General features: G+C 45.0%; 2 protein-coding genes across 3 annotated transcripts; both read left to right on the top strand.

The window, feature by feature from the left end:
- The first annotated feature begins 7,032 nt into the window (after positions 1 to 7,032).
- Positions 7,033 to 66,190, top strand: FYTTD1 (forty-two-three domain containing 1). 2 transcript variants are annotated; one of them, XM_038743297.1, is made up of 9 exons: positions 7,033 to 7,157; positions 30,799 to 30,930; positions 35,442 to 35,575; positions 47,374 to 47,486; positions 48,195 to 48,291; positions 54,845 to 54,906; positions 57,037 to 57,111; positions 58,690 to 58,816; positions 64,231 to 66,190. In XM_038743297.1, the coding sequence occupies exons 1-9, from the start codon at positions 7,073 to 7,075 to the stop codon at positions 64,324 to 64,326; spliced, it is 921 nt and encodes a 306-aa protein (XP_038599225.1). In that variant the 5' UTR covers positions 7,033 to 7,072; the 3' UTR covers positions 64,327 to 66,190. The 2 variants fall into 2 exon arrangements, with proteins under 2 accessions (XP_038599225.1, XP_038599231.1); XM_038743303.1 differs by having other exon boundaries at positions 64,235 to 64,320.
- Positions 66,191 to 78,777: 12,587 nt separating this feature from the next.
- On the top strand, positions 78,778 to 245,199 carry LRCH3 (leucine rich repeats and calponin homology domain containing 3). The gene is made up of 22 exons (XM_038745265.1): positions 78,778 to 79,090; positions 163,216 to 163,360; positions 172,932 to 173,058; positions 185,753 to 185,858; positions 186,162 to 186,298; positions 190,136 to 190,245; positions 195,796 to 195,889; positions 198,292 to 198,412; positions 200,323 to 200,471; positions 204,841 to 204,917; positions 208,435 to 208,530; positions 209,107 to 209,176; positions 210,879 to 211,028; positions 215,619 to 215,666; positions 220,264 to 220,317; positions 226,430 to 226,501; positions 227,606 to 227,654; positions 228,633 to 228,749; positions 230,261 to 230,379; positions 231,278 to 231,415; positions 236,481 to 236,558; positions 244,576 to 245,199. The coding sequence occupies exons 1-22, from the start codon at positions 78,778 to 78,780 to the stop codon at positions 244,702 to 244,704; spliced, it is 2,499 nt and encodes an 832-aa protein (XP_038601193.1). The 3' UTR covers positions 244,705 to 245,199.
- Positions 245,200 to 258,513: the final 13,314 nt, after the last annotated feature.

The raw sequence follows: 258,513 nt of genomic DNA, 5'->3' as shown, positions 1-258,513 counted from the left end.
CTCTGTCTCCCCCTTTCAGACTGTGAGCCCACTGTTGGGTAGGGGCCGTCTCTATATGTTGCCAACTTGTACTTCCCAAGCGCTTAGTACAGTGCTCTGCACATAGTAAGCGCTCGATAAATACGATTGATGATGATGATGATGATGGGCTGGACGTTGAGCGGCTGCGGGTGCAGTACCTTCTCCCGCCTGCAGGGGGAGCGCGTGCTCTCCCCACTCTCCGCGTTGGGGGGCGCCGGGGGCCTCGGCGCATGCGCATTGGCCCCGCGTCGCCCTCCTTGCGTTGGGGATGGGGGGAGCGCGCGTGGGCAGCGGCGCATGCGTATTGGCTCCGGGTTCCCCTCCCCGCATGGGGGGGGCGGGCGCGCACGGGACGCAGTGCATGCGCATTGGCCCCGGGTCGCCCTCCTAGCGTTGGGAGTGGGGGGCGCGCGCGCGGACCATGGCGCATGCGTGTTGGACCCGCAGCCCGAGGTGGGGGCGGGCGCACGGGCAGCGGCGCATGCGCATTGGCCCAGCGTCGCCCTCCCCTTGTTGGGGGGGGCGCGCCGCGGCCCGCGACGCATGCGTATTGGCCCCGCGTTCCCGGTGAGGGGGCGCTCGCACGGGCCGCGGCGCATGCGCATTGGCCCTGCGTCGCCATACCCGAGGCGTATCAATCAATCAATCGTATTTATTGAGCAATTACTCTGTGCAGAGCACTGTACTAACCGCTTGGGAAGTACAAGTTGGCAGCATATACAGACGGTCCCTACCCAACAGTGGGCTCACAGTCTAGAAGGGGGAGACAGAGAACAAAACCAAACATACTAACAAAATAGAATAAATAGAATAGATATGTACAAGTAAAATAAATAAATAAATAGAGTAATAAATATGTACAAACATATATACCTATATACAGGTGCTGTGGGGAAGGGAAAGAGGTAGGATGGGGGGATGGAGAGGGGGACGAGGGGGAGAGGAAGGAAGGGGCTCACTCTGGGAAGGCCTCCTGGAGGAGGTGAGCTCTCAGCAGGGCCTTGAAGGGAGGAAGAGAGCTAGCTTGGCGGGTGGGCAGAGGGAGGGCATTCCGGGCCCGGGGGAGGACGTGGGCCGGGGGTCGATGGCGGGACAGGCGAGAACGAGGCCTAACAGTGAGGAGATTAGCGGCAGAGGAGCGGAGGGTGCGGGCTGGGATGGAGAAGGAGAGAAGGGAGGTGAGGTAGGAGGGGGCGAGGGGATGGACAGCCTTGAAGCCGAGGAGTTTCTGCCTGATGCATAGGTTGATTGGTAGCCACTGGAGATTTTTGAGGAGGGGAGTAACATGCCCAGAGCGTTTCTGGACAAAGACAATCCGGGCAGCAGCGTGAAGTACGGATTGAAGTGGGGAGAGACACGAGGATGGGAGATCAGAGAGAAGGCTGATGCAGTAGTCCAGACGGGATAGGATGAGAGCTTGAATAAGCAGGGTAGCGGTTGGGATGGAGAGGAAAAGGCGGATCTTGGCAATGTTGCGGAGCTGAGACTGGCAGGTTTTGGTGACGGCTTGGATGTGAGGGGTGAACGAGAGAGCGGAGTCGAGGATGACACCAAGGTTGCGGGCTTGTGAGACGGGAAGGATGGTAGTGCCGTCAACACAGATGGGAAAGTCAGGGAGAGGGCAGGGTTTGGGAGGGAAGACAAGGAGTTCAGTCTTGAACATGTTGAGTTTCAGGTGGCGGGCAGACATCCAGATGGAGATGTCCTGAAGGCAGGAGGAGATGCGAGCCTGGAGGGAGGGGGAGAGAGCAGGGGCAGAGATGGAGAGCTGGGTGTCATCAGCGTAGAGATGATAGTTGATGATAGAGATGATAGTTACCTCCTTCCCCTCCCCAAAGCACCTGTATAGATGTATATATGTATGTATTTATTACTCTATTTATTTTATTTGTACATATTTATTCTATTTATTTTATTTTGTTAATATGTTTTGTTTTGTTGTTTGTCTCCCCCTTCTAGACTGTGAGCCCACTGTTGGGTAGGGACCGTCTCTATATGTTGCCAACTTGTACTTCCCAAGCGCTTAGTACAGTGCTCTGCACACAGTAAGCGGTCAATAAATACGATTGAATGAATGAATGAAGGTAACTGAGGCACAGAGAAGTTAAGTGACTTACCCAAAGTCACACAGCTGACAAGTGGCGGAGCTGGAATTTGAACCCATGGTCCCTGACTCCAAAGCCCGGGCCCTTTCCACTGAGCCATGCTGATTCAATTGTATTTATTGAGCGCTTACTGTTTGCAGAGCACTGTACTAAGCACTTGGGAAGTACAAGTTGGCAACATACAGAGACGGTCCCTACCCAACAACGGGCTCACAGTCTAGAAAGGGGAGACAGAGAACAAAACAAAACATGTAGACAGGGGTCAAAATCGTCGAACAAATAGAATTAAAGCCCTCCCCGCAGTGGTGGAGGGGCTGCAGCGCATGTACATTAGCCCCACATTGCCCTCCCCGCGTAGGTGGGGGGGGGCCTGCTATGCATAGCAATAATGATGGCATTTGTTAAGTGCTTCCTATTTGCGAAGCACTGTTCTAAGCGCTGGGGGGGATAGAAGGTAATCAGGTTGCCCCACGTGGGACTCACAGTCTTTATCCCCATTTTGCAGATGAGGTCACTGAGGCCCAGAGAAGTGAAATGGCTTGCCCAAGGTCACACAGCTAAGTGGTGGAGGCAGAATTCGAACCCATGACCTCTGACTCCCGGGCCCACACTCTTTCCACTGAACCGCAACATCGCCAAGATCCGCCCTTTCCTCTCCATCCCAACCGCTACCCTGCTCATTCAAGCTCTCATCCTATCCCGTCTGGACTACTGCACCAGCCTTCTCTCTGATCTCCCATCCTCGTGTCTCTCTCCACTTCAATCCATACTTCATGCTGCTGCCCGGATTATCTTTGTCCAGAAACGCTCTGGGCATGTCACTCCCCTCCTCAAAAATCTCCAGTGGCTACCAATCAATCTGCGCATCAGGCAGAAACTCCTCACCCTGGGCTTCAAGGCTGTCCATCACCTCGCCCCCTCCTACCTCACCTCCCTTCTCTCCTTGTCCAGCCCAGCCCGCACCCTCCGCTCCTCTGCCACTGCTAATCTCCTCACCGGGCCTCATTCTCGCCTGTCCCACCGTCGACCCCCGGCCCACATCCTCCCCCGGGCCTGGAATGCCCTCCCTCCTTACATCCGCCAAGCTAGCTCTCTTCCTCCCTTCAAGGCCCTACTGAGAGCTCACCTCCTCCAGGAGGCCTTCCCACACTGAGCCCCCTCATTCATTCATTCATTCATTCAATTGTATTTATTGAGCGCTTACTGTGTGCAGAGGACTGTACTAAGCGCTTGGGAAGTACAAGTTGGCAACTCCCCAACCCCCCCCGCCCTACCTTCTTCCCCTCCCCACAGCACCTGTATATATGTTTGTACAGATTTATTACTCTATTTATTTTACTTGTACATATTTACTATTTTATTTATTTTATTTTGTTAAGTTTTGCATCATTGTCTGTCTCCCCCTTCTAGATTGTGTGCCCGTTGTTGGGTAGGGACCCCAGACTGAGCCCCCTCCTTCCTCTCGCCCTACTCCCCTTCCCCTCCGCCTTACCTCCTTCCCCTCCCCACAGCACCTGTATATATGTATATATGTTTGTATGTACTTATTACTCTATTTATTTTACTTGTACATATTTATTCTATTTATTTTATTTTGTTAATATGTTTTGTTTTGTTGTCTGTCTCCCCCTTCTAGACTGTGAACCCACTGTTGGGTAAGGACTGGCTCTATCTGTTGCCAACTTGTACTTCCCAAGCGCTTTGTACAGTGCTCTGCACACAGTAAGCACTCAATAAATACCACTGAATGAATGAATGACCGTGTCTATATGTTGCCAACTTGTACTTCCCTAGCGCTTAGTCCAGTGCTCTGCACACAGTAAGCGCTCGATAAATACAATTGAATGAATGAATGACCGTCTCTATATGTTGCCAAATTGTACTTCTCAAGCACTTAGTCCAGTGCTCTGCACACAGTAAGTGCTCAATAAATACGATTGAATGAATGAATGACCGTCTCTATATGTTATTATTATTATGATTATTATAATGGCATTTATAAAGCACTTACAGTGTGCAAAGCACTGTTCTAAGCACTGGGGAGGTTACAAGGTGATCAGGTTGTCCATCGTGGGGCTCACAGTCTTAATCCCTATTTTACAGATGAGGTAACTGAGGCACAGAGAAGTTAAGTGACCTGCCTAAAGTCACACAGCTGACAAGTGGCGGAGTCTGGATTTGAACCCATGACCTCTGACTCGAAAGCCCGTGCTCTTTCCACTGAGCCATGCTGCTTCTATTGCCAACTTGTACTTTCCAAGCGCTTAGTACAGTGTTCTGCACACAGTAAGCGCTCAATAAATACGATTGAATGAATGAATGACCGTCTCTATATGTTGCCAACTTGTACTTCCCAAGCGCTTAGTCCAGTGCTCTGCACACAGTAAGCGTTCAATAGCCCACTGTTGGGTAGGGACTGTCTCTATATGTTCCCAATTTGCACTTCCCAAGCGCTTAGTACAGTGCTTTGCACATAGTAAGCGCTCAATAAATACGATTGATGATGATGATGAATACGATTGAATGAATGACCGTGTCTCTATATGTTGCCAACTTGTACTCCCCAAGTGCTTAGTCCAGAGCTCTGCACACAGTAAGCACTCAATAAATACGATTGAATGAATGAATGAATGACCGTGTCTATATGTTGCCAACTTGTACTTCCCAAGTGCTTAGTCCAGTGCTCTGCATACAGTAAGCACTCAATAAATACGATTGTGAATGAATGACCGTCTCTCTATGTTGCCAACTTGTACTTCCCAAGTGCTTAGTCCAGTGCTCTGCACACAGTAAGGGCTCAATAAATATGATTGAATGAATTAAGGACTGAATGACCGCCTCTAAATGTTGCCAACTTGTACTTCCCAAGCGTTTAGTCCAGTGCTCTGCACACAGTAAGGGCTCAATAAATATGATTGAATGAATTAAGGACTGAATGACCGCCTCTAAATGTTGCCAACTTGTACTTCCCAAGCGTTTAGTCCAGTGCTCTGCACACAGTAAGCGCTCAATAAGTACGATTGAATGAATGACCGTCTCTATATGTTGCCAACTTGTACTTCGCAAGCGCTTGGTACAGCGCTCTGCACACTGTAAGCGCTCAATAAATACGATTGAATGAATGAATGAAGCACGCTGCTTCTCTAACGCATGCGCGTCACCCTCCCCGCGTTGGTCGGGGGGCCGCAGCGCATGCGCGTTGGTTCGGGGCAGTCTCTGTATGTTGCCAACTTGTATTTCCCAAGCGCTTAGTCCAGTGCTCTGCACACAGTAAGCGCTCAATAAGTACGATTGAATGAATGAATGACCGTCTCTATGTGTTGCCAACTTGTACTACACAAGCACTTGGTACAGTGCTCTGCACACTGTAAGCGTTCAATAAATACGATTGAATGAATGAATGACCGTCTCTATATGTTGCCAACTTGTACTTCCCAAGCGCTTAGTACAGTGCTTTGCACACAGTGAGCGCTCAATAAATACGATTGAATGAATGACCGTCTCTATATGTTGCCAACCTGTATTTCCCAAGCACTTAGTCCAGTGCGCTGCACACAGTAAGCGCTCAATAAACACGATTGAATGAATGAATGACCGTCTCTATATGTTGCCAACTTGTACTTCCCAAGCGCTTAGTCTAGTGCTCTGCACACAGTAAGCGCTCAATAAGTACGATTGAATGAATGAATGGCCGTCTCTATGTGTTGCCAACTTGTACTACACAAGCACTTGCTACAGTGCTCTGCACACTGTAAGCGTTCAATAAATACGATTGAATGAATGAATGACCGTCTCTATATGTTGCCAACTTGTACTTCCCAGGCGCTTAGTCTAGTGCTCTGCACACAGTAAGCGCTCAATAAATACGATTGAATGAATGACCGTCTCTATATGTTGCCAACCTGTACTTCCCAAGCACTTAGTCCAGTGCTCTGCACACAGTAAGCATTCAATAAGTACAATTGAATGAATGAATGACCGTCTCTATATGTTGCCAACTTGTACTTCCCAAGCGCTTAGTCTAGTGCTCTGCACACAGTAAGCGCTCAATAAATACGATTGAATGAATGACCGTCTCTATATGTTGCCAACCTGTACTTCCCAAGCACTTAGTCCAGTGCTCTGCACACAGTAAGCATTCAATAAGTACGATTGAATGAATGAATGACCGTCTCTATATGTTGCCAACTTGTACTTCCCAAGCGCTTAGTCTAGTGCTCTGCACACAGTAAGCGCTCAATAAATACGATTGAATGAATGACCGTCTCTATATGTTGCCAACCTGTACTTCCCAAGCACTTAGTCCAGTGCTCTGCACACAGTAAGCATTCAATAAGTACGATTGAATGAATGAATGACCGTCTCTATATGTTGCCAACTTGAACTTCGCAAGCATTTGGTACAGTGTTCTGCACACTGTAAGCGTTCAATAAATACGATTGAATGAATGAATGACCATCACTATATGTTGCCAACTTGTACTTCGCAAGCACTTAGTCCAGTGCTCTGCACACAGTAAGTGCTCAATAAATACGATTGAATGAATGAATGACAGTCTCTATATGTTGCCAACTTGTACTTCCCAAGCGCTTAGTACAGTGTTCTGCACATAGTAAGCGCTCAATAAATACGATTGAACGAATGAATGAAGCACGCTGCTTCTCTAACGCATGCGCGTCACCCTCCCCGCGTTGGTTGGGCGGGGGCCGCGGCGCACGCGCGTTGGCCCCGCGTCGCCCTCCCCGTGTCGGCTTGGAGGGCCCGATGCGCATGCGCGTTGGCCCCGCGTCGGTTGGGAGGGCCCGATGCGCATGCGCGTTGGCGGCGCGTCGCCCCGCCCACGTTGGCGGAGAGGCGCGCGCGGGCCGCGGCGCAAGCGCATTGCGCCCGCGTCGCCGGGCCGGGGCGGACGGCGTCTGAGGCGGCGGAGCCCTCCCGTCCCAGTCATGGACGGCTTCGGCTTTGGGCCGGCGGGCTCGCTGAGGAAACCGCCCCGACAGGAGAACCTCGAGAAGATTGACATGTCGCTGGGTGAGGGGACGGACCGGCGGACCGACCGACGGGCCGACGGACCGACGGACCAACGGACGGCCCGGGTCCGGGCTGGGCCAGACCAAACCGGGGACGGACGGACGGACGGCTGCGCGCGCACCCGTGGGGGGGGCCGAGGGGGAGAGGGGGCGCGCGCCAGTGCGGCGGTTTGGGGCGAACCAAGTGTGCGCCTGCGCGGGGGGCGCCTCCTCAGGCGGGCAGTCATTCATTCATTCAGTCGTCTTTATTGAGCGCTTCCTGTGTGCAGAGCACTGGGCTAAGCGCTTTGGAAAGTACAAGTGGGCCACATAGAGAGACGGTCATTCATTCGTTCAGTCGTATTTATTGAGCGCTTCCTGTGTGCAGAGCACTGGGCTAAGCGCTTGGGAAGGACAAGTGGGCCGCATAGAGAGACGGTCATTCATTCATTCTAGTCGTACTTATTGAGCGCTTACTGTGTGCAGAGCACTGGACTAAGCGCTTGGGAAGGACAAGTTGGCAACACATAGAGACGGTCATTCATTCATTCTAGTCGTACTTATTGAGCGCTTCCTGTGTGCAGAGCACTGGACTAAGCGCTTGGGAAGTCCAAGTGGGCCACATAGAATGACGGTCATTCATTCATTCTAGTATTTATTGAGCGCTTACTGTGTGCAGAGCACTGGACTAAGCGCTTGGGAAGGACAAGTGGGCCTCATATAGAGACGGTCATTCATTCATTCTAGTCGTATTTATTGAGCGCTTCCTGTGTGCAGAGCACTGGGCTAAGCGCTTGGGAAGGACAAGTGGGCCACATAGAGAGGCGGTCATTCATTCATTCAGTCGTATTTATTGAGCGCTTACTGTATGTGCAGAGCACTGGACTAAGCGCTTGGGAAGTTCAAGTGGGCCACATAGAGAGACGGTCATTCATTCATTCTGGTCGTATTTATTGAGCGCTTCCTGTGTGCAGAGCACTGGGCTAAGCGCTTGGGAAGTTCAAGTGGGCCACATAGAGAGACGGTCATTCATTCATTCAGTCGTATTTATTGAGCGCTTCCTATGTGCAGAGCACTGGACTAAGTGCTTGGGAAGTCCAAGTGGGCAACATAGAGAGGTGGTCATTCATTCATTCATTCAATCGTATTTATGGAGCGCTTCCTGTGTGCAGAGCACTGGACTAAGCGCTTGGGAAGTTCAAGTGGGCAACATAGAGAGGTGGTCATTCATTCATTCATTCAATCGTATTTATGGAGCGCTTCCTGTGTGCAGAGCACTGGACTAAGCGCTTGGGAAGTTCAAGTGGGCCATATAGAGAGACGGTCATTCATTCAGTCGTATTTATTGAGCGCTTACTGTGTGCAGAGCACTGGACTAAGCGCTTGGGAAATCCAAGTGGGCCGCATAGAGAGACGGTCATTCATTCATTCTAGTCGTACTTATTGAGCGCTTACTGTGTGCAGAGCACTGGACTAAGCGCTTGGGAAGTTCAAGTGGGCCACATAGAGAGACGGTCATTCATTCATTCTGGTCGTATTTATTGAGCGCTGCCTGTGTGCAGAGCACTGGACTAAGCGCCTGGGAAGTACAAGTGGGCAACATATTCATTCATTCAGTCGTGTTTATTGAGCGCTTACAGTGTGCAGAGCACTGGGCTAAGCGCTTGGGAAGTTCAAGTGGGCCACATAGAGAGACGGTCATTCATTCATTCAGTCGTATTTATTGAGCGCTTCCTGTGTGCAGAGCACTGGACTAAGTGCTTGGGAAGTCCAAGTGGGCAACATAGAGAGGTGGTCATTCATTCATTCATTCAATCGTATTTATGGAGCGCTTCCTGTGTGCAGAGCACTGGACTAAGCGCTTGGGAAGTTCAAGTGGGCCACATAGAGAGACGGTCATTCATTCAGTCGTATTTATTGAGCGCTTACTGTGTGCAGAGCACTGGACTAAGCGCTTGGGAAGGACAAGTTGGCAATGTAGACGGTCATTCATTCATTCATTCAGTCATACTTATTGAGCGCTTACTGTGTGCAGAGCACTGGGCTAAGCGCTTGGGAAGTACAAGTCGGCAACAGAGACGGTCATTCATTCATTCATTCAGTCGTATTTATTGACCGCTTCCTGTGTGCAGAGCACTGGACTAAGCGCTTGGGAAGGACAAGTGGGCAACGTAGACGGTCATTCATTCATTCATTCAGTCGTACTTATTGAGCGCTTACTGTGTGCAGAGCACTGGGCTGAGCGCTTGGGAAGTACAAGTGGGCAACGTAGACGGTCATTCATTCATTCATTCAGTCGTATTTATTGACCGCTTCCTGTGTGCAGAGCACTGGACTAAGCGCTTGGGAAGTTCAAGTGGGCCACATATAGAGACGGTCATTCATTCATTCTGGTCGTATTTATTGAGCGCTTCCTGTGTGCAGAGCACTGGGCTAAGCGCTTGGGAAGGACAAGTGGGCCACATAGAGAGACGGTCATTCATTCATTCAATCGTATTTATTGAGCGCTTACTGTATGCAGAGCACTGGGCTAAGCGCTTTGGGAAGTACAAGTGGGCCACATATAGAGATGGTCATTCATTAATTCATTCAGTCGTACTTACTGAGCGCTTACTGTGTGCAGAGCACTGGGCTAAGCGCTTTGGAAAGTACAAGTGGGCCACATATAGAGACGGTCATTCATTCATTCAGTCGTGTTTATTGAGCGCTTCCTGTGTGCAGAGCACTGGGCTAAGCGCTTGGGAAGTACAGGTGGGCAACATAGAGAGACGGTCATTCATTAATTCATTGTCGTATTTTTTGAGCGCTTACTGTGTGCAGAGCACTGGACTAAGCGCTTGGGAAGCCCAAGTTGGCAACATATAGAGACGGTCATTCATTCATTCTGGTCGTATTTATTGAGCGCTTCCTGTGTGCAGAGCACTGGGCTAAGCGCTTGGGAAGTCCAAGTGGGCCACATAGAATGATGGTCATTCATTCATTCTAGTATTTATTGAGCGCTTACTGTGTGCAGAGCACTGGACTAAGCGCTTGGGAAGTCCAAGTGGGCCACATAGAATGACGGTCATTCATTCATTCTAGTATTTATTGAGCGCTTACTGTGTGCAGAGCACTGGACTAAGCGCTTGGGAAGTTCAAGTGGGCCACATATAGAGACGGTCATTCATTAATTCATTCAATTAATCGTATTTATTGAGCGCTTCCTGTGTGCAGAGCACTGGACTAAGTGCTTGGGAAGTCCAAGTGGGCAACATAGAGAGGCGGTCATTCATTCATTCATTCAATCAGTCGTATTTATTGAGCGCTTCCTGTGTGCAGAGCACTGGACTAAGCGCTTGGGAAGTACAAGTCGGCAACATAGAGAGACGGTCGTTCATTAATTCATTCAATCGTATTTATTGAGCGCTTCCTGTGTGCAGAGCACTGGACTAAGCGCCCGGGAAGGACAAGTGGGCAACATCTAGAGACGGTCCCTACCCAACAGTGGGCTCACAGTCTGGAAGGGGGAGACAGACAACAAAACCAAACATACTAACAAAATAAAATAAATAGAATAGATATGTATAAGTAAAATAAATAAATAAATAGAGTAATAAATATGTACAAACATATATACGTATATACAGGTGCTGTTGGGAAGGGAAGGAGGTAAGATGGGGGGATGGCAGGCAGTCATTCATTCACTCATTCAATCGCATTTATTCAGTGCTTACTGGGTGCAGAGCACTGGACTAAGCGCTTGGGAAGTACAAGTGGGCAACATATAGAGATGGTAATTCATTCGTATTTATTGAGCGCTTACTGTGTGCAGAGCACTGGACTAAGCGCTTGGGAAGTACAAGTTAACCACATATAGAGACGGTAATTCATTCATTCTAGTCGTATTTATTGAGCGCTTCCTGTGTGCAGAGCACTGGGTTAAGTGCTTGGGAAGTCCAAGTGGGCAACATAGGGAGACGGTCATTCATTAATTAATTCATTCAATCGTACTTATTGAGCGCTTACTGTGTGCAGAGCACTTGACTAAGCGCTTGGGAAGTCCAAGTTGGCAGCATCGAGAGGCGGTTATTCATTAATTAATTCATTCAATCGTATTTATTGAGCGCTTCCTGTGTGCAGAGCACTGGACTAAGCTCTTGGGAAGTACAAGTGGGCAACATATAGAGACGGTTATTCATTAATTAATTCATTCAATCGTATTTATTGAGCGCTTACTGTGTGCAGAGCACTGGACTAAGCGCTTGGGAAGTACAAGTTGGTAACATATAGTGACGGTCATTCATTCATTCATTCGTATTCATTGAGTGCTTACTGTGTGCAGAGCACTGGACTAAGCGCTTGGGAAGTACAAGTTGGCAACATGTAGAGACGGTCATTCATTCAATCGTATTTATTGAGCGCTTACTGTGTGCAGAGCACTGTACTAAACGCTTGGGAAGTACAAGTTGGCAACATATAGAGGTGGTCCCTACCCCACAACGGGCTCAGCAGTCTAGAAGGGGGAGACAGACAACTAAACAAAACATATTAACAAGATAAAATAAATAGAATAGTAAATATGTAGTCATTCATTCATTCAGTAAGTTCATTCATTCAACAATAATAATAATGATGGCCTTTGTTAAGTGCTTACTAGGTGCAAAACACTGTTCCAAGCGCTGGGGAGGTTACAGGGTGATCAGGTTGTCCCACAGGGGGGCCTCACAGCCTTAATCCCCATTTTACAGATGGGGTAACTGAGGCCCAGAGAAGTGAAGTGACTTGCCCAAGGTCACACAGCAGACAAGGGGTGGAGCTGAGATTAGAACCCATGACCTCCGACTCCCAAGCCTGGACTCTTTCCACTGAGCCATGCTGATTCATCATCATTGTCAATCGTATTTATTGAGCGCTTACTGTGTGCAGAGCACTGTACTAAGCGCTTGGGAAGTACAAGTTGGCAACATATAATGCAGTTGTATTTATTGAGCGCTTACTACTACCAATAATGGTAGCGTTTATTAAGCGCTTACTGTTTGCAAAGCACTGTTCCAAGCGCTTGGGAGGTTACAGGGTGATCAGGTTGTCCCATGGGGGGGGGGGGCTCACAGTCTTCAGCCCCATTTTACAGATGGGGTAACTGAGGCCCAGGGAAGTGAAGTGACTTGTCCAAGGTCACACAGCAGACAAGTGGCGGAGCTGAGATTAGAACCCATGACCTCTGACTCCCAAGCCCGGGCTCTTTCCACTGAGCCATGCTGATTCATGCAATCGTATTGATTGCGCTTACTACTACTACTACTACTAAATGATAGCGTTTATTAAGCGCTTACTCTGTGCAAAGCACTGTTCTAAGCGCTGGGGAGGTTACAAGGTGATCAGGTTGTCCCACAGGGGGCTCACGGTCTTCATCCCCATTTTACAGATGGGGTAACTGAGGCCCAGAGAAGTGAAGTGACTTGCCCAAGGTCACACAGCAGACACGTGGCAGAGGCGGGATTAGAACCCAGACTGAGCCCCCCCTTCCTCTCCCCCTCTTCCCCTTCCCCACCCCCCCGTCTTACCTCCTCCCCACCCCCACAGCACCTGTATATATGGATATATGTTTGTACGTATTTATTACTCTGGTTATTTTACTTGTACATATTCTACTTATTTTATTTTGTTAATATGTTTTGTTGTCTGTCTCCCCCTTCTAGACTGTGAACCCGCTGTTGGGTAGGGACCGTCTCTATATGTTGCCAACTTGTACTTCCCAAGCGCTTAGTACAGTGCTCTGCACACAGTAAGCGCTCAATAAATACGATTGAATGAATGAATGAATGAACCCATGACCTCTGACTCCCAAGCCCGGGCTCTTTCCACTGAGCCACGCTGATTCACGCAATCGTATTGATTGAGCGCTTACTACTACTACTAATAATAGTGATAGCATTTATTAAGCGCTTACTGTGTGCAAAGCACTGTTCTAAGCGCTGGGGAGGTTACAAGGTGATCAGGTTGTCGCACGGGGGGCTCACAGTCTTCATCCCCATTTGACAGATGAGGGAACTGAGGCCCAGAGAAGTGAAGTGACTTGCCCAAAGTCACCCAGCTGGCAATTGGCAGAGCCAGGATTTGAACCCATGACCGCTGACTGCAAAGCCCGGGCTCTTTCCACTGATCCACGCTGCTTTACAGAGCACTGGACTGAGCACTTGGGAAGTACAGTTCAACAGATAGAGACAGTCCCAACCCAACAACGGGCTTGGGAGTCAGGTTGTGGGTTCGAATTCCGCCTCTGCCACTTGTCTGCGGTGTGACGCTGGGCAAGTCACTTCACTTCTCTGGGCCTCAGTTCCCTCATCTGTAAAATGGGGATGAAGACTGTGAGCCCCACGTGGGACAACCTGATTCCCCCCAGCGCTTAGAACAGTGTTTGGTGCAAAGGAAGTGCTTAACAAATACCATCATTGGAGAAGCAGCGTGGCTCAGTGGAAAGAGCATGGGCTTTGGAGTCAGAGGTCATGGGTTCGAATCCCGGCTCCGCCACATGTCTGCTGTGTGACCTTGGGCAAGTCACTTCACTTCTCTGAGCCTCAGGTACCTCACCTGTAAAATGGGGACTAAGACTGTGAGCCCCACGTGGGACAACCTGATCACTTTGTACCCCGCCCCCAGCACTTAGAACAGTGCTTTGCACATAGTAAGCGCTTAACAAATGCCAACATTATTATTATTATTATTATTATTATTATTATTAGTAGGGGGAGACGGATAACAAAACAAAACAAGTAGACAGGCATCAATGCCATTAAAATAGATCGATTGAATTGTAGCTATATACACATCGTTGATAAAGTAAATAAGAGAAATGTATACAAATAAAATCGATCGAGTAATAAATATGTAGAATTGCATATACGACTGTGAGCCCACTGTTGAGTAGGGACCGTCTCTATATGTTGCCATCTTGTACTTCCCAAGCGCTTAGTACAGTGCTCTGCACACAGTAAGTGCTCAATAAATACGATTGATTGATTGATATACAAGTGCTGTGGGGAGGGGAAGGGGGAATGGAAGGAAGCGATGGGGAGGGGAGGAGGAGCAGAGGCCAGCGTGGCTCAGTGGAAAGAGCACAGGTTTGGGAGTCAGAGGTCGTGGGTTCAGATCCCGGCTCCAACACTTGTCAGCTGTGTGACTTGGGGCAAGTCACTTCACTTCTCTGCGCCTCATTTACCTCAACTGTAAAATGGGGATGAAGCCTGTGAGCCCCACGTGGGACAACCTGATCACCTTGTATCTACCCCAGCGCTTAGAACAGTGCTTGACAAATAGTAAGCGTTTAATGACTACCATTATTATTATTATTAATCCCGGCTCTGCCACTTGTCTGCCGTGTGAACTTGGACAAGCTTCTTCACTTATTTGGGCCTCAGTTACTTCATCTGTAAAATGGGGATTAAAACTGTGAGCTCCACGTGGGACAACCTGATTACCCTGTATATAACCCATTGCTTAGAACAGCGCTTGGCACATAGTAAGCGCTTAACAAGTACCACCATCACTATTATTGTTGTTGTATCTACCCCAGTGCTTGGCACATTCATTCATTCATTCAATCGTATTTATTGAGCGCTTGACTGTATGCAGAGCACTGTACTATAGTAAGTGCTTAACAAATGCAACTATTATTATTATTATTATTATTATTATTATTATTATTACTATTAAATGGACTATAGTAGGAGGAGGAGTTGGAGGGGGCCAAAGAGCCCGATATCCTTAGGGAGAGGACTGGCTGGTTCCTGTATAGGCCATTCAGTATTCATTCAGTCGTATTTGTTGAGCGCTTACTGTGCGCAGAGCACTGGACTAGGTGCTTGGGAGAGTGCAATACAGCATTAAACAGGCACATTCCTCTCCCACAACGAGCTTACAGTCAAGAAGCAGCGTGGCTCAGTGGAAAGAGCACGGGCTTGGGAGTCTAGAGGTCATGGGTTCTAATCCCGGCTCTGCCACATGTCTGCTGTGTGACCTTGGGCTTGTCACTTCACTTCTCTGTTCCTCAGTTCCCTCATCTGTCAAATGGGGATGAAGATTGTGAGCCCCACATGGGACAACCTGATCACCTTGTATCCCCCCCAGTGCTTAGCACATAGTAAGTGTTTAACAAATGCCATTATTATTATTATTGTTATTGTTATAGTTGGGGACTTCAGAAAAGATAGCACCCCGCCGGTGCTCAGGACCAGTCTCATTGGCAGTTAAATGCCAGTGGAGACCTTGGCTCATCTGGCATCGAACGCCAGGTGCCTATGCCCAGGGTTAGTTCAACCATCCTGTAGATACTGATGTCTGTCTCCCCCCTCTCTAGACTGTGAGCCCGTTGTGGGCAGGGAATGTTGCTGTTTATCGTTGTATTGTACTTCCCCAAGTGCTTAGTACAGTACTCTGCACACAGGAAGTGCTTAATAAGTACAAGTGAATGAATGAATAAAAGTAGGAGTTACCAGGCCTTGAAAATGGGATTGAAGTTTTGGCTTGAATAACATGGGATGTGTGATATGCCGTGGAGATGGTTGTAAAATAACGTTGTTCCAGGCATATATATATATATTTGGATCTGGTGTGTCCAGACTTCACTGATGTGTGATGACTACATCAGGTGTGTCCATTTTATTGAGTTACTCTTAATCATGGGCCTACTGGGGTTCGTATCTCCTGAAACAGTCATGTAGACGAGTCCCTTTTCCTGTCTGGAACTTTTCATTTGTTTATTCATTCGTTTAAGTCATTCAATCAGATTGAGCGCTTACTGTGTGCAGAGCACTGTGCTAAGCGCTTGGGAGAGTACACTACAACAATAAACTGACACATTCCCTGCACACATGAGCTCACAGTCTGGGAGGGGGGCGGGGGGGAGTTGGACTTTAATATAAATGACAGCTATGTACGTAAGTGCAGTTGAGCTGGGGAAGGACAAAGGGAGCAAGTCAGGGCAACGCGGGAGGGAGTGGGAAAAGAGGAAAGGGGATGCTTAGTCAGGGAAGGCCTCTGAGAGGAGATATGCCTTCAGTAAGGGTTTGAAGCGGGAAGAGAAATTGTGTTGCCGATTTGTACTTCCCAAGCGCTTAGTACGGTGCTCTGCACATAGTAAGCGCTCAATAAATACGATTGATGATGATGATGATGATGATGGGGCGGCTTTGAGGAGAGAGGGCGTTCCAGGCCAGAAGCAGGACGTGGGCCAGGGGTCGGCTGTGAGATAGGCGAGAATGAGGCACAGGGAGAAGGGAAGCACTGCACTAGAGGAGCGAAGTGGGCAGGCTGGGTTGTAGTAGAATAGCGAGGTGAAGTAGGAGGGGGCAAGGTGATTGACTGCTTTAAAGCCCATGGTAAGAATTTTTGGTTTGATGTGAAAGTGGGCGGGCAACCTCTGGAGTTTTCTGAACAGTGGGGAGACGTGTCCTGCACTATTTTGTAGAAAAGTGATCCGGGCAGCAGAGTGAAGTATGAACCCCAGACTGAGCCCCCTTTTTCCTCTCCTCCTCCCCATCCCCCCCGCCCTACCTCCTTCCCCTCCCCACAGCACCTGTATATATGTTTGTACAGATATATTACTCTATATATTCATTCATTCAATCGTATTTATTGAGCGCTTACTGTGTGCAGAGCACTGTACTAAGCGCTTGGGGTATTTTACTTGTACATATTTACTATTCTATTTATTTTGTTAATGATGTGTATCCAGCTTTATTTTTATTTATTCTGGTGACTTGGCACCTGTCCACTTGTTTTGTTTTGTTGTCTGTCTCCCCCTTCTAGACTGTGAGCCCGTTGTCGGGTAGGGACTGTGTCTATATGTTGCCAACTTGTACTTCCCAAGCGCTTAGTACAGTGCTGTGCACACAGTAAAGTGCTCAATAAATACAACTGAACTTAACTTTTCCAAGCCTCAATCAATCAGTCGTATTTATTTTATTTTGTTAATATGTTCTGTTTTGTTGTATGTCTCCCCCTTCTAGACTGTGAGCCCGTTGTCGGGTAGGGACCGTGTCTATATGTTGCCAACTTCCCAACTTCCCAAGTGCTTAGTACAGTGCTCTGCACCCAGTAAGTGCTCAATAAATATGATTGAATGAATGAATGAACCAGAGTGTGGAGAGGCAGGAGGTTGGGACTTGTTTAGTTGTCTGTCTCCCCCTTCTAGACTGTGAGCCCATTGATGGGTAGGGACTGTCTCTGTATGTTGTCGATTTGTACTTCCCAGGCGCTAATCACAGTGCTCTGCACACAGTAAGCGCTCAATAAATACGAATGAATGAATGAATGGGAGGTCAGCAAGGAAGCTGATTCCGTAATCCAGGCGGGATAGGATGAGTGATTGTGTCAACATGGTAGCAGTTTGAATGGAGAGGAAAAGGTGCATTTTAGTGATGTTGTGAGGGTGGGACCGACAGGATTTAGTGGTGGATTGACTATGTGGGTTGAATGAGAGAGAGGAGGCAGGGATAGCACCCAGGTTATGGGCTTGTGAGACAGAAAGGATGGTGACCAGCTCCAGCTCTCTCCTAGACCTCCTCCAGTATGGATTCCGTCCCCTCCACTCCGCTGAAACTGCCCTCTCAAAGGTCACCAGTGACCTCCTGCTTGCCAAATCCAACGGCTCCTACTCGGTCCTAATCCTCCTTGACCTCTCAGCTGCCTTCGACACTGTGGACCACCCCCTTCTCCTCAACACGCTATCCAACCTTGGCTTCACAGACTCCGTCCTCTCCCGGTTCTCCTCTTATCTCTCCGGTCGTTCATTCTCAGTCTCTTCTGCGGGCTCCTCCTCTCCCTCCCATCCCCTTACTGTAGGGGTTCCTCAAGGGTCAGTTCTTGGTCCCCTTCTGTTCTCCATCTACACTCACTCCCTTGGTGAATTCATTCATTCCCACGGCTTCAATTATCATCTCTACGCTGATGACACCCAAATTTACATCTCCACCCTTGTTCTCCCTCCCTCCCTCCAAGCTCGTATCTCCTCCTGCTTTCAGGACATCTCCACCTGGATGTCTGCCTGCCATCTAAAACTCAACATGTCCAAGACTGAGCTCCTTATCTTCCCTCCCAAACCCTGCCCTCTCCCTGACTTTCCTGTCACTGAAGACGGCACTACCATCCTTCCTGTCTCACAAGCCCGCAACCTTGGTGTCATCCTTGACTCTGCTCTCTCATTCAGCCCACACATCCAATCTGTCACCAAAACCTGCCGGTCTCACCTCCGCAACATCGCCAAGATCTGCCCTTTCCTCTCCATCCAAACCGCTACCTTGCTCCTTCAGTTTCTCGTCCTATCCTGACTGGATTACTGCGTCAGTCTCCTTTATGATCTCTCATCTTCCTGTCTCTCTCCACTTCAGTCTATGCTTCAGTCTGCTGCCCAGATTATCCGTGTACAGAAACGCTCTGGGCATGTCACTCCTCTCCTCAAAAATCTCCAGCGGTTGCCTATCAACCTTCGAATCAAGCAAAAACTCCTCACTCGCGGCCTCAAGGCTGTCCATCCCCTCGCCCCCTCCTACCTCACCTCCCTTCTCTCCTTCTCCAACCCAGCCCGCACCCCTCCCTCCTCTGCCAGTAACCTCCTCACTGGGCCTCGTTCTCACATGTCCTGCCGTTGACCTCTGGCCCACGTCCTACTTCTGGCCTGGAATGCCCTCCGTCTGCCCATCCGCCAGGCTAGCTCTCTTCCTTCCTTCAAAGCCCTACTGAGAGCTCACCTCCCCCAGGAGGCCTTCCCAGACTGAGCCCCCTTTTCCCTCTCCTCCTCCCCTCCCCATCACCCCTCTCCCTCCCTCTGCCCTTCTCCCTTCCCCTCCCCACAGCACTTGTGTATATTTGTACAATATTTATTACTCTATTTTTTAATGATGTGTGTATAGCTATAATTCTATTTATTCTGATCGTATTGACACCTGTCTACATGTTTTGTTTTGTTGCCTGTCTCCCCCTTCTAGACTGTGAGCCCCTTGTTGGGTAGGGACCAACTCTATATGTTGCCGACTTGTACTTCCCAAGCGTTCAGTACAGTGATCTGCACACAGTAAGCACTCAATAAATACGATTGAATGAATGAAAGAGTGAATGGTGCCCTCTGCAGTGATGGGAATGGCAGGGGGAGGACAGGGTTTGGGTGGGAAGATAAAGAGTTCTGTTTTGGATATGTTAAGTTGGTGGTGATGGGTGGATCTCCAAGTAGAGATGTCTTGAAGGCAAGAGGGAATTTGGGACTCCAGAGGGAGAGAGATCAGGGCTGGAGATGCAGATTTGGGAATCGTCCACATACAGGTGGTAGTTGAAGCCATCGGTGACCTCTGAGAGGGTGGTTTCTGTGGAGCGAAGGAGACGGAAGGAAGCCAGATTGGAGGGGGTCAAGGACAGAATTGGAGGAGAGGAATTTGAGACAGCGGGTATAGACACCTTGCTCAAGGGGTTTGGAGAAGAGTGGTAGGAGGGAGATGGGTGATACTGGAGGAAACAGTGGGGTCAAAGGAGGACCTTTTTTAGGACAGGGGAGACAAGGGCATGTTAGAAAGCAGTGGGGAAGCCGCCATTGGAGAGCAAACAGTTGGAAGATAGTGGTGAGGGAGGAAGGGAGGGGCAAGAGTTTTGATAAATTGAAAAGGAATGGGGTCGGATTGAGGGGCATTTATGTGGAAAGCGTTCACCTGTCTCTCTTCCCCACCCCCTTCATTTCATCTTACAAAGTCATTTATAAGAGAACTGAATGGATTGTTTAATTTTCATGACTTCTGTTTCTGTTAATGCACAGTAATAAGTAAAAGACGTCACGAACGAAGTACCTTTTCCACACCATCAGTAGCAATTAAGCCATTCCGGGGCCTTGTCCTTAAGCACAGCTGGTCTCAGCTCCGCAACATTGCCAAGATCCGCCCTTTCCTCTCCATCCATACCGCTACCCTGCTCGTTCAAAGCTCTCATCCTATCCCATCTGGATTACTGCATCAGCCTTCTCTCTGATCTCCCATCCTCGTGTCTCTCCCCACTTCAATCCATACTTCATGCTGCTGCCCGGATTGTCTTTGTCCAGAAACGCTCTGGGCATGTTGCTCCCCTCCTCAAAAATCTCCAGTGGCTACCGATCAATCTGCGCATCAGGCAGAAACTCCTCACCCTGGGCTTCAAGGCTGTCCATCCCCTCACCCCCTCCTACCTCACCTCCCTTCTCTTCCTCTCCAGCCCAGCCCGCACCCTCCGCTCCTCCGCCGCTGATCTCCTCACCGTATCTCGTTCTCGCCTGTCCCGCCGTCGACCCCCGGCCCACCTCATCCCCCCCCGGGCCTGGAATGCCCTCTTTCCCTCTGCCCATCCGCCAAGCTTGCTCTCTTCCTCCCTTCGAGGCCCTACTGAGAGCTCACCTCCTCCAGGAGGCCTTCCCAGACTGAGCCCCTTCCTTCCCCTCCCCCTCGTCCCCCTCTCCATCCCCCCATCTTACCTCCTTCCCTTCCCCACAGCACCTGTATATATGTATATATGTTTGTACATATTTATTACTCTATTTTACTTGTACATATCTATTCTGTTTATTTTATTTTGTTAGTATGTTTGGTTTTGTTCTCTGTCTCCCCCTCTTAGACTGTGAGCCCACTGTTGGGTAGGGACTGTCTCTATATGTTGCCAACTTGTACTTCCCAAGCGCTTAGTACAGTGCTCTGCACACAGTAAGCGCTCAATAAATACGATTGATTGATTGATTGACGTGCTAGATCGCCTGTTTTCTGCTCTAGACCATAAGCATGTTGTGAGCAGGAAGCGTGTTTACCAACCCTGTTGTATTGTTATATGGTACGCTCCCAAGTGCTTAGTACAGTGCACTGTACACAGGAAGCGCTCAGTAAATACAATTGATTGACTCTGAAAGTGATGAGCTGTGGCTGGGATTTAGCATTGGCCTGATACAGCTAATTACATCTCCCTCCAATATTACCCCCATCTCCCTCCTACCACTCTTCTCCGAACTCCTTGAGCGAGGTGTCTGTACCCACTGTCTCAAATTCCTCTCCTCCAGTTCTGTCCTTGACCCCCTCCAATCTGGCTTCCTTCCGTCCCCTTCACTCCACAGGAACCACCCTCTCAGGTCTGGGAGTCGGAAGGACCTGGGTTCTAATTCTGGCTCCGCCACCCGTCTGTGCGACCTTAAGCAAGTCAGTTCACTTTTCTGAGCCTCAGTTACCTTTTCTGTAAAATGTGAGCCCCACTTGTGGTGTGGACTGGGTCCAACCTTATGCCTACCCCAGAGCCTAGTAGAGTGCCTGGCACATAGTAAGCGCTTAACAAATACCACAGTTATTCTCTTCTCTGTGCCTCAGTTCCCTCATCTGTAAAATGGGGATTGAGACTGTGAGCCCCACATGTATCCCCCCAGCGCTTAGAACAGTGCTTGGCACGTAGTAAGCGCTTAACACATACCATCATCATCACTTTTAATATTTTTATTATGCCACTGTAATAATTCAGAGAAGCAGCGTGGCTCAGTGGAAAGAGCGCCGGCTGTGGAGCCAGAGGTCGTGGGTTCAAGTCCTGGCTCCGCCACTTGCCAGCTGTGTGACCTTGGGCAAGTCACTTAACTTCTCTGGGCCTCAGTTCCCTCTTCTGTTAAATGGGGATGGAGACTGTGAGCCCCACGTGGGACAACCTGATTACCTTGTATCTACCCCAGCGCTTAGAACAGTGCTTGGCACACAGTAAGCGCTTAACAAATACCAACATTATTATTATTGTAGCTTTGATTTGCTGCATATACGCAGGGCCTAAAAACTGCTTTTAATCACTTAATCTAAATCTGATTGAAAAAGTTATTCTCACAATTTATATTTTCCCTTTTTTTGTTCATCAAGCTGTCCACTCACTATCTAATTGTATAGAGGTTTTTGGCTTCTGATAGATTAAGAATCAAGGTAAGTGAATGTTTGAAGAGATAGAGAGCCAATCGAGTTAGTGTTTTAGCAGCGGCTTCAAAGTTCCTTTCTCACCTTCAATGAATAATTTCTCTAGTGGCTTTGCTTTTAAATCAGTTGGTCATCAGAGTTTCTCTCGGACTGGTTTAGAGTGGAAGGGCCTTTTCAATTGGATGGAATCCCTGACAATTTTCGGGTAGCCGTTGATTTTCAAGATGACTAAATTGGATTTAGAATGAAGTGTCATTCCATTTAAAGGACTAACTATATTTTGGGGTGAATATAGCATTTGAAAATTGCAAAGGAATTTCTGGTGGATAGAGCAGGGTCCTAGGAGTCACAGGGACCTGGGTTCTAATCCCAGCTCCCTTCCTCCCTTCAAGGCCCTACTGAGAGCTCACCTCCTCCAGGAGGCCTTCCCAGACTGAGCCCCTTCCTTCCTCTCCCCCTCGCCCCCCTCCCATCCCCCCCATCTTACCTCCTTCCCTTCCCCCCAGCACCTGTATATATGTATATATGTTTGTACATATTTATTACTCCACGTATTTTACTTGTACATGTCTATTCTATTTATTTTATTTTGTTAGTATGTTTGGTTTTGTTCTCTGTCTCCCCCTTTTAGACTGTGAGCCCACTGTTGGGTAGGGACTGTCTCTATATGTTACCAACTTGTACTTCCCAAGTGCTTAGTACAGTGCTCTGCACATAGTAAGCGCTCAATAAATACGATTGATGATGATGATGATTGATGATCCCGGATCCTCCACTTCTCTGCTGTCACCAAGGGCAAGACACTTCACTTCTCTGGGCCTCAGTTACCTCATCTGTAAAATGGGGATTAAGACTGTGAGCTCCATGTGGGATGTGGACTGCGTCCAACCCGATTAGCTTTATATACTCCAGTGCTTAGTACAGTGCCTGATACATAGTAAGCACCTAACAAATACCATAAGAGAGAGAAAGAAAATAGTGAGATATAACAATATACTAGAAATATATAAAAATAGAAATACTCTATTTATTTATTACTCTCTTTATTTATTTATTTATTTATCTTGTACATATCTATTCTATTTATTTTATTTTATTAGTATGTTTGGTTTTGTTCTCTGTCTCCCCCTTCTAGACTGTGAGCCCGCTGTTGGGTAGGGACCATCTCTATGTGTTGCTGACTTGTACTTCCCAAGCGCTTAGTACAGTGCTCTGCACACAGTAAGCGCTCAATAAATACGATTGATTGATTGAAAGGAAATTTGTCATTCCCACCATCTTTTTAGATTTGTTAAAAGGCAGGGTAAGACTCTGTTGTTCTCTGTATTTTACTACGCTTTTTTTCCCTCATGTATTGAAGGGAATATTTGGTCCGAGAGGTTGGGAAATTAATGATTTTTTGAGCACCTACTGTTTCCAGGACCCTGTACTAAGCAGTTGGGAGAGTACAGTATGAGGGTAGACATATTCCCTTCCCATAAGGAACATACAGCCTAGTTTGGGAGACGTATTAAAATAAGTTATGGAAATGTACATGACCTCTGTGGGGCTGAGGATGGGGTGAATAAAGGGTATAAATCCAAGTGTAAGGTTTCTGGATTTCCTAAAATGCAGAATTTTGATCTGTTTCGTATTCCTAGTAACTTTCAAGAAGGTTCCATCAGTAGATATAATAGGGAATTGTTATTAATCAATCGTATTTATTGAGCGCTTACTGTGTGCAGAGCACTTATTAGTGATATTTGTAGCTCCCTTTGTGCAGGGAATATGTCTACCAAATCTGTTATATGGTACTCTTCCAAGCGCTTAGTACAGTGTTCGGCACACAGTAAGTGTTCAATAAATATGATCGATTGACTGTTGAGCACATATTTTTGTTCACAGCACCGTGCCGAGAGGGCTTTCAACACATACGAAAAATTGAAATTTGAAACAGTGTAGGGGAGGAAGTCAAATACATTAAAAATTGCTACATTTTAAGCATCAGAATTTACCCTCCCCGTCCCAGTCTTGAAACAATAAAATCCCCAACATTCCAAAACATTTTAAAGTATTTTTTCACCCATCCTTCATTCCTGCAGAAGGGTGGGCGTGGGAGTGTTTCAAATCCTTCCCCTTCAAATGGGTTACATGTACTATTGCAATGTGAGCCAAGTTTCAAAAGTTCAAGGAGTTCACCTGTAATGTGGGAGATGTGTTCTTGAAGAGCTGTGTGTTATGGGAAAATCACACTGATTCAGCGGTTGCGAGGTAAATCATCATCAATCGTATTTATTGAGCGCTTACTGTGTGCAGAGCACTGTACTAAGCGCTTGGGATGTGGGTCACATGGCTACTTAAACTGTGAACTCCATGTGGGACGTGAACTGTCTCCTGTCCTGATTGAGAAGCAGCGTGGCTCAGTGGAAGGAGCGAGGGCTTGGGAGTCGGTGTTCATGGATTCGAATCCCGGCTCTGCCACTTGTCAGCTGTGCGACCTTGGGCAAGCCACTTAACTTTTCTGTGCCTCAGTTACTTCATCTGTAAAATGGGGATTGAGACTGTGAGCCCCACTTGGGACAACCTGATCACCTTGTATCCCCCCAGCACTTAGAATAGTGCTTCGCACATTTTAAGCGCTACTAATACCATCATTATCTGACTTGTACTTCCCAAGCGCTTAGTACAGTGCTCTGCACACAGTAAGCGCTCAATAAATGCGATTGAATGAATGAATAATTATCTTGTATTCCAGTGCTTAGTACAGTGTCTGAAGCTCTTAACATGTACTATTAAAAAGAAAAAAATCACCATTCATTCAATGTCGTATTTATTGAACGCTTTACTGTGTGCAGAGCACTGTACTAAATGCTTGGGAAGTACAAATCTTCCATGGCTTGGGCATGCCAGCGTGGCTCAGTGGAGAAGAGCACGGGCTTTGGAGTCAGAGGTCATGGGTTCGAATCCTGGCTCCGCCACATGTCTGCTGCGTGACCTTGGGCAAGTCACTTAACTTCTCTGAGCCTGTTACCTCATCTGTAAAATGGGGATTAAGACTGTGAGCCCCATGTGGGACAACTTGATCACCTTGTATCCACCCCCAGCGCTTAGAACAGTGCTCTGCACATAGTAAGCGCTTAACAAATGCCATTATTATTATTATTATTATTATTATTATTATTATTATTACAAATCGGCAACGTATAGAGACGGTCCCTACCCACGAACAGGCTCACAGTCTAACACGTGTGGATGCAAATTCTTGTATTATTCTTACGAGTAGCATTAGTAGAAAACTTTGCACCTTTGTCACTCATTGCTGTTTTACTGTATTCCAATCAGCGTGAAATCGTAAAAACCTAAGGTGCCTTACAGAGGGCCGAAGCGGAAGTTCTCCCCACCGACTGTAAGCTCTCTGTGGGTAGGGAATGTCTCTTCCAACTCCTGTTATATTGTATCATCCCAGGCGGTTAGTACAGTTCTCTTCCACAGTAAGCACTCAATAAATACCGTTGATCGACTGAAGCATAGCAGCCTCATGCTTTGGTCATTGCCACATGCAGGATCACCAGCGTTTCCTCCTCCGCGGAATTTACGTGTGCCACCTTGTAGGTTGTGATATATAAGAAAAGGCTTTCTCTGATTCTTCGATCGTGTTATATCCAAATTGTTTAAATAAAATTCGGTGGTAGAGCAGAGATGGGGGTGCTTGTGTTCCGGTGTATAAAGCAGCTGAATTTGCTCCCGTACTTGTTTTTCCCTTATTCAGCAAAGGCCGTCTCCTTAGGTTCCTACAGATTGTTCAGGACGTTATATGGCCCTGTATCACAGCACCTCTCAAGAGAAGAGAGTTCAGACGCCTCTCAGGCAAGAAGGGAGCCTGGAAAAGATGGGAAAACACTTCATTACTGTTCTCAACACACCTTCTAGTTGAAGATTCATTCAATCGTATTTATTGAACGCTTATCCTTCCAAAAAAAAGAAAAGAAAACCTTCCAGCAGGCAAGGACATAGTGTTTGTCTTAACTATGGAGGATGATGTCGTAGCATCGCAGCGTGGCTCAGTGGAAAGAACACGGGCTTTGGAGTCTGAGGTCATGGGTTCAATCTCTGGCTCCGCCAATTGTCAGCTGTGTGACTCTGGGCAAGTCACTTAACTTCTCTGGGCCTCAGTTACCTCATCTGTAAAATGGGGATTAAGACTGTGAGCCTCCTGTGGGACAACCTGATCACCTTGTAACCTCCCCAGTGCTTAGAACAGTGCTTTGCACATAGTAAGTGCTTAATAAATGCCACCATTATGATTATTTTAGACTGTGAGCCCACTGTTGGGTAGGGACTGTCTCTATATGTTGCCAACTTGTACTTCCCAAGCACTTAGTACAGTACTGTGCACACAGTAAGCACTCAACAAATATGATTGATTGATTGATAGCAGTCATGAAGATGGGTGCCGTGCCCACAGACTCTACAAGCACGGAAGGGACACACAGTTTAGACACTTATCCAAGCTCCTCTTCAATATAGAGAAAAGCAAAGAATTGCCTCAGGAACTTAAATATGCCACCATTATCACCACTTTGAAGAACAAGGGGGAAAGATTGAATTACCGAGACATCTCACTGTTCGCCGCCGCCGGCAAGGTCTAGCCAGATTAATCCTGGATCAATTAGTAAAGAATATCGTCCGCGGACTGCTCCCGGAATCACAGAATGGCTTCAGGTCACAGTGTGGCACAGAAGACCTCATTTTGGCAGCACGAGTTGTACAGGAGAAGATCACGGCACAGCACTAAAACCTGAATGGGTTTCATAGACTTCTCTAAAGCATTTGGCAGCATCACTACCTCGGAACACCTGTATATATGTTTGTACATATTTATTACTCTATTTATTTATTTATTTTACTTGTACATATCTATTCTATCTGTTTTATTTTGTTTTTATGTTTGGTTTTGTTCTCTGTCTCCCCCTTTTAGGCTGTGAGCCCACTGTTGGGTAGGGACTGTCTCTCTGTGTTGCCAGTTTGTACTTCCCAAGTGCTTAGTACAGTGCTCTGCACGTAGTAAGCGCTCAATAAATAGGATTGATGATGATGATGATGAACTCCGGAAAATTGCTCAGTGAATTTGGCGGTCCAGAAAAGGCTGTAATAAGATTCTTCGACTACTTTACGATGGCCTAGCCAGCTCGGTCCGAGATGGGAGCCCCCTGTTCTGTCCCTCTCCGTCGCCAGTCGGGTAAAGCAGGAATGTAGAGTGAGCCTATTCCTGTTCAACTTATTCTAAGCAGCCTTGCTGGGGAATGGAACAAGAGATTGGGATACAGGTGATAGGATGTGATTCCGCCCCTCTAGGGAACTTGCACCTCAGCGGTCTCGGAGCATTATCCAAAGAGCTGGAGACGGTCATTGAAGAGTTGGTGACATGCAGTGATCGATAAGGGCCCCACTGAGTCAGCGGAGGCATTATGGACTGTTAAGAAAATGAAGCCAACGCATGAGCCGGCACCGGGGAAGCCACATCCCCAATCCACAACCGGTATTGGCAACGTAGAGCTAAACGGTGTGAGAATTTTGTTTCCTATCCAGCAAACGGTCCGTGATGCAATAATAGGGCATTAGAGAGCCAAACAGAGAAGGCCAGGGTGCTTTTTGGGTGGCTGTGGAGCGGAGCGTGGCAGCCACAGTGTGGTATCAGGCTCCAGACCTATCTAAAAGAGTACAAAGCTGTAATGCCGCCCAGCTTTCTCTATGGCTGGGAGACCCAGACTCCCCAAGGACACCACATCTGTCTCCTTGAGCAGCTCCATCATCATCCTGTATATATGTTTGTATTATTATTATTATTATTATTATCGTATTTATTGAGCGCTTACTATGTGCAGAGCACTGTACTAAGCACTTGGGAAATCCAAATTGGCAACATATAGAGACAGTCCCTACCCAACAGTGGGCTCACAGTCTAAAAGTTGTACATATTTATTACTCTATTTTACTTGTACATATCTATTCTATTTATTTTATTTTGTTGGTATGTTTGGTTTTGTTCTCTGTCTCCCCCTTTTAGACTGTGAGCCCACTGTTGGGTAGGGACTGTCTCTATGTGTTGCCAACTTGTACTTCCCAAGCGCTTAGTACAGTGCTCTGCACACAGTAAGCGCTCAATAAATACGATTGATGATTGATGATGATCATCCTTAACGGGCTATGTTCAGTTCTCAAATCACAAGGCAGAAACACTTGTATCTGCCCCAGCGCTTAGAACAGTGCTTGGCACATAGCAAGCGCTTAACAAATGCCATCAGCAGCAGCAGCAGCAGCAGCAGCAGCAGCAGCAGAGAAGTTTCGGAACAAAGTTAGTCGCCCGGTGTCCAATTTGTGCGTCGATTGGGAAGTGTGACTGACAGTAGGACACCCAAACAGTGGCTCTAGAGCTGAAGTTGGGAAATCGAAAATAAGGAAACAGCCTTGGACGATGGTGCTAGATCGATGGGGCCATCGTCGGCAGTCAAGAAAGGAGCGACTCCTTTTGAGCAGAAATTTTGTGGGGATCATGAGTCAAGGAGGTCAAAGCAAATATGGCAAGGTGCCGCAGGCATAGCAGCACACCAGGGGACGGTCTTTGTGTGTACCCATGGAGCCAGGACTAGGGTCCTGCATTGGCCTTTTCAGTCACATGTGAACGCGCGGGTGAACTTCATCAGGAGTAGCATCTTTGAGCCTGAAGGACAGCAGCATCTCCTTAGGTTCTCATCTAATTGAGCCCCTTCCTTCCTCTCCCCCTCGTCCCCCTCTCCATCCCCCCATCTTACCTCCTTCCCTTCCCCACAGCACCTGTATATATGTATATATGGTTGTACATATTTATTACTCTATTTATTTATTTATTTTACTTGTACATTTCTATCCTATTTATTTTATTTTGTTGGTATGTTTGGTTCTGTTCTCTGTCTCCCCCTTTTAGACTGTGAGCCCACTGTTGGGTAGGGACTGTCTCTATGTGTTGCCAATTTGTACTTCCCAAGTGCTTAGTACAGTGCTCTGCACATAGTAAGCGCTCAATAAATACGATTGATTGATTGATTGATTAATTCTGGAGTCACCTGACCACCTCATTTTTTCGCCCCCTTTTCCGGGGTGGACAGCGGCGTTTCCTGGGCATGCGAGAGGCCATCTCTGACGGTCATCCACAAAGGCTGAGGACTTTCTATCCCCTGCAGGAGAGTTCTTTGTGAATGATTGCGACAAGAGTACTCATTGGAAACTCTTGGCAAAAGGGTCACTGAATGGCATGTTGGTCAGTAACTGGGGCCCTGAGCTTTTTTTGGGGTGGGTGCTGTTTCAGTGGCCATTTTGGTCATGCTGCTGGAGAGGACGAAGTGGGCTCTGAGACGGTGCCCAGAGGTGCCCCCTCTTCATTTTGAATGTGGGGCTGAATTTGGGTCAGAGTGTTGGGGGCATCAAGCTGCAACGGGGTAAGGAGGCCAGAATTTGAAGGTTATTGACTTCCAGAGATAGAGCCCGCTGTTGGGTAGGGACCGTCTCTATATGTTGCCAACTTGTACTTCCCAGTGCTGTGCGTGCAGTAAGCGCTCAATAAATATGAATGAATGAATGAATGAATGAAGAGCTTCCCCTTGGTGGCTCCAGAGTCTTGTGGAAAAGCAAAATCATTTAAAAGAGCCTGGGGCGGGGTGGAGAATTTTAAAGAGTCCTTGCCAGTGCCTGACGGGGTGCAGAGAGCTTCTGGTTGGTCCCTGGAGGCGAGAGGAAGGAACCCGCAGAGACCCTTGGTGGATTCTGAGCCTGGGGTAAGGTCATCCCCAGCTCATTTCTGGAAACCTTGTAGGGTTCTCGAGTTGGCCAGAGGTTACATTTGTTCACTGAGTTGTTAATTGAACACCCATTAAGCCGCCGGGCCGGGGGCAGCAGGTACCCCTGGGCTGTGGCAGAAACCGGAGGCACCTTGCTTGGTTTTGGAGTGAGGCTGAGGAGCAGTGGCACGATGGCGGGTAACACAAGAAGAGGAGCCACCCTCTTGGCCCCATTTCCAGTCCCCATCGGACCCCTAGGTCAGTCTGGTTTGAAGGCTTCCTGCTTTGTGGAGCTGGTGCCCCTGCCGGGGCTGCAGGACAAAGGATGCGTGAGAGCTGGGCTTCCATGGGAGAACGGCATGTGCCCTAGCCCCTTTCTTCAGCCCTCTCCTTTTCTCTCTCCCTCTTCGTCAGCATAACTACTCTCTTGGGTTGCCAGACCCCGTGACGGCATTGAGTGGGAGCAGCGGGGTAAGTCGGATGGGAAAGTGGAATTTGTCCCCAGAGGACGTTGCGGAGGAGGAAGAAAGTATAGGTTCAGGAAAGGTTTTGATAAGCCTGTAAGGAGGAATTAGGGGGAAGTGTTCAAAAAGACCGCAGGTGAGTTTTGAAAGGAGAAACTTCAGCGTGTTAGGTGCCTTTCTAATCATTAGGATGGATATAAGGGAGCCGGGAACTTACTCTAGTTGTCCTTCTGTGCCACTGCAGATGACAGAGTGCTGGGCCGGTTGGGTTAGTGGTCTGACTCAGTCTGGCTTTTGGTATGATCTTCCAGATCGTTGGTGCCTTTCCTGTTATTTTTTTTGAAAGCCATAATCATGCTTCTTACTCTGGACCTGGAGATGTAGAGATTGGAACCAGAAGGGAGGAGAGGAATAGCGGGGTCCGGTTGACGAAACCTTCATTTAAGAGTCAATAGATCGAATCATCAAAAAAATTTACTTTTCCCCCACAGATGATATCATTAAACTGAATAAGAAGGAGGGAAGAAAACAGAATTACCCCCAGTTAAATAGGAAGTTTCTGCAGAATGGTGCGCGCCAACTCAGAATCAGAGGAACCAGATGGGGAATCCAACAGCAGACTGGTAAGTGTGGAAGACTACCCTTGTGTGAAAAGTTGCTTCTTTTGAAAGCCTTTGAGCAGTCAGTATTCACAGAACTAAATGAGCCAGTAGGAAAATGCCTTTCTCTTTTTGGATTAAATTAAATTCTGCATGTTAACCACCCGCCTAAATACTTTTTCCAGAAACTCGGTTAGGCCCTCACGTGTGTTTTCAGTGTGTGTTCTGGTTAGAACATTAGGGGATTAGAGAAGATATGTGCAGCCTGAGCCTATTTGGGTATGAGGAAGAAGCAGTTCATGTGCAAATGTGGGACATTGGAACGGATGAGTGCTGTAGGACAAGTTTCCTTTCATGCTTGGCTTTGCAAGAACGCAGACACCCCCTTGCCCCCTGTAACTGGAGACCTAGATGTTCACTGTGCAGATCAATCAATCAAATCAATCGTATTGAGCACTTACTGTGTGCAGAGCACTGTACTAATCAATCAATCAATCAATCGTATTTATTGAGCGCTTACTATGTGCAGAGCACTGTACTAAGCGCTTGGGAAGTACAAATTGGCAACACATAGAGACAGTCCCTACCCAACAGTGGGCTCACAGTCTAAAAGGGGGAGACAGAGAACAGAACCAAACATACCAACAAAATCAAATAAATAGGATAGAAATGTACAAGTAAAATAAATAAATAAATAAATAGAGTAATAAATATGTACAACCATATATACATATATACAGGTGCTGTACTAAGCGCTTGGGAAGTACAAGTTGGCAACATATAGAGACAGTCCCTACCCAACAGTGGGCTCACAGATGAAACGACACAAACTTTCCTAATGAGATGCAAAATCTACTACTCTTTATGCTGCCAAACAGTGATCCAGATTTGGGCCAGAAGCCCCCACCTTCTCTTGAAGAAGGATTTGGACATGCAGACCAATTTTGTCGTTTTGACCCCGGAGCCGAGCCTTGGGCTTGGGGAGCAGGCCGGCTAGTGGCATAGGTTGAGGCTCCAAAAAACCCAATAGTCAGAGTGACCGGATTTGGGATTTTTTTAGCTCTGTTTGAACCCAGCTCTCGAAGCTACATGGACCAGTGGGTAGAACACGAGTTCTAGGTCCTAATCCTGGCTCTGCCGCTTGGCTGCTGGGTGACCTTGGGCAGGTCACCTCATTCCTCTGGGCCTCAGTTGCCTCATCTGTAAAACAGGTATTAAGACTGTGAGCCCCATGTGGAACATGGATGGTGTCCAACCTGATTACTCTGTATCTACCCCAGCGCTTAGAACAGTGCCTGGCACTTAGTAAAAGCTTAACAAATACCAGAAAAAAAAGCTCTTTTCATTCATTCTCAGTCCAGCCCAAAGGGTTTTGGGGCGAAGACGGTGATGTCACCACTGCTGGTGGGGACCTTGCTGTGATTGTAGATAAAATGCATGCCTGTGTCATCAAGCTGGTTCACGGATGAATGTTGAAGCCTGAATTAAAGCTCAGAGCATATTGGTTAGGAACCCTCCAGGACCCCCCCTTCCCCAAATCCCACTGGAGTAAGTGGAAACATGTTGCATTTTGGTTTTGGAGGTTTTGACTTCCTGTCATTCCATTAGGAGTTACAGTGTAAACTACATCGAGAGAAGCGGTGTGGCTCAGTGGAAAGAGCCCTGGCTTTGGAGTCAGAGGTCATGGGTTCAAATCCCGGCTCCACCAGTTGTCAGCTGTGTGACTTTGGGCGTGTCACTTAACTTCTCTGAGCCTCAGTTACCTCATCTGTAAAATGGAGATTAAGACTGTGAGCCCCCCGTGGGACCACCTGATCACCTTGTAACCTCCCCAGCACTTAGAACAGGGCTTTGCACATAGTAAGCGCTTAATAAATGCCATTATTATTAGGTGGTCAGGGATTATGTCTTGTACCTCTGTTGATTCTCCTAAGTGGTTAGTACAGTACTTCAGTACTTTTTAGACTGTGAGCCCACTGTTGGGTAGGGGCTGTCTCTATATGTTGCCAACTTGTACTTCCCAAGCGCTTAGTACAGTGCTCTGCACACAGTAAGCGCTCAATAAATACGATTGATTGATTGATTACTTCATACCCAATCCATATTCATTCAGTCAGCCAGTCATATTTTTGAGCACTTAGTGTGTGCAAAGCACTGTACTAAGCGCTTGGAAGAGTACACTACAACAGACACATTCCCTGCCCACAGTGAGCTCACAGTCTAGAGGGGGAGACAGACATTAATATACATAAATTAATGACAGATACGAACATATGTGCTGTGGGTCCGGGAGGGAGGATGAATGAAGGGAGCAAGTCAGGTTGACACGCAGAAGGGAGTAGGAGAAGGGAGAGGAGGGCTTAGTCAGGGAAGGCTTTTTGGAGGAGATATGCCTTCAGTAAGGCTTTGAAGTGGGGAAGAGCAGTTATCCGTCTGATATGAAGAGGGAGGGCATTCCAGGCCTGAGGCAGAATGTGGGTGAGATGGATGAGATCGAGGTACAGTGAGATGGTTAGCATCAGAGGAGCAACGTATGTGGCCTGGGTTGTAGTAGGAGAGTAGCGAAGTGAGGTAGGAGGGGGCAAGGTGATTGAGTGCTTTGAAGCCAACGGTGAAGAATTTTTGATGTGGAGGTAGGTGGATGACCACTGGAGTTTCTTGAGAAGAGGGGAAATGCGGTCTGAACGTTTTTGAAGGAAAATGATCCGGGCAGCAGAGCGGAGCAAGGACTGGAGTGGAGAGAGACAGGAGGCAGGGAGGTCAGCTAGGAGGCTGTTACAGTAATCAAGGCGGGATAGGCTAAGTGCTTGTGTTAATGTGGGAGCAGTTTGGATGGAGAGGGGGGGTGGATTTTAGCAGTGTTGTGTAGTGGTGGGTTGAATGAGCCAGAGGAGAGGATTCATTCATTTTTCATTCATTCAGTCGTATTTATTGAGCGCTTACTGTGTGCAGAGCACTGTACTAAGTGCTTGGGAAGTACAAGTTGGCAACGTATAGAGACGGTCCCTACCCAACAACGGGCTCACAGTCGAGAAGGGGGAGACGGACAACGAAACAAAACATATGGACAGGTGTCAAGTCATCAGAATAAATAGAAGTAAAGCTAGATGCACATCATTAACAAAATAAATAGAATAGTAAATATGTACAGGTAAAATAGAGTAATGAATCTGTACAAACATATATTACAGGTGCTGTAGGGAGGGGAAGGAGGTAGGGCGGGGGGATGGGGAGGAGGAGAGGAAAGTCTGGGAAGGCCTCCTGGAGGAGGTGAGCTCTCAGTAGGGCTTTGAAGGGAGGAAGAGAGCCAGCTTGGCGGATGGGCAGAGGGGATGCCATTAGTATTATTATTATTATTAGGTGGTCAGGGATTATGTCTTGTACCGCTGTTGATTCTCCTAAGTGGTTAGTACAGTACTTCATACCCAATCCATACTCATTCATTCGTTCTGTGTCAGCCAGTCTGCCCATCCGCCAAGCTAGCTCTCTTCCTCCCTTCAAGGCCCTACTGAGAGCTCACCTCCTCCAGGAGGCCTTCCCACACTGAGCCCCTTCCTTCCTCTCCCCCTCGTCCCCCTCTCCATCCCCCCCATCTTACCTCCTTCCCTTCCCCACAGCACCTGTATATATGTATATATGTTTGTACATATTTATTACTCTATCTATTATTTTACTTGTACATATCTATTCTATTTATTTTATTTTGTTAGTATGTTTGGTTTTGTTCTCTGTCTCCCCCTTTTAGACTGTGAGCCCACTATTGGGTAGGGACTGTCTCTATATGTTGCCAACTTGTACTTCCCAAGTGCTTAGTACAGTGCTCTGCACACAGTAAGTGCTCAATAAATACGATTGATGATGATGATGATGGGCAGAGGGAGGGCATTCCAGGCCAGGGGGAGGACGTGGGCCGGGGGTCGACGGCGGGACGGGCGAGAACGAGGCCCAGTGAGGAGGTTAGCGGCAGAGGAGCAGAGGGTGGAGCAGTGGATAATGGCAAGGTTGTGGGACAGGAAGGATGGTGGTTCCACGATGGTGCTTTTAATCCTTTTTGCAGGTGATCAGTATCCCATTCTGCCCTGAGTTCGATGGAGGGGCTTTTGTCCACCCATCTTGCTTAATGGGAGCTGTTTCTGAAACCCATTTCGAAACCCATATTCTCATGTCAATAAATGTTGCCGCTTCTGGTGGAAAGCTCTTCAGTTTTACCATTTAAGGATTAAGTTTACGTTGAACTCCCTCTGTGAGTAGCAGGCATTGGCAATCCCTCCCGTTCTTTCCTCCGGTTCCCTACCAAGCCTGACGTGATACTCTTAGCTATGGGAACGGTCCACGTCCTTGTCAGAGTCTTCCTCAGCCCATGGTTCCAAGAATACGTTTTATTTTTCATCTCCTGTTAATTTTTCTAAATTTGAGAGTGACTCCACTCCTTGGTAAATGATCTGCTTCTGCGATTCCTGGTTCTGAAGCGTAGGCTGCCCTTTTCGGGGGGGAGATGCAGTTGGTTAGCTTTGCTCTCATTCCTTCCCTTCTAGGTTTCGTTCAGAACAGTCGAATGATGCCAGGGAAAAGGCGTCCCTACGGCGTTATCACCGGGTTGGCAGCTAAGAAAGCGTCCGGGGTTCGCAAAGGAATCAGTCCTTTGAATCGACCACCGTTAAGTGAGAAGGTAGGAAGATAATGACACTTCTATAACATATCCGTTTTTGTTTTACATTTTGGCCAAAATCTGTAAGAAACCAAAAGGGTTTCTGTTTGAATGTGGTACTGAAATAGCAATTTCAGAAACATTTTCCCCTTTCTTGAATTTAACAGACGTACTTAATCTGGTGTCCCTTTTTCCAACCGGGAAAGAATGCTGCACTGCAAATCAATCAATCAATCAATCAATCGTATTTATTGAGCGCTTACTGTGTGCAGAGCACTGGACTAAGCGCTTGGGAAGTACAAGTTGGCAACATATAGAGACAGTCCCTACCCAACAGTGGGCTCACAGTCTAAAAGGAGGAGACAGAGAACAAAACCAAACATACTAACAAAATAAAATAAATAGAATAGATATGTACAAGTAAAATAAATAGAGTAATAAATATGTACAAACATATATACATATATACAGGTGCTGTGGGGAAGGGAAGGAGGTAAGATGAGGGGGGATGGAGAGGGGGACGAGGAGGAGAGGAAGGAAGGGGCTCAGTCATAAATGCGAGGCTTTATGCCTAAATGGGGCAACATTTGGGTCTTTCAGAATTTCATGGGGAAGAGGATGAGTTTTAGCCAAAAAGCAATCCAAGAGAGAGGTTCAGTAAGAGAAGCAGCATGGGTTAGTGGAAAGAGTGTAGGACCCAGATTCTAATCCTGGCTGCTATGTCACCTTGGACGGGTCGCTTACATTCTCCATGCCTCATTTTCCTCATCTATTAAAATGAGGTTTAAATAATTAGTCTCCCACCCCTTAGCGTGTGACCCATGTTGGACGGAGATTGGAATAATAATAATAATAATAATAATGATGGCATTTTTTAAGCACTTACTACGTGCAAAGCACTGTTCTAAGCGCCGGGGAGGCTACAGAGTGATCAGGTTGTCCCACGGGGGGCTCACAGTCTTAATCCCCATTTTCCAGATGAGGTAACTGAGGCCCAGAGAAGTGAAGTGACTTGCCCAAAGTCATACAGCTGACAATTGGCGGAGCCGGGATTTGAACCCATGACCTCTGACTCCAAAGCCCGCGCCCGTTCCATTGAGCCACGCTGCTTCTCCTATGTGTTCAGTCTGAATATCTTGTATCTACCCTGTATCTAGTATCTTGTAACTAGAGAAGCAGCATGGCTCAGTGGAAAGAGAACGGGCTTTTGAGTCAGAGGTCATGGGTTCAAATCTCGGCTCTGCCAATTGTCAGCTGTGTGACTTTGGGCAAGTCACTTCACTTCTCTGTGCTTTAGTTCCCTCATCTGTAAAATGGGGATTAAGACTGCGAGTCCCCCACGGGACAACCTGATCACCTTGTAACCTCCCCAGCGCTTAGAACAGTGCTTTGCACATAGTAAGCGCTTGATAAATGCCATCATTATTATTATTATTACCCCAGTGTTTTGACACAGTGCTTGGCATATAGTAATCACTTAAACACCAGAGTTTTCATTACTATTATTATTATTCTCCTGCTGTCGATGATGGTGGATGAGCTTCGGTCCTGAGGCCTCGTGACTGAGAATCTGTGTGAAGGAATTGATCATAGTACTAACGGTTTGTGCAGTGCTTTTTGCTTTCCCTTTGTTTCCAGTAATTGTGCTCGCACCAGGGCACAAAGCGCACTGAGTTGGCAGCCAGAGGCAGGAGTACGCTGCAGATCGCACACAGGATTTTGTTTTTATGTTTTTTTTAACATACCAGACCCATTTATAGCTGAAGGGACAGCTGCAGTCTTGTAGTACCATAGCCCAGCAGGAGAGAGAGGATGTTTGAAAATCAACTTCTAATTTATAACACCAATCAATCAATGGTAGTTACCGAGCACTCACCGTGTGCAGAGCACTGTCCTGAGAGCTTGGGAGAGTACGGTACGACAGTTGGTAGACACGTCTCCTGCCCACAATACTTAGGCAAGCTTGTGTAAGCTCGTTGTGGACAGGGAGCATGTCTACCAAATTTATTGGATTGTCCTCTCCCAAGCGCTTAGTATAGGGCTCTGCACCCAGTAGGTGCTCAGTAAATACCACGGATTGAGTGACTGGTGAGAAGCAAGGTCTAGAAGAAGCTAATTGGTTCAAGACCCTGCGTGGTATAATAATAATAATATTATTATTATTATTTGTTAAGCGCTTACTATGTGCCAAGCACTGTTATAAGCACAAGGGGAGATACAAGGTAATCAGGTTTTCCCAAGAAGGACACTCGGTCTTAATCCCCATTTTACAGATGAGGTAACTGAGGCCCAGAGAAGTGAAGCGACTTGCCCCAAATCAGACAGCTGACAAATGGCGGAGCCGGGATTAGTGTAGAGTACTAGCGCTTAGAACAGTGCTTTGCACATAGTAAGCGCTTAAATGCCATCATTATTATTATTATTATTACTATTTTTTTTCTGGTGCATATCTGCTTCTTGGTTTTTTGAAAGCATTGCTGGGACGTAAACCAGAGTAAAACATACGTAAAACCATAGCCATGAAGCTCTCTTAAATCATTACAGTAATAATGCACACAGTAAGTGCTCAATAAATACGAATGAATGAATAATGATGATAATAATGATGGTTTTCATTAAGCGCCTACTATGTGCCAAGCGCTGTTCTAAGTGCTGGGGTAGAGCCAAGCCAATCCCCATTTTACAGATGAGGTAGCTGAGGCGCAGAAAAGTGAAGTGACGTGCTCAAGTCACACAGCAGACAAGTGGTAGAGTCCGCTCTCTCATTCACCCCTCACATCCAAGCTGTCACCAAAACCTGCCGGTCTCAGCTCCGCAACATTGCCAAGATCCGCCCTTTCCTCTCCATCCCAACCGCTACCCTGCTCCTTCAAGCTCTCATCCTATCCCGTCTGGACTACTGCACTAGCCTTCTCTCTGATCTCCCATCCTTGTGTCTCTCTCCACTTCAATCCATACTTCATGCTGCTGCCCGGATTATCTTTGTCCAGAAACGCTCTGGACATATTACTCCCCTCCTCAAAAACCTCCAATGGCTACCGATCAATCTGCGCATCAGGCAGAAACTCCTCACCCTGGGCTTCAAGGCTGTCCATCACCTCGCCCCCTCCTACCTCACCTCCCTTCTCTCCTTCTACTGCCCAGCCCGCACCCTCCGCTCCTCCACCGCTGATCTCCTCACCGTACCTCGCTCTCACCTGTCCCGCCATCGACCCCCGGCCCACGTCATCCCCCTGGCCTGGAATGCCCTCTCTCCCTCTGCCCATCCGCCAAGCTAGCTCTCTTCCTCCCTTCAAGGCCCTGCTGAGAGCTCACCTCCTCCAGGAGGCCTTCCCAGACTGAGCCCCTTCTTTCCTGTCCCCCTCGTCCCCCTCTCCATCCCCCCATCTTACCTCCTTCCCTTCCCCACAGCACCTATATATATGTATATATGGTTGTACATATTTATTACTCTATTTATTTATTTATTTATTTATTTTACTTGTACATTTCTAGCCTACTTATTTTATTTTGTTGGTATGTTTGGTTCTGTTCTTTGTCTCCCCCTTTTAGACTGTGAGCCCACTGTTGGGCAGGGACTGTCTCTATGTGACGCCAATTTGTACTTCCCAAGCGCTTAGTACAGTGCTCTGCACATAGTAAGCGCTCAATAAATACGATTGATTGATTGATTGATTGATTAGAACCCAGGTCCTTATGATTCCCAAGCCCGGGCTCTATCCATTAGGCCATACTGCTCATACTGGCCTACCACCTCTGGGAGGCGCTCTAGTAGTAAAAATGAATAAACCATTCATTCAACTCATTCAATCATATTTACTGAGCGCTCACTGTGTGCAGAGCACTGTACTAAGCGCTTGGGAAGTCCAAGTCGGCCACATATAGAGATGGTCCCTACCCGACAACGGGCTCACAGTCTAGAAGGGGGAGACAGACAACAAAACAAAACATGTAGACAGGTGTCAAAACCGCCAGAATAAATAGAATTATTTTCTCACCTGGCACAAATTTTTCCATACCGTGGGCGAGTAGGCAGATGCTTATCTTCAGGAATGCCATCTGTCCATCCTGGAAAAATAGCCAAGAAGCTTAGAGAAGCAATACACCTACCTGTTTATTATGTTTACTTGACTAAAATTCGTTATGGAGATTTGTTTGGACCACTGTGTTGATATAACCAACAATGCCCTTACTGGATTAACATAGACTATCAAAAACTTCTGTTCACATGTCAAGAGTTTTTAACTAATCAACTTCTAATCTTTTTTTGTGTGGGGGGGTATTTAAGTGCTTACTATGTGCCAGGCACTGTACTAAGCGCTGCGGTAGATACAAGCTAATCAAATTTGACACTGTCTCTCACACAGGGCTCACAGTCTTAATCCCCATTTTACAGGTGAGGTAACTGAGGCACAGCACAGTGAAGTGACTTGCCCAAGGTCACTGTGCTGCTTCTCCAGGAGATGGGGAGGAGCCAATCCAGGGGCTGGGGAGAAACTCTGTAGTCGGTTTTACTATCTCTACTTCTCCACATGATATTTTAACAACCTTGTGGGCAGGGATCACGTCTATCAACTTTTATTATACTGTAGCATCATCATCAATCGCATTTATTGAGCGCTTACTATGTGCAGCACTGTACTAAGCGCTTAATCATCGATAGTATTTATTGACCACTTTGTGCAGAGCACTGTACTCGCACCTTGGGAGAGGACGGTACAGAGTTGGTAGACCTGTTCCCTGCTCACAGCGAGCTTACAGTCCAGAAGCGAAACAGACACGAATCTAAGTAAATAATTTATAATATGGTAGACGTGTTCCCTGCTCACAGTGGTCCTACAGTCTGGAAGTGAGACAGACATGAATCTAAATACATAATTTGTCGTATATAAGGTGTGGTTATGTACATAAATGCGGGCAGGCCGAGCGTGGGACAAATATCCAATGTTCAGAGGTCACGGATCCAAGTGAATAAGCGACAAAGAAGGGAGAGAAGCAGCACCTCTTCCCCCACATCCTGTCTCTGACTTGAAATGCCCTCCGTCTTCATAGCCGACAGACAAGTATTCTCCTTTCCCTCAAAGTTTTATTGAGGGTATATCTTCTTCCAGAGGCCATCCCGGCCTAAGCCCTCTTTTCCTTCTCTCCAACTTCCTCACTTCAGTCATCCCCCTCTCACCCAACCCCGCAGCACTTCTGTATATATCTGTGATTTTATTTATAGTAATGTCTATAGCGTAGTAAGCTCACTGTGGGCAAGGAATGTGTGTGTTATAATGTTACTTGGAGAAGCAGCGTGGCTCAGTGGAGAAGAGCCCGGGCTTTGGAGTCAGAGGTCATGGGTTCAAATTCCGGCTCAGCCACTGGTCAGCTGTGTGACCTTGGGCAAGTCACTTAACTTCTCGGTGCCTCGGTTGCCTCATCTGTAAAATGGGGATGAAGACTGCGAGCCCCCTGTGGGACAACCTGATCACCTTGTAACTTCCTCAGCGCTTTGAACAGTGCTTTGCACATAGCAAGCGCTTAATAAATGCCATTATTATTATTATTATAGTGCACTCTTCCAAGCACTTAGCACGGTGCTCTGCACACAGCAAGTGCTCAATAAATCAATCAATCAATCGTATTTATTGAGCGCTTACTATGTGCAGAGCACTGTACTAAGCGCTTGGGAAGTACAAATTGGCAACACATAGAGACAGTCCCTACCCAACAGTGGGCTCACAGTCTAAAAGATACAATTGACTGACTGAAAGCAGTGGGGAAGAAACTGTTTATTCATTCATTCACATATATACCTGTATATATGTATATGTGTTTGTACATATTTATTATTCTATTCATTTATTTATTTTACTTGTACATATCTATTCTATTTATTTTATTTTGTTAGTATGTTTGGTTTTGTTCTCTGTCTCCCCCTTTTAGACTGTAAGCCCACTGTTGGGTAGGGACCGTCTCTATATGTTGCCAACTTGTACTTCCCAAGCGCTTAGTAGTGCTTTGCACACAGTAAGCGCTCAATAAATACGATTGATTGATTGATTCAGTCATATTTATTGAGTGCTTACTTTGTGCAGAGCACTGTATGAAGAGCTTGGGAAGTACAAGTTGGCAACATCGAGACGGGCCCGACCCAACAACGGGCTCTCAGCCTGGAAAGTGAGTTGATTGAAATTGGCGGTCAAGGAGGGACGAAGGAAGGGGGCAAGCATTTTAATAACGTACAAAGAGATGGGGTCAGAAGTGCGGGTGGAGGGGGTAGATTTGGAGAGAAGGCGAGAGATCTCTTCGTGAGGTATTGCTGGGAATATTCAGAGAGTCAAAGATAATAATAATAATAATAATGGCATTTATTAAGCGCTTACTACGTGCAAAGCACTGTTCTAAGCGCTGCCGGAGGAGGAGGATGGGGGGTCGGAGGGGAGGTTTTAGGGAGATCATGCCTGATGGTTTCAATTTTGTTAATGAAGCCTGTGGCCAGGTAGCCCTCAGTACAGTGCTCTGCACAGTATAAGTGCTCAGTAAATTGCAGTGATTTATTAGCCCACATCCCACCTGCCTTTCCAGCCCTTCCTCCCCCACAGGCCCCTTGGGATAGACATGCTTGAGGTATGACAGAAACATGACACGAGTTCCCCGTCTTCAAGGAGCTTACAATCTAATGGGGTAGATAGTCCATCAAAAACTTATTTATAGATGGTGAAAGCAGGAGGAAAAACACATGTAGAGTTTTGACCCCGTCTACATGTTCTGTTTCGTCGTCTGTCTCCCCCTTCTAGACTGTGAGCCCGTTGTTGGGTAGGGACCGTCTCTAGATGTTGCCGACTTGGACTTCCCAAGCGCTTAGTATAGTGCTCTGCACTCAGTAAGCGCTCAATAAATACGATTGCGTGAATGAATATAAAACAGTCAAGAGCACAACTAGCTCAGGAGACACTGACTGAAAAAATAAGTGAGTATATAGCTAGGCATAGGTGCAGAAATGCTGAAGTTAGAATTAAAATATGTATGCCAAGCGGAGCCATTGGGTTGGTTCGACCGAGGTCTCGTGGACTAACCGGAGACGGTTTCCTGGAGGAGGTGGGATTTTGGGAGGGCTTGGAATATAGACCGTGGACTGTAAGCTCCTTGCGGGCAGGCAACATGTCTACCAACCTAGGTTATAGCGGACTTTCCCAAGCGCTTAGTAAAGTGCACTGTGCACAGTAAGCGCTCAGTTAATATGATTGATTTGTGAGGAGGTAGGGAGTTCCAGGCTGGGGGTTCCTGTTTGACAGATCAGAAAGTTGAGGCACGGAGAAGTGAAGTACTAATAATAATAATAATAATAATAATAATAATAATGTTGGTATTTGTTAAGCGCTTACTTTGTGCAAAGCACTGTTCTAAGCGCTGGGGGTAGGTACAAGGTAATCAGGTTGTCCCACGAGGGACTCACAGTCTTCATCCCCATTTTACAGATGAGAGAACTGAGGCCCAGAGAAGTGACTTGCCCAAAGTCACACAGCTGACAAGTGGCGGAGCCTGGATTTGAACCCACGGTCTCTGACTCCAAAGCCTGGGCTCTTTCCACTGAGCCACGCTGCCTCCCTTGACTTGCCCATGTTCACACAGCAGGCATGTGACAGAGGCAGGATTCGAACCCAAGTCCTTTGACTCTCAGTCCCCTGCTCTTTCCACTAGGCCATTCTATTTTTCTGCGTTTCATTGCAGTGCAGGCCATCTAGACTGTAAGCTCCTTGCGGGCAGGGAGCGTGTCTACCAACTCCATTATATCATACTCTCCTAAGCACTTAGTACAGTCCTCTGCACACAGCAAGCACTTAGTACATACCAGTGATTGACTGATTGAATTGTCATGCCACCTAAAAAAGACCAATATCTGGTTATTGGATTTAAGACTGCTGCCATTTATGTCTTTAAAAAAATGAGATGGAATTCTTTAGGCTTGTGCTACTCTACTGGAAAGACAATTTTCAGGAATTTCCTGAGTCACTGAAAATTCTCTTGCGTCTTCCTAAATGTTTATAGTGCCCAAACGTGATCATGGAACAGTGAGTTCCAATTGACTTAATTCAGAACACCAAGATGAGTCTGAGCAAGATCTTTGTTTCTGCTAATGGATATATAAAAACTTACTTTTTACATGTGAAGTAGAGCGTGCATGCCCACAAGCAGGTTCTTCCGACATAACAAAGCATTCTATCCTGACAGTCATCTGACTGCAATCTCATCCCAATCCAAACCCTCCCCACCCCTCGCACCCTTCCCCCTCCCTCCCCTCCCTCGACAGCTGCTGCCAAGTGTGGCCTCTGGAACCACCGCTCCGTTTTAAGTAAGATCCCTTTCACCCTGGACCTGTTCCTTTCCAGCTCTCTACTCCTCCTCGCCCTAACTGAAATTTCACTGTTTCCAGACGACACGGTCTCTTCTGCTGCTCTCTGCAGTGCAGGCCTCCTCTTCTCCCACTCCCCCAGACTCACCGGAAAAGGAGGAGGTGTCGGTTTCCTTCTCGCCCCCCAATGTCGCTTTCGCACTATCCCTCCTCCCCCTTCCCTTTCCTTCCCTTCCTTTGAAGCCCACATTATTCGCCTCTACCACCCCCTCCAGATTCTTGTAGCCGTCATCTACCACCCTCCGGGCCCCACTTCCAACTTCTTTAACGACTTTGACCCCTTCCTCACATTCCTTCTCTCCTTCTCCATGCCCACTCTGATCCTCGGAGACTTCAATATCCACATGGATATCCCTAACGACTCCTCTGCCGCCCGCCTTCTATCTCTCCTTGACGCTGCCAACCTCTTCCTCCACCCCACCTCACCCACTCACCAACTTGGTCATACCCTCGACCTCATCATCTCCTACCGCTGCACTGTGTCCACCCTCACTAACTCTGAGATCCCTCTCTCTGATCATAATCTTCTCACCTGCCTCCTCACTCACACTCCTTTCCCCTGTAAATCCGTATTACTCCCTCACAGAGATCTCCGCTCTCTGGACCCCACCCATCTTTTGGAGCGCCTCACACCCCACCTCGCCGCCCTCTCCTCTCTACCCAGTCTTGGTGATCAGATTACTGCTCTCAACTCTACCCTCTCTACTCAGCTAGACTCACTTGCTCCCCTTTCCCTTGGCCGCTCTCGCACCACTAACCCACAGCCCTGGATCACTGCCACTGTCCGCCTCCTTCGCTCTTATGCTCGAGCTGCCGAACGCTGCTGGCGAAAGTCTAAACACCATGCCAACCTCGTTCACTTCAAGTTTATCCTTTCCTGCCTTAACTCAGCCCTCTCTTCTGCCAGACAAAACTATTTCTCCTCCCTTATTGACACCCATGCCCATCACCCCCGCCAACTCTTCCGTACACTCAACTCCCTTCTCAGGCCCCCGGTTCCTCCCCCTCCTCCTTCCCTCACCCCCAACGATCTGGCCTCCTACTTCATTAACAAAATCAGATCCTTCAGGTCCGACCTCCCCAAAGTCTCTTCCCCCCTTTCTCCATCCCCCCGGCTCTCAACACTCTCTGCTACTCTCCCATCCTTCCCAGCGGTATCCTCAGAGGAGCTCTCCTCCCTCCTCTCAAGTGCTACTCCGGCCACCTGTGCTTCTGACCCCATTCCCTCTCATCTTATGAAATCTCTCGCTCCATCCCTTCTCCCCTCCTTAACTTCCATCTTCAACCGCTCACTCTCCACTGGTTCCTTCCCCTCTGCCTTCAAACATGCCCATGTCTCTCCCATCCTAAAAAAAACCCTCTCTTGACCCCACCTCACCTTCTAGTTATCGCCCCATATCTCTCCTACCATTCCTTTCCAAACTCCTTGAACGAGTTGTCTACACTCGCTGCCTAGAATTACTCAACAACAACTCTCTCCTCGACCCCCTCCAGTCTGGCTTCCGTCCCCTACATTCCACGGAAACTGCCCTCTCAAAGGTCACCAATGACCTCCTGCTTGCCAAATCCAATGGCTCCTACTCGGTCCTAATCCTCCTCGACCTCTCAGCTGCCTTTGACACTGTGGGCCACCCCCTTCTTCTCAACATGCTATCTGACCATGGCTTCACAGACTCCGTCCTCTCCTGGTTCTCCTCTTACCTCTCCGGTCATTCTTTCTCAGTCTCTTTTGCAGGCTCCTCCTCCCCCTCCCATCCTCTTACTGTGGGGGTTCCCCAAGGTTCAGTGCTTGGTCCTCTTCTGTTCTCGATCTACATTCACTCCCTTGGTGACCTCATTCGCTCCCACGGCTTCAACTATCATCTCTACGCTGATGACACCCAGATCTACATCTCTGCCCCTGCTCTCTCCCCCTCTCTCCAGGCTCGCATCTCCTCCTGCCTTCAGGACATCTCCATCTGGATGTCTGCCCGCCACCTAAAGCTCAACATGTTGAAGACTGAACTCCTTGTCTTCCCTCCCAACCCTTGCCCTCTCCCTGACTTTCCCATCTCTGTTGACGGCACTACCATCCTTCCCGTCTCACAAGCCCGCAACCTTGGTGTCATCCTCGACTCCGCTCTCTCATTCACCCCTCACATCCAAGCCGTCACCAAAACCTGCCGGTCTCAGCTCCGCAACATTGCCAAGATCCGCCCTTTCCTCTCCATCCCAACCGCTACCCTGCTCATTCAAGCTCTCATCCTATCCCGTCTGGACTACTGCATCAGCCTTCTCTCTGATCTCCCATCCTCGTGTCTCTCTCCACTTCAATCCATACTTCATGCTGCTGCCCGGATTATCTTTGTCCAGAAATGCTCTGGGCATATTACTCCCCTCCTCAAAAGTCTCCAGTGGCTACCAATCAATCTGCGCATCAGGCAGAAACTCCTCACCCTGGGCTTCAAGGCTGTCCATCCCCTCGCCCCCTCCTACCTCACTTCCCTTCTCTCCTTCTCCATCCCAGCCCGCACCCTCCGCTCCTCCGCCGCTGATCTCCTCACCGTACCTCGCTCTCGCCTGTCCCGCCATCGACCCCCGGCCCACGTCCTCCCCCTGGCCTGGAATGTCCTCCCTCTGCCCATCCGCCAAGCTCGCTCTCTTCCTCCCTTCAAGGCCCTGCTGAGAGCTCACCTCCTCCAGGAGGCCTTCCCACACTGAGCCCCTTCCTTCCTCTCCCCGTCCCCCTCTCCATCCCCCCCATCTTACCTCCTTCCCTTCCCCACAGCACCTGTATATATGTATATATGTTTGTACATATTTATTACTCTATTTATTTATTTTATTTGTACATATCTATTCTATTTATTTTATTTTGTTAGTATGTTTGGTTTTGTTCTCTGTCTCCCTCTTTTAGACTGTGAGCCCACTGTTGGGTAGGGTCAGTCTCTATATGTTGCCAATTTGTAGTTCCCAAGCGCTTAGTACAGTGCTCTGCACATAGTAAGCGCTCAAATACGATTGATGATGATGATCTGACGAGCATTTTGGATTTCTCTGGCAGCCTCCTATCCAAAACATCTAGTTGAAGTGCACGTTGTCAGAGAGCTGGCTGTACGTGAATTTAAAAATGTATTCCTTGATATTACCATGGAAGCTTTCTGTCATTACAATGACACATGTAATTTTTTTGTTTGTCCATTTTTTTTATTTTAAAAGTGTACCCAAGCATCATGAAAAATTAGCACTGATTCATAGCCTAAAAGGGAAAATTGTTGTATCTTCATTTATCTTTTACATGTTCGACTTTGTACTAAAAAGAAGGGTCTCATCATATACTCAGACGTGGAGCTGAGCAATTTGACATTGCAGAGTTTTAGCTAATCAACACCATACTCAGCGAGGAAGCTCTAGTAACTGTTTCGTCTTTTATTTTTTAAAGAACACCCAAAAACAGTATCCAGTGCTAAAAAGGAAGACAAATCTTCAGAGGCAGAATGAAATACAAAGCCATCCATTTCCCATCCTCAGGACACGTAATCAGTTAAACAGAAGGTGAGAGTTCAAGGAAAGAGGAATCCCAAAATCAGAACGGCATTCATAGGAAAGCTTTCAGCGACGGGGTTTCCTGTGTTTAAAAATAACAATATAGCTGCACATAATCCTATCTAAAACTGTTTGAAGACGTCATTGTGCATCCCCTAAATCTCTTGGCTTTCCAAAATTGCAAAATCTGGCAAGGTAAAAAGCAGCTTACTGGGCACTTTCACCTGCACCAGATAGGCCCCTGTCCTGGGGCTTTGATTAGACACTCACGTGCTTGAAGTATTTTTAAAATACGGAATAAGATTTGTGGCAAGGAGTTCGTATAAGCCTGATTTGGTCCAGATGATTACAGGGATTGGTCCCTCTCTGTTGCTGTATTATACTTTCCAAGCACTTAGTACAGTGCTTTGCTCACAGTAAGCGCTCAATAAATACAAATGAATGAGTGCAGTGTCAGCAGAGGCAGCCCAGTACTGTACTGTTAAACAATTTTTTTGCCCGTGGTTTTATTGAGTCGGTCACACTTGCTTCACGTTAAATTTAATAACTTGAAGTTCATGGCCCTGAACCGCGAAATAAGGCAATAATTCAGCTTCCATTGAGTCATCTTAAATTCTTAACCTTATCTGAGGTTAATTAGGTGGCTTTTTCTTTTTGAATAGACCTGTGTTAATTCTGGTAACATTCACAGTGGATTTTTGTTTTTTAATATTCCAGGAATAGTGTTACCGGCAGTTTTACCAGAAGTGGATATAAATTAAGTCAGCAAAAGGATATACGTCAAGCAACTTTTCTCTTCAGAAGGGGCCTGAAGGTAGGACAAAAAATGCTGCGGGGTGTTTATGTTAAGGGAAAATAATAATAATAATAATAATAATAATAATAATAATAATAATAATAATGATGGTATTTGTTAAGTGCTTACTATGAGCTGTTCTAAGCGCTGATCTCCTTAACAATGGCTTTTAAGCTCTCAAGCACCTTGCCCCCACCCCCCCGCCCAACTTACCTTACTGATTTCTTGCATGTCCACTTCATTCTTATTTTTTTTAATGATATTTATTAAGTGCTTACAAAGTGCTGTGCGCTGGGGTAGATAGAAGCTAATCAGGTTGGATACAGTCCATGTCCCACATGGGGCTCACAGTCTTAATCCCCATTTTACAAATGAGGTAACTGAGGCACAGAGAAGTGAATCAATCAACCAATCGTATTTATTGAGCGCTTACTGTGTGCAGAGCACTGTACTAAGCGCTTGGGAAGTACAAGTTGGCAACATATAGAGAAGTGAAGTGACTTGCCTGTGGTCACAGGACAGAAAAGTTCCTCTTACTCACTGTACCTTGATCTCGTGTCACTTGCCACCAACCCCTCGCCCACATCCTGCCTCTGTCCTGGAACTCTGTTCCTCTTCGCGTCTGACAGATGATCGCTTTCTCTCCTCTTTCCTACCCAGTAAGCACTCAATAATTACAATTGTAAAAATCTGCAGCCTCAGGCAATGATGACTTATAATGGTAATGGGGCAAATCAATGAGAGAGAGAGAAGAGAAGCGTGTGTCAGTCAATTACTGCGTCCAGAGCACTGTACTAAGCATTTGGAAGTTACAGTGTAACAGAGTTGGTAGATGTAGAGTTGGGTAAGCAGAGTGGCTCAATGGAAAGAGGACGGGCTTTGGAATCAGAGGTCAGGGGTTCAAATCCTGGCTCTGCCACTTGTCAGCTGTGTGACTTTGGGCAAGTCACTTCACTTCTCTGTGCCTCCGTTCCCTCATCTGTAAAATGGGGATTAAGACTGTGAGCCCCCCGTGGGACAACCTGATCACCTTGGAACCTCCCCAGCGCTTAGAACAGTGCATTGCACATAGTAAGCGCTTAATAAATGCCATCATTATTATTATTATTATCACATATTCCCTGCCCACAAAGAGGTTGAAGTCTAGACTGGGAGACAGACATTAAAATAAATTAATGATAATCAATCAATCGCATTTATTGAGCGCTTACTGTGTACAGAGCACTGTACTAAGCGCTTAGGAAGTACAAGTTGGCAACATATAGAGACGGTCCCTACCCAACAGTGGGCTCACAGTCTAGAAGGGGGAGGCAGAGAACAAAACAAAACATATTAACAAAATAAAATAGAATAGGTATGTACAAGTAAAATAAATAAATATGTACAATCAATCAATCAATCATATTTATTGAGCGCTTACTGTGTGCAGAGCACTGTACTAAGCGCTTGGGAAGTACAAGTTGGCAACATATAGAGATGATCCCTACCCAACAGGGGGCTCACAGTCTAGAAGGGAGAGACAGAGAACAAAACCAAACATTAACAAAATAAAATAAATAGAATAGATATGTACAAGTAAAATAAATAGAGTAATAAGTATATACAAACATCTATACATATACACAGGTGCTGTGGGGAAGGGAAGGAGGCAAGGCGGGGGGATGGAGAGGGGGAGGAGGGGGCTCAGTTTGGGAAGGCCTCCTGTTGCCAACTTGTACTTCCCAAGTGCTTAGTCCAGTGCTCTGCACACAGTAAGCGCTCAGTAAATACGATTGATAAGTACAGGAGGGTGCTGTGGGGTTGAGGGTAGGGTGAATGCAAGGGTACAAACTCAAGGGCAAGGAAAACGCAGTAGGAGAAATGAGGGTTTAGTCGGGGAAGGCCTCATAGGAGATGTGCTTTCAATAAGGCCTTGTCGGTGGGGAGAGTGATCGTCCGTCAGATGTAAAGGCGGAGGGAGTGCCAGGCTAGAGACAGGATGTGGGCAAGGAGGTGGCGGTGAGATGAAATAGACAAGATCGAGGTACAGTGAGGAGGTTGGCGCTAGAGGAATAAAGTGTGTTGTGTGCCGGGTTGCAGTGAAAATCAGCGAGGTAAGAAAAGGCGAGCTGATGGAGGGCTTCAAAGGCACCATGGGCACTAGTCTAGTACATATACGTGGTCAGACTCAGGAATCGCCCTCTCCTCGGGTGTGGAGGTGGGAGTTGATTCCAGTCTTCACTTGGGGTCCCAGCTCTAGGAATGGTTTAGGGAAGGCAGAGCAGAGGAAAAAAAGAAAAGAGGGCAAGGAGGGGAGAGGAAAGAGGTAGTGTTTGCCCCCCCCGTGGGACAACCTGATCACCTTGTATCCCCCCAGCGCTTAGAACAGTGCTTTGCACATAGTAAGCGCTTAACAGATGCCATCATTATTATTATTATTGTTAAGGTTAGGTTCCCCCTCCACCACTACAGAAATTTCCTCTTCCTTCTCATCATCCTCTTGCAACTCGTGCCAGCCTTGGTGGGCAGCAGAGGAGAATCTCCCCAGCGGCTGGCATCCCCAGCCGTCGGAGCGGTAGCTCTTTCTCAAGGGGCGGGTGTCTGGTTGCCTCCACCTACCCAAAGTGGGGAATGGCTTGGCTCGGCCTGACTGTGTAGCATTTTGGGGGAAAACTGGCACGTCGCCTTAACCATCTCAATCTTGCACCCTTTCCCTCTCGATTTTGGTGACCAGAGGAAAATGTGAGGCCACTTGTCCCCAGTGCTTTAGGAAGACTGAGGGATAGAAACTAAGCTTCCTCAAGCTTGGATGCAAAATGAGCCCAAGCATTTCAAGCGGGCAAGAAGTCAGTGCCAGATAGGCCGACTAGAGAATCCAAGACAGTTGCTTGTCTTTTCTAAAATTGTCCGGGACTGCCCCAATTAAACCTGTTTATGGTTATCAATCAATCAATCAGTCAGTCGTATTTATTGAGCACTTACTGTGTGCAGATCACTGTACTAAGCGCTTGGGAAGTACAAGTTGGCAACATATAGGAGGCCTTCCCAGACTGAGCCCCCTCCTTCCTCTCCCCCTTGTCCCCCTCTCCACCCCCCCGTCTTACCTCCTTCCCTTCCCCACAGCACCTGTATATATGTATATATGTTTGTACATATTTATTACTCTATTTATTTATTTTACTTGTACCTATCTATTCTATTTATTTTATTTTGTTAATATGTTCGGTTTTGTTCTCCGTCTCCCCCTTCTAGACTGTGAGCCCACTGTTTGGGTAGGGACTGTCTCTATATGTTGCCAACTTGTACTCTGCACACAGTAAGCACTCAGTAAATACGATTGATTGATATAGAGATGGTCCCTACCCAACAGTGGGCTCACAGTCTAGAAGGGGGAGAAGATTATCCTAGTAGTTGTGGTATTTAAGTGCTTATTGTGTGTCAAGCACTGTGCTAAGCATTGGGGTTGATACAAGATAATCAGGTCCCACACAAGGCTCGTAGTCTAAGTTGGGAGGAGAACAGGTATCGAATCCTCATTTTGCAGATGAGGGAACTGAGGCGCAGAAAAGTGACCTGCCCACAGTCACACAGCAGCCAATTGGCGGAGCTGGAATTAGAACCCAGAGTCTCCAACTCCCAAGGAAAGCCATGGTTTGTCTGATGGGAAGGAGGGAGGTCCAAGGCAGAGGAAAAGAGTGGGAGAAGGGATGAAGCTAGAAGATTTGAGAGCAAGGTACGGCCAGAAGGTTGGCTGGCTGACTGGCTGACACTTTCAGGCCCTTGGTCTAGCCTAGACAGAGGAAAATGGGGTGTGTACTCCGGGAGATTTTCCGGTTTTATCAATCCGTCGTATTTATTGAGCGTTTACTGTGTGCAGAGCGCTGTACTAAGCGCTTGGGAGGGTACAAGCAAGTACAAGTACACTGAACTAAGCGTGTGGAGAAGCAGTGTGGCTCAGTGGAAAGAGCACATGGTTTGGAGTCAGAGGTCAGGGGTTCAAATCCCAGCTCCGCCAGTTCTCAGCTGTGTGACTTTGGGCAAGTCACTTCACTTCTCTGGGCCTCAGTTACCTCATCTGTAAAATGGGGATTAAGACTGTGAGCCCCTTGTGGGACAACCTGATCACCTGGTAATCTCCCCAGCGCTTAGAACAGTGCATTGCACATAGTAAGCGCTTAATAAATACCATCATTATTATTACAACAAAAGAGAATTGGTAAACAGGTTCTCTGCCCACAAGGAGCTTCAGTCTAGAGGGGGAGGCAGACATTAAAGTAAGTTACAGATGGCGAACATAAGTGCTGTGGGGTGAATAAAGGCTAGCAAGGGAAGCAGTGTGGCCTAATGGAAAGAGCACAGACTTGGGAGTCAGAGAACCTGGGTTTTAATCTCAGTTCCGCCACTTCCCTCCTATGCGATCTTGGGCAAGTCACTTAATTTCTCTCTGCCTCAGTTCCCTCATCTGCAAAATGGGAAATCAATTCCCGTTCTCTCTCTCTCTCACTTAATGAGCCCCATGTGTCTGACAATGTCCAGCCTGATTGTTTTAGAACAGTGCTTGACACATGGTAAGCGCTTAACAAATGCCATTAAAAAAATCCAAGTGCAAGGGCGAAACGATATGTTTATGAAACGGTTTTGTTCTGAACTCCTTCTGTGGGATGGGATGAGGATAGGGAGGCCTTCCCAGACTAAGCCCCCTCCTTCCTCTCCCCCTACTTCCCCTCTCCACCCCTCCCCCGCCTTACCTCCTTCCCTTCCCCACAGCACCTGTATATATGTGTATATGTTTGTATGGATTTATTACTCTATTTATTTTACTTGTACATATTTATTCTATTTATTTTATTTTGTTAATATGTTTTGTTTCGTTGTCTGTCTCCCCCTTCTAGACTGTGAGCCCACTGTAGGGTAGGGACCGTCTCTATATGCTGCCAACTTGGACTTCCCAAGCGCTTAGTACAGCGCTCTGCACACAGTAAGCGCTCAATAAATACGACTGAATGAATGATAGGGATGAGCATTGATTGCTCTGGTGCTTCCTGGCCTCCTGGTCTTGAGATTTGGTCCCTCTCTTAGAGCAGGGAGGGAGAACCCTCTCTCATGGCTGTTAGAACTCAAAGGAGGGTGGCTGAACACTGGTACCTGTCGTGAGCTCCCGGTTCATACCAACAGCGCTTAGAACGGTGCTTTGCACATAGTAAGCGCTTAACAGATGCTGTCAAAAAGAACACACACAAAAAAACCCAGGACTTTCCTGGACCGGGGAAGCCTTAAAGACACGGAGTAGAGTTCAAAGCACACCTCTGATCACCAAGGTTACTGTGGAAAGTTTTTTACTTAGTTTTACCAGCGTGCAAGGCTGTGACATATACACACACACTCATTCACGCACTCCACTGTACAAAGGGTTCAATACCAGTCTGTGGTCAAAGTGAGCCTGGTGTGCCAGCGCTGCTTCTTTTTGCTCCCGAGTGCTGCTCTCCTGCTGCTTCCGCTGCTGTCAGCGTGCTTCCTCCTGGCTTCTCTGCATGCTTCTGCTCCTTCTGTGTGCCCCTTTGTGTGCCTGTGTGCTGCTTCTGTGCATGCGCGTGTGTGTGTGTGCTTTGTGTGCCTCTGCTCCTTCTCTTGCTGTTTCTACGTGTGCCTCCTCGCGACTCATTCATTCATTCAGTCGTATTTATTGAGCGCTTACTGTGTGCAGAGCACTGTACTAAGCGCTTGGGAAGTACAAGTTGACAACATAGAGAGATGGTCCCTACCCAACAGCGGGCTCACAGTCTAGAAGGGGGAGACAGACAACAAGACAGAACTTATTAACAAAATAAATAGAACGAATATGTAAAAATAGAGTAATAAATACGGACAAACATATATACATATATACAGGTGCTGTGGGGAGGGGAAGGAGGTAAGGCGGGGGGATGAGGAGGGGAGAGGAAGGAAAGGCTCAGTCTGGGAAGGCCTCCTGGAGGAGGTGAGCTCTCAGCAGGGCCTTGAAGGGAAGAAGAGAGCTAGCTTGGTAGATGGGCAGAGGGAGGGCATTCCAGGCCAAGGGGAAGGACGTGGGCCGGGGGTCGATGGCAAGACAGGCGAGAACGAGGCCCGGTGAGGAGATTAGTGGCAGAGGAGCGGAGGGTGCGGGCTGGGCTGGAGAAGGAGAGAAGGGAGGTGAAGTAGGAGGGGGCGAGGGGATGGACAGCCTTGAAGCCCAGGGTGAGGAGTTTCTGCCTGATGCATAGGTTAAACGGCCACCTTTTATCTGCCTTAAGCATCCCAGCTGTGGCTCTGGGTAGCAGTCCTAAATCCCCACTTCCCTCCATTCTGCACCCCCACAGGCCCGCAATTACCTGCCATCAAATACAGCCCATCACTGCCTTCACGAGTCTCTTCCTTGGGGTTCGTGGGATCACAAACATTCACTAATAAAGGAGCTTATAATGGGCTCACCACACTAGCTTGGATAAAGTCGTGTCAGTTTAATATATGAAACAGCACGGTGACCCCGCTTAGGTTTGGGCTGCAGCAAGAGAAGAAGGAATAAATTCAATTCTTTGATTTCTGTGGTGGTAACCAGTTTACATTCTTTCAGGTGCAGGCCCAGGTACATCCAGAACGACTTGCAGATAGGCCAGCAGCAAAGAGAACTCGTCAGTAAGTTTTGGTCTTTCTCCAAACCCGTTGTTGTTATTTCAAAAGGAAATCACCTTGCCCAGAAGCACAGACCCCAAACGCGAGAAGTCAGGCTGGGTCCCAAGCCTACTAACTGAATTCTGAACTCAATAAATTACACTTCGGGAATTTCCATCTGGAGGGATAGGAGATTAATTTTTGCCAGGTCGTAATCGGCTACCGGGCATGGTGGCATTTGAATCAATCAATGGTATTTCCATCCGGAGGGATATGAGGTTAATTTTTGCCAGGTAGTAATAGGCTACCGGGCATGGTGGCATTACAATCAATCAGTGGTATTTATTGGGTGCTAACTCTGTGCAGAGCACTCTACAAAGTGCTTGTAATAATAATAAATAATAATGATGGCATTTGTTAAGCGCTTACTATGTGCAGAGCACTGTTCTAAGCTGCTGGGTGGATACAGCGTGATCAAGTTGTCCCACGTGGGGCAAGTGCTTAGTACAGTGCTCTGCACATAGTGAATGTTCAATAAGTGATTGATTGGATTAGTGGACACGTTCCTTTCCCATAATGAGCTTACAGTCTACAGGGAGATGAGTTAGCTGTTTTTCCCCTCCTGCAGACTTAAGGTTTTTGAAAGATGCGGTAACCTCTATGGTACATGAAGAAAATACGTCCTTTCCTGCTCCATGGCCGCGGGCTCAGCATTTCATGTACTGTTGCCTAAAATGGTGTTTATTTTTTAATACCTTCCAGTGGAGCTTTATGGTTCAGACGTCCAGATTGACGTCACGTGTCTGAGATTGCCCTTGGATTTGTTTTAGCTGCTGTGCCTAGCTTGAAAATTTGATGGTGGATATTCTTTGGGAGTATACTCTCGCAGGGACCTCACGTTATGATAATCTTCCTGTTTTCCGGGTCGTAGCTGAAGTAGCTCTGAGGTCACCTGTCTAGTGGTCCTTCCGCTCCGGGATTTTTTTTAAACCTGCTGCCGTGTATCTTGCTGTAATTTAGCTCCGCAAATAAATTTCCTCTTTGACTCAGAGCAAGTAACTGTTGCGCTGAGAGAATATCAAAGGGGCTGAGGTAATGAAGAAAGTGATTTCTTCACTTTCTTCAGTAATTTCTTAGAGAAGCAGCGAGGCTCAGTGGGAAAGAGCCCGGGCTTTGGAGTCAGAGGTCATGGGTTCCAATCCCGGCTCCGCCACTTGTCAGCTGTGTGACTTTGGGCAAGTCACTTCACTTCTCTGGACCTCAGTTCCCTCATCTGTAACATGGGGATGAAGACTGTGAGCCCCACGTGGGACAACCTCATCAATTTGTATCCCCCCAGCGCTTAGAACAGTGCTTTGCACATAGTAAGCGCTTAATAAATGCCATTATTATTATTATTATTTCATTTATTTGACATGTATGAGACATTGTGGTCCAGGAGGCCCTGGTTCTAGTCTCAGGTTTGCCCCTGGCCTGCTGGGTGCCGTCGGGCAAGTCACCTCTCTGGGCCTCTGTTTCCTCATCTTTAAAATGGGGATGCGGTGGATCATGAGCCCTGTGTGGGACAGGGATTGTATCCCATCTCATAACCCTATATCTATCCCAGTCCTTGGCATATAGTAAGAATAATAAATATATGCTGCTGCTATTGTTTGATATTTCTTGAGTAGGCTGATGAAGTAAAATGCGTATGAACTGAGACTCTTTTTTACTATTGGCTTCTAATTAGCAAGGCTTTTATAATTACTTTATAGAAGCGGAAGAACAGAAGGCGGAGCATAAATGTGGACATTTATCAGCACAGTTCCTTTGCACCCCTGAATCTGTAGAAAAACCAGGAGGAATTGGAACAGATTTTGTAAGGACAACTCTGACAGGCATCTTTGTTTAACTTGTTGACTGTCGCAAACGTCCTCCTTTTTCCATTCCCAAGCATCGCTGTGGTGGCTCGGCCTTGTGAAATCCGTGTCTTATTTACGACTACAAGATCTTGGCTTTGAAATCAGCCGAGTCCCTCGGATTCATGAGAGTTTTGTGATTGTTGAAATGAGTTCATTTTTATAATAAAGGCATCTTAGGAGTGTGGGTTTCCTGTGAAACCCATTTCCTGTGATTTCCATTTCACTAAATAACATTTTTGCCCATTTAATTCAGGTGGCGGACTTCCACCACAAGTGGAGGAATTTTGACTGTATCTATTGACAACCCTGGAGCCGTTCATTCCCCAATGTAAGTAAATATTTAACCTTTCCATTTCTCTTATAGTTCTACCTGTGATCTCTCAATATTTTAGCCAGTAGAAAAGGAAGAAGCTGTGGAATGAAAATTTACCATGCAGTCAGTAGGCACGGCACAATCATTCAGTCGTATTTATTGGAATGAAAATTCACCATGCAATCAGTAGGCATAGCACAATCATTCAGTCGTATTTATTGATTGAATGATTGTGCTATGCCTACTGATTGCGTGGTAAATTTTCATTCCAAAGCTTCTTCCTTTTTCACTGGCTAAATCGTGGTGAAGCCCTTTGTACTTCCAAGGTTTCTTGGTTTCGGTGTAAGATTGGATGGTCTCAGCGCCCAGTGTGGTAAAAAGGAAGGAAGCTAGATGTGGGGTAGCTTAGAATAAGAAAGCGGATGGATTATTTTGTATACTGAAAATGGAATAATTCCATTTAATCAATTTGAATTTAAAAAAAAACAGTCGAGGTGAAAAGACCGGGAAGATCTCTTGCCTCTCAGTCGATTGTATTAATTGAGTACTTCCTATGTGCACAGCATCATCATCAGTTGTATTTATTGAGCGCTTACTATGTGCAGAGCACTGTACTAAGCGCTTGGGAGAGTACAGTATAACAATAACAGACACATTCCCAGCCCACAATGAGCTTACAGCGCTTAGAACAGTGCTTTGCACATAGTAAGCGCTTAATAAATGCCATCGTTATTATTATTATTAGAAGGGGAGACAGATATTAATATAAATCATGGCTCAGTGGAAAGAGCCCGGGCTTGGGAGTCAGGGGTTGTGGGTTCTAATCCCGGCTCCACCACTTGTCAGCTGGGTGACTTTGGGCAAGTCACTTCACTTCTCTGGGCCTCAGTTCCCTCATCTGTAAAATGGGGATTAAGACTGTGAGCCCCACGTGGGACAACCTTGATTTCCTTGTATCCCCCCCCAGCGCTTAGAACAGTGCTCGGCCCATAGTAAGCGCTTTACAAATGCCGACGTTATTATTATAAGGGTGGTGGGGCCGGGAGAGGGGATGAACAAAGTGAGCAAGCCAGGATGACGCAGAAGGGGGTTGAAAGAAAAGGAAAAGAGGGTTTTTAGTCAGGGTGTGTGGTGGGGCTGACACCGTCAGTGTTAAATCCAATCTCAGTGGGAGAGAGGCTGCCTGCCACACTGCAACTGCCTTTTGTGTGTGTGTCTTCCTCATCCTGTGTGTGTTTGTGTCTGAATTTCTCCCCCCACGGCCTGTGCCCTCGTGTCCGCTTTCTTGACCCCGTAGCTGGGGATGAAGGTCACCGGGGTGGGAATGCAGGGGGTTATTTTAACCTCCCTGATCCCCCCCAAATGTGGGTCTCTATTTTTCCGTGTCCACCTCCTAGACCACACGTTTGTGCGTCTCCTTGCCAGTCTCCCTAGTCCCCGGGGTGACTGTTCTCATATTTCCCTAACCCTGTTCCAGATTCACACCAGCACGCAGAATGAAGAGTCGGCACCTCTGCTCTCAAGATTTAAATTTTTTCGACTTTAGTGTTCTTCGCGGCACTTTGCCTAACTAAAACCAAACTTTTCTTGTAGAGCTCAGAGGCCACGATTAACTCGAACTCCTGTGCCCCCATTCCTGATGAAGAGGAATCAGCCTGACGAGAAGAAAATTCCCAAAGGCGTTCCCTTACAATTTGACATTAACAGTGTCGGAAAACAAGTAAGATTGATCTTGGATCGAGGCTTTTTTTTAAAAAAAATGGTATTTATTAAGCACTTACTATGTGCCAGGCACTCTACAATGTGCTAGGGTAGACACAAGCCAGTCAGGTTGGACAGAGTCCATGTCAATCAATCAATCAATCATATTTATTGAGCACTTACTGTGTGCAGAGCACTGTACTAAGCGCTTGGGAAGTACAAGTTGGCAACATATGGAGACAGTCCCTACCAACAGTGGGCTCACAGTCTAAAAGAACTGTCCTCCATGATGCTCACAATCTTAATCCCTGTTTTACAGATGAAGCTACTGAGGCACAGAGAAGTGAAGTGACTTGCCCGTGATCACACAGTAGACAAATGGTGGAGTCAGAATTAGAACTCAGGTCCTTCTGACTCCGAGGCCTGTGCTCTATCCACTTGGCCATTGCTGCTTCTCTTCAAACATTTTATTGGGTACACCACAATTACATTAGTGGTAAAGCAGTGTGAGAAGAGAAGCAGCGTGGCTGAGTGGAAAGAGCCCGGGCTTTGGAGTCAGAGGTCATGGGTTCAAATCCCGACTCCGCCACTTGTCAGCTGTGTGACTTTGGGCAAGTCACTTCACTTCTCTGTCCTTCAGTTCCCTCGTCTGTAAAATGGGGATGAAGACTGTGAGCCCCCCGTGGGACAAACTGATCACCTTGTATCCCGCCAGCACTTAGAACAGTGCTCTGCACATAGTAAGTGCTTAATAACTGCCATTATTATTATTATTATTATTATTATTAAAGCAATGCTCCTCCCATCAAAGCCTTATTGAAGGCACATCTCCTCCAAGAGGCCTTCCCCAGCTAAGCCCTCTTTTCCCCAACTCCCTCTCCCTCTGCGTTGCCTGTGCAATCAACTAGTCAGTGGTATTTATTGAGCTCTTACTATGTGCAGTGCACTGTACTAAGCGGTTGGGGAGAACAGGACTGCAGAGTTGGCAGACATGTTCCCTGCTCACAATGAGCTTAGAACAGTGCTTTGCACATAGTAAGCGCTTAATAAATACTATTAAAAAAAAAAAAAAGAGCTACGTACTTGGATCTGGACTCGTTAAGCACTTGGTTTTTACCCCATCCTCAGCCACACAGCACTTAGATACCTATCCGAAATTTATTTATTTACTTTGACTTCTGTCTCCCCCTCTAGACTGTGAGATTGCTGTGGGCAGGGAATGTGTCGACAACTCTGTTTTACTGTACCCTCTGAAGAGGGGAAGCAGCGTGGCTCAGTGGAAAAAGCCCGGGCTTTGGAGTCGGAGGTCATGGGTTCAAATCCTGACCCCGCCATTTGCCAGCTGTGTGACTTTGGGCAAGTCACTTCACTTCTCTGGGCCTCAGTTACCTCATCTGGAAAATGGGGATTAAGACTGTGAGCCCCCCGTGGGACAACCTGATCACCTTGTAACCTCCCCAGTGCTTAGAACAGTGCTTTGCACATAGTAAGCACTTAATAAATGCCATTATTAAATGCCATTATTAAGAGCTTAATATAGAGCTCTGCACTCAGTAAGCGCTCAATACATACCACTGATTGATTAATTGGTTGATTCCTGCCTATGACTCCTTTTTGATGTTTAGTTCTTGGGAAATTCCTTCAGTTTTTCGGCTGATGTCAGAAGTAATTCATTCATTCATTCAATCATATTTAGTGAGCGCTTCCTGTGTGCAGCGCACTGTACTAAGCGCTTGGGAAGTACAAGTTGGCAACATATAGAGACGGTCCCTACCCAACAACGGGCTCATAGCCTAGAAGTAATCTCTTCTAGATTTTATTATTTCTCGTGTCATCATCTCTGGCCTTACCTCAGGCTTGATATCGGGAGGCCTTAAAGGAAATAACTAGAAGTGTGACCTGAATGCTTCAGTTTTCCCCCCCTCCTTTGAATTACAGGTACCACTCCCCAGAACAATTATTTGTATTAAGGCTTCCAGTAAAATTTGAAAAATAATATGTGAAATAGTGATATTTATTACATAAACGTATGCCCCAGATACAAGCAGCACCAGATTGGGAAAAGAAAGATTCAGGAAAAAAATGTTTCCTTTCCAAACTTGGATGCCGCTTCTGTCTGCCTGCCCTCTTGGGGTTTCCTGACTGCTTACGGAAAAATGGCAGGGCCTGGGTCAGTGGTTTAATTGAGGGCTATATTTATATTCATATATATAAATATATATTTACATTCATATATATAAATATACATGCACATATAAAAATATATTTACATTCATATATATTTACATTCACATATAAATATATATTTACATTCATATATATAAAAATATATTTATTCATATATAAAAACATACTTACATCCATATATATATATATATTTACATTCACATATAAATATTTACATTCATATATATACTATATATTTATATTATTATATAGCATATATTTATGCATTTATATAGTCATATTTACTGAGGGCTAACTGGGTGCCCATCACTGTACTAAGCACTTGAGAGACTACAATACAACAGAGTCGGTAGAAACATTCCCTGCCTACAAGGAGCTTACAGGTCACAGTAGGGGAACTAGACATTAAAATATGGATAAGTACATAAATTCTGTGGGGCAGAGGGTACGGTGAATAGCGAGTGTTTATAGGGTTGGGATCCAAGTGCAGGAGTGATGGAGAAGGGAGAAGGGAATAGGGGAAAATGAGGGCTTAGTCTGGGAAAGCCCTTTGGTGGAGATGTGATTTTAATAAGGCGTTGAAGATTCATCCATTCATTCAGTGGTATTTATTGAGCGCTTACTGTGTGCAAAGCACAATACTTAGCGCTTGGGAGAGGACAATATAGCAATAAACTGACACATTCTCTGCCCACAGCGAGCTTTATGGGGAGAATGGTGGACTGTGGTATATGGAGGGGGAGGGAATTCCAGATCAGAGGAAGGACGTAGGCAAGGAGTTGGAAGTGAGTTATATGAGATCGAGGTTCTAGACTGTGAGCCCACTGTTGGGTAGGGACCGTCTCTATATGTTGCCAACTTGGACTTCCCAAGCGCTTAGTACAGTGCTCTGCACACAGTAAGCGCTCAATAAATACGATTGAATGAATGAACGAGTTAGTAAATTGGCGTTAGAAGGCGAGGTTCTAGACTGTGAGCCCACTGTTGGGTAGGGACCGTCTCTGTATGTTGCCGACTTGTACTTCCCAAGCGCTTAGTACAGTGCTCTGCACACAGTAAGCACTCAATAAATACAATTGAATGAATGAATGAACAAGTTAGTAAATTGGTGTTAGAAGGTGAGGTTCTAGACTGTGAGCCCACTGTTGGGTAGGGACTGTCTCTATATGTTGCCAACTTGGACTTCCCAAGCGCTTAGTACAGTGCTCTGCACACAGTAAGCGCTCAATAAATATGACAATGAATGAATGAACAAGTTAGTAAATTGGCGTTAGAAGGCGAGGTGAGCCCACTGTTGGGTAGGGATCGTCTCTATATGTTGCTGACTTGTACTTCCCAAGCGCTTAGTACAGTGCTCTGCACACAGCGCTCAATAAATACAATTGAATGAATGAATGAAGAGCAAGGGAGTGGATTAGGTTGTAGTAGTATAGTCCCTGGTTCTCATGGAATATTTTGCTCTAGGCACTAATGAAGTCACGGCAGTGTGTTTAAAATTGGGCTCATAAAGAGGGACTGTTTAAGGCTGAAGATTTCTAGGCAAAAAAGAATTTGATGGAGCACCCAGAGAGCGAACTTCCATTCGATCCTTTTGACAGTGGCTGTCCCAAAGTGGTTAGGCGGCCCCTTTTAGAAAAGCAGCATGGCTCAGTGGGAAGAGCCCGGGCTTGGGAGTCAGAGGTCGTGGGTTTGAATCCCGCCTCCCCCACATGTCTGTTGGGTGGCTTTGGGCGAATCACTTCACTTCTCTGGGCCTCAGTTCCCTCATCTGTAAAATGGGGATGGAGACCGTAAGCCCCACGTGGGACAACCTGATCACCTTGTATCCCCCCCCAGCGCTTAGAACAGTGCTCTGCACATAGTAAGTGCTTAACAAATGCCATCATTATTATTTTAGAATCACTGATTTAGGATTCCTAACCCTAAATAAGGGCAGTGCACAAACCACGTTGGGTGGTTTAGGGCCCCTTGGATGACGACTCCTCAGCAGGAGACCGTGAAAGTAGTGCCCGGGCTGTAACTGAGCCCACCTTCCAAACCTCTTAAGGGACCTCCTCCTGCTTGCTTCCCAGCTCAGCAACAGGCCTCCAACTTTCCCGGGCTCTTCACATCCTCCGGGAGAGACCATTCCAGACTAAGCCCTCACTTCCTTGTGGGCGGGGAATGTGTCGGTTTATTGTTGTACTCTCCCGAGCACTTAGTACAGTGCTCTGCACACAGTTAAGCACTCAATAATCAATCAATCGTATTTATTGAGCGCTTACTGTGTGTGCAGTAAGCGCTTGGGAAGTCCAAGTTGGCAACATATACAGTCCCTACCCAACAGTGGGCTCACAGTCTAGAAGGGGGAGACAGAGAACAAAACCAAGCATATTAACAAAATAAAATAAATAGAATAGATATGGACAAGTAAAATAAATAGAGTAATAAATGTGTACAAACATATATACAGGTGCTGTGGGGAAGGGAAGGAGGTAAGACGGGGGGATGGAGAGGGGGACGAGGGGGAGAGGAAGGAGGGGGCTCAGTGTGGGAAGGCCTCCTGGAGGAGGTGAGCTCTCAGTAGGGCCCTGAAGGGAGGAAGAGAGCTATATGATTAATGATAAATATGATTCATGAGTAAAATGAATGAACAGCTGCTGATTGCAAGTTGTGGACTTCCCAAGAGCTTAGTACAGTGCTCTGCACACAGTAAGCGCTCAATAAATACGATTGACTGGTAGACAGGGATGAACTCTGTAAAATCGCTCTTTGAGTCAGGTAGAGAACCCTTTTTGGAGACCCTGGGTATGCCAGTAGAGTCCGAGAGGATAGCTCCTCATGACTGTAATTCTGCTGTTCCATATCATAATAATAATGGCATTTATGAATCAGTCAATCAATCAATCGTATTTATTGAGCGCTTACTATGCGCAGATCACTGTACTAAGTGCTTGGGAAGTACAAATTGACTTATGAAGCGCTTACTATGTGCAAAGCACTGTTCTAAGCGCTGGAGAGGTTACAAGGTGATCAGGTTGTCCCACGGGGAGGCTCACAGTCTTCATCCCCATTTTACAGATGAGGTCACTGAGGCCCAGAGAAGTGAAGTGACTTGCCCAAAGTCACCCAGCTGACAAGTGGCGGAGCCGGGATTCGAACCCCTGACCTCTGACTCCAAAGCCCGGGCTCTTTCCACTGAGCCACGCTGCTTCATATATTTAGCCTTTTTAGTTATGAAACCTGCTCTTCTTTTTCCCCCCCAAGACAGGTATAACTTTGAATGAGCGTTTTGGGATCCTGAAAGAACAAAGAGCTGCTCTCACCCAGAACAAAGGAAGCCGTTTTGTAACCGTGGGATAGATTCCGTGGCAAAGGGACTTTTTGCACAACTACTCTACCTAATGGAGAAGTCAAGGTGACAGAAGAAAGAATGTCTCAGAAATTCTGTAGAGTTAAATAACTCTTATTGCTTTTACTTCTGAATGATTGAAAAAGAAAAAAAAAAAAACAGTACAATGTGATGCCCTGGGAAAACGACAGGAAAACACTGATATGTTCTTAAAGATCTCATTTTGGGTCCTAATGGACAGATTCTGTAGTGGCCCACTTGACTGACAGAGATGGCATCCTCCTTTGGTTCCTTATACTACCGAAGCGCGGCAGGCAAATGGAAGATAATTATTTTGATGATAATGGTATTTGGTATCTCTTCTCTGTACACATACTGATTGGTGAAGACTGAGTTCTTTCAAACCTCTATTTTCAGGGGTGTAAGGAAAATCTCTTCCCCGTTCCCTTTTGGCCAACATCTGACTTGGAACGAACACCTGCGTACTGCAAAGAGGTTGCCCATTTGGAAATGGAGGTGTAAAAAACCCCAAACCCATTAGAAGTTTGGAATTTTAATGGGCTTTTATTTCCACGTACCTGAAAAGCCACCCCACGATCTTTTTCCCCCCCCCTTCAACTGGAGGTTTTCGGCGTAACCCACAGCAGATGGTAGAGATTGAAAGACTTAAATTCCCCGTTTCCCACGGTAGCTGTTTGTTACAGGAAAGCTGTAAATTCCAGACGCATAGTGACGGCCTTGCCAATAAATTAGCTCCGTCGATCGCTGTCCATTTAAAATGTGTCCGTTCAAACTGTAAATGCGTGTTTGCCCTGAAACTGGGGGCCGGGGGGGCTTGGAAGGTGTTGAAGGAGACTTTCCACTGGACAACTCTCACATCTAGCGTGTTTAATGGGATAAAAGGGACTGACAGGAAGAGAGGGAAAATTGGATTGGAAGCTCTTTCCGCTCTCCTCACTCCTACCCTCAGCTACAGTCTGATTTTAATATTTCCTAGACTGGTGGGACCCAAAGAGAACACCGTCGAATATTTATTTTATGTAAGTTTGTGCCGAGCACCCACAGACGTATATTTAAGTGGTTTTTAAAAATGTCAGCATAAGCATCAACGGCGGCTATCTGAGCCCTCCTCCTTCAAAATGGGATATTTCAAAAGCATTAAAACTCAATGGGGGGGAAAATACAAACTCTTTTTTTTTAAAAATGCTGTTTTGTAATCTTAAAGCCGTCACAAAGGAAATGTCGTGCCAATGGGGGTGTAGTGTAACCTTGTTTTACGTATTAAATACTGATAATATTAATAGGGATCCGCAGGCAGAAAGAGATTGCTTTCCCTTGACTTTTTCCGTTTTGGTTTGGCAAACAAGGTGGTGCTGACTGAAGGTCCCATCAAATGGTACGACGTCAACACGCGACAAGCATTTCAGCAACAGATTTTCAGGTTTTTCACCTCTGATTTTCCCCAGTTCTCTACTGAAATGCAGTCGTCGATGTGAGTGAGAGAGACGATGGTGGCAATAGATCGTATTTTGGATGTGATTTTTTTATAAAAGCATTAGATATTTCCTCCACCCATCTTATTCATTGGACACAAGTTTCCTTTAAAGTTCACCTTCACGGTTCTTCCTGGTCTTTGGCGGTGGCCATAGATAGCTGTGACATCTTTATGTGTTTACCAAAGAAAACATATCAATATGTATCGATGAATTGCAATTTTTAAGGAAGCAGCTATGGATTTTGTAAGTAGGATGAAGTCCCTTTAAGCATTTATGTCTCTGGAGCCTTAGGGATCCATTTCAAAGCGTTTTCGGAGGCGCAAGTTCCTATTTTTGATCCAGGGATGGAGGATTCCATAATAAATCATTTCACATCAATAGGGTGTTTGAGGATGACTGTTAGTACTACTAAAAAAAAAAATACCAATTTACTGTATCCATAACAGCCTGTGGTATAAAAGTAGAAAGAAAAACAAGGTATTTTATTTTCCTTTTGTTTTTTAATGTGATTTTTCTAAAACGAGTTCAGACACCGTTTTACTCTGAGAGCACATATAACTTGTTGGCCCAGGATCAGCAGGGTGGCTTTGGTTCATCAAGAAGTTGGTACGAATACGTCCGTATTGATGATCCATATTAAAAGTTTTCTTTTTAAGTACACCCAAATTTCCTTTGCAACAACCAGTTTGCAAATGGAGAGGCAGCCCTTTAAAACAGGCAAAGACAAGACTGTGAATGGTAGATTCTGTTGGGAACCCCCCCACTGTGGGAATTTAAACAGTTAAAAGTGGTGTAGACATCCCGTTTCTCTGTCATGAAATTCCTTTGTTCCAGGATGCAACATAAAATTCTTTTGCATCAAGATGGATGCAAAACATTGATGCAGTGCATCATGAGAAGAAAGTTTGTATTTAATGAGAAGATGCTTTACACTGTACCTTTTGGTATGTTTTGGAAAAGTTATTGCATTTGAATTCTGAAACTTAATTTTTTTTTTTTTTTTTTAATAAACTGTTACAGGTTTCACACAATCTCTTCCTAGTTTGAAAGCCTGCAGTAATGATACTCTGATGTGTTGGGGTTTTGACGAAGTCCAACAGAATCGGGGGCCGGGTGGCATTTGTTAAATGTGTAGAGTGCGTGACGCTGTACCACCAAACGGCGATGATGTGTGAAGTGCTTAGTACAGTGCTCTGCACACAGTAAGCGCTCAATAAATACGATTGAATGAATGAATAAGCACATTAAAATGATCTTGAGAAGCGTGTTATGAGTCCCAGAGGTAACAGCTGCCTGGCAGCGTGGCTCAGTGGAAAGAGCCCAGGCTTTGGAGGCAGAGGTCACGGGTTCAAATCCTGGCTCCACCAATTGCCTGCTGTGTGACCTTGGGCAAGTCACTTCACTTCTCTGTGCCTCAGTTCCTTCATCTGTAAAATGGGGGTTAAGACTGAGCACCCCGTGGGACAACCTGATCACCTTGTAACCTCCCTGCTGCTTAGAACAGTGCTTTGCACATAGTAAGCGCTTAATAAATGCCATTATTATTATTAAGTGGCAAAGCCTGGGATTAGAACCCAAGTCCTGCCCAGTGAAGACCCTAACGACTGTTACAGTGAATGTCTCACCCAACCACCAGTCAGTCGTATTTATTGAGCACTTATGTGTGCAGAGCACTGTACTAAGCGCTTGGTAGAGTACAATATAACAATAAATGACAAGCAGCGAGGCTCAGTGGAAAGAGCCCGGGCTTGGGAGTCAAGAGGTCACGGGTTCAAATCCCAGCTCTGCCAATTGTCAGCTGTGTGACTTTGGGCAAGTCATTTCACTTCTCTCGGCCTCAGTTCCCTCATCTGTAAAATGGGGATTAAGACTGTGAGCCCCTCACGGGACAACCTGATCACCTTGTAACCTTCCCAGCGTTTAGAACAGTGCTCTGCACATAGTAAGCGCTCAATAAATACGATTGATGATGATAGTAAGTGCTTAATAATAGTGTGTGGCTCAATGGAAAGAGCCCGGGCTTTGGAGTGCGAGGTCATGGATTCAAATCCCAGCTCCGCCAATTGTCAGCTGTGTGACTTTGGGCAAGTCACTTCACTTCTCTGGGCCTCAGTTCCCTCATCTGGAAAATGGGGATTAAGACTGTGAGCCCCTCGTGGGACAACCTGATCACCTTGTAACCTCTCCAGCGCTTAGAACAGTGCTTTGCACACAGTAAGCGCTTAATAAACGCCATAATTATAATAAATGCCATTATTATTATTATAGTAAACAAGACACATTCCCTGCCCACAAATGAGGCTACAGTCCACGCTGTTGTACAACAGTGATGTACAAACTGGATGAAGGGCCCAGCTGAATTAGTTGCTGAGAGGGTGACCAAAATAGGCAGTTCATGGCCACAGATGTACCCATTCCCAAACCAACATACTAACAAAACCAAACATACTAACAAAATAAAATAAATAGAATAGATATGTACAAGTAAAATAAATAAATATGTACAAACATATATACATATATACAGGTGCTGTGGGGACGCTGCTTCTCAGAATGGCATCTACAGACTGAGCCCCTTCCTTCCTCTCCCCCTCGTCCCCCTCTCCATCCCCCCCCATCTTACCTCCTTCCCTTCCCCACAGCACCTGTATATATGTTTGTACATATTTTTTACTCTATTTTATTTGTACATATCTATTCTATTTATTTTATTTTGTTAGTATGTTTGGTTTTGTTTTCTGTCTCCCCCTTTTAGACTGTGAGCCCACTGTTGGGTAGGGACTGTCTCTAGATGTTGCCAATTTGTACTTCCCAAGCGCTTAGTACAGTGCTCTGCACATAGCGCTCAATAAATACGATTGATGATGATGATCTACAATGTGAAATGTGGGGTGTTTTGTAAACAGCCACAGGGCTACCTGGCTAGGATGAATTATTTATTACAGGTAGGCAGTAAAAAAGGCTAGTTTAATTCTTTTGTGAGTCATATCAAAAATAGTAGGATCCATCTGTAAAGTCTGTGGATTATCAAGGCCAGGGGTCGGCAACTTGTCTCCTGTGTGACCTTGGGCAAGTCACTTCAGTTCTCTTTGCCTCAGTTACCTCATCTGTGAAATGGGGATTGAGACTCTGAGCCCCATGTGGGGCAAGGACTGTGTCCAACCCTGTGTGGTTGTATCCACCCCAGTGCTTAGTACAGTGCCTGGCACATAGTAAGCGCTTAACAAATGCCATTATTATTATTCATTCAATCGTATTTATTGAGCGCTTACTGTGTGCACAGCACTGTACTAAGTGCTTGGGAAGTACAAGAGACAGTCCCTCCCCAACAATGGGCTCACAGTCTAGAAGTACTGAACTATAGAACTGAGTTTTACCTGGTGGCATTTCTTGTTACCAACATGGCTCTAGAGCTCTATAATAATCATCATCATCATCATCATCAATCGTATTTATTGAGTGCTTACTATGTGCAGAGCACTGTACTAAGTGCTTGGGAAGTACAAATTGGCAACATATAGAGACAGTTCCTACCCAACAGTGGGCTCACAGTCTAAAAGGGGGGAGACAGAGAACAAAACCAAACATACTAACAAAATAAAATAAATAGAATAGATATGTACAAGTAAAATAAATAAATAGAGTAATAAATATGTACAAACATATATACATATATACAGGTGCTGTGGGGAAGGGAAGGAGGTAAGATGGCTACCTCATTTACAGTGCCTGGTACATAGTAAGCGCTTAACAAATACCTAGTGCTTCGTGCCTGACATAGTAAGAGCTTAATACCACGATTATTATTATTATTATTATTATTGTTAGAAAAAAAGGTTTTTACATAGAATCCCTTGAATTATTAAAGCAAACCCTCAGCATCCTTTTAAAGCTGCCTTTCAGGGACTGGGGTTCAGGCCTGCACAACTCAAAAAACCCTACTTGGAGGCCTATATTGGTGAATTTACTCACTAAGCAGATCTATAAAAAATATTTGGCTATTTTGGTAGGTGTAATAAGCACGGTGAGCCTGCCTCGGCTACTGCCAAAAGCGAGTTTCAGGAGACAAAGGGAGTTTGTCTTTAAGATTTATCTTAAGATTTAATGTCTAAATCCTTGTCAAAGATTTAGATCGAAAACACCCAGCCACTCCCTGGAAGAGGTGTGGGTTTCCGAGACAGGTTCGCCTTTCCGTTTTGCCTCAGGCAACAGATAGTGAGTTTTCAAAACCGTTTGGCTCTTGCAAAATCCATGGGTTTCAAACCGGAATCCGAAAGAAGGGCGTTTTAATAATAATAATAATAATAATAACAATAATAATAATAGCACTTATTAAAAGCTATGTGCAAAGCACTGTTCCAAGCGCTGGGGAGGTTACAAGGTGATCAGGTTGTCCCTCGTGGGGCTCACGATCTTCATCCCCGTTTTCCAGATGAGGGAACTGAGGCACAGAGAAGTGAAGTGACTTGCCCGAAGTCACCCAGCTGACAATTGGCAGAGCCGGGATTTGAACCCATGACCTCTGACTCCAAAGCCCGGGCTCTTTCCTACTGAGCCACGCTGCTTTTAGCCTGTCTGCTTCAGTCGCTGAGGTCCCGTTTAGTAATAATAATAATTTTGGTATTTGTTAAGTGCTTACTATGTGCCAAGCACTGTCCTGAGCGCTCAGGGCGATACAAGGTGATCTGGTTGTCCCACGTGGGGCTCACGGTCTTCATCCCCGTTTTCCAGATGAGGTAACTGAGGCCCAGAGAAGTGAAGTGACTGGCCCAAAGTCACACGGCTGACAAGTGGCGGAGCCGGGATTTGAACCCACGACCTCTGACTCCAAAGCCCGGGCTCCTTCCACTGAGCCACGCTGCTTCTCTTGGCGCTTAACAAATACCATAGCCATTATTATTATTTTGGTGGCCAGGCCAATTTTTAACCAATCAATTGTATTTGTCAATCAATTGTATTTATTGAGCGCTTACTGTGTGCAGAGCACTGTACTAAGCGCTTGGGAAGTACAAACGGCTTGGGAAGTTTAGTACTTGGGAAGTAGTAGACGGCAACGAACTTAGGCTGTAAGATTCCCAAAGGACAACACCGAGTGTTCTTGGGATTTGGACGGGGCTGGAGGAGGACTCAACCACAGCCAGAAATAGTGTTTGATACATAGTAAACGCTTAACATATACAACCACAGCCGGAAATACAGTGTTTTATACATAGTAAACGCTTAACATATACCCTATATTTTTTAAAAAAGAGCCCTGTTACTGGCTTCTCCCCCCCTTCTAGACTGTGAGCCCGTTGTTGGGTAGGGATTGTCTCTGCCTGTTGCCGAATTGTACTCTCCAAGCGCTTAGTACAGTGCTCTGCCCACAGTAAGTGCTCAATAAATACGACTGAATAAATGCTGCTGGGTAGCGTGGAGGCAGGAGCCGGCAACCTTTCCATCGGGAGCTGGAGGATAAAAGAAGATCATTTGGGGGATTGCTGCAGAATTACAGTCTGTCTCCATTCATTCATTCATTCAATCGTATTTACTGAGCGCTTACTGTGTGCAGAGCACTGTACTAAGCGCTTGGAAAGTACAATTCGGCAACAGATGGAGACAATCCGTGCCCAACAACGGGCTCACGGTCTAGGAGGGGGGAGACAGACATCAAAACAAGTAAACAGGTATCAATTGTGTCAATATAAATAGAATTACAGATATATAATTGGAAAGATATATAATTGGCTCATTGGAAAGAGCATGGGCTTTGGAGTCAGGGGTCATGGGTTCAAATCCCGGCTCCGCCAATTGTCAGCTGTGGGACTTGGGGCAAGTCACTTCTCTGTGCCTCATCTGTAAAATGGGGATTAAGACTGTGAGCCCCACGAGGGACAACCTGATCACCTTGGAACCTTCCCAGTGCTTAGAACAGTGCTTTGCACATAGTATGCGCTTAATAAATGCCATTATTACTATAGAGAAGCAGCGTGGCTCAGTGGAAAGAGCCCGGGCTTGGGAGTCAGAGGTCATGGGTTCAAATCCCGGCCCCGCCAATTGTCAGCTGTGTGACTTTGGGCAAGTCACTTCACTTCTCTGGGCCTCAGTTCCCTCATCTGTAAAATGGGGATTAAGACTGTGAGCCCCACGAGGGACAACCTGACCACCTTGGAACCTTCCCAGCGCTTAGAACAGTGCTTTGCACATAGTATGCGCTTAATAAATGCCATTATTATTATAGAGAAGCAGCGTGGCTCAGTGGAAAGAGCCCGGGCTTGGGAGTCAGAGGTCACGGGTTCAAATCCCGGCTCCGCCAATTGTCAGCTGTGTGACTTTGGGCAAGTCACTTCACTTCTCTGGGCCTCAGTTCCCTCATCTGTAAAATGGGGATGAAGACCGTGAGCCTCACGTGGGACAACCTTCTCACCTTGCATCCCCCCAGTGCTTAGAACAGTGCTTTGCACATAGTAAGCACTTAACAAATACCATTATTATTATTATATACACATTAACAAAATAGAATGATAAATACGTACATATATACACAAGTGCTGTGGGGCGGGGAGGGGGGTAGAGCAGAGGAAAAGGGGGGCTTAGTCTGATGCAGGGGTCGAACAAAAACACACTTCTGTCGCTACACTGGTTTCAGGACTCCCTCTTATTGCTCTGATTATACCGAATCTACCCTCGCGGTTAATACAGTTCCCGGCATTTGGTAAGCGCCCAATAAATACTATCATCCTTATTTCTGCATACATTGCAAGTTCCCTCTGTACAGAGAACATGAACTGCTTGGGCTTCTACTGACGTTTCCCGAGTGTGTACTACAGCACATGACCTTCATTAGGCAATCAATCAATCAATCGTATTTATTGAGCACTTACTGTGTGCAGAGCACTGTACTAAGCGCTTGGGAAGTACAAGTTGGCAACATAATAAAGTTGGCACTCAATAATTAATGTACTCCCACTACTAAGTTAAAGGTCTAATTGCCCTGAGAATGGCAGACGGCACTGGCACTAAGGGAAGCAGCGTGGCTCAGTGGAAAGAGCATGGGCTTTGGAGTCAGAGGTCATGGGTTCAAATCCCTCCTCCGCCAATTGTCAGCTGTGTGACCTTGGGCAAGTCACTTTACTTCTCTGTGCCTCAGTTCCCTCATCTGGAAAATGAGGATGCAGACTGTGAGCCCCCCGTGGGACAATCTGATCCCCTTGGAACCTCCCCAGCACTTAGAACAGTGCTTTGCACATAGTAAGTGCTTAATAAATGCTATTATTATTATTATTATAGGAGGGGACAGTCAATCAATCAATGGTATTTACTGAGCTCTTTGTGCAAAGCAATCAATGGTATTTATTGAGCACTCTGTGCAGAGCAATCAATCAATCAATCAATCGTATTTATTGAGCACTTACTGTGTGCAGAGCACTGTACTAAGCGCTTGGGAGGTACAAGTTGGCAACATATAGAGACAGTCCCTACCCAACAGTGGGCTCACAGTCTAAAAGGAGGAGACGGAGAACAAAACCAAACATACTAACAAAATAAAATAGAATAGATATGTACAAGTAAAATAAATAGAGTAATAAATATGTACAGACATATAAGCACTGTACTAAGCACTTGGGAGAGCACAGTAATAATAATTATGGTATTTGTTAAGCGCTTACTATGTGCCAGGCATTGTACTAAGCACTGGGAGAGATATAAGCAAGCCAGGTTGGACTCAGTCCCTGTCCCACGTGGAGCTCAGAGTCTCAATCCCCATGTCACAGATGAGGCAACTGAGGCCCAGAGAAGTGAAACGACTTGCCCAAGGTCCCACAGCAGACAAGTGGGCCCACGCCCAGGCCCGTGCTCTGTCCACTACACCATGGGGTGACTACCAAGTGCCCAAAGGGTATAGATCCAAGTGCGTAGATGACACAGAGGGGGGAAGAGGTCAGGGGGAATAGGAGCTTAATTGGGGAATCAATCAATCAATCAATCGTATTTATTGAGCGCTTACTGTGTGCAGAGCACTGTACTAAGCGCTTGGGAGGGTACAAGTTGGCAACATATAGAGACAGTCCCTACCCAACAGTGGGCTCACAGTCTAGAAGGGGGAGACAGAGAACAAAACCAAACATATTAACGAAATAAAGTAAATAGAATAGATATGTACAAGTAAAATAAATAGAGTAATAAATATGTACAAACATATATACATATATACAGGTGCTGTCGGGAAGGGAAGGAGGTAAGACGGGGGGGATGGAGAGAGGGAGGCATCTTGGACATATAGGTGTGGCATCACTTCCATCATTTCTAAACTGCTCTTCCCCAAAAGATGTACTGGGCCCCCAGATGCAAGAGGCAGCCCACTGGTGGGTAGGGACCGTCTCTATATGTTGCCAAACTGTACTTCCCAAGCGCTTAGTACAGTGCTCTGCACACAGTAAGCGCTCAATAAATACGATTGATGATGATGGTGTCAGACTGATTTTCTTCCATTGCGGATATTTGCCAGCTAATACTAATGGCAATAAGATTAACAGCGTGGCTTAGTGGAAAGAGCACAGGCTTGGGAGTCAGAGGTTGTGGGTTCTAATCCCGGCTCCGCCCCTTATCAGCTGTGTGACTCTGGGCAAGTCACTTAACCTCTCTGCGCGAGAAGCAGTGTGGCATAGAGGAAAGAGCCCTGGCTTGGAAGTCCGCGATCGTGGGTTCTAATCCCGGTTCCGCCACTTGTCAACTGTGTGACTTTGGGCAAGTCACTTCACTTCTCTGGGCCTCAGTTTCCTCATCTGTAAAATGGGGATTAAGACTGTGAGCCTCACGTGGGACAGTCTGAATACCTTTTATCTACCCCAGCGCTTAGAACAGTGTTTGGCACATAGTAAGCACTTAACATATACTATATGTCTATGTATACATACATATACATATACCATATAACGTCTCTATATGTTGCCGACTTGTACTTCCCAAGCGCTTAGTACAGTGCTCTGCACACAGTAGGTGCTCAATAAATATGAAAAAAAAATAAGTATAGAAAATTTTACCATTCCCCAAACTCCCATGGAGTGACTGAAACTTATTTATTTATTTTATTTGTACATATTTATTCTAATTATTTTATTTTGTTAACATGTTTTGTTCTCTGTCTCCCCCTTCTAGACTGTGAGCCCGCTGATGGGTAGGGACCGTCTCTATATGTTGCCAACTTGTACTTCCCAAGCGCTTAGTGCAGTGCTCTGCACACAGTAAGCGCTCAATAAGTACGATTGAATGAATGAATGAATATACTATCGTTATTATTACTAATAAAATGGGAATGAAGACTGTGAGCCCCACATGGGACAACCTGGTTAAATTCGTGGCTCAGTGGAAAGAGCCCGGGCTTTGGAGTCAGAGGTCATGGGTTCAAATCCCGGCTCCGCCATTTGTCAGCTGTGTGACTTTGGGCAAATCACTTCACTTCTCTGGGCCTCAGTTCCCTCATCTGCAAAATGGGGATTAAGACTGGGAGCCCACCGTGGGTCACCTTGTAACCTCCCCAGAGCTTAGAACAGCGCCTTGCACATAGTAAGCACTTCATAAATGCCTTTATTATTATTATCAACCCCTGTGCTCAGAACAGTGCTTAGCACATAGTAAGCACTAACAAATACCGAATACCATCATGATTATTATTACTAATACCAACAATCATGGTAGCATTTGTTATTTGTTACATGTTCCAAGCACTGTTACTAGACCCAAGATAATCAGGCTGGACACAACAGAATAAGCCGACACGTTGGCTGCCCACAAGGAGCGTGCAGTCCAGAGGAAGGTAGGGACGCCCAGACTGACCTAAAAGATCAGGGCAGCGTGGCTCAGTGGAAAGAGCCCGGGCTTGGGAGTCAGAGGTTGTGGGTTCTAATCCCGGCTCCCCCACTTGTCAGCTGTGTGACTTTGGGCAAGTCGCTTCACTTCTCTGGGCCTCAGTTCCCTCATCTGCAAAATGGGGATGAAGACTGTGAGCCCCACGTGGGGCAACCTGATCACCTTGTATCTCCCCCAGCGCTTAGAACAGTATTTGGCACATAGTAAGCACTTAACAAATGCCATCATTATTTATTATTATTCCCTGGGCCTCAGTTCCCTCCGCTGGAAAATGGGGACGAAGACTGTGAGCCCCACAGGGGACAACCTGATGAACCTGTATCTCCCCCAGCGCTTAGAACAGTACTTGGCACGTAGTAAGCACTTAACAAATGCCATCATTATTAATTATTATTCTCTGGGCCTCAGTTTCCTCAGCTGGAAATTGGGGATGACGAGTGTGAGCCCCACGGGGGACAACCTGATGACCCTGTATCAACCCAAGCGCTTAGAACAGTACTTGGCACATAGTAAGTGCTTAACAAATGCCTTCATTATTTATTAGTAAGCACTTAACACATATTCCAGCTCCGCCAACTGTCAGCTGTGTGACTTTGGGCAAGTCCCTTCACTTTTCTGGGCCTCAGTTACCTCATCTGTAAAATGGGGATTAAAACTGTGAGCCCCCCCGGGTCAATCTAATCACCTTGTAACCTCCCCAGCGTTTAGAACAGTGCTTTCAACATAGTAAGCGCTTAATAAATACCATTATTATTATTATTATTATTATTCCCTGGGCCTCAGTTCCCTCATCTGGAAAATGGGGATGATGACTGTGAGCCCCACGGGGGACAACCTGATGACCCTGTATCTCCCCCAGCGCTTAGAACAGTACTTGGCATTCATTCAATCGTATTTATTGAGCACTTACTGTGTGCAGAGCACTGTATTAAATGCTTGGGAAGTACAAGTTGGCAACATATAGAGACGGTCCCTACCCAACAGTGGGCTTACAGTCTAGAGCTTAACAAATGCCATCATTATTTATTATTATTCTCTGGGCCTCAGTTCTCTCATCTGGAAAATGGGGATGATGACTGTGAGCCCCACGGGGGACAACCTGATGACCCTGTATCTCCCCCAGCGCTTAGAACAGTACTTGGCATTCATTCAATCGTATTTATTGAGCGCTTACTGTGTGCAGAGCACTGTATTAAATGCTTGGGAAGTACAAGTTGGCAACATATAGAGACGGTCCCTACCCAACAGTGGGCTCACAGTCTAGAGCTTAACAAATGCCATCGTTATTTATTATTATTCTCTGGGCCTCAGTTCTCTCATCTGGAAAATGGGGATGAAGACTGTGAGCCCCACAGGGGACAACCTGATGACCCTGCATCAACTCCAGCGCTTACAACAGTGCCTGGCACAGAGTAATAATAATAATAATAATAATAATAAGATGGCATTTATTAAGCGCTTACTATGTGCCAAGCAGTGTTCTAAGCGCTGGGGGGGTTACAAGGAGATCAGGCTGTCCCCCGGGGGGCTCACATTCTTTTTCTCCCCATTTGACAGATGAGGGAACTGAGGCTCAGAGAAGTGAAGTGACTTGCCCAAAGTCACACGACTGACAATTAGCAGAGTCGGGATTTTAACCCATGACCCCACTTACTAAGTAAGCACTTAATAAATGCCATTATTTTTACTCCCCATTTGACAGATGAGGGAACTGAGGCCCAGAGAAGTGACTTGCCCGAAGTCACACGGCTGACAATTAAAAGAGTCGGGATTTGAACCCACGACCCGACTTATTAAGTAAGCACGTAATAAATGCCATTATTATTACTCATCATCATCATCATCATCAATCGTATTTATTGAGTGCTTACTGTGTGCAGAGCACTGTACTAAGCGCCTGGGAAGTACAAGTCGGCAACATATAGAGATGGGCCCTACCCAGCAGTGGGCTCACAGTCTAAAAGGGGGAGACAGAAAACAGAACCAAACATACTAACAAAATAAAATAAATAGGATAGATATGTACAAATAAAATAAATAGAGTAATAAATATGTACAAACATATATACACATATACAGGTGCTGTGGGGAAGGGAAGGAGGTAAGGTGGGGGGGATGGAGAGGGGGACGAGGGGGAGAGGGGGAGTCGGGATTTGAACCCATGACCCTCTTATTAAGTAAGCACTTAATAAATGCCATTATTATTACTCCCCATTTGACAGATGAGGGAACTGAGGCCCAGAGAAGTGACTTGCCCAAAGTCAGACAGCTGACAATTAGCAGAGGCGGGATTTGAACCCATGACCTCCGACTTATTAAGCAAGCACTTAACAAATATCATTATTATTATGATGATGATGATGATGAGGGGAAGTTTAAACCTGCAAGAGCAGCATCCTCATCGCGTCAGGAGACCGCCGGTCTCCTCGGGTGGCCGGGGCCTCCGCTGGGCACAGTGCGCAGGCGCAGCACCCTCCCCTTGGGGGAGCAGCCCCGCCCTCCCCGCGCACGCGCCCTCCTAGGGCCGGCCCTCCGCCCGCCCCGCGCATGCGCCGTCCTCGGCCCCGCCCTCCCCGCGCGTGCGTCCCCTAAGGCCCGGCCCTCCCCGCGTATGCGCCGCTCTCGGCCCCGCCCTCCCCGCGCGTGCGTCGTCCTCGGCCCGCCCCCACGCGCATGCGCCACCCCACGGCCAGCCCTCCCCGCGCACGCGCCACCCAAGGTCCAGCCCTCCCCGTGTGGGCTCCGCCCTCGGCTCCGCCCACCCGGCGTGCATCACCCTCGGCCCCGCCCTCCCCGCGCATGCGCCGTCCTGGGTCCAGCCCTCCGCCCTCTCCGCGCATGCGCCATCCTCGGCCCCGCCCCCCCCGCGCGTGCGCCCGCCCCGCGTACGCGTCACCCAAGGTCCAGCCCTCCCCGTGTATGCTCCGCCCTCGGCCCCGCCCTCCCCGCGCATGCGCCATCCCAGGTGCAGCCCTGCGCCCTCCCCGCGCACGCGCCACCCAAGGTCCAGCCCTCCCCGCGCGTGCGTCCCCCTCGGCCCCGCCCCCGCCGTCCCGGCGCATGCGCCGTCCCCGGCTCCGCCGCCCGCCGCCGGTAGAGAAGCGAGCGGTCCGGGCAATGGCGGCCGCGGGCTCGGTGGGCTCCGCCGCCGCCTCAGCGTCCGCCTCCGCCTCCTCAGCCGTGGCTCCGGCCGAGGGTGCGGGTCCCGGGGTTCCCGGGGTTTCCCCGTGCGGGCCGTCCGGGGTCCCGGGGGTCCCGGGGTCGGTCCCGGGGTCAGCGGCGGGGTCGGCGCCGGGCAGCTGGAGCCGGTCGTTGGAGCGGGCCCTGGAGGAGGCGGCGGGCACGGGCGCGCTGAGCCTCAGCGGGCGGAAGCTCAGGGACTTTCCCCGCGGAGCCGCCAACCACGACCTCACCGACACCACACGGGCCGGTGAGACACCCCCCCCCCCCCCCCGACGCCCCCCTGCCCTCCCTCCTTCCCTCCCTTCCCTCCTTTCCTTCCTTCCTTCCCTCCTTCCCTCCTTCCTTTCTTTCCTTCCTTCCCTTCTTTCCTTCCTTCCTTCCCTCCCCTCAGGGCCGGGCCGGGGTTGGGCGTGGGGAATCCCGGGGCGCTTCGCCGGCCGGCATAGCGCGGACACACACACACACACACACACACACACACACACACACACACCCTATGCTCACACCCCCATACATACACACACCCCGTTAGACACATACGCACCCCCCCCCATACTCACACCCCCCCATACATACACACACACCCTTAGACACATACACACACACAAATATCCCCTTACACACACACGGTCCTATGCACACACCCCCTTACACACACACACACACACACACACACAAATATTCCCTTACACACACACACACCCCTATACTCAAACCCCCATACACACACACACCCCCTTAGACACACACACACAAATATCCCCTTACACACACACGCCCCTATGCACACACACCCTTACACACACACACACACACACACAAATATTCCCTTACACACACACACCCCTATACTCAAACCCCCATACATACACACACCCCCTTAGACACACACACACAAATATCCCCTTACACACACACGGTCCTATGCACACACCCCCTTAAAGACACATACACACACACACACAAATATCCCCTTACACACACACACCCCCTTACATACATTCATTCAATCGTATTTATTGAGCGCTTACTGTGTGCAGAGCACTGGACTAAGCGCATGGGAAGTACAAGTTGGCAACATAGATACGGTCCCTACCCAACGGCGGGCTCGCCGTCTAGAACACCCACCCTTACACACATACGCACCCCTATATGCACACACACACCCATATAATAATTATAATAATGATAGAATTTGTTAAGTGCTTACTATGTGCCAGCCTCCCCAGGGCTTAGAACAGTGCTTTGCACATAGTAAGCGCTCAATAAATGCCATCATCATCACTGTTCTAAGCACCGGGGAGGTTACCAGGTGATCAGGTTGTCCCACGGGGGGCTCACGGTCTTCATCCCCATTTTACAGATGAGGGAACTGAGGCCCAGAGAAGTGAATTGACTTGCCCAAAGTCACACAGCTGACAATTGGTGGAGCCGGGATTTGAACCCATGAGCTCTGACTCCAAAGCCCGGGCTCTTTCCACTGAGCCACGCTGCTTCTCCACCCCTCCCAGAAACAAAGAGACACCAGGAGACAGAGAGAGAGAGAGACAGGCCTCAGAGACAGAGACCCTTCCCAGAAATAAAGAGACACCAAGAGAGAGAGGCCACAGAGACCCCTCCCAGAAACGAAGAGACACCAGGAGAGAGACAGATAAGCCCCAGACACAGAGACACCAGAAGAGGGAGAGAGAGGGGGAGATGCGTCCCGAGACAGAGACCCCTCCCAGAAATGAAGAGACAGTAGGAGAGAGACAGAGACAGAGAGAGAGGAGCCCCAGAGACAGAGACCCCTCCCAGAAATGAAGAGACACCAGGAGAGAGACACAGAGAGAGAGATGGGCCCCAGAGACAGAGACCCCTCCCAGAAACAAAGAGATACCAGGAGAGAGACAGAGAGAGAGATGGGCCCCAGAGACAGAAACCTCTCCCAGAAATGAAGAGACACCAGGAGAGAGACAGAGAGAGAGATGGGCCCCAGAGACAGAAACCTCTCCCAGAAACGAAGAGACAGAGAGAGATGGGCCCCAGAGACAGAGACCCCTCCCAGAAACAAAGAGATACCAGGAGAGAGACAGAGAGAGAGATGGGCCCCAGAGACAGAAACCTCTCCCAGAAATGAAGAGACACCAGGGGAGAGAGACAGAGAGAGAGATGGGCCCCAGAGACAGAGACCCCTCCCAGAAACGAAGAGATACCAGGAGAGAGACAGAGAGGGAGATGGGCCCCAGAGACAGAAACCTCTCCCAGAAACGAAGAGACAGAGAGAGATGGGCCCCAGAGACAGAGACCCCTCCCAGAAATGAAGAGACACCAGGAGAGAGAGAGAGAAAGATGGGCCCTAGAGACAGAGACCTCTCCCAGAAATGAAGACACACCAGGAGAGAGACAGATAGGCCTACACACACACCCATACATACACACACACAAACAAATATAATAACAATAATGATGATGATAGCATTTGTTAAGCGCTTACTATGTGCCAAGCACTGTTCTGAGCGCTGGGGTGGTTACCAGGTGATGAGGTTGTCCCATGTGGGGCTCACAGTCTTCATCCCCATTTTCCAGATAAGGGAACTGAGGCCCAGAGAAGTGAAGTGACTTGCCGAAAGTCGCCCAGCTGACAAGTGGCGGAGCCGGGATTAGAACCCGTGACCTCTGACTCCCAAGCCCGGGCTCTTGCCACTGAGCCAAACTGCTTCTCTGTCCCCTTACACACATACAAACACACACACCCCTATACACATACTCCCTCACCTACATACACACATACAAATATCCCCTTACACAAACACACCCCCCCTATACACACACATCCCTACACATACATCTGTACTCACACACCTCAACACACACCCCCAACGCACCCCTACACACACACATCCCGCTACACCCCTACGCAAACATCCCCTTACACACACATACACACCCACCCCCTTCCCCCCCGACAAGCCCTGCTGTCGCTGCTTTTCTGAGCAACTCAGTTCTTTCTCCCCTCTTCACCTCACGCCTCTCGGAGTAGCCGCCCCAAATCATTCCACTTACCCATTCAGATAAGGCATACAATAATAATAAGATTAATAACAATAACTGTGGTATTTGCTCAGCGCTTACTATGCGCCAGGCCCTGTACTAAGCGCTGGGGGGGCAATCCAAGCAAATCGGGTTGGCACAACCCCGGTCCCACATGGGGCTCACACCCTTAATCCCCATTTTCCAGATGAGGGAACTGAGACACAGAGAAGGGAAGTGACTTGCCTAAGGTCACACAGCAGACAAGCGACGGAGTCGGCATTAGAACTCATGACCTCTGACGGTCTGTGCTCGGTGCACCGTGCCAGGTTGCGTCTATCACATAGCCATTGTGGGTCACCCTGGGGTGGTCATGGGTGCCACGATTTCGCTGGAACAAGGGTGGGGTGGAGCGGAGGGGGTGTCCACCCCCCGGGAAATGTAACTTGAATTTAGCCAGACCTCATTTAAAGTAAAAAAACCTTTGGTCCTGACCATGATGGAGTTGCACAACAAAAGTTGCTTTACTCACCGTGGCTCTTAACTGAACAGTGCTTTGCACATAGTAAGCGCTTAACAAATGCCATCATTATTATTATTATTATTGTTCTTTGGGCCATTTACTAAAAAATGCCCACTTTTTTTTTCCTTTTCCAGAGTAGCAATAGTAATAATAATAATATTTTCCCCCCTTTCCAGAAAATAGTAGAAATTATTAATAGTAATAGAGTACAGTAGAGTGCTTTCCTGAAATTAATAATGATGGTATTTGTTAAGCGCTTACTGTGTGCCAAGCAGTGTTCTAAGCGCTGGGGGGGGAGATACAGGGTAATCAGGTTGGCCCACGTGGGGTTCACAGCCTTAATCCCCATTTTACAGATGAGGGAATTGAGGCACAGAGAAGTTAAGTGACTTACCCAAAGTCACACAGCCGACAAGCGGTGGAGCCAGAAGATCAAGACTTGATCTTGCTTATTGGATCCGTGCAGAAACCGCACATTTCCCCCAGTTCTTGGGGACTTTTTAGCTATGGAAAGGAAAGGCTGAGTCAGAAATTGTGGAGAAGTTAGTACTCGTATTCTTAGTGTGACTCCCTCTAAGCTGTAGAAGACAATGTGTCAAGCCTACTCTACGTAATGTTTTTCTTGTTTAAAGTGTAACTCCCTTAGATACTAGAATGAAAACCGTGCCCTTTCGTGTGTAACAAACCACAGCAGGAAAAAAAAAAACCTCGGGCCCAAATTATCATTTACTAAAGAATTGGCAATTCGGTACACAACTGTGTGTGTTATGCCATAATTAAATAGACCTTATTTTTGCCCGGTGAGAGAGAATGCATCACAGATCATTAATTAGGACCGATGGTGCCTTTAACGTATGTAATTGTTATAATTTATATTCACAAGTGCCTGCTTTCTTACAATTTATGCTCAGTGATTTCTTCGGGAAAACTTTTCTGTGAATATCCTAATTTATCAAATATGCCTAAGTTGATTGCATTGCCCATCATTTACTTGTATTATAATACTGAAGAGCAAAAGTACATTAAGGCTTTATCGAAATTAACTGTCATCTTGATTTTCTTTTTTGAAAATTTTTTCCAAATGAAAATCGAGTGGAAAACCACATTAATTTGTTGGAAAAACTTCTTTAGGAATATTAAATCTTGGTGATGGCTAAGCCTTCACTGTGACACGTAAGTGTTTACAACTCCACCCATTCCGTTCAGTAAGTTATATTTTGGAAAAGAACAACAAAGTTAAATTACATGGCGCGTATTTGTTCGTATGTGCTGCAGAATAATAATAGTAATAATGATGTTATTTGTTTAGCGCTTACTATGTGCCGAGCACCGTTGTAAACAGTCCTTTGTTAAGTGCACTATGGGGAAAGCCTCTTGCGAAACTGTAACTCTTAGTAAACTCCAGAAGATGATTTTATGTCATAGTAATTTTACATTGATGTGAATCATTCAGTGTTACTACATTAAGCCTGAAGCTAAGGAACAAGTTACTTGCAGAAGTTTATTTAGCCCTTTGTCCATATCTGCAGTCATGTTGTTCCAGGATTATTTTATTATGCTTTAGGAAATGCGTTAACTACCCGAACTAAACCTCAAATCGTTAATGGTGGCATCGTAGTATTTAGGTAATCGCTTTCTCCGTGTTTTTGAATGACCAAGCATGCTTAATAACCAGGTTTCCTTGATCATTATCTTTCACTCTAAGAAAGATTTATAGTGGAGTCTTACTATTGCCACAGGCAGAGTGTCTTAGAGGTTGACATTTTTATTCAAAAATTTGAAGAGATTCCAAATGCTGTAGCTTCTAACAACTCTCCAGGATGAACCTTTAAGCAGTAATTATGCTTCGTTCATTGTTTCGGTCGTACGGAAATTATGGTGGGTACCCAAATTCATATTACAGTTCTTCAAGATAACCAGTATATCTTTTGTTTATTTTTTCTCGCCGGTGACTTCCGCAACCAGTGTATGTTGGAAAATATTTTTGTTTGGGCTTGAAACAGTTAAGCCGACCAGTGTATGTTGTTGGAAAATGTTTTTGTTTGGGCTTAAAACAGTTAAACCAAAGGAAAATATGGTTTTCATAATAATGAATGCCAAACCGTGCCCAGCTACTTCATAGAATATTATCTTGCTTAACATTTATTGAGCAGGACACGCTGATGACGCAATTCTTATGCCTGTAGTGCTTTTTATATTGGGGAAAGAATGACACATCATATGCATTGTGTGGGTGCATATCCCCACAGATATATCCTGCTCCATAAAATGGGGATTCAGTGCCAGTTCTCCCTTCCATTTAGATTGTGAGCCCCGTGTAGGATAGGGACTGTATCCAACTTGATTATTTTGTATCTCCTCCAGTGCTTAGTACAATGCTTGGCACCACAATTATTAATATCATTATCGTTGTAAACTTTTCAAGTGCAGGGAACAAGGCATCTCTTTGTTTTGTACTTATAAAATCAGTGGACAAGCATGAAGGGAAAACAATAGAAATTTGGTGGCTCTTTAAGCTGTGGGTGGAGTGAAGGGACTTAAAGGGGGAGTGTGATTTCGTTGTCGCATTTGACAAAGAAGGTTGGTGCCGTTCATGTTTGTCAGCAGAAAGACATACGTTGGCTATGGTGTTTTAGCTCTTCAGGGTTTGTACAGTGAGGAAGAAGGCCCTTAAATTGGATGGAAAGATTCAAAATGGACAAGGCAGTAGTGGACTTAGCCTCAGTTCTTTCACAGTGTATGTTTTCTGTCACGTTTTTGCTGTCAGGGAATTAGAGATTTTACTTTTGATAGCGTGAGCCTGTTTGGGTGGAGAGCACTGACTGCAGTGTTGAAAGAAACAGTCTGTGAGCCGCTATATGGTGTCAGGCACTGGTAGTACTACACTGCAGCTTTTCTGTAATGGGGTGTTTGGGGAGAATGTAATGTCCTTTTAGCGCAGGGGTCATATGTGCTCAGTAAACATCAGGACCAGCAGTGACAGGCATTTGTAGTACAGATCAGGAAGAAAGGATGGTTTCTGAGATAAATCGAAGGCTCTCGAACCCGTCTGTGGTATGGAGGAACAGCAGACTGGTGCAGCCTTAATGTGAAGTAGTTATTGATGGTTTATCCCGCTCAGTCAATCAATCGGTGGTATTTATTGAGTGCTTACTATGTGCAGGGCACTGTATTAAACACTTTGGAAATACAACACAACAGGTTTAGGAGACATGTTCCCCGCCCATGGCAGGCTTACGGGCCTCACTGACCTCCACAGACTGCCCATCTCCCACCATACCAAGCCGAACCCCTAAGATCATTGGCTTCGAGGCTCTCTTCCAGCTTTCTCCTCACATACTTGCTCCTCTATCCAAATACACTTACCGCTTGTGTTCTCGTATTCTCAGCTCCTCCTCCAGGAGGCCTTCCCAGACTGAGCCCCTTCCTTCCTCTCCCCCTCGTCCCCCTCTCCATCCCCCCCATCTTACCTCCTTCCCTTCCCCACAGCACCTGTATATATGCATATATGTTTGTACATATTTATTACTCTATTTTACTTGTACATATCTATTCTATTTATTTTATTTTGTTAGTATGTTTGGTTTTGTTCTCTGTCTCCCCCTTTTAGACTGTGAGCCCACTGTTGGGTAGGGACCGTCTCTATATGTTGCCAACTTGGACTTCCCAAGCGCTTAGTACAGTGCTCTGCACACAGTAAGCGCTCAATAAATATGGTTGATTGATTGGAGCAAACCTTCCTACTTCACCTCATTTCTGACCTGCCTGCCTCTGACCCCTTGTGTAAGTCCTTCCCTCTGCCCCTCTTCAAATCTGGTAAAAGCCCCCCGTCTACAAGGTTAGAAGTCCCTCTAGACTGTAAGCTCATTGTGGGCCGAGAATGTGTCTGTTATATTGTTATACTGTACTCTCCCCAAGTGCTTAGTATAGTGCTCTGCACACAGTAAGCGCTCAATAAATACGATTGATTGATTGATTGATAGTAAGTGCTCAATAAATATAATTTGACTGGCTGGTAGATCATAGTTCTCTCCATTACCAAAGACCTCCTGAAATCCCACTGTCTACAGAAAAGAATTTTTTTAATAGCATTTATTAAGCGCTTACTATGTGCAAAGCACTGTTCTAAGTGCTGGGGAGGTTACAAGGTGAACAGGTTGTCCCACGTGGGGCTCACACTCTTAATCCCCATTTTACAGATGAGGTAACTGAGGCCCAGAGAAGTTAAGTGACTTGCCCAAAGTCACACAGCTGACAAGTGACAATTCCCTAACTAATTTCCACTACCCAAGGCTGGTACATCCAACAACCACTCTTAGCACTTATTGATATCATTACCACTAGTATGATTGGTGTAATCAATCAATGGTATATACCGAGCACTTTCTTTGTGCATAGAATATTATTTTATCAAGCATTATTTTTATCAAGCATATTATTTTATCAAGCATCCATTGCATAAAAAAGCTCTTGGGAAGTACAAAACAAAGAAGTGACTAGTTCCCTGCACGCGAGGAGTTTGTAATAATAATTGTGGTATTTAGTGCTTACTGTGTGCCAGGTTTTGTGCTAAGATCTGTGGCACCAGGAGAATGGCAAAGCTCTGGGAGATAGGATGAGTAAAGACTTTCTTTACAGTGCTCTGCACACAGTAAGCGCTCAATAAATACGATTGATTGATTGATTCTTGAGAGCAGCAGCTTCTAAGGCTGTCCTGTTGTGATTTGGGGCATCTGGTGGCAACTTCGTTGACTGTTTTGGCGACAGTTATCACTCTTCAGTTATAAGCAACTCTCCTAACATTGTCATATTTATTGAGTGCTTACTTGGTGCAGAGCACTGTACTAAGTGCTTGGGAGAGTACAGGATAACAATACAACAGACACGTTCCCTGCCCACAAAGAGCTTACAGTCCAGAGGGGGAGACAGACATTAATATAAATAAATAAATTACAGATATGTACATTATGGCACCCAGTAAAATAATGGTAATAATTATGGTATTTGTTAAGCGCTTACTATGTGCCGGGCACGTCATCCCCCGGGCCTGGAATGCCCTCCCTCTGCCCACACGCCAAGCTACCTCTCTTTCTCCCTTCAAGGCCCTACTGAGAGCTCACCTACTCCAGGAGGCCTTCCCAGACTGAGCCCCTTCCTTCCTCTCCCCCTCGTCCCCCTCTCCATCCCCCCCATCTTACCTCCTTCCCTTCCCCACAGCACCTGTATATATGGATATATGTTTGTACATATTTTTTACTCTATGTATTTATTTCTTTTATTTGTACATATCTATTCTATTTATTTTATTTTGTTAGTATGCTTGGTTTTGTTCTCTGTCTCCCCCTTTTAGGCTGTGAGCCCACTGTTGGGTAGGGACTGTCTCTATATGTTGCCAACTTGTACTTCCCAAGCACTTAGTACAGTGCTCTGCACACAGTAAGCGCTCAGTAAATACGATTGATGATGATGATGATGAGCACTGTTCTAAGCGTTGCAGGGGATACAAAGTCATCAGGTTGTCCCATGTGGGGCTCAGTCTTTAATCCCCATTTTACAGATGAGGGAACTGAGGCCCAGAGAATAATAATAATAATAATAATAATAATGATAGCATTTGTTAAGCGCTTACTATGTGCAAAGCACTGTTCTAAGCGCTGGGGGGGATACAAGGTGATCAGGTTGTCTCACGTGGGGCTCACAGTTTTAATCCCCATTTTACAGGTGAGGTAACTGAGGCCCAGAGAAGTGAAATGACTTGCCCAAGGTCACACAGCTGGCAAGTGGCGGAGCTGGGATTAGAACCCATGACCTCTGACTCCCAAACCCGCGTTCTTTCCACTGTACTGTCCCAAGCAAGCTCTCCAGAGCAGACTGTAAGTTCTTTGAGGGCAGAATCAAGTCTGCTAACTCCGTTGTACTCTCCCAAAGGCTCAGTTCGGTGCTGTGCACACAAAGTCTTTGAGGGCAGAATCACGTCTACCAACTCAGTTGTACTCTCCAAGCGCTTAATACAGGGCTCTGCATACAGCAGACTGTATGAGATCAGGGAGAGATCTCGACTCGACCCCTTTCTTCTCAGAGCTAGACAGCGGGTGGGTAAGGGGCCCTTCATCATCATCATCAATCGTATTTATTGAGCACTTACTGTGTGCAGAGCACCGTATTAAGCGCTTGGGAAGTACAAGTTGGCAACATATAGAGACGGTCCCTACCCAACAGTTGGCTCACAGTCTAAAAGGGGGAGACATAGAACAAAACCAAACATACTAACAAAATAAAATAAATAGAATAGATATGTACAAGTAAAATAGAGTAATATATATGTACAAACATATATACATATGTACAGGTGCTGTGGGGAAGGGAAGGAGGTAAGACGGGGGGGATGGAAAGGGGGCCGAGGGGGAGAGGAAGGAGGGGGTTCAGTCTGGGAAGGCCTCCTGGAGGAGGTGAGCTCTCAGTAGGGCCTTGAAGGGAGGAAGAGAGCTAGCTTGGCTAGCTAGCCAAGGGCTAGCTTGGCTAGCCCTTCAGAAGTCCAAGAAGCCTCCTGCCAGTCTAAGCAAGCCTAGCTCCGCCTCTGCAGCACATGCAAGAATGGAGAGGAGAATCCCCACCTTTCACAGAGTCACTTGGGATGCAGTGGTGTTGAGAAAGGGGTTTCCTCAAAGCACCGGGGCATTGTTATCTAATGGAAAGATACTGAGAGTCAGGAAAACTAGTCCCAGCTCTGCTGCTTGGATTGCTTGGTGCCTCACTTTCCTCATTTAGAAAAGATAAACCTATCTGCATCCCCTTACCTCACAGGGGATTAGGTAGAGAGAAAATGTGTTATCTGATGGGAAATTATTTTGGAAAAAGCACCACACATTTGAGATATAAATTGGCGGAACCGCCCTGCCCATCATCCACCTGCCCACAGTTTCCCCCCCGAGGGACGTTACCTTGAGACTTCCCCGTTCTGCCGTCTTTCTTCACCTCACAGCATGACTGCGAAGACTTGGGAAGGAGAGACTAAAATTGTCCTTATTTTAACTCTGTGGATAAATCCAAGCCTGAAAACAAATTACCTCCAAGAAGCCTTCCCAGACTGAGCCCCCTTTTTCCTCTTCTCCTCCCCATCCCCCGCGCCCTACCTCCCTCCCCCCGCCACAGCACCTGTATATAGGTTTGTACAGATTTATTACTCTTTTTATTTTACTTGTACATATTAACTATTCAATTTATTTTGTTAATTATGTGCATTTATATATATATATATATATATAAATTGTGTATATATGTTTGTGCATATTTATTACTCAATTTGTACATATCTATTCTATTTATTTTATTTTGTTAGTATGTTTGGTTTTGTTCTCTGTCTCCCCCTTTTAGACTGTGAGCCCACTGTTGGGTAGGGACTGTCTCTATATGTTGCCAACTTGTACTTCCCAAGCGCTTAGTACAGTGCTCTGCACACAGTACGCGCTCAATAAATACAATTGATTGATATTTCGGTAAAAGTGTGTAAGCGTCAAAGATAAGAAACTGAAGGTGCTCTAAATCTCTAGACAGTGCACTGCAGTTTAAAGCTGGCCAATTTATTTAAAACTAGAAGAAAACCAGTTTTTAGAGGTTTAAAAATACCTTACCATATAAACGTACCTCAAGGCCAACAATGTTTTGTGAGGTCCCTCAAAATCATACCACTTCACCCTCTCCATTAAGTATTGCAATGTGAAATGTGGAGATTTTCCTCTCCACCCTTCTGTGTGCTGTAGAGGTGAAGCGAGGCTTGCTTGCTTAGATGGGCAGGAGGCATCTTGAATTCATTCAGTCATAATTATTGAGCGCTTACTGTGTCCAGAGCACTTGGGAGAGTACAGTTACAACAATAAACAGGCACTTTCCCTGCCCACAACAAATGATCTTGTGGGGCCCTTACCCACTCGCTCTCTAGCTTTGGGAAGAAAGGGGTTGTCAGATCCATATACGTCAGCCTGCTCAGCTCCCTGTATAAGTGGGTGCCACAAATGCATTGTTGAGTTCCTTATAACTGATCAGCGATAACTAGACATTCAGCTACATGGGCTCATCACTCTTTTGTCGCTCCTCCAATCAATCAATCAATCAATCATATTTATTGAGCGCTTACTGTGTGCAGAGCACTGTACTAAGCTCTTGGGAAGTCCAAGTTGGCAACGTATAGAGACAGTCCCTACCCAACAGTGGGCTCACAGTCTAAAAGGGGGAGACAGAGAACAAAACCAAACATACTAACAAAATAAAATAAATAGAATAGATATGTACAAGTAAAATAAATAAATAAATAGAGTAATAAATATGTACAAACATATATACATATATACAGGTGCTGTGGGGAAGGGAAGGAGGTAAGATGGGGGGATGAAGAGGGGGACGAGGGGGAGAGGAAGGAAGGGGGTCAGTCTGGGAAGGCCTCCAATTTCTGTGGGAAAGGTAGAGATGAGACCCTGGAAGTACCGCTAAGCAGTGTCCCCTTCATGATACATGGACCTTGGGAGATCATCGTCATCAATCATCATCATCATCATCAATCGTATTTATTGAGCGCTTACTATGTGCAGAGCACTGTACTAAGCGCTTGGGAAGTACAAATTGGCAACATATAGAGACAGTCCCTACCCAATGGATTGAGCACTTACTGTCAATCAGTCAAATCAGTGGCATTTATTGAGCGTGTACTATTCTACTTTTAGAATTCCTATTAGAACTTAGCGTGCTAAGCGCTTGGGAGAGTACGTCAAACGACAGGGTCGGTGGACACGTTCCCTGCCCACAGCGAGCTTGTAGTCTAGAGGGGGCCTGTTGCAAATAGTGCTGATGTGGCCTTCCCAGACTGAGCCCCTTCCTTCCTCTCCCCCTCGTCCCCCTCTCCATCCCCCCCATCTTACCTCCTTCCCTTCCCTACAGCACCTGTATATATGTATATATGTCTGTACATATTTATTATTCTATTTATTTATTTATTTATTTTACTTATACATATCTAGTCTATTTTGTTTTGTTAGTATGTTTGGTTTTGTTCTCTGTCTCCCCCTTCTAGACTGTGAGCCCACTGTTGGGTAGGGACTGTCTCTATATGTTGCCAACTTGTACTTCCCAAGCGCTTAGTACAGTGCTCTGCACACAGTAAGTGCTCAATAAATACGATTGATTGATTGATTCCCAGATTTAGCTCAGTTCAGGGAGTGCCGGAAGCATAAGCTGTGGTGGAGGGGGAGGGCTCCCTGCAAATAGTGGAAGAGCACTGCCTTGAGAGGGGATGAGGTAGAAGTTGGAACCTGCTCTAGGATCGATGTTTACTTCGTAGCTGGCTGGTGTATCTTTGGCTGAGGTTTAAAGGGCTTACTCTTCTTGTGATGCTACCTTTCTTGCGTCACGAGCTGCTCGACAATTTCTCTCCAAACTGGTCCCATGATCTTTTCTAGCCGCGCATCAACTCGGTATGCTTGCCGCTGTTGTTTTTACTACGTTTCTCTGAACGTTTTTTTGTCGCCTTTAATTTTTAACTTTGGTTCATTAAGCGGTTGATTTGATGTCTACAGTCATCCATCCTGTCTCCCCCTTTTAGACTGTGAGCCCACTGTGGGGTAGGGACCGTCTCTAGATGTTGCCAACTTGTACTTCCCAAGCGCTTAGTACAGTGCTCTGCACACAGTAAGCGCTCAATAAATATGATTGATTGATCCTCCTCACAGATTCAGGACAGTAGATTAAGCCGTAGATCACATAATTCGAGAAGTAGTGTGGCTCAGTGGAAAGAGCACGGGCTTGGGAGTGAGAGGTCATGGGTTCTAGCCCTGGCTTGGCCACTTGTCAGCAGTGTGACTTTGGGCAGGTCACTTCACTTCTCTGGGCCTCAGTTACCTTGTCTGTAAAATGGGAATTAAGACTGTGAGCCCCCCATGGGACAACCTGATCATCTTGTAACCTCCCCAGCGTTTTGAACAGTGCTTTGCACATAGTAAGTGCTTAACAAATGCCATCATTATTGCCATTATTATTATAATTTCAGGGTTGAAGGATTATGGTTTCTAGCTATGGGCATTTTGCCAGTGGACATTTAAAATTACTTGTAGGTAACTTGAAAATAGCTCAGAAGCCGAGTGATTTTTTTTCTGATTTTCATTATCAATCAGACAATTGTATTTATAATAACATAATAATGAACGTTTACAGTGTGGAATGCACTGAACTAACCTCTTGGGCGAGTAAAATACAACAGAATTGGTAATACGTTCCTTGCCCACATGGAGCTTACAGTCTATAGAGGGGGAGACAATATTAATATAAATAAATTATGGGTATATGCATGAAGGCCGTGGGGCAGAAGATGGGGTGAATACCAAGTGCTTATTAGTTTATTGTACTCTGTTGTAATGGGTGTCTTCAGAAATTTTTGAGAGTTGGGTTTTTTTCTGAAGAGCTGTTTCCCCTACCATTTTTATGTTCAACTAGTGTTCTCAGCACCCAATCCAGGTCTGGACCCTTTGCGGAGCTCTTAGTGGTAATGATGATGCGCCAGATTGAATTCTTGGAGATGTTTGGTTGCCACCTCTGTTAAGTAAGCTTGTTCATTACGGTGCTGGTTTCCACACTTATCTCGTAGCCCAAGGGTGCCCAAATCTCAGGAACCGAAGAGCCACAAACCAAAAATATATGCTGGAGAGCCGTAGATCAAAAACAAAGACGTTATTTAACTGGAACGACGAGCAGGCGTTCCGGTGGGGCAAGGAATGGCGGCAAGTGGTGGCGAGCAGGCATCCCCCTGGGGGGCATCTTTTTTTGTGTGTGAGACTCGTGTATTTGCCTTTTAGCACGTAATAATAAGGAATTAGAACAGTTTTTGGTGAATGTTCATCAACTCCTCTGTGTACTAATATAAATAAATAAATGATAATATGTAATTTACAGATATATATGTAGGTGCTGTGGGTTGTGGGTGAGCAAATATGAAATGCCCAAAGGTCACAGATCTGAGTGAATAGGCGATGCGGAAGGGGAGAAGGAGGTGGGACAAAGAGGGTGTAATCAAGAGGACTCTTGGTGGAGATGTGGCCTTAATAATGCTTTGAAGCTGGGGAGGGTGGTGGTCTGGTTTATGTGGAGGGGGAGGGAGTTCCAGGCCAGAGGAACGATATGGGAAAGGGATTGGCCACAAGGTAGTTGGGATCAGGGCACGATGCTGCCGTTGCTGGGAGGACCAGAGTGTGTGGGCTGAGCTGTAATAGAAGATCGGCGAGTTAAAGTAGGAGGGGGTGAGGTGATTGAGTGCTTTAAAGCCAGGAGTTTCCATTTGAGGTAGAGGTGGATGGACAACCATTGGAGGTTCTTGAGGAGTGGGGGGCATGGATGGAAGGTTTTTTGTTTGTTTTTTTTTGAAAAATGATCCGTGCAGCAGAACGAAGTGTGGACTGGACTAGGGAGAGACAGGAGGCAGGGAGGTAGCGAGGAGGCAGATGGGGTAGTGAAGGTAGGATTGGATCCGTGGAGTAGCAGTTTGGATGGAGAGGAGAGGGCAGATTTTAGTGAAGTTAGAACGGACAGGGTGACAGATTGAATATGTGGGTTGAGTGAGAGAGTCGAGAGCGGTGCCAACATTACGGGCAGGGGAGATAGGGAGGATAGTGGTATTGTCTACAGTGTCCTCAGCTTTTGGAGCTGGCCATTTTCCCCTGCCCATCTGACTTTGCAGCTATTAGTTCTCGGGCCATGCAGTGGCTCAGGGAGAGGTGGGAGAGTCGGGAAAGAAAAGAGGGAGAGAGGCACCTGACCATATGCTCTTTTCTCTGCCTGAATTTCCAGGAGTACGTGCAAGAATAGGCTGAGGTTGGCTGGGGAGTGATGCACTCTAGCTCCCCTTTCCTGCCGTGGTCTTGGAGCCAACTCATAGAAATTATACTTAGAATGTAAGCTTGACAGTTTAGCCATCATTTTATTTGAGCTACTAGAGACTTGCCATTCACTAGAAGGCATTTCTGAGTTTCCAGTGTACTTTCAAAAACTGTTTGATATCACATGAGTAACTCTCGTATGTTGCTGAAACTGCTGGTGGAGAACTCAAAATTCAGTACTTGTATATTTCCAAATGATATTTCCAAATTCAAGCCATGACTAAGTATAAAAACTGAATTTGAGGTAGCTCTAAGAAAAAAAAAAACTGGCCCAATTGTATTTTTGATTCTGGCCCTTTCCGTGGACTTGAACATTTCAATTCTTGGTAGGCTTGGGATGGTCATCATGTGTCATTTATCATAAGTACTCTTTTAGCTTCCTGAATGCCAGGAGTGACTTGTTCCTTTGCAGAGCCATCCCAGATGTGCACGCCTTCATTATTCGCCCATTTATCAACATAGGAGCAGCTATTGTTTTTAAACTACAGCTCTGACTATTTATTTCCTCACTTTCCTTCCTTCTGCTCCATTTCCTTCCATTAAGAAGGCTGATATAAATCCATACCTGCAAAAATGTCAACTTTATCATTTTTTAGGCCTTTCTACAGATAACAGTAAAGCTTTAGCTTATCATGGCTGTTGAAATACCATTTGTGAGACAGTCCAAATGTGCTGCTTCCAAAATTTTACTTTTAATTCCAGTAACAAAATTTATATAGTTTACTACTAGTTGGTTTTCAACTTCTTTGGTTGAGCTTGTGTATGTCTTCATTTTCCTTCATACTCAAGAACTTACTGTTGGGTAGGGACTGTCTCTATGTGATGCCAATTTGTACTTCCCAAGCGCTTAGTACAGTGCTCTGCACATAGTAAGCGCTCAATAAATACGATTGATTGATTGATTACTATTGCAGAAAAGTATGTGCAATTTACAGAAACACAGTCATTTTATAGAATCCATAATTTGGGATCGTAATTGCTTTTGGTTCTTGTAGCAATCCGAGATCATAAATAATAAATGTTGTAATTTTAATGGAGGAATCATACCAGGAGTTAGATCTTAGACCGCTGCCTGATTTCTTGTCTTGATCTGCCGTTCAAACACATTCCCGGATTTGTACACTAATTCTAGGCTTCCTCGTTAACAGAATCAGGGCAAAACAAGGCAAGGTAGGCCTTTTATTGAATCAGTGGTCTTGAGTGTTTACTGAGTGCAGAGCACTGTACTAAACCTTAGGAAGAGTACAGTAGAGTGGGTAATAATAATAACTATGGTATTTGTTAAGCACTTGCTATGTGCCAGGCACTGCACTAAGCGCTGGCATGGATACAAGCAAATTGGGTTGGACACAGTCCCTGTCCCACCTGGGGCTCACAGTCTCAATCCCCATTTTGCAAATGAGGTGGCTGAGGCACAGAGAAGTCAAGTGACTTGCCCCAGGTCACACAGCAGGCAAGCAACAGAGCTGGGCTAGGAGCCCATGACTTTCTGATTCCCAGACACTCATGCTGTAGCCACAGCACCATGCTGCTTCAACAGAAGACACCATTCCTTCCCGTATGGACTCGGGGAGACAAACAGTAAGTTACAGCTAGGAGAAGCGGCAGACAATAAGTAAATGCTTTTACACTGTGAGCCCGCTGTTGGGTAGGGACCGTCTCTATATGTTGCCAACTTCTACTTCCCAAGCGCTTAGTACAGTGCTCTGCAGACAGTAAGCGCTCAGTAAATACGATTGAATGAATGAAAGGGATGGAGTCAGTATCAAAGTGCTTAGTGGATAGGGGCCCAAGTGCATAGGCAACACCTGAGGGAGGGAGAATGGGGTGAGATGAGAGGTTAATCAAGGAAGCCTTCCTGAAGGAGATGGTAGGGCTCTGAAGATGAGCAGCATAATGGTGTGTTGGCAGTGAAGGGGGGAGGGAGTTCCCGGCCAGAGGAAGAGTGAACAGCGATTAAGAGAACTCTCTGTCAGAGGGGAGAGTCAGTCTCCTTAGGTGGTTGGGACCTCAAAAATCCCACCTCAAAAACCTCCAATGGCTACCAATCAATCACCGCATCAGGCAGAAACTCCTCACCCTGGGCTTCAAGGCTGTCCATCCCCTCGCCCCCTCCTACCTCACCTCCCTTCTCTCCTTCTCCAGCCCACCCCGCACCCTCCGCTCCTCCGCCACTAATCTCCTCACCGTACCTCGTTCTCACCTGTCCTGCCATCGACCCCCAGCCCACGTCATCCCCCGGGCCTGGAATGCCCTCCCTCCCTCTGCCCATCTGCCAAGCTAGCTCTCTTCCTCCCTTCAAGGCCCTACTGAGAGCTCACCTCCTCCAGGAGGCCTTCCCAGACTGAGCCCCTTCCTTCCTCTCCCCCTCGTCCCCCTCTCCATCCCCCCATCTTACCTCCTTCCCTTCCCCACAGCACCTGTATATATGTATATATGTTTGTACACATTTATTACTCTATTTATTTATTTATTTTACTTGTTCATATCTATTCTATTTATTTTATTTTGTTAGTATGTTTGGTTTTGTTCTCTGTCTCCCCCTTTTAGACTGTGAGCCCACTGTTGGGTAGGGACTGTCTCTATATGTCTCTAATCGTATAAATACGATTGATGATGATGATGATGATGACTGGCTAGACGGGACTCATTGGAAGAAGCATCAGAGTCTGGGATGGACTTTACTGGCTACCATATACGATCGCTGTGAGAGTCACAGGCCCAGCCGGGGGAGTCTCTGCCCAGGCAAATAGAACTGGTCGCCAAATAGACACATTTAGCAACACCGAACAGGCAGCACCCAAGAAGAATTCATTCATTCATTCATTCAGTCGTATTTATTGAGCGCTTACTGTGTGCAGAACACTGTACTAAGCGCTTGGGAAGTACAAGTTGGCAACATATAGAGACGGTCCCTACCCAACGGTGGGCTCACAGTCTAGAAGATGACCTTTGACTCCCAAGCCCAGGCTCTTTCCACTAAACCACACTGCTTCTCATGATGACGATGATAATAATAGTAATAATAATAATAATATGTTGGTATTTGATAAGCGCTTACTATGTGCAAAGCACTGTTCTAAGCGCTGGGGGGAACACAAGGAGATGAGGTTGTCCCATGTGGGGCTCACAGTCTTAATCCCCATTTTACAGATGAGGGAACTCAGGCACAGAGAAGTGAAGTGACTTGCCCAAGGTCACACAGCAGACATGTGGGGGAGGTGGGATTCGAACCCATGACCTCTGACTCCCAAGCCTGTGCTCTTTCCACTGAGCCACGCTGCTTCTCTAATTATGCCAGGCTCAGCCAATCCGACCAGTGCTGCCTGGGGAAAACCTGCTGCCTCTGCACGAGTAACAATCCTCTCCACCGTACCCTCCCAAGCGCTGCCTAGATCAGTGTTCTGCACTTAGTAAGCCCTCAGTAAATACCATTAATTAGTCGATTGATCTTTCTCAGGCTGCCGCCATTGTTCCCCGGCTTAGTGAGTAGTTCACTCAGACCTATTGCTGCAGTAGGGTGGCCTTGCGGCATGACATAGTGGATAGAGCATGGGTTGGGAGTCGGGAGGATGTGGGTTCTAATTCCGACTCCTCCACTTGTCTGCTGGGTGACCCTGCGCAAGTCACTTCCCTTCTCTGTGCCTCAGTTACCTCGTCTGTAAAACGGGGATTGAGACTGCGAGCCCCAGGTGGGACAGGGACTGTGTCCAGCCCGATTTGCTTGTGTCCACCCCAGGGCTTAGTAGAGTGCCTGGCACAGAATAAGTGCTTAGGAAATGCCACAATTATTATTATTATTGCTCTTATGACTCAGACTGGGATTGTAGTTTGGATTATGATTTCTCATCTGGCGCTGTTGTCTGGGCAACTGGGGTGGGCCCTGGAGTGGTGTTACCAAGATTTAACTAAGCATCCATATTCCATTTTGGTAATAATAATAATGTTGGCATTTGTTAAGCGCTTACTATATGCAAAGCACTGTTCTAAGCGCTGGAGTGGATGGGTCGTGAGAGGATTCCCCAGCAGTGTCCCAGGTTTCTGGGAGGATCTTGAGCCAAGTGGAGGAGTTATTCTCAGGTAGTGATCCTGACCCTCCCTGTTCAAGAGAGTAATGACACCGATCACACAATTTTTGCCATTTCATTCATAGGTAGGTAAGTGATAAGAAGGCGCTTTGTATTGTCCAAACTGAGTTAAATGGGGCTCCTTTCCAAAAAAGACATTCTAAGCAGGTACAGTCAAATCACTGTGGAAGGGCAGGTAGTCTACCTTTGAAAAGGACCTGCAATCGATCAAGTAGAGCATTTTAAAGTGTCCAGTAATGTCAAGTTTGCTGCCAGCCATTCCAAGGCAATTCTTCCACCACATTTAAATGATAAATTCTCAGAACTTGAACGTGTGCAAAATCATCCCCATTATTGATGATATTTGAGTGCCTACTCTGTACAAAGCACCTTGTGAGATGGGAAGGGAGACTCGACAAGTAGTTTTCTGACGCAGCCCCCGGATAATTATCGTATAGCCACTGGCATAGGAGCCAACATCTTTTATTGTAACAGAACCAGAGACTGCCTCTCCCCTGCTAGTAAAGCCAGCCAGCTGCCTCACCCCAAACCATGATATGCCATCTGTGTTACGGTTGGGCGCCGTGTTGGCTTCATAGACTAGCAAGTAGATCACGGGAGAGCCGAGACATCCCCGAATTGCTTGAATCGAGACAGGTCCCTGCCACTCCCTGGGGAGGAGGCTGCAGGCACAAAGAATCCCATCAGCCCCAGTTAATGACTCATTTCCGGGGCGCTTTTTTTTGTAAAGACTTAGAACTCCCTCTCCCTTCACATCTGACAGACCAACCACTACCCTCCTCATTCTCAAAGCTCTATTGGAACGATATCTCCTCCAGGAAGCCGTCCCAAAATTCTCTCCCACCTCCCCATCTGGTTTTCCGTCCCGACTGTGTCACCCCAAGCACTTAATACAGTATTCTGCGCATAGGTGCTCAGTAAATACCATTGATTGATCGATTCACTGTGCACTCAAGTCCACTACTTCTAAGCACTTAGTTCCTCCCCGCATCTTCGCCCCAACAGCACATCCGTTCATATCCTTGTAGTCAGTTTCTTCCCTCTCTTTGTAGTGGATTTTAATGTCTGTCTCACCTACTAGTCTGTGAGGACCTTAAGGGAACGCTGTTGTTCCTAGTGCTTAGTTCAGTGCTCTGCCCACAGCGAATGCTCGGTGAATCAGTTTGACAACTCAGGATTGATGGTTGTTAGATCCAGGGGCCTGGACTGATGGCTCCAAACTGCGTGATAGGAGGGTAAGGGAAGGGGATTGATCATAGTGGGGTTTCCTTAGGTGAGCTAATCCCCACCTGTCAAAAGCTCCTAGTCCAAGTCTACAAGGCTAGAAATCCTTCTAGAATGTCAGCTCCTTCTTGACTGTAAGCTTGTTGTGGGCAGGGAATGTGTCTGTTAGATTGTTATACTGTACTCTCTCAAGTGCTCAGTACAGTGCTCTGCACATAGTAAGCACTCAATAAATACGATTGACTGACTGATGTATGAGAGGGCTTGGCTTTCTCGAAGGAACCAACCTAAGGGGTCTGTTCCAGGGGAGCTCGATAAACCTTGCGTAGCAACTGTTAGACGTCACCTGTCCTCAGCCCTCTTCGACTTCAGTGGCTCATTACTAAAGTTTTGAGCCAAAAATCACCACTTACTGTGACAGCCTTCGGTGATGTAATATGCTTACGGGCAAGGACTATATTTAATTTTTCCTCTAAGTGCCTAGCACAGCATAAACACTTTAGTTTTGCTAATGATATGGAGTTGGGTGAACAGGCAGAGAGGACTTCATGAGGAGAAGTTTTCCACTCCCTCCTTCTAGAAATTCTTTCTCATTGAGGTTTCACCCCTATGAATGGCTCTTTCCCGATCTCTTTCCACCTCTTTGCCCATTCTGTCTTGGGCTTCTCTGCTGGGTCCTTGTCCTTCTTAAACTTTTTGACTGGGGTTGGCCTATATAACTTTGTCCTGCATTCTCTGTACCTCTCATTTCTACATTTATTCTCTCAGGAGCTCATTTATTCATACGGTGTCAGCTACCACCACTGTTTAGATAACTCTCGGATCTATTTCACCAACTCCAACTTTCCACCCCCTAAATTCAGTTCATTCATTCATTGTCGTATTTATTGAGCACTTACTGTGTGCAGAGCACTGTACTAAGCGCATGGGAAGTACAAGTCAGCAACATATAGAGACAGTCCCCACCCAGCAATGGGTTTACAGTCTAGAAGGGGGAGACAGACAACAAAACAAATCATCAGTCTATTTCTAAATCCTGCCAGTTTTTCTTCTACAGCATTACTCGGACCCACCCCTTCCTCTCCACCCCTTCCTCTCCACCCTTATGGCCACCACCCTAGTTTAAATCCTCAGCACCTCCCAGCTGGATTATTGCATTAGCCTCTTTACCTGTTTCCCTGCCTTCAGTTTTTCTCCCACCGACTTCACCACCTGCTCTGTTGTCCAAAACACATTTCTCCCCTCCACAGAAACTTCCAATGACTACCCATTTCTCTCCACATCAGACTGTTGGATTTATGTCTCTCTGCCCACTTCTTACTCATCTGCATAGAGTAAGGGCTCAGTAGATATCTTCGATTGACTGATGACAATAGAATTGGTAGACGTAATCCCTGTCCTAAAGGATTTTATAATCCAGAGGGGGAGACAGACATTAAGTGTATTATAAATAGGAGAAAGTAATGAGGTGTAAAGATAGGTACATCCACACTGCAGGGAGTTGTGAGTACTCCAGTATTTTAAGGTGACACAGAAGTTCTGAAATGGCAGTTGAAGAGAGACTGTGGATTGTGAAGTTTCAAAATTAATCGAGGAATGCCTCCTGGAGGAGGTGTGATTTTGGAAGAGCTTTGAAGATGGAGAGAGCAGTGGTCTGTTGGATGTGAAGGTGGAAGGAGCAAGAAGTCAGTGTTGGGAAAGAGGAGAATGAGGCCCAATGAGAAGGGGCGCTTGAGAGGAACAAATAGTGTGAACTTGGTGTGAGAGGGGAGAAGGAAGGAGAGAACTGATTTGAGTGCTTTAAAGCCCGTGATCAGGGCTTTCGGCTTGATACAGAGAGGAATGGGCAACCACGGGAGGTTTGGAGGGGTAGAGGGATTGAGCAGAACTACATTTTAGACTGATGATTAGAGCTGTTTTGCTTTGCCCTGATTTGCTCCCTTTATTCATCCTTTCTTCCAGCCCCACAGTACTTATGTACGTATCTGTCATTTATTTATATTAATGTCCATCTCCCCCTCTAGATTGTAAGCTCTTTTTAGGTAGGGAATGTGTCTGTTTATTATAGTCTCCCATCATCATCATCATCATCATCAATCGTATTTATTGAGCGCTTACTATGTGCAGAGCACTGTACTAAGCGCTTGGGAAGTACAAATTGGCAACATATAGAGACAGTCCCTACCCAACAGTGGGCTCACAGTCTAAAAGGGGGAGACAGAGAACAAAACCAAACATACTAACAAAATAAAATAAATAGACTAGATATGTACAAATAAAATAAATAAATACATAAATAGAGTAAAAAATGTGTACAAACATATATACAGGTGCTGTGGGGAAGGGAAGGAGGCAAGATGGGGGGGATGGAGAGGGGGACGAGGGGGAGAGGAAGGAAGGGGCTCAGTCTGGGAAGGCCTCCTGGAGGAGGTGAGCTCTCAGCAGGGCCTTGAAGGGAGGAAGAGAGCTAGCTTGGCGGAGGGGCAGAGGGAGGGCATTCCAGGCCCGGGGGATGACGTGGGCCGGGGGTCGATGGCGGGACAGGCGAGAGCGAGGTACGGTGAGGAGATCAGCGGTGGAGGAGCGGAGGGTGCGGACTGGGCTGTAGAAGGAGAGAAGGGAGGTGAGGTAGGAGGGGGCGAGGTGCGAGGTGCTAAGTACAGTGTTGTGCACACAGTGAGCGCTCAGTAAGCATGATTGAATTAATAAATGAATGAAGAGTGATATGTAGAGTGGAGTGAGTAGAGACTGGAAGCAGGGAGATAAAGAAGGAGGCTGCAGCTCTTGTCCTCAAACAGGATGGGGCAAGTACCTGGACCACTGTGGCGGTCATTTGGCTCAGTGGAAGAGGGCGGATTCTGGGAGTGTTAGGAAGGAAGGAAGAACCAGCAGGATTTGGCGATAGACTGAGTGTAGGGGCTTAAAGATAGGGTGGAGTCGAGGATAATGCCATTGTTAAGAGAAGTTAAGTGATTTACCCAAGGTTACCCAGCAGGCCAGTGGCAGAGATGGGATTAAAACCCAGGTCTCCTGTCTCCTAAACCATGCTGCTTCAGATTTTGTTTGGCGTTCTTCCTCCTTTCCATTAAGAAAAAAACCACCTTCTTCAGAGCAAATTCATGCCAACAGATACTTGGGAATTCCCCTAAATCATTTTGTACATTAGCTTTTTTTTTTAATCCCAGGAACTCATTTTTCAAAACATCAGTTCCATTTACCCTGTAGGTCAAAACTGAACTGCTGAAGTCAACTGAGATGGGAATTAGAGAAGACCTTCTCAAGCTTCTTATTCCAAGGATCCTCTTTGTCATATGGCTATTATTCAAAATCCCCCTTTTAATTTTTATTGTCTTTCCTAGTGTCATACACCTATTTTCTGTTGGTATATTTTCTTTATTATCTCCCTCTCTAAATCAAATCCCTGCTCTTATTTCTTACCATCTCTTTTACACCTCTCTCGATTCACCCTCCTGGAAATGTAGTATTCTGGATTAGATGGCTAAATGAATTATAGATCTAAATAGAGCCATAGATCTTTGGAAGATCTAAGTTGCAGGATTTCTGTAATGGAATAATACATTTTGTATTGAAAGATATGTAGTACAGCCAGCTCTCAATTTTCTGTAGTAATGGAGGAGGCAGTCAGAATTGGTAGTTGCATTTTTGGAATGATCTCTAGATTTCTTCAGCACCATTAAGAGGCAGGAAAATTGCTTGAACTAAATTTCATCTCCAACCCATTCTCTAATAAGGAGGAGAAAGAAGAAAGAAGCAAAATGTGCTGAATTGTCCATCTAGTGGAAAATTAGCTTCCAAGTGATCAGTAACTAAGCCTGAAAATTAAGGAAGAGATTAAAAATGAGAGGTAATAGAAACACAGTATTTATAGTGGGTAAAAATGTTTACCTTCCACATTTCCAAAGGTTCTCCATTCTCTCAAATAGCACAAAATTCCATCTTATTGTAAGATAGACTCTCCTTGAAAATCTCCAGGCGGAAATATTGTTAAGGATCGTGTTCAAATCTAATACCATTTAGCCCTAGCTCATTGCATGGAAATCCAAGAGTTAAATTGTTTTGCTTTCTTCAAGTCTGTTTTTTTTACCTCAGTGCTGACTGCCAGCAGTTGTCGTTCTTTTTGGAATTTTAAGAGGGGCAAGTGAGTAGCTGAGCACACCTAAGGCAACTTGTGAAAGTCATCCAGATTGGACTGCAGATGTTTTATAAGGGAGCATTCATAAATGATAGCAATGACCATAGGTATCTTAATGTATGCACCCTGTCTTTAGTCTTTGATGCTTTTCTCAGATGCAAACCTACATTTAGAAAGGGGGGATGAGTTTATCACACCCTGTAGCATGAACATCTTTGAATAATTCCTATTTTTTCAGGAGTTGTGTTCTGTTGAAGAAAAACAAGTCTAAATTGACCCAGTTAATAAACAACTTTCAGAGTAGGTGAAATTTTCAAGATATAAATATTATTTCGTTCAATATTACTTTTTATAACATTTTAACTTGATCACTAAGAACTCACCACTTATTTACTGTTCAACAAAATGAATACAAGATGCCTTGGTTTTTAACTCATCGACTCTTCTAAATTCATCAGGGCATTCCCAATTCTGAGTTGGTCATCATGCCAAAGTTTTTAACACAGGTTATTCATTTCAAGATAGGTCAAAGGCAGCAAGGCTGGGGAATAAAACTGAGTAAAGCATGTATATTTTCAACAATAGCAAATTGTATACTGGCTGAAATAAATGCATAACATAACGTGGTTTGCTATAGTATAGGACTAATAATTTAAATTAATTAAATTGATTTAAATTCTGTGAGAAAAATATCTAAAACACCAGCTTAAGCACCATTTCCATATTCATTGTTTCATTTTCAAATATTGCCTTAAATTGTGAATTTGCACCGATTTTATTAGCATCTGTTTTAGATTCATTTTTTAAATTGTGCCCTTTCAAATATTTTGCATTTGTCATCATGAATTTTTTTTTTTACTTTATTTCTCCACATGGAAGGGAGCGTTGTTTTTGTTGCCTCAGTGTATTGTCATGACAACAGCAGCACAGAAGTATTTTTCTTCATATTTAGTACGTGTGGTTCAATTATATGACCTTTAATGAACGCTTGTCAGGACTCCATTTAGTGCTGATCTATAAATTAGAAATGCAACCTTTGTTTTGATCGTTACTGAGGAATCCAATTACCTCAAGAACTTGCCCTTCTATTCAGGTCAGCATTATGCCGGTGGGGCCTTCGGTGACAGATGCCAGAGACAGAGGAGTTCTGGAGCCAAGGGAAGTTTAGATTTTGCTTCTGACCCTTGGGAGTATTCTGGGGTGGACGGGATGGGGGAAGGGGCAAGGAGGGAAATCCGGCGATTCCAGCCCTGGGATCTAGGTATCCCACTGCGTCCGTGCAAACCCAGACTTGGAAAAGGAGACAGTCTAAAAACAGCCCCCCTTCCTCATGTAACCGAGGGGTGCGGAGTCCCCTTCCTGACCCTAGACAGGATCTCTGGAGAGAAGTGGGGTTGGGGGGGTCAGAAAGAGCTGGAGAGAAGGAAGGAAAATAATCAATCAATCATTCGTATTTATTGAGTGCTTACTGTGTGCCTAGCACTGGACTAAGCGCTTGGGAAGTACAAGTTGGCAACATATAGAGACAGTCCCTTCCCAGCAGTGGGCTCACAGTCTAGAAGGAGGGAGGGATAGGGAGGGAGAGGTGTAACAAAGAGCTGAGACGGGGGGAAAGGCAGAGGACAGTTGATCAAACAGTGAGAAAAGAATAAGGCAAAGAACAAGATGAAATTGAGAAACATTCATTCATTCAATCGTATTTATTAGGCACTTAATGCTTGCAGAACACTGTACTAAGTGATTGGAAAGTACAATTCGGCAACTGAGACAATCCCTACCCAGCAACTGGCTCCAATCTTAAGACTATATATGATCAATATCAACTAGCCTATATACTCTTATAGGCCTTAGGAATAATAATGATAATAATAATAATAACAATGGTATTTGCTAAGTGCTTACTCTGTGTGAAGCACTTTTCTGAGCTTTGGGTGGGGGGGCTACAAGGTGATCAGGTTGTCCCACGTGGGGCTCACAGTCTTCACCCCCATTTTCCAGATGAGGGAACTGAGGTACAGAGAAGTGAAGTGACTTGCCCAAAGTCACACAGCTGGCAAGTGGCAGAGCCGGGATTAGAACCCATGACCTCTGACTCCCAAGCCCGGGCTCTTGCCACTGAGCCATGCTGCTTCTCAAAGGAATGGAAAGGGGCAAGGCGTTTTTGGATATCTACTCTAAAGTTCACTATAAACTTTCTGTAAGAATGACCTTTTCCTGCTTCAGAATGGATTAGTGTTCCTTTCAAGATCTGTTGGGAATGAGAACACTATTAAATGGAGGTAATATTTTTCACAGATACAAAGGCAGTAAACCCGTGTTTTAATGCTAAGTTCACTAAGATGGTTTGCTTGTCTAGCAGCAGCCGATCGGTCTCCTTATCCAGGAATTTTGAAACTGGAAATTTTTGCCTTATCAGTTAACACCAAGTGTTTGCAAAAGTTAAGCCATAAAAGCTAAAAAGCCGCAGTTGGAATCTCCACTTGTTTACTAGGTATACAAACCAGAGCCTTTAAACATGTAACTGATTCAGCACTACTGTTAATACGTGGTTTGGTGGCAGAAGTTGAAAGCAGGGAAGTGCAATTCCTGCAACTACTTCCTGCTCTTTGTGCACACCACTGGGGTCCCTTTGCAGGGCCCTAAAAAGTCCTGAATTGCAAATCCACCTGCTAGTCCTGTCCCATGTCCCCCCACCCACCCACCCAGCTTTCAGGACTGGCTTCCTGTAGAAGTGGGCAGGGCAGCATTCTGCTTTCAGGCCATGCCAAGAAACTCCCCCTTCCATTGTCAAGCCTCTCCGTTCATTTTCTGAATGTGCTGGCTTGGAGCCAGTGCTACCAGGCTACTGCAGGAGGGCCCTGAGGGCCTTCTGAATTCTCCGGGAGTGGTGAACCCCTCCTCCTCCTTCAAGCCCCTTAAAATAATCAGAACAATAATAATACTTGTTAAGCACTTACTATGTGCCAAGCACTGTTCTAAGTGCTGGGGTAGATACAAGCTAATCAGGAATGACACAGCCCATGTCCCACGTGGGGCTCACAGTCTTAATCCCCTTTTTACAGATGAGGTCACTGAAGCACAGAGAAGTCAAGGGGCTTGCCCAGGGTCACACACCAGTCAAGTGGCGGAGCCAGGATTAGAACCCAGGTCCTTCTGACTCTCAGGCCTGTGCACTCTCCACTAGGCCATGCTGTTTCTCCTATAATAGAATTGTTAGTATGAAAGTTATTTTTAAGTACCTATTATATGCTAAGCACCACTCTCCCCAGCTTAAAAGCATAGTAATAATAATAATAATAATAATGATGGCATTTGTTAAGCGCTTACTACGTGCAAAGCACTGTTCTAAGTGCTGGGGGGGATACAATGTGATCAAGTTGTCCCACGTGGGGCTCACAGTCTTAATCCCCATTTTTACAGATGAGGTCACATCTTCTCCAAGAGGCCTTCCCCAGCTAAGCCCTCTTTTCCCCCTTCCTCTGTGTTGTCTGTGCATTTGGATCTGAGACCCTTGAGCATTTAATATTCACCCCACCCTCAACCCCACAGCACTTACATCTTTCAATTTTATGTAATGAATTATTTATTCAGTCATATTTATTGAGTTCTTACTGTGTGCAAAGCACTGTACTAAGCACTTGGGAGAGTACACTGTAACTACAGACACATTCCTGCCCACAACGAGCTCACAGTCTAGAGGAGGAGATTTTAATGTCTGTGCCCCCCTTCAGTTTGTAAACTTGTTACAAGCAGGGAACATTTCTGAAAATTTTGTTGTACTCTCCCAAGTGCTTAGTACAATGCTCTGCACTCAGTAAATACCATTGATTGACAAGGTAATTAGATCAGGCACTGTCCCTGATCTACAAGACTCCAATGTAAGGGGGGAGCAGGTACTTTATGTCCATTTTGCAAACGAGAAGACAGGTCTAGAGAGGTTAAGGGGCCTGATTTAAACCACACAGCCTGTCTTTGACTGAACCGAGTTTAGAATTTGGTTCTCCTGACTCCCAATCCCATGGTTTTTCCATTAGGCGGGGTTACCGCATGTCTTTATCCTCTTCTTGAAACGGGAGTGGCTTCAGGGTTATGGGGAGAATTTAAAACTCACTGGGCTGGAGAAATTCCCTTCTCGTCTAGCTTTGGTAAAATAATAATTATCAATAATCATGGTCTTAAGTGGTTACTATGTGCCAAGTACAGTACTAAACAACACTGGGGTAGATAGAAGATATTCAGGTTGGACACAGTCCCTGTCCAACACAAGGCTCACAGTCTAAACAGAGGGAGTATGATTTAATCCCCATTGTACAGGAAACAGAGGCAAGGAGAAGTTAAGTGACTCAAGGTCACACAGCAGACAAGTGGAAGAGCCAGGATTAGAACCCAGGCCTTCTGACGCCCATGCTCTTTCCACTTAGCCATGTAGCTTCCCCAGAGATCTGGTATCTTAATCCTTAAGGCATGGTGGGAAAATACTTCTTTTCAGTCAGTTCCAGATTGTTCAGAAGCAGATTATCAGGGAATAATCTCCTTTCTATCAACTGAGTGTCTTCAGGTCATATTAATCAATCATACTTAAGTGAGAGATGTACATGGTAAGTCTTACTTACTCTTACATGGGAGAGTACAGTATAGCAGAGTTGATAGACGTTCCCTGTCCACAAGGAGTTTGCAGTCTAGAGTTATTGCAAGTTCACATATCTGCTAGAAAATAAATCTGCTAGAGAAGTGAAGAAATCCATTGGAGAGTAAACTCACTAGAGAAGTGAAACTCTAATCAGGCAAATTCAAAATTCACTAATTAGTAACTCTGGGAAAGAAGCTTGAAACGAAAGACTAAAATGTTTTGTGTTTTTGTTTTTCAAAAAAATTCCCAAAATGTACCCCTGATTGCCACTTGAGCACTTCCCCATCACATAACCTCTTGGGTACACTGTCAGTTATGTAAGATATTTAGATAATTATTTATGGCACTGCTTCCTCCTACTTGTAATTTATTTTAATGCCTGTCTCCCCTTTCTACTAATTCTGTCATACTCAATTCTCAATTGAGCTGAGAATTCTCAGTTCTCAATTCTCCGTTCTCAGTTGAGAATTCATAATTCTCATAGTATAGTGCTCTGTTCCGAGTAGGTGTTTAATAAGAACTATTGACTGACTGAAAAGAATCTCTTTGTGCACTTGGCGTGGCTTCGCAACAAGTATCTGCCATGAACAGAGAGGAATGAGTGCATTTTCTGACTGCCACTTTTCCTGTTGTAGCTGTGTTGATTTCTTAGAGAAACCATTCGATCTTTTTACATGAGTAAAAATCTCTTTATAAAACGTAAGATGGTTTACTAAAGTTCTGAGTAAACAGTACTCTACTTAAGGTTATTAGCCAGAGAAATCTTTAAACAAAGAACTATCTCCATTGCTACTATTTTAGTATTTGCCCTGTAGCCCCACTGTTGATTTAGTGGGTAAAGCACAATTGTGAGAATCTGGGGCCCTAAATTGAAGCCCCTCAACTGTACCCGCTGGGGCCCTGCCGTCATCAGTGAAGGTTTCTGACTAAAGAGCCGCTTGAAGTGTCTGGGAGGTGGACAAATCAGTCAGTGGTATTTATTGATCACTTATGTGCAGAGTGTCTGGAAGAGTACGGTACAATTTTATTGCTGAATTGTACTGGCCAAGCGTTTAGTACAGTGCTCTGCACACAGCGCTCAATAAATAATAATAATAATAATAATGATGGTATTTGTTAAGCGCTCACTATGTGCAAAGCACTGTTCTAAGCACTGGGGGGATACAAGGTGATCAGGTTGCCCCACAGGGGGCTCACAGTCAATCCCCATTTTACAGATGAGGGAACTGAGGCACAGAGAAGCAAGTGAATGAACAGAAATAGCAGACACTTCCCTGCTCATACCGAGCTTCCTGCAGGAATCCTGAAAAATAGCTGATTGATTGTGGGCAGTGAAGACAGCGGTGGCTACCAAGGCTGATTATGGCCTTAAGGCTCGGCACCAGCCCTAGGCTACAGTTGTTTTGGGCAAAAATGGGTCCTGCGTGTGAAAACACCTAATGTGTAGTTCACAACCTACTGCTCTCCCGTCCACCCATTGGCCTTGGCATGTCTTCTACCCCAGTGGACACATTACTGGAGGAAGGAGAGAGTACATATGTAACTGCACCAGTCACCCTCAGTCTAATCAGTTCCCCGGGCAGGGTCTCCATCCTGAGGTCTCGGGACTGAGACTTGTTTGTTGTCCTTCACGGGAGGCTCCATCGTTTACCCTGTGGAAATATCTCCGGATTTTCTGCCACAAAAACTCGAATAGGTGTCCCTAGTTCTTCGTAAACTCTGGGGTCGGGTCCTTTTGCAAGACGCCGCCTAGTAAGTACTCGCGGCATTCCACACACACCATGTGCGGGCACACGAGCCAATCCTTCCAACACCATGGTGTCCTCTATCCACGTTCATTCATTCCGTTGTATTTATTAAGCCCTTACCGTGTGCATAACACTGTCCTAAGCACTTGGGAAAGCACAGTGCAGCAACAAACAGTGACATTCCCTGCCCACAATGAGCTCACAGTCTAGACGGGGGAGGCAGACATCAATGCAAATAAATAAAATGACCCATCTATACATAAGTGTTGTGGGGCTGGGAGGAGGGGGGAGAGCAAAGAGAGCAAGTCAGGGTGACACAGAAGGGAGTGGGGGATGAAGAAAAGTGAGGCTTAGTCTGGGAAGGTTTCTTGAAGGAGATGTGCCTTCAATAAGGCTTTGAAGTTGGGGGGGAGATTAATTGTCTGGCGGATTAGAGGAGGGAGGGCGTTCCAGGCCAGAGGGAGGAGGATAATAATAGTAATTATGGTATTTGTTAAGTGCTTACTATGGGCCAAGCACCATTCTAAGCACTGGGGTAGATACAAGGTAATCAGGTTGTCCCACATGGGACTCACAGTCTCAATCCCCATTTTTCAGATGAGGTAACTGAGGCTCAGAGAAGTTAGAGAAGTTATATATACATAAGGGTGAGTGGTTGGCGGGGGTGGGCGACGGGGAGAAGGGACTAAGAGTATGGGTGAGGCAGTAAGAAGAGGAAATGAGGGTGCGGAGGAGGTTTTCTGGAGGAAACGTTATTTTAGTGAATAATATATGCTGTAAACTTTTGAGAAGGAGGCTGATCACTGCATTGTCTCCTGTTCCTTTGGAAGGCTGACTCCCAGTACGTAGCACTAGAGTCCTTGTGTCTAGGGTATTTCAAAATTCATTCATTTATTCAATCAGTCCTATTTCTTGAGCACTTATTGTGTCCAGAGCACTGTATTCAGCTCTTGGGAGAGTACGGTATAACAGTAAACAGACACATTCCCTGCCCACAACAAGCTTACAAGCTTAGAGGGGACACAGACATTACTATGAATTAAAAAAGGACTGATATGTACATAAGTGCTGTGGGGCTGGGAGGCGGGGGCAGGGGTGAATAAAGGAGCAAGTAAATACGGTTGGTAGACAGGATCCATGCCCACAAGGATCCTACAATCTAGTGGATTCCGAGGAGTAAACAGACCTCCTAGCGTAGAATTATCTTTCCATATTATCTATGTGTGGGATTGGTCTGTGGGACCATCACAACCACCATTCCACTAAGCATTTTCTATTCGTGTACCCTAGGATGCATATATAATAAGTTCCTTGCAAAGCATCCTAATTAGGGACAAGTTTTCCCATGGGCTTGAGTTTAATTTGTTACATGACCCAGCCCAGACACGACGACTCAGCCCCACAGGTAATTAAAAGTAGTACTGTAGGACACTTCCCGCCATTTCTTTTCCATCAGCCCATCCGCTTCCCAATTCCTAGGGCTTTCTTGTTCCCTGTGTGCTCCAAACATGGACCCCTTTACCTGTCTCCCCTGCCCCCCTCTGCCCTACCCAAGGATAATTTTTTCTTTTTTTGGGGGGGGGTGGTGTAAGCCAGGGTCTTGTGTGATCCTCCCCCCCCACCTCTTCCCTTCCCCCTCAAGCCACATGTTCCCACTGCTTCCAGTAAAAAGAAAGCCGGAAGATATTATGGAAGTCCCAGGCTGAGCCCTGATAGCCTGGTCTCCTCGCAGTAATAATAATAATAATAATAATAATAATGGCATTTGTTAAGCGCTTACTATGTGCAGAGCACTGTTCATAATAGATGGCGGAGAGCTGACTCAGTATGCCCTGACCACATCCCTTCTTGCTGTTCTGTCAGCATGACTTCCAAGTTCCTCCCTGCGGCACCTCGCCCTACTTTTAGCAGCCTGTCAGCTTTCAGTGCCGGATTGGGAGACCTTTAGTCCAGAGGCATGTCCAGTTCTCATCATGGATAGCAATTCCCTCCTGCCCATACCCACTCCTCTCTTGTCTCGTCGCGACCAGCCCAGAACGAGGCTGGGAGAGGAGACCCTCGCCCCCTCCATTTCTGACCCATTTATGCTATTTTCCTTTTGAGTCACTGAAGCTTTATCGAGCAAGGGGTTAAAGGATGTCTAGTTTCTACAGATAATAATCTGTAATGATACAGATTATTAGTGAGTTCTACTGAAGTCACTAATAATCCATCTCCGTTTCCCAGTTTTCAGATGACCATTTCAATGCACTGTGCTTGCAGAGTATTAAATGATGCATGAAAATTTAAGGAAATTGAATTCCCTTCTAGAGTGTCAGACTTGTGCACTATAGATGTATCATCAGTTACTTCCATGTGGTTTTTACATCTTTGGTTTAATGTACATAATTTAATCCTTAGAAGAAGCTGCTACCTTCATCAGTGTGTTAATTATGTAGTTCATTCATTCATTCATTCCATCGTATTTATTGAGCACTTACTGTGTGCAGAGCACTGTACTAAGCACTTGGGAAGTACAAGTTGGCAATATATAGAGACGGTCCCTACCCAACTAGTTATTTACTCACTTAAATATTGATTGATTGATTAAAATGTAGTGATTGCCCTGTTCGCCTAGCTCAAGAAAACTTGTGTATTGTTAAAATGTTTTATACTTAAATTGATTTCTCTCATCATCATCATCAATCGTGTTTATTGAGCGCTTACTGTGTGCAGAGCACTGTACTAAGCGCTTGGGAAGTACAAATTGGCAACATATGGAGACAGTCCCTACCCAACAGTGGGCTCACAGTCTAAAAGCTGTCCTCGTTTAAACTTCACTGAGGAAGGGTTAAGGGTGTCTAGTTACTACGGATAAATATTGGTGTGTTTTTCTAGAGTCATTCTACTAGTGTCACATTTTGGAATGTATGATTCAATTCCCCCCTGATTTTATATTTCTAGTGTTTCATATTACTTGAAGGTTATTTTTTATTTAGTACATTACAAGCTCTATGGATTTGGTAGACATCTTTGTGAGATTCTTTCAGAATGCTTAAAATGTGTTTTAATTACTTAGAACAGGATTTACTGGGCAAACAGTAATGAATGCAGTGTTCATGAAGAGTTCCCAAATGGGAACTTAAGGAAATTCACGAATCCTTTCATATCAGAAAGAGTGCCATTTGAGCAGTAGACGCATGCTATTGTATATCGTTGATCCAGAGAAGTCACTTCTGTGCTTCCATTACTGTTCATTAGAATAATGATGTTATATTTTGAATTTTGGTATCCCCTCCCCTTCATATTACACCTCATTTTCACCGTCATCATCATTGTCACGACCGAATGAGCACCTGCTGCGTGCAGCGTACTGTCTTTGGTGCTTGAGGAACATAGAAGTAAAAGATATAGTCTCTGCATGGAGGACTTTAAAATCTAATAGAAGAATCTTCAAGTACATTATTACTTTTATCATCACAGTGTCCAGGTGAAGGAATGGTAGGAGGTTGTCATTTGTAGTTTTAGAAGAGCACCGCACAAAAAACTGAGGTACAAGAGCAGTTAAGCGATTTATTGAGCCAAAGTGGGCCAACCTAGAACCTCACTACTGATTGCCAGACCAGTGGACTGTTATTTAATAGGCATGGCTTACTGGATGATGATGATAAGCGCTTAGTACAGTGCTCTGCACACAGTAAGCACTCAATAAATACGATTGATGATGATGGTATTTGTTAAGCACTTACTATGTGCCAAGCACTGTTCTAAGCGCTGGGGGAGATACAGGGTAATAAGGCTGTCCCACGTGGGGCTCACACTTTTAATCCCCATTTTCCAGATGAGGCAACTGAGGCACAGAGAAGTTAAGTGACTTGCCCAAGGTCACACAGCGGACAAGTGGCAGAGCATGGGAAAGAGCATGGACTAGGTGTCAGGGGACCTGGGTTCCAAATGCCGTACGTGCCACTGATCTGCTTTGTGACCTTGGTCAAGTCACTTAGCCTCTCCAAGCCGCCGTTTCCTCATCTGCAAAATGACGATTGCATACTTGCTGTCCATATCTCTTAGATTGTTAACCCTACATGAGATAGGATCTCTGTCAAATCTGATTGCCTCCTATCTCTCACGGTCATCGGTCAACCAATAATGTTTGAGTGCTTATTCTGTAAAGAGCACTGTACTGAGCACTTGGGAGAGTCGGTACATGCGATCCCTACCCTCAAGGACCTTAAAGTCCAGAAAAGAGGCAAATAAACAGTGTTTCTCGGACAGAGCAGAGACATTCATTCATTCCGTCGTATTTATTGAGCGCTTACTGTGTGGAGAGCACTGTACTAAGTGCTTGGGAATTCATGCGTGGCTCAGGGGAAAGAGCGCCGTCTTACCTCCTTCCCTTCCCCACAGCACCTGTATATATGTTTGTACATATTTATTACTCTATTTATTTATGTATTTATTTTACTTGTACATATCTATTCTATTTATTTTATTTTGTTAGTATGTTTGGTTTTGTTCTTTATCTCCCCCTTCTAGACTGTGAGCCCACTGTTGGGTAGGGACTGTCTCTATATGTTGCCAACTTGTACTTCCCAAGCGCTAAGTACAGTGCTCTGCACACAGTAAGTGCTCAATAAATACGATTGATTGATTGATTTGGAGTCAGAGGTCATGGGTTCAAATGCCGACTCTGCCAGTTGTCAGCTGTGTGACTGGGCAAGTCACTTCACTTCAATGGGCCTCAGTGATCTCATCTGTCAAATGGAGATCAAGACTGTGAGCCCCACGTGGGACAACCTGATCACCTTGTAACCTCCCCAGCACTTAGAACAGTGCTCTGCACGTAGTAAGCGCTTAATAAATGCCATTATTATTATTATTATTACAAGTCGGCAACATATAGAGACGGTCTCTACCTGACAACGGGCTCACAGTCTAGAAGGGGGAGACAGACAACAAAACATGTAGACAGGTGTCAAAATATAGCTATACGTACATCATTAACAAAGTAAATAGAATAGTAAATATGTACAAGTAAAATAAATAGAGTAATAAATCTGTATAATTTTATACAAGTGCTGTGGGGAGGGGAAGGAGGTAGGGCGGAGGGATGGGGAGGAGGAGAGGAAAAAGGGGGCTCAGTCTGGGAAGGCCTCCTGGAGGAGGTGAGCTCTCAGTAGGGCTTTGAAGTGGGGCATTTTTTTGGGGGAGGGTCCCACCCCTACTTAACAAGCCCGTCACGAGGGAGTTAAAGGCTCATGGAGGACAAAGTCGATTGCAGTTGAGTATGCACATGCATCAGCCTTGTGCTTGAACTCTGGGTCAGTCTCGGCTCCATCTTCCTGGCCCCGGCACTGTCCTTCACACCCATCCGCTCACCTTAGCCCAACGGTTGGCTCCCGGTATGTGCGTAATAAATTATTATTTTTGAGTCTCAGTTAAGTTTTCAGTTTAGTTTTGGGTCTACAGTGTAGAGGCCAAAAGCCCATGGCCGCCTCTTCCCTTTTCCTTCATTACTGTTTTTAGGTGCAGAACTGGAAAATAGTTAAAAAAAAATGACCAGTCTACAGGTCTTTAGATGGTGAGTGTAATAATCAATCAATCAATCAATCGTATTTATTGAGCACTTACTGTGTGCAGAGCACTGTACTAAGCGCTTGGGAAGTACAAGCTGGCATCATATAGAGACAGTCCCTACCCAACAGTGGGCTTACAGTCTAGAAGGGGGAGACAGAGAACAAAACCAAACATACTAACAAAATAAAATAAATAGAATAGATAGGTACAAGTAAAATAAATAAATAAATAGAGTAATAAATATGTACAAGCATATATACATATATACAGGTGCTGTGGGGAAGGGAAGGAGGTAAGATGCGGGGGTTTTGATGTAGGTTTTGATGTAGGTAATAAGGTTTTGATGTAGGAATTTACACCAGTAGAGTTGACCCCCGACTTCCCCAATCCAAGTGTTTGGGTCTTTGAAGATCACCACCAGCATCTTTCCCAATAAGGCTTTTTTTTTTTTAAAAACAGGACATCATCTCAGCCAAGATTTTAAAGGAAATGGCATTTTTATGAAAGGCTGAGGCATCCTCTGAAAAGTTCTCCGGGGTGTTCCGCCATGGTAGCACGGCGTAGCTAGAGCGCAGGCCTAGGAGTGTAAAGGTCGTGGGTTTTAATCCTAGCCCTACCACTTGCCAGCTCTGTGGCCTTGGGAAAGTCACTTCACTCCTCTGGGCCTCAATTAACTCATCTGTAAAATGGGGATTAAGACTCTGAGCCCCATGTGGGACAGGGACTGTGTCCAACCTGATTTGCTTGTACCCACCCCTGTGCTTAGTACAGTGCCTGGCACACAGAAAGTGCTTAGAACAGTGCTTGGCACATAGTAAGCACTTAACAAATACCATCAGCATTATTATTATTACTAATAACAAAAGCCAATTATTAAAAAGCAGCGTTATTATTAAGAAGCAGCGTGGCTCAGTGGAAAGAGCACAGGCTTTGGAGTCAGAGGTCTTGGGTTCGAATCCCAGCTCCGCCACATGTCTGCTGTGTGACCTTGGGCAAGTCACTTAACTTCTCTGAGCCTCAGTTACCTCATCTGTAAAATGGGGATTATAACTGTGAGCCCCACGTGGGACAACCTGATCACCTTGTATCCCCCCCACCGCTTAGAACAGTGCTTTGCACATAGTAAGCGCTTAACAAATGCCATTATTATTATTATTATCATAATTATTATTATTAAAAGCCACTGAGCAGGCAGTCATGGTTTGGGAGCCGAGCCTTCAGAGTAATAAGTGTCAATACATCATGCAATCAAAATTTGATGGTGTCTGGCAAGGAACTTTGGAAATCATCAATCAATCAAAGGTGTTCATTGAGCACTTACTGTGGGCAGAGCACTGTACTGAGTGTTCGGGAGAGTACAGTGCAAACCGTAGACATGTTCTCCACCCACAGGGAGCTTGTAGTCTACAGAGGGAGTCAGGCATTAAAATAACCATTCAGACTACTCTCCCGGGATCAGTAAAAATCCAGAAAGATTAGAAAATGAATGCAGGTTTCATTCATTTTCCTGCAAGAGGACAGCAAAGAAGCAGCGTGGCTCAATGGAGAGAGCCCGGGCTTTGGAGTCAGAGGTCATGGGTTCAAATGCCGGCTCCGCCGATTGTCAGCTGGGTGACTTTGGGCAAGTCACTTCACTTCTCTGGGCCTCAGTTACCTCATCTGTAAAATGGGGATGAAGACTGTGAGCCCCCTGTGGGACAACCTGATCACCTTGTAACCTCCCCAGCGCTTAGAACAGTGCTTTGCACATAGTAAGCGCTTAATAAATGCCATTATAAAAAAAAAAAAAGCAAAGGGAGAGGATTGGGTGGGAAGCATCCCTTTTTTTTTTTTTCCTGACACGCGAGTCCCATCAATCAGTGGCTACACAGTAAGCGAGCTGTATACTTTTCCTTTTAAATGCCATTTACTAGGCCACATCCTCTGCTCCCACCCTCCACGAGACTCCTTCTGCTTAGGGAAGCCATCAAGATCAATTAGTAGGGTCAGCGAGGCGCCCGTGTTGAAAACCACAACCTTGTTCATTTCTTTGGACTGGCCATTTCTCAAGTTCCGAGCTCCAAAACCTATTCCCTATTAGGAATGATTGTTTTAGAAGTGATATTTATAGCCGGTTTCTTGACCGTTGCTGAACTTGGGTCAACAGTCAATCAGGGGAATTTATTGAGCACTTACTGTGTGCAGAGCACCGTTCTAAGCGCTTGGGAGGGAACACTATAACAGAATTGGCAGCGTGGCTCAGTGGAAAGAGCACGGGTTTTGGAGTCAGAGGTCGTGGGTTCAAATCCCGGCTCCACCCGTTGTCAGCTGTGTGACTTTGGGCAAGTCACAACTTCTCTGGGCCTCAGTTACCTCATCTGGAAAATGGGGATTAAGACTGTGAACCCCCCATGGGACAACCTGATCACCTTGTAACCTCCCCAGCGCTTTTGAACAGTGCTTTGCACATAGTAAGCGCTTAATAAATGCTATCATTATTATTATTATCCCCACCACGAGCTTGCAGTCTCGAAGGGGGTTCATGATGCTGGCTGTACATTCTGCCTATTAGCAATTTCAGTGTTGTCTCAGCATTAACGATTCTAATACAGATGGCCTGGCGTAATCCCAGGCCTTCTTAGCTTTCTGGCAATTATTGTTTCCAAGAAAAGTGGTGGTACTGTATATGTGGGTATAGTGTAATAGGCTTTATTTGTTAAGGATGAGGTCAGTGTGTGGGATGGCCTCAAGGAATCATGAGCAGAACCATAAGACTCTTGACTGTTAACATTTTTAAACAAATGCCATACTGTTGAGGACATTCAGTAGTGTCTGCCAGAAAATGAGAATATTTTCTGTGGCCTAGTTCAGTTGGTGAAACATGTCCTGCTATTGTAATTTTTTAACTCGGCAGAGTAAAATACTAAATGTTTTTATGATTTTAGAGCTTGTCATGGTGCGTTACGCGAAAGGGTGAGATTTCTGAGCCGATCTGGGATTCTTTGTGTCCCAGTTGAGGAGCTAGTTGTCGTGATTTGGCATTTAAGGGTGCTCTGTTGGTCTCTTCATTATCATCAATCGTATTTATTGAGCGCTTACTATGTGCAGAGCACTGTACTAAGCGCTTGGGAAGTACAAATTGGCAACATATAGAGACAGTCCCTACCCAACAGTGGGCTCACAGTCTCTTGTAATTTGTACATGATTCTTCAAGTTGTGGTGTCTCTTATTTAGAACTAAGATGCAGGAAATATTTGGTAGAAATCTCCAGAATTGCAATTCTCAATTCTCCATTGGTAACTGAGAAACAGTGTGGCCCGATGGAAGGAAGGAACACAGTCCTGGGTTCTAATGCCCGTGTGCAACCTGCCTGCTGTGGGACCTTGGCAAATCACTTCACTTCTCTGGGCCTCAGTTTCCTCATCTGTAAAATGGGGAAGTAATACCCATTTTATTTCCTGCTTAGACTGTGAGTCTCATGTAGGACTACGATCTGGTTCCGACCTGCTGGTGTTGTATCTCACTTTGGTGTTTAGTACGGTGCTTGGCACATAGTAAATGCTTAGCAATGCCACAATCATTGTTAATGTTTTCATTTAGTTCATTCAAATTAAATTGCCAAAAGCCAGAATTGGAAGTGAATCAAAGTTCCTAGTTAATGTTCTTGGGAGATGGAGATTTTCAGTTGATACAATGCAGGGACTGTGTCTAATCTGAACTTTTTGGTATCTACCCCACTGCTTAGCACAGTGTTTGACACAGTAAGCACTAAATAAATACCCTCATTATTAATCCAGTTGAAAAAGTGAAAGCTTAAAAAGCAATAATAATTATGGTATTTGTTAAGCGCTTACTATGTGCCAAGCGCTGTTTAAAGCACTAGGGTAGCTACAACGATATCAGGTTGTCCCTCGTGGGGCTCACAGTCTTAATACCCGTTTTACAGATGAGGTAACTGAGGCCCAGAGAAGTGAAACGACTTGCCCAAGGTCACAAAGCAGACAAGTAGCGGAGCTGGCATTAGAACCCATCACCCCCTCACTCCCAGGCCCATGCTGTAGCAACTTCGCCACGCTGCTTCCCCAAAAAATGATCCACCTGCCCCACCTTCCCTCATTTTCTCCCCTCTCCCCCCCCACACCAAACTCACCCCAAATACAGAATTCTCTACCTCCTGGAAGTATCCTCTAAATAGATCCTCCATTTTCTACTCACCCTCAACCTACTGAGAGCAGCAGCGTGACTCAGTGGCAAGAGCCCGGGCTTTGGAGTCAAAGGTCATGGGTTCAGATCCCAGCTCCACCAATTGTCAGCTGTGCGACTTTGGGCAAGTCACTTCACTTCTCGGGGCCTCAGTTACCTCATCTGTACAAGGGGATTAAGACTGTGAGCCCCCCAAGGGACAACCTGATCACCTTGTAACCTCCCCAGCGCTTAGAACAGTGATTTGCACATAGTAAGCGCTTAATAAATGCCATTATTCTTCTTCTTATTATTACTGTGTGCCCAGCCTGCTACTAGACACTTGAAAACCGACAGTGGAAGTCAAAGGCACAGTTTTTGCCCTTGAACAATTTACTGTTTAGAGGGGGACATGAGCGTGGAGAGAGATCATGGGTCTGGGAATCAGAAGGACCTGGGTTCTAATACTGGCTCCGCCACTTGTCTGCTGTGTGACCTCGGACAAGTCACAATACTCCTCCGTGCCTCAGTTACCCATCTGTAAAATAAACAGAAATCCTAAGGCACTTACTGTGTGCCAGGCGCTGCTCCAAGTGCCGGGGTAAATACAGGCAGCTCAGGTTGGACACAGTCCATGTCCCACCTGGGGCTCCCAGTCTTAATCATCGTTTTACAGATGAAGTGACTGAGGCCCAGAGAAGTGAAGCGACTTGCCCAAAGGTCACACAGCAGGCAAGTGGTGGAGTCGGGATTAGAACCGGGCTGTCTCCCGGGCCCATACTCTACTCACTGGGGCCACGTTGCTTCGCTAAGCTTATAGCTGGAGCAAGTTAGGTCAACTTGTAGACTCTGGAGTAATAATGATAGTAGACGGTATCGGAGCACCCACTTAACGCAGTGCACTATACACGAAGTCTTTGGGAAGCCCCAAACAGAGATGGGGCATGTCCCTTCGCTCACCAGGAGCAACCCTGACGCCGTTGTTCTTGGGCAAGGACGACCGTGAGATAAAAATGAATTCAGGTCCGATTCATCAAGGAGAGTTTAGCGCAGTTAGGAGCTCTCAGTCTTGTTCATTTCTCAATCCTCCTACTTTGATGTGAGCCCCACGTGGGACGGGGCCTGGGGCCAACATGATTAACCCGGATCTGCCCCAGCACCAACTACAGTGCTTGGCCCAGAGTAAGTGCATGATACTATTATTACTGTATATTTTTCAATCCACTTAACGTTGGGGCTTAGCCTTTCCGCCATTTCACTTTCATGTGCCGAGCCTTATGATGTTTGCCTGTGGATATTCTGAATTGCCTCCAAACATGCACTTGAATTAGAGGCTCTGCAGTGGTTGGTTCTCTCTTTTAGAAAGGAAAATTAAAGTTGAGTTGGAGTAGGTCATTAAGCTTTACCGGGAGGCGAGTTGGGAAAGCATGTTTTCCCTTATGCATAGTGAGGGTTGCTGTTTAGCATGGCCACTTCTGTGAAGAAGGGCCAAGGTAATGGTCGTGAGCTTGCAATAATTTTGCCATTGTCAGTGCTTGCATCGCACCGACTCCTCTTCTGACACCTTTTCACCCTACTGTGAGAAGAGAGCAGACTAAACTAATAGTAATGATAATAATAATAATAATAATAATAATAGTATTAAGCACTTACTATGTGCCAAGCACTGGGGTAGATACAAGCTAATCAGATTGTCCCACATGGGGCTCAAAGTCTTCACCCTCAGTTTACAGGTGAGGTAACTGAGGCCCAGGAAAGTTGTGATTTGCCCAAAGTCACACAGCTGACTGTGAGCCCACTGTTGGGTAGGGACTGTCTCTATACATTGCCAACTTGTACTTCCCAAGCGCTTAGTACAGTGCTCTGCACACAGTAAGCGCTCAATAAATATGATTGAGTGATTGATCAGTGGCAGAGCCGGGATTAATGAGAAGCAGTGTGGTTTAGTGGATAGACCACAGGGCTGGGAGTCAGAAGGACCTGGGTCCTAATCCTGGCTCCACCTCATGTCTGCTGTGTGACCTTGGGCAAGTCACTTCACTTCTCTGGGCCTCAGTTCCCTCATCTGGAGAATGGGGATTAAAACTGTGAACCCCCATGTGGGACGGGAACTGTGTCCAACCTGATTAACTCGTATGTAACTCAACACTTAACAGTGCTTGGCACATTGTAAGCGCTTAAGCACCATAAATATGATTATTATTGTTATAGCAAGGAGTCATACATACTGCTGCTGCATGAAGAAAAAGGGAGATTCTTTCTTTTGGGCTGCTCTTTGGGATGTTTGGTAGTGCTCTGTCACTCCAGGTGAATGGAGAGCGCTCATTCACTGTGGGGAGAATCTCAAGATCTTAGAACAGTGCTCAGCGCTTAGAACAGTGCTTTGCACATAGTAAACGCTTAATAAATGCCATTATTATTATTATTATTATCTCTTTTGCTGTAATACTGACCCAAAAAATCGGTCCAACGGCAAAGTGGTAGAAGAGAGCCAGCCCTCGATGTGAGAAGCCTGCAGCCTAGTTTCTAAAGTGGAATCTGTTGTCCAATATGGTCAACTTCCACAAACATGTGAGCCCCTTCTGGACTGTGAGCCTGTTTTTGGGTAGGGACCGTCCCTATATGTTGCCGACTTGTACTTCCCAAGTGCTTAGTGCAGTGCTCTGCACACAGTAAGTGCTCAATAAATACGATTGAACATAGACTCTATTTCACTTTTTAACCTAGAATGTAGGTGCCTTATATTGAGTGCTTAACTGTGTGCTTCTTGGATGACCGGTGATAATTCAGCTTATTTTAGCTAAATTATCTATGTTTTTGTGCGTGTGTTCTCTGAAAAAGAAGTGACATAATTATATTTGGATGAGATTCAGAATTGAGTGAATGGAAGGATTGAATCGAGGCAAAATTCCTGGAAGACGGATCTCTTCCTGGAATTTCAAAAGTATAAAAATCACCCTCCTTCTCCAACACCAGAATTCAGAAAAAATATCAATCAGTCGTATTTGTTGAGCGCTTTCTGTGTGTAGAGCAAGGTACTAAGCTCTTGGGAGAGGATAATTATGCTAGAGTTGGTAGAAACGTTCCCTGCCCACACAGAGCTAGGTGGGGAGATAGACATTAAAATAAATTACCAGTGTGTGTGTAAGTACAAGGGTGGGGTGAATATTAAGTGCTTAAAGGGAGGGTACAAGATCCAAGTGCATAGGCAATGCGGAAGGGAGAGGAAAGGTCACCAATAACCTCCTTCTTGCCAAATCCCGTGGCTCCTACTCTATCCTAATCCTCCTCGACCTCCCAGCTGCCTTCGACACTGTGTCAACACGCTATCCAACCTTGGCTTCACAGACTCCGTCCTCTCCTGGTTCTCCTCTTATCTCTCCAGCCCTTCATTCTCAGTCTTCTTTGCGGGCTCCTCCTCTCCCTCCCATCCTCTTACTTTAGTGGTTCCTCAAGGGTCAATCAATCAATCAATCAATCGTATTTATTGAGCGCTTACTGTGTGCAGAGCACTGTACTAAGCGCTTGGGAAGTACGAGTTGGCAACATATAGAGACGGTCCCTACCCAGCAGTGGGCTCACAGTCTAGAAGGGGGTCAGTTCTTGGTCCCCTTCTGTTCTCCATCTATACTCACACCCTTGGTAAACTCATTCGCTCCCACAGCTTCAACTATCATCTCTACGCTGCTGACACCCAAATCCACATCTCTGCCCCTGCTCTCTCTCCCTCCCTCCAGGCTCGTATCTCCTCCTGCCTTCAGGACATCTCCATCTGGTTGTCTGCCCGCCATCTAAAACTCAACATGTCCAAGACTGAGCTCCTTATCTTCCCTCCCAAACCCCGTCCTCTCCCGGACTGTCCTGTCACTGCGGACGGCACTACCATCCTTCCTGTCTCACAAGCCTTGGTGTCATCCTTGACTTTGCTCTCTCATTCACCCCACCCATCCAATTCGTCACCAAAACCTGCCAGTCTCACCTCAACAACACCGCCCTGTCCTCTCCATCCAAACCACCACCATGCTGGTTCAATTTATCATCCTATCCCGACTGGATTACTGCATCAGCCTCTCTGAACTCCCATCCTCCTGTCTCTCCCCTCTTCAGTCTATACTTCACTCTGCTGCCCGGATTATCTTTGTACAGAAACGCTCTGGGCATGCCACCCCCCTCCTCAAAAATCTCCAGTGGTTGCCTGTCAACCTACGAATCAAGCAAAAACTCCTCACTCTCGGCTTTGAGGCTGTCCATCCCCTCGCCCCCTCCTACCTCCCTCCCTTCTCTCCTTCTCCAGCCCAGCCCGCACCCTCCGCTCCTCTGCTGCCGCTAACCTCCTCACTGGGCCTTGTTCTCGCCTGTCCCGCCATCGACCCCCAGCCCTTGTCATCCCCCGGGCCTGGAATGCCCTCCCTCTGCACATCCGCCAAACTAGTCTCTTCCTCCCTTCAAAGCCCTACTAAGAGCTCACCTCCTGCAGGAGGCCTTCACTGACTGAGGGCCCCCTTTTTTCCTCACCTCCTCTTCCTCCTCCCCTCCCCCCAGCACTTGTATATATTTGTACATATTTATTACTATATTTTATTTGTACATATTTACTATATTTTATTAATGATGTTTATATAGCTATAATTCTATTTATTCTGATGGTAGTGACACCTATCTACTTTTTTTTTGTCTGTCTCCCCGCTTCTAAACTGTGAGACATTGTTGGATAGGGACCGTCACTATCTGTTGCCGACTTGTACTTCCCAAGCGCTTAGTCCAGTGCTCTGCACACAGTAAGCGGCTCAATAAATACGATTGAATGAATGAATAGGGGAAATGAGGGCTTAGTCAGGAAAGTCCTTGGAGAAAGTATGGTTTTTAATAAGGGTTTGAAGGTGGGGAGAGTGGTGGTCTGTTGGAAGTGAAAGTGGGAGGGAGTTTTAGGCCAGGGGGAGGACGTGGGGTAGGGGTTGGTGGCGAGATCGATGAGATCGAGGTCCAGGGAGTAATTTGGCATCAGAGTGAAGCGTGCAGACAGGGCTGTGGTAGGAAGTCAGCGAGAAAGGATAGGAGGGGGGGCGAGCCGAGTGTTTTAAGTCCAATGGTAAGGAGTTTCTGTTTGATGTGGAGGTGGTTGGGCAACCACTGGAGGTTCTTGAAGAGTGGGGAGATGTGGACTGAACATTTTTTAGTGAAATGATCTGGGTAGCTGACTGAAGTATGGACTGGAGTGGAGAGAGACAGGAGTCGGGAAGGTCAGTGAGGAGGCAGATGTAGTAATTAAGGTGGAATAAGAAATGTGCTTGGATTAATTAATTCAGTCAGTCGTATTTATTGAGCACTTACTGTGTGCAGAGCACTGTACTCAGTGCTTGGGAAGTACAGGCTGGCAACATATAGATGGTCCCTACCCAACAACGGGCTCACAATCGTATTTACTGAGTGCTTACTGTGTGGAGAGCACTGTACTAAGCGCTTGGGAAGTACAAGTTGGCAACATATAGAGACGGTCCCTACCCAACAACGGGCTCACAATCGTATTTATTGAGTGCTTACTGTGTGCAGAGCACTGTACTAAACGCTTGGGAAGTACAAGTCGGCAACATATAGAGACGGTCCTTACCCGACAACGGGCTCATAATAATAATAATTGTGGTATTTTTTAAAGCGCATACTATGTGCCAGGCACTTTACTAAGCGCTGGGGTGGACACAAGCAAATCGGGTTGGACAAAGTCCCTGTCCCAGGTGGGGACAGTCTCAATCCCCAGAAACTCCTTACCATTGGATTTAAAACACTCAGTCGGCTCGCCCCCGCTCCTATCCTTCCTCGCTGACTTCCTACCACAGCCCTGTCTGCACGCTTCACTCTGATGCCAAATTACTCACTGTAAATTGAGTTAATTGAGGCCTAGAGGAGTGAAGTGATTTGCCCAAGGTCACACAGCCGGCGAGTGGTAGAGCTGGTACTGTGAAGGTTTTTAACTGAAAATATTCAGTTAAAAGCAAAAGACACAAGAAAGGAGAGGGTAGAGCTGAACTACATTCTCTATCATAGATGTGTAAGGTTTTTAACTGAAAATATTCAGTTAAAAGCAAAAGACACAAGAAAGGAGAGGGTAGAGTTGAACTACATTCTCTATCATAGATGTGTAGTAATAATCCCCATTTTACAGATGATGTAACTGAGGCACAGAGAGGGAGAGGGAGATTGAAAAAGACTTTATAATCAACGAACTAGCCTCAGGATGCTAGGACCCAGGGAATTCTTTCTGAATCCATCCTATGATCACTGCTGGAGATAAGCGGTTTTGAAGAGGGCATAAGATAGCTCTAATTGCCTGGCTCCTGTAAAGTGGTAATCCAAGTCAAAATTGCTTTTTAAGGAGAGGAATTTTCCCCCCAATTTTTCAGCGTGACCCTTCCCCTCCCCCCCCTTTACATCTTATAAACTTTGAGGAACATCTTTGGAATCTGAATGGATTTTGTGAATCCTTATTCACTATTCTTTCCCCAGTTGTCCTCGCTGGGTCTCTAGAAGCATCGTCTGCAGTGGAATTTTCCATTGGAAATTGAAATACTTAGGAGGGACATTAAATAATTTAACTGTAATTTTCAAGCTCGTATGTTGGGTGATGTTTCTTCTAAATCCACATCTAAGTTAAATTTTATTGCTCTCACCCAGACGTTTATATCAAATTTTGTCTTTTTCCGTTCCTCCTCAGCCATCTATTAATCGACACTGTACTAGCCAAAATTTCACGTAATCTGAGCCGAGTTGTAGGGTCATAGGCCCAAGCAGGAACAGAGAGGACTTGAGCTTTTTTTCCAGTGAGGCACCGCTGTGGACGGTTGATAAAATTTTGTGGTGGCTGGCCAAGGGCAGCCTCCCCCCTACTACTTAGGGGCTCTCCTGGCCAGAAGCAGCTCTAAAAGGGGAAGGCAGGAGTATTTGCAGGATTGGTATAGGAACCTGGCCCCAGGTGGCTGGGCTTCATTTTGTTTTGGAGAACATTACCTTGTATAAGTGGAGAGAAAAGTGAGGTGGAGGTGAGTGAAAGATGGTAAAATGCCTTCTTTAGGATGATTCATTCATTGTCCTATTTATTGAGCACTTACTGTGTGCAGAGCACACAGTAAACAACAATAAACAGTCACAGTCCCTGCCCACAATGGGTTTACAGTCTAGAGTTGGGGAGACAGACTTCAATGCAAATAAATAAATGTCAGATATGTACAGAAGTGCTGTGGGGCTGGGAAGTGGGGGAGAGCAAAGGGAGCAAGTGAGGTCGACTCGGAAGGGAGTGGGAGGTGAGGAAAAGAGGGGCTTAGTCTAGGAAGGCCTCTTGGAGGAGATGTGCCTTCAATAAGGCTTTGAAGAGGGGGTGAGTAATTATCTATGGGATTAGAGGAAGGAGGGCATTCCAGGCCAGAGGCAGGACATGAGGTAGGGGTCCTTGGCGAGATAAGCGAGATTGAGTTGGGGAGATAAGCGAGATTGAGATGGAGACACAGTGAGAAGTTTAGCACTGGAGGAGCAGAGTGTGCTGGCTGGGTTGTAGAAGCAGAAAAGTGGGGTGAAGTATGAGGGGGCAAGGTGGTGGACTGCTTTAAAGCCAGTGGTGAGGAGTCCCTAAACGACTGTCATGAGGAAAGTAAAAATCGCAGTCAAGTGGCCCTCCTTCTGGATTTTCCCGTTGCCTGTTTCAGCTTCTATTTGAGCAGAAGCTGCTAATTATCTGAGAACTTGTACCCTCTTTCTTTCCTTATAAGGACCGTCCTCCTTCCCTCATACTGCCTGCCAACAGCCAGAACCACAACTCAGCTTTGTTGTGGGGGTTTGTTTCAATCCAATTTTTTAAGTAAGCATGGAATAATTATCCCCGGTATTATTAATCTTTAGAGAGCGAGTGTGTTCCTTCAGTCGATAGGGCAGTGTTATCCCACTTTCTCTGTTGCTGTGATTTAGACAAGTCAGTTTACCCTTCAGCTTAATTCCTTTGCATGGAATATGGGGGTGGTATTTATTTATTGCCTCACAGATAGCATGGGGAGATTGTTTGCAGAAAGCTTTGAAAGTGAAAAATCAGTGTAGGAAAACTTAATGTTGGTTATAATTAGCAGCACCATAATTTTGTTTCAACCTCCTCTGTATCTCCTGGTAATCCTAAATTTTGTTTCTTCGTCTGCTTCCCCATTCCTTTCCCACTTTGGGTCCTAAACTTCTCTTTAGGAAGTAGAAATAGTGGGATGTGGGGTTGGGGGTGGTAGTGACAGCTGCTTCTGGAAGTGAAAAGGAGTAGTAGCAATAATAGTATTAATTAAGTGTCTTGTATGCAAAGCAAAAAATACACTGAGACACTGTTCCCGTTCTCAATCCTCCGGAGCTCGTAATAGAAAAAGGGTGAGGAGAGGGAATCAGCGATAGTCACATATGGGAAGATGCAACAGACAAAACAAAAAAGATCAATGGGGTACCGTAGCTATAGGAGAGTAGTTTCAGGGTCCTCACGGTTTAGAGTCCCAACAGTCCCAGCCACGGTGACCATCAAAGATATGACCTTTCCAATGACAGCAGCGGAGGTGGCAGTATTTTTGTTCATAGAGAGGTGCTTGCAGTCTAGATGGCTTTATCTGAGGAAGGGGAGAGGGTGATGGTAGTGGCACCAGGGAGGGGGAACAATGCTGTTCATGATAAGGATACAGGGCCAGAGAGGAGGAAAAAGTAGTAACACATAGATCCCATTAAAGCCCTATCCAGACAGGAAATCTGGGATGTGATTTGGGATCATTCTGTCAAAGTCCAGTACCGACTGGTGCTTTAGTGACCTAGACTCTGGCAGATTAGATAATAATAATGATGATGGTATTTATTAGGGGCTTACTGTGCGCCAGGCACCCTACTAAGCGCTGGGGTGGATACAAGCAAATCGAGTTGGACATAGTCCCTGTCCCAAGTGGGACTCACAGCAGCATGGTGGAGTGGATAGAACACGAGCCTGGGAATCAGAAGGTCATGATTCCCGATTCCCGGCCCCGCCACTTGTCTGCCGTGTGACCCTGGGCAAGTGACTTTACTTTTCTGTGCCTCAGTTCCCTCCTCTGTCAAATGGGGATTGAGACTGTCAGCCCCATGTGGGATCGGGACTGTGTCCAACCCTATTTGCTTGTATCCACGCCAGCGCTTAGTACCAGTGCTTGGCACATAGCACTTAACAAGTACCGTCATTATTAATCCCCACTTTACAAGTGAGGTGACTGGGGCCCAGAGAAGTGACTTGCCCAAGGTCACACAGCAGGCAGGCGGCGAGCCGGGATTAGAACCGTGACCTTCCGACTCTCAGGCCCTTAATATAGCCATGGCACCACGCTGCTTCTCGAGCCGCAGGGCATGCCCCAGATTCATTCACTGAAGATTGAGCTGGGCACCAGAGTGGAAATGGCTGGAAACTTACTTCCTCAAACATGTAGACTGTGAGCCTTTTAGACTGTGAGCCCACTGTTGGGTAGGGACTGTCTCTATATGTTGCCAACTTGTACTTCCCAAGCGCTTAGTACAGTGCTCTGCACACAGTAAGCGCTCAATAAATATGATTGATTGATTGATTGATGTACAGGAACCAGGAGTCGCAGGGACAGCTTCACCTGCCTGCCCCAGTCAGAGGCAGGTTTCTAGGACTTTGAGTGTGACTCCAAGCAGAATTGCCCCACCGGGTACAACGCATTGTACTGAGGCAGTTGGGAAGTACAAACCAGAGGAGTGAAACATTCCCACAAGGAGCTTACACTCTGATGCGGGAGACAGGCGCAAAAATATTTGCAGCCAGAGTATTCCAAGTAAGTAATTGAATGTGCAGTTGAAAACCACGGATTCAAAGTACTCAGAATGGGCATAAATAAGCACCAGAATGGGCATAAATAAGCACCAGAATGGGCATAAATAAGCACCAAAATGGTGGAGATGGCTGGTGAGTTTGCATTACGTGGCTGCTGGGAGCTAATTGGGAGGAGGAGGGATTTTAGGAGGGCATTGATTTTGAGGAATGCTGTTGTTTGGTTGGAGTTGGGGACGGAGGGAGTTCCAGGCTGGGAGCAGTGTTGGGGAGGGGACAGAGGTGGGAGAGGTGTGCCTCAGTTACGTCATCTGTAAAATGGGGATTAAGACTCTGAGTACCACATGGAGCAACCTGACTACCTTGTATTTACCCCAGCGCTTAGAACAGTGCTTGGCACATAGTAAGCGCTTAACAAATACCAGCATTTTTATTATTGTTATTATTACTACAGTTAGAAGGTTAGCTGGAGAGGAGTGAACGGAGTGAGATGGGAAGTAGTGGGGCAAGTTGGTTGAGAGCTTTGAAGCAGAGGGTGTGGGGAATTTTTGTTCGGAGAAGTGTGTGCTGAGCAACGCTCCAAGAAAATTTGCTGGGCAACTCTGGCTATTTCTTCCCAGTTTCCCTCACCAACTCTTCCTCTGCCCTCCATCCCCTAACAGTGGATCTGTCAGAGCGCTGTTGGTGGGCCTCTTCTGTCACTTTACACTCATTCCCTTTACCAGCTGCTCCACTCCCATGGCTTCATCTCCCCCCCACCCTCCCAAATCTACCTTCCCTCCCACCGGCCATCTCCCCCATTTTTGTACTTATTTATGCCCATTCTGAGTGCTTTTGAATCTCTGGTTTTCAATCGCACATTCAGTTACTTTGAATACTCTAGTTGCAGATATTTTTGTGCCTGTCTCCCGCATTAGAGCGTAAGCTCCTTACGGGAACGTTTCACTCCTGGTTTGTACTGCAGCATGGCCCAGTAGCAAAAGCCCGGGCTTGGCAATCAGAGGTCGTGGGTTCTAATCCCGGCTCCCCCACTTGTCTGCTGAGGGACCTGGGACAAGTCACTTAATTTCTCTGGGCCTCAGTTAGCTCATCTGTAAAATGGAGATTAAGATTGTGAGCCCCGTGTTGGACCGTGCCCAACCTAATTACCTTGTGTCTACCCCAGCACTTAGAACAGTGTTAGACACATAGTAAGCGCTTAACAAATGCCGTCATCGTTGCTGTTATTGTTATCAAGGACCTCTCTATAGGGATGTCCCTGCTGGTACTTGATGTTCACTGTCTTACACTGAGCGCCCCATCTTCCCTCCCAAACTCGTCCATAATAATAATAATGATGGCATTTATGGACATAATGGTAAGGGATGTCCATTACCCTTGACAACACTTCCAGCCGCCTCATCTCTGAGGCTCGCAACCTTAGTGCTGTCCCTAACTCTGCTGTCTCTCTTAAACCCTCTTTCCTGTCACCAGACCCTGTTGGTTTTCCCTCCACAATATTCTAGAATGTGCCATATTTTCTCAATCGAATGGCCATGATGCTTGAGCAAGCGTTTGTCCACTCCTGGCTTGCTGTCTCTCTTAAACCCTCTTTCCTGTCACCAGACCCTGTTGGTTTTCCCTCCACAATATTCTAGAATGTGCCATATTTTCTCAGTCGAGTGGCCATGATGCTTGGGCAAGCATTTGTCCACTCCTGGCTTGACTACTTCGTCAGCCTCTCACTCGTCTCCCAGCCTCTAGTCTCTCCCTTCTCCAGTCCGTAATACTTCTCTCTGCTTCCTTGATCATTATTCTCAAACAAGAATAATAATAATAATTGTGGTATTTGTTCAGCACTTCTTATGTGCCAGGCACTGTACTAAGCTCTGGCGTAGAAAGAAGGTAATTGGGTTGGACACAGCCCCTGTCCCACATGGGGTTCACAGTCTTAATCCCCATTTTACAGATGAGGGAACTGAGGCACAGGAAGCTAAAGTGACTTGCCCAAGGTCACACAGCAGACAAGTGGTTGAGCTGGGATTACTCCTAGGCCCACGCTGCTTCCCCAACATCATCCTACCCAAATCTCCCAATACCTCAAAAGGGTTACCCATTCTTCAACACACTAAACAAACTCTTGACCATTGGCTTCAATTCATTACATCAGTTCTCTCCCTCCTACTTAAACTCTTCTCTGTTAGATTGTGAGCCCCCCAAGGGAAAAGGACCATGTCTAATTCCCAACCGTTTATTCATTCTCTCTCAGCATGGAATTTAATGCTCTGCACCCAATCAGCGCTTAATAAATAGTAAGTATAACAGTAATTGATCAGTGGTATTTGTTGAGTGCTTACTATATGCTGAGCATCATACTAAGCATTTGGGAGTGTACAGTGCAACAAAATGAGCAGATAACATTCCCTGCCCATAATAATAATAATAATGTTGGTATTTGTTAAGCGCTTACTAGGTGCCAAGCACTGTTCTAAGCGCCGGGGTAGATACAAGGTAATCAGGTTGTCCCATGAGGGGCTCACAGTCTTCACCCCCATTTTGCAGATGAGGGAACTGAGGCCCAGAGAAGTGAAGTGACTTGCCCAAAGTCACACAGCTGACAAGTGGCGGAGCCGGGATTTGAACCCACGACCTCTGACTCCAAAGCCCGGGCTCTTTCCACCGAGCCACGCGGCAACCCGTAACAAGTTTGTAGTCTAGAGCCGAGCTTACAGTCTAGAGTACTAGCCTTACAGTATGTAGAAGCAGTGTGGCTCAGTGGAAAGAGCAGGGCTTGGGAGTCAGAGGTCATGGGTTCTAATTCCCTAATTCCAGCCCCACCACTTCTGTGTGACTTTAGGCAAGTCACTTAACTTCCCTGTGCCTCAGTTACCTCATCTGTAAAATGGGGATTAAGATTGTGAGCCCCATTTGGGACAACCTGATCACCTTATATCCCCCCCAGCGCTTAGAACAGTGCTTGGCACATAGTAAGCGCATAACAAATGCCATCATCATTATTATTATTATAACAAACTTGTGCATGTATCTATCCCCTTCGACTTTTTCCTTCTGTCTATTCTGAATATTTTTGCACCTGTCTCCCTCACTAAATTGGAAGGTCCTTTAGGGCAGGGATTAGATCTACTTATTGTACTCTCCCAAGCTCTTAGTACAGTGTTCTGTGCACAGCAGGCTCTCAGTAAATATTGCTAACATTCAGTCAATAGTATTCATCAATCGTATTTATTGAGCGCTTACTATGTGCAGAGCACTGTACTAAGCGCTTGGGAAGTACAAATTGGCAACATATAGAGACAGTCCCTACCCAGCAGTGGGCTCACAGTCTAAAAGGGGGAGACAGAGAACAAAACCAAACATACTAACAAAATAAAATAAATAGAATAGATATGTACAAACAAAATAAATAAATAAATAGAGTAATAAATATGTACTATGTTTATGTATGTAATAAATAGTATTGAGTGCTTACTCTGTGCAGGGAACTGTCTCTTGTGTTGTACTCTACCACATTCTTAATACATGATCTGCACACAGTAACACGTAGTAAATACCACTGGTTGAGTACAGCAGAGTTAATAGATGTGATCCCTGCCCTCAGGAAGTTTACGGTCTAGCAGGGGAGACGGACACTAAAATTACAGACAAGAAGCAACAGAATTTACGGATAAATCCAGAAATGCTGTTGCTGGGAGAGGGATGGGGTGGAGTGGAAGCAGCCTGGTTAGTAGATAGAGCACAGGCTTGGGAGTCAGAAGGGCATGGGTTCTAATCCTGGCTTTGCCATTTGTCTGCTGTGTGACCTTGGACAAGTCTCTTCACTTCTCTGGGCCTGTTACCTCATTTGTAAAATGGGAATTGAGACTGTGAGCCCCACATGGGACAGGGACTATGTACAACCCAATTTGCTTGTGTCCACCCCAGCGCATGCTACAGTGCCTGGCACATAGCAAGCACTTAAAAAATACCACAATTATAATTATCATCATCCAGTTGCTTATGGGGTGAGTAGTCAAGTGCATAGAGCAGAAATGATGATGTGGCAGAACATGGGTAATTAGGGGGAAGGATGAGAGATAACTCAGGGTATACCCCTTGGAAAAGATGTAATTTTAAAAGGGCTTCGAAGATTTGGTGTGTGAACCCAAGGCTGTCAGCAAGACAGGAGAATGAGGCGCTGCGTGGCTTAGCTTTAGAGAAGAAAAGCATGCAGGCTTGGTTGTTGTGGGAGAGGGGCGAGGTTAAATATCGGGGAGAGAACTGATTGAGGGCCTTAAAGCCAGTGATGAGTCACGTCTGCCTGTTGCAGAGATGGATGGGCAATCATTGGAGGGTTTTTGAGGGATGGGGAGACAGGTACAGAATAATTTTTAAGAAAATGATGATAGCGAAGTGAGTATCGGCTGGAGGCAGGGAGATCTGCGAGGAGGCCCATGCAGTAGTAGAGTTACCATATAATTCTATTTATTCTTACAGTTTTGACACCTGTCTACTTGTTTTGTTTTGTTGTCTGTCTCCCCCTTCTAGACTTTGAGCCCGTTGTTGGGTAGGGACCGTCTCTATATGTTGCCGACTTGTACTTCCCAAGCGCTTAGTACAGTGCTCAGCACACAGTGCGCTGTCAATAAATACGATTGAATGAATGAATATGACAAGTGCTTAGACTAGCATGATGGCAGTTCTGTCTCCATCATCATCATCAATCGTATTTATTGAGCGCCTACTGTGTGCAGAGCACTGTACAAAGCGCTTGGGAAGTACAAGTTGGCAACATATAGAGACAGTCCCTACCCAACAGTGGGCTCACAGTCTAAAAGGGGGAGACAGAGAACAAAACCAAACATACTAACGAAATAAAATAAATAGAATAGATATGTACAAGTAAAATAAATAAATAGAGTAATAAATATGTACAAACATATATACATATATACAGGTGCTGTGGGGAAGGGAAGGAGGTAAGATGGGGGGGATGAAGGGGGGACGAGGGGGAGAGGAAGGAAGGGGCTCAGTCTGGGAAGGCCTCCTGGAGGAGGTGAGCTCTCAGTAGGGCCTTGACCTCCATTTCCATCCCCTCCCCCCAAGATTGTAACTCTATTGTATTGTACTCTCCCACATGCTCAATTCAGTGCTCACAGCACCTGTATATATGTATATATGTTTGTACGTATTTATTGCTCTATTTTACTTGTACATATTTATTCTACTTATTTTATGTTGTTGATATGTTCTGTTTTGTTCTCTGTCTCCCCCTTCTAGACTGTGAGCCCGCTGTTGGGTAGGAACTGTCTCTATATGCTGCCAACTTGTACTTCCCAAGCGCTTAGTACAGTGCTCTGCACACAGTAAGCGCTCAATAAATATGATTGAATGGATGAATGAATGCTCAGCACACCCTAAGTGCTCAATAAATGCCACTGATTAACTGATGGCAGTTTGAGTGGAGAGAGAGAGAGGTGGATTTGGAAATGTGAAGAAAAAACTGAATGGATTTAGTGACTGGCTGAATATGTGGGTTGGAAAAGAGAGAAGAGTTCATTCATTCAATCGTATTTATTGAGCACTTACTGTGTGCAGAGCACTGTACTAAGCGCTTGGGAAGTACAAGTTGGCAACATATAGAGACAGTCCCTACCCAACAGTGGGCTCACAGTCTAGTTCATTCATTCATTCATTCAATCGTATTTATTGAGCGCTTACTGTGTGCAGAGCACTGTACTAAGGGTTGTGGATGATGCCGTGGTTGTGACTGGAGTAGGGAGAAGACTTGGGAGGGAAGGTAATTGCTTAGCACATTCTGAAGAAGTCTGGCCTTTTTTTCAAAAATGACATTTGTTAAATGCTTACGACGCATCAAACACTGCTCTGAGCACTGGGGTCAATTTGGTCGGACACACTCCCTGTCCCTCATGGGGCTCACAGTCTAAGTAGGAGGGAGAATGGTTTTGACGCCCCATTTTACAGTTGAGGAAATTGAGGCACATAGAAGGCAAGTGACTTGCCCGAGGTCACAGAGCAAGCAGTTGGCAGAGCCTGGATGAGACCCCAAGTCCTGTGCTCTTTCTACTAGGCAATGCTGCTTCTCCATTGTCTCCTTTCTCCTGCTTTCCCTTGCCTCTTTATCTCCTCTTTGGGTACGTCTCTGTTTTAAGTGTGTATGTCTGTGTCTGTTTAATAGCTGGCCAGGTGAACCCCAAGAAGACATGCATGCTTGTTTAACCTCAATAATAAAGATAAGAACTCCACTCCTCCACTCCCTTGGGCCAGAGCATAGAGGATCCTGATAACGCTCAGATGACTGACATATGTGGAAATCTTCACTTGAATAATCTTCAAGATAAAACTCTTTGATGTGTTTATCATCCAGTATCCACTGAAGAGATCTGAAAATTAGAAATTGAGGGTACTTATTCAAAAAGAAGAATATGTTTAGTATTTAGAAGCTATGTTCATAAGGCCTGGCGTATTTCTTCTCTGCTATCTTCCCTCTGTTCAAACATCACAGATTTCTTTCTTTGCAGGTTCACTCTGAAAGGAATATTGCATGATCCTACAGTATTTCGTATTCTTCTCTAGAGGAAGTCGTTGCCAGCAAGAAGTGAATGTGTGTGAACTGGCAGATCTTATTCTTAGAACTCTGACATAACATGCGTGCAGAAGTTTTTGAGAAACAAGGAAGCAAATAGTGTGTGTGGTATGTGGCTTGTGGCCCTTAAAAGAAAATGGGTCTCTTAATAGACTTGGTTATGAGTGTCACATTTATCATCTTATGCTAATTCTGCTCACCAGTCATTCATTCATTCATTCAGTCATATTTATTGAGCACTTACTGTGTGCAGAGCGCTGTACTAAGCGCTTGGGAAGTACAAGTTGGCAACATATAGAGATGGTCCCTACCCAGTAGCGGGTTCACAGTCTAGAAGGGGACTAAAAGGGGACTCATTACTTCGCAGTGCCTTCAGAGTTGCAGGAGTTCATGTCCAAGGGGGAGGTTGTCTTGGATGCCTGTACTTGGGAATTGCTTTTCTCTTTCCTATCATTTTTCTACCCTCACCCTGCCCTTGCTCCCCAGTTTGCCTGTGCTCCCTAGAAGCCCATTGAAGGGGAAACAGTAGGAGAAAATGAGTTTCTCATGAGTTCAATTGCCAGCTGATCAGTTCCCTAGCTGCTATTGCACTAGGGGAAAAGAAATCAGGGAAAAGGAGGAAAGTTACTCCATCAGTCAAGCGTATTTATTGAGTGCTTACTGGTTGTCTCTTCCTCCTCCTTTCACCTCCTCTTCTAACACACTTCTGCTCCAATACCTCCTGTTTTTATTTTTTTTGTGGTACTTAAGTGCTTACCAAATACCGGGCACTGTACTAAATGCCGGGATGGATTCAAGCTCATCAGGTTGGACACAGTCCGTGTCCCACAAGGGACTCACAGTCTTAATCCCCATTTTACAGATGAGTAACTGAGGCCTAGTGAAGTGACTTGCCCAAGGTCACACAGCACACAAGTGGCAGAGCTGAGATTGGAACCCAGGTTCTTCTGTCTCCCAAGCTCGTGCCCTGTCCACTAGGCCAGGCTGATTCTCTGCTCTTTCCTACCTTCTAAAGGATGCAATGTTAGTTCTCTGGCCAGACATTCTGATTTAGGTAGTCCCACCACCATGGGACATGTTTTTTTTTTTCCTTTTAGACTGTGAGCCCACTGATGGGTAGGGACTGTCTCTATATGTTGCCAACTTGTACTTCCCAAGCACTTAGTACAGTGCTCTGCACACAGTAAGCGCTCAATAAATACGATTGATGGATTGATTTTCTTTTCTTGGTCATGAATGTGTGGGATTTGTTCCTCCCCTGAAATGTGAAATGTTCAGGCCATTCAGCCATTGGGAGAGGGCAAATAGGGCAGCATGGTATTGTGGCTAGAGCACAGGCCTCGAAGTCAAAAGGTCATGGGTTCTAATCCCAGCTCCACCTCTTGTCTGCTGTGTGACCTTGGGCAAGTCACTTCAATTCTCTATGCTTTCAGTTAGCTCATCTGTAAAATGGGGATTGAGACTGTGAGCCCCACGCGGGACAGGGACTGTGTCCAACCTGATCTGCACTTAACAAATGCCACAATTATTAAATAATGAGAGGAAAAAAAAACCACGTCCCTGCACATTTGCCCCTCTGTGGGCTAGCAGAGGGTCAGGAGAGAGAGGGTGGGTGGAGAGAAAGGTCGCATGTGCCTAAGCCCTTCTTTCTTCCTTTCTCGGGCCCCTTGGCCCCACCTAAGGTGATGAGCTTTCTGGTCCAGTTATCCTTCAACTCCTGCTTTCTTTATTCTTTCCTTTACCTGACTGCTTCCTCTTGCTCCTTCTTTGTCTTTCTCTCTCGCTCCTGTCCCTCTTTCTGTCCTCTTAAATTTTCTCACTCTCTGACCTGCATATAATAACAATCCTTCATTCATTCATTCAGTCGTATTTATAGAGCACTTACTGTGTGCACAGCACTGTGCTAAGCGCTTGGGAAGCACAAGTCGGCAACATAGAGACAGTCCCTACCCAATAACGGGCTCACAGTCTAGAATGGGGAGACAGACAACAAAACATGTAGACAGGTGTCAAACTGTCAGAATAAATAGAATTACAGCTATATGCACGTCATTAACAAAATAAATATGTACAAGTAAAATAGAGTAATAAATCCGTACTAATATATACAACTGCTGTGGGGAGGTGAAGGGGGTAGGGCGGGGGGCGTATTTGAGCGCTTACTGTTTGCAGAGCACTGCACTAAGCGCTTGGGAGAGTACAGTATAATAGAGTTGGTAGACGTGTTCCCTGCGTACGACGAGTGTCCGGTCTAGAGGGTAACAGTAATGGTATCTATTATGCACTTACCAAGTTCTAAGCACTGAGGAAGATACCAAATAATCAGAGCAGGCACAATCCCCCTGTCCCATTCAAGGCTCACAGTCTGAGGGAGGGAGAACAGGTCATTTCTCTCCATTTTTCAGGTGAGGAAACTGTGGCACTGATGTTAAATGACTTGTTCTCTCCCAAGTGCTTAGTATTCATTCATTCAGTCGTATTTATTGAGCGCTTGCTGTGTGCAGAACACTGTTCTAAGTGCTTGGGAGAGTGCAATACAACAATAAACAGACACATTCCCTGCTTATAATGAGCTTATAGTGTAGAGGAGGGAAGACAGACATCAGTACAAATAAATAAATGACCAACGTACATAAGTGCTGTGCGGCTGGGGGCGGGGAAGAACAAAAGGAGCAAGTCAGGGCGACACAGAAGGGAGTGTACATATCTATTCTATTTATTTTATTTTGTTAGTATGTTTGGTTTTGTTCTCTGTCTCCCCCTTTTAGACTGTGAGCCCACTGTTGGGTAGGGACTGTCTCTATATGTTGCCAACTTGTACTTCCCAAGCGCTTAGTACAGTGCTCTGCACACAGTAAGCGTTCAATAAATACGATTGATTGATTGATTGATTGGAGTGGAAGAAGAGGAAAGGTGGGCTTAGTCAGGGAAGGCCTCTTGGAGAAGATGTGCCTTCAGTAAGGCCTTGAAGTAGGGGAGAGTAATTGTCCGTCGGATATGTCCTCCTAGACTGTGAGCCCGCTGTTGGGTAGGGGCCGTCTCTATATGTTGCCAACTGGTACTTCCCAAGTGCTTAGTACAGTGCTCTGCACACAGTAAGCGCTCAATAAATACAATTGAATGAAAGAGTATGAGGAGGGAGGGCGTTCCAGGCCAGAGGCTGGACTTGGGCGAAAGGTTGGTGAGATAGAGGAGTTGGAGGGAGAGTGAGAAGGTTAGCATTAGAGGAGTGAAGTGTGCGGACTGGGTTATAGTAGGAGTGTAGTGAGTTGCGGTAAGCGGGGGCAGGGTAATCGACTGCTTTAAAACCAATGGTGAGGAGCTTATGTTCGATTTGGAGGTGGATTCATTCATTCATTCAATCGTATTTATTGAGCGCTTACTGTGTGCAGAGCACTGTACTAAGCGCTTGGGAAGTACAAGTGGGCAACATATAGAGACGGTCCCTACCCAACAGCGGGCTCACAGTCTAGAAGGGGGAGACAGACAACAGAGCAAAACATATTAATAAAATAGAATATGTACAAATAAAATAGAGTAATACGTACAAACATATACACGTATATACAGGTACTGTATATATATATGTGTGTATATATATATATATATATATATATATATATATATATATATATATATATATATATACAGGTGCTGTGGGATGGATGAACGACCACTGGAGTTGCTTGAGGAGTGAGGTGACTTGTCCCGAATGTTTTTTAAGAAATGAGAGTGATGTAAGCCGAGGATAGAAAGAAGAGAAGAAACAGAATCCACCAACACCACAGGCATAGACCTACACCAGAGAGGAAATTTCTTCACTAAGACGTGCACACATTGGAGTAGGAAGTGAAGCAGTGAGAGGGGGTTCATTCATTCCTTCATTCGTATTTATTGAGCACTTACTGTGTGCAGAACAAGTTGGCAACATATAGAGACGGTCCCTACCCAACAACGGGCGCACAGTCTAGAAGGGGGAGACGGACAACAAAACAAAACATGTGGACGGGTGTCAAGTCGACAGAACAAATAGAATTAATTCATTGAGGGCTGTAGCAGTAAAAGATGCAACCCCAAGAGCCCTCTGACCTTTTTCTTTCTTTTTCTATTCTTTCCTCCTGCTTTCTTCTTCTCTTTTCTCTCCTCCTCCCCTAATTGCTAGACGTGATTCTTGTATGACTCTTATAGTCTGTCTACTTTGGGGCTGCAAAAATTTTGCAAAAAGTGGAGCGGTTGTGTGAGGTAAGATGGTGTCTCCCAAGTCTTCGGAATCTTAGCCGGTGAGTCATCAGGAAAATGTTATGAGAAGCAGCGTAGCTCAGTGGAAAGAACTTGAGCCTGGGAGTCAGAGGATGTGGGTTCTAATGCCGGATCTGCCAGGTGTCTGCTGTGTGACCTTAGGCAAGCCACTTCACTTCTCTGTGCTTCAGTTACCTCATCTGTACAATGGGGATTAAGACTGTGAGCCTCACGTGGGACAACCTGATTATCTTGTATCTGCTCCAGCGCTTAGAACAGTACTTGGCACATAGTAAGCACTTAACAAATGCTATTATCATTATTATTATTATTATTATTATTATTATTATTATTATTATTCTGTGTTCTTCTCCTGTCTTTTCTTTCACTGCTGACAACACCACTATTCTCCACACCTCAGAAGCCCATAACCTTGGTGGTGTCCTCAACCCATTTCTCTCATTCCATCCACATATTCAGTCTGTCACCAAATCCTGTCGGTTCTCCCTTCACGACATTGCTAGAATTCCCTCTTTCCTCTCCATCCAAACTGCTCCATGCTGAACCAGGCACTTAAAGTATTCTGCCTTGACAACTGCATCCCCTTAGTACAGTGCTCTGCACACAGTAAGCGCTGAATAAATGCGATTGAATGAATGGATCCACTTCGTCGCTGGCCTTCGTGTTTACTATTCTATTTATTTTGTTAATGATGTATATTTAGCTTTAATTCTGTTTGTTCTGATGACTTGACACCTGTCCACATGGTTTGTTGTTTGTCTCCCCCTTCTAGACTACGAGCCCGTTGTTGGGTAAGGACTGTCTCTGTATGTTGCCAACTTGTACTTCCCAAGCGCTTAGTCCAGTGCTCTGCACTCAGTAAGCGCTCAATAAATATGACTGACTGACTGAATGAATGAATGTCTCTCCCCATTCCATTCCATACTTAACTGTGCTGCACGGATCATTTATCAACAAAAACGTTCAGTCGGTGTCTCCCTACTCCTCAAGAGTGCTCCTCATGGCTGCTCATCCACCTCCGCATCAAATAGAAACTCGTGACCATCGGCTTTAAAGCAGTCAATCAGCTGGCCCCACCCTACCTCACCTCGCTAATCTCCTACTACAGCCCAGCCCACACACTCCGCTCCTCTGGCACCAGTGTACTGTGCCCCAATCAATCAGTCAGTCGTATTTATTGAGCGCTTACTGTGTGCAGAGCACTGTACTAAGCACTCATCTCATCTGCCTCTCTGCAGACCCCTTTCCCACATTCTCTCCCCCCACCGCCATATAAACCAGACCACCACCTCTCTTCACTTTCTGAGCGTTATTAAGCCCACATCTTCTCCAAAAGACCGTGTCCAATTAAGCTCTCCTATCCCTGGCTCGCTCTCCCGTGTGCATTGCCTATGCACTTCGATCTGTGACCTTCAGACACTTGATAGTCTCCTCACCCCCGCAGCACTTGTGTACATATCTTTAAACTATATATTGCAAATTCCATATTCACATTAATGTCTCTGTCCCCCTCTAGATTGTAAACTTTTAGATTTTTAGACTGTGAGCCCACTGTTGGGTAGGGACTGTCTCTATATGTTGCCAACTTGTACTTCCCAAGCGCTTAGTACAGTGCTCTGCACACAGCGCTCAATAAATATGATTGATGATGATGATAAACTTGTTATGGGCGGGGAGCAGGTCAGCTAATTCTGTTGTATTTTACTCAAGTGTTTAGTAGAGTGCTCTGCGCATAATAAGCGCTCTTTAAATACCATTGATTGATTGTGTTAACATATAGCCCTCCCTAACTGGTTGATCTTAGGGATTTGGGTCTTTAAAATTTCTGTAGTATTTGATAATCATAATCATAATAATATTGGAATTAGATAAGCGCTTACTGTGTGCCAGGCACTGTACTAAGCGCTGGGATAGGTACAAACTGAACAAATTGGACACAGTCTGGGTCCCACATGGGGCTCACAGTCATAATCCCCATTTTACAGCTGAGGCAGTTGAGGCACAGAGAAGGTAGGTGGTAAGTGGTAGAGCCTGGATTAGGACCCAGGTTCTTTTGACTCCCAGGGCCATGCTGTTTTCACTAGGCCACACTGCCTCTCCATCAACAGCATTAGTTGTCTGTTCCTTCAGACCTCCAGTATGCCAGGCATTTGATTAAAAAAGGTGAACAGAAAAGATTTTCATTGACTCTGACTCTTGGAAGGAAGCATTCAAGGGACTAAAGATAAAGAAGAGGATTTCAGTTGGCGGGGTGGGGGGTTTGGCACCACCTAACTCTCAAAATTAAAAGACCAGAAAATCAAGGAAATACTTTCGCACTTCCTAAATTGTAACGTTAAATTGTCAAAGTGGACACACCAACTGTCATCAGTGTATGACAGTTGGAGGGGTGGAGGGTTAATGAAAATGGTCACTCCTCTCACACTCTTTCAGTGTTTGCCCAGACTGCTTCAGCTACCTCTTCCGACTTTAAGGAAGGAGGGTGGGAGGGGGTACGGAGGGAGGGGAAAAGAGAAGTAGAAAAAGGGGAAGAGGGGAAAAGATTAACGGGACCGGTAGCACAAATGCAGCAAAATTTTTTGTAATGCCATTAGTAGCTGAAAGTATCTAGGACATTTCTGCCAAATTTTATTGAGGTCTTTAGCACATTAAATTTTAAATATTAGGCATAAATGCATTAGAGCAGATTCTTTTAAGTACTAAGATTACGTTGTATTTCAGTAGCCATCAGTCCCCAAGCATTGAGGCATTTTCTTTTACTCTCTGTCCTGTAACCAGTATCAATCAGTGGTATTTATTGAGTGCTCACTTTATGCAGAACACTGTACTAAGTGCTCGGGATAGTACAATTCAGATGGTTGACACGATCCCTGCTCTCATGGACTTTACAGTCTAGCAGGAGAGATGGATATTAATGTAAATTACAGGTAATTTATTAGACTGTAATCAATCAATCAGTCGTATTTATTGAGCACTTACTATGTGCAGAGCACTGTACTAAGTGCTTGGGAAGTACAAATTGGCAACACATAGAGACAGTCCCTACCCAACAGTGGGCTCACAGTCTAAAAGGGGGAGACAGAGAACAGAACCAAACATACCAACAAAATAAAATAAATAGGATAGAAATGTACAAGTAAAATAAATAAATAAATAAATAGAGTAATAAATATGTACAACCATATATACAGGTGCTGTGGGGAAGGGAAGGAGGTAAGATGGGATGGAGAGGGGGACGAGGGGGAGAGGAAGGAAGGGGCTCAGTCTGGGAAGGCCTCCTGGAGGAGGTGAGCTCTCAGCAGGGCCTTGAAGGGAGGAAGAGAGCTAGCTTGGCGGAGGGGCAGAGGGAGGCCATTCCAGGCCCGGGGGATGACGTGGGCCGGGGGTCGACGGCGGGACAGGCGAGAACGAGGTACAGTGAGGAGATTAGCGGTGGAGGAGCGGAGGGTGCGGGCTGGGCTGGAGAAGGAGAGAAGGGAGGTGAGGTAGGAGGGGGCGAGGTGATGGACAGCCTTGAAGCCCAGGGTGAGGAGTTTCTGCCTGATGCACAGATCGATTGGTAGCCACTGGAGATTTTTGAGGAGGGGAGTAATATGCCCAGAGCGTTTCTGGACAAAGATAATCCGGGCAGCAGCATGAAGTATGGATTGAAGTGGGGAGAGACACGAGGATGGGAGATCAGAGAGAAGGCTAGTGCGGTAGTCCAGACAGGATAGGATGAGAGCTTGAATGAGCAGGGTAGCGGTAGGGATGGAGAGGAAAGGGCGGATCTTGGGAATGTTGCGGAGCTGAGACCGGCAGGTTTTGGTGACGGCTTGGATGTGAGGGGTGAATGAGAGAGCAGAGTCGAGGATGACACCAAGGTTGCGGGCTTGTGAGACGGGAAGGATGGTAGTGCCGTCAACAGAGATGGGAAAGTCAGGGAGAGGACAAGGTTTGGGAGGGAAGACAAGGAGCTCAGTCTTTGACATGTTGAGCTTTAGGTGGCGGGTGGACATCCAGATGGAGAAGTCCTGAAGGCAGGAGGAGATGCGAGCCTGGAGGGAGGGGGAGAGAGCAGGGGCAGAGATGGAGATCTGGGTGTCATCAGCGTAGAGATGATAGTTGAAGCCGTGGGAGCGAATGAGGTCACCAAGGGAGTGAGTGTAGATTGAGAACTGAAGGGGACCAAGCACTGAACCTTGGGGAACCCCCACCGTAAGAGGATGGGAGGGGGAGGAGGAGCCTGCAAAAGAGACTGAGAAAGAACGACCGGAGAGATAAGAGGAGAACCAGGAGAGGACGGAGTCTGTGAAGCCAAGGTCGGATAGCGTGTTGAGGAGAAGGGGGTGGTCCACAGTGTCAAAGGCAGCTGAGAGGTCGAGGAGGATTAGGACAGAATATGAGCCGTTGGATTTGGCAAGCAGGAGGTCATTGGTGACCTTTGAGAGGGCAGTTTCCATGGAATGAAGGGGACGGAAGCCAGACTGGAGGGGGTCGAGGAGAGAGTTGTTGTTGAGGAATTCTAGGCAGCGCGTGTAGACGACCCGTTCAAGGAGTTTGGAAAGGAATGGTAGGAGGGATATGGGACGATAACTAGAAGGTGAGGTGGGGTCAAGAGAGGGTTTTTTTAGGATGGGAGAGACATGGGCATGTTTGAAGGCAGAGGGGAAGGAACCAGTGGAGAGTGAGCAGTTGAAGATGGAAGTTAAGGAGGGGAGAAGGGATGGAGCGAGAGATTTCATAAGATGAGAGGAAATGGGGTCAGAAGCACAGGTGGCCGGACTGTAAGCTCACTGTAAGCTCACTGTGGGCAGGGAACGTGTCTACTGTTATATTGTACTCGCCCAAACACTTAGTGTAGTGCTCTGCACCTAGTGAGCACTCAGTAAATGCAACTGATTCATTGATTGTAAGGGAAGCAACCTAGTTTGATATGTACCTAAATGCTGTGGGGCTGGGAGTAAGGTGAGTTCCTAAGTGCTTAGGGAGTGGGACTAAGTACATGGCTAAGGTAGTAGGGTGAAGGGATATATATATATATATATATATATATCCCTTCACCCTACTACATATATAAACATATATATATATTACTACATATTTTATGTGGTATATAAAAACATATATATATTACTACATATTTTATGTGGTATGTATGACAATATCTTTAAAAGAAATATCTAGTTAATAACAACAACAGTAATAGTAATTGTGGTATTTAAGTGCTACTCTGTGCAAGGCACTGTACTAAGTCTAGGGTGGATACAAGCAAACCGAGTTGGACACAGAGTGTGTCCCACTTGGGGCTCACAGTCTTAATCCCCATTCTGCAGGTGAGGTAACTGAGGCACAGAGAAGTGGAGTGACTTGCCAAGGTCACACAGGAGACAAGTGGAGGAGCCGGGGTTAAATCCCAGGTCCTTCTGACTCATTCATTCATTCATTCAGTTGTATTTATTTAGTGCTTACTGTGTGCACAGCACTGTACTAAGCGCTTGGAAAGTACAAATCAGCAACATATAGTCAACTCCCAGGCCCATGCTGCTCCTCTCCCTGCTTCATAGTTCTATTTTGCTATTTCTTGCATAAATCTATGTTGTCTGGGTCTTTTCTCTGATTTTTTCTAGGTGATGGAATTAGGATTATTTGTAGTAGACGTTTAATAATGTTAATAATAATAATAATTGTATTAAGTGCTTACTATATGCCAGGCACTGTACTAAGTGCTGGGGGTGGATACAGCAAATCAGGTTGGACACAGTCCCTGTCCCACATAGGGCTCCGTCTCAATCCCCATTTTACAGATGAGGTAACTGAGGCACAGAGAAGTGAAGTGACTTGTCCAAGGTCACACAGCAGACAAGTGACTGAGCCGGGATTAGAACCCATGACCTCCTGACTCCGACCCACGCTCTATCCACGACGCCAGGCTGCTTTGTGCTCCTTTATGAAAGTTTCTTACCAAAAACTGGATCCAGTTTTGTTTTTAACTTATGTAAAAGTGACTTCTCAAATACAGTTTTAAAGTAGGTAAATCAGTAGATCAGCAAAGCAATTTTGGTTTAAAAATGACCAATAATAATAATAGTAATAATGATGGCATTTATTAAGTGCTTACTATGTGCAAAGCACTATTCTAAGTGCTGGGGAGGTTACAAGGTGATCAGGTTGTCCCATGGGGGAGCTCCCAGTCTTAATCCCCATTTTACAGATGAGGGAACTGAGGGCCAGAGAAGTCAAGTGGCTTTCCCAAAGTCACACAGCTGACAGTTGGCGGAGCCGGGATTTGAACCCATGGCCTCCGACTCCAAAGCCCGGGCTCTTTCCACTGAGCCGCGCTACCAACAAAACTTTATACTGCTTGAGGTGTTGGGAATTAGGGAAGGCTTGGGGTAGAAGATGGAATTTAGACTTTGAATATGAGAAAACCCAAGGTCTGGTGGATTTGGAGAGGGAGGGAGTTTGAGACCAGTGGAACAAGCTGAATTAGCCGACTGAGCTGGGAATTGAAAGTGAGGTCTAGTTTGGAGGTACCAGCTCTCTCCTCCCTTTCTTGTTACCAAACTTCCCAGAAGGGTTGAACACATCTGGGGTGTTTACTTCATCTCCATTCTCTCATCTTGATTTCTGGTCATATTTTTGTCCCCTCCAAATCTACTTAGACCACATACTCCAAAGCCCTCAGTGACATTTTCGTGAGTGGATCCCATCGGTGCGTCTTTGTCATCCTCATCGACCAGCTGGCTGTTTCAACACTATGGATCATCCTCTTCTCCTTGGGACACTATTCCCTTTTTTGGTTTCAGCACCTTAGTACTGTCTTAGTTCTCCTGCCTGTTTCCTGCTTCGCCTTCTCCTCTGCATTTATCAGTCCGTCAGACAGATTTATTAATATTAGCACTTGGTGCGGAGCACTTTATTAAGTGTTCGGGAGAGTGCAGCTCAGCAGAGTCTGTGTATGCATTCCCTGCCCACAATGAGCTTACAGTCTAGAGAGGGAGACCGACATTAATATAAATAAATTACAGGTATGTACCTAAGTGCTGTGGGGCGGAGGGAGGGGTGGATGAAGGGAACAAGTCCAAGGGTAATGAAATGAGGGCTCGCTCAGTCAGGGACGGCCTCTTGGAGGAAACGATCCTTCAGTAAGACTTTGGAGCGGGGAAGAGTAATTGTCTGTCGGGTATGAAAAGGGAGGGCGTTCCAAGCCAGAGGCGGGACGTGGGCAAGAAGTTGGTGGCGAAATGGACAAAGTCGAGGTACAGTGGGTAGGTTAGAGAAGCAGCGTGGCTCAGTTGAAAGAGCCCGGGCTTTGGAGTCAGAGGTCATGGGTTCAAATCCTGGCTCTGCCAATTGTCAGCTGTGTGACTTTAGGCAAGTCACTTCACTTCTCTGGGCCTCAGTACCTCATCTGTAAAATGGGGATTAAGACTGTGAGCCCCCCGTGGGACAACATGATCACCTTGTAATCTCCCCAGCGCTTAGAACAGTGCTTTGCACATAGTAAGCGCTTAATAAATGTCATTATTATTATTATTATTAGAGGAACGGAGTATTTGGGCTGGGTTATAGGACAGCAGTGATAAGGTAGCAAGGGGCAAGGTGATGCCTTTGTGGGCTCCCTATTTCTTATCCCCATTTCTTATCTACCCTTCAGCATCCTCTTTCACACAGACATATATTCATCGATTTACGTCCGTGTTCAGCGTGTGTGAACTGAATAGGGCCTTGTCGTTCATGGAGGTTTTGTTCACAGTTCCATCTCATTGCAGTTGGTTGGAACCAAACTCGCAGTTGCTGTCTCTCCGGTCCTCAGCAGCTGACAATCGCCTCTTTTCCGGGAGTGGATAGCCAGCTCCCAACCAATTGTCAGCTGTGTGACTTTGGGCAAGCCACTTAACTTCTCTGTGCTTCAGTTACTTCATCTGTAAAATGGGGATTGACTGTGAGCCCCCCATGGGACAACCTGATAACCTTGTAACCTCCCCAGTGCTTAGAACAGAGCTTTGCACATAGTAAGCACTTAATAAATGCCATTATTATTATTATTATTATTATTATTATTATTATTATTATTATTATTAAATACTGAGGTATTTCTGTATTTGTGTCCCTAGTTCGAGTGTAACCTCCTTTTGAAACAGGGAACTTAGCATGTACTTCTGTTGTATTCCCCAATGTTTAGTGCAGGAAAAGTAGGCACTCACTAAATATCGTTACATCTAGACTGTGAGCCCTATATGTCTGTATATGTTGCCAACTTGTACTTCCTAAGCGCTTAGTACAGTGCTCTGCATACAGTAAGCACTCAATAAATGCGATTGAATGAATGAGTGCATTACTCCTACTAGATAATAATGATAATAACTGAGTCATTTTTAATGGCATATGTTAAGCGCTTATGTGCCGGGTACTTTACTAAGTATTGGGGTGACTACAAGCTGGTCAGGTTGGACACAGTGTATGACCCACACGGGGCTCACAGTATTAATCCCCATTTTACAGGTCAGGTAACTGAGCCCCAGAGAAGTCAAGTGACTTGCCCAAGGTCACCCAGCAGACAAGTGGAGGAGCCGGGATTAGAACCCAGGTCCTTCGGACTCCCTGGCTTGTGCTCTGTTCACTAGGCCATACAGTTTTTGAGCAGGACACATATCTTGTACTTCTGTTGTACTTCCCCAATGCTTAGTACAAGGCAGTGCCCTCGGTAAGCGCTCACTAAATACCATTACTGCTGCCAGATAATAATAATGATAATACTTGAGATATTAAGTTACAGTTAAACATTTACTGTGTGTCAAGCACTGTACTTAGCACTGGGGTAGGTACACTCTAATTAGATCTATATGTTGCCAACTTGTACTTCCCAAGCGCTTAGTACAGTGCTCTGCACACAGTAAGCGCTCAGTAAATACGTTTGAATGAATGAATCTTTCTAGATTCAGAGAGATCATCATTAGATTGGTAGACACATTCCCTGCCCACTACAAGCTTACAATAGTAAGTGCTTGCTATGTGCCAAGGACTGTTCTAAGCACTGGTGTAGGTACAATCTGCTTATTTTTATTGTTTTATTATTGCTCACCGTACCTCGTTCTCGCCTGTCCCGCCATCGACCCCTGGCCCACGTCCTCCCCCGGGCCTGGAATGCCCTCCCTCCCTCTGCCCACCCGCCAAGCTAGTTCTCTTCCTCCCTTCAAGGCCCTACTGAGAGCTCACCTCCTCCAGGAGGCCTTCCCAGACTGAGCCCCCTCCTTCCTCTCCCCCTCGTCCCCCTCTCCATCCCCCCATCTTACCTCCTTCCCTTCCCCACAGCTCCTGTATATATGTATATATGTTTGTACATATTTATTACTCTATTTATTTATTTATTTTACTTGTACATATCTATTCTATTTTATTTTGTTGGTATGTTTGGTTTTGTTCTCTGTCTCCCCCTTTTAGACTGTGAGCCCACTGTTGGGTAGGGACTGTCTCTATATGTTGCCAATTTGTACTTCCCAAGCGCTTAGTACAGTGCTCTGCACACAGTAAGCGCTCAATAAATACAATTGATGATGATGATGATGATAATATTGATCATTATTGTACAGTAATAGTACAATATTCCCTGTACCATTGATTAGAATTCATTTCTAATTCTGGATTTCAATTTACAACTGCAGCACTTGAAAATCGACCCATTTTTTTCATCTTGCCATCTCAGGATTCCTTATATCCGTAATTGTTACCCATTTGTGTTCAACATCTAAATCTATCTGCATGCTTTTTATGTATCATTAGTTTAGGTCTGCACGTCTTTACCTTCATTAGCTTGTAAAAATCCCTGGATTACCATGTTAATCCAAGCATTTATCCTATCCTGCCTTGATTACTGTATCAGCCTCCCTGCCTCCTGTCTCTCCCTACTCCAGTCCATAGTTCACGCTGCTGCCGGGATCAGTTTTCTATAAAAGCGTTCAGGCCTTGTTTGCCCACTCTTCAAGAATTTCCAGTGGTTGCACAGCCACCTCCGCATCAAATAGAAACTCCTTACCTTCGCCTTGCCCCTTGCCCCTTCCTACCTCACTTCGCTACTCTCCTGCTAAACTTGTACTTCCCAAGCGCTCAGTACAGTGCTCTGCACACGGTAAGCGCTCAATAAATGATTGAATGAATGAGTGAATGAACTCAGCCCTCACACTTCACTCCTCTAATGCTAACATATTCACTGTACCTCAGTCTCTTCTATCTTGCTGCCGACCTCTCGCCCACATCCTGCCTCTGCCGTGGAATACCCTCCCTCTTCATATGATAGGCAATTACTCTCCCCCCAACTTCAGAGCCTTATTGAGAGCATATCCCTTCCAAGAGGCTTTCCCTGAATAAGCCCTCTTTTCCTTTTCTTTCATTCCCCTCTGTGTCCCCCTGACTTTACTCCCTTTATTCATTCCCCCTCCCATCCCCACAGCACTCTTCATCATCATCATAATAATAATGGCATTTATTAAGCACTTACTATGTGCAAAGCACAGTTCTAAACGCTGGGGAGGTTACAAGGTGATCAGGTTGTCCCAAGGGGGGCTCACAGTCTTAATCCCCATTTTACAGATGAGGGAAGTGAGGCACAGAGAAGTTAAGTGACTACTTGCCCAAAGTCACACAGCTGTCAATTGGTGGAGCCAGGATTTGAACCCCTGACCTCTGACTACAAAGCCTGTGCTCTTTCCACTGAGCCATTCATGTACATAGCCGTAATTTTATTTACTTATATTAATGCCTCTCTCCCCCTCTAACTGTAAGCTCATTACGGGCAGGGGATGTGTCTGTTCTGTTGTACTCTCCCAAGCGCTTAGTACAGTGCTCTGCACACAGTAAGTGCTCAATAAATACGATTGATTGATTGACTGACTGAATGAATGATCGTCTCTATATGTTGCCAACTTCAGTCAATCAGTTGTATTTATTGAGCGCTTACTGTGTGCAGAGCACTGTGCTAAGCGCTTGGGAAGTACACGTTGGCAACATAAAGAGAAAGTCCCTACCCAACAGTGGGATCACAGTCTGGAAGGGGGAGACAGAGAACAAACCCAAACATAGAAACAAAATAAAATAAATAGAATAGATATGTACAATTAAAATAGAGTAATAAATATGTACAAACATATATACATATATACAGTGACTTCCCAAGGGCTTAGTCCAGTGCTCTGCCCACAGTAAGCGCTCAATAAATACGATTGAATGAATGAACAGGAAGTGCTCAATAAGTACAATTGACTGATGTTCTGTCATTTCTGCTGTAAATACATTAGTATTTAATGATGCTGGACTTGAACTTTTATGGTTTGGTAAATAGATGAGAAATTTTATATATTTTTTGACACTTGATGGAAACAGTTTGGGATGAAGTTTTGATACCCACATCTGGTCAGGTTTTTGCAAGATGGGAAGTTTGTTCAGGTTTTGGCTGGAACCATTTCCTTGTTCCTCTAGCAGATGGAGAGAGTTATATATAAACCACAGATGTGTGCATGGTCCTTAGGAAAGGAGTTGAGTTCCTGTTAATGTTAGGTGGCATTTGCCGTTAGCTTTTCCTTGAACAGATTTGGGCCAAAAGTTTAACTTTCTGGGGGAAAAAAAACATTTTCCAAAAATATGCCTTGCTTGTACCTGCAACCGGTTGTGCCCAAAGAAATGTAACAAATTCGAAATTGGCATAAATTGGTGCCCATTTTTCTTAGGGCACTTGGTTTAAGTCCCTACAAATGTTGTCAGGTCAATGTCTAGAATAAAAGATCCTTCATTGATTCTTCAGCGACACCCATCTGTTAGTATTTATGGCATGCCCACTGAGTACAAAGCACTTTACTAGGTGCCTGGAAAAGTTCAAAAAGCAGGAAATATGGCTTCAAATTTTGATTCGATTTCAGTTTTCTATTGAAACAAACAGAAGCCTATTGACTGATCCCAAAGGCCAATGTGAATTAAAGTATTTGGCAATTACCGTCAACCCTCCAGTAGTTATTGTGCTCTACCAAGTGCTTAGGACAGTCCTCTGCACACAGTAAGCACCCAGTAGCTAAAACTAACTCAATAAATATCACTGACTGAGTGATAGATTCCCATTTTCCACTCCATCAGCCAAAAACTCATTCTCTGTCCACCAGGAGCATGCATTCTGATGAGGGATACAGCTAGAAAAATATTTTCCAATAGGGTAATCAGAATAAGTAGATTGGTTGATCCTATGTCTTTGCATAAATCCAAAGTGGGGATATAAACAAGGAAATAGGTCACCTGCTGTACTGGGAGATGATCAGTTAAGGCTTTTTGGAGGAGGTGAGTTTTAGTGGGGCTTTGAAGGTGGGGAGAGCTTTGATCTGTCATATTGGGGGGTAGGTGAAAGAAAACCCCACGGGCAGAGTCCCATGGTCCAGGGTGGTGGATCTGCATAATAATAATGATTATGGTAATAATAATTACGGTATGTAAGTGCTTGCTATGCGCTGGGGTGGATACAAGGTAATCAGGTTGTCCCATGTGGGGCTCACAGTCTTAATCCCCATTTTACAGGTGAGGTAACTGAGGCACAGCGAAGTTAAGTGGCTTGCCAATAGCAGACAAGAGGCGGAACCAGGATTAGAACCCACGCCCTCTGACTCCCAATCCCGGGCTCTTTTCACTAAGCCACGCTGCACTTCCTGTGTGCCAAGTTCTAAGCACTGGGGTAGATACGAGTTAGGTTGACATGGGGCTCACACTCTTCATCCCCATTTTACAGATGAGGTAACTGAGGCACAGAGAAGAGAAGTGACTTGTCCAAGGTCACACAGCAGACATGTGGTGGGGTTGGGATTAGAGCCTTCTTACTCCCGGGCCCGGGCCGTATCCATTAGGCAGTGCTGCTTCTCAAACGTGAACAAGGTAGGAGATTCAGGAAGGAGCTACAGCTGAAGGAAGAGAGCGAGCTGGCCAATTTGTATGTTGCCAGTTTGTACTTCCCAAGCGCTTAGTACAGTGCTCTGCACATAGTAAGCGCTCAATAAATACGATTGATGATGGTTGATGATGATGGAGAGTAGCAGTGATGATAATAATAATAATAATAATAATGGCATTTGATGAGAACTGATAGGTAAGTCGGGAACAGCTGGTGGCACGGCGTGAAGTTGATCGTGAGTTTTTGGCTGATGGAGTGGAAAATGGGAATCTATCACTCAGTGATATTCCAACTTGTACTTCCCAAGCACTTAGTACAGTGCTCTGCACACAGTAAGCGCTCAATAAATACGATTGATTGATTGATTGAGTTAGCTTTTAGCTACTGAGTGCTTACTGTGTGCAGAGGACTGTCCTAAGCACTCGGTAGAGCACAATAAGTACTGGTGGGTTGACGGTAATTGCCAAATACTTTAATTCACATTAGCCTTTGGGATCAGTCAATAGGCTTCTGTTTGTTTCAATAGAAAACTGAAATAGAATCAAAATTTGAAGCCATATTTCAGTCCTTCGGTAATACAAATTACCAAATTCCTCCGCGTGGCTCAGTGGAAAGAGCATGGGTTTGGGGGTCAGAGGTCGTGGGTTCAAATACCGGCTCTGACAATTGTCAGCTGGGTGACTTTGAGCAAGTCACTTCACTTCTCTGGGACTGTTACCTCATCTGTAAAATGGGGATTAAGACTGTGAGCCCCCTATAATAATAATAATAATAATGGCATTTATTAAGCGCTTACTATGTGCACAGCACTGTTCTAAGCGCTGGGGATGTTACCAGGTGATCAGGTTGTCCCACAGGGGGCTCACAGTCTTAACCCCCATTTTACAGATGAGGTAACTGAGGCACAGAGAAGCTAAGTGACTTGCCCAAAGTCACACAGCTAACAATTGGCCGAGCTGCGATTCGAACCCATGACCTCTGACTCCAAAGCCCGGGCTCTTTTTCATTGAGCCAGGCTGCTTCTCCCTGTGGGACAACCTGATCAACTTGTAACCTCCCCAGCTTTTAGAACAGTGCTTTGCACATAGTAAGCGCTTAATAAATGCCATCATTATTATTTATTGAATGCTTAATGGGTGCAGAGCACTGTACTAAGCACTGGGGAGAGTACAGTATAGCAGAGTTGGTAGAAATGTTCCCTGCCCACAACGAGCTTACAATCTAGAGAAGAGCTTACGGTCTGGAGTGTGTAGGCTATGATTCAGTGGTGAATTGGGAACTATAGTGGTATCAGTATTGGGAATGCACCTTCTCCCAAGCCCAAGCGTACCAGTATCCAAGTCATTCGAAAGAAAATGATTTATTCAGCGTGGGATTCCCAGAGTAATTAATTTCCATTCCCTCAAACAGGTCTTATCTGGGCTGGGAAGCACCTGTTGGCATTTAGAAAGGGAGTTGGTAGAGTGAGTCAGTTTATGCCAGAGGCATTCAGATTTTTTCTTAAAAATAATATGGTTGGGACACCTCCCAAAAGAAGCTGTAACACAGAACAGCATTCAGGAAGAAACAAGCCTTCTGGTGTCAGGAAATCCGCCAGGCATGAAACTGAATGGTGTCAAATGAGACCTTCCTATTGCTTGCCCTATAAAGGAAAACATTCTAACACAATGTACCGATCCCACATTGGACAATGAGTTCTCAAACCAAAAAAAGCCTTGCCATTTTCCTTTCTTTTGGGGCCTTTCATTCAGGACGGGAATTCATTATTCAGCTGCATAAACTAAAGGAATACGCTTGCATGTCTCAGCCACGTTGGAACAAGTTTTGATCCATCCCTGGTCATTTTTACAAAAAATAAATATATCGCACCGTGCTACATGCAGCTGTCCTTGAAGGGTGCCAAACCCTGGCCTTTTTATTTAATTTGAGAAACTTAGGTGCCTTGAATCAATCTTCCATACGAGCTAAATTTGCTTAAAGTAGGAGTTAGAGAAACAATAGAAACTCTGAGCTTTACAAGGGACTGAAAATCTGAACACCAGCCCCAACCAGCAGGTCGTAGTGGATGGAGCGCGGGTCTGGGTTCTAAACCCGTTTCCACCCCTTCTCTCCTGTGCGACCTTGGACAAGTCATTTAACTTCTTTAGGTCTCAGTTAGTTCATCTGTAAATTAGTAATTAAGACTGTGCGCTCCGTGGAAAGGACATGCCTTGTGTTTTGGCTGTACTTGTTCTAGTGCTTAGCAGCACAGTGTATTGTACTCAGAAGGCACTCATTAAATGCCATTACTACTACTATTTATAATAGCAAGTTATACCCCGCAGGGAGGTATACTCAAGATGCTAATTCTATTTACTCACATTATCTGTGAGTTAATGCGGCCCTAAAATCATCTGCCTTATTTTGAGAACCCCAGTGCAAACCTGCTGTGAAAAAGATGAGGTTTTCAGTTCTAACCCTGGCTACTGAATACAAGCCAGGCTTAGCAATAATGAATCACCAAGTTCCTTAGCATTTTCTCTGAAAAGTAAGACTAGCTTTGGGTTCCCAATTACTGTTCCTAATAACTGTGGAGAAGCAGCATGGCCTACTAGAAAGAGAACGGGCTTGGGAGTCAGAGGACCTGTGTTCTAATCCCGACTGCCACGTACCGGCTAGTGTGACCTTGGGCAACTCACTTTACTTCTCTGCGCCTCAGTTACCTCGTCTGGAAAATGGGGATTAAGACTGTGAGCCCCCTGTGGGACAACCTGATTACTTTGTATCCTCCCCAGCGCTTAGAACAGTGCTTTGCACATAGTAAGCGCTTAATAAATGCCATTATTATTATTATCATTATTATTTACTTCTCTGGGCCTGTGAGCCCATTGTTGGGTAGGGACCGTCTCTGTATGTTGCCGATTTGTACTTCCCAGGCGCTTAGTACAGTGCTCTGCACACAGCAAGCGCTCAATAAATATGATTGAATGAATGAATGGAGCACATGGACCGTGTCCAATCTGACTGTTTTGTGTCTACCCCAGCACTTAGAAAAGTGCCTAGCACATAGTAAGGGTTAGACAAATACCATTAAAAAAAAAATCACCGTTTGCCGAACCATCTCAGATAAGTTGGAATGTCACTGCAGGCTTTTCCATTTGTATCAGTTTCCTTGGTGAGGAAAATTTTGCAAACATTTCCAAAAAGTAAGTAAGCCTAAAGGATTGCTTACTAGAATGTGAGCCCTCAGGAACTAGGTGTTCACCATCTTAAGACACCTGTTAGAGATTATTACTATTTTAGATTTCTCTGTTAAAGTTGTATATTATTAAAATCTAGATTTTTGACTTTAAAATTATTTTAGATTTTCGACTTCTGTTTGTGTAGAACCGTTCATCAATCTGACCTCATTGTGATTACATTTTTTGAGCTTTCTGTGTAATTAGATTCATTTGTTCCTAAATGACTTTTATTAATATTTCAAAAAACATTTCCCGATGCTAAAATACTCCATAAACCAGTTTGGTATTCCGCAGTTGGTAATAGAGGTGTTGTTCAACTCACTGTAATAATTGCATCTGTCCTGATCTCAGAGGATCCCCTCCCATCACCCATCAATCAGTGGTATTTATTGAGCACTTACACTGTGCAGAGCACTGTACTAAGTGCTTGGGACAGTACAATTCAACAGAATTAGCAGACAAGCCCCCTGCCCATAGCAAGTTCATCACAGATATTTATAAAGCACCCATATTGTTCAGAACACTGCCCTAAGGCCAATAGTGCAGACGTTTCAGATGCAAGATCATTTTTCTTGAATTACTAGAGTCACCTTTTTCTTTACTCCGCAAAACCTTCTTTTAATGAAAGAGCCTTTTCTGCTTGCTTATTCTTTGCATTGATGAATAAATGAACAGGATAAGTGGATTTCCAGTGTATTTGGTACTAGCTGTTACCCAAGTGAAAGTTTGCTGCTTCATCTGATTAAATGTGATTTCCCGTGGTATTTCAGAATTCAGATGGGTATCTCAATTGACCTGTCAGGGAAAAGCCTCATTTATTATCAAGAAGGTAATAGGTGGTTTTGTTAGTTTAATATAGCTCCAAAATACAGGTTCTAAAAGCCAAAACTAAGGTTTCTTTAGTTTTGTGGAAAGTTCTATTATTTATAAGCAAGTGTGGCCTCGTTCACATTACCTTACCTCTTGCTTTTTGTCAAATAGCATATTAAGAATGTTACCAGACGTTTGCTTTAAATGGTAAAAGAAAGCGTATTTTTCATTAGCTGTTTCATCATATTTTCTTGGCCTGCTCAACGACTTCCTCTTTCAGGAAGTATGGAGACAAAGCCTTGCAGAATCCCAGCAGAATTTTGTAGAATTTTTGGTTTGACCTATGACCCAAATGACTAATCCAGTCTGTTGATTGATTCATGAATTTATGTTGGGTAAGAAGTTCACCGAGTTAGAATTTTTTAAAAAGGCTCCTCAAACGAGTTTGAAGATCAAAATAATAACTGAATCCCAAAACATAATGGGAACTTTTTTTTCAAATTTAGCTTAAATTCTCCAAAACATCTTTAAGGAAGGAAAGGAAAAATAAGCCTTTATTGAAAGGAATCTGGTGACCTACTTAATGACTTGCCATTATATTTATAAACGTATTGTTTATATGAACAAATAGCCTGAGCAGAAAGAAATTGTTCTTAAAAAAATATTAGGTTCGGTGCCTTGGCTGCTTCCACTTTTTGAATTAAGGTCTGTTTTGCATCTTGAATTCTAGTTTGAGAATAAACAGGTTTTTTTATACTTAGTTGAAGATTTACCGCTTCATCAGTTGTACGAATGGTGTCATTTTACATGGTTTCTGTGTGGTGCTGATAAAGTAATTCTGAAGCAGCGTGGCTCAGTGGAAAAGAGCCCGGGCTTTGGAGTCAGGGGTCATGGGTTCAAATCCCCGCTCCGCCACGTGTCAGCTGTGTGACTTTGGGCAAGTCACTTAACTTCTCTGGGCCTCAGTTACCTCATCTGTAAAATGGGGATTAAGACTGTAAGCCCGCCTTGGGACAACCTGATCACTTTGTAACCTCCCCAGTGCTTAGAACAGTGCTTTGCACATAGTAAGCGCTTAATAAATGCCATTATTATTATTATTTTTTTGGCTTTTATGATATTTGTTAAGCATTTATTTTGTGCTAGGCAATGTACTAACTGCTGGAGTAGATACAAGCTAATCAGGTTGGACACAGTCCCTGTCCTTCTTGGGGCTGTTATTCATTCATTCATTCATTCACTGTATTTATTGAGCGCTAACTGTGTGCAGAGCACTGTACTAAGCGCATGGGAAGTAATTACAAGTCGGCAACATATAGAGATGGTCCCTACCCAACAGCGGGCTTACAGTCTAGAAGGGGGAGACAACCAACAAAACAAAACAAGTAGATAGGCATCAGTACCATCCGAATAAATAGAATTATAGCTATATATACATCATTAATAAAATAAATAGAAAAGTAAATATGTACAAGTAAAATAAATAGAGCAGTAAATCTGTACAAACATAAATACAGGTGCTGTGGGGAGGGGAAGGAGGTAGGGCAGGGGGATGGGGAGGAGGAGAGGAAAAAGGAGGCTCAGTCTGGGAAGGCCTCCTGGAGGAGGTGAGCTCTCAGTAGGGCTTTGAAGGGAGGAAGAGAGCTTGGCGGATGTGCGGAGGGAGGGCATTCCGGGCCAGGGGGAGGACGGCTCTCATCCTCAATCCCCATTTTACAGATGAGGGAACTCTGGCACAGAGAAGTGACGTGACTTGCTCAGGGTCGTCCAGCAGACAGAGCTGGTGTTAGAACCCAGGTCCTTCTGACTCTTAGGTCCATGCATTATCCACTAGGCCATGCTGCTTTGGGTTCATTCATTCATTCAGTCGTATTTATTGAGCGCTTACTGTGTGCAGTGCACTGGACTAAGTGCTTGGGAAGTGCAAGTCGGCAACATATAGAGATGGTCCCGACCCAACAACCAGCTCACAGTCTAGAAGGGGGAGACAGACAACAAAACAAACTGTGGACAGGCGTCAGAATTGTCAGAACAAATAGAATTAAAACTGTATTCATTAATTCATTCAATTGTATTTGTTGAGCGCTTACTGTGTGCACAGCACTGTACTAAACACTTGGGAAGTACAAGTTGGCAACATATAGAGATGGTCCCTACCCAACAACGGGCTCACAGTCTCGAGCCCGTCTATATACACATCATTAACAAAATAAATGGAATAGTAAATATGTACAAGTAAAATAAATAGAGAAATAAATCTGTACAAATATGTATACAGGTGCTGTGGGGAGGAGAAGGAGGTGGGGCGGGGGGGATGGGGAGGAGGAGCGGAAAAGGGGGCTCAGTCTGGGAAGGCCTCCTGGAGGAGGTGAGCTCTCAGTAGGGCTTTGAAGGGAGGAAGAGAGCTAGCTTGGCGGATGCGTGGAGGGAGGGCATTCCGGGCCAGGGGGAGGACGTGGGCCGAGGGTCGACGGCGGGACAGGCGAGAATGAGGTACAGTGAGGAGATTAGCGGCGGAGGAGCGGAGGGTGCGGGCTGGGCTGGAGAAGGACAGAAGGGAGGTGAGGTAGGAGGGGGTGAGGCGATGGACAGCCTTGAAGCTGAGAGTGAGGAGTTTTTGCCTGATTTGTAGGTTGACAGGCAGCCACTGGACATTTTTGAGGAGGGGAGTAACATGCCCAGAGCGTTTCTGCACAAAGATCATGCAGGCAGCAGAGTGAAGTGGGTTAACTTCAGTGTTTGTTACCTAAATTATGCACTTAACAGATTTAAGAGAAAGAGCAATTTTATGTCTGGTCGTGGGTGTAACAGCCTTATCCCAATGATTATCCCAGTAGTTTGTGGCTCTTTATAAAACTGAAGTTGGATTATGACAATATGACAAGTGGAAAATTCCCAGCTGGAAATAAAAACTAAATTTTGTAAAAGTGGAAATGCTTTTTATAAGCTGTTAAAATATTCAATCGTTCAGGTGGCTTAAAGATCCTCAGATATCGCATCATGATAAGTGCTCAGTAATTGCCATTGAGTGATATTTTATTAGAGAATTACTAGCTTAGCCTAGTGGACAGAGCCTGGATCTAGGAGACAGGAGACCTGTGTTCTAATTAATAATAATGCTGGCATTTATTAAGCGCTTACTATATGCAAAGCACTGTTCTAAGCGCTGGGGAAGTTACAAGGTGATCAGGTTGTCCCACGGTGGGCTCACAGTCTTCATCCCCATTTTACAGATGAGGTAACTGAGGCCCAGAGAAGTGAAGTGACTTGCCCAAAGTCACACAGCTGACAAGTGGCGGAGCGGGATTTGAACCCATGACCTCTGACTCCAAAGACCGGGCTCTTTCCACTGAGCCACGCAGCTCTGCCACTTACCTGCCGTGTGACCTTGGGCAAATCACTTAAGTTCTCTGTGCATCAGTTTCCCCACCTGTCAAATGGGAATTAAGACTGTGAGCCCCACGTGGGACAGGGATCGTGTCCAACTAGATTATCTTAGACCTACACCAGCACTTTATACAGTTCTAGGAACATGTAACAAATAATGAATACTACTATTATAGTTGTTATTCTTATTGTCATTATTATTAGCTAGCAATATCTGCAATGGAAGAAAATAAGCCTGGCACCAAGCAGCCTCGTACACCTGGTTGACCAATAAATTTTGGGGAAGAGCAGTTTATAAATGATGGAACTGATGGTATACACACATGTTTTGCCATCAGGCAAAAACTCCTCACCCTGGGCTTCCAGGCTGTCCATTCCCTGGCCCCCTCCTACCTCCCCTCCGTTCTCTCCTTCTCCAGCCCAGCCCGCACCCTCCGCTCCTCTGCTGCTGCTAACCTCCTCACTGTGCCTCGTTCTCGCCTGTCCCGCCGTCGACCCCCGGCCCATGTCATCTCCTGGCCTGGAATGCCCTCCCTCTGCACATAATAATAATAATAATAATAATAATAATAATAATGGCATTTATTAAGTGCTTACTATGTGCAAAGCACTGTTCTAAGCGTTGTGGAGGTTACAAGGTGATCAGGTTGTCCCACAGAGGGCTCACGGTCTTCATCCCCATTTTACAGTTGAGGGAACTGAGGCACAGAGAAGTTAAGTGACTTGCCCAAAGTCACACAGCTGACAATTGGTGGAGCCGGGATTTGAACCCGTGACCTCTGACTCCAAAGCCCGGGCTCTTTCCTACGGAGCCACTGCTGCTTCTCTTGTGCTTGGCACATCTGCCAAGCCAGCTCTCTTCCTCCCTTCAAAGCCCTACTGAGAGCTCACCTCCTCCAAGAGGCCTTCCCAGACTGAGCCCCCTCCTTCCTCTCCCCCTCTCCCCCTGCCCTACCTGCCTCCCCTCCCCACAGCACCTGTATATATGTTTGTGCAGATTTATTACTCTATTTTACTTGTACATATTTACTATTCTATTTATTGTATTTTGTTAATATGTTTTGTTTTGTTGTCTGTCTCCCCCTTCTAGACTGTGAGCCCATTGTTGGGTAGGGACTGCCTCTATCTGTTGCCGACTTGTACTTCCCAAGCGCTTAGTACAGTCCTTTGTACACAGTAAGCGCTCAATAAATACAATTGAATGAATGAATGTATAAGAGGCCTTCCCCGAAGCAGTGTGCCTTAGTGGAAAGAGCAGGGGTTTGGGAGTCAGAGGTCATGGGTTCTAATCCTGTCTCCGCCACTTGTCTGCTGTGTGACCTTGGGCAAGCCGCTTAACTTCTCTGTGCCTCAGTTCCTTCATCTGTAAAATGAGGATTAAGACTGTGAGCCCCACATGGGACAACCTGATTACCTTGTATCCACTCCAGCGCTTGTTACGGTGCTTGGCACGTAGTAAACACCTAACAAATACCCTAATTATTATTCCCCCTTCTGTGTCATCTGTGCACTTGGATCTATACCCTTTGGGCATTGGGTAGTCACCCCATGGTGTAGTGGACAGAGGGCGGGCCATAGGGTCATGGGTTCTAATCCCAACTCCACCACTTTCTGTTTGGGAAAGTGCCTCAGTTACCTCATCTGTAAAATGGGGATTGAGACTGTGAGCCCCCCTGCCGGACAGGGACTAAGGCCAATCAATTTTCTTGCATCTACCCCCACGCTTAGTACAGTGCCTGGCACATAGTAAGTGCTTAAAGTGTTAACAAATGCTATAATTATTATTATTATTCATAATTCATTTATTTCTTTATATAATTGTCTATCTCCCCCTGTAGACTGTTTGCTCATTGTGGGCTGGGAATATGTCTATCAACTTTGTTGTATTGTACTCTCCCCCGAATACAAGCAGCGTGAAGCAGCGTGGCTCAGTGGAAAGAGCACGGGCTTTGGAGTCAGAGGTCATGGGTTCAAATCCCGGCTCTGCCAATTAGCTGTGTGACTTTGGGCAAGTCACTTCACTTCTCTGGGCCTCAGTTACCTCATCTGTAAAATGGGGATTAAGACTGTGAGCCCCCCATGGGACAACCTGATCACCTTGTAACCCCACAGCATTTAGAACAGTGCTTTGCGCATAGTAAGCGCTTAACAAATACCATTATTATTATTATTATTATTATTATTACAATGCTCTGCACACAGTAAGCGCTCAGTAAACACCAGTGATTGATGTAATGGGTGCTGGGCTGCTCTCTAAGCTTTCTTTCTGTCTGTCTTTCAAAGTGTCAAATCTGTGGTGTATCAGCACAATTACTTTCCTTGAGAGACTAATTTAAAATTTTGAAATTGTTCTCCCCCCCCCCCCCCCCCACCTTTTCAGATTTGTCACGGAACCGTCTCTCAGAAATTCCCGCAGAGGCATGTCACTTCGTTTCCCTCGAGAGCCTGAACTTGTACCAAAACTGCATTCGTTATATCCCAGAGGCAATTCTGAACCTTCAAGCTTTAAGTTTCCTCAATATCAGGTAAGAACAATGTTTAGCTTTTAAGGAGCAAAATCGACTACCTAGGGTTATGTTGTCTTTGCCACTCTATTTTTATCGATTCTGAATTTGTGCTACCTGTTGGCATTCTGGCTGAAAGCCAGCCCTGTCCCCCTTCAGTTTCTCCTTCTTTCTTTCTTAGGAAACAGTAGCTGGTTGGTTGGTTGCTGTGGCTTTTCTTTTTCTTTTCCTTTTTTTCTTTTTCCTTTTTATTTTTTTCATCGCAAAAAATAGTCAGATGTCCTTGGTAGTCATCATAAATACTCTTTCTCCTATGGTGCCAGCTTTATGTTTTTGAGATGGAAACTTGCTGGGTGGGGGTTTTGTTCTCTGTCTTCCCCTTTTAGACTGTGAGCCCACTGTTGGGTAGGGACTGTCTCTACATGTTGCCAACTTGTACTTCCCAAGCGCTTATGCTCTGCACACAGTAAGCGCTCAATAAATACGATCGATGATGATGATGAAGATTTGTGTGTACGTACACACACACGCCTCTCCAGAGGGCACAGCCAGGGAGCCCCACAAACAGAACTGGAGATGCACCCTGGCAAGAAGGAGAAGAGAGCAGAAACACAGACCTATCGAAACAAAGAAATGTCACATAAGTGCTCTTTCTCATCCCGTCAATGAACAGAAGCCAAACCGGAGCGGGAATCAGCCTGTTCCCAGTCCCAGGAGAAAATAACAGGTCTCCTTGCCCCGCGGCTGGGTTGGCGAAGAATTAGTTTTTGTCCTCATTTGGGAGAGCGGATGCCCAGGTCTTCTTCAACTTAGAGGTCATGGCATGGGCCTACCCTCAGTCTGGAGCTGGAGGCCGGAGAAAGGCCCGGTCATTAGTCCTGGAGCTGCAACTGGAGACAAGCATTGTCCTTCTGCTGAGGCTCTGGATTTTGACCAGGAGGAGAGTCCTTGGGCCTGGAACCAAGGAGGCGGGTGGCAAGTGCAGAAGATTGTTCTCTCTCATGGCTCCAGAGCAGTGGGACAATACAAAGACCCCTCCTAGAGAAGCTGTGTGGCTTAGTGGAAAGAGCACGGGCTTAGGACTCAGAAGACCAAGGGTTCTAATCCTGGTTCCACCACTTGTCTGCTGTGGGACCGTGGGCAAGCGACGTAACTTCTCTGTGCCTCAGTTACCTCATCTGTAAAAAGGGATTGAGTCTGTGAGCCCCACGTGGGACAACCTGATGGCCTTGTATCTACTCCAGTGCTTAGAACAGTGCTGGGCACATAGCGCTTAACAAACACCGTTATTATTATTACCACTGCCCTGAAAGAGCCCAAGTTCCTAGGGATTGCAGAGGTGCCAGGCTCTCAAGCATGGGACTTGGGGGCACCTGCCATGATTCACCTACTCTAAGGGCAGACCTCGATGTGAGAACTCCTGTCTCCCCCTTTTAGACTGTGAGCCCACTGTTGGGTAGGGACTGTCTCTATATGTTGCCAACTTGTACTTACCAAGCACTTAGTACAGTGCTGTGCACACAGTAAGCGCTCAGTAAATACGATTGATGATGATGATGATGAACTCCAATTTATATACGTGCGTGTGTGTGCCCATGTGTATGCTACAGAAGCAGCGTGGCTTAGTGGAAAAAGCACAGGCCTAAAAGTCAGAGGTCATTCATTCATTCAATCTAGGCACATCGTAAGCACTTAACAAATACCAGAGTTTTAGAGGGTTTTTTTGTGAATTTAATGTTTCTTATGGGATATGATGGGATTTCCTCATTTTTTAATTAGGGGTTTGGAGAGTGAGCCCGAAATTCTAGGTAATAGAAGTGTAAATCCTTGTTAGTCGCAGATGTCTGAAGGCAGAAAATGATAAAGATTCTGAAATTATGATTTACTATATGATTCTCCCCCTTCTAGACTGTGAGCCCACTGTTGGGTAGGGACTGTCTCTAGATGTTGCCAACTTGTACTTCCCAAGCGCTTAGTACAGTGCTCTACACACAGTAAGCGCTCAATAAATACGATTGATTGATTCTCCAAAGATTTTTAGCTGCCTATTCTAAGTGATTACTCTGTTAAGTTTTTATATATCCTGTGTGTTTAGGGCTTGTCCATGTGAAGCTCAAAAAATTTGCCTGCTGGGATGTTCACATATCCAGGCACAGTTAAGATGATAAGATGAGGCTCTAGGTTCTGTAGGATTGCAAGATAAATGGACAGCTCTTGTAGGAATAGCCATTAGACTTTAAAAACAACTTTGTGTTGACTATGGCTACAGAAAATTATCTTCTTCATTATTAGTTAAAAATGATAATAGTTCGCTAACTGGAAAAATGACCAGCTGTAAGTATGTTAAGGATATTCTGATCCCCAAGGATCTTCTTGACTGTTAATTTCTACTACTGGCCTACCCTTGATTTTTCTGAAAATTGTTAACTGCAAGGGTAGCCTAACATCCGTCTTTCAGAAATAAAACAAACGGGACTCTGCTGATGTATGAGTTATGGGGGCACGTTCTGACCGTGGAACCAGTGAACTCATGTGAGTCTTTGAGGAAGTTAAGATGAGGAGCCTACTCAGGAAGCTAGAAACCTCATTTGTTCTTAATCAGTATATTTTTAAGTGGCCAGAGGGCACCCACTAAGACTACTTTCTTATCAAGGGCACTTTTGTGATCCAGTCAAGACTTTTTGAAAGATCAAAAGTAACAGGCAGCAAAAATGACTAATTTAGGGGTGATCTGGGTGAGATGTGATGAAAGATTTTCTTTGGTAGCCTTAGGGCCTATAATTTCCGAAGAGAAGTTGCCTCTGAAGTAATTGCAGAGAAACGGCTTTCAGAATCACCGAGTTGAAAGGAGCAGATTGATGCTAACAAGTTTTTCATAGGCAGAAGGTCGTGAACTGATGTTGAGGAAATGCCAGTCAACTGAATAAATCAGTTGACTTGGTGACTTAAAGTATAGCTGGAATGTGGAACAGACTGCTACAAAGGAAGTAAGTAGCATGTCCTTTTGAGATAATAGCCTCACTCTGTGTGACGAGGAAAATGGAGAGGAAAGGATAAAACTAGCACCTAGATTGGTAAAGTACATAAAGGCACAAAGAAATTGGAATTTTGGAAGCAAAAAAATAAGCAAAGCATAATGTCAAGATTTGAAAGTTGTTTTAGTAAAAGTGTTCACTTTTGGGAGAAGCCAGATTAATGTAATATGTCATGGCAAATTTACATTACAGCGCCACTTCCTTCTCTTGCCACCTTCTATTTAAAACTGACGTACCAGTTATCTTCAGTCTCTTCAATCTTCCATAGTGTTTAGTTTTGCGTTAAAAACCCCACAGTAGACATTTGAATGAGCCTGACAGAAGGAGAATGAAATGCAGCTAGGACTAAGGGATGCTTGCGCTAACCAATTTAGCTTGTGACTAGTGGGAAGAAGTAGAGCAGGATTGTATTGACCCATTCCCGTAAATGACAGATAAACGGATAACCACCTCCAGATTATTCCTGAGGTGATATTGATTGTTTTCAAGAGTGCTACTGGAAGCAGAGTATTCAGAGAGTGAAGTGAAAAGGGAGACAGAGAGGGGCTGAGGAGAAAGGGAGTGGTCATGGAGAAGAAGAAAGAGGAGCAGTGTGACCTAGTGGATAGAGCACGGGGCTGGAAGTCAGAAGGACCTGGGTTCTAATCCCCGCTCCACCACATGTCTGCTGTGCAAACTTGGGCAAGCCACTTCACTTCTCTGGACCTCAGGTACCTCATTTGGAAGATGGGGATTAAGATTGTGAGCCCCATGTGGGACAAGGGACTGTGTCCAACCTGATATAATTTGTATCTACCCAAGTGGCTGACACGGAGTAAATGCTTAACAAATACCAAAAGAAGAGAGGAAGGGAGGAAGGCAGGCAGTGTAAGAGGAGGAAATGGGTGGAAAGGGAAGGGAGAAGAAGACCGAAGGAGCATCTCTTTGGCTATGTGGCCATCTTTTCTCCTCCTCCTCTTCCTCCTATTTCTCCTCCTCGCCTTCCTCCGCTGGGTCAGAGGCTCTTCTCTGGCCCAGAGGTTTGTGAAGGCAAGCTACCCTTCTGCCTCGACAACTAAGGAGGTCTTCCAGAAGCTCAGCGGTCGTGCCCATCAGCAGTGGCTAGAGTCCTTGCCTAGATCAGGCCAGCTGACTTTGGAGCCATTGTGCCCCAAAGCTGCTCAGTGATTGCAGTCCCTTGGGGTGTCATTAGCTGCCATGGGGATTCCAGATGATTGACCCCTGCCTTATCCCAACTGGGTGCCCCAGCCTGTCCCGGGGCAGAAGGCGAGACACCATTTTTGCTCCACCTTCAACTTATATTTGCCTCCAAGACAAAAAGCAGACTCCCCCCAAAACTTTGGGGGTGAAGGCATTGGTTTTGCTCCCCCAGTGCTAATCCATTGAGGGCAAAGGTTCCTCCAACCACATGATGTTGATCGACAGTTATGCCCAGATAGGGTTTACGGTTTGTGCTACATTGTTCCCCCGACTAGCTGGGTGAAGCTTTCCTGAAAGAAGAGCGGGTCGATTAAAGGCCTCAACCATCGCATTTCAAAGTGCAGTGGGCTCAGTCCACTTCCTCATGGCTTTGATGGCTTTCTCTTAAATCTGTTGGGAAAGTATAAAACTTATTGGAATAGATGATTTCTTTCCCAGATTTCCTGCCTTAGAAAATCAAGAACGTATTCATAAATATATCGCACACATTCTTAAGATAAAAATAGGTCTCCTGTTTGCTGATAAGAAATAAAATTGCTTCTTCGGAAGTAAATAATCAGGAAACATACAGTTACCTAGGTCTTCATATCAGATCAAGGAAGCAAGTGTATTTGATGCCAACCTCCTTCCCTTCCCCACAGCACCTGTATATATGTATATATGTTTGTACATATTTATTACTCTGTTTATTTTACTTGTACATATCTATTCTATTTATTTTATTTTGTTAGTATGTTTGGTTTTGTTCTCTGTCTCCCCCTTTTAGACTGTGAGCCCACTGTTGGGTAGGGACTGTCTCTATATGTTGCCAACTTGTATTTCCCAAGCACTTAGTACAGTGCTCTGCACACAGTAAGCGCTCAATAAATACGATTGATTGATTAATATGATGAAGGCCGTTTTTAATTAGAAATTGTCAAAGAGGAAAGATAATACTTATAGGTGTCTAGTTGTATTTAGAATTATCGTCTCCTGTTTGCTCTTCCTTTAGAGTTGGTTGTGGTAAAAAGTATATTACTTTTGTTGTTAGATAACAATTGGGATATTGGTCTTTAGGGATGTACCCAATTTAATTGGATTGCTTGGGCTGATTTTTATAAAAATCAGGTTTAAAATCTTTTCCTCTCCAAAAAAATCCCCAAAGTCATATATTTTTAATTATTTTTGTTAAGTGCATTTTAGCAATGAAAATGTTGAACCAATGTACAAATCGATTGTAATTCTGCTTTCTGAGAGAGAATCAAGGGTGGAGGCTCGAGTTTACTGCGCGGAAGGCAGCAATATGGTAAACCACTTCCGTTTTTTTACCAAGAAAACTCTATGGATACACTTCCAGAACGATTGCTGATGGAGAGCAGGGCGTTCTGGAAGAGATGTGTCCGTGTTATCACTATGCATCGGAGATGACTCGACAGCCTAAGACAAGCACACATATGTGATGAGTTGTCACTGTCTTAGAATTGACATTTTGCTTTCTTATGTGACCTCTGGAAGATCCGATCATTTTTAAATGTATCATATGTATTTCTTGGGGATTTTCCTCCACCTCACCCACTACATTTTTCTTGTCACAGCTACCTGTGGTCAGTATTTGTTTATCTGTTATGTGAGAGTCTTCGTTCTTCTCACCTCAGAACAAATATTTGCATATTGATATTGAATTGGCACTGAAGTCTAGTAGTCTAAATTAACCAAAATATTCTTTATGCTGCTGTGTATACCAGCAAATGATTGTGATGTCATACATTCCTTTAGCCATTTTCATTATTAGCAAAAGCCAGGAAAGAGTGAAATTCATGCAGAAATCCCCACCATGTTTATACTATTGCATGTGACTTAGAAATAGTCAACCCAAGTTAAATGTTAATTTTGGAATTCAAACATGATTTTTTTTACTCTGATGAAGAAGAAATAAAATGCAGTAATTATCACGTGGGTGATTAAGCCTAAAAAATTCATGTCCCAAAGATAGTGTGCATGTTTAAACTGGCACTTAAATTTTCATGCTGTTTACCGGACTAAGGCGGCACTTCGTTGTGTTTTTATGTCCTATTTTTAAGGTTTTAATTAGAGTATTTGCTTTGAAGAGAATCACTGCTTGTTGGTATCTTCTGTGAATAAGTAGCATTGCCTTTGCAGTGGGGCAAAGTCAAGAGACTCTGGCTACTTGCCTAAGCCTTCTAGACTGTGAGCCCGCTGTTGGGTAGGGACCATCTCTATATGTTGCCAACTTGTACTTCCCAAGCGCTTAATACAGTGCTCTGCACATAGTAAGCGCTCAATAAATACGATTGATGATGATGATGATGATGTGGTTCAGTTCCCCAGTTTAAGGAAGGAAACTGGATGAGGATCGGAAATCCCATCCTTAATCCTGCACCTCAGGGAGTCGTCTCTAGATTAAAACAGTCATCTTCAGATCTTGTCTGAGGATATACTCTCATATCTGCATATTAAAAACTAAGTTTTTCTTGTGGTATATACATTTATTGTCTTTTGGTAAACAAATGGGCTTATCTAATTTTTTCATCGACGTCAGGATTTGAGAATGGGTGATAATAATAATAATAACAATAATAATAATGGCATTTAGTAAGCGCTTACTGTGTGCAAAGCACTGTTCTAAGCGCTGGGGAGGTTACCAGGTGATCATGTTGTCCCACGGGGGGCTCACAGTCTTAATCCCCATTTTACAGATGAGGTAACTGAGGCCCAGAGAAGTGAAGTGACTTGCCCAAAGTCACACAGCTAACAATTGGTAGAGCCGTGATTTGAACCCATGACCTCTGACTCCAAAGCCCGTGCTCTTTCCACTGAGCCACGCTGCTTCTCTAAGATCAACATTCCCCCGAGCTGGAATCGAACCAGCGACCCAAGGATACTGCACTGAAAATCCACATCTATAAAGAGATTATTTAATCCTAACTTCAAAGAAAAAAATGTGTTTGTTAAGCACTTGCTGGGTACCAGGCACTGTTCTGAATGCCAGGGTAGGTACAAGCTAATGTTCATGCCCCGCATGAGGCTCAGTATTAATCTCCATTTTACAGTTGAGGGAACTGAGGCCCAGAGAAGTGAAGTGACTTGTCCGAGGTCACAGAGCAGACAATTGGTGGAGCCAGGATTAGAACCCAAGTCCTTCTGAGAACCCAGGCCCGTTCTTTCCCAGATGAAGAATGGATTACCAGTATAGTTATGTACAAATAAAAAGCTTCTTTTTATTGAGCCACACTGCTTCTGGTAGACAGGAATGTGTCTGTTTATTGTTATAATGTACTCTCCCACACGCTTAATACAGTGCTCTGCACATAGTAAGTGCTCAATAAATACGATTGGCTGCTCTCTCCCCCTCGTCCCCCTCTCCATCCCCCCCCCTTACCTCCTTCCCTTCCCCACAGCACCTGCATATATGTATATATGTTTGTACATATGTATTACTCTATTTATTTTTGTACAGATCTATTCTATTTATTTTATTTTGTTAATATGTTTGGTTTTGTTCTCTGTCTCCCCCTTCTAGACTGTGAGCCCACTGTTGGGTAAGGACTGTCTCTATATGTTGCCAACTTGTACTTCCGAAGCACTTAGTACAGTGCTCTGCACACAGTAAGCGCTCAATAAATACGATTGACTGATTGATTGATTCTTGCATAAAGTATTGTAATATATGGTCCTGAAGTTAGCCCAAAGGAGGGAGCAGTAAAGAGCATCATTCTGGGCATCAGGAGAGCTGGGTCCTTGCCGCGGTTCTACCTGTTAGGTCTGTACCACCAGTGGCACTGGTTGCAGACCGAGGAACCACGTAGGGTGTCCGCAAGGTGGACAGGCACGCAGAAATCTGGAAAGTCGGCTAACGTGAACCGCAAAGACTGCAGCGGCTGCCAATAATAATCATAATTGTGGTATTTGTTAAGCATTTACTATGTGCCAAGCACTATTCTATGCCCCGGGATAGATACAAGGTTATCAGGATGTCCCACGCAGGGCTCACCGTCTTCATCCCCGTTTTCCAGATGAGGGAACTGAAGCCCAGAGAAGTGAAGTGACTTGCGGCAGGTCACAGAGCAGACAAGTGGGGAAGCCGGGATTAGAACCCACACCCTCTGCTTCTCAGGCAGCTCCTTTCTGGCTCATGGCACTGTGGCACGTCTTCAGCACTCAAGGAGGCCGCAAAAAAGACCTGCCCATAAACAGCCTTTCCATGGACTTCCTAAGGTGCTTATACCCCTGTCTACCCCCGCGGCTGCTCAGTACACTGTTTGCCTCAGTGGGAACAGGACAAGAAAGGTTGAGCGGTGCTGCGCCAGCCATCGGCACTATCGTCAGTCCTGGTGAGTGAGCAGGTTCCTCACCAGGACCAATATCATCAATTGTATTTATTGAGCGCTTACTATGTGCAGAGCACTGTACTAAGCGCTTGGGAAGTACAAATTGGCAACATATAGAGACAGTCCCTACCCAACAGTGGGCTCACAGGCTAAAAGGGGGAGACAGAGAACAAAACCAAACATACTAACAAAATAAAATAAAATAGATATGTACAAGTAAAATAAATAGAGTAATAAATATGTACAAACATATATACATATATACAGGTGCTGTGGGGAGGATCATTCATTCAATCGTATTTATTGAGCGCTTACTGTGTGCGGAGCACTGTACTAAGCGCTTGGGAAGTACAAGTTGGCAACGTATAGAGACGGTCCCTACCCAACAGTGGGCTCACAGTCTAGAAGGGGGAGAAAGACAACAAGACAAAACATATTAACAAAATAAAATAAATAGAATAAATATGTACAAATAAAATAGAGTAATAAATACGTACAAACATATATACAGGTGCTGTGGGGAAGGGAAGGAGATAGAGCGAGGGGGTGGAGGGGGAGAGAGGGATCGTGGGAAGACGGGCGGAGGGCAGCGGCCACCTGAGAGGAGGATCATTCATTCATTCAATCGTATTTATTGAGCACTTACTGTGTGCGGAGCACTGTACTAAGCGCTTGGGAAGTCCAAGTTGGCAACATATAGAGACGTTCCCTCCCCAACAGTGAGCTCACAGTCTTGAAGGGGGAGACAGGGAACAAAACAAAACATATTAACAAAATAAAATAGAATAGATATGTACAAGTACAATAAATAGAGTAATAAATATGTACAAACATATATACAGGTGCTGTGGGGAAGGGAAACTCACCCATCCAGTCTCCATAGGAGACTCCATCATCGTAATAGTTGTACGGTATACCCGCTCTGTATTCTTTTCTGAGTCTGTGGTATTCCCTGGGTGCAAAAGGGAAAAGCCTTTCATGTTCTGGTATTCTGACTGCCTTTTTTTTTTTTCCTTCTTACCCATTTAGTCGAAACCAGCTTTCAACGCTGCCAGTGCACATGTGCAGTTTGCCACTGAAAGTCTTAATTGCCAGTAATAATAAACTGGTCTCACTTCCTGAAGAAATTGGGCAACTCAGGCATTTGACAGAGCTTGTAAGTTAACCTTTTGGTTTTGGTTTTTTATTGTTACTTCCGAATACTTTCAGAGTTATAACCCTTATAAATCTACTGACAGTGGATTTTATTTTTTTTCAGATTGCTAACATCTGCCATTTCCTCTTTTTCCAAGCACTTATCCTATCCCACCTTGACTACGCATCAGCCTCCTCACTGACCTTCCTACCTCCTGTCTCTCCCCACTCCAGGACATTCCTTGCTGCCCGATTATTTTTCTAAAAATGTTCAGTCTACATCATCTCCCAACTCCTTTAGAACCTCCAGTGGCTGCCCATCCACCTCCAGATCAAACAGAAACTCCTTACCATCGGCTCACCCCCTTCTGCCTAACCTCACTGATTTCGTACTACAATCCAATCCCCACATTTTGCTCCTCTAACACCAGCTCACTGTACCTCCGTCTCATCTGTGTCACCAACGACCCCCTTACCCAAATCCTCCTTCTGGCCTGGAAATCCCTCCATCTTCACATTATCACAGACCATTACTGCACCCATCTTCAGAGACTTATTCAAATCACATCTCCTCTAAATGGCCTTTTCCAATTAAGTCCTTTTTCCTCTACTCCCTCTCCCTTCTACGTGGGTCACCTACGTGCTTGGATCTGTACTGTTTAAGCATTTGATATTCACCCCACCCTCAGCCTCTGTACCGGTTAAGCATTTGATATTCACCCCACCCTCAGCCTCACAGTATTTATGCAAATGTATTTAATGTTCATCTCCCCCTCTGAACTGTAAGCTCCTTGTAGTCAGGGAATGTGTCTACGGACTGTATTGTATTGTTCTCTCCCAAGCAGTTAGTGTAGTTCTCTGCACACAGTAAGCACTCAATAAATATCATTGGTTGATTGAAATAGCACTTCTCCAGCTTCTGGGTCTTCGAAACTCTGCTCTTAAAGTATTTTAAATTTGTATGATCGTTGTTCTGCTTCTTAAGCCTGTAGGGCTGGACTTTTGGATGGACTTTTCTCTTTTCCTCCAGCTGATATTTCGATTTGATAAATTCAGTGAGCCCAACTTCCCAAGGGCTTCTTCTGAGCCTCCCTTGTGTTAGAGTCCTGCCCAGGTCCTGGTCAGCCTTTCATGCACCAAGGCCACGGGCAGTTCAGTCAGGATGAAGTCTCGCCATGGTGAATTTGGACCGGGCTCAGCCAGGCCCTGGTCCTCAACGATCCCCCGTTTTGGCTACGCAACAAAAAGAGAGCCCTCCGAAACTGAAATGGGCTCAGTACTTCAGGATCAACAATGCCCCGTGCATCAGCACCCCAGGAAGTGAACTATAGGTTGTTTTTGGTTGCTTTCAACTGACTTTTGGTTCAGTGGGGGCCCAGGCATCACTCAGGGCCAGACCAGACTGGGCTGGCACTTGGAATCGATCAGTCACTCAGTTATCCTTTTTTGAGCACTTGATACTGTGCAGAGCACTGTATCAAGTGGTTGGGAGAGGACGGTAGAGCACATAGGATTCCTACCCTCAAAGCGCCTTACAGAGAAGCAGCATAGCTTAGTGGGAAAAGCACAAGCTTGAGAATCAGAGGATGTGGCTTCTATTCCCGCCTCCGCCACTCGTCTGCTGTGTGACCTTGAGCAAGCCACTTCATTTCTCTGTGCCTCATCTGTAAAATGGGGATTAAAACTCTGAGCCCCGTGTGGGACAGCCTGCTTACCTTGTATCTACCCCAGTGCTTAGAACAGTGCTTGGCACAAAGTAAGTGCTTAACAAATATCATTATTAGTATTATTATCATTACAGTCTCCTGAGGAGACAGATCAGCTCAATAGTTGCAGGGGGTGGGACCAGGTAAGACCCAGGCCGGCCAGGCTCTAGTCTATACTGAACTCTGCAAGGACAACTCAGTCGCACACCCAACCCACTCAGAGGATTTCTGGCCTGGTGGATCGGTCGCTGGGAACATCTACCATATCCTGGTGACCCTGGACCGCCTAGAGAATACAGCAGCATGTGTGCGGTAGCACCCTTGGATGCAAGCTGGGATACACTTCTCTTTTGGCCCAGATCACCTTTGGGCACACTCTCCAATTTATCCAGATCCCGCCTCCTTCACATTCAACAGACCACCTACTATTTTCCCCATCTCAAAGTCCCGCCCAAAGTACATCTCCTCCAGAATGCCTTCCCTGATTAATCTCTGCATCCTATTTTCCCTACTTAATATGTTACCCATGTGCCTCAGTCCAGTCCTTTTAGACTGAGCCCACTGTTGGGTAGGGACTGTCTCTATATGTTGCCAACTTGTACTTCCCAATCACTTAGTACAGTGCTTTGCACACAGTAAACTCTCAATAAATACGATTGATTGATTGATTGATGTCCCCTTAAACACTTGGGTCTCACCCTACCCCTGTAAGCCACAACCTTTCTGTACATATTTGAATTCTTGGCCGGTTCCCCTACCTGTAATTTCTTTTCGTGTCTTTCTCCCCCAGTTAGAGTTCAAGCTCTTTGAGGGTAGGGATCGCGTCTCCTAACTTAATCTTTTGTCAGTTGTGTGACTTTGGGCAAGTCAACTTAACTTCTCTGTGCCTGTTAGCTCATCTGTAAAATGGGAATTAAATCTGTGAGCCCCACGTGGGACAGCTTGATTACCTTGTAACTACCCCAGCGCTTAGAACAGTGCTTTGCACATAGTAAGTGCTTAATAAATGCCATTATTATTATTATTGTTATTATTAAGCGCTTAGTTAAATTCAGTGCTCTGCCCACACGTAGTGGAAAAAGCCTAGACCTGGGAATCTATCCATTAGGCCACTCTGTTCTTGGACACAGTAACAGAAAAATTTGAAGTTGCCCTGGATGCAGACTTGAAGTTTAATTAATTCTGTTCAGTCCTTCTAAATTAATTTGGTTCATCCATGGTCTTTCAGCTCAGCTGACATCAAGCAGTAGTATTTGCAGTGTGGGCAGAGAATTGTATTAAGTACATGGGAGAGTACAGTAGAAAGATCACTGCCCTCTCCTAGCTTGAAGTCTAGTGGAGGAGTCAAACATTAACCTAAATTACAGATAGAGGAAAGGGAGATTTGTGAACAGGAGTTATTGCTTAAGTAACAGGATATGTAAGATATGTTTTTAAGTGCTGTGGAAGATGCTGAGTACTGAAGTGCTGAATTGGCAGTTGGGAGGATATGAGCAAGGAAGAATTAGACAGTATTTGTCGAAGACTTCCTGGAAGAAATGTGATTTCAGAAGGGCTTTGAAGATAGGGAGAAAGTTTCAGATGGGGTGCGGAAGGGATGAGTAAGAAATCAGCAGTGGAAGAGATGAGAATGAGGCCCAGTACGTTAGCTTTAGAGGAACGAAGAGCGGGAGGTGGGATACAGTGGGAGAGTAGAATGAAAAAGTTGATTGAGTGCCTTAAAGCAGATGAACAGGAATATTTTCCGTTGGGAATAGTAACTACTCAACTGGTCTCATTGTCTCCCACGGTCTAGTGGGAAGAGCACAGAACTGAGAGTCAAGAGACCTGGGTTCTAATCCCAGCTCCGCCACGTGTCTGCTGTGTGTGATCTTGGGCAAATCACCCAACTTCTCCGTCCCAGTGCCCTCATCTGTAAAATCCAGATTGAATACCTATGCTCCCTCCTACTTACATTGTGATTCCCATTTGGAGCAGACACCTTGGTTCATCTGAATGTGTTGAATCTATCTCAGCACCTAGCACGATGCGTGGCACATTGTGAACACTTAACAAATATCACAGTTACTACTAATCGGGTGATTTGAACCTGCCAGAAGAGGACACATATGATCCCACATGGTGAGCATGTACTCACTACAGCCTCATGGTCAGATTAGTAGAGATCACCTATGCATATCTAAATGGACATATCTCACTTTTTCTAATTAAGCTTATCTTCTGAAGGAATGCCTTTAAGTGCCCCAAGATATGATCAGGTTAACTGTTTTGAGGAGAATTTTAAACATCGTGTAAGTTGATTAAAGCTAGAACTTTCAAGTGGCTCTTTCAAAGTGCATGATTTATACATGGCATTGTATTTTAGAACCCCTGTCCTTTAATAATGTTGATTTATTTTATTCTGACTCCTGACGCCTGAAACTGAAAAGCCCAGTAAAATAAATTATTCTAAATTTAGAATACTGTAAATACTTTACTGTGGTACTTTACAATAATCTATTTTACTCTGCTTTTCATAGTCTCAATAAGATAGAACACTTTTTTGATTCTTTCCTAAACTCAGATTCCTTAACCTTTGCTATATTCTTTGTTTTAAGTCAGTTGTGATTCATTTATGTAGAAGCTTGGTGAGATTTAATAGATGTTATCAGTGTGTATTAAGGGTCTGAAATAACCCAGCATTGTGATTTTTTTCATTTTTGATATTCTTAAATATGAGCTTAATGGAAATAATGAGCCTTCTGTTCTATGGGAAATGATAAAAAGAAAATCTTCTATCTTGTAGCAGAAATCCTCTGTGGTCCCTTCGGAAAAATGTCATTAGGGAACCCGTAAGCCCTCACGTAGTTACTCGTAGATTAATACTTATGCTCTTATGATGAGCAGTTAATAATCACATTCCAGAAGGACCTAATAAATCATCTGGCCCAACTCCATTCCTCCTAGCAAAAACCAGTGGATTTCTAACTTAATATGAGGCCCTCCAGAGAAAGTAACCCCAAAATCTCCCTTGACAACCAGTCCAGTGCTTAACAGTCTTTTACTGACGGACAGAAAGTTATAATAATAATAATGATGATGGCATTTGTTAAGCGCTTACTGTGTGCAAAGCACTGTTCTAAGCGCTGGGGAGGATACAAGGTGATCAGGTTGTCCCACTTGGGGCTCACAGTCTTAATCCCCATTTTACAGATGAGGTAACTGAGGCCCAGAGAAGTTAAGTGACTTGCCCAAAGTCACACAGCTGACAACTGGCGGAGCCGGGATTTGAACCCATGACCTCTGACTCCAAAGCCCGGGCTCTTTCCAATGAGCCACGCTGCTTCTCATGAGCCACGCTGCCTCTCGTGAATGAATAATAATGAAGTTATGAATAATAGCTAATGAAATTCCTTGTTAAAGCTCGTGTGTTTACTCTGTTTTTGTCTTAATACGGATAGTGAATTATCATCTGTATGAAAACAGTTCATACGATGATGTTAATAATATTGATGGTATTTGTTAAGGTCTTAGACTGTGGGCCCCATGTGGAATAAGGACTGTGTCCAACCTGATTATCTTGGTTTTACCCCAGCACTTAGTACAGTACTGGCACATAGCACTTAACAAGTACCACTTTAAAAAAAGTCAAGTAAGTATCTTACTATCAATGAATCTGTGGTTTTTATTGAGCGCTCACTATGTGCAGAGCACTGTAATAAATGCTTGGGAGAGTGTAATATAACAGAATTAGCAGGCACGTTCCCTGCCTTTAATGAGCTTACAGTCTAGAGCATACGCCAAACACTCTTAATCACTGGGATTGAAGCGAAATCGACTGGACAGGCCCTGCCACACATGAAGCCCACAGTTTAAGAGGGAGGGAGAGTGGGTGTTTCATCCCCACTTAACAGATGTCGAAATGGAATAATAGAGAAATTACATGATGTACCCAAGGTCACACAACAAGCAAATAATAATGATGGTATTTGTTAAGTGCTTACTATGTGCAAAGCACTGTTCTAAGCGCTAGCCGGGATACAAGTTGGTCAGGTTGTCCCACGTGGGGCTTACGGTCTTAATCCCCATTTTCCAGATGAGGTAACTGAGGCCCAGAGAAGTGAAGTGACTTGCCCAAAGTCACGCAGCTGACAAGCGGCGGAGCCAGGATTAGAACCCATGACCTCTGACTCCCAAGCCCGGGCTCTTTCCACTGAGCCAGGCTGCTTCTCTGGTAGAGCCAGGACTAGAACCCTGATCTCCTGACCCCAAATCCCATGCTCTTTCTTATATCTATTCTATTTATTTTATTTTGTTAGTATATTTGGTTTTGTTCTCTGTCTCCCCCTTTTAGACTGTGAGCCCACTGTTGGGTAGGGACTTTCTCTATGTGTTGCCAACTTGTACTTCCCAAGTGCTTAGTACAGTGCTCTGCACACAGTAAGCGCTCAATAAATACGATTGATTGATTGATTGATTCTTTTGCTGGACGACAGTTGCTCCTCAGTGTCCATGCAGATGATTGTAAACGGTTCGAATATTACTACCTGGCAATACTGGCAGTTACTGCCTGACAATAAGTCTGAAGAAACGGGAGGCCAATTTCAGCCTTCACCGGGGAAGCCCTACCAAGCTAGCTCTCTTCCTCCCTTCAAGGCCCTACTGAGAGCTCACCTCCTCCAGGAGGCCTTCCCACACTGAGCGCCCTCCTTCATCTCCTCCTCCCCATCCGCCACTGCCTTACTTCCTTCTCCTCCCCACAGCACCTGTATATATGTATATATGTTTGTACGTATTTATTACTCTATTTTATTTGTACATATTTATTCTATTTATTTTATTTTGTTAATATGTGTTGTTTTGTTCTCTGTCTCCCCCTTCTAGACTGTGAGCCCACTGTTGGGTAGGGACCGTCTCTATATGTTGCCAACTTGTACTTCCCAAGCACTTAGTACAGTGCTCTGCACACAGTAAGCGCTCAATAAATACGATTGAATGAATGAGACCCATGTGGGACAGGGACTGTGTCCAACCCAGTTTGCTTGTATCCACTCCAATCAATCAATCAATTGTATTTATTGAGCGCTTACTGTGTGCAGAGCACTGTACTAAGCGCTTGGGAAGTACAAGTTGGCAACATATAGAGACAGTCCGTACCCAACAGTGGGCTCACAGTCTAAAAGGGGGAGACAGAGAACAAAACCAAACATACTAACAAAATAAAATAAATAGAATAGACACGTACAGGCAAAATAAATAAATAAATAAATAGAGTAATAAATAACATATACATATATACAGGTGCTGTGGGGAAGGGAAGGAGGTAAGATGGGGGGATGGAGAGGGGGACGAGGGGGAGAGGAAGGAAGGGGCTCAGTCTGGGAAGGCCTCCTGGAGGAGGTGAGCTCTCAGTAGGGCCTCTCAGTAGCTCCAGTGCTTAGTACAGTGCCTGGCACATAGTAAGTGCTTAACAAATGCCATTATTATTGTTATTATTTTTATTATTATCATTGCAGTGTCTAGCATATAGTAGGCACTTAACAAATATGATAAAAAGATATTCGGACAGCTATATATCTGTATAATCCCATCTTTCAAGCACAACAAAATTATATGGTTCTTAGTTACATAGACAAAGAGGCAAATGGAGCAAATTCTCAAATATCCAAAAAGATTAGAACCAAGGGTAATAGTACAGCAGCCTATTGGTATTTTCCATTTTGACCCAGAGGGTCAGGAAGAAGGAGGCTTAAAAAGAAAACCTTGACATTTCCACCTTCATCTGCACCCCCTAAACTGCAGTGGGAAGATATTTATTTTTAGCCTGTTCACCCCACTCACATTCCCGCATTGTAGGGGTAAAAGAGGAAGACTGTCAGATAATACACTCATATATCGGAAAGAATTTCAGTTATCTGAAAATTTGAATGTCTCATTTTCAGATAGACAAGAGTTTGTTGTATGTTAAATTCATAGGGGCCAGGCAAACATTTTTCTAGGCTATTATACCATACATAGCAAAATTCTAAGTTATTGGGCTTGCTGCATTGTAACCCTTTCAGAAAATAACACTTTTGCCTATTGATATGCTTTTTCTCATTCCCTTTCTGGTTTTTCTTCTGTTTTTCCCCTTAACATTCTCCCTCTATTACTATTCTATTGCAACTGAATGAGTGAATGAATGAATATTGAAGGGTATGTGTTTCTGTGGCCCTGGGGTGTGCCTGTAAGCCCGTTGATTTCTTTTGTGGCTCAGTATGAGGTTTTGCTTTATGTTTTTCTCTCAGTTAAGCAATGTTATTTGAGACCACTGTACTAAATACTTGACAAGATACAATGCAATAGAGACTTTTTTTAATGACATTTGTTAAGTGCTTACTTTAGGCAGAGCACTGTACTAAACACCTGGCAAAATACAATGCAACAGAGGGTTTTTTAAAAAAGATATTTTTTAAGTGCTTACCATACGTCAAACACTGTTCTAAGCCCTGGATACTGTTTTAGAGTTGGTAGACACAATCTCTCCTCACAAGGAGCTTATTGTCTATAGGGGGAAGCTTGCGTTCAGTGGTGTTTTTGGAGGTGGAGTAAAAGGGGAAACCAAAAAGGTGGGGATGGGGTGGTAAATGTATCGTTTTGAACATAAGTTTTTTGAATGTTAATGTCCAACCATGTAGTGGGGTGATCCATCTTGATGTAGAAGTGTATGTGCTTATCTGTGGGTTATGATTTATGAGGATGCAGATGGATAAGTTATTCCATGTGTATATATCCGTGTGTATATCTGTGGGAAACAAGTCTGTTTGTGTGGACCTGTTGACGTGGGTCTGGGTATGTACGTGTCTGAGGTATTTCTGAGCTCACATGTCTTCCTGGAGATTTTTCTTTGTATGTGCCCGTTAATGTGTGGGTTTGTGTGTCGGTAGGAGTGGGGAGGTTTATAGTGTTCCTCACCCCCATTCATTCAAATGTATTTATTGAGTGCTTACTGTGTGCAGAGCACCATACTAAGCGTTTATCACCCCCTCCGTTCCCTAGAGTTAAGGTCAGGGATTTCGGGTCTGACCAGTTTTCTTGATGGAATGGGGACAGGAATGGTGAGAGAGGAAAGAAGACCTGGACTCCGGTGGCTTACTGGAATAGAGGTTAGGGAGTCCAATAAATGTGTTTTAGGAAACCTTAGACTATGGAAAGGAGACGTAGATGACAGAGAGAGAGAGAAATCATTCTGATTCTCTCACCTTCATCTGGACCACCTTTTGAGGCCCCTCAGGGGGGCTTTGGGTTTTTTCTTGCAAATCAGAAAGCATGGGGAAGAGGAGTGATAGGCTTTTGTGACAGATGGAATATGTGGATTGCATCAGAGGTGAGTCGAGGCCAATGCCCAGGTTATATACCTTGTGAACCATGGAGGTAGTGGTGTTGTCTGCAGTGATGGGAAAGGCACGAGGAGTGTGGGGTTTGGGAGAGAAGATGAGGCGTTCTGTTTTGGACGCGGTAAGTTTGAGGTGTGGGCGGAACATCCAAGTAGAGATACCCTGAAGGCAGGAGGAAATGTAAGACTGCAGAGAAGGAGAGAGGTCAGCTGGAGAGGAAAATTTGGGAATCATCGTGTAGATAACAGTAGTTGACGCCGTGGGAGAGAATGAGTTCTCCAAGGGAGAATAAATCAATCGGTAATATTTAGTGAGCACCTGCTTTGTACTGTACTGTGTCCTCGAGGGAGTACAATAAAATTCTTGGCCATCGTGGAATTTGCAGTCTATCTGGGGAGACAGACACTAAAACAAATTGCATATAGGCGGAAGCAATAAAGTATAAAGAAGTGTACCTAAGTGTTACCAGAAGAGAGGTGCCCAGCCACCTGTCATTACTCAAGTGCTTAGGTGACACAGGAATGCTGAAGTGGCAGTTAGGATAAATGTCCCATCTAGACATCATCATCATCATCATCATCATCATAATAATAATAATAATAGCATTTATTAAGCACTTACTATGTGCAAAGCACTGTTCTAAGCACTGGAGAAGTTACAAGGTGATCAGGTTGTCCCACGAGGGGCTCACAGTCTTAATCCCCATTTTACAGATGAGGTAACTGAGGCCCAGAGAAGTGAAGTGACTTGCCCAAAGTCACACAGCTGACAGTTGGCAGAGCTGGGATTTGAACCCGTGACCTCTGACTCCAAAGCCCGTGCTCCTTCCACAGATCCACGCTGCTTCTAAGACTTGAGGGCAGGGAACATGTCTACCAAATCTGTTCTATTGTACCCTCCCAAATGCTTAGTACAGTGCTCAGCACACAGTAATTGCTCAATATATACAATTAACTGACTGACTGATGTGAAGTGGGAAGATGCAAGATTATTAAGGGAGGGCCTCCTGGAGGATATGGGATTTCAGAAAAGCTCTGAAAATGGGGAGAGAAATGGTCTTGTGAATATGAGGGGGAAGAAGTTCCAAGCAGAAGGGGAGGCGTCATCAAGACATCGACAGGGAGAGAGAGAACAAGGCACAGTGAGTTGGTTTCCTTGAGAGGAATGAAGTCTGTGAGGTAGGGTGTAGTTGGAGAACAGTAAGGATAAGTAGGAGGGGGCCAGAGCCTTAAATAATAATAATAATAATGATGGCATTTATTAACCGCTTACTATGTGCAAAGCACTGTTCTAAGCGCTGGCACAGGATACAAGGTGATCAGGTGGTCCCACGTGGGACTTACAGTCTTAATCCCCATTTTACAGATGAGGGAACTCAAGCTCCGAGAAGTGAAGTGACTTGCCCAAGTTCACGCAGCAGACAGGTGGCGGAGCCGGGATTAGAACCCATGACCTCTGACTCCCAAGCCCGGGCTCTTTCCACTGAGCCACGCTGCTTCTCTAGAGCCAGTGTGGTGTGCAGTTTCTGTTTGATGCAGACAGGAATGAGCAAACATTGGAGGACTTGGGGAAATGGGAGAGAAGAGAGCATGTGGTGGATGAGCAGAGATCCGCTTGGGCAGCACCCCCAGCCCCCGATATTACCCCGCTCCCCCCAGGAGTTTTCTGGCATCCCAGTGGGCCAGCGTGGTCCTAGTTTGGGGGTTCTATTTAACTTGAGCCACTTCGGTATAATCCTGTTTATTTTAAACTCCATTTCCATGCTTGTAGAGGCAAGCCACTCTCCACACCCCTTTGGAAAAATGGGATTGATGATATTTGCTCCATTATGTACATAATCAGTACATCATGAGGAGGAGCACGGCCTAGTGGAAAGAGTACGGGCTTGGGAGTCAGAGGACCTGGGTTCTAATCCCGGCTCCTCCACTTCCCTGCTGGGTCATCTTGGGCAAGCCACTTGAACTTCTCTGTGCTTCAGTCTGTGAGCCCACTGTTGGGTAGGGGCTGTCTCTATATGTTGCCAACTTGCACTTCCCAAGCGCTTAGTACAGTGCTCTGCACACAGTAAGCGCTCAATAAATGCGATTGATCGATTGATTGATTCAGTCTCCTCAGCTGTAAAATGGGAATTCCTTTCCTGTGCCCCCTACATCTTAGATTGCTTACCCCCATGTGGGACAGGAACTACGTGTGACTTGATTAACTTGTAGATCTACCCCAGTGCTTAAAACAGTGCTTGACCCATAGTAAGTGCTTAACAAATATTGCTGTTACTATTTTATTTTAAAACAGGAATCCACAAAGCTCTTAGAGCTCCTTAGGCATATTATGTAAATATAAGGTGTCATTGGTAAAACCATCATAATAATTTTACTCAAGTTTTGGGGTTGACCCCGTACTGACTACTCCATCAATCAATCAATCAGTCGTATTTATTGAGCGCTTACTGTGTGCAGAGCACTGTACTAAGTGCTTGGGAAGTACAAGTTGGCAACATATAGAGACAGTCCCTACCCAACAGTGGGCTCACAGTCTAAAAGGGGGAGACAGAGAACAAAACCAAACATACTAACAAAATAAATAGAATAGATATGTACAGATAAAATAAATAAATAAATAAATAGGGTAATAAATATGTACAAACATGAATTGCACAACACCTCAATTCTGCAGTGACTTCTGCTACGTTCACATTAGCAAAATAAACACAATTTATCGATCTTAGTCTCTGCAGCTCATCAGTGTGTCTTTGGGGCCAAATCATTTAGTGACGGATCAATCGGTGGTATTTATTGAGTGCTTACTATGTGCGCGTCACTGAACTCTAAGCACTTGGGAGAGTACACTGCAGACACATCCCTACCCGCAAAGAGCTTACAGTCTAGTTTAGAATAATTTACCCAAGTGATGATGGGAGGACTTACATCTTTTCTTAGTAGTACAGCATTTTACGTTGGTGGCACGCCCCATAGTTGTGGTATCTTTGTCATGCACATTCTTTGGACCCACTTCATGTGGTCCAAAATTAGCTGAAATGATTTACGGAGTATCCCCACTATATTTTTTATCGTAGGTTCTTGACTGCTCGTTGTGGGCAGGGAACGCGTCTATCAACTCTGTGCTAAACTCTTAATACAGTGCTAAGTGCTTAGTACAGTGCTCTGCACACAGTAAGCGCTCAATAAATACGGTCGAATGAATATGTTGTACTCTCCCAAAGGCTTAATCCAGTGCTCTGCAGACTGTAAGAAGCCTTCAATCAATACGATTGATTGATTACTCACACTGGGGTTTGGGGTATGGGCTTTCCATCTCACAATTTTGAAAATTTTGTTTTATTATGTTTTTGCTTCTGTTTAACTTCAAGATCTGTAAAGCAAGACAATTACAGTAAAGACTTGCATAGGTAGATCCTTTTTTTAGACCTACTTGGGATCTACTTGCTCAAACTGCCCATCCTTGTCCAAGATCCAGAGTATATTTTTTATCTCCACCTGCAAAATTCATGCAAAGATCCGTAAGTTCATATGCAATAATTGGTGGATGTTTCCAAATAGAAAATACCAGAGGGAACTGTGGGAATTGTTTGGATGCTATTGAAAACACGCATTTGAATGTTACAGCAGTTGTTTGGTTTGTTTCCCTTTTGATTCAGGATGTGAGTTGTAATGAAATTCAGACAGTACCTCCCCAAGTCGGCAATCTGGAATGTCTGCGGGATCTCAACATCCGAAGAAATCATTTAGTGCGTTTACCTGAAGGTGAGGAAGGAGACTGGAAGGCCAAAACGACTATTGGACATTCTGTAAACACCCACTGAGTAACGGGTATTCTTCAAATATAAAAAGGGCATATCCTAAATATTTGTGGGTTTTGAGGGTTGGTTTCTTTTTTTTTTTTCCAATTTGACGAGGTGGATTTGAATCCTTTGTTTTTTCACTATGGACACTTTTGTTTGTCTGGAAGATGTGTATAGTCATACCAACATCTGTGATTGTTCCTATGATTTTTGACTCAGCTTTTAATAATTCCTTGACTAAATATTTCCATTTCTGCACACACAGAGCTTGCAGAATTGCCTTTAATACGGTTGGACGTCTCCTGCAATAAAATTACAACGATCCCTGTTTGTTATCGCAACCTCAGGCACCTACAGATGATCACCCTCGATAACAACCCCCTACAGTCTCCGCCAGCACAGGTGTGACATTCATCGTGAAGCAGACAAAGATGCCGTCGGTGTCGTTTTCATTTAAGCCTTATGCTGAGAAGGAGAGAGACACATGGCAAAGAATCGTGGCTTCTCCTTCTTCACTGATGGGGATTTTTGGTTTAAGTTTTTTCTAATGAAATCATAATTTCGGATTGATTGGAAGGAATGTAATCAAAGCAACTCACGAGGGGTTGGGAATAGAACATTATATAGTTATATATAGTTATACATTTAGAGAGAGAACATTAGTTATATTATATATTGCATATTTATCATCAATCATCAATCGTATTTATTGAGCGCTTACTATGTCCAGAGCACTGTATTTATATATTTATATTATAAAGCGCTTAATACAGTGCTCTGCACACATGAGCGTTCAATAAATATGATTGAATGAATGAATAGTTAACTTTCTAAACTGAAAATCTTTTCAAAAAAAGGTAGTTTTCAGGCAAGCAAACTCCTGCATCAATCTAAAGCTTTCCCCCCACCGAAGGATACAGTCTTCCCAGTAAAAGAGATTTCTTTGTAGGGCTTCTTATAACTCAGAAGCAAAAAAAAAAAACAAAACACTGAGAGCAGACCCCTTTTTCTTTGGAATAGAGCTCTCTGTATCTCTACACCTCTGTTGGCTAAAAGTCATAAACTAATTTTTTAGACCAATAGAGCATTTGTCATTTATTCAGTAGAAGGCACAGGTTGAGTGAAGTGGTGGTTTCATCTAGTAAGTGTCCCTAACAGGTGACTCTAAACAACCTTGTAGATAGTTTTAGAGATTGTAGAATTTTCAGTAAAATTTAGAGGGCCGAGATTGTGCATCGAGAAGCAGGAAATCTACAGTTGTGGCTCCAGTTCTTCTTGGTCCACACAAGGCAAATGGTTTATTTAGCTCTTTCTGTGTGGAGAGCACTGTACTAAGCACATGGGAGAGTACAATAACAGATTTGGTACTCACTTTCCCTGCCCACAACGAGTTTACAGTCTAGAGGAATGGAGGAGAGGACGAAACCAATACATTCAGCCCTCCAAAAATGGATTGGCTGCATTCTTGCAAAATCCTCCATTAAGGAAACGGGGGGGCGGGGAAGAACTCACAGTACGTGATGCAGCATGCATGCGCACAGATGTTTCTTCTGCCACTGCATCGTGATGTATCCAAATAGGCTGACTCACATTGTTAAATGAAGCATTCCCTAATTTTCCAACAGAGTTCTAGCCGGAGCACATAATGAAAACCCGCCACTTGGCAGAACTAGACATAGGGGCCAACGTTTCATTGTGAACACGGAAGGTGGAAAGGGAGCGGGGATTTTAGGGTATGGGGGATGAGGACTAAGAGGGGACAGGCTTCAAAGAGATAATAGGCAAGAAAACCATGATTTGGGGTCTTTTTAGTCCTAATAATAACTATGGCATTTGTTAACCGCTTGCTGTGCGCCAAGCACTGTTCTAAGCACTAGGGTAGATAGAAGGTAATCAGGTTGTCCCACCGGGGGCTCACATCGTAATCCCTATTTTACAGATGAGGTAACTGAGGCACAGATAAATTAAGTGGCTTGCCCAGGGTCACACAGCAGACAAGTGACACAGCTGAGATTAGAACCCACGCCTTATGACTCCCAAGCCTGTGCTCTTTCCACTAAGCCACACTGGAACTTCTCATCAGGTCTTGTCAGAGAGCAAATGTCTTAGACCAGCTCAAACAGCTGTGGAGTGAGCCTTTATTGAACTAGGTGCATTTGGAAAAAAATTCTATAGCATAATAATTGAAGTAGGCTCTGGTCTTCATGTATGGATGGTACAATTAGAGAAATAACTTTTTGGTGGAAGATGTACAGCGAGATCTTGATCGCGACCTTTTTTTTAATTGGTGAAATTGTTTCATTGTGGTGAGGTCTGATTGCCTCATAGGTCTTCCCGACTGACATGTTATTTCTTTTTTTCCTCTATTTTTAACAGATTTGCTTACTTAGATCTTTTTCATTCTAACAGTGACAAAAGAGAAATTCTTGGATAAACTTTGTTTGGGGATTAAACCAACCATCCCTTTCAGTAGTTCTTATGTTCACACCAGGAGTGAGAGCAGAAAGTACAAACATAAGACGTTGTAAAAAATCAAAGGATCAGACCTTGCCTGTCAAAGTTTAACAAGGATCCTAGTTAAAGATGTCAATACAGTAAACACTGTGGACATTTGTAACAACGTGAAGTCCAGCATACCAGCTCATTTAACCATCACTGTAGTTTGATTTGGGACAAATTGTGAGCTATTAATACTATAGAAATTAAATGCAGCAGTTGGGTTTCAAGTAAATAGCCTGCTTAACCTGTGAAGAAAATCTTGAGTTCCTTACTAATATAATTCTGATCAAGGTGAAGATTGACCCTTACGTAAATCCTGCAAACCTTTTCTCTAAAAATCTTTTATAGTTGCTGCAGGATTTTAATTCTAAAAAATGGCCTCCTAAAGGCTGGGATGCTGCCTTCATGCCTTCATTGACCAAACACCAAATTCAAAATGCTAAGTATGTTGAGGGTTCTAAATCCCACTGTCCCTTTGTGCATCAGATTCAACATCTACCAAAACAAAACCCTCCCCAAAAAACCAAAAACAGGTGCCCAGCAAAATGCCTGGATATTTTGGCAGTGTGTATTAGGTGATGAGAAAGTTATTATTTCTACTCTGGAGACTTGCTTGAAGTTGAGAGGAAAGAGAGTTTCTTTGTAGTGACCTATAGGATATCATTTTAACATTCCAGAAAAAAGAGCAACAGCATAAGTGTTTCAAAATCATGTTTACAGGAGAAAGTTTGTTCCCATTTCCAAGTTGAGATCCCTTTATAATAATAATAATAGTGATGGCATTTATTAAGCGCTTACTATGTGCAAAGCACTGTTCTAAGCACTGGGGAGGTTACAAGGTGATCAGGTTGTCCCACGGGGGGCTCACAGTCTTCATCCCCATTTTACAGATGAGGGAACTGAGGTCCAGAGAAGTGAAGTGACTTGCCTAAAGTCACACAGCTGACAGTTGGCGGAGCTGGGGTTTGAACCCATGACCTCTGACTCCCAAGCCCTTGCTCTTTCCACTGAGCCATGCTGCTTCTCCATTCAATCGTATTTATTGAGCGCTTGCTGTGTGCAGAGCACTGTACTAAGCGCTTGGGAAGTGCAAGTTGGCAACATACAGAGATGGTCCCTACCCAACAACGGGCTCACAACGCCCTTCCAAAGTGTGTATTGTAGTTTCTCTACTATATGATTCATACTGACGTATATCGCAGTCCTTTAATGTGATTTTGAAGTAATAGAATTAACCATTATTTTAAAGGGTTGAATAAAAGATGATTTCATTTTCCCTTTTGAAAAATGGAGAGATTGTGGGGAGTGAGGGAATGAGAGGGAGGGGAACTCCTAGGGAAAACCTCACGGAAGATCCTCTGCTTGTGTTTTGGGAAAGGAGGAACCTGTTCAATGCTCCTCCTTACTCAAAACACAAGAGGCCTAGCTTCCTGGCTCAGCTCTCGGGCTAAACCAGGGCAGTCGAGCTACTTAAGTTTTCGAACAGCTCCGATTTGAGGTCCTACTGGCTCCATGTATTTTTGTCGTCTTACGACTTGCTACCTGCAGGGTAGAAAACAAAATTTCATAGGGATTTCTCTCTTTTTCTCCCCTCTCCAGTGTATGTTGGGCAAGGGCTTGTACAAAAAGAATCGTCTTTTTTCTCCCCTTTCCAATGTAGACAGAAAGAATCGTCAACCTTTTAGTTAGGTAGTGTGTTGACCACAAGGCTATTACGGGTTTTCTTTCTGTTTTCTCTAGATATGCATAAAAGGTAAAATACACATATTTAAATACCTAAACATAGAAGCGTGCAAGAGCGTGCCAGATCTGCCTGATTATGACAGAAGACCCATGGGATTTAGCTCTTGGTAAGTGTGCTTCTTTATCCCATCGCTGTTACTTGGGGAGTGATAGAAACTAGAGCCATCAAAGTAGTTGCAGCATCGCACAGTCGGTCGATGGTATTGAGTTCTTACTCTGGACTGAGCAGTGAACTGGGTGCTTAGAATAATAATAATAATGATAATAATAATGGTTTTTGTTAAGTGCTTACAATGTGCCAAGCACTGTTCTAAACGTTAGAAAGAATACAGTACAGTTCAGTATAGTATATTAAGCTTTCTGCCAAGTAGTCTGGCCTAAAAATGTAGTAAGACTGATGCTGATTGATAGACTAGATAATGAGTGCTTAGTTAGCTCATCATTGTGTTTCCATTATAAGTGGGCATTCATTATTGTGGTTTGAAGAAATGAAGTAATGGGAAGGTGGTTTTTGATTAGTTTAGTTGTGTTTAATGCATTTATCAGAAATTATTTGTGAATTGAATCATTTGTACATAACTTTGTGTAGACTTTGTTTTCCCATTCTTGCGTCCTTTACCTTCTTGTTCCATTCCCATCTGCTGCATTCACTTATGTAATTACCCCAACTTTTGGCATCATTTTTCTAAAATGAAAGCAAGTTATGGGATCCTTTGGGGTTGAATGTTCTGTCCTTTCTCCTCTTGCAACCCAAGTCAACGCGTCTCTCACTGCTTACAGTTATGTGGTACAAAAAATTGTCTTATTTTCTTCTCAAAAATAGGGGTGGGACAGTTACGCAGTAGAGGCAAGCAAGTAAATAAAGCATTTTCTTCATATTCTAAAATGCCTTTGGTTACATTTTTATAAAATATTTTTGAGATAATGTTTTCTCCAAGTGTAGATCAAAATGTGCCGTTTTGGCTGCTTCACCCCTTTTACACAACAGCATACGTATCTGAATGGTGATGTGCACTGTATAAAGAATGACTGCAAGCAGATATGCCCCTCATTGAGCTTACAGCAGAAAAATGTAGGTAAAAGGACAAAAGAGACCAGAACTAAGGAAAGGACATATATGAGTTATAATCAGACTTAAAGCATCAAGGTCCCAGATGACAAAGCCTCAAGACTGAATCCAGTAAGAAGTCACTTTCAGATTTTTGTTATCGAGAATATCCCTTAATGCGGAACTGACAAAGCTATCTAAAAATTCTTATTAATAATAATAATGATGGCATTTGTTAAGCGCTTACTATGTGCCAAGCACTGTTCTAAGCACTGGGGGATACAAGGTGATCAGGTTGTCCCACATGTGGCTCACAGTCTTCATCCCCATTTTACAGATGAGGGAACTGAGGCCCAGAGAAGTGAAGTGACTTGCCCAAGGCCACACAGCAGACAAGTGGCAGAGCTGGGATTCGAACCCATGACCTCTGACTCCCAAGCCCAGGCTCTTGCCACTGAGCCACACCGCTTCTCTTGTTCTGCTAATGGTTATGATCCTATGGGGAAGAGACCCCCGGTGAAGTCATACTGCTTACAGGGCTTATTTTAGCCGAGACATCTAATAAAAAATGCAAAAATAAAGGAGAAATGTAGCGTATTGTGTAGAGTTTCTGAAAAGCACGGCATAACTCATTGCCACTGTGGTAAGTTTCTCAAAAAAAGGAGTTAGGTGCTACAGGGGAAGATGGGGATGATCAGGGAGAGAGGAACCGGAGAGCCGAGTCCTGGAAGAGAGAAGGGGTGTCGGGAACCCCAGCCTCTTCAGAGCAACAGCTTAGCCTGGCTCGCTCCGTCGTCTGACCCCCTACCCTTCCCACTCTCCCAGCCCGAGCCTCAACCAGAAGGGGAGAGAGAAAAGGGAGTTCAGGAAATGCGACATTTGTGTCTCTTTAACCAAATTGCTCCCTCTTCCTACCTCATCCTGTCTCCATCTCCCCCGGCCGAAGCTGGAGAGGGAAGGTGGAGTTACAAGAGAAGGAGCGAGGCCTAGCGGCTAGAGCACAGGCCTGGGAGTTAAGAAAGTCATGGGTTCTAATTCCGGCTGTGCCACCTGTCTGCTTTGCGACCTTTGGCAAGTCACGTCACTTCTCTGGGCCCCAGTTACCTCATCTGTAAAATGGGGATTGAGACTACGAGCGTCACATGGGCCAGGGACTGCATCCAAACCGATTTGCTTGTTTCCACCCTAGAGCTTAGTTCAGTGCCGGGCATATAGCGCTTAACAAATAGCATAATAATAATTATTATTGCGATTATCAATTAGCTGCGAGGCACCTTTTTAAAAGACCAATACCGCCTGCTCCAGTCCTCAGAGGCATTTGAGGGGTTACAGAGCCCCCATCTTTCCAAGGTGCCCACCGCTCCAGGAGAATTGGGGAGAATGGATCTCCTGATCAGGGAACGGAGCGGAAGGGAAGGGAGGAAGGGGGAGTTCCCACCCAACGGCTCCATCCCAAAAACACGGGGTGTGGTGCGGGAGCAGTACAGCTCCGAGGACTTAGCCTCAGCCGGCCGGCCGGGAGATGGCTTTGTCCTCAAAATTGGTAGCCAAGTGCTCCCGTGGCAGGGGTGGGGAGACTGAAGGAACCCCACCACCGAATCCTCTGAGCAGTTGAGCGCTTAGAACGGTGCTTTGCACATAGTAAGCGCTTAATAAATGCCATTATTATTATTATTATTGAGAGAAGCAGAAGCTGGAGGCCTCGGGTAGCCCGTTCACCGGGTGCTGCTTTCTGACGGGGAGGGGAGGGGATTGTTGCTAATCAGTCGATCACTCACACCGCAGGCAGAGCCGTAAGTCTCTGGAAAAATAAAATGCGAAATGAAATACAGTAGGCGTAATCCATGCCCACGAGGAGGTTGCAGACAGTGTTTGGGCCTGTAGACGAAACCGTATTTGCCTCCAAGAAGAGTCAGATGGGACTCAGAAACCAGAGGTTGCCAACCCCTGTTGTGAAGGGATGATCTTTGGAAGTTGAAAGTACCCATTTGGCTAATTGTTTGGAAACTTGTTTTCATGCACTTCTTCAGTGGACCCTTTAGTGAGTCTCTCTTTACTCAGAAATATGAGCACATTTAGAGTTGAGTAATAAGAGGCTTTTGTGGGTCAAAATTGCCAAGATTGCCAAATCATATTTACTTCATTTCAGTAACTTTGTTCTTCATCTGGAGTTTTGGAAATAAGCCTTTTATTCTGTCCAACACTGTAGTTTTCCCCTTGCATTTTGTAGAAGGTACAAGTGTGTATCCGTCTCCTCATCCAGCGGTTTTAGTGCTCCTAGCACCTTAAGAATGACATTAGCTGGAGAATGAACTGCACTTAGTTCAGAAGAGCAAATGCTCAAGCTTATGTGTCTCTCTGGGGCGTCAGGTTCCTGCTTGGCAGGCCGACCGTTGTCTCTAGAGATGCCATTTGCCCAGGGTCAGACAAATCCCTCTGTTGTTCTTGTCACTAGCAACAGATGGCCTCTCTTAGATTTGTCTAGGTATCCGGCCTCATTGGCTAAAATGAGCTTATGTTTAAAAAAACCCCATGGGATACTGTGCCCAAAGAACACAGTATGGGAACCGGCTTATTCTCGCCCTTTGTTAAAAATAAGAATAATAATAACAATAATGATATTTGCTAAGCAGTCACTATGTGACAGGCCCTGTTTTAAGCGCTAGGGTGGACACGAGCAAATTGAGTTGGACACAGTCCCTGTCTCACATGGGGCTCACAGTCTCAGTCCCCATTTTGCAGATGAGGTAACTGAGGCACAGTGAAGTGACTTGCCCAGGGTCACACAGCAGGCAAGTGGCAGAGCCGGGATTCTTTCATTCATTCGATCTTATTTATTGAGCGCTTACTGTGTGCAGAGCTCTGTACTAAGCGCTTGGGAAGTACAAGTCGGCAACATATAGAAAGGGCCCTACCCAACAAAGGGCTCAGAACCCATCACCTTCTGATTCCCAGGCCCGTGTTCTATCCACTGTGCCGTGCTGCTTCTCCTCAGCAGGCCGAATGCTGGACACAAAATAGAAGTTTTCTGAAAGATCCCATTTTAAAATCAAACCATTAAAAATAGATTTCTGAAGCCATGGCTTCAGAAATCTCCAAGTGCTTGCCAAATGCTGGTTTTGGGATGAAAGACACGAGTCATAATTTGTAATTTAATGATTCAGTGCTATTTCTTCAGCATCCTCAGGCCTATAGGATTGTTTAAGATGCTACACGAAGCATCTCAAGTGAGGACCCACGGGGTCTCTCTAAAAGGCAGCCCTTGTAACAGCCCGGGCTTCATTAAAATGGGTCCGCTTAAAAATACTAAGCACTCATGGCATCGTGAGGAGGCCAGTGTTCTCAGCCATAGAAGGCAGGGAAAATAGGCAAGCAGAAAGTGGGGTGTCTTGTGAGACAGAGGCAAGAGGCATTTTTTTCTTTGTTTTCCTTCCTGCACAGTTGCCCAACAATTACTCACAAGTGGTAGGTAGAAGGGACTCTTTCCAACTGCTTGGAAGGCAGTGGTGCCTCAGGTGGCAGAGGAAGAGAGCAGGGTGAGACGGGAATAGGGAGCACTTAGGATGACTTTCATTCATTCATTCAATCGTATTTATTGAGCGCTTACTGTGTGCAGAGCACTGTACTAAGCACTTGGAAAGTACAATTCAGCAACAGATAGAGACAATCCCTACCCAACTATGGGCTCGCAGTCTAGAAGGGGGAAGACAGACAACAAAACAAAACATGACTTGTACTCCTTTAGATCCTTCTGAAGAAAGTGGTAAGGCTCACATTCTATCAATTTCCCTGCCATAAAGGGCCAACTTTACTGTATTTGTGTTTGTCTATGTATTTGTCAGTGTTGTATGTGTCTCTGTATTTATATTTGTGTCTATGTATTTGTTACATAGACATTTGTACTCCCTCCCTTGCTAGACAGAGTATCATGTTTGATATTTCTCGATGAAATGGTTTGCATGGCCTAGTGGATCTGCACAGGCCTGACAGTCAGAGGACCTGGGTTCTAATCCCCGCTCTGCCACTTGTCTGCTGTGTGACCTTAGGCAAGTCACCTTCTTCTCTGTGCCTCAGTTCCCTCATCCTCAAAATGGGGATTCAGTGCCTTTTCTCCCTCCTTAGATTGTGAGTCCCATGTGGCACCTGATTATCTTGAATCTACCCTAGTGCTTAGTACAGTGCTTGGATACGTAGTAAGTGCCTAACCAATATCACAATTACCATTATTATTATTTCCACACTATGATGGTATAGGCTATAAAATGTAAAGCAACAGCAATTAGGAGACGGTTGGCTCTCCTTGTCCTGAGGCTTTAGAAGAGCGTTTCTAAGAGGAGAAATTAAAAACAGTGCCTCTTAAATTGAGGCGGTATAAAATGAAACTGAAATTTACTAAAGGAAATCATTTGTAAAGGAACTGTATTCTATCATGTATTTGGCATCGTGCTGAATATCAAGGGAGCCCTTCAGATTTCCCTAACTTATGAAAGTATTGTTTTGGTTAACATATTTTCGTCATCTCAGATATACCGTAGATATTTGTTACAATAGAAATAGCGCTAAACGAATCAATGTGTCTATTTTATTTTTGCAACTCTTTACTCGACAGCCATGAAGAACTCTACTCAGGACGCCCATACGGAGCCCTCGATTCAGGTTTCAACAGTGTGGACAGTGGTGATAAAAGATGGTCAGGGAATGAGGTAAAGTCATCCACCTCTTTTACACACATGTGGATATTCATTAACAGTCCCAGAACCTAGAGAAGATAAAAGACAAAAGCCCCAAGAATTTGTTGCAAAGTCATATTTTAATAATGTAATTCAGATGCTGTCTTTGGTTTATAAAATGAAAACTCTCAGTCATATCTTTATATGATATTTGTTATTATTATTCTCCCCTCCCCATCCCCCCACCTTACCACCTTCCCCTCCCCACAGCACCTGTATATATGTATATATGTTTGTACATATTTATTACTCTATTTTACATGTACATATTTATTCTATTTTTTATTTTGTTAATATGTTTTGTTTTGTTGTCTGTCTCCCCCTTCTAGACTGTGAGCCCGCTGTTGGGTAGGGACCGTCTCTATGTGTTGCCAACTTGTACTTCCCAAGTGCTTAGTACAGTGCTCTGCACACAGTAAGCGCTCAATAAATACGAGTGAATGAATGAATGAATCATGTTCAAGCTGTGCCTGGAAGAAAATAATTTCCCTTTAGTGTATACTTCAAAAGAGCCAATTTATCAAATAATTATCAAAATTGTTATGGTATTTTTGAAGCATGCACTAGGTGCCAAGCAGTAAGCTAAGCACTGGGGTAGACACAGGATATCAGATCAGACATCAGTCAATCAAATCGTATTTATTGAGCGCTTACTGTGTGCAGAGCACTGTACTAAGCGCTTGGGAAGTACAAGTTGGCAACATATAGAGACAGTCCCTACCCAACAGTGGGCTCACAGTCTAAAAGACATAGTACTTGACCACACGGGGCTCATAATCATGAGAAGTCGAGAGAGCGGTTATTTTACTTCCGTCTTATAGATGAGGAAAGTGAAGCACAGAGAGGTTAAGTGACTCGCCCATGGTCCTACAGCAGGCCAGTAGCGGAGCTGGGACTGTAAGCTGGCTGTTTCCCACATCCATGCTCCTTCCACTACTCTGTTATCACCCCTCAATCAATCAATCAATCAATCAATCAGTCGTATTTATTGAGCGCTTACTGTGTGCAGAGCACTGTACTAAGCGCTTGGGAAGTACAAGCTGGCAACATATAGAGACAGTCCCTACCCAACAGTGGGCTCGCACACCCCCACCCCCATCCTGCCTCTTAGTCCTCTGCATCTCCTCCATGAGGCCTTCCCCAACTAAGCCCCCATTTCCTCTTCTCCCTTCTGCATCACCCTTGTACTTGGATTTCCACCCTTTATTTGCCCCTCCCTCAGCCCCACAGCACTTAATGTGCATATCTGTAATTTATTTGTGGTAATGTCTGCCTCCCTCTCTAGACTGGAAGCTTACTGTGGGCAGGGAACGTGCCTACCAACTTTGTTATATTGTAATAATAATTGGGGTATTTATTAAGCGCTTACTAGGTGCCAAGCACTATAATGATGGCATTTATTAAGCACTGTTCTAAGCACTGGGGAGGTTACAAGGTGAGCAGGGTGTCCCACATGGGGCTCACAGTCTTCATCTCCATTTTACAGATGAGGTAACTGAGGCACAGAGAAGTGAACTGAGCCACGCTGCTTCTCTACTAAGCGTTGGGGTAGATGCAAGATAATCGGGTCCCACATTGGGCTCTCAGTCTAAGTAGGAGCAGCGTGGCTCAATGGAAAGAGCCCAGGCTTGGGAGTCGGAGGTCATGGGTTCTAATCTCGGCTCCGCCACTTGTCATCTGCGTGACTTTGGATAAGTCACTTAATTTCTCTGTGCCTCAGTTCCCTCATATGTAAAATGGCGATTAAGACTGTGAGCCCCACATGGAACAACCTTGATTACCTTGTATCCCCCCAGTGCTTAGAACAGTGCTTGGCAATCAATCAGTCAATCAATCGTATTTATTGAGTGCTTACTGTGTGCAGAGCACTGTACTAAGCGCTTGGGAAGTACAAGTCGGCAACACAGAGACAGTCCCTACCCAACAGTGGGCTCACAGTCTAGAAGGGGGACATAGTAAGCGCTTAACAAATACCAACATTATTATTATTTATTAGGAGGGAGAGCTGGTATTGCATGTCCATTTTGCAGATGAAGATACTGAGGCACAGAGAAGTGAAATGACTTGCCCAAGGTCACACAACAGACAGGTAGCACTCCCAAGCCCTTCGTACAGGGCTCTGCCCATAGTAAGCGGTCACGAAATACCATTGGTGAAGGTAATGATGATGATTATATGTTGCCTGCCCATAGTAAGCGTTCACGAAATACCATTGATGAAGGTAATGATGATGATTATATGTTGCCAACTTGTACTTCCCAAGCGCTCAGTACAGTGCTCTGCACACAGTAAGCGCTCAATAAATACGATTGATTGATTGATTAGTCAAAGATTAAAAACAGTGTTCCTTTTCTTGCTTGTAATTTTGTTTAAAGCCAACAGATGAGTTTTCAGACCTACCTCTGCGTGTAGCAGAAATCACTAAAGAGCAGAGACTGAGAAGAGAGAGCCAGTATCAAGAGAATCGAGGCAGCGTGGTCGTAACAAATGGTGGAGGTAAGTGCAGTTACCGATGATGCCTAAATTATTCATGTCTTCGTTGTCCCTCGACAAAGTCCCTCGTTGTCTTTCTATCCCTTACCTGCTCCCTTTTATTCACCTTGAATCATTCTTTTCCCTATCGCTTCAGGCTTTTTTTCCATTGTTAAATCCTGAAAGCTAAGTCTTCCATCTGGACCAGCTGCTTCATATAGTATCCTGCCCTTTTAGTTTTCCATCCCTTTGACGGTCTAAAAATCATCTCTCTTATAGTTTGTCGGTTCAGTTGCTGTTACATTTAATTTTACTAAGTGGTTTCAAGGAGTTTGGCTAAAACACTACATGCAGAATAGGATTTTATTTGTGTAGAATTCCCTCTTCAAAAATGTTAGTCTCATCATCATCATCAATCGTATTTATTGAGCGCTTACTGTGTGCAGAGCACTGTACTAAGCGCTTGGGAAGTACAAGTTGGCAACATATAGAGACAGTCCCTACCCAACAGTGAGCTCACAGTCTCATTTCGATCATCTTTTAGTATCTTATATTAACCCAAACCACAGTGATATTTGACTTCTTCCAGAAACAGACTTTATATCTGTTTTCTTTTTTATTCCAAGTTTACCTTGTCAGGCCATCTGGAATTCAGTTTTTCGTCCATAATTAAAAATTTGCCACCATTGCTGGTGTTTACTAGAGAAGCAGAGTGGCTCAGTGGAAAGAGCCCAGGCTTTGGAGTCAGTGGTCATGGGTTCAAATTCCAGCTCCGCCAATTGTCAGCTGTGTGACTTTGGGAAAGTCAGTTAACTTCTCTGCGCCTCAGTTACCTCATCTGTAAAATGGGGATTGACTGTGAGCCCCCTGTGGGACAACCTGATCACCTTGTAACCTCCCCTGCACTTAGAACAGAGCTTTGCACATAGTAAGCTCTGAATAAATGCCATTATTACTATTATTGTTATTACTAGCATGTAAAAATTAGTATACTTAAAAGGAGGGAATCTCCCAAATACCCTTCTCACCCTTAGTGATTTCACTGTTCTAGGCAATGTGATTGCCAAAGAGTGTTCCAAATCCCTGAGCTTAAATTTACAGAAGGTGTTGAGAGAAAAAAAACTTGACTAGAGAGGAAAAAAGACAAGGCAGTTACGCAGATCTATTTTCCAAGCTGTCGTTTTTGTTGAGTGATTCCTAATTTGATTTTCTTCGTACCAAATTCTTTGTTTTTCCCTCTTGTCCTTTTCAGTTTCTTCACATTTTATTGATTTCTTTTCTTGACTCGCTGTCTGTATTTAGCAGCAGATGGTCCTTAGTACAGATCTTTTCAAGCTTATTGATGATGATGATGATGATGATGATGATGGCATTTATTAAGCGCTTACTATGTGCAAAGCACTGTTCTAAGCACTGGAATTATGGAATTCTAAGCATTATTCCAATGCCTAGAAGGCCCAGAAGTTTACGAGACCCAACCTGAAATTTGTCATGGTCAGTGTATCTTAACAATTATGGCATTTATTAGTGTGAAATTATCTTCTGGCTTGAATGTGGTTTTCTTTAAAAATAGAGTAGAAGTATAAAGGACTGCTGGATCAAGCAGAATCTAAATGATTTTTTTTAAAAAGTCTAAAGCGACTAATTAGCTTCACCTGAAATTGAACTGCAAGAAAACAGTTTAATTTGATACATTAGCTAATAGTCTTGAAGGCAATTAGGGGTGTATTTTTGACATGTTTATTTTTGAAAACAGAACAACATAACCTTGGGACAAATAAGTGATCTTATTCCCCAGGAAGACCCAATGCATTTAAGACTTACTATCTTATGGGTGGTATTATTGTCTTCTCTACTGCTGATAATCTAATCTGAATGCTTTCTCTGGGGTGTGTGTATTTGTGTGTGTGTGTGTTTGTTGTGTCCGTGTTAAGTGGAACATGATCTGGATCAGATTGACTATATAGATAGCTGTGCCACAGAAGAAGAGGAGGAAGAGGTGAGGCAACCCAAGTGTGTGGATTCAGACAGCCTCAGCTCACAGTTCATGGCGTATATTGAACAACGGAGCATCTCTCGTGAGGTGATAAACACATTTAAACTTCAGTATGTTCCTATCCATGGTGAAAATCTCCATAATTGTGTTTTTCTGTCATTTTCAGATTCAGCTTTTGGGGAACGGTTGTTTGTTTAGGAATTTGTTTCCTAAGGTGCCGGGCTTAAGTTTTTAAGCCAGTCAATCGGTAGTATTTATTAGCATCTACTGTGTGCGAACAAAGTGGATTCCCCCGTGCTGGGCAGCAGCGGCATGGGAAAGAGTCAAAAGCAGGTGATCAAGTGATCAGAATATTGATCAAAAACAATGGCAGAGACTTAAGTTTTTACTGTGCGGAAGAAGGCAGTGGTAAACCACTTCTGTACCTTTACCAAGAAAACTCTGTGGATAAATAAGTCCATAAAGTGTCTATGAATCGGAAACGACTCGGAGGCAAAGTACTGAGTCAACTGGTCAGCCAGGGCAAACTTTTTAAGGATTTTGAGGAAGGATGATAATAATTGTGGTACTGTTCAGTGCATGCCACGTGAGATACAGGATAATCAGGTCCCACATGGGGCTCACAGTCTAAGTAGAACGGAGAGCAGGATTGAATCCCCATTTCACAGATGAGGGAACTGAGACCCAGAGAAGTTGAGTTGCCCAAGGTCGCACTAGCCGGTACGTAGCATTCGGAATTAGAACACAGGTCCTCTGACTCCCAAGCCCGTTCTCTTTCCAGTAGGCCATGCTACTTCTCCATAGTAAATAGGAATAGTAATTGGGATCCCAAAGCTAGTCTTACTTTTCAGAGAAAACACTAGGGAACTTGGTGATTCGTTATTGCTAAGCCTGGCTTGTATTTAGTAGCCGGGGTAGAACTGAAAACCTCCTCTTTTTCACAGCAGGTTTGCACTGGGATTCTCAAGATAAGGCAGATGATTTTAGGGCCGTATTAACTCACAGATAATGTGATTAAATAGAATTAGCATCTTGAGTATACCTCCCTGCAGGGTATAACTTGCTATTATAAATAGTAGTAGTAATGGCATTTAATGAGTGCCTTCTGAGTACAATACACTGCTAAGCACTAGAAAAAGTACAACCAATATGCAAGGCATGTCCTTTCTAGACCGTGAGCCTGTTGTTGGGTAGGGACCATCTCTATATGTTGCCGATTTGTACTTCCCAAGCACTTAGTACAGTGCTCTGCACAAAGTAATGCTCAATAATAATAATGATGATGGTATTTATTAAGCGCTTACTATGTGCAGAGCACTGTTCTAAGCACTGGGGAGGTTACAAGATGATCAGGTTGTCCTGCAGGGGGCTCACAGTCTTCATCCCCATTTTACAGATGAGGTAACTGAGGCACAGAGAAGTTAAGTGACTTGCCCAGGGTCACACAGCTGACAATTAGTGGAGCCAAGATTTGAACCCATGACCTCTGACTCCAAAGCCCGGGCTCTTCCACTGAGCCACGGTGCTTCTCATAGTAATAATGAAGATGATATTTGTTAGGCACTTAATATGTGCCAAGCACTGTTGTAAGTACTGAAGTACAATTGAATGAATGAATGAATAAGGAGCTTAGAATGTAACTGGGGAGAGAAAGACATAAGAATATTCCCAAATAGCGGAAGCAGGATGCATAATTGAGTCTACACGTTATGTAAAAACTGAAGAAGGATATAAATGCTGGACAAATCATTTTCAATACCCTTCTCTATACCACAATCAAATTCCCAAGGTAAAATGCTGAACAACAGTTTAAAAAGTGGTTCCATTTCAGAGAATGTGATGCTTCTGTCTGGAGACTGGGTTCTCTTAAAATAGGAATTCACTACAGCACACTTGAAAATAATTTTGAAAATTGAGTAGTTAGCCACTTAGAAGCAACATGGGATCTCTTCCAAGGCTCTGGGCTGTGTTGGAAAGACTAGTGTCATTCTTCTATGAATGGGAAAATAGTCCTTTACTTTTCTCACTGAAAATCTCCAAACACAGTGCCTTTGTAGTACTGTGAAGACATTCTTTTGTGGTAAAGCTGGATTGTGATGAGTAAACTCATATGGTAACACCCAGAGATAACGCAGTAGCAGTTTAAGTATTTACCAGTCTATCTTAATAATAATGATAAAGTGCTTAATATGTGCATGGCTCTAAGGTAGATACAGGGTTATCAAATCAGAAATGTTTCATGTCCCGCATTGGGCTCACAATCGTTAGAGGAGCAGCATGGCATAGTGGATCGAGCACAGGCCTGGGGGTTAGATGGTCATGGTTTCTAATCCTGGCTCTTCCACTTATGTGCTGTGTGACCTTCTCTGTGCCTCAGTTACTTCATCTGTAAAATGGGGATTGAGATTGTGAGCCCTATGTGGGACAAGGGACTGTGTCCAAATCTATTTGCTTGTATCCATCCCAGTACTTAGTACAGTGCTTGGCACATAGTAAGCACTTAACTAATACCATAATTATTACTATTATTATTTTCCTCCCCAGTTCCAGAGAGGTTAATGACTTCCTCAAAGTGAGAAAGTAGCAGGGCAATCACAGCACTAGATCCAGAATTCAGGTCTCCTAACCTTGTTCTTTCCATTTGGCTCCGTTGCTTTCCCATACCGTTATCCCTTACATCCTGCCTTTGGGTTTTTTGTTGTTGTTTTTTAATGATATATGCTAAGTGCTTACTGTATTCCAGGCACTGTACTAAACCCTTGGAGTAGATACAAGCTAATCAGGTGGGACACAATCCATGTCCCAAACGGGGCCCATAGTCTTAAGCCCCATTTTTTTTTACAGATGAGGTAACCGAGGCACCGAGAAGTTAAGTAACGTGCCCAAGATCATGCGGCTGTCAAGTGGTGGAGCACGAAAGCATTGTTTGACAGTTTGAATAAGGCCTTGAGAATTTCCCCCTCCTCTGGTTTTATCCGCTCTACCATTACTCTAACCTTTTAGGTGAACGGCACACTTAGGAACTCACAATCACCCATCTTTTGTTCACATCCTATTACGTAAGCATTCACTCTGCTACATATTAACTTTGAATCTTCATTCTAGCTGTGAGTTATTTTATAGTGTGTGTTTCCTACTAGATTGTTAACTCTGCAAGGCTAGGAACCATGCATACTCGTTCTGTTCTACTCACGCAAGCAGTAATGCTCTGCACACAGTAGTTGCTCAATATATACTACTGATCGATGGCCTGGAAAACAAGTTGGGATTCAGTGTCCGTTTTAGGGTCAGGGGCAGTTGTCTGGGGCAGCAGTCACATCTGTGATAGCATTCATTCCCTTAGAGACATAGAACCCATTTTAAGGGCAGCTAAACCTAGTTTTGAACCTACTTCTGGTTTTAGATGAGTTTTTGTGCGTAGCATTATTAGAGCCTCAAAATCTCCCTTTGTTCTCCCATTACCCCTTTGGAGGGGTAAGCGCTCAATAAATATAGCAATAAGTAAGCGCTCAATAAATATAGTTGATTGAATGAATAATAATAATGATAATGTCGGTACTTGTCAAGCGCTTACTATGTGCCAGGCACTGTTCTAAACACTGGGGAAGATACAAGGTAATCAGGTTGTCCCACGTGGGGCTCACAGTCTTTGTCACCATTTTACAGATGCGGTAACTGAGGCACAGAGAAGTTGTGACTTGCCCAAGGTCACACAGCTGACAGGTGGCGAAGCTAGTATTAGAACCCAAGCCCATCTTCTTTCCACTAAGGCATGCTGCTACTTAAAAATGAATATCATTCTTAGTTCAACTGAGCAGTTACTGATACAGAGTCTCAAACGTCTGAAAGAGATTTCCGTTTTGCACGACAAATCATTCCACTCTCCCACTTGCTCTTTGGCTTTGGGTCACAGGGTTGTCTGTCTGTGTCTTTTGATTTTAAAGCTTGAAATTAAAACACAGTTGTAATCTTCTGTTCATTTGTACAGTACATTTCCAATGAGATAACTCTTGTCACTGGGATCATATTGATCTAAATATCGTCTTCATAGAACCAGACTGTGTTTCATTTTTTTGCTATTTATATAGACCATCCTTGCAGCTAGTCACATGCCTGACTAGGGAGAAATTGATGTTAGAGAGGCAGTAGAATGTTTTTGAGTTTGGGGTTTTTTTGGGGGGTAGAGGGGTGTTGGAGTGGAGACAGTTATTGCAGTTTTCCCAGCCTGAGGGGAAGGAAAGCCTTCAGCTAACCTTTAGGACTGATATAAAACAGAGATAAGAGGGCTAAGAAAAGCAAGCACAGAAATTTGTATCTGAGCAGATTAAGAAGTGTCTGTGATTAAATGGCTAATTTGGTGCAACAGGTAAGTGGCTCTGAAAGTTGAGCAAAAACTGAATCATTACATCATTTTGACTACGTGTTAAATTTGCTTTTCCTACTTTATTTGGCTTAGGGTTCGCCACTGAAGCCGATGCCCATTAGGGAATGTCAGAGAACAGAGGATATAAGAAGATCTTCACATCAAAACAGGTATGAGAAACCAATAGCCAGTTATTTTTCTGATAATTATTCACTTATGACTTAAAACTCTTCAATGACAACTCAGAAGAGTCAACGAGGTGAAGCACCCTTGAATGCCTGAAGAGCTTTAAGGGTAGAGACCCTAGAATTGTGTTTGAGAAATACAGTTCATGGTTCTGGTCTGGCAAGTCTGGTAGGTCACTGGCATAAATTGAATACAAGGTTGAGGATGGAATATATAGGATGCCAGCAAATCTTGAGTTCCATTCAGGTAAATCATCTTTTTCCACTTTGGTAAGTATTTTAAAGGTCTTCTGGTTTACTTATCCTAATTTAAGGCCTTTCTGAAATGAAAAATGTGAGAGTTCTGTAATAATAGTCACAATACTGTTGGTTCTCTAGTGATTGAAAGGGGCAAGGCATTTGAAAACAGTAATTCATTTACCAGGATCTGACTTATTTTCTCAGGTATTCTCTCAGAGATGTGTATGCATGTAGATGTATATATAATATTTTTTGGTGCCAAATCCTTGTAAGATAGAGAACAGATTCTTTTTCTTCATATAGGAAAGCCAAGGCTGGGGGTGGATAAATGACTTGCTAGCTGTCAGTATACGTCCTTGCAGGGAATTTCCAAAATTATCTTCTAGACTGTGAGCCCGCTGTTCGGTAGGGACCGTCTCTATATGTTTCCGATTTGTACTTCTGAAGCGCTTTGTACAGTGCTCAGTAAATACGATTGAATGAATGAATCTTATGTGTGGATAGCTGGTTACCTTTCTTCTCAGACTTCCTAAGGACTTTTGATAGAAGCTGAGAGGTTACTTCAGAATAAGTAGGAAAAGCTCAATAGCCTTTAAAATGTAATGCCCAACTTTAGAATGTTTACTGAAGAGTCTGAGTTACATATACTACCAGTCTATCATTCTTGTCTGTTGATTACCACAGTAAATTACATATCAGGGAATCCTGCAGATGTCTTATTTATATTTTCCTTTGACTTAAATATGTCAAACTTAACTTACATTTAACATACTTACACTTAAGTGCTGTACATTGAACAGTCACTCAGTACATTTCAGTAAAACTAACTGATAATTATCAAGAACATAACGAAAAGTGTGCAGTGAGACAAGTCTGAGTAAATAGTAGAAATCAACTGATTACCCAAAAGAGGTTTGGATGTAGTAATTGTTACCATTGCATTAGAGAAGCAGCGTGGCTCAGTGGAAATAGTATGGGCTTTGGAGGCAGAGGTCATGGGTTCAAATCCTGGCTCCGCCAATTGTCAGCTGTGTGACTTTGGGCAAGTCACCTAACTTCTCTGTGCTTCAATTACCTCATCTGAAAAATGGGAATTAAGACTGTGAGCCCCCCAAGGGACAACCTGATCACCTTGTAACCTCCCCGGCGCTTAGAACAGTGATTTGCACATAGTAAGCACTTGATAAATGCCATTATTATTATTATTATTGTTATTATTATTATTTAACAGGATTTTGTTGACTTTGCAGATATTTTCAACTTTGTCTCAAGTAGCTATTTGTGAATTGGACCTGCTATGTCATTTTAATGAGCAACCAAATAAATACGTTCAGAATTAACTCCCACTGTTTAAGTTGAGATGGATCAGCTAATCAATCAGTGGTATTTATTGGGCCCTCACTCTCTGCAGAGTACTGTACTAAGCACTTGGAGAGTACAGACTACAGAATTAGCCGGCACACTCCCATTGATAATAAGCTTATAAAAGTCGTCATCTCAGGTTTTCATGGTACCATTTTTGAAACCCTGGACTACATCACTTGTTTCTGACCTTATTAGCCATAAGCCACCCCACAGAAGTGATTTTGTAAATGCTTTGGCAAGGAACCTCAGTTTTCTTTCTTTCCCCTGTAAACACATTGGAATCCAGTAAAACTCAGAATTTCATTGAAGAATGAGAGCGCCTATGCGTAAATTTCTTTGGTGTATTTTTTATGGTATTTGTTAAGTGCTTATTATGTGTCAGGCACCATACCAAGCGCCGAGGAAGATACAAGATAATCAGGTTGAACACAGTCCCTTGTCTCACATGGGACCCACAGTCTAAATTGGAGGGAGGAGGATGTAATCCCCGTTTTACAGGTGAGGTAAATGAGGCACAGAGAAGTTAAGTGACTTGCCCAGAGTCACAAGCGTTAAAGTTGCAGAGCCGGAATTGGAACCCAGGTCCACTGATTTGCCAACCTGTGCTGTATCCACTGGGTCACACTGCTTCCCTACTTAAAATTCCAGGGGATCAATCTTCAGGTCTTTGCCAAATAAATGTTGGGAGAGTGTTTCCGAATGAAAGAGTTTCTTACTTATTACTTAAATTATATTATATGTTAATTTCTTGCATTGTACGTTTAAATGATCAACTAACTGAAATGAAATTTGGTGATGCCTATAGCGTAATTCCTAGACTCTTCCAATATTTTGGTATGATTTTCTGTGATGCTTTGATGAAAACGATCCTGTACATTCTGTTCAGCACCGTCACCCAGCCTTGTACATGAGTTCAAAAAACCGACCCTTAAAAGTTTTTCCTAGCCTCCAAAAATTCCTTACACATTTTTTTTTGCGCTCCAGGGGTGGAGGGAATATAGAACCAGAGAATCTTTAAAGAGTGTGAAGATAGACACTCATCTGTCTGGGATGGAGGCAAGGAGGTCTGACTAAATCGTCTTTTGAGTTCTCTTTGCCTGTTGCTTCCTTGAGGCTGTGAGTGCTCCTTAGCCGAAGCAGCATGGCTCAGTGGAAAGAGCACGGTTGTGGGTTCTAATCCTGGCTCCGCCACTTGTCAGCTGTGTGACTTTGGGCAAGACACTGAACTTCTCTGTTCCTCAGTTACCTCATCTGGAAAATGGGGATTAAGACTGTGAGCCCCATGTGGGACAACCTGATTACCTTATATTCCCCCCCAACACTTAGAACAGTGTTTGGCACATAGTAAGCACTTAACAAATGCCATTATTATTATTATTATTGTTATTATTATTATTATTACCTCCATACTTTAGCCTTCTTCCCTTAGCCTGGCTTATTTGGACTAGGGAGAGAAAGTTGGGGTACAACTTAGGGAAGTTTGCCTCAATATAAACTTTAACGATGGAACTAAATTAACAAATCTACAGCTTTCTAAACCCATTCTTGTTATATTTGGGTTTTGTTTTGTCTGATTTTTCTAGCATCAAAAGGACAGAATCTGTTTTGATGGACAGACATTTGCATTCAGGTTAATGTCTGAAGCAATCATCTTCCCTTAGCTCAAGCATTAACCTCGAAAGCAATGGACCATAAAGGATGCCTCTCATACTTAACAAATGAATATAATGTGCTTGTGATCGTATGGGAATCCTTCGAATTGTTTTAAAATGAAATTCATTCCCCTTGGACAGGCCGAAAACCAGTTCTGAACCCTGGGGGTTAAAACTAAATAGTTGAACCTAAATAGTGAGCAGTTAAAACTAAAAAATGCCCTCCTCCCTGGCTTTCTTTTCAGAGATACCGATGAATTAAGGAGACCCGAAACACTAAGCTTGATTCAAGAAAGAGAGAGGCATCAAGCAGTAAGAAATCATACCGACAGAACAGAAAGGTAAAAAATATGAAGTGATCCGTAACACCGCATTTTTATTTTCCTCCGAAATCAAATGAATCTTCATGAAGTGGTCCTGGAAGTTAATATGATGGGACCATTGACTGAAACTAAATAGTGAAGAGCCATCTAGAGAATTGGTAACCCGATTCTGTAGTTGCTAAGATTTCTTACTCCAAAAATAACTCTGTGTTTAGAAGAATATTTGTTTGCCTGTGTTTCATTGCTTCAGACACTTGAGTTTTGAAAATAGTAGCCATGTGGGGTAAAAATAAAAGTGAATGAGCGTGAAAGAAATAATTTCAAGCAAGGGTATCATCTAGCTTTGGCCAAGTGACACGAACAGTTGTTAGCCGACTGTAGGTTGGTCAGTGATACTGGATCACGTGAAACATGAGCTTGTGGTATTAATTATTCCTGAAGCTTGATATAATGACTAGGGCTCAAGTTTACCAAACATAGTTACTACTGCAATGCTGGCTAAATTGCAGGTATTGACTGATAGATGAAATGTTACCTTAATGTATCAAAATTATGCTTATCAATTGAAACTATTTATTAATCTTATTACCAAAGGGTGTCTCTCTTGTCCAGGGTTCCTGTTGAGGCATCTTACCTTCTGTCACTATCACAGAATCATAATCAGGTAATTTATCTAAGTGTTACAGGTTTCCTGGGTGGGAAATGTTTCCTCCTTTGAAAGACTTAGTTGGCCGGTGCCAGCTGTCTGTCTATAGCTGTGCTGCCTATCTTCCGATTGATGCCATTTACAAATTGTGGCCCCCTGATTTTTCTGAAAACTCCTCAAGTTTCCCCTCCACAGAAATCAAGGTGAACTTGGGCAGTGATTTTGATTTATACCTAAAGAATAGGAATGATACCAATCAGTCAGTAACCGCTGGTTATTTTATTGAGCACTTACTGTGTGCTATGTGTTTGGGAGAGCACAATACAACAGAGGTGGTAGATGTGGAATTTAACGGTCTCCAAGGGAAAGGCAACATTAAAGTAGATTAGGGATAGGGGAAATAGTAGAGTGTTCAGAATATTTCCCTCGGTTTTGTAGGGCTGAGATGAGTATCAAAGGGCATATAGGGTACACAGCTAAGTATAGAGTTGATGCAGAGCTGGAGGTTGGAGAGGGGAAATTAAGGCCCGGGTCTGGGATGGCGGAGATATGATTTTTGGGAGAGGGTTTTGAAGGTGGGGAAAATGGTGAACTGTGGGATGATATCAAGCCAGTGAGCAAGATGGAGCCAAGTGACTTCTGAGGTCTGAAGTCCTGAGCTGACTCTCTGTTATTCCTGGAGCGAGAGGAGTCACACTGGGAGCTACCAAAGCACTTGGGAAGGTACAATATAACAGTAGGTACACACATTCCCTGCCCAAAACAAGCTAGAGCCTCAAAGTGGCCTCTTACTCTAGACCGTAAGCTCCTTATGGGCAGGGAATGGGTCTGCTAATTCTGTTATAGTGCATTCTTCCAAGCGCTTAGTACAGTGCTCTCTGCACAAGGTAAATGCTCAATAAATGCAATCGATTGATAAAACCTTGGGGCCCAGGGGCATCCGATCCAGTTGCTTCAGTCGAAGAAGTGCCACTGGTGTCAGCGAGCATTGTCTCCATGAGCTGTTTTTGAGAGCAGTTCTTTCTTCAACTCAGTCAATGATATTTCTTGAGCCTCTATCATGTGCAGAACATTCATTCATTCTTTCAGTCGTACTTATCGAGCACTTACCGTGTGCAGAGCACTGTACTAAGCCCTTGGGAGAGTACAGTACAACAGTAAACAGACATATTACCTGCTCACAACGAGCTTAGCCTATGGCGGGGGGAGACAGTTATTAATATAAATAAATAAATTACAGATATGTACGTAGGTGCTGTGGGCCTGGGCTTTGTATAGCACCGTATAAGGGGGTTGTGGGAATACGAGCCCATTATTGTGTAGGGATTGTCTCTATATGTTGCCGACTTGTACTTCCCAAGCGCTTAGTAACAGTGTTTTGCACACAGTAAGCGTTCAATAAGTGCCAATTGTCAGCTCTGTGACTTTGGGCAAGTCACTTCACTTCTCTGGGCCTCAGTTACCTCATCTGGAAAATGGGGATTAAGATTGTGAGCCCCCCCGTGGGACAACCTGATTACCTTGTATCTTCCCCAGCGCTTAGAACAGTGCCTTGCACATAGTAAGCGCTTAATATGTGCCATTATTATTATTATGATGATTATTATGATTGAATGAATACAAAGGGAAAGATACGGTCCCTGTTCCCTAGGAGCTCATGACCTAATGGGTTCTTCCCAGGGCTCAGACTGAAAACCAATCCCAGTTGCTTCTGCTCCAGCTCTCCCACACAGATCCAGAACTGACCCGAGGAAGGGAGCAGTTAGTGGAGCGCACTCGGAGGGAGGCACAACTTGCAGCCCTTCAGTACGAGGAGGAGAAAATGAGGACTAAGCAAATTCAGAGGGAAGCCGTTCTGGGCTTCGTCAAGGTAAGCATTTCACAGCTTGGACGTTCAGCCCACCCTCAGCCCTGCAGCACTTATATGTCCCGTCTTCTCTTATGCCGTCTCGTTTCCGACCCATGGCGACACCCGAGACACATCTTACACGTCTGCTTAGTAATAGTACTCTGCACACAGTGAATGGTCAAAAAATATCTTTGAGTGCTTGATTCTCCACAGTGATACAAGTGACTAGGATTTCCACCTGGCAGGTTTCTTCATTCATTCATTCATTCAGTCGTATTTATTGAGCGCTTACTGTGTGCAGAGCACGGTACTAAGCACTTGGGAAGTACAAGTTGGCAACATATAGAGACGGTCCCTACCCAACAGCGGGCTCACAGTCTAGAAGGGGGAGACAGACAACAAAGCAAAACATGTGGACAGGTGTCATCAGAGTAAATGGAAGTAAAGCTAGATGTACATCATTAACAAAATAAATAGAGTAGTAAATATGTACAAGTAAAATAAATAGAGTAATAAATCTGTACAAACTTTTATACAGGTGCTGTGGGGAGGGGAAGGAGGTAGGGCGGGGAGATGGGGAGGGAAAAGGGGGCTCAGTCTGGGAAGGCCTCCTGGAGGAGGTGAGCTCTCAGTAGGGCTTTGAAGGGAGGAAGAGAGCTAGCTTGGTGGATGTGCGGAGGGAGGACATTCCAGGTCAGGGGGAGGACGTGGGCCGGGGGTCGACAGTGGGACAGGCGAGAACGAGGTACAGTAAGGAGGTGAGCAGCGGCAGAGGAGCGGAGGGTGCGGGCTGGGCTAGAGAAGGAAAGGAGGGAGGTGAGGTAGGAGGGGGCGAGGTGATGGACAGCCTGGAAGCCCAGATTGAGGAGTTTTTGTCTGATGCGTAGGTTGACTGGTAACCACTGGAGATTTTTGATGAGAGGAGTAACATGCCCAGAGCATTTCTGCACAAAGATGATCCGGGCAGCAGCGTTAAGTATAGACTGAAATGGGGAGGTTTATGTGTCAGTATTATCTTCAAATCTGTTTTGAAGGTACTTTAGCTTATTTACTCATGCTAGAGAGCACAAGTATTGATTTCTTACAAAACCCTTTGTTAAAGAAAATTCAGCCAATAGTATTTGCCCACTCCAGTGTTGCACAAACATGATTCAAAGTGGTCTCTTCAATAATACAACTCACTGAGTCCAAACAGACTCTTGTAGTGGGAAGGGCGATCTCAAGTTTCCTCGTTATGTTCAACCCAAAACATATAGCAAAAACACATTTTATAGCAGAACTGAGTGTATTCGTGTCACTCCATCAACTCGCCCCCTCCTACCTCACCTCCCTTCCCTCCTTCTACAGCCCAGCCCGCACCCTCCGCTCCTCTGCCGCTAATCTCCTTACCATGCCTCGTTCTCGCCTGGCCCGCCATCGACCCCCGGCACACGTCATCCCCTGGGCCTGGAATGCCTTCCCTCTGCCCATCCGCCAAGCTAGCTCTTTTCCTCCTCAAGGCCCTACTGAGAGCTCACCTCCTCCAGGAGGCCTTCCCTGACTGAGCCCCTTCCTTCCTCTCCCCCTCGTCCCCCTCTCCATCTCCCCCATCTTACCTCCTTCCCTTCCCCACAGCACCTATATATATGTATATATGTTTGTACATATTTATTACTCTATTTATTTTACTTGTACATATCTATTCTATTTATTTTATTTTGTTAGTATGTTTGGTTTTGTTCTTTGCCTCCCCCTTTTAGACTGTGAACCCACCGTTGGGTAGGGACTGTCTCGATATGTTGCCAACTTGTACTTCCCAAGCGCTTAGTACAGTGCGCTGCACACAGTAAGCGCTCAATAAATGCAATTGATTGATTGATTGATTGATATTGCCCTGGTTTGGGAAATAGGCTAGGTTTTTGCCCCATGGAATTTCATTCTTAGAAAATGAGTCCCTGTCTGGAAATGATAGCTTGTAATTACCTCGTAGCTCTGTGAATTTTCTTGAATTCATTGGTAGGTTTATAGCTTTTAGCCAAATTAATTTTTTTTATATATTTAGGTATTTTAAAGAAGCCGGTCTGCCATTTAACTTCGATTAAAAATAGTCTTTTCATAAATCTTCCCCTTTGCCTTGGGATGCATTCAAGAATGAATTACCACAGGGGAAACCAGAGTGGCTGACCCAAGCCCCTGGTTTTTAAGGGACCCAGTCGGTATTTCTCAGTATTCCCTAAAACAGTAGTTTTGCCCGGGGAAGTCTAGGCACTTTCAGAGCTGCTCCAAAGCAATCAATCAGTAGTTTTTTATTGAGGGTTTAATCTGTGCAGAGCACTGCACGAAGCACTTGGGAGAGTTCAGGAGAGATTCTGGGTGCAATCCTTACCCTTGAGGTACTTAAAATCCAGCTAGGGTGACAGATACTAAATAAATCAGAAATAGGGAAGAGCAGTGGCGTAAAAAGATGTGTAAGTGCTACAGGGTGGAAGGGGGAAGTATCCATCTGCTTAAGTGATGGGGTTGCAGAGATGGTAATGATAATAGCTATGGTATTTGTTAAGCACTAACTGTGTGCCAGGCAGTATATTAAGCGCTGGGATAGGTGCAAGCAAATTGGTTTGGACACAGTCCCTGTCCCGTGCAGGGCTCACGGTCTCACTCCCCATTTTACAAGCGAGGGAACTGAGGCCCAGAGTAGTGAAGTGACTTGCCCAAGGTCAGACAAGTGGCAGAGCTGGGATTAGAGCCCATGTCCTTCTCACTCCCAGTCCAACACTCTATCCACTTAGCCACGCGATTAGTCACAGAAGTCCTCCTGGAGGAGATGTGATTTGAAAATGGGGAGATCTACCTGATGTGAAGGGGGAGGGAGTTCCAGGCAGAAATTTGGGTATAAGCAAGAAGTCAGTGGTGAGAAATGAGAGATGAGAGAGAGAGATGAGAACAAGGCACAGTGAGTAATTTGGCTGGAGATGAGGAAAAAAAGCAAGGTTAAATAGGGGTGAAAGAGCTGATTGGGTGCCTTAGGGGAGAGGAGTAGGCAACCATTAGAGGTTTTTGAGTCGTAGGAAAGACTTGTGCAGCACAACAACGATCTGAGCAGTAGAATCAAGTGTGGATGAGGAGAGGAGAGACAGGAGGCAGGGAGGTGTGCAAGGAGGCAGATGCAGTAGTTGAGTTGGGATGTGACAAGTACTTGGACCAAGGTGGTCACGGTTTGGTTGGAGAGCAAGGAGCAGGTACTGGAGATGTTAAGAAGAAAGAACCAAAAGGATTCATTAAGACTCAGGGGTTGAAAGAGAGATGAGTCAAGGATAATACCAAGGTTGTTGTCTGGAGGGACGGAGAGGCTGGTGGTGTGGTCTGCAGTGGTGGGAAAGTTAGGTGGGGGAGAGGATTTGGGAGGACCAACTGCCTAAATACCAGATTTTTGGATTAAGCATTGAGGACTTCCTCTTCTCCTATCTCCCAGGCTCTCAAAGGCATGAAGTCACCTCCTTTTATAACCACTCCAACCATGCCAACTTCCTCTCTAGCAGGCAGAAGCACTCTATGCTTGTATCCAAAGTCCTGACTCTGAGCATCGAAGCCTTCATTACCCCTATCGCCCTGTCCTATCTTATCAATCAATCAATCGTATTTATTGAGCGCTTACTATGTGCAGAGCACTGTACTAAGCGCTTGGGAAGTACAAATTGGCATCACATAGAGACAGTCCCTACCCAACAGTGGGCTCACAGTCTAAAAGGGGGAGGGGGAGGGGAGGGGGGAGGGGGAGGGGGTGGCAATTAGAGCTATCTTATAGCTCTAATTGCCCTCTGCTTGATGCCAGGCAAGCTTTCCTTCTCCCCCCCATCACCACCTCTGCTCGTCAGTCCTCCCACCTTTAGATCTTTGTTCAAGATTTCCTGGAATACTCTTCCTTCTCCCATATGCCAAAGGTTTTACCTCCCAACTTTCAAAGGTTTCCCTATTCTTTAGAGTTTTCCCTTTCTGATTAAAATGTGGTCTTGTGTACCAACTCGAACCGTACTCTCCCAAGCACTTAGCATACTGCTCTGCACTCGTTAAGTGCTCGATAAATAGGATCAATTGATTGGTCTCAGTGTATTGTTAACTTCTATCTAATAACTTCCTACTGCTAAAATCCTGTAAAATTAAGCTCTGCTTTTCTTGTACCACGTTTTCTGTCTTCTGTTGTGTCTTCCCTGTTTAGACTGTGCTCTCCTTGAGGGCAGTACTTTTCAAACTTACCGTCCCTTAGCAGCGTGGCTCAGTGGAAAGAGCACGGGCTTTAGAGTCAGAGGTCATGGGTTCAAATTCCGGCTCTGCCGATTGTCAGCTGTGTGACTTTGGGCAAGTCACTTAACTTCTCTGGGCCTCAGTTACCTCATCTGGAAAATGGGGATTAAGACTGTGAGCCCCCCATGGGAAAACCTGATCACCTTGTAACCTCCCCAGTGCTTAGAACAGTGCTTTGCACATAGTAAGCTCTTAATAAATGCCATCATTATTATTATTATTTAGAATAGTACAATTCCATACCTACATTCTGTGTTCAATGTAGTGATGATAAAGAAAAATAAAAAAGCTTGCGATTCAGTCTTACCAAAGTGTATTTGTCTTCTCCAGCAAAAGGCAATGCAGAGTCCACAAAAACGAAGTCCCTTGGATAGTGAGGTAAGAACCCGGTGCAGTGTGATTACCTTTTCTGGATTTTTAATAGAATAGCCCTTGAGAGTAATTGCAGATTTTTTAAATTTAATTTGATTTGATAAAGTTGCTCTAAAAATTAGCACTTTTCTTTTTTCTTAGAATTCCAGTTTTTCTTCTATATAGCATCCTCCTCTTTTTTTAGAACAAAACATATTGTTTGCATGCTATTGATTCCTAATATTAGAGTACTGTGTTAGTTTTGCATGTCCTTTCATATGTACATATTGAGTACCTTCTTTGTACAGAGCTCTGTACTAAGCACTTGGTAAAGTAGAATAAAATTGGTAGACGAAGATCATACGGTCTTTTGAGGGAGACAGACTCTAAAGTTAACTGCAGGTGTGATGTATAAGACACACATAAGCGCTTTGTGGGTACTTAAGTCCTTTGGTGATGCTTATTCAAATTTATTTATTGGTTCTTTAATGGTAATATAGTTCTTTTGACATGATTATCTTTCTGAAGAGACTGGTAAGTATGTTTCCTATAACGCAGAGGTTGTGTTCTTTAAGAAACTCCTTTTAAAGAGAAAATTTGTGCTGTAGTATTCCCCTTGTTTCTGTTGCCCCACCTAGGCACACAACCATTTCTTCCAAATGATAGTCAGAGGAGTATTCTGTAATTTTACCATCACTCCTAATGAATCTTAGTGGCAATGTGTGTTGTGGCAAAATTAAGCATCCAGGGGCATCCCCGAGGAGAAGCAACGTGGCTTAGTAAAAAGAGCACAGGCCTGGGATCTAATCCTGGCTCTGCTATTCTCCTGTTTTGTGTGTGATTTTGGGCAGGTCATTTCGTTTTCCTCAGTTACCACATCTCTAAAATGGGGATAAAATACCTATTCATCCTCCCTTTTAGACTATGTGGGACAGGGACTGACTCTGTCTGGTTTGCTTAATATTGTATCCACCCCAGTGCTTGGTACGTAAAAAGTGCTTAACAAATGCCACAATTATTATCACTATTATTAATCAAGTGATGTCTCTTAAGCTTTTACGTTTAGAGTATTTATAATTGCTTATGATGACGGATACGGCCTCCTGTCAAGAACGATGGCTGAGCCGTGGACTGGGGAACTCAGGATCTAGAAGCTGCCTGAAAGAATTGATTAGAGTTCAGGTGGTTTGCACAGAGCCACTCACAGGAAGTTTCTCGTCCCTCCAAACCACGCACCCGCTGGGGCACGGAGTGTAACGAGTCAGTAGGCAAGCATTGGTGCAGCACATTGCAAGGTGCACCCAAAGGTTTTGACATCCAGGGTGGACTTATTTGTGGGCGAAACATGTGCACAGCACAGTACCGATGCTGGCTTATGACACCATGACCCAGAAGGTAACTGCCTTGGTGGTTGCTACGATATGTTCCTTGGAAATTCATTGTCATATTTATTGAGTGCTTCCTATGTGCAGAGCACTATACTGAGTGCTTGGGAGAGTTCAGTACAACAATAAACAAGTCCCTGCCCACAACGAGCTTAAAGTCAAGACGGGGAGAAAGAGATTAATATAAATAAATAAGTTGCAGGTGTGGACACAAGTGCTGTGGGGCTGGAAGGGGATTGAACAAAGGGAGCAAGTCAGGACAGGCAATGCAGAAAGGAGTGGGAGAAGAGGAAAGGGAGGGCTTAGCCAGGGAAGGCCTCTTGGAGGAAATGTGCCCTCAGTAAGGCTTTGAAGAAAGGGGAGAGTGATTGTCTGTCGGATACGAGGAAGGAGGGTGGTCCAGGCCAGAGGTAGGACTTTGGCGAGGGGGGCAAGATAGATGAGATTGAGGCACAGCAAAAAAGTTAGCATTAGAGGAGCAAAGTGTGCTGGCTGGTTTGTAGTAGGAGTTGTATCATAAACAACTGTATTGTGGGAAATGTCTTCCCGTAGACGTACGGGAAATTAGTCACCAACAGTTGGCCATCCTACATAGAAGTCAAAATTATCCTTTAAATCCTTCCCCAGGCCCCACTCATTCATTCATTCAATCGTATTTATTGAGCGCTTACTGTGTGCAGAGCACTGTACTGAGCGCTTGGGAAATATAAGGTTGCGACATATAGAGACGGTCCCTACCCAACAACAGGCTCACAGTCTAGAAGGGGGCGACAGACAACAAAACAAAACATGCGGACAGATGTCAAGTCATCAGAATAAATAGAATTAAAACTAAATGCACATCATTAACAAAATAAATAGAATAGTATCTATGAACAAGTAAAATAGAGTAATGAAACTGTACAAACATGCCTACAGGTGCCGTGGTGAAGGGAAGGAGGAGAGGGAAAAGGGGGCTCAGTCTGGGAAGGCCTCTTGGAGGAGGTGAGCTCTCAGTAAGGCTTTGAAGGGAGGAAGACAGCTAGTTTGGCGGATGGGCGGAGGGAGGGCATTCCAGGCCCGGGGGATGACGTGGGCCGGGGGTCGATGGCGGGACAGGCGAGAACGAGGCCCGGTGAGGACGTTAGCGGTGGCAGAGGAGCGGGGGGTGCGGGCTGGGCTGGAGAAGGAGAGAAGGGAGGGGAGGTAGGAGGGGGCCAGGTGATGAGAGCCTTGAAGCCGAGAGTGAGGAGTTTTTTCTTGATGTGTATGTTGACAGGCACTCTCCCCTCACTCACTCTCCCCTCAAACACCATCCTATGTTCCCAGTGACTCTTCTGTATCCAATACTCCCCACCTCCCTGTCTGTATTTTTTTCTTTGATCTTTTTTCAGAGGTCAACAGCTGGAGTGAGGGGACAGAGAGGGGACTGGGAAGGTGTAGGGTTGATGGAGCAGGAAAAAAATTGCTGGCAAACATGGAGGACACGGAGAGGAGCAGGGTTGGGGGGATGAAGTGATTGGACTAAATATCGAGGGTGATAGTAGGTATGGTCTGGTAAATCAGCAGTAATGCCCCATCTTCTCCTGGGTTTCATGTAGTTTGGGGTGGTTATGACTATACTGGTATTGTAATTGTTTCTTTCCCATTGTCTAATGTTCCCAACCAGTCCTACTGTCTGCCATTATCTACTGATAATAAGTGGTACCAGAAAAAAACCTGTACAAATTTTTGTTTGCTCTCTCCTGTTAAGAAAGAATTGGCTTTCAACTCTCTCATCAATCAGTGGTATTTATTGAGGTCTTACTGCGCGCAGAGCAGTTTACTAAGTTCTCAGGAGAGGACCGAAAAACAGAGTTAATAGACACGTTCCCTTCCTGCCAGGAGCGTAGAGTCAAAGATCAGTCTGCACAAGGAGCGTGTCTACCAGCTATTTTGTATTGGACTCTCCCAAATACTTAGTGCATTGCTCTGTGTAAAGCAGGTGCTCAAAAATACCACTTATTGATGGTTGGCAGAAGGGGAGACAGACGTTTAAATAAATTAATACATTTTAGTATAGTTAAATTTACAAAAGTGGTCACATCATCACAGAGTTTTAGGATGGTGTGATACAACTAGGCTTAGAAGTGGACCTAGTATGGAAAAGTTGGTTATTTCACCATATTCAAATAACGGTTTAATTGAGCCGTGTGGGAGAGAGTTTGTGTGTTTGTGTGTATTTATGCCGTTAAGGAAGCAAAGCTCAATTAAATATATATGTGCATGTGACAGGCAAGCATGTCATCCTGAATTTGTTCACCATATTAGCAGGTTTCCCTAATTTGGAAACTGAGGTTAATATAATATTCAAACGATCATTGAAGAGGCATTTTCAAATTGCATTTTTATGAATATTTGATTACAACAGAATTGTGAAATTCTTACAAATAGTCTTTCTTCTTGATAATGCCTTCCTAGGAAATTCCCACAGTCTCTACTCCTTGTCCCTTCTGTGTCGCCCTGGCACTTGGATTTGTACCTTTATTCACCCCACCCTCAACTGCACAGCACTTATATGCATTATCCCTAATTTATTTTAGTGTTTATCTCCCCCTCTAGACTGTAAGCTCCTTGTGGGCAGGGAACACGTCTACCAACTGTGTTATATTGTACTCTCCCAAGCGCTTAATACAGTGCTCAGCACGTAGTAAGGACTCGACAAATACGATTGATTGAAAAATGATGGTTCTTATAGTTTCTTCTGGCAAAATCCGAAGTAAATATCAATTTTTTTAATTTTCAAATACCAGCCATAAGGAGAAAAAATATGATCAATAGTCTCTGCTCTTCTCTAATAACCTCTGTGAACAGTTCTTTAGACAGTGAGTCAGAAGACCTAAGTTTTCTTCATGGCTCTTGTTCTAATTTGCTAGTTGTTTCAATGCAAATCTCTTTATGTTGAGCGACATTCTTCTCATTGATAAAATTGGGAAGATATCCCCTGTTCCCTCCCTGCTTCACAAGAGTGTCTGGACGATGAGCATGGTACGTATGGTATACGTGCTGATACGATACACACCCATACACACCTCTTATGCTTTTATAATTTGACAACTCTCCTACTTTCATATTCACCCCAAATGGGAAACTTCATATCAGGTTCCCCCGAGATTGATTCCAATTAATGTCATCTTTCAGGGCATGTGTGTGCTTATAATAGACCGTGTTTCGATGTTGTGTGTTTTTGACATTGCTCCATCTTTCTCCCACTCTCCCAGTGTCCTTTTCCATCCAGAAGGTCTCAGCATACTGATGATAGTGCCTTGTTAGTGGTAAGAGCCCACACAAAATGGATTTTTTTTTTTTGCAATGCGGAGTCTAGAGCATAGATTTAGCATGACATGATGTTAAACTTCACCCCAAAATTATTTTGTAGCATAAAACATGATTTCATAGCATAATTGCTTTGCACATAGATGAAGCTACTTGTTTGTAGTCCCACTGATCAAGCTTTTATTTCCAATGTTTTTCAGCCTGACTGAAAACATTTTTTTTTTCAGGCCTCCCAAAATTGGAATTTTATGAGGTAACAGAAAACACTTTTAATTAGTGCCTAAAATAATACAATATGTAATCCACTGTACTTACCTACTGTCCAGTCATTAACCTGGTTTTTGAAGCTACTTGTGAATTAAATGAACACCCTTTCGGTCATGGTGGCTTATTGTTGATCATAGATATAGAGGAATAGCATCCCAATTTGGTAACTCCTTTTAGTATCTCTAGTACGTATTAACCATTAGATGCTATTCTGCTCTGAGATACCCCATTATAGGCTTAGGTCAGTTTTAATTTTCACGTGCCTTTCTGCTTTTTGGGTCGCCAGTGGAGCATAAAAGTACTTACTACTAAAGTTCATGAAATTCCCACCACTGGACTTCTCAAACAAAAGAGGCCTTTCCCCAGTCATGTTTTATGCTACTTTATTTTTCACAGTAATTTAGAGAGAAAAATTAGCAGTTCCAAAACCCAGTGACTGCCAAAGTTCCTATTTTTACCTCTACAAAACTGCACCTGATCTGCCTGCCACTGCATGGACTGCATGTCTCAATCAGAAATTCTTATTACATGCCCTTCCATTGGCCATTTCCCTGTAAACTGTAATAATTACCAAATACGATTGGAAGTGGATCAAATACATTTCAACTGGGAGGTCTTGTTACAGACATTCCTGTCTAAATTGGGTTAGAATTTCTCCATCATTTTGGCAATGGCTGAACAATTTCATTAAAATTAAAGATATAAATGATTGAAAATATACATGGGCATGTAATAAATTATTAAATATTCATGGTCTTGGGTTTCCATTCCAATTGTATCAGACCTTTGTAATGTATTCTAGAGTAAAAAAAAAATAAGGCTCTTCATCTTACAGACTGTTTTTAAATTTTTTTGGTTCTCAGTTAACATCTTTTTTGGGGGTTGCTTAAAAAGAGACATCTTGGGGTATCGAGTATTAATTGTGGTCATGTAATCTAATTTCAGTTTGGGCCGCTTAAACTATGAGAGTATGTTCTTGAAATTCTCAAAACTACATATAATAATAATAATTTTGGTTTTTGTTAAGGGCATGCTATGTGCCTGGCACTGTTCTAAGCGCTTGTCCAACAAGCAAATCGGGTTGGACACAATCCCTGTCCCACGTGGGGCTCACAGTCTCAATCCCCATTTTACAGATGAGGTAACTGAGGCCCGGAGGAGTGAAGTGACTTGCCCAAGGTCACACCGCAGACACGTGGCAGAGCCGGGATTAGAAGCCATGACTTCTATTTATTTTATTTTGTTAGTATGTTTGGTTTTGTTCTCTGTCTCCCCCTTTTAGACTGTGAGCCCACTGTTGGGTAGGGACTGTTTCTATATGTTGCCAGCTTGTACTTCCCAAGCGCTTAGTACAGTGCTCTGCACACAGTAAGCGCTCAATAAATATGATTGATTGATTGATTGATGACTTCTGACCTCCAAGCCCGTGCTCTATCCATTATGCCATGCTGCTTCTCTACTTCTCTGTGTGACTTTCTTGTACGTCAAAAGCGAGGGCTGGCATCTGCAGTGACTATATGTTGCCAGCTTGTATTTCCCAAGCGCTTAGTACAGTGCTGTGCACACAGTAAGCGCTCAATAAATATTATTGATTGATTGATTGATTGATGACTTCTGACCTCCAAGCCCGTGCTCTATCCACTATGCCATGCTGCTTCTCTACTTCTCTGTGTGACTTTCTTGGACGTCAAAAGCGAGGGCTGGCATCTTCAGTGACTGAATCAGTTTCAGAATCAGAAGAAGGCATTTCTGCTATTCTTATCCAGTCTTTGTCAATCATTCTTGAAAGAATGCAAAATGATTTTAGCAGGGTGGTGGTTGGGAGGGGGCAGGGTATCTTGCTGCTGAGCAAGCGTCAGGAACTGTATGGTCACCAGGTTGGAGAGTTAAATGCAGGCATCAACATTTGGAAGAGAGACACAACCAGTATTAAGGACGCTTAGCTAATTGTGCCAGAACTACCCCTGCACCCTCCTGGCCACAGCAACAGCGGGGAGGTCCTAAAGGAAGCAGCATGGCTTAGTGGAAAGAGCCCAGAATTGGGAGTCAAGAGGACGTGGGTTCTAATTCCGACTCTGCCACTTGTCTTCCGTGTGACCCTGGGCAAGTCACTTCACTTCTCTGTGCCTTGGATACCTCATCTGTAAAATGGGGATTGAGACCGTGAGCCCCACAGGGGACAACCTGATTACCTTGTTATCTGCCCCAGCGCTTAGAACAGTGCTTGGCACATAGTAAGAGCTTAACAAGTATCATTATCATTATGATTGTTATTGTTGTTACTATTAAGGGACCCCGGCAGAATCAGTGGGAAGAAGAAATATTCTTCCCATCATCCTTTCAGTAGCAGTGGATCCAAAAGCAGTTGTCCCAGCCCTGTAATTCTACGCCCCAGACCTACGCTCCAGGGCCTGTTATCTGTTTAGAGACGCACCATGGGCTTGGGAGTCCGAAGTTCTGGTTTCGAACCCTGACTCTGCCAATTGCTTCTCTCTGTGTCATGGTGCAGTTCACTCAATTTTCTGTGCCTCAGTGTCCCCAGCTGTAAAATGGGGATTAAGCTACACGCTCTCCCTCCTACCTAGGCTGTGGTTCCCGTGTGGGATAGGGACTGTGTCCAAGCTGATTAATTTGTATCTACCTCAGAACATAGAGCAGAGCTTGACACACAGTAAGTGCCTAACTAATAATAATAATAATGCCTGTTAGAATAGGTTACCAAATACTGCTCAGGCCAGGGAACGGCCTTGTTCTGAATTCCCTAGAGGTGTTGTCAGTCAGAGTGTTAAGCCTTGGGCTCCTGAATTGTCACCCCACAGCAGTCTTTGCTTTTAAAAATAACTGCTCATTTGAACACTAAAAGACTTTTGGAAGAAGATGCTTCTAGGGTCCATTAAAACAGATTTTGCGTTTTGTTCGTGGTGCTGCTCTCTTGACTCACCTATCTTTTTAGATCAAAGTGTGATCCACTCCAAAGAGCTTTGTTTTGTGACTGGCTTTTCCGCATTATTAATTTCTATAGGGATAAGGATTATTCTGGAGTTACCACCCTGTTTCCCATATAGCCTCACCCTTTTCCTGTTTATTATTTGAGTTCTATCAGTAATTACAGTATTGTTAAAAGACTAAACGTTTACTAGAAGATGAAGCTCACAAGTTTCATTTCAACGGTAAATTCTAAATGAATTTGGCTCTTTTTTCAAGGTAATGTGATTTAAAAACCCACTAGCCAGTCTGTGGAGAGATAATTGAGGCTTTCTGGAATTGTGGGTAGGGAACGTTTCAAACCTACTCTGTTATATTGTATTCTCCCAATCGCTTAGTACAGTGCTCTGCACACAGTAAGCATTCAAGAAATACTACTGATTTCTGTTTTATTATTTACCCCACTATAACCAACGATTGTAGGCTTAGCAGTTGATTTTCTTCTTGTTCTAAGAAGGCATTTTAATTTTTAATGTGGAGAGCTGCTTTTAGCCTATTTTGCCTAAAAATTAAGTAAAACTTTGAATTTACAGTTACAGTGAACAGACAACTTAGAGCCAGGGAATGTCCCAGTGCATTTCAAGAATCATCCTGCATCAAGTGGATTTGTTGTTCCAAAAAAAAAATACATTTGTAATTAAATGAAGTTTTTGTCCCATTGAAAGGGGTGATCGCTCCATGGTACGCTCGTCACAGCTATTCACGGTATCACAGAGCTTCAAGTGTCAATTTTGTTGCTCGTGAGATGGAGAATACTTTCTTTTTAAAAAACATCATTTCAATTTACACATCACCAAAGTCCCTAAGAAGTGGATCATAGTAAAGAAGGAATAACACAATCAAATTTTTTATGATAAATTTCCTATCGCACCCTCCTTGTCCCCTATCAAAAAAAAAATTGTCATTTGAATATGAGGGAGATGTGGTCGAACAAAACAAAGAATATAGTAGCAGTGACCGTGCTGTAATTAATATAAGAGGGTAAAGCACAGATTTGGGTGGGGAAGCTGCAGTAAATCACTTCACCAGAACGAGATAGCAAAAGTGGATCTGATGACGTATGGGACTCAGAACTAGAAGTATTCCTTCCCAGCATCCTAAATAACAGCAATGATTTGCTAACAGCAAGCCCCCCAGGGTCCTGTTGCTGTACATCGACTGCAGCTTGTCATCTTTTCAAGGTACTGCCGTCTCATTTCACTACCTCTGTTTCCCCTGCTGTCCCTGACAGAATGGCTTTCGGCCTCTTTTTGTGTTTGAGATTGACAGTAACACCAATCCGATTAAAAGAAGTCCGGGGACTCTGAAACAGGTGAAGAGCGTGTAGTGTGTTACTGGTGTGGCTGTCATCCTTTCGTGTACCATTTTTTCTTGCTTATTTGGCAACTCGTCTAGTCAGCTACCTTGCATCTAGAGTACAAAGACGTTGCTGAAACAAATGTTACAGAGGAGTGTAAGGCCCTCGCATTGATGGTCACTGAAACACAATTGGAACCCATTTATCTGTTTGCCCTTAGACTGAAACAGATATTCTGCACCCCTCTCACTGATTTCCCTGAGAGCCCATTTGGATACCCGTTTAGTCACCTGGCTTATAAACTGAGAGAATTGACATCCTGAAATTTCCGATCTTGGATTTCAATAAAGAGCCATGATCTTGGGGGTTTATGTTGAAACAGCGCTTACAGTGCTCTCCACACAGTAAGCGCTCAATAAATACGATTGATTGAAACAGTAGAGTTAATGTTCATCAGTGTTCATTCAGGTGCATCCTGAACAGTAGAAATTATGGGCATGGCTTCCCTTCTCAGATGTTGTCTCCCAAATAAAAATGGTGGTTTTTGTAGGGAATTCAAAATTGAAAATAATGTATCCTGATATGTAAGCAGTTTGGAACTGTATTTCTTCCTACAGAGCTCCATTCTAGACTGTGAGCCCACTGTTGGGTAGGGACCGTCTCTCTATGTTGCCAACTCGTACTTCCCAGGCGCTTAGTACAGTGCTCTGCACACAGTAAGCGCTCAGTAAATACGATTGAATGAAAGTTAAGAAAAGATAGAAACTGTTACTGCAGAAAATGCCATCATCATTTTCTTCTCCACTTCCAGTTAGATCCAAAAGCAATTTGTCTGTGACTTTGAACTAATTAAGGCTCCTGACAACCTCTCCATAATAATCCCTTCCTTATAGGTTCTGTTTGTTGTGGGTTTTTTTTGTGGGGGTGGAGGAATCTAACTTTACCTGTACTTTTTGTCATTTTGATTTTCACATCAAATAGTTTCTTGAATACCTGATCTGTGTGGTTCTCTCTGTCGGTGATGTTTCACTGGTTGTATCTCAGAATCAGTCATAAGCTGCCTTCACATGGCATGGTCCTCAACTGAAAAGTAATTCAATCAATGTTGGATTCCTATTTGAGGATTTTTCGGGGTGGGGGGGTGCTTATTCAAGTCAATTAAAATTACATTTTATATTAAGCTCATTTCTTCCCCCTGTGATGTGGCAAACAGCGTATGATGGAACAAGTTCTTCACTCTTCTGGTAGCTGTGATGATGTTCTTGGGTCAGTTTCTACGTAGGGTTGCTGTATTACTGTATTGTAGTTACCGTGGGACTGGGGATTTGGGAGGATTTTCCGTTTCATTTTAAGGAACAGTGGAAACATGTATTTTATCCTATCTGTAGTGATGATGGTGAGTAGATATTTGTTTTTTCCATGCACGTCTTCTGTTCGCCCCCTCGATATCTTCCAAAATGGCATCTCCTTTTCTAATCTCACTGCCAGTTCTGCTTGCCAACCATTTTGCTAACATGAATACCGCTTTCTGTTTCTCTTTCTTGACCTCTTTTGCCATTCAGTCGCTGTCAGGGTTGAATCAAGAGGGCTGTGCTACTACCCTGCTTCACACCTCTGCCTTCAGACCCGTCAAGGTATCTCTTGCTGTGGTAATTCAGTTGAAAACGCAGGGGAAAAAAAGACCCGTGGATTCTCTCATTTGATCTCATTTTCCCATCCATTAGTTTAGCAGCAGTTCCTAATTCTGAGCTCCAAGAAAATGTGAGATTTTCCAAGTTGTTGACATTTAGTTGTGTTTGCTCTAAACTTTTGGCGCTTAGCACTTTCTGAGTCCTTTCATGCCCATCCACATATATTCCTCTTTTATAAGTTTATGTAAAGCTAGAAATGTTATCTTGTTTTCTTATAAATCTATTATTTTGCCATCTGTCAATTGCCATTTAATATTTGACTTTCCAGCTCCCCTCTCTCCCTTCCCCACGTCAACATTGTTTCTGTAGAGAGAAAAAAAAAAATGGAAAAAAAGAGGATCATCTGAGTCACAAGGGACCATCCAAGTCATTTCATTTAAAGCCCTCCTTCCTAGATGATCCACAAAGATGTTTCCCTTCTTTGGCTGATAAAATGCATTAAGCAGATCCCCTTCATAGATTCCTTCAGTCGTATTTATTGAGCACTTACTGTGTGCAGAGCACTGTACTAAGTGCTTGGGAGGGTACAATACAACAATAAACAGACACATTCTCTGCCCACAATGAGCTGGCAGTCCAGAGGGTGCTCAGATTAGCACCTGAGCCAGTAGAGAAGTCTTCTCAATTGGAAATTCTACCTCCTAACCCACCCTCTTGCCTAGAGCCCAAAGACAAGACCTCTTTGTCTCTCATTCCCAAAGAGAGAAAAGCACTGTCATAAAGGGAAATGCGGTTTTCAGCATCTCTTGAATTATTTCTGGCAAAAGTGTATAAAATATGATCCTCTGGGGAAAAAAAAATCCTGAAAAAGCCCCGCATAGCAATACTGTCCCCCTTGACCATCTTCTGAGTAATTAAAAGCAAAGAACCAATAATAACCTTAAATCGTCTGAGAAACAGAGAATTAAGTCACTGTCAGTGTACCAATATTCTCTTTGCCCAAGAAGAGCCTTTTTTCCGAATGCTGTCCCGAATCAGTTAGAGGTCTGGGTAGTTGCTTCCTATTGAATAGGAATTATTCACTCTCATCTGTCTGTTTGTCCACAGAGTGATGACAGACCTAGCATCTCACCAAGTTCACCCATAGCCCAAACAGGTAAGAATTATTATTATTATTATTATTATTATTATTACTATTACTATTTTGATCCAAGCACTGGTATAGAAACAATATTGTCAGATCAGAAACAGCCTGTTCCTTACACAGCACTGACAGTGTTAGATATAGGGAGAGCAGCAGCGTGGCTCAGTGGAAAGAGCCCGGGCTTGGGAGTCAGAGGTCCTGGGTTCTAATCCCGTCTCCGCCACTTGTCTGCTGGGTGACTTTGGGCAAGTCACTTCACTTCTCTGTGCCTCAGTTGCCTCATCTGTAAGATGGGGATTAAGAGTGTGAGCCACATGGGACAACCTAATCACCTTGTATTCCCCCCAGCGCTTAGAACACATAGTAAGCGCTTAACAAATAGCATCATTATTATTATTATCAACATTTTACGGCTATAGAAATTGAGGCCCAGAAAGGTCGGTCACACAGCAGGCCGGTGTTGCGCTGGGAGTGTAACTCAGGCCTCCTGATTTATGCCCCTGCTCTTTTCACTGAACTACACTGCCTTCTGACACAAAGGGTCAGGAAGACACTGTGTGGAGATCCCTGTCCTTCAAAGGGGCTACTTTTAAGAGAAAGTCAGTAAAACAAATAGGAACTGTTCCACGTGAATCTTACTGGTAGCCTTGTTTAATGAGCTGTTGAGCAGGAAAAGGCAAAGCTAAAGGTTTTCAAGAGACCCTTTTTTTGCATATAAATCCTAGCCCAGTGCCACAGATAAGGGGAGATAGGACAAGTCAATAGAATGCTTTTCAGGCAGAGCAAATTCCCTTCTTGTGTTCTCATTGCCATACTATAATACCATGATCCACAGAGCTTTAATTTGTTATCCAATTGTCATGTTTTAGTTTAATTTTGTTTTCCTGTAATGGCCTCTTTGAACATTTACTGATGCTTCCATGAACTGATACGCTTGGGTTTTTGTTTTTCATCTTCCACGATTGTCTTTTGGTTTGCTTTTCCGTGCAGGTTCGGTCCACCTTCCCTCCCCGTATTCTGGTCCTGCTGCTTCGAACTGTAGAAACCCATCCCAGCGGCCTGAGAGTTTCCTTTTTCGAGCAGCCATCAGGGATGAAGCACATAAAGGTAGGTCTGTTGGGGGCAGGGGGCGGCGGGGTAAGAAGCCAGTGCACAGCAGTGCCAGCCTATTCCGTACTTGTCAGGATCATCACCACCACTCCATTACTTGGAAAGAAGCCTTGCAGTTTTTAGCATAGTCTGTGATCCCTTTCACAAACCTATCCAGAATAAAGTAGATATTTAATCAGTCAATCAATCAATTGTATTTATTTAGTGCTTACTGCGTGCAGAGCACTGTACTAAGTGCTTGGAAAGTACAAGCTGGAGGCCAGGTAGCGGCTCACCTCTCCGACCCATGACCCAAGCCTGAGGAGGGGAAGGGTAACACCCTTTACATTATGGTTTTCGGAAATGGAGCAATGAAATACTAATCACAATGAAGCAGCGTGGCTCAGTGGAAAAAGCCCGGGCTTTGGAGTCAGAGGTCATGGGTTCATATCCCAACTCCGCCAATTGTCAGCTGTGTGACTTTGGGCAAGTCACTTCACTTCTCCGTGCCTCAGTTACCTCATCTGTAAAATGGGGATTGACTGTGAGCCCCCGGTGGGACAACCTGATCACCTTGTAACCTCCCCAGCGCTTAGAACAGTGCTTTGCACATAGTAAGCACTTAATAAATGCCATCATTATTATTAAAGGTGTTTTCTCTGTCATTTTGATCTGTCAGCTGGGTGGCAGGCCCAAAAAGAATAATCGATAAACCTGAAGCAGAGAAGCAGTGTGGCTCAGTGGAAAGAGCATGGGCTGTGGAGTCTGAGGTCATGGGTTCAAATCCCGGCTCCGCCAATTGTCAGCTGTGTGACTTCGGGCAAGTCACTTCACTTCTCTGGGCCTCAGTTCCCTCAGCTGTAAAATGGGGATTAAGACCGTGAGCCCCCTGTGGGACAACCTGATCACCTTGTAACCTCCCCAGCGCTTAGAACAGTGCTTTGCACATAGTAAGTGCTTAATAAGTGCTATCATTATTAAGCCAAAACAAGCATTTTAGTTTGTATAATTTTTAACTATAGTTTTATGAAATATATATAAAATACATAAATATATAATATATATTCATTGTCGTATTCATTGAGCGCTTACTGTGTGCAGAGCACTGTACTAAGCGCTTGAGGGAATGTGTGTGGTTGGTAGGTGGGCGAAGCCAATAATTTCCTATTTTTGTACCCCAGCATACAGCTACTTATGATGGCATTTATTAAGCGCCTACTATGTGCAAAGCACTGTTCTAAGCACTGAGGTTTACAAGGTGATCAGGTTGTCCCACATAGGGCTCAACTATAGTTTTATAGTTTCATGGTGACCTGGAGAGTCCCAGGCCATTTAGAGAAAACTTAAAGCCTCTGCCTCTGATTGGAAAGGGAAAAAGTTCATCTAGCTCACTGATTTAACCAAAATTGTCTTTAAATAAAAATTGCTCCGCTCTGTGCTCATCCAGATGAAGACAAACAATTGTGAGCAAAGCTATCGTGTTTCCCCTAAATTTCACTCTGTTGTTTTGTCATATTTTTTTAAATTAGGTTGTACTTCACCTCTTCTTTCTTCCCCCGGTCTTCCTACTGATTCCATGGACCCCCAAGCAAGACATGTTCCCAGTCAACAAGAAGAAGACCTGGAATCGATAAATCAGCTCCGGAAGGTGTGTGCTGCTAATGGCTTTGATTGGAACCCTTTCTTGGCATCGTTGCAGTCTAATTCAGAAATCTCTAACATCTGAAACTGAATTAGAGCGTTTGCAGTTATTTACCGACAAAGCTGATGGTGATAATATAAAAAATACCGGATTAAAAAGGTCGTTTCCTTGCCTTAAATCTCAGTCAAGAAGTGTAAAACATCATAATCTTAAAATTAGTGTAGGTTATATTTGGAGGTCATTTTTGGAAGGGACTGGGGTTTGGATTTTTTTAGCCAAAAGGGATTGTAGCTGGCTTCTTGCCTACATTGCGGATTCACCGTTTTCATCTCTAAGAGCAGATGCCATCAATTACCCTCCTATAACAAAACGGTTGCATTCTTGTGAAACGGTGTAAAGAAAAACCCGTGCTGCAGTATTCTCCCTTTTCAGTGCTGTGCACATGCACACACCTGAAAGCAGGTTCCTCAGTAATGCAGCACATCAAACAAAAACAGGCTTGTCATGTAAGGATCTGTCAGGCGATCGATGTATTTACTGAGTGCTTACCGTGTCGTAGAGCACCATACTCAGTCCGGGGGAAGGTACGGTACAGTAGAGTTGGTAGGCACGATATCTTTGCTCCCTCATTTCCCAATCAATCCCTATCCAAAATGCATACTGAAAGCCCACATTTTGGCAGAACTGGGGGAGCTTGGAGGAAAGGGAATCACATTCCTAGACCTATACAGTTCATAATTGGACTTGGGTTTCACCACGTTGCAGTAATTTGCATTTTATCCCAACTCGAGGATAAATTCCACAAGCCACCGAAGTCCTTTTTATAACTCCAGTCAGGTGGTGTGTCTTAATTGCTGTGAAAGAATAAACCATTATCATTTGTTCTCCTTTTTCTCTTTCCTAGAACATAGAATTTCGGTTGAAAGTATCTCTGCCTAGTGACCTCGGAGCAGCTCTCACTGACGGTGTTGTTCTTTGCCACTTAGCCAATCATGTACGGCCTCGGTCTGTTTCCAGCATTCACGTCCCCTCTCCTGCTGTAGTAAGTTTACAAAGTTGATAGAGCTTTCTCCTGACTGACGGGATTGTGACACCCCCTTGGGTTCTCTCTCTGTTCTAGCATACTTAGTTATGGTTGCACTACAAGGCTGAGGCTTGCCGTCCCATTTTTGCCATTATTTCGTGGTTAAACCTACTGGCGTTGGTTTCAGTTCATTCAGTCGTATTTAATTGAGCCCTTTCTGTGTGCAGAGCACTGTACCAAGCTCTCAAGAGAGTACAAAATAACAATAAGCTGACACATTCCCTGCCTACAACGAGCTTACAGTCTAGAGGACTGTAATAATAATAATATTGTTGGTATTTGTTAGGCACTTACTATGTGCCAAGCACTGTTCTAAGCACTGGAGGATTCAGTCAATCGTTTGGGAAGTACAAGTTGGCAACATACAGAGACGGTCCCTACCCAACAGCGGGCTTACAGTCTAGAAGGGGGAGACAGGCAACAAAACAAAGTATATTAATAAAATAAATAGAATGGTAAATATGCACAAGTAAAATAGAGTAATAAATCTGTACAAACATATACAGGTGCTGTGGGGAGGGGAAGGAGGTAGGTCGGAGGGGAGGGAGAGAGGAAGGAGGGGGCTCAGTCTGGGAAGGCCTCCTGGAGGAGGTGAGCTCTCAGTAGGGCTCTGAAGGGAGGAAGAGAGCTAGCTTGGCGGATGTGCGGAGGGAGGGCAGTCCAGGCCATGGGGAGGACGTGGGCCGGGGGTCGACGGTGGGACGGGCGAGAACGAGGCCCAGTGAGGAGGTTAGCGGCGGCAGAGGAGCGGAGGGTGCGGGCTGGGCTGGACAAGGAGAGAAGGGAGGGGAGGTAGGAGGGGGCGAGGGGATGGACAGCCTTGAAGCCCGGGGTGAGGAGTTTCTGCCTGATGCGTAGGTTGACTGGTAGCCACTGGAGGTTTTTGAGGTGGGGAGTAATGTGCCCAGAGCATTTCTGCACAAAGATGATCCGGGCAGCAGAGTGAAGTATAGATTGAAGTGGGGAGAGACAGGAGGATGGGAGATCAGAGAGGAGGCTGATGCAGTAATCCAGTCGGGATAGGATGAGAGATTGAACCAGCAGGGTAGTGGTATGGACGGAGAGGAAAGGGCAGATCTTGGCGATGTTGCGGAGGTGAGAGCAGCAGTTTTTGGTGACGGATTGGATGTGAGGGGTGAACGAGAGAGCAGAGTCGAGGATGACACCAACGTTGCGGGCTTGTGAGACGGGAAGGATGGTAGTGCCGTCAACAGTGATGGGAAAGTCAGTGAGAGGGCAGGGTTTGGGAGGGAAGATAAGGAGTTCAGTCTTGGGTATATTGAGTTTTAGATGGCGGGCAGACATCCAGATGGAGATGTCTTGAAGGCAGGAGGAGACACGAGCCTGGAGGGAGGGAGAGAGAGCAGGGGCAGAGATGTAGATTTGGGTGTCATCAGCGTAGAGATGATAGTTGAAGCCGTGGGAGTGAATGAGTTCACCAAGGGAGTGAGTGTAGATAGAGAACAGAAGGGGACCGAGAACTGACCCTTGAGGAACCCCTACAGTAAGGGGATGGGAGGGAGAGGAGGAGCCCGCAAAAGAGACTGAGAATGAACGGCCAGAGAGATAAGAGGAGAACCAGGAGAGGATGGAGTCTGTGAAGCCAAGGTTGGATAGCGTGTTGAGGAGAAGGGGGTGGTCCACAGTGTCGAAGGCAGCTGAGAGGTCGAGGAGGATTAGGATAGAGTAGGAGCCGTTGGATTTGGCAAGCAGGAGGTCACTGGTGACCTTTGTGAGGGCAGTTTCGGTGGAATGTAGGGGATGGAAGCCAGATTGGAGAGGCTCGAGGAGAGAGTTGGCGTTGAGGAATTCGAGGCAGCGCGTGTAGAGGACTCGTTCAAGGAGTTTGGAAAGGAATGGTAGGAGGGAGATAGGGCAATAACTAGAAGGGGAGGTGGGGTCAAGAGAGGGTTTTTTTAGGCTGGGGAAGACGTGGGCATGTTTGAAGGCAGAGGGGAAGGAACCAGTGGAGAGTGAGCAGTTGTAGATGGAAGTTAAGGAGGGGAGGAGGGACGGGGAGAAAGATTTCATAAGGTGAAAGGGAATGGGGTCAGAAGCACAGGTGGCCGGAGTAGCACTTGAGAGGAGGGAGAAGATCTCATCTGAGGATACTGCTAGGAGTACATACAAGGTAATCAGGGTGTCTCACGTGGGGCTCACAGTCTTCATCCCCATTTTACAGATGGGGGAACTGAGGCCCAGAGAAGTTAAGTGACTTGCCCAAAGTCACAGCTGGGATTTGAACCCATGACCTCTGGCTCCAAAGCCCTTGATCTTTCCACTGAGCCACACTACTTTTCTGTACGGGGGCCAGCTTGCAACCAGCTGCTTTGAAAGCTCATTAAGGGCAGGAAATGTGGCTGCTAATTCCGTTGTTTTGTACTCTCCCAAGCGCTTAGTACAGTGCTCTGCACATAGTGAGCACCCAGTAAATACCATGGATTGACCGATTGATTCCACGTCCACAAGGATGCCCAGACTAGTGCGGGGGGTGGCCATCTGGGGCTCCCGAGCACTCTTGGAACCAAGTGTGATTACAGCAGTGCTCTTCCTCCTTGCTTCTGTTGCGGGAGCACTTTTTGGCAGTTTTGAGGGCAAAGCTGGCCAGCAGTGGCCCCCGCCTGATCCTGGTCTAGAGCTGCAAAGGCCGCCAGGAGAGTATCCATCGCTCCCTTGCAGTTCAAGCTGTGAAGCAGGGCACCTCCCTCCCTCCTCCCACCTTCCTCCCTTCCCTTTCTGCTCATGACACACATTGTGTTGTACGCTCCAAGAACAGCGAGCAGGGTGAAAGGACTTAGAGAGCGTGCAGTAGAAGTAGTAGCGGGGATCCCTGCCCTCAAGGAATTTACAGTCAAATTGGGAAGACAAGTAGTCATATAAATTCCAGGTAAGAAGAAGCAGTAAAGAAAAGAGTATGAAGGTATGTACACTTGGGATATAGACCCAAGTGCATAGGTTAAGCCAAAAGGAAGGAGAATAGGGTGGAGAGAGGTTTTATCAGAGCTATAATTCTATTTGTTCTGACAATTTTGACACCTGTCTACGTGTTTTGTTTCGTTGTCTGTCTCCCCCTTCTAGACTGTGAGCCCGTTGTCGGGTAGGGACCGTTTCTCTATGTTGCCGACTTGTACTTCCCAAGAGCTTAGTACAGTGCTCTGCACACAGTAAGCGCTCAATAAATACGAATGAATGAATGAATAAATAAATATTAGGGAGTTCATCCGATCACATAATTTCATTTGCTTCCTCTGTGCAGATGACTCCCAAATCTAACTCTCCAGCATTGACCTCTCATCCAGTACAATTCCACTTTTCCTTCTGCCTCCAGGACATCTCCAGCTGGGCGTCTCACCAGCACCTTAAACCTAATGTGCCTGCAACAGAACTACTCAAGTTCCTTCTTAAAGCCACTCCTCTTTAGCTCTAAATAATCCTTCAATTAATGGTATTCATTGATCGCTTATTGTGTGCAGAGCACTGTAGTAAGCACTTGGGCGAGTACAATACAAAGTCGGTAGCTGTGATAAACTGCCCATAAGATGCTGAAGGTCTAGGGGGGAAGACGAACATGTCAAAAAATTACGGATGTGTTCATAAATGCTATGTGGCTGAGAGTGGGGTGAATCCCAAGTGCCAAAGGGTACAGATCCAAATGCATAGATGCAGAAGAGAGAGGGAGTTGGGGAAAGAGGGCCTTATTCGGGGAAGGCCTCTTGGAGGAAATGTAACCTCCTCATGACAAAATAAGTTTTCTTGCCTAAAAATATTAAATATAAGTCAGATAAGTCTTCTGGACTGAGCCCGTTGTTGGGTAGGGACCGTCTCTATATGTTGTCGATTTGTACTTCCCAAGGGCTTAGTACAGTGCTCTGCACACAGTAAGCACTCAAATGCGATTAATAATAATAATAATAATGATGGCATTTGTTAAGCGCTTCCTGTGTGCAAAGCACTGTTCTAAGCACCGGGGAGGATACAAGGTAATCAGGTTGTCCCACATGGGGCTCACATTCTTAATCCCCATTTTACAGAGGCGGTAACTGAGGCACAGAGAAGTTAAGTGACTTGCCCAAAGTCACACAGCTGACAGGTGGCGGAGCCGGGATTAGAACCGATGCCCTCTAACTCCCAAGCCCTGGCTCTTTCCACTGAGCCACACTGCTTGTCTGAATGAATGTATTGAATGAATTGAATTGAGTCAATCTCTGATTGAATGAATAAGTACTCAAAAATCTTTCTGTTGGAAATTTGTTGGATTGTACACATAGGGTTTTATTCTGAAAGAAACTTGTTTTTAGATTCTAGATTATTATATACTCAGGTCATTATGTTTCCTTGGATGGGGATCTCCCACAAGTCATAAAAATGTCACCCAACCTAGAAATACTTATGCCCATTTTTCTAGCCTTTTAGATACAAGAACTTCAGGCAGTCACAAGTGTCTGTGACTTAAATTGATCATTCAGCTCCCTTTGGTATGTGGTTTTGGGCAAGCAAAGAATATAAAGTATCCATTTAGTTTCCCCTGGGAATTGTCTTTTTCAAACAGAATGTTTAATTTTTCTAGAAAAGGCCTGTTAGTGTTGAAACTTGTTGCCAGCCTGAAATTATTCATCCTGTCTCCGCTTTATTCAGAACCGCTCCATATAATCTCAGGAGACCCCTCCAAGAGATTTTTTTTTAAAGGGAACTGCTTGCTTACTGTTTCCTAAAGCTTTTTTTTCTTCTCACTCGCCATAATTAAGGGCAGTTGCTGTACAGAGTTGGGTTTACTTTGCATAATTAGTTTTTGTCTCAAGCATTGAAATGTAAATGTTGCTATCACTGAGCTTTCTGCACTCAGTTTACAAAATCAAAGCCTCCTCTTGGGAGAGGAAGGGATTCTTCCAATCCGAGGATATTTAGGGCATCGTTTTGCAGTCTGCATGGTTCCTGAAATGCCATCTAAAGTTAAATGTGTAGTTTTTGTAATTCAAAAGACCTTTCCATAACACTCTTTTTCTTTCCTCCCCTCTTATTGCAGCCTAAATTAACAATGGCTAAATGCAGGCGAAACGTGGAGAATTTTTTGGACGCTTGTAGAAAAATTGGTGTACCTCAGGTAACTACCCTCTTGTCATAACGTTAGGCTATTTGTATTGATTTGTATGCTCCTCACCAAACCACCCTTTCCAAAATTTCAAGTTAGTATGAATTTTAACATTCAGTAGGACCAGTTTTGAGCTATATTCAGACTTGGGGATCTAAATTGAGTCAGTATCCTAGATGCAAACAAAGTGATCTCTCTTTTTGGAGCAAATTCTCTACTGTTTCTCTTCAGTGTATTAGTGTAATTTTCTGCATTATTGTGGGCAAGTGAATTGGAAGTGGATGCAATTTCCTAACTGGAAACGCCTTAAAACTCAAAAGCCATCCCAACATTTTTTATCAATTGCGTGCTCTTAGGATGACATGGTTCTCCTACTTCTTCAAACGCTCCTCAGTTTCATTAACTGGCTCCTCATCTGCTTCTTGTTCTCTAAGTATGGGTGTTCCCCACAAGGTTTTGTTTGGGTCCCCTATTCTTCTCACTCTAGACTTAGGCTATTGGGGAAACTCCTTAAAACCCAAAAGGTATCCCAACACTTGTTATCAACTGCGTGCTCTTAGAACGTATCCAAAATTCATGATGAACATGGTTCTGTCATAATTTGCAGCACATGTTTTTGTAATATAAAATTCAATATTTGTATCATCTGTTAACAAGAAAATTGGGATCACCTTGTTTTCTCAATGAGGCTATCTTTCAGGGATTTCCATCCCTTTCTTACATTCATTCATTCATTCAGTCGTATTTATTGAGCGCTTACTGTGTGCAGAGCACCGTAATAAACGCCCATTAATATTTCAAAGTAATAGTTGTTTCCTGAATTCCTTTCCAGAAACTGAGATTACTCCTTCCCTGAGTTACAGACCATTAACTTCCCACTGTTATCACTATTCTCTTTTCCCATTCTCCCAATCAATCAGACATATTTGTCGAGCACTGAATGTGTGCAGAGCACTGAACTAAACGCTTGGGAGAGTAATACTAATAATGGTATTTCTTAAGCACTTACTATGTGCAAAGCGCTGTTCTAAGCGCCGGGGGGGATACAAGGTGATCAGGTTGTCCTATGTGGGGCTCACAGTATTAATCCCGTTTTACAGATGAAGTAACTGAGGCCCAGAGAAGTGAAGTGACTTGCCCAAAGTCACACAGCCGATTAGTGGCGGAGCCGGGATTAGAACCCATGACCTCTGACTCCGAAGCCCGGGCTCTTTCCATTGAGCCACGCTGCTTCAGAGTACAACAGTAGGAGCTCTGTCATGCTGCCAGAAAGTCATGTCTCAGCAAAATCATTCTTGGACCTTTTATTTCTCCCTCTTTTCCCGGCGTTTTTGATTATTCCCTCTGTTACCTTTCCAGGAATTGGTAGCAACAGTATTAGAGAAGCAGTGTGGCTCAGTGGAAAGAGCCCAGGCTTGGGAGTCAGAGGTCATGGGTTCTAATCCCGGCTCCGCCACTTGTCTGCTGTGTGACCTTGGGCAAGTCACTTGGCTTCTCTGGGCCTCAGTTCCCTCATCTGTAAAATGATTCTCCCCCTTCTAGACTGTGAGCCCACTGGTGGGTAGGGACTGTCTCTATATGTTGCCAACTTGTACTTCCCAAGTGCTTAGTACAGTGCTCTGCACACAGTAAGCGCTCAATAAATACGATTGATTGATTGATTGATTACCTTGTATCCACCTCAGCGCTTAGAACAGTGCTTGGCACATAGTAAGCGCTCAATAAATACGATTGATTGATTGATTGATTACCTTGTATCCACCTCAGCGCTTAGAACAGTGCTTGGCACATAGTAAGCGCTTAACAAATACCACCATTATTATTATTTAATATTAATAAGAATAATTACTACTGCATTGATTTAAGGCTTATCAACTGCTAAGCACTAGAACAGATGTAAAATTATAAGATTGGAAACATTCCCTGTCCCACACGGGACTCGAAATCTCTCCTCACCCTGTTTTTACAGGTGGGAGTTTAATTTCGCAGTTCACATGTCCTTTTGTCTGCACTGGACAGTTTATCTAAAGCCTCCAGGTACTGATTGTTTTAAAGGATTTCTAGAATTGCGTAATTAGGTATTGTGAAGAAATTTACATCAACTGCATCTTAAAATCAGTATATTTTATGTTAAAAGGTATGGGGTAGTCATCAACTCCCATATTTATTTAGCACTTAGATTGCACAGAGCACTGTACTAAGAGCCTGGGAGAGTACAATTCAACAGACTTGGTAGACATATTCCCCAGCCACAAAGCCTTTACAGCCTAGAGGGGGATTCCTCTATTTTACTGATAATTTTACAATTATCTTGTATCTACTCCAGTGCTTAGTGTGGTGCTTTTCACATAGGAAGCGCTTAACAAAGACCACAATTATCATTATCATTAATAGTATTGTTGTTAGTGCTGTGTAGAAACTAGTTTTAGGCGTGATAGATTCAAGTAATAAGTAAATTGCTTGACTTGGGGGAAATCGATTCTTTCAGGGAACTCAACTGTGAGTTTATTTATTTAAATAAATATATTTATTACTCTATTTTACTTGTACATATCTATTCTATTTTATTTTGTTAGTATGTTTGGTTTTGTTCTCTGTCTCCCCCCTTTAGACTGTGAGCCCACTGTTGGGTAGGGACTGTCTCTAGATGTTGCCAACTTGTACTTCCCAAGCGCTTAGTACAGTGCTGTGCACACAGTAAGCGCTCAATAAATGCGATTGATTGATTGATTGATGAGTGATGCAACTCTGCCCCTTGAACTTGCCCTTTCCTGGCCCTTTTCTCTCTCCCTCTCTCTCTCTCTCAGTTCGATCTTGAATCATTACGCTGGGCTCAGCAAACCATCAGAGCCAAACTGAGTTAGAAGGACCTTGAAAGTCAGAAGGACCTAAGTTCAAATCCCTGCTCCGCCGCTTGTCTACTGCGTGACCTTGGGCAAGAAGTCATTTAACTTCTCTGAGGCTCAGTTACCTCATCAATAAAATGGGAATTAAGACTGTGAGCCTCATGTGGGACCTGGACTATATCCAACCTGATTAGCTTGTATCTCCCTCAGCGCTTATTACAGTGCCTGGCACATAGTAAGTGCCTAATAAAGTCCATTTTTTTGTTTTAATTTAAAAAAAAAAACGGAGGCTGACGGCACAGCCCCTCAGTCCTTCATGCCTCCTCTACAATCCCGGCTCTGCCGCTTGTCAGCTGTGTGACCTCGGGCCAGTCACTTCAGTACTCTGGGCCTCAGCGACCTCATCTGTAAAATGGGGATGAAGACTGTGAGCCCCACGTGGGACAACCTGATTACCTCGTATGCCCCCAGCGCTTAGAACAATGCTTGGCACATAGTAAGCGCTTCACAAATACCAGCATTATTATTCTCTTGGAAACCCGTTCAGGTGCAATATTTAATAGCCACCCGGCACTTGCAGGACACCCACCTGAATGGAAGCAATAAAAAGTCTTCTTTCTCGGCCTCTAGACCGTAAGCTCCTTGGAGGCAAGGAACGTGCCTACCGACTTTATTAGATTGTGCTTTCTCAAGTGCTCAGTATTTGGTGGATGATCCTGATGAAGCCGGGCAGGTAAACTGCCAATTTGCAAGTCTCTGCCTTCCCCTGGGCTCCTCTTTGGCTCCTGCTCTCCTCCACCCTTTGACCTCAGCCATCCCAAGGACTTCTCCTGCTGGAGAGGCAGGAAAGTAGAGTAGATAATAATGATGGTGCTATTAGTTAAGCACTTACTATGTGCTGAGCACTGTTCTAAGCGCTGGGGTAGATACAAGGTAATCAGGTTGTCCCACATGGGGCTCACGGTCTTAATCCTTATTTTGCAGGTGAGGTAACTGAGGCACACAGAAGTGACTTGCCCGAAGTCACACAGCTGACAACTGGCATTAGATTAGAACCCGTGACCTCTGACTCAATCAATCAATCAATCGTATTTATTGAGCGCTTACTGTGTGCAGAGCACTGTACTAAGCGCTTGGGAAGTCCAAGTTGGCAACATATAGAGACGGTCCCTACCCAACAGTGGGCTCAAGCGCTTACTATGTGCAAAGCGCTTGTCTGCTGTGTGACCTTAGTTATAAAGAGGCTATATCCCTTACCGACTAGGTGATAAAGTCAGGAAATGAAACATGCCTGTGTATATCTTCTCTCTTGGTGAGCTGGTCTGGCCATCAATCGATCAGTCGTATTTATTGAGCGCTTACTGTGTGCAGAGCACTGTACTAAGCGCTTGGGAAGTACAAGTGGGCAACACAGAGAGACAGTCCCTACCCAACAGCGGGCTCACAATCTGGAAGGGGGAGACAGACAACTAAACAAAACATATTAACAAAATAAAATAAATAGAATAGATATGTACAAGTAAAATAAATAGAATAATAAACATGTACAAACATATATACATATATACAGGTGCTGTGGGGAAGGGAAGGAGGTAAACACTCCCAAGCCTGTGCTCTTTCCACTAAGCCACGCTGCTTCTCTATACAACCACAGGCAGTGTTTCCATTCCTACTGTAGCCCTGCTGGGTATGGCCCCTCAGTTTGAAGTACAATTCCCACTTCTCCACTGTGTGTTTCCATGGGATCTGAAAGAGGGAATGAATCTGTAAAAAGCAAGCCATTTACTTCTCCTTAGGATCAGACCAAAACCTTTAGGTAGGCAGGGGGAAATGTGGTGGTGTTTTCATCTGTTTGCATTGCGAGAATGTTTCCGTTTTGACTTGTCGGGTATGATCGAAATAATCTCCTGGCTTATTTCTGAACAAAAATATGTACTTCTGATCCACTGACTTTTTTTTTTTCTGTCTGTTTTCCTTTCCTGCTTACACTTTGGACAGGACAGTCTTTGTTCCCCTTCTGACATCCTTCAGCTAAACCTCAACGTTAAAAGGACAGTTGAGTCACTTCTTTCTCTCGGGGCAGATTCAGAAGAACCCTCTTTTATTTCCTTGCCTGTCCAACTTCTGGGCTTTGTGATATTCTATTGTATTTTAATGTTAACCCTCTATATGTTCCACCAGTGGGTGTTTTCCCTCTAGCTTGAAGGCACTGCACCAGTTTTTCCCTGTTTTGTCCTAGCAGTTGCTAAAGGAAGTTTTGAACTCGACACAAATTGTTGCATAAATGCTAGGCAAAGAGCTACCTATATAGCAGGTTCATTTCTCTATGATACGCCAAAATGACAAGCCTGTAAGCATCAGTAAGCATTTGTACTTAGGCAGGGGTTATTTTTAAGAAGAAATCCGTCCTTCTTCAGACCCGTGCCTCGGGTTTCTGGAGTACGAAGTGCTCTGCTCGTAAAACGATTGTTTCTCACAGCACAGGCGCTCAGTACATTCCTTAAAATCATCAAATCTGAGTCACCATCCCTTGCGTGACCACTTTGTGACGCCAGCCACATGACCTGAGCTCACATGGGGACACTTCCCATTTATCCAAATATCCAGCAGTGGCGTGTGAGACATAAACCTTGTCGTCAACCTAGATCATTCTCAAGGAAGAGAGCTGGACTCTTTCTATTTTACTGCCATCGTGATTCTTGCCTTCTGCTCGGGGTGGAGTACTTAAACCTCTTTGTCAGGTCCACATCTGCAAGTTGGGAATGAGAATCTTCTTAATTTATTCATCTAAAGTGCTGGGAAGAGAAAGCGCCCAGTGTAAGACCATCCACTGAGTATAGAAAACAGTTGCAAGTAGGTATTAAGTTGTTTTCTTCGTTCTGGATTGAGTGAAGTGAGTCTATCTCCTTCGGAATTTAGTATTTGCTGCCCAATCCGAGCACTTACAGCATTAAAATGTTAAGAAGTTTGGCCTCGTAACCACACTTCGGTTTGAGATGTCAGAAATGGCATATCCGAACATTCATTGTCAGTCGTATTTATTGAGCGCTTACTGTGTGCAGAGCACTGTGCACTGAACGTGGAATAGCAGCGTGGCCTACTGGATAAAGCCCAGGCCCGTAAGTCAGGAGGACCTGGATTCTGGTCCCAGCCCTACCACTCGTCTGCTGTGTGACCTCGGGAAAATCACTTCACTTCCCTGGGCCACAGTTCTCTCATCTGTAAAATGGGGGTTAAGACTGTGAGCCCTACGTGGGACACGAACTTTGCCCAGCCTGATTAGCGTGTATCAACCCCGGCACTTAGTTCAGTGCCTGGCACATAGCAAGTGCTTAAAAAAAAAAATAAATTTTAAATTGTCATCAGTCTCCTAAACAATTAGACCATATGTCACCCAAGTGAACCAGAAGAGGCTACACTTCAGAAGCTAAAAGACGGTGTTTGAGACTGTAAGCTCATTATGGGAGGGAACATGTCTGCTAATTCTGTTGTATTGTACTCTCCCGAGCGTTTAGTAGAGTGTCTGCACATAGTAAGCACCCAGTAAATACGATTGATATGATCTTCTTGTTGCAGAATTTGGTCTGACTCTACCAGGGCTCGCTTATTTCCCCCTGAAAGAGAGCCTTAATTTACCTAGAAATTGTCCAGTAGAGCCAAATTTGCACTTTTAACTCCTCTGTGCTAAAATGAATTGATTGCCTCTGTTAACTCCTTGTAGTATTAAATACTGTGATCAAAACTTGGCTATTTAAAATAGTGCCTTCTAGTTTTTTAAAACTGTCATGAAGATGGGTGTGTCGGGGATCAAGCTATCTCTTTGCTTCCCTTGTTAAAGCCTAATTAACCTCCGTGGGTATTTATTAATAGCTCTATTTGCTGGGGTGGGGTTTCCCCACTTCCCAAGGCATCTTTCCCTAGGTTGCCAGAGATAAAAACATGCCATCTGGAAAGTACAAACTACTGAGAGGTCAGTTGATCCCACTGCTCTCAGCAGACTTCTATTGTGAGAGAATTAAGGCTCCCCTCCTCTGATTGGAAAACAACTTTGAAGATGGGTTGTTTTATCTAAAACCAACAAAGTATAAATATGCCATTTAGGTGTAAATGGATCCATTTCTTTAAATGGCCTCTTTGAAAACATATCTCTGGTTCATTTCGCTTATCAGGACTACTAAATTTCAGTCTTCTGGTTTTGCCAGCTACCCCGCCCTCCCCCGCAAAAACAATAAAACAAACCACAGGATCCCAAATCAGGAATCTAAATAAGTATGAAGCACAATTACTAATAACTGTCTTGAAAAGAAATAACTTATATTTTAATTACAACTGCTAAGGGTGGTTTTTGTGAAACTTGATATTAACTCTGCTTAGTGAGTGCCTCTGAAAAGTAAATAACTAAAAAGCTCAAAATTGCTCACCTGTGTTCATTTGTAAATCGGTATCATTTCCCTTTTCAACGAAGCCAGTGTATCGACTCTGAGATCAGGGTGAACGGGAGGAGCGTTCATTTTTCTGTGCGGAGCATCTACGCTGCTTTTTGTAAATGAGCCCAACGCTTCCATTCTAGCCCAGCTATAGAAAATGCTATTTCTTGGGTGAGGATTCAGGTACAGATATATGTGCGAGTCTCTTAAAACTGTTTATATGGGTTCACCTCAGACTTTCATAGCTAGCACAGTTTTCCAAAGCACACACTCGGAGTATCTTCCGGGCTTTAGTAAGCCATTTGGTGGCTTCAAGGTATCTTTCTTCCCTCCTGTTGTATTTCTATTTTTTTCCCACCTCACCAAAAAAATAGTCATTTCTGTCATTCCACTTTCCATGTTCTGCTCTTCCTGGAAATCACAAGAAAATGTATGCCACTTCCCCCCACCCCCCTACCCTTTCTCCCTTCCAACGTTGAACTGTTCTGTAACTATTTTTAACAAGTGCAAGAGAAATAAAATGATTGTCTAAGAACGTGTCGGTCAGTGACGATGAGCCAGTCGGCCATTCCCCGGGCCTCCGGATTTCGTGGGGGACTTTCTGCTTGCTTTTCGGACACCAGGTTTTGAGTTTCGGGTTGGCGGCGGGGTCTTTTCCGTATTTGAATTTTCAGTTTTTTTCGTTCGGAGGCCGTGTTTTTCATCCCATTTTTCTCTCTCTTTGTTCGTGTCTTTGTGTCGCACCATCCTCTCCAGGAGCAATTATGTTTGCCTCTGCATATTTTAGAAGAGAAAGGCTTGGGCCAGGTAGCGGTGACGGTCCAGGCCCTCCTCGAGCTGGCACCGCCCAAGCAGCAGCCGCAGCACCATTCGTCTGCTGTGTAAAGACTCCCGGGACTCCCGGACGGGATGACCCGACTGCCGCTGCCGCCGCCCGGCCGGCCTTAAAAAACAGCTCGCACGTTTCTTGGGAAGAAGGGACCGTTCCGCAATTCCTGATGGGAATATTTTGCTTCATTTCTCCATTTTGGGGGAGAGGGTTTCAGTGGCCATTTTAGTTTTTCAGGGGGGCCTCGGCCCTTCCTGAAGCGGGGCTCGGTCTAGAGGGGAGGGCCGGGATCCGGCGACTCGCAGCGCCAGTCAGACGAAGCACGCTCGGCCCCGTGGGGTCTTGGTGATGGAAGGGTTTTGTTTTCTGAAACGTGCCGCACCGTTTGGCATTAATGGGATGTTGTGGTGAGAGTCCTAACAGAATTCCTTTCCCAAAGGAGATTTTGGTCCCCTGGGAACACAGTAGTGGTGATTTTGTGTGCTATCATCATCATCAGTCGCATTTATTGAGCACTTACTGTGTGCAGAGCACTGGACTAAGCGCTTGGGAAGTACAAGTCGGCAACACATAGAGACAGTCCCTACCCAGCAGTGGGCTCAAAGTCTAAAAGGGGGAGACAGAGAACAAAACCAAACATACTAACAAAATAAAATAAATAAAATAGCTATGTACAAGTCCTTGAGCCTAATGGTTGGCCTTCTCTGTTGGCCTTCTTGCCCCTTACTGTTGTTGCTTTTTCAATTACGCACGTGCAGGGCAATAGAATAAGAAGCACTGATGTGGCTGTTTTGGGCTTTTTTTTGAAAATGTAACTAAAAATGGCCCAGTTTTTTTCTTCTAGTGTGCCAGGACCATTAAAGAGCCACTGTCGTGTGCATAGAGTGGCTAAACCACCACTCTCTCCCCAGAGGATGCTGTGAATGACCCTTCATTTTCCAAGCCAGGATTCGCTACTGCCAAAAAAGTATCGGTCCGCTCCACTGTTCAGAACAAAACACCTAGATTTTCCAGCCCTACATAATTTGTGTTTTTACCCAGGTTCTCCCTCCCCCTGTTGTTTCCCAGACCACTAAAAAACCCAGCCGTTTGCCTATAGCAGATCATTTTCCTATGCCCCAAAAACTGATTCCCAGGAGGAAAAGGAAAAAAAAAAACAAAGCTTATCACTGAACATTTGTTTTAGGTCCACTGCCCAATGCCTTTTCAGTCATGAACCAATCATCGTAACTCTCAAGCACAATGGGCATCTTAAGACATACACACTGAAAAATTCACTCATTGATGTGTTCTTTTCAAGGGACACAAGTGTGTTTTTTCATCCTGGATGAAGTGTTGATGATGGAAAAAGGATAGGAATCTAATGGGCTATTCGGAAATGAAAGACGACGTCTTTCATTTTACCCGGACGTTATTGAAAGCGTTTTCGCTTATGCTGTAAACCATGTCTTCCACATTGACTATCGTTCCAAACCATGTTAAAAGGACAAAAAGGAGGGATCAGCTAGATTTCAATTCAAGATACTCTGTTTCATTGTCTCTATGAGGGCATAATGCTTTCTTTAAATGGTTCTTTCAATCATATGTAGGCGCCCTAAGAAAGACGTAAAGTGTTCTTCCAAAATAATGCAGTCTTCTAATGTGGAGATCGAAGTTGAGCAGTGTTTGATCATTTTATCCTGATTTTAATTTACTTAATCATTGTGACTAGACTCTTAAAGATGCCTTCACCAAAAAAAAAAAAAAACCAGCCCATCACCAGCATTGTTTTTTAAAATTTCATTGTAGGCCTGTCAGGTTTTTACATTTTAATTTTGAGTTTTGCTTCCAGCAAACACTAAAAGATATCCAGACAGAAAATCATAACCTGAAACATTTACAAACCATTAGTTAAGACCAACTGCAAGGATATTGTTGCACTGGAATGTTGTTACACATTTTTTGTTGTCGCTAGTGAAAAGGAAAATGTCAATAAGGCTAGAATTGTGCTCTGTGTACTAAATACAAGAAAACCTATCATGTTTTTCTTAAACTTGGGAGGATTAGTCTGTTGGGTTTCTTTTTTTCTTTTGGCAAGGGATTATTTCGTTTTTTAAAGAAAAAGAATCCAGCTAAGTGCCGCCAATTTTATCTCACCTGTGTTTATACAGAAGCAAAAACTTAAATTAAGGCCATTGGAAGCTTGAAATTCAGAAAATGCCCCTCTTCAGGGAAGTGGTAAAATTAACAGCAGGTCAGTTCCTTAAAGTGAAAGCAGTTTGTCGGGGTGATTACATTACCCTGGTGAAATTCAATTTTTTTTAAGTGGGCTCTTAAAATGGTTTTCTAGGAATGAAGGAAAATGTGGACATATGGAAACTTTGTTTTGTATAGATATTGCAGTGGAGTAGTTTAATAAAGCAGTCGTCATTTGGTTATATCTGAAAATGTTGTAAACGTGTAATTAGTCATTTTTAAAGCACCCTCCTATATTTGTATGTCTGTAAATACATTCCATTAATTTCTAAGAATGTCACGTATAAATATGTCAATATCTTGTATGTTATTTTAAGTTGCCTGTATGCTGCCCATAGCGTAAACAACTAGCACATTGATATTAAAGTAAATAAAAACGCCAAAACACCAGTTGCATGAAAAATGTATGTACTGAAAATTTTTGTGCCGTCAAGCATGGCGCTGAGGTAGCGGAAGAATTGCCCAGTTCTGTTGGTGGAAGCATTGTAGTTATCTCCCAAATCGGGATCGTGTCATTTCTGCAGAGACCTTGTTTGCTTCTTTTTTGGGGGGTAGCTGTGTCCGCCCCCCCAACCCTCCCCGCTTTGGTGGGATCCCTCAGCTTCCCCCTGAAGAAGCAGGGCCTCCATGGGTGGACAAAGACTTCTCGAGTCTCTGGACAAATGGACAAATGGAGGGGAAACAGATTCTCCAAGGAATCACATCGAGCTAGCGGCCAGAAGCGGAGGGTTTCATAGGGGAAATACTGGGACGGCAGCGATAGGACTGTAAGCTCGTTGTGGGTAGGGAATATGTTTATTGTTCTATTGTGCTCTCCCAAGTTCTTAGTACAGTGCTTTGCACACAGTAAGTGCTCGGTAAATATTGAATTATTTGCACACAGTAAGTGCTTGGTAAATATTGAATGAATTTTAATTAATTAACGACAGCGGTATCCAGATATTTTAATCCAGCTTTTGAGCTCAGCTGTGGGTGAAGGAGAGTGGTGAAGAAAAGAAACCTCCAGGAAACGACCCGCAGCATCATCATCAATCGTATTTATTGAGCGCTTACTGTGTGCAGAGCACTGTACTAAGCGCTTGGGAAGTACAAGTTGGCAGCACCTATCATAGCAGCAGAAGAGCTCACTGCCTGCCTCTCTCTCCCTTTATTTCTCTCTCTCACTCTCCCCCTTCCCCTACCTGCTGCTGCCAAAAAGTCAACTACCTGGGTGAGTGTTTTTATTTGGGTGTGTTTGTATAGATGTTCAGATTATATGTGTTTGTGGCCCCCGTCCAGAAAATTACAGATGAAGAATGAGATTATTAGTGTCCCCTCTGTCGTAAATTAAAATTAGCAGCAGAGTGGCCTAGTGGAAAGAGCCCAGCCTGGGAGACGGAGGACCTGGGTTCTAATTCCAGCTGTGCCATCTGTCTGCTGTGTGAGCTAGGGTGAGTCACTGTACATATCTTATTCTGTTTATTTTATTTTGTTGGTATGTTTGGTTTTGTTCTCTGTCTCCCCCTTTTAGACTGTGAGCCCACTGTTGGGTAGGGACCGTCTCTATATGTTGCCAGCTTGGACTTCCCAAGCGCTTAGTACAGTGCTCTGCACACAGTAAGCGCTCGATAAATACGATTGATTGATTGATTCTCTGTGCCTCATTTACCTTGTCTGTAAAATGGGGGTTAAGACTGAGCCTTTTTCTGCAGCTCATCTCTGGACCTCTCATTTGCTAGCAGTTTACAACTATGTAGCAGCCAAAGCGGAGATCATTGGGACCCACTTCTAAACTCTCACTGGGACCCACTTCTAAACTCCTCCAAGACATATAAAGGACTCCAGAAGAGAACCAGAGTTTGCTTAGCACGGTCCTCTGCTTGGAAAGCAGCTCTGGCTTTTGAGCTAAACAAACGAAGGTTGGATCCTGCTACACATGGTTGTTGGTCATGTGACCTAGGTGTCTAGCACTGTGTGTGTGTGTGTGTGTGTAGAATAATAATAATGATGGCATTTATTAAGCGCTTACTATGTGCAAAGCACTGTTCTAAGCGCTGGGGGGATACAAAGTGATGAGGTTGTCTCACGTGGGGCTCCCAGTCGTCATCCCCGTTTTCCAGAGGAGGGAACTGAGGCCCAGAGAAGCGAAGTGACTCGCCCAGAGTCACACAGCTGACAAGTGGCGGAGCTGGGATTTGAACCCATGACTTCTGATTCCAAAGCCCGGGCTCTTTCCCACTGAGCCACGCTGCTTCTCTAGCAGCTAGTAGAACTACCTGTATATCAGAACTCAAACTCAGCTCAGCAATCCAGGCCTCGCGACCATTGTGACAGCAATCCCTGTTTTGCCTGGTCTCTATTAGGCCTGTCCTGATTTCCATGATGGGAAGTGGATTCCAGGAGTCGTTGTATGTGTGATGTTCCCTATATGCCTGGCTGTCATCAGTATTGTGAAAAGAAATAGTGCCCAGGCACCCAGATTCATATTTATGTTGGGCTACAGTCTCCTCTGGGTCTGGTCCAATCAATCAATCAATCAGTGGTCTTTGAGTGCTTACCTTTTTTGTTTTCGCTATTTTTTAAGCACTTACTATGTGCCAGGCACTGTACTAAGCACTGGGGTAGGTACAAGCTAATCAGGTTGGACATAGTGCATGCCCCACATGGGGGACACAATCTCAATCCCCATTTTGCAGATAAGGGAACCGAGGCACCGGAGCTGGGATTAGAACCCAGGTCCTTCTGATTCCCAGGCCAGTGCTGCATCCACCAAGCCGTGCTGCTTACTGCATGCAGAGCACTGTACTAAGCCCTTAGGGGGAGTACAGGACAAGCAGTAGAAGCAACGTGGCTCAGTGGAAAGAGCACGGGCTTTGGAGTCAGAGGTCATGGGTTCGAATCTCAGCTCTGCCACTTGTCAGCTGTGGGGCAAGCCACTTAACTTCTCTGTGCCTCAGTTACCTCATCTGTAAAATGGGATTAAGACTGTGAGCCCCATGTGGGACAACCTGATCACCTTGTATCCCCCAGTGCTTAGAACAGTGCTTTGCACATAGCGCTTAATACATGCCATTATTATTATTATTATTATTACAACAGAGTTGGTAGACACGATTCCTAAACTTGGCTCACGAGCTAGACTCTACCCTTCAGGAATGGCCATCCTACTGTACCCGTTTCAGCCCATCGTGGAATGATGTCCGGAAAGGCCAGCTGGGTAGAGGTGATCCCAGCCTCGGAGATTTCCTCACTTCTGGGGATGTCGTTCAGCCGAACCAGTTCAGGAGGAGCAGGGTAGCCTAGTCGAAAGAGCCTGCGAGTCGGAGGACTTGGGTTCTAATCCCGGCTCCACCACGTGTCTGTTGTGTAACCTCGGACAAGTCATTTAACATTTAACATTTGGGCTCTGGAGTCAAGCTTGGGGCTTGTCAGTGGATTCAAGATTAATTTCTGCTCATGCAGAGGCCCCCTCCTCAACTGTGAGCCCGCTGTTGGGTAGGGACCGTCGCTCTATGTTTCCTACTTGGACTTCCCAAGCGCTTAGTACAGTGCTCTGCACACAGTAAGCGCTCAATAAATACGATTGAATGAATGAATTTAACTCTGTGCCTCAGTTAACCGGTCTGTAAAATGGGGATTAAGACTGAGCCCCATGTGGCTTGTGCCTTCCCCCATGCTTAGTACAGTGCCTGGCTCCTAGTAAGTGCTTAACAAATACCATTTTTAAAAAACCCAACCTGTTGGCATTTCAACTTAGTTCATCTGTAAGCAGCATAAATGCCATCATTGTAGACAGCCAGGATCCCTTCATCTGATCCCGGCACCGTTTAGAGCCCAACAGCTTCACTCTTTGTGAATCAAAGATATTCTGCTCAGCTATGGAATGGGAGGGCAGTGCGATGTGAGCCCACTGTTGGGTAGGGACCGTCTCTATATGTTGCCAACTTGTACTTCCCAAGCACTTAGTACAGTGCTCTGCACACAGTAAGCGCTCAATAAGTACGATTGATTGATTGATTCTAGACTGTGAGCCCACTGTTGGGTAGGGATCATCTCTATATGTTGCCAAGTTGTACTTCCCAAGCGCTTAGTACAGTGCTCTGCACACAGTAAGCGCTCAATAAATATGACTGATTGATTGATTCTAGTCCGTGAGCCCACTGTTGGGTAGGGATCATCTCTACATGTTGCCAAGTTGTACTTCCCAAGCGCTTAGTACAGTGCTCTGCACACAGTAAGCACTCAATACGACTGATTGATTCTAGATTGTGAGCCCACTGTTGGGTAGGGATCATCTCTATATGTTGCCAAGTTGTACTTCCCAAGCGCTTAGTACAGTGCTCTGCACACAGTAAGGGCTCAATAAATACGATTGAATGAATGAATGAATGAATTGTTGTGTTGTACTCTCCCTAGTACTTAGTGCGGTGCTCTGCATACAGTACACATGCAGTAAATACATATTATTTGCGTACAAACGAATGACCGAACTCTCAGATGTTAACGAAATAGAGATAATAATAATAATAATGGCATTTATTAAGTGCTTACTATGTGCAAGGCACTGTTCTAAGCGCTGGGGAAGATACAAGGTAATCAGGTTGTCCCACGGGGGGGCTCACAATCTTAATCCCCATTTTCCAGATGAGGTAACTGAGGCCCAGAGAAGTGAAGTGACTTGCCCAAAGTCACAGAGCTGACAGTTGGCACTTAATGAGCACTTACTGTGTGCACAGCACTGTACTAAGCACTTGGGAAGTACAAGTCGGCAGCATATAGAGACAGTCCCTACCCAACAGTGGGCTCGTATTCCCACAACCCCCTTGTACAGTGCTATACAAAGCCCAGGCCCACAGCACCTACGTACATATCTGTTATTTATTTATTTATATTAATGCCTGTCTCCCCCCGCCGTAGGCTAAGCTCGTTGTGAGCAGGTAATATGTCTGTTTACTGTTGTACTGTACTCTCCCAAGGGCTTAGTACAGTGCTCTGCACACGGTAAGTGCTCGATAAGTACGACTGAAAGAATGAATGAATGTTCGGCACATGGTAGAGGCTCAAGAAATATCATCGACTGAGTTGAAGAAAGAACTGCTCTGGTCTCGTTGGTTTGAGGGGGAACTGGAAAAAAACCCAGTGTCACTGGAAAGGGATTAATTCAATCAGTTAATCAGAGGTATTATCAAGCGCTGTGTGCAGAGCATCATTGTTCTAAGTTCTGGGGAGAGGACAAGACAGTAAAGTTGGTAGACATGATACCTGCCCTCCAGGCGTTTCCAGTCTAATGGAGGAGATGGACATTAAAACATATTACAGATAGGGGAAATGGCAGGGTATAAGGATACGGACATAGGTGCTTCTGGGCTGGGGAGTTAAAGTAATTAAGGGGTACAGATCATCATCATCATCAATCGTGTTTATTGAGCGCTTACTATGTGCAGAGCACTGTACTAAGCGCTTGGGAAGTACAAATTGGCAACATCTAGAGACAGTCCCTACCCAACAGTGGGTTCACAGTCTAAAAGGGGGAGACAGAGAACAAAACCAAACATACTAACAAAATAAAATAAATAGAATAGATATGTACAAGTCAAATAAATAGAGTAATAAATATGTACAAACATATATACATATTGCGGAGACGACACAGAAGGGAGGGTGAATAGGGGAAATGAGAGTTTAGTCGGAGAAGGTGTGATTGGAGTTGGGCTTGGAAGGTGGGGAGAGTGGGGATCTGTCAGAGACGGAGGAGGAGTTCCAGGCTATAGGATGGACATGACCAAGGGGTAGTCCGGGAGACAGGTGAAACTGAAGTACGATGAATAATAGGTTGCCTTTGGAGAAGCAGTGTGGCTCAGTGGAAAGAGCCCGGGCTTTGGAGTCAGAGGTCATGGGTTCAAATCCCGGCTCCGCCAATTGTCAGCTGGGCGACTTTGGGCAAGTCACTTCTCTGTGCCTCAGTTACCTCATCTGTAAAATGGGGATTAAGACTGTGAGCCCCTTGTCAGCTGTGTGACTTTGGGCAAGTCACTTCTCTGTGCCTCAGGTCCCTCACCTGTAAAATGGGGATTAAGACTGAGCCCCCCGTGGGACAACCTGATCTCCTTGTAACCTCCCCAGCGCTTAGAGCAGTGCTTTGCACATAGTAAGCACTTAATGCCATCATTATTATTATTAGTGGGAGATTAACAAGGTTAGGTAGGAGGGGGGTTATTGCTTGACTGCCTTAAACCCAATGGCAAAGAAGTTACTGTTTGATGCAGAGGTGGCTGGGCAATCATTGGAGGTTTTTGAGGAGTAGGAAAACACAGCCTGAACTTTTTTTTAAGATAAACGATCCGGGCAGCAGGGTGAAGGATGGACCAGAGTCAGGAGAGGACAGCCACACCGCCACATGTCTGCTGCGTGACCTTGGGCATGTCACTTAATCAATCAATCAATCAATCAATCGTATTTATTGAGCGCTTACTATGTGCAGAGCACTGTACTAAGCGCTTGGGAAGTACAAATTGGCATCACATAGAGACAGTCCCTACCCGATAGTGGGCTCACAGTCTAAAAGGGGGAGACAGAGAACAGAACCAAACATACCAACAAAATAAAATAAGTAGGATAGAAATGTACAAGTAAAATAAATAAATAAATAAATAAACAGAGTAATAAATATGTACAACCATATATACATATATACAGGTGCTGTGGGGAGGGGAAGGCGGTAAGGCGGGGGGATGGAGAGGGGGACGAGGGGGAGAGGAAAGAAGGGGCTCAATCTGGGAAGGCCTCCTGGAGGAGGTGAGCTCTCAGCAGGGCCTTGAAGGGAGGAAGAGAGCTAGCTTGGCGGATGGGCAGAGGGAGGGCATTCCAGGCCCGGGGGATGACGTGGGCCGGGGGTCGATGGCGGGACAGGCGAGAGCGAGGTACAGTGAGGAGATTAGTGGTGGAGGAGCGGAGGGTGCGGGCTGGGCAGTAGAAGGAGAGAAGGGAGGTGAGGTAGGAGGGGGCGAGGGGATGGACAGCCTTGAAGCCCAGGGTGAGGAGTTTCTGCCTGATGCGCAGATTGATCGGTAGCCATTGGAGGTTTTTGAGGAGGGGAGTGATATGTCCAGAGCGTTTCTGGACAAAGATAATCCGGGCAGCAGCATGAAGTATGGATTGAAGTGGAGAGAGACACGAGGATGGGAGATCAGAGAGAAGGCTAGTGCAGTAGTCCAGACGGGATAGGATGAGAGCTTGAATGAGCAGGGTAGCGGTTTGGATGGAGAGGAAAGGGCGGATCTTGGCAATGTTGCGGAGCTGAGACCGGCAGGTTTTGGTGACGGCTTGGATGTGAGGGGTGAATGAGAGAGCGGAGTCGAGGATGACACCAAGGTTGCGGGCTTGTGAGACGGGAAGGATGGTAGTGCCGTCAACAGAGATGGGAAAGTCAGGGAGAGGACAAGGTTTGGGAGGGAAGACAAGGAGCTCAGTCTTCGACATGTTGAGCTTTAGGTGGCGGGCGGACATCCAGATGGAGATGTCCTGAAGGCAGGAGGAGATGCGAGCCTGGAGGGAGGGGGAGAGAGCAGGGGCAGAGATGGAGATCTGGGTGTCATCAGCGTAGAGGTGATAGTTGAAGCCGTGGGAGCGAATGAGGTCACCAAGGGAGTGAGTGTAGATTGAGAACAGAAGGGGACCAAGCACTGAACCTTGGGGAACTCCCACAGTAAGAGGATGGGAGGGGGAGGAGGAGCCTGCAAAAGAGACTGAGAAAGAACGACCGGAGAGATAAGAGGAGAACCAGGAGAGGACGGAGTCTGTGAAGCCAAGGTCAGATAGCGTGTTGAGGAGAAGGGGGTGGTCCACAGTGTCAAAGGCAGCTGAGAGGTCGAGGAGGATTAGGACAGAGTATGAGCCGTTGGATTTGGCAAGCAGGAGGTCATTGGTGACCTTTGAGAGCGCAGTTTCCGTGGAATGAAGGGGACGGAAGCCAGACTGGAGGGGGTCGAGGAGAGAGTTGGTGTTGAGGAATTCTAGGCAGCGCGTGTAGACAACTCGTTCAAGGAGTTTGGAAAGGAATGGTAGGAGGGATATGGGACGATAACTAGAAGGTGAGGTGGGGTCAAGAGAGGGTTTTTTTAGGATGGGAGAGACATGGGCATGTTTGAAGGCAGAGGGGAAGGAACCAGTGGAGAGTGAGCGGTTGAAGATGGAAGTTAAGGAGGGGAGAAGGGATGGAGCGAGAGATTTCATAAGATGAGAGGGAATGGGGTCAGAAGCACAGGTGGCCGGAGTAGCACTTGAGAGGAGGGAGGAGAGTTCCTCTGAGGATACCACTGGGAAGGATGGGAGAGTAGCAGAGAATGTTGAGAGCCAGGGGGTTGGAGAAAGGGGGGAAGAGACTTTGGGGAGGTCGGACCTGATGGATTTAATTTTGTTAATGAAGTAGGAGGCCAGATCGTTGGGGGTGAGGGAAGGAGGAGGGGGAGGAACCGGGGGCCTGAGAAGGGAGTTGAATGTACGGAAGAGCTGGCGGGGGTGATGGGCATGGGTGTCAATAAGGGAGGAGAAATAGTTTTGTCTGGCAGAAGAGAGGGCTGAGTTAAGGCAGGAAAGGATAAACTTGAAGTGAACGAGGTTGGCATGGGGTTTAGACTTTCGCCAGCAGCGTTCGGCAGCTCGAGCATAAGAGCGAAGGAGGCGGACAGTGGCAGTGATCCAGGGCTGTGGGTTAGTGGTGCGAGAGCGGCGAAGGGAAAGGGGAGCGAGCGAGTCGAGCTGAGTAGAAAGGGTAGAGTTGAGAGCAGTAATCTGATCATCAAGACTGGGTAGAGAGGAGAGGGCGGCGAGGTGGGGTGTGAGGCGTTCCGAAAGATGGGTGGGGTCCAGAGAGCGGAGATCTCTGTGAGGGAGTAATACGGATACTTAACTTCTCTGAGCCTCAGTTCCCTCATCTGTAAAATGGGGATTAAGACTGTGAGCCCCCCATGGGACAACCTGATCACCTTATTTCCCCCTCAGCGCTTAGAACAGTGCTTAGCACATAGTAAGCGCTTAACAAATACCGTTATTATTACTATTATTCGGGAAAACGTCTGTTTTCCCAGGCAGATTTTAACTCTCTCCTACTTCACCTCACCAATCCTGTCTTACGCCGTCGAGTCGTCTCCGACCCATAGCGACGCCACGGACGCATCTCTCCCCGAACACCCCGCCTGCCTTTGCAATCGTTCTGGGAGTGGATCCATAGAGTTTTCTTGGTAAAAATCTGGAGGCAGTTTACCACTGCCTCCTTCCGCGCGGTCAACTTGAGCCTCCGCCCTCGGCTCTCTCCCGTGCCGCTGCTGCCCAGCACAGGGGAGTTTTGACTTGAAGCCAAGCCAAGCTAGGAATGGAATGGATTTGACTGTCCCTCTCTTAGTCGAGATTGGTGGAGTACTGGAAACCCTCCAGTTGCGACCCCGAGAGGAGTTGCTAATCTACCACAACCCATTCCGTGGACTTCACTCCTCTAATGCCAGTCTCCTCGCTCTTATCTCATGATTGCTTTTCGTAAAGTAAAAATGTTTTTCTGTGATGAACCTTTGCTTCTACCTGGGGTAGATGTGTGCGTATTGTCATTTTACACACACATTGCCAAGATCCGCCCTTTCCTTTCCATCCAAACCGCTACCCTACTCGTTCAATCTCTCATCCTATCCCGACTGGATTACTGCATCAGCCTCCTCTCTGATCTCCCATCCTCCTGTCTCTCCCCACTTCAATCCATACTTCATGCCGCTGCCCAGATCGTCTTTGTGCAGAAACGCTCTGGGCATGTTACTCCCCTCCTCAAAAATCTCCAGTGGCTACCAATCAACCTACACAACAGGCAAAAACTCCTCACCCTGGGCTTCAAGGCTGTCCATCCCCTCACCCCCTCCCACCTCCCCTCCCTTCTCTCCTTGTCCAGCCCAGCCCGCACCCTCCGCTCCTCTGCCGCCGCTAATCTCCTCACCGGGCCTCGTTCTCGCCTGTCCCGCCATCGACCCCCGGCCCACGTCCTCCCCCAGGCCCGGAACGCCCTCCCTCCCCACATCCGCCAAGCTAGCTCTCTTCCTCCCTTCAAATCCCTACTGAGAGCTCACCTCCTCCAGGAGGCCTTCCCGGACTCAGCCCCCTTTTTCCTCTCCCCCTCCCCATCCCCCCCCGCCTTACCTCCTTCCCCTCCCCACAGCACCTGTATATATGTATATATGTTTGTATGTATTTATTACTCTATTTTATTTGTACATATTTATTCTATTTATTTTATCTTGTTAATATGTTTTGTTTTGTTGTCTGTCTCCCCCTTCTAGACTGTGAGCCTGTTGTTGGGCAGGGACCAACTTGTACTTCCCAAGTGCTTAGTACAGTGCTGTGCACACAGTCAGTGCTCAAACGACTGAATGAATACGCTTGAATTTTAACTCAGTTTGTGGTACTGTTGTCTGTGAGAGAGAGTGTGTGTGTGTGTGTGTGTGTACTCTGGTCATGGGTTCAAATCCCGGCTCCACCACTTGTCAGCTGTGTGACTTTGGGGAAGTCATTTCATTTCTCTGGGCCTCGGTTACCTCATCTGTAAAATGGGGATTAAAACTGTGAGCTCCCCATGGGACAACCTGATCACCTTGTAACCTCCCCAGTGCTTAGAACAGTGCTTTGCACATAGCAAGTGCTTAATAAATGCCATCATTATTATTATTATTACTCTCACACACACACACACACACACCCCACCACCATTCATTCATTCATTCAATCGTATTGAACGCTTACTGTGTGCAGAGCACTGTACTAAGCGCATGGGAAGTACAAGTTGGCAACATAAACGGTCCCTACCCAACAGCGGGCTCTCAGTCTAGAAGACCACCACCCCCAAGCAGGGAAGCATGGGTGATATGTTTCACTTGCTTTAAGTAATGCCTACAAGGATTTCCTTATCGCCACAGAATCTTTAGGGCCCTGCTCTTTCCTTAGCTCTCAGAAGTCAATCATTTGTGTTTCGAGAATGTTACATAAGGGGAAAATTGCAGTATAGTGACTATCGACTCGGTGGGAATTAATGTAGAGTGAACTGTTTCACAGACACCACCACATCTAATGTTCTTCTGTGTAAATTCTTATATGCTTATTGTTTTGTCCACCACTCTCAGAGAGCTTGACACCCTTTCCCCTCAGGGTTAGTGGCAAAAACACAAAGAAACACAAATCCCCTCGGGTACAGTAGGGCTAAGGCAGAGACAGGGAAATGTATCACCTTGGACTGACACCGCACGCTTGGACTCAACACTTGCTTCTTCCATGCAATCTACTCATGCCAACTTGTGAGTCACTTGGCTTTTTTCGGATGCCATTTGTAGATTATTTACTATGTTCCAAGCCCTGTACTGAGCACTGAGGTAGACACAAGCTGCAGGCACAGAGAAGTTGGGACTTGCAGCGGACACACGGCAGACAAGTGGTTATACCCTGAACAGACTCATGGTGGGAAGAAAGTGTCACCGGTCAGAAGAGCAGATTTTGCTCCTCTCCACATTCTTTTCTAAATCGATTTGGCAACTGGTTTTCCTTGGTTCCGATATGAAAGACCTCACAGTTCCTCCACCCTCCTCGTGCCTTTTGGGGGCTGGGATGGATTAAGCAGAAGAGGA

The sequence above is a fragment of the Tachyglossus aculeatus genome, chromosome 1, assembly GCF_015852505.1.
Source record: "Tachyglossus aculeatus isolate mTacAcu1 chromosome 1, mTacAcu1.pri, whole genome shotgun sequence".
NCBI classification, from domain to species: Eukaryota; Metazoa; Chordata; class Mammalia; order Monotremata; family Tachyglossidae; genus Tachyglossus; species Tachyglossus aculeatus.
Note: the sequence above shows the minus strand (reverse complement) of the source record. Positions and strands in the feature narration are given on the sequence as shown.

Bases quoted from the DNA above. Each gene is read 5' to 3' on its own strand.
- LRCH3 (XM_038745265.1), top strand. From the start codon at position 78,778: ATGGCGGCCGCGGGCTCGGTGGGCTCCGCCGCCGCCTCAGCGTCCGCC. The intron at 190,246-195,795 runs GTAAGTGTGCTT...TTTACTCGACAG, and splicing joins CCCATGGGATTTAGCTCTTG to CCATGAAGAACTCTACTCAG. The intron at 208,531-209,106 runs GTAAAAAATATG...TTATTACCAAAG, and splicing joins CATACCGACAGAACAGAAAG to GGTGTCTCTCTTGTCCAGGG.
- FYTTD1 (XM_038743297.1), top strand. From the start codon at position 7,073: ATGGACGGCTTCGGCTTTGGGCCGGCGGGCTCGCTGAGGAAACCGCCC. The intron at 30,931-35,441 runs GTAAGTGTGGAA...CTTCCCTTCTAG, and splicing joins GGGAATCCAACAGCAGACTG to GTTTCGTTCAGAACAGTCGA. The intron at 48,292-54,844 runs GTAGGACAAAAA...ACATTCTTTCAG, and splicing joins TCTTCAGAAGGGGCCTGAAG to GTGCAGGCCCAGGTACATCC.